The sequence below is a fragment of the Pristis pectinata genome, chromosome 28 (assembly GCF_009764475.1).
Source record: "Pristis pectinata isolate sPriPec2 chromosome 28, sPriPec2.1.pri, whole genome shotgun sequence".
NCBI lineage: Eukaryota > Metazoa > Chordata > Chondrichthyes > Rhinopristiformes > Pristidae > Pristis > Pristis pectinata.
The window spans coordinates 23,696,842-23,985,199 of NC_067432.1; the positions used below are offsets into that span (position 1 = coordinate 23,696,842).

General features: G+C 42.8%; 4 protein-coding genes across 5 annotated transcripts; 2 read left to right on the plus strand and 2 right to left on the minus strand.

Moving 5' to 3' along the window:
* Nucleotides 1–31,761: 31,761 nt before the first annotated feature.
* Nucleotides 31,762–72,715, plus strand: LOC127584024 (transmembrane channel-like protein 3). The gene is made up of 22 exons (XM_052040540.1): nt 31,762–31,888; nt 32,490–32,636; nt 37,924–37,999; nt 43,372–43,453; nt 44,252–44,358; nt 46,526–46,624; nt 46,736–46,878; nt 48,452–48,599; nt 49,013–49,056; nt 49,161–49,308; nt 49,390–49,499; nt 50,833–50,911; nt 53,009–53,230; nt 54,543–54,671; nt 54,758–54,825; nt 60,031–60,159; nt 61,838–61,948; nt 62,043–62,168; nt 63,903–63,981; nt 64,089–64,131; nt 66,115–66,376; nt 70,069–72,715. Exons 1-22 carry the CDS (start codon nt 31,773–31,775, stop codon nt 70,934–70,936), a joined length of 3,336 nt encoding a protein of 1,111 aa, XP_051896500.1. The 5' UTR covers nt 31,762–31,772; the 3' UTR covers nt 70,937–72,715.
* Nucleotides 72,716–90,577: 17,862 nt separating this feature from the next.
* Nucleotides 90,578–110,025, plus strand: stard5 (StAR-related lipid transfer (START) domain containing 5). The gene is made up of 6 exons (XM_052040539.1): nt 90,578–91,245; nt 98,867–98,916; nt 101,011–101,143; nt 104,723–104,840; nt 105,259–105,352; nt 108,135–110,025. The coding sequence occupies exons 1-6, from the start codon at nt 90,937–90,939 to the stop codon at nt 108,280–108,282; spliced, it is 852 nt and encodes a 283-aa protein (XP_051896499.1). The 5' UTR covers nt 90,578–90,936; the 3' UTR covers nt 108,283–110,025.
* A 4,589-nt stretch (nt 110,026–114,614) lies between these two features.
* il16 (interleukin 16) lies at nt 114,615–196,481 on the minus strand. Its single transcript, XM_052040665.1, has 19 exons — nt 196,409–196,481; nt 178,237–178,679; nt 164,474–164,585; nt 162,919–163,061; nt 157,093–157,203; nt 155,424–155,538; nt 150,546–150,619; nt 150,225–150,450; nt 147,976–148,093; nt 144,197–144,329; nt 141,541–141,628; nt 138,307–138,788; nt 127,916–128,057; nt 125,814–127,278; nt 122,939–123,140; nt 118,336–118,437; nt 117,707–117,947; nt 116,981–117,106; nt 114,615–114,838 (listed from the first exon to the last, which is right to left on the minus strand). The coding sequence occupies exons 2-19, from the start codon at nt 178,636–178,638 to the stop codon at nt 114,624–114,626; spliced, it is 4,497 nt and encodes a 1,498-aa protein (XP_051896625.1). The 5' UTR covers nt 178,639–178,679; nt 196,409–196,481; the 3' UTR covers nt 114,615–114,623.
* Nucleotides 196,482–209,662: 13,181 nt separating this feature from the next.
* cfap161 (cilia and flagella associated protein 161) lies at nt 209,663–237,496 on the minus strand. Of its 2 annotated transcripts, XM_052040567.1 has the most exons (7): nt 237,355–237,496; nt 227,254–227,343; nt 218,347–218,585; nt 216,673–216,754; nt 216,341–216,499; nt 213,642–213,715; nt 209,663–210,159 (listed from the first exon to the last, which is right to left on the minus strand). In XM_052040567.1, the coding sequence occupies exons 1-7, from the start codon at nt 237,469–237,471 to the stop codon at nt 209,949–209,951; spliced, it is 972 nt and encodes a 323-aa protein (XP_051896527.1). In that variant the 5' UTR covers nt 237,472–237,496; the 3' UTR covers nt 209,663–209,948. The 2 variants fall into 2 exon arrangements, with proteins under 2 accessions (XP_051896527.1, XP_051896528.1); XM_052040568.1 differs by lacking the exon at nt 216,341–216,499.
* Nucleotides 237,497–288,358: the final 50,862 nt, after the last annotated feature.

The following is a 288,358-nucleotide window of genomic DNA, read 5'->3' on the forward strand; positions in this document are numbered from 1 at the left end:
TGACAATTGCAGCCATTCCTGGCCAGCCTCTTGCATGCTTCTAAATCTCTGCTGCTATTTTGCATGAGCTCTGGCTTGAGGCTCCTTTGTAGGGTCATTTTACACCATGAAGGTTTGTACTACAGACCAGAAGTTGCAAGGCATAGCTTCCTGGCTCTAACTCAAACCAAGACCCAATCACCCATATGCCTATGGTCCTTTAATAACACTGATTGTAAAAGCCTTATCCTTGTTTGCAAATCTATCCATAATTTTCCACAGTCCGATAACCCTCCAAGATACAGTATCTGTGTTTTTCTTGAGCATCCTCAAAATTAATTACTCTGCTGTTGTGGCTGTGTATCCAGCTCCCCACATCCTAAGCTTTGGCATTCCCTTCCCAAGCACTCCCCTCACTTTCCTCACTTAAAAAAATCCTTAAAAGCTTTCACTCTGAACAAGCTTTTAGCTGCCCACCCAAATATAATTGTTTTACTTGATGATGCTCTCATGATATAGGATGCTCTTCACCATGCTAAAGGTGTTGTATAAATGGAAGGTGTTGTTGTTATAATGCTTCTTTGCTCACTTCTTCCTTGGCATAATTTGACCTCCCACTCAGACTTAATTAAGATTATAAGTGTTTTGTTGGATTCTTGTTTACAGGGCTGTTTGTATCTTGTCAGCAATGCAGGCTGCTCATTAACTGGATTTATTAAAACACTGCACTGCCTCAGCACAGGTATTAAACTTGAGCGGCCTAATTGCTGATAAGGATCACCCCTTCTTGGTCACGTAGTAATCAGTGAGCATTAAAATCACTTTGTGCCTTCAGTGCTCACAGTTCTGAAAACACTGCCACAATAAAGGATGTGGGCCACCTCATTCACTGGAATGTTGTTTATTCTCATGCTTGGGATTTTACTTTGTCTGCGGGTTATGACACCAATCCATTAAGCTTACTTATTGTTCATGATACATTTACTTAACCTTTGTGTTCTAACCAGAGCAGGCTACTGCTTGAATCCTAACTTTTTTTCTCCTGTGATCACACAGTGGCTGATGGTTTCAACAATCACCCTGTGCCTCTCGGGATCCCTTCCCTTGCAGACCTCTTCTGTTCTACCCTTGTCTACTCTCCGGGATGGATTTTTTTCCTTAGCATAGCTCACTGAATCTAGAGTGATGGAGTCATTCAGTGTGAAAACAGGCCCTTCGGCCCATCGATTCCACACAACCACCATGCACCCATCTACACTATTCCTCTTCTGATCCTATTTTGTTCTCCGGACATTCCCATGAACTTCCTCTGGATTCTGTTATCCACCTTCACACTACAATTTACAGTAGTCAATTAACCCACTCACCAGCAGGTCTTTGGGAAGTGGAAGAAAAGCTGAACACCCAGGGAAACCCATGTGGTCACAGGGAGAACGTCACAATCAGAGGTTGAGATGGAACCTGGGTGACTCGAACTGTGAGGCAGTGACACTACATGTTGTGCCATTGTGTTGTCCATACATCAGAGGTTAGATATCTGCATGCAAGTCGTATCTCTGCTCCTTAATGTGAATGGAAGTTCCATCACATTGACCTGCTTTGGTCTCAAATTCCTTCCAATTCCTTTCTCTTCATCTGTTTTTCCAATCAATTCTTGAAAGTTGACAGAGTTTCTGCCTTTAACCACCAATCCTGGCAGTGAGTCCCACAACCTCACAAGTCTGTTTCAGTATTTCTGTCTTCTTGATAATAATACCCTTAGTCTTCTATCTGTGGTTCCTCATCTTGACCCCCTCAAACACTGCTCCTCTCCTTCTGTCTATCCTGCCCTATCCTTCCATAATTTTAAACTCATCCATCATATTGCTGCATTGTTCTGACAAAACAGGCCGCAATGTTTAGACTCTTTCTTTGTTATCTCACACCAGGAAGTATCCGTGACACCAGCGTGTGGGAGTGAATGTGCAAACCTGGTGAAAGTATCTCCGAACTATTTGTGAGAAAGTTTGTCAGAGATGTAGGTAAATGTGATGCAGTTACTGCCTTTGATTGATTTCTGCAAAATACATAAACATTTTCTTTTTCCACTGTTGATAGATCGAGGAAAAAATCTACAGTTGCCACATCCCACATGTTCCAAGCTATTGAAAGAGAGGATCCCAAATTCAATAATATAGAAAAGATAACTGTACAGCACAGGACAGATCCTTCGGGCCATGAGATAGTGCCAAACTAAATAAATCTAATTAATCCTAAATCCTAACTAATCTAATCCCTCTTCCCTGCACATTGACCATATCCCTCCCTTCTCTGCATATTCATGTGCCTACCTAAGAGTCTCTTAAATGCTCCTATGCTATTTGCCTTTACCACCACCCCTGGCAGTGCATTCCAGGCCCCAATACTTTCCACGGAAAAACGTGCCTCGAACATCTCCTTTGCACCTTCCCCTCTCACCTTCAATAAATACATGCCCTATTGATAACATACAGTCGTCCAACCGATCTTTTCCAGTTGGTCTCTTCCAATGTTCTTGCAGTCACAATGCCAACAGCACCATCATAGATTGTAGCTGGCCCTCAGAGTCAGTTTTTCTCCTGGTATTCTCAATTTTGAATGCTTTGAAGATGTCTATGGTGATCACTAGTCCTTAAAGACCACCTGATGTTGCATTAGATAAATTTCACCAATTGACTTGCTCAGCACCTTGTAAACCTTGACTTCCTCCAGTGCTGAATGTCAAGAATTGAATGCAGAATGCTGAGCGCAGTTACTGATTCTCATTATATTTCAATGTTCTATTGAGTTGCTGATCAGAGATCAATCACCCCATCCTTCTGGGTATTAACAGATTAAAACATTTCCATGTTGTTCTGCTCATTAAACCTGATGTTTGAGGAGATGCTGTTTGAATGAAATGTGGAAAGAGTGTAAGGTTTGCTTCCTGTCTTCAGTAGGGAACGAGTCTGGGGTCTGTCAAATTGTTGGAAGATCCAAGGTAATAAAAGTTTGCTTCTTATTTTGTTTCACTTCACTGAATTATCTTTTCTTTCCATTTCTATTTTAAAGTTAAAGTATTTCTGTGATCTGTAATATAATCCTGTTGCAAACAATTTTAAAAGTAGTCAGGCTCTTCTTTGCTGAATGTACATTCCATTATTGTATTGCTTTACAAAGCAGTGCTGTGGATGGAACTGACCATGCTACTTTCTGAATATACTATCATTCAACCTTAATTGGTTCTGTTTCCTTCACCCATGCTTAACACATTTTGAAGAGTAACCATATATCAAAAAGTGTTAATCTTTCCAGCTGGGTGGTGGCTATTCCCAAGGCTCGGCATTCCCAAAATTTGCAGCTATTTGCAAATCTTGGAAAATTTTATCAGAACTCTACTAATGACAGCCAACAGCTTATGGTGTCGAGTTTGGCACTCTTGACCTCCCAGAAGGTTATGAGTTCAGATACAACTCTCCAGACCTGAACACTCATTCCAGATTGTCACTTCAGTACAGTCCTAAGAGGGTACAGGGATGTTGGAGGTCCTGTCTTTCAGATGCCATACTATAATAAGACTTTGTCCACCTTTTCAAGTCATGGTACTAATTCAAAGATGAATAACGATGTTTTTTTTTTGCCCCTGTACCCAGACCAATAAGGGGATAGAGTCAAGAGGTATGAAGGTCATTGTAAATGTGTACTTAACCTTGGAGAGAGCACAATGGGAATATTGCATTCAGTTCTGGTTATTATATTATAAAAAGGACAGAGATACAGGTGAAGGTGCAGGAAGATTTACAAGGATGGTACCAGAAATGCAAGAGTCTACATATCAGCAAAGGATGAACAGATGGCATTGCTTCCCTCTTGAGAAAAGAAGGCTGAGAGGTGATATAACAGGTCTTTAAAATCATGAAAGACTTTGAAAGAGTGAATGCATACAGAATGTTTCCACTTTAGGGAAGGGCATAGGGTGGAGACTGTCACTATAGTACTCCTAGAAATCCTGTGGGGAAATCAGGAGGGATTTATTTAACCATAGAGAAGTCTAGAACTTCTACAGAACCTTTGAGTACATTAGAGCAATAGAGTACATTAGATGTATATTAGAGCAATCCAGTTCGTTGCACTCTTCACTCTTTGCCCACAGCCCCTTTCAGATACTTAACCAGCTCCTTTCTGAATTTTAAGTTGAATTTGCCTCCACTTCCACCCCACTCTCTGCACAAAATTTTTTCCTGTTGCGTGGTGAGGATTTGGAACTCGCTGCCCGCAGGGAATACTTGTCCAGGTGTATTTAAATAAAGCCTGGGCAAGCATGAGGGAAAAGGGAGTAGAGGGTTATGTTGATAAATGTAGATGAGGGAAGGCAGGAGGAGGCCGGAGTGATGCATAAGTAGTTGGACTGCTTCTGTGTCCTCTATCTCATGTATGTAACCTCACAGACTATTTAACTCAGAACTAACCACTAAATTAATATAATCCAGTCACACTCTCATCGCTGTTTCTGGGAGCTTGCTGTGTGTTAATTGTCTTCTGTGTTTCCATTATTCCAAAGTCACTACACTTCAAAAGTGCAGAGCAATGCAGCGGGTGGTGCTGCTGCCTCATGGCTCCAGTGACCTGGGTTCAATCCTGACCTCCAGTGTTTTCTGTGTGGAGCATGCACGTTCTCCCTGTGAGCCTTTGGGTTCCCGCCGGGTGCTCCAGATTCCTCCCACATCCCAAAGAGATGCTGGTAGGTTAAATTACTACTGTAAATTACCCCACACATGGCAAATAGGGGATTTGCAGGGCTGCGGGGTGAAGGGGAATGGGACTGATGGGATCGTTCTGCTGGAAAGCTGATGGATCAAATGGCCTCCCTCTGTGCTGTAATAAGTAAATGTTTCATTGGTTGCAAAATGAATTGGACGTCCTGATGTCATGAATGATTCCTCATTTTCCAATTTGCTCTCACAGTGAATGTAATTCACTGAAGGACATCTTACATCATTGGTATGAAATTAACATAGAACATAGAACAACACAGCACAGGATCAGGTCTGTGCCGAGCATGATGCCAAATTAAACTAATCCATTCTGCCTGCACCTGATCCATATCCCTCCATTCCCTGCACATTCACATGCCTATCTAAAAACAACATTGTGTCTGCTTCCACTACTACCCCTGGCAGCACATTCCAGGCACCCACCACTCTCTGGATAAAAAACTTGCCCTGCACATCTCCTTTAAACTTTCCCCTTCTCACCTTAAAGCTATTCCTTCTAGTATTCAACACTTGTTCCCTGGGGAAAAGATTCTGACTGTCTACTCTATCTACATCTCTCATCATTTTATAAACTCCCCTCAGCCTCCAACGCTCCAGAGAAAACAATTCAAGTTTGTCCAACCTCTCCTTACAGCTAATACCCTCTAATCCAGGCAGCATCCTGGTAAACCTTTTCTGAACCCTTTCCAAAGCCTTCACATCCTCCCTGTAATACGGCGACCAGATCTGCATCCAACACACCAAGTGCAGCCTAACCAGGTTTTATTCAACTGCAACATGACTTCCTGACTCTTATGGCCCTAGTGATAAAGGAAATCATGCTATATGCCTTCTTTACCACTCTATTTACTTGCATTACCACTTTCAGGGAGGTATGGACTTAGACCCCAAGATCCCTCTGTACACCAACGCTGGTAAGGGTCTTGCCATTAACTGTATACTTTCCCTTACATTTGACCTCCCAAAGTGCAACACCTCATACTTGCCCGGATTAAACTCCATCTGCCATTTCTCCACACACAACTGTAATTCATCTATATTCTAAATTGAACTGAATCTCCACAGGAGACTCTCCTATCTTAAACTATCACAAACATTTTCACAAACTGATCTCATGACATGAGTTGAAATTTCATCATGGTTGTTCAGGAATCAGGCCATTCTCAAATCTGAATTTAGTTTAAATAAACAAATCTACTAAAAAACTATCATCAGTGAAATTGATCATGAGGCTACAATGCCAGCCAGCTCACTAATGCTCATTAGAACATAAAGCAACATAAGGAACAGAATGAAGTGTAGGTCAAACTGACCCTCAAAATCGCTCCACTATTCAATAGGACCAAAGCTGATATTTTACCTCAGACTCATTTTCCTGACTAACCTCATAATGCCTTAATTTCAAAAAAATTATGGATCTGTCTGGAATATATTTAGTGACTGACCCCCTACAGTCCTCTTGGTGGAGAATTCCAAACATTCACTACCCCCTAATGAATAAATTTCTTCTTATCCCAGTCCTGAATGGCCTGCCCCTTATTTTGCCCCCAGCTCTAGTCAACATAGCTAAAGGAATCATTACCCATGTATTTACCCTGTCAAGCCCCATAAGAATTTTGCATGGTTCAATGAGATCACCTCTCATTTTTCTAAACTCAAGAGTGCAGGACTTGTCTGCTGTGTCTCTGCTCATAAAGCAATCCCTCCATCCCAAGAATCAACCTGATGAACCTTCACTATGCTTCCTCAGTTACAAGTATATCTTTCCTTAAGTAGGGACACCAGATCCACACACAATACTCCAGGTGTGGGCTCATCAAGATCCTATATAATTTCATTAAGACTCTATTGTTTACATACTCCAATCTTCTTGCAATAAATGCAACATAACATTTGCCTTCGTAATTGATGTCTGTACCCGCACATTAACTTTTGTTGATTTGTCTATAATGACACCCACATCCTCTGAGCATCAACATTTACGTCTTTCACCATTTAGAAACACTCTTTCTACTTTCCCTCACAAGGTGGATGAGCTCACATTCTTCCACATCATACTTCATCAGCCCCTGTCCTGCCTGACCTGCTGAATTTTTCCTACAGGTTTTGTTTTTACTTCAGATTTCCAGCATCTGTAGTTTTTTTTAAATTTTCATCTGTTAACAGGAAAATAGGTGCCACTTAAATGGATTACTGCAGAAGATGAGGGCTCACAGTAATGAGTGTTATATATTAGCATGGGTGGGGGAATTGGTTAACTGCCAAAATACAGAAAGTAGGAATAAATTGATCACTCTCAGATTGGAAACCTGATGGCAATTGGTAACTGATGAGATGCCACAGGGATCTGTATTAAGGCTCAACTATCTCAAATTTTCTATTAATTACTTAGATAAAAGTACTGACTGTATTGATATTGTTTATTCCTGATACAAAGCGAGGTGAGAAATAAAATGAGAAGGGGACAAAAGTTCGCAAAGGGATACAAACTTTACATCGGGGATATAAAGTGAGTAAGCAAATAAGAAATCAGATGGAGAATAATGAAGTTAAATGTAACATTATGCACCTTTGAAAAATAATAAAATGTCAGAATATTATTTAAATAGTGTGAGACCAATGAATACTGGAGCTCAGGGGGATCATTGCACAAGAAACACAAAAAGTTATTGTGTAGATTGTAACGGTTGCTACCGCGGAATAAAACAAGACTCTACTCGGAGGATTGCCAAACAGAACTGGTTTATTTTCCCGCCTTGTGCGAGCCCTTTAAGGGAGAATGTTCCCGCCCAAAACAACTGGCAATGACGTAAGTCCTACGTCATCAGGACTTCCCGCGCGTGGGTTCTCCCCGTCGCTCGGAAAGACGAGGCCCGCTGCCATCTTGGGCCTCGTCGCTCCGACACCGCGCGACCCGACTGCCAAGCCGGTTCGCCCGACTAGACGGTGAGTCGCCACACAACCCCCCCCCCAGAACCGGCGATACAGTCCCCAAGGTCCGTGGGCTGTGCCAGCTGCCGCTTAGGGGGGCGGCCTCTGCGTCGCGGCGTGGCAACCTCGACAGGCTGTTGCAGATCCAAATGGGCCGGTTTGAGGCGGTCCGCCGTGAAAACCTGTTCCCTGCCTCCAATATCCAAAATAAAAGTGGATCCGTTATTCCGTATGACTCGGAACGGTCCCTCATATGGTCGTTGCAATGGCGCCCAAGGTGTGCCCCTGCGAAAGAAAACAAACTTACAGTCCCGTAGTTCCTTGGGCTGGCAGGATGGGGCTTGACCGTGCCATGAGGTGGGAATCGGGGCCAAGGCGCCAAGCTTCTCGCGCAGTCTTTGTAGGACTGCTGGGGGTTGTTCCCTTTGTCCCGAAGGGCAGGTATGAAATCCCCGGGGACAACTAGTGGCGCCCCGTATACAAGCTCAGCTGATGAAGTGCGGAGGTCTTCTTTGGGGGCAGTGCGTATACCGAGCAGGACCCAAGGCAGCTCGTCAACCCAGTTAGGACCCTTCAGGCGGGCCATCAAGGCCGATTTTAGATGGCGGTGAAAACGTTCCACCAACCCGTTTGATTGAGGATGGTAGGCCGTGGTGGTGTGCAGCTGCGTCCCTAGCAGGTTCGCTAATGCAGCCCAGAGACTGGAAGTGAATTGGGTGCCTCTGTCTGAAGTGATGTGGGCCGGAACGCCAAAACGTGAGACCCAAGTTGTGAGCAGCGCCCGGGCGCAGGAATCAGTTGTGATGTCAGTCAGGGGGGTTGCCTCAGGCCACCTCGTGAACCAGTCCACGATGGTAAGGAGGTACCGGGCTCCTCTTGAAACTGGCAGAAGGCCCACGAGGTCGACGTGTATGTGGTCGAACCTCCTACGGGTAGGCTCGAACTGCTGTGGTGGGACCTTGGTGTGTCGCTGGATTTTTGACGTCTGGCAGTGCGGACAAGTCCTGGCCCACTCACTGACCTGTTTGTGCAGGCCATGCCAGACAAACTTGCTGGCGACCAGTCGGACAGTAGATCTGATGGACGGGTGCGCCAACCCATGTACCGAGTCAAAAACGCTTCTCCGCCAGGCTGCAGGGACTATAGGGCGGGGCTGACCAGTTGCAACATCGCAAAGTAGGGTCCGCTGACCTGGACCAACCAAGAAATCTCGGAGCTGCAGACCCGAGACTGCGGTTCTGTAGCTGGGCAGTTCGTCGTCGGCTTGCTGTGCGTCAGCTAGGGCCGTGTAGTCGACACCCAAGGATAGGTTGTGGATGGTTGGTCTGGAAAGTGCATCAGCAACGACATTATCCTTTCCGGAGACATGTTGGATGTCAGTTGTGAACTCGGAAATGTAGGATAAATGTCTCTGCTGACGAGCTGACCAGGGATCGGAGACTTTGGAGAAGGCAAAGGACAGAGGCTTATGATCGGTGAAAGCGGTGAAAGGCCTGCCTTCTGGAAAGTATCAGAAATGCCGGACCGCCAGATACAGCGCTAGAAGTTCCCGATCAAAAGCGCTGTACTTCAGTTCGGGCGGTCTAAGGTGCTTGCTGAAAAATGCCAAGGGTTGCCAGCGGCCTTCGAGTAGCTGTTCCAGTACCCCACCCACCGCGGTGTTGGACGAGTCTACCGTGAGGGCAGTCGGGACGTCAGTCCTGGGGTGTACCAGCATTGTGGCGTCTGCCAGGGCGTCTTTGGCCTTAACGAAAGCAGCCGCAGCCTCGTCAGTCCAGGTGATGTCCTTGCCCTTACCAGCCAGCAGCGAGAACAGAGGGCGCATGATACGGGCTGCTGCAGGGATGAAACGATGGTAAAAGTTGACCATCCCAAGGAATTCCTGTAGGCCTTTGACTATGTTGGGGCGGGCAAAATGGCGGATAGCATCCACCTTGGCGGGTAGGGGTGTTGCCCCGTCGCTGGTGATTCTGTGGCCGAGGAAATCGATAGAGTCAAGTCCGAATTGGCACTTGAATGGGTTGATCGTGAGGCCAAAATCGCGGAGGCGGGAATACAGCTGGCGGAGGTGGGAAAGGTGTTCCTGGCGGTTAAGGCTGGCGATCAGTATGTCGTCCAAGTAAATGAACACGAAGTCCAGGTCTCGGCCTACCGCGTCCATCAGCCGCTGGTAGGTCTGCGCGGCGTTCTTAAGGCTGAACGGCATCCGAAAGAATTCGAACAGGCCGAATGGGGTGATAATTGCAGTTTTGGGGACGTCATCCGGATGGACCGGGATTTGGTGGTATCCCCTAACGAGGTCCACTTTGGAAAAGATGCGGGCCCCGTGTAAGTTCGCTGCGAAGTCCTGGATGTGAGGGATGGGATAGCGGTCCGGGGTGGTGGCATCATTCAGCCTGCGGTAGTCGCCGCAGGGCCTCCACCCTCCGGTGGCTTTGGGGACCATGTGCAGGGGGGAGGCCCAGGGGCTGTCTGACCTGCGAACAATCCCCAGCTCCTCCATGTGACGGAACTCTTCCTTTACCAGGCGGAGCTTCTCTGGAGGTAATCGTCGTGCTCGGGCATGAAGGGGTGGCCCTGTGGTAATGATGTGGTGTCGTACCCCGTGTGTGGGCCTAGAATTTGTAAACAAAGGTGCCAAAATCGATGGGAATTCAGCTAGGAGCTTGGCGAAATCGTCGCCAGAAAGGGAAATGGAGTCCAGGCGCGGGGCTGGTGGGCTGATTTCTCCCAGGGGATAGGTCCGGAGAGTGCTAGAGTGGACTAACCGCTTCCTTCGCAGGTCGACTAACAGGTTGTGGGCCCGAAGGAAATCGGCTCATAGGAGTGGTCGGGCGACGGTGGCAAGGGTAAAGGTCCAGGTAAAACGGCTGCCGCCAAAGTAATTGAAGCGTACGGGTGCCAAAAGACCGTATCGTTGTACCGTTGGCGGCATTGAGTAGAGGACCTGGTGGCCTGTCACGAGTGTCACGGCCTGTCGGGGGCAAAATACTGACCTCCGCTCCAGTATCAACGAGGAAACGCTGTCCAGATTTCTTGTCCTGAACGAAGAGGAGGCTCTGTCGGCGGCCAGCCGCCGTAGCCATCAGCGGCGGCTGGCCCTGGCGTTTCCCTGAAACTTGCAGAGTGGGCGGCATCGACGGGCCTCCGCACCCCACCTCTGATGGTAGAAGCACAGCTGGTCACCTGTGTCGTCGTCTGCATTCCTGGGGCGTGGCTGCTCGGTTGCTGGGGCCGGGCGAGGCGGGCGTTGGGCTCGCGGCCTGGTGATTTGACTGACGGACGAACCGCTCTCGCGCTTGGCCCTCCACAGGACATCTGCCCGGGCGGCCACCTCACGGGGGTTGCTGAAGTCGGCGTCAGTTAACAACAAGTGGATGTCATTGGGGAGCTGTTCGAGGAAGGCCTGTTCGAACATCAGGCATGGCTTGTCTCCCTCGGCCAATGCCAGCATCTCATTCATTAGGGTGGATGGGGATCTGTCCCCCAGGCCATCCAGATGAAGCAGGCGGGCGGCGCGCTCACGACGGGAGAGGCCGAAGGTCCGGATCAAAAGGTCTTTGAAAGCCGGGTACTTATCTTCCTCCGGAGGCGACTGGATGAAGTCTCCAACCTGGGCGGCTGTCTCCTGGTCCAGAGAGCTAACCACATGGTAGTACTTCGTGGAGTCGGAGGTGATCTGCCGAAGGTGGAATTGCGCTTCGGCCTGGTCAAACCAGACGCTGGGCCGAAGTGTCCAAAAGGTAGGCAGCTTGAGGGCCACTGCATTGGCTGCTGCGCTGTCGTCCATTTCGCGGGTCCAAAAGCCGTTTGGACCGTCGGGGTCACCAATGTAGCGGTTGCTACCGCGGAATAAAACAAGACTCTACTCGGAGGATTGCCAAACAGAACTGGTTTATTTTCCCGCCTTGCGCGGGCCCTTTAAGGGAGAATGTTTCCGCCCAAAACAACCGGCAATGACGTAAGTCCTACGTCATCAGGACTTTCCCGCGCGCGGGTTCTCCCCGTCGCTCGGAAAGACGAGGCCTGCTGCCATCTTGGGCCTCGTTGCTCCGACGCCGCGCGACCCGACTGCCGAGCCGGTTCGCCCGACTAGACGGTGAGTCGCCACAAGATAAAGTAATTAGGCAAATAAAATGTTGACCTTAAATACAAGTGTAATGGAGAACAAAAGTTATAAAAAACTTGCTATTTTTGGTGAAGTCACACTTGGCATACTGAGTACAGTTTTGGTCTCCCTATCTAGATCAGGATACATTTGCCTTGAATGCAATACAAAGAAGATACTCTAGTTTGATTCCTGGGAGGGATTGTCTAATAAGGTACACCCTCTGGAGTGAAGAATAAAAGGTGATCATAAGTAAACATAAGTTTCTCGGGGGGATGCTGTGGGTACACTTCCCTGCTGTGGGATATTGGGACGTTGTTTCAGGATAAAGGAATTTCCATTTTAAAGTCAAATTGGGATGAATTCCTCCTCTTAGAGGGTTGTAAACCTTTGGAATTTTCTCTACCGTGGTGACTGTGGAGGTGGAGTCATTGTCTATTCAGGGCTGGACAAAGAGGAGATCAGAGTTTATGGGGAAGTTCAGCCAATTTCAGATCATATTGAACGGTGGAGTAAGTTTGAGGGGCAGTATGGTCACCTCCTGCTCCTCTGTCAAAGTCCAGAAATCTATCTACCTCAGCCATGACTACACTTACTGACTCCCAAATCCACAGCTCTCCAGGGAAGGGAATGACAAAAATTTACAACTGGCAAAGTGCTTCTAATTATCATGTACCTAATGATCTGACAAGAACACAAATGAGGCATAGCCAATAAGGTTAAGATGCTCAGTCTGATAATTCGCCTAATAGATGATGAATTATGTGGGCACCTTGACGTCTGACACCAAACTCTCATTGCTCACACCTTTGCAAAGACTGACACAATCATCTAAAAATTCTACTAGCTCCTTTCTCAAGCATCAAATATTGAATGTATTAATTTAGAACTGCTTTCATGTGGCACAGTGTCGTATGGGCCAAAAGTCATTCACCTCACATCTAACACACAAATAACATCATTCCTCAAATCTCAGGCTCTTTCTATAATGGGTCAATAGATTATAATATTGCAGAAATTATGAAATGTGCAAGTGCATGCAATCCATGCAGTAAGTCATCTAAATTTTGATTAATGTGAACATTAAAAATGCTTCACCAGAGGAGGTGCAGTTCAATACATTCCCAAAGAGAAAACAAATGTGGAGCATTTAGACAAACCAATTAGATTTTCTGTTGAAGCAGTTCTCCATCATTCCTGAAAAGTTATTCCTGAAAAATAAGAGATGGGGGGACCACCCAAATATGTGGAGGGAACAGTGAAAGAAATGCAAGTACTTGGAAGTGATAACCCCTAGTGGGTCACCAGTTGGTCGGACTCAAACCCCAACAATTTTTAAGAAATTGGATCGGATAGCACAAGTTTTGAGTGCCACGTCATCCAATCTGGATTTTACTTAAGAGTAGATTAAATAGAAAACGATTTCTGAGTAAAATTGTGCTAGGCACCATTTTGTGTAATCTTGTTAGAGAATCTGTTTTTTTTCCAGTCCATTCTGTGTCACTAGTCACATAATACCCACTTCCACCTATACTGATGTAAGTTGGAGTGCAAAGCTGTGACCTCTGACTGTCTTGGAACAGTGTCTGTAGAACTATGAGCACATTGTGCAAGTTTATTGCATTTTTCAGGATATATATGGGGATTCACTATTGACATAACCAACATGACAGGTCACCTTCAGAACTGACTGTAAGCTGTTCAGACACTGTGAATAGCCTGAGTGTGCTCCACCTCACAGAGTGTTTCTTCCAGCATTCAACCACTTAGCTACTCATTCAATGGCTGGTTCAGTAGTGGCATCATTGCCTGCACTCCATTGATGTAGGGGGAACTTGGGCAGAAAGCAAAAACATGCCCTTCAGCACGGAGTCTTCTCGCAAAGACACAGCCTCCTATGAACAACGTGCTTGTAAGCTCAAGCTCTTTCCAAAGCCTTCACCACTGATCTCTACCTGTAGACTACATGTTGCTAAATCAGAAAAATATGGAGATGAAACTGCCTGGGAATTTAACACCAATGAGAACAAAAGAAAAGATGAACAAAAGAAAAGATGGGAAATGCTGCAGGAAGACGTTCAGCTATGTTGACTTTGCTCAACCAGTATTATTTTCTAAGTGTCTTGATTGCACATCCTTTATTTTAGGTTCCAGCATTTCCAGACAACTGATGTCAGACCAACAGGTCAGTAGAACTGGTCTATAAATCCAACGGGTACTGGAAAGATTATGGATTGAAGCAACAGTCCAGAGTTTAGAATTCATTATATAAATTGACACTTCAGTATCGTCAAGGAAGTGCTGCATTGTTGATAGTGCTGCTATTTGGGTGAGCCATTAAACTGATTTTCTGCCTGCCTACTCAGTTGGAAACGAAAAATCCCACAATAAGATTTTGCCAAAGCGCTTAGGAATTCTTCCCAGTGCCCTGACCAAGGTTTATTCTGCAACAAACATCCAAGAAAGATGAAATAATCTGGTCGTATATTATAGTTCTACTTAACGGAGCTTGCTGTGCTTAACTTGCTGTGCATTTCCTACTGTACAACAGTGGTCATATTTCATACTTCATTAGGATAACAACGTTAGCCTTTATTCATCTTTTCTTTTGTTCTCATTGGTGTTAAATTCCCAGGCAGTTTCATCTCCATATTTTTCTGATTTAGCAACATGTAGTCTACAGGTAGAGATCAGTGGTGAAGCATGACGCTGGCCACCTGTAACTCGTGCTGTGCGTTATTGCTGTTACTTGAGGGACGTTTCTGATTTTCAGCTGACCCTATTTGAAATGTTTTATCTGCAAACAGTTAATGAGAAAGTGACACAAACCCAGCAGTGGAACTCACTCAGGAGCTAATGGTTCAGATCAGGTTCCTGAAGTCATCTTCTTTGATTGAATCGGGCATCATTGCACCAGCTTCAATCACCAAATGCTCTCACTCTTACTTCTTACAGCCACAGGAAGGAGAGTAATCGCTATTAATAAGAAAAATGTAATGTATTAAACAGGAATAAACAATGTATAATTGAAAATCAATATTTCAAAGTCTCATTCACGGTCCTTGTTCTGTTCTAAATCGTTTGCTGTTATTGGTGACACTCTAATGAATGTTATGAAGAGTTAAGCAATTCTCTCTCTACAGATGCTGTAGGGCTGGCTGGGTATTTCCACCATGCTCTACTTTTATTTCAGATTTTCAGCATCTGCAGTGTTTTGCTTCGAAGGATATTTCGTGCCTCACATTCCCAGCATTTCTTTCTGTTTTTCACGTTCTTTCTCCCTCTGTTTTCATTCAGCTTCCATTTTCCTCTGGACAGATTGACTCTGATGAACCACCCTGACCCTGCCTGCACTACCGCTTGGGGTCACACAGTCCATCTTGGTCTCCGCACACAATACCTCAGCCATGAGGTCTAGGAGGTCTGAGCAGCCAGTGGAAAATCACACAGCACGAGGGCCACCTGCAGAGATCAGGTAACACGCCAGAAAGTAGCCACATCCATCCCATGGGGATTTCCCAATCCACATGGCAATGGCAGAGGAAACCAAAGCTTCCCATGTGGGACCCAGAGTGACAGTCCTGACATGCCAGGTGGACCTATGGACCTCCTCTGCCTTTCATCCGCTCCTGTGACTGAGCTTCTGGAAAACTATTGCCAGAACTTTTTTTTAAAGGTCACAGAGCACAGAAAAAAAGCCCTTCAGCCCACCGAGTCCGTACCGACCTTTTGCACTAATCCTACACAAATCCCATTTTATTCTCCCCACATTCCCATCAGTTCCCACAGATTCTACCCCTCACCTACACACTAGGGGCAATCTAAGGTAGCTAATTAACCTACCAACCCACATAACTTTGTGATATGGGGGGAAACTGAAGAACCCAGAGGAAACCCACCAAGTCACGGTGAGAATGTGCAGACCCCACACTGACAACACCCGAGGTCAGGATTGAATTCAGGTCACCAGAGCTTCGAGGCAGGAGCCCTACAGCTGTGTCACTCTCCCACCCATAACTGACAGCTGGGTTCCAGTGACAGAACCTGGACCTGAACACGTGTTAATATGGGCCTCAGCAGCCCCCAGGAGGCTTCCTTGCCACCTGCTCAGTTAAGCACCAAAGACCAGCTGCCCCCTATCATTGGGACCACTTAATTTGCCTCGAAAGTGGATGCTGACCATCATGCTTCCTATGGCATCAGCAGCGTTAACTGTGAGACAAAATAGTGCTGAGGATTGAACATTATGATATTCCATGGGAGGGCTGGAATCATGCCTGTTAGTATCACTTTAAAGTGGCAACCTTATCGTCATTTGCTTCAGGTTTGTTATCGATTGTTCAGTGAGAGTTGTGATGAGAATCCACATGATTAGACACAGTTCCGGTCTTTGAAGTGCCAACCAAAGGTGGATCTTGCAAGGGTTGCGAGGTTTGTCATAGAGGCAACAGTTTCAGAATATGGACTCATGGGCTGCCTTCCTCATTAACTACACCTGATGACATCGACGATTTGCTGAAAACAGGGAAGGAACTTGTAGTTGTCACAAAATGACCAAGGAACCATGGCTACAGATATCCCAGAAGCTAAGCAGCACAAGCATTGTACACACTCTGGCTTTAGCTTCAAGAACATTTTAATGACCTCACCAACTCAGGGAAGCTGAACCCAGTTGCTCATTAAGTGACATCATACTCTGCTCATCACACCTTCCCCACCACCCCTCTATCTATCTTGTGCAAAGCCCACTTCATTGCATCACTCTTCACACTCAATCACCTAGCAACTGGTCCATGCTTCTTTCATGATGCATTTATCCTCAGACTTTCCTGCTCATTTTCTTGCATACGCAACGTCTCTCTTCGTAGCCACCCTCAGCAGCCACTCTCTCATCTATTGGGTGAACACATGCCACTCACTCAGTTACAGGGGCCTATTCCTTCTGCTGTTGCAATGGCGAATCCAAGACACAAGGGAGAGGGAGAGAGGCACAGAAGATGCAGAGCTGTCAGTGAGTGGAATTTCAGTATCTTTGAAGCTGGGGAAGTGGGAATCTCACAGCTACCAGGTAACACAATTAAACATCAGGACCAAATGTCACGCAGCAATCAATGACCAGAACTGCATCATTCTTGTCTTGCCAGAATTAAATCATATTTTCATTACACCATTAGTCACAGAGTCAAAGAAACAGGCCCTTTTGCCCACCAAGTCCATGCTGACCATCAACCAACCATTTACACTAATCCTACTTTAATCCCATTGTTAGGGCGGTTCTGAATTGATCAGTGCCTCACAGCAAGGCCAAGGATGAGGTGTTTCTCACCCTGCTAATGATGTTGGCAAGGCTTAAGTGGGATCATCGAAATATTGCCATTAGTGTTTCACAGAGATTCAACAAAGGTGAAGCAATGGAACCAAATTTCGGAAGTGGAGTGTGATGTGAAACTGTTCCTGTGCGTAAGGTACTTAACACAAGTCTCTGAGGACAAATTTCCATCCCTACAATTCTAAATGGGAAAATGGCTCACAGGGGCCTGCGGAACAGGTATGCAAATTATTCAAGCAGCAAAGATGAAATTCATTGATGCAATAAATAATAGATGTATTTATTGATATTATTATATTATTATAATATATTATGAGGATGAATAAAATGTATGGTCATATTAAATCAATGTAGAACATGAATGCACAAGAAGTAAAAGTTGGTGTAGGCCATTTGGCCCATCGAGCCTGCTCTTCAAAATGTCATGGCTAATCTGATTTTGGTGTCAACACTATCTTCCTGCCTTCTCTCCATGATCTAGACTCCCTTAAAGTCTAAAAATCTATCTGTTTGTGTTCTTCATAGGTTCTTAACCACTAATAAAATCCATTATAGAAAATATAGAGTTATACACATGATTCATGCAAAGCTTAATGTGGTTATTCAAGGGCTCATGACAAAAAGTTTCTCTCAAACTTTCTGAAAATGTTATTGCACCCCAGAGACCTGTTAGACATATGACACAACCCTTAAAGGGATGACATCCTTAATATAAAAATCACTGTTCATAACCAATATTACAAATATTACACTAACTATCTCAGGGTCTTGGAATATCATAAACAGCTCCTGTCTCCATATTATAAATAGGAGAAAAAGGAAGCAAAGAAGGTGTACAAAAGATTAACAGGATTATACTACAAATGAGAGGTGATAGCTGTCAATTATACAGGATACAAATCTAGTCCCTTTCAAGCAATGTCCACATCCCAATAATTAGTTTTAAAAATAGGAAAGACATAAGCAGTGCAGGTAATGTCACAAGTGGAAATAAGGCTAACAATCAGAAGAATGCGGGAGAGTAGGGTGGTGCTGGATTTAGGGGCAATATCAGGAATGGATGCAAGAACAGACCAGGGAATAATACCTACAGTGGATGTAAAATATGGAATGAATGCTTTCAACTCCATTATCAGCAGCAGCAATGGGAGTAGCTCCTACATAAGGAGAAGTACCTATAATGGGAGCAATGCTAGAAATGAAAGGACAGCCACAAGAGGAATGTCTGGAATGGACGTATTGCAACAATTGAAGGAACATCTACAATGGAAGCAAAGACCAATGATGATGCAAGAAGCATAGGTGAGAAGGACAGAGAGATAGAGAGGGTTTTTATTATGAAAGTTTCAATAGATTTAACTCAGTATGTAAAAGTGTAAAAAACTGAAAACCACCCACCCTCCAGGTTTAACAGGAGTGGGATAAGAAGAGGCACAAACTGTGACTTACAGGAGACAGTATGGTCAATGTTTATGAGACCTTCTGGATTCAACATCAACTTCTACAACTTTGGGTGACTCACTTTCTCTGTCATTATCAGAAATGACTCATCCGTCAGTGATATTGGCTTTTTCTCTCTCTCTCTGGTTTTGCCAGTGATGTTTAGGTTCCTTTGTTTGTGTCCTCACTCTGTAACAATACCCATTTCATTGATGGTATGTTCCTTTGTTCAGATGCTCTCTCTTTAGCTCATTAATCCATCAACAAGATGTTCTTATTTACAACTTATCTTCATGGCAACTCTGGCCTCACCTTATCAGCAATATTCCCTTGCCCTATCCATACCTCCCTCACCCTCTCTGCAATTTAAAACCAACTTGTTTTCTCTCTTTCCCAGTTCTGACAAGGATCTTCGACCAGAAATATTATATCTAAAACATAACCAAACATAGATTCTATTTCTATTGCTAAATACGCTGCCTAACCTGCTGAGTATTTCCACATTTTCTGTTTTTACTTCAGAATTCCAGAATTGCCACTTTTTTTGTTTCGTATTCATGATGAGGAGTCTGCTTGCCTCAAACTTAACCATTGTTTTAAATTTAACCTGGTTGCTCAAAGGAGGCAACGACTGCTGAATTCAATGATTGTTTCCTCTATTCACCGTTACCTACCCCCTTTGTGATCCTTCTGATCCCCCTGGTTTCTGATTTCTCACTCACCCCCTACAGATCTCATTCTTGCCACAGCCCCTGATCTCCCTCTGCCCCTGATCTCCTCCTTTCCCCAGTCCCTGGCTCGGATCTCCCATCTGGCAATAATCTTCCCTCCTCAGAGCCATTTCTGACCTCTGATCGAACCATAGCTACGCACTGCTGCTGAATAACCACCCTTCTCTCAAAGAGAGGGCTGTGAGCCAAAAACAGAAACAAAAATATTGTTAAATTCAGGAGGACCTGAGGGATATCCAACCTTCTACAAATTGCCCCTCACTACATCTTGTCTCCAATATAAAACTGGTACCATTATTTTATCCCAGTGCATTGATGAGTTGTGCCTAAAGGTTTCAACAACCTTTGTACATGTTATTCAGTGCACACTATTCCCTAGCTGCAGCTGTAACATCTCCTGCATCTACAAGTGAATATAAAGAATGGTGAACTGTTTTTTTTAGGATAATGATTCCACATTCCAGATGGTACACTGCATATCTAACTTGGCCACAGCAGGTTTTAATGCTAAATAAACCAAAGTAACAAATGTCAATGGCATCTGTTAAGTTAAAGAACAGAAGATGTTAATTTGGTGGAGTGCCTCTGGCTATTAATCAGGATTTTACAATCTGAAGCTTCAGTGGACGCTGTAAACAGCAATGGAGTTGAAAACAAGTATGTGTTATCGAGAGATTCAGGGCTGGATTTTCTGATGCACTGGGATCCTGGGTTCCAGTAGTGCATGGGAAACCCAGAAATATCTGCAGATCATCAGTCACTGGCTTTTTAACCCAGGATTGTGGTTACATTTCCAGGTTTTATGACTATTCTCTATTTATGTTTAATCAGAACTTTCAGGATTGAGTACACTATGTGATATGACTTTTGATGTATCATACGGCGGCATGGTAGCGTAGCGGTAAGCGCGACGCTATTACAGCGCCAGCGATCGGGGTTCGATTCCCGTCGCTGTCTGTAAGGAGTTTGTACATTCTCCCATGTCTGCGTGGGTTTCCTCCGGGTGCTCTGGTTTCCACCCACATTCTAAAAGACATACGGGTAGCTCAATTTGGGTTTAAAATGGGCGGCGTGGACTTGTTGGGCCGGAAGGGCCTGTTACCACGCTGTAAATAAAATTTTTTAAAAATTAAAAAAAAATACCAGACACAACTGTTAGTTGAGAGTTACTGCCTTCAGTAAAGGATGGCATGTTTATAGCTCTGCCTGCGTTTATTTGCAACACAAAGGAACCCACAGTCAGTGCACTGGTGTTGATGGGATATTGAGGTATATCAAGATCTGGGGAGAGGAAAATGGCGTACTCTAGCTAGATCACTGACGATTGTAGGTGTTGTATATAATGGGGAACTCAATAGATACCAGCAAGTTCGACATTTTCTGTGTATGTGGAATGTATGGATTTGTTCTTTAGTGTCACAATCCCAAGAGAGGAGCAGAATGCAGGAACATGGTGAAACATGAGAAGTGGATGGTGACGTCGCTGGTGGTGAGACATTGTTGAGTAAACTATCAACATGATGAGATCTCACACCAAGAACAAGATGGAAATCTTGAAGGAATATTCCAGTCCAAAACTGACAGAGGTTTTTGAGAGCTGTGTGCTTGTCACATATAACCAGGAATCGGAGAGGATGTTGGCAAATATCAGGACAGCTAAAGACACCGGCAAAGAGGTGTAATTTCTAAACCTTCGCAGGCAATGCAAGATCGCTCAGGCTAATGAGAGACTACAGGCAAAACTAACTAATACAATGGACCTAATGCTCAAGGAAGTGTGCAGAATGACCATCAGGATGAGAATGGCACTTGGTGCATGAGGCAGTTTTGTTTAAGCTGTGATTCCAGACTCTGAGCATCGGGCAAGCAAAGCAGAATGGTAACAGTGCATCCCTTCTCTGTCCTTGGCAATGAGTCCTGTAATTACAGAAAACCACTACAGCTGGAATGTCTTGGGTTGCATGCAGGAAAGCAGCTGTAGAGACTGTAGGAAGCACCTCAGGCAGTTACAGCCCTACGAGTTGTCAATGCATTTGTCACGATGGACATTGCCTACAGCACTACAGTACAGGTGACAGTGATGACAGCAATAGAGGTGTGTGCATATCGCTCATTAATGGCTTACAAGACATGCGAACAGTTTCACTCCATTGGGAAACTGCAGTAACTTTCCATCGGTGTAATCCCGGAAAATCTTGCAGATTTTTAGGGAAGGACTGGGCACAGACACTAACTTCAACTGGGCGGCATCCATGGTTTTCCCCATGTCCATATCGGGTCTTTTGTTTCCTAGTTACTTAAGAATTTCCTGCTGAAGATGCTTTCCATAACCAAGACTTGTAGCTGAGGAGTGAGAAGGCTCTTCCTACTGTCCTCTTTTGCTTGCCTACCACTCACGTTCTGGAATCACACTCTGTCATAGTAGCTAAGAACCTGCAGAAGCTTTTGCTGCAGTCCGAGCATCTCTCCACCAACTCCTACAGTGGCAACAGTGGGTACAAGGACCACGCTCCCTTTAGTACAGGGCCAAGCCCATTGATTGACAGCCGACTCCTTCTGAGCCCTGAAGTTGCAGGTGGAGGAGCAGCTGTGCAATTTCGAACGGTATGGGGTGTTGGTGAAGGTCCCACACAGGGAGCGGGCAACCCCATTGGTAGTGGTCTCCAAGGCAGGTAAAACTACACCATTATGTGGGGACCACAGAGTCACCCTGAGCAGAACACTTGACAGTGAACAATATCTGCTGCTTACCTCACAAGGTTTATTCATGGAATTGGTGGTGCCTGGATACTTTAGCATGCAGGACCAGCTCGTGCTTGCATGCAGCTGAATATGGACCCAGGGAATCAGAACTACCTAACCATTAATAAATGGGGAAGTGGGTGTGGGGAGGTGCCTCCACTGAACTTTGAGTCAGCCCAAGGCTCCTTCCATCAATGATGGTAAAATTACTTCAAAAAAGTTCTGAGCTGCCCACTTGATCAAAGTGACACGCTTATTGCAACAGGGACTGAACAGGGAGACTTGAAGGTGTTGGGCAAAGTGCTCAATGATCTACAGAAGCACAATGTACAGCTGTGAATTTCCACAGCCTGATTCTCATCAGGAAAAATGAGAACGTGCAGTGATTGGCCTGAGAAAAGGTGGCGGCTGTGTCAGAGACAAGAGAGCCAAGTAACGTTCCTGAACCTCCTCTTTCCTCGGAATACTCCAGTGCTAATCGAAGTTTCTAGCCTGTTTGTCCACCCTTCATCACCATATTCATGTTGTGGAATCAGACCAGGAATGTCCTTCAGGAAAGGAAATCTGTCACTCTTGCTCAGTCTGGCCTACATATGACCCACCAATGTGGTTGGCTCCTAACTGCATCCTCAGTTCGGGATGGATAATAAATGTCGACATTGCTGGCGATGTCCGCATTCACATCCTGTGAAAGAAACAATAAAAGAAAGCAGAAACAGAGAATGTGCAATGTACGAGCAAGTGCCCCTGCCAAACTTTGAGTAGAGTCATAGAGCATGGAAACAGGCCCTTCAGCCCAACTGGTCCGTGCCGACCAAGATTCTCTATCTAAGCTGGTCCAATTTGCCGTGTTTGGCCCATATCTCTCTAAATCTTTCCTATCCATGTAATGTACCTGCCTCAACCACTTCCCCTGGCAGCTCATGCCATATACTGATCATCTTCTGGGTGGAAAGGTTGCCCATCAGGTTCCTATTAAATCTCTCCACTCTCATCTTAAACCCGTGCCCTCTAGTTCTTGATTCCCCAACCCTCGGAAAAAGACAGTGCGCATTCACCCTATCTAACCCCTCATGATTTTATACACCTCTACAAGATCACCCTTCATTCTCCTACACTCTAATGAGTAAAGTCCCAACCAGCTCAACCTCTCTCCATAACTCAGTCTCGAGTCCCAGCAACATCCTCGTAAATCTCCTCTGCACTTTTTCCAGCCTAATTAGTATGACATTGCAGGCCTTTGCAGTGTCTTCCTACATGAAAAGAGTGGCTTCAAATAGATCAGGTCTTCCTCATTGGGACAGCTGGCTTGGTCATTCATCATACCACTGATCTGAAGCACAGTGTACACTAGCTTAGAACTGGGGTCCTTGCTCAAAGCATTTCCCCTCCTCACCTTCCCCCATATACTTACCTACCTTAGTCAATGCCCCACATGCTGCCTCCTGCCCCCAGTAGCCGAGTGTTCCCTGCACAGGTACAGGTGACACAGTCTGTGGTAGGAGCCACCAAGGTCCCAAATCCTGGAAGATGTCAGCCAAGGTCCTCTGACTGTCAAGGCAAGACGTGAACAGCCTGCCTCCAACGCTGCTGAAGTCCCAAGCAAGGGTGCAAAGGCAAGAAAGTAAAGATTTGTTGTTGCCTGAGGATATTTAAAACAGGAATCAGAATCAGCATCAGATTTATTATCACAGTCTTATATGACAGGAAATTTTTTGCTTTGCAGCAGCAGTACAGTGCAAAGACATAAAAAACTATAAATTACAAAATAAATAAATACTGCAAAAAAGGAACAATGAGGTAGTGTTCATGAACTGTTCAGAAATCTGATGGCAGCGGGGAAGAAGCTGTTCCTGAACATTGAGTGTGGGTCTTCAGGCTCCTGTACCTCCTCCCCAATGGTAGTAACAAGAAGAAGGCACGTCCCGGATGGTGAGGGTCCTTAATGATGCCACCTTCTTGAGGCACCGTCTCTTGAAGATGTCCTAGATGGTGGGGAGGGTTGTGCCCGTGATGGAGCTGGCTGAGTCTACAACCCTCTGCTGCCTCTTTCGATCCTGTGCATTGGAGCATCCATACCAGGCGGTGATGCAACCAGTCAGTATGCACTCCACCGTATAGCTGTAGAAATCTGCAAGGGTTTTTGGTGACATACCAAATCTCCTCAAACTCCTAATAAAGTAGAGCTGCTGGTGTGCCTTCTTTGTGATTGCATCAATGTGTTGGGCCCAGGACAGATCCTCAGGGATGTTGACACCCAGGAACTTAAAGCTGCTCACCCTTTCCACTGCCGCTGCGGGACAATATCAACCACATAAACATTATTTATCTTCACTGCTTTCTGGTCTTGTTTATTTCTGAGTAGTGGCTGACAAATGACCTGTTCCTTTGTGAGGACTGAGAGCTTGGGGCTGGGCTCTGAAAGGGACTGCCCATCTGACCCATCCAATGACATCTTCCTATAAACCCAAATTTTTCTTATATTACCACACTGCTGATTTTGGTAATATCAGCAAACTTCTTAATTGTGGCTTCTGTAAATGCTAATTTATCCTATCCTTCAGAAATGTTTCCAATAATGTGCCTACTACCAATGTCAAACTAACTGGCCCATTGGTTCATCCATTTTCCCCTTTTCAAAAGAAATACACTACCAGGTAGTAACATCCAGCATTTTGTCAATAGCCAAAGGACATTGGAAAATCAGTGTTGATAAAGTGTCCTTTCTAGCTGTTAATGGAGTATGTTGCCACAATTTCTGTGCAGCAAGATTTTCATTGTTTCCATACCGTGAGCGTATGCAGAATTAAAGCATCATGACAACAGCCAGGTTTCAGCGCACTCACTGCAGGTTTCACTGTACATTGTACCATGTACATTGAAGGTGGAATCTCCTGATATAAATCAAAGTTGACATATAGCACCTGCAAAGTGATGTGCATATAAAAGCACCCTGCCCCAGATAAGCCTACAACCCCAGCAAGGCATCACAATTTCACTGTGCAATGGTCTGTGGCAATGGAAAATAAAATGCTATTAATACTGTTTGAACGGAGAGCCTCACTGACCTTCTTTACACAATGCTGGACAACAGACTGTGAAATGTTGCTTATTATCTCCAGCTTGAGTTTGAAAGAAGCCATATACGTCATAATATGCTGACATGGTTATCTTGGTAAGCACTGGAAATGCTATCCTCACCCTGATCTAAGGTTGCTGTAGGATTTGCAGCAGGCAACAGATGTTAACCCAGATGGGGTTCAGGTAAGAGAATCAATCGCTGAATATCTAGGCCAATGTGGCCTTCTGCTGAGAGACCATATTTTAGCAACATACTCTGTTCTGTGTGTCCTCTCTCCTTTGTGCTGGGTTCCAAGGAGAATGTCTGCTAATGATAGATATTGTGAAGTAATGAGTTGTACAGAAGCCTAAAATCAGCAAAACAAAACCTTCATCACCTGCCAAAATTAAAAACATCTATAGAAAATGCCAAACATTTGCAGTTCAGCAAAAACCATCACAAGAAATAAACCAGAAACTAACCTGTAGTCCTTCCTGCTACCAAACTACTTAACTGTACATGCAAGGTTAAGAGAGGGTTAGCTTGACCATTGAGCTCCAGAATGACAGGTATGGATCAAATCACTATTGCATGTCAATTGATGCTGTGGTCTGTTTCTTCTGCATACTTCCAGCAAACATTTACTGAATGCATCAAAATGGCAAAAACCATCCAAACTTCACATTGGGAGCAATGATTTACCTTGTTGCTCTTGTAGCTTTTAACAGAAAACACTGGCAAAGCTGAGATTTATATCGGACTTGAAATGATTTATTACACTCCATTTCATCTTGGTGTTCTGTAGTAATGTAATTAAACCTCCTTCTATGAACTGATAACTACTTTGTGTGAATTAATTATCCTTACTATTCCACAGTGTTGATTCATAGGCCTAGGGATCAAGCTGCTGTCCAACACTCTGCTAATACAGTGTGCAGATTGTGAAGTCACTGCTGAAGAAATCAGCCAAGCATGGTGCAAAGTGATTTTTCTTCTAATGACCCATAACAAATTAAATAATCTGGATGATACCTAATTCTAATAGCGAAGATAATTTTGTCCTCTTGGAGAGAATGAGAGCAATAGTCTTGGATTTACAGTGCAATGAGGCACAATGGTTCATGGATACATGTTGTTGAGACTAGGAACTAATACAGATTGCAGAATGTGGTAAAGAATAACAAGTAGCCCTTTTCTCTTCCATATCTTATGTCCCTCTGATTAATTAGTTAACAAAGCTGCTCTTAACCAGAAATGGTTGCACCCTGGCATCTATCCAATTCATTTCCTAGCACTGGAGATGACCAGAGGCCTGCCAATCTATTGTACCTGTGCCCGTGCATTTCCCAATGCATGTCACACTTCTCTCCCTCCAAATGACCCTCAAATGTTTCTGTCTTGTGTCTTTGTGCTATTCAGATACTGGCACAATAATTGTCCTTCTGGAAGTCATCTTAGCGCAAAAGCAAAATACTGCAGATGCTGAAAATATAATATAATAAAAAGGAAAGTGAATGGATGAGGACATGGCAGATGGAATATAATGTGTAAAAAAGTGAGGTTATCCACTTTGGTAGAAAAATAAAAAATCAGATTAATTTTTTAATGGTGAGAGATTGAAAGGTGTTCATGTTCAAAGAGACCTGGGTGTCCTTGTACACAAATCACTGTAAGCTAACATGTGGCTATAGATATCAATTAAGAAGGCAAAGTGTATGTTGGCCTTAATCACAAGGGGATTTGAGTAGAAGAGTGAAGATTTCTAAGTTCAATTACAAAGGGCCCAAGTGAAACTGCGCGAGGTATATTGTACACCGATCTGGATATACTTGTAAAAGAGGAGTGGCTAACCAAAAGCTAACCAGGTTGAGTCTTGGTATCAAGGAATTGTGCTAGGAGGAGAGGTTAAGCAGACGAGGCCTATACTCCCCTGAATTTCAAAGAAGGAGAGGTAGTTTCATTGAATTATACAAACTCCTTATGTGGTTTAGACAAGAATAGTGCACAGATGATGGAACCAGGAACCAGGAACCAGGAGCTACAGACTCAAAACAAAAGGAGTCAGTCATTCAGGACTGAGAGAAGAGGGTTATGAATCTTTAAAATTTGGAATATACATGGCTATGGCGGCTCAACCACTGAGTAACTTTTGGATATTAGGAATGAAAGGATATGGGGGTTAGTGCAGGAAAGTGGTGCTAAGGCAAAGGATCAGCAATGATCTTATTAAATGACAGAGTAGGCGTGAAGGGCAAAATGGCTGGTTCCTTTTATTTCTTATGTTCTTACATAGTGTTTGAAATACTCAGCATTCAAGAGGCACCTATTTCTCTCACCAAAGATGCTGCTTGACTTGCTGAGAATGTCCTTAGAAATTCTTTTTAGTGCTTTGATCCTATTTTATCTCAGTGTCCAGAGTACTAATCGGGTTGGTGAACTTCTTTCAACCTACTGGTCAACTCCAACCACCACTTTTCCTGATTCCACTCTTGTGAAATGGCTCAGGACATTGCATTAAAGGCACTGCATGATTTTGTTGTGCACGCTGCAAGTCACCTATTCTCATGACATGGCAGTTAGGAGCTTCTGATAAACAATGGAAAGACAGGAGCAAACACAATCACACAGTTAAAGACAACTATCAAAACGAAGCTGTCATTACAAGAGAGGATTCCATCAGATCAGGTTTTGCTTATAATGAACTGGTTATATGATATTACATTAATGTCAATCATTGTTTCTATCACATCCATAAAACAAGAGAACACAAGAAATAATCTTAAGAGTCGGACCCTCAACCCTTTAAACTGTTCCATCATTCATAAGATCATGGCCAATCTACCATTTCATCTCCTCTTCCAGCCTTATATCCTCATCCCTTTATACCCTGGTGCCTCAAAACCTGTCACTCTGAATATAACCAATGAATGAGCATACACTGCCCTGTGCAGTATTAAATGCTGAAGATCTGTGAAGAAATTTCTCCTAAAGAGATAACCCCGTCTTGTGACGATGATGTCTAGTTCTCTGGTCAAGGGTCAAATCCTCTCAGCAACCACCCTATCAGGTTTGCTCCAATTTATTTTTAATGATTGAGTGAAATCATCTCTCATGTTTCTAAGTTCTGGGAAATATCAATAAAGCATGTCACCCACGTAATCAATTCTAACACACAGCCAGTTGAGCTATACCTCAGCTGTAATATAACTGCAGGCTCTGCAAGTGTTTTTGTTCCTAATTTTATCTTTACTACCTTTATGACTGAAATGTGAAATTAAAAAAAGCCGACTCTTCAACACTGATGAATATATCATTGGGATTCTGGTAAATATCATGACGTTTCATCTGAATTTCAAACAATTATGCTATTCTGTGCAGAGAATGCCATGTGGATACGTGTGAATAATTTCAGTCAAGAGGCCGGGCAGATAAATACAACAGCAGCAATCTGCTGGAAGAAGGCTTTGGTTTTCTTTGTTTTTACATGTCAGTGAAGCAATTTTCTTGAAAAATCTCTCTTATTGTATCAAACCTCTCAGGATATTGGTTGCATTATAATGCCATGAGCTTAAATACACATGAAAATGCTGTGAACTCAGCAGGTTGTTGATCATGGAATGAAACAGAGAGGTGTGGTTAATGTTACTCATTTATCAGGGGCATTCCTAACCTCATCAATATCGAGATGTTGACCTGACCCTTCACTTTCTACTGTTTTGACTATATACTTACAGTAATCTGACCTCAGTTGTACTTACATTGTGAACTCCAGCACATTTTTCACTGTGTCTCAACACCATTACACTCTCAGCCCAGCACAATCCCCAGCCATCTCATTCATTTTATTCAAAACCACAGCAGCTGATTGGGCATAAAGCCAGGAACTTACTGTTGGTTGTGGATGTGGGCAAATACTCGATATGTAACATCCCTAAACCCATGACTTAAACTCAGTAGATAATCCATTTATGACCAATGGCTTAGTATTAATATAAAAAATAGAAGCAGGAATAGTCCATTCAGCCTCTCAAACCTACTCCACCAAACAATAAGGTCATGACTGATCTTTTACTTCAGCGCTACTTTCTTGTGCTAACCCATTATCCTGCATATCCAAAAATGTTTTGAAACTTGCCTTGAATGTATTCAGTGACTGGGGTTTCACACTGCAAGAGATGATTGTGGATGGACTTGATGATGGCCTCATTTGCACTCATTTGGCTCCGTTGGGTAGGCTATACACATGCCTGACATCAGACTCTGTTCTGAACTTCATCAGAATCAGAATCAGATTTATTATTACTGACTTAAATGACATGAAATTTGTTGTTTTGCAGCAGCAGTACAGTGCAAAGACATAGAATTACTATAAATTACAAAAATAAATGAATAATGCAAAAAGAAGGAATAGCAAGGTAGTGTTCACGGGTTCATGGACCACTCAGAAATCTGATGGCGGAGGGGAAGAAGCTGTTTCTGAATCATTGAATATGGGTCTTCAGGCTCCTGTACCTCCTCCCTGATGGAGAAATGAGAAGAGGGCATATCCAAGATGGTGAGTGTCCTTAATGATGGATGCCGCCTTCTTGAGGCACCACCTCTAGAAAATGTCCTCGATGGTGGGGAGGGTTGTGCCCGTGATGGAGTTGGCTAAGATACAGGAGACTGAGGGCACGTACCACCAGACTTAAGAACAGCTTCTACCCCACTGTGATAAAACTATTGAACGGTTCCCTTATATGATGAGATGGACTATGACCTCACGATCTACCTTGTTGTGACCTCGCACTTTATTGCACCGCACTTTCTCTGTAGCTGTGACGCTTTACTCTGTACTGTTATTGTTTTTACCTGTACTACCTCAATGCACTCTGTACTAACTCAATGTAACTGCACTGTGTAATGAATTGACCTTTACGATTGGTATGCAAGACAAGTTTTTCACTGTACCTCGGTACAAGTGACAATAATAAACCAATACCAATATCAATACCAACCCTCTGCAGCTTCTTGCAATCCTGTGCATTGGAGCCTCCATTCCAGTCTGTGATGCAACCAGTCAGAATGTTCTTCATGGTACATCTATAGAAATTTGTAAAAGGCTTTGATGATGTACCGAATCTCCTCAAACTCCTAATGAAGTAGAGCTGCTAGTGTGCCTTCTTCGTGACTGCATCAATGTGTTGGGCCCAGGACAGATCATAGCAACACGTCAACAAGAGAATAGAAGAAAATATTCAAGGATGTTCTCAAAGCCACCTTGATGATATGTAACATCCCTACTGAATCCTGATGATAACTCATGATAACTCAAAGTGGAGAAGGAATGTTTGGGTTTGCATTGATAGACCTGAGTCAATTTTTCCAGATCACACAAAGCCCAGGATATACAATGGATTGAGGGAGCGAATTGCCAAACAGCTCACCTGCTCACACCAACAAACCCTGGTCCACCAGAGACAGAGCTTGCAGGTCCCTAATTAGTCACACCAGCTGTATCACAACCTGTAGAAATGGAGTGAAGACAAGTGATGTTCGATCTCAAGGAACTGTCTAAGGCAAAGAAGAATACAGTCAGCGTGTGTTCTTTCACATAAATTCCCTGTGTGTTCCTGCAGAATATTGTTGCTGGGTATTCTTCAGATACAGTGAGTGTGTGGTCGCTTCAGGATACATTCACTATATGTTTCATCAGAATACAGTCGGTGTGAGTTCCTTCTGAATCCAGTCAGTGTACGATTATACAGAATAAAGTCCATGGTTAATCCTACCAGCACCTGCTGAAGTTTCTGATACCTTGGCGGTTAATGGGAAGTATGTTTGTGTATTTCCCCCCTTGCTCTACTTGAAGATTGCAAGTTTATCTGCCGCATCATTTGTCTGAATGCATGCAGGCTAATGTGTATGATCAGTTGATTGTATAAATAAATGACAAGGATCATTCCTGTGCCGTTCAACACAATTTCCAAATTTGCCCCTTATTTTCTCAATACTGACCCTTGTCTAATTAAACCTCACAACCGATTATCACTTAGCTCTAGAATATTGGGGCAGAGGCCTTGAATGAAATGTTTTGCATTTAAATTTATGTTTTATTTTACTAAAAAGTGTCAAATAATATAATAACTTAAAAAAACATTCAAATCACTTAAACATCTGACAGTTTCGTCCTTTTGCAATGTGTTGCTAAGGAACCTGAAAAATCGAATTATTTGTATTAGCTTTGAATTTTGTTCTCGTTGAACCATTGAATCATCCTCCTTCTGCAGCTTAAGACACACTCTATTCAAATTCAATTTAAACTGTCAACCTAACACTGCTTTTAATTACTTCTGATCTTATCTTGTACTTGTGTATTTAAACAAACTAAAATCAACCCAGGCTCCGCAGCCTTTGCTTACAGTGTGTGTTTGCCGTCTTTTTGGGAAACATTGTTGCAGCCCTTATTTGTTGTTTATATTTTGCATCGGGCTGCCGTGCGCGTTTTCCTTCAGCGGAAGATGCTGTGAGCTGATTGCCGTGGTGGACCTCCCCTTTAAGAGGCGGTCGGCGAGACTGTGGCTGGTCCAGTCTGGGGAGCAGGGTCTCCTTGGACTGGTCAGCGCGGAGACAGTGACCGGCGCCTCCAGATACGGAGCAGAGCTCTGGGCGGGAGCGAGCGGTGCGGAGCGCGACCTCAATGAACCAGACGGCAAGCAACAAACCCTCAAAAGCAGCGCAGCGGTTGCAGAGTATTCGCAAAAACTCCATCAACCGCAAGATCTACTCGGCGGCTTACCAAGAGTATGAGAACAGGTGAAGATGAGTAAACGGGTGGGGGACTGTTGACCCAGATAAAAACAACCCTTCCCAAATACTGGTAATGATTTAACCTAATGACTCTTTTAAAGTGGAGTCATTAGGTTAAGTCAATACAAGTATTTGGGAAGGGTTTTTTTTATATATAGGGAAGCCGGTTTCAATCCAAACGTACACAGTATGGGGAGCTTACATTAATTAATGTACATATTTAAAATATATATGTGCTATCTTACAAATATATGTAGATTTTATACTTAAGTGTGTATTTGTGAATGTCTGTGTGTGAAAATATATCATTTATTTACAAATAAGTATGTAAATATGCATAGGAAACCCATGTGAATAATTATCACGCATCATTTACTTCAATATAAGTTCACAAACCTTCTCCTTAATGTAATTTTCCAGCGGAGAATAATCCTACACATAATATGCATTTTACAACCGCTGGCAGGGTTTGGCGTGAAAGTTAAAATGAAATCTGGTTCATTTCTTTGGAGCAGGGGTCAGTGAGTGCGGCTGTTGTTTGGGTCGGCGTTGATCCTGTCTTGTTCCCAAGTGGCGGAGTGTTTACAGTATGTGTTTGTCTTAACAGTAATTCGGAGGAGGATGCGCAAGAGGAGGAGAAGGCTGATTGCAAGGATCCCAAGGAAATCTTTCAGAACATTCAGATCCAGAAGGAAATTATCTCCAATATTCGAGTCAGGCCGTGGCCCATGGACAAAAAGTTGAAGGTGCTGAGGTCAGTCTGCTCACAGGTCCAGACTCGTTGTCTTGGCTTCTAGTGTGTGTGTGTGTGTGGGGGGGGGGGGGGGGGGGGGGGGGGGGGGGGGGGGGGGGGGGTGGGGTGGGGGGGGTGGTGGGGGGGTGTGTGTGTGTGGGGGGTGTGTGTGTGGGGGGGTGTGGTGGGGGTGTGTGTGGTGGGGGGGTGTTTGGGGGTGGGGGTGGGGGTGTGGGGGGGGGGTGGAGGGCTCACTTGGGCGTAAAGTGAACCCGCTGGGTCCCGCCAGCAGGTTCCTTACAACCGACAGTTATGTTTCAAAAGACCCGTCCTCAGAGGTGTTGGAGGGGAGGCGGGTGAGCGTGTGGGATCTTGCTGTGCCTCACTCAGAGTTCTGGCCTGTGTGTGAGCGGGTGTTCCAGTTGTGTCAGACCCTGGTGACGAGCGGAGCCGAGGGGCAGCGCATCAGGGCAAAAGCAGCTGGGCTCTGGAATCTGGCAGCTGGAATCTGGAACAACAAACAATCTACCGGGGGAACTCAGCGGGTCGAGCAGCGTCTGTGGGGGAAAGGAATTGTCGACGATTCGGGTGGAAACTCTGCATTGGGACCAACATCTTGGAACACTTCAGAGGGTCTCTGATTCCGCACTGCTGTTGGGGGGGAGGTGGAGCTGGGGACCCGGGTGGGTGCCACTATCCCAACGCCTGATAAACCCACTGCCTGGCCGGAATCTCCCATGTAGGGGTCTGACTGACACTGGGTGTATGGTGTGGGCTGGAGGTTAGGAGTAACGTGCCCTGGTGCCCCAGACGTGCAGGCTGAATTGTTACCTTATACAGGTGTATAAAATCAGCAGGGGTATAGATAGGGTGAATGCTCAATCTTTTTCCCAGGGAAAGGTTATCAAAAGCAAGAAGGCATGGGTTTAAGGTGAGAGGGGAAAGATTTAAAATGAACCTGAGCGGCAACTTCTTCACGCAGAGGGTGGTGTGTATATAGAACCAGTGGTTGAGACAGGGACAATAACAACATTCAAAAGACAACTGAACATGTACATGGATAGGAAAGGTTTAGAGGGATATGGGCCAAATGTGGGCAAGTGGGATGAGCTTGGATGGGCATCTTGGTTGGCATGGATGGGTTGGGCTGAAGTTTTGAGGTGGCTGTGGTTGATGTGGGTATTTCAGACTCTGCCACAGATGGGTTGGGTGGCTGTGGGTAGTCTGTGAGGTGGTCACCTCCATTCACTCAGGGACCACTGTGTGCTCCTGTTGTATGGCCTCAAGATTCCTAACGACATATATTATGAAAAGCAACGGACAGAATATGGTGCCCTGTGGAACAGCTGTTCTATCAAAGAGTCATACAGTACAGAAAACACCCATCAATCATTACCCTCTGCTTCCTGCCACTGAGCCAGTTTTGGCACTCACTCTTAGATCCCATGAGAACTGTAAGCAGTGCTCAAGTTGTGGTCTAACTGACAATCTATATAGTTATAGCATAATGTTCCTGTTCTTGTACTCTGTGCCTCAGCTTTTGCTTTCTTGACCAGCCTATCTTGTCAGAAGTCATGCAGAAACCCCTATGCTGCCTCCTGAGTCTTAGATATGGCATGTTACTGAAGTCATTGTTCAGGCCAGAGATTGGAGAGTACCCATGAGGAAGATTTGATGTTGTTCCTCAAGACTGAATTGGGCTTCACTGGAGCTTTGAAGGATGCAAAAGACAAAGATTGCTGCTCAAGGACAAAACGGGATGCAGGAAAGTGCAGTTATCTGGTCTCTGTGTAGTATAGCGCAGTATACACTTTTAATATGTAAAGTCTTTTCAAGTGCAAGAAGAGCTGGCTACACTTTTAATTGTTAATACTGCTTCATAGTGTTAACAAAATTCAGTTTTGATGTCCAGATGAAGGATCTCAACTGGAAACATCGACTGTCCATTTCCTTGCACAGATGCTGCCTGACCTGCTGATTTCCCCCAGCATGCTTGTTTTTTGCTTCAGCTTTGACCAGCTCACCAAGGTCCCATCCTATTAGAAAGGAGTTAAGCTGAAACACCTGACTCTGTTTCATCAGTGTTATAATTTTTGCCATGTAAACTGAGGTTAAAACCATTGCACAGAATACAAGGCTGCATAAAGAAGAGTGCGTAACTAAATTACCTTTAATTGAGAACTCTGATTTCTTTTCTTTACAAAGATAAATTTTATATTGAAACTCTTCCATTTTTCAAGTTAGATTAGAAATTTAGAAGAATCACATTAACTGGTTCTTAGTTAAAATTTGCATAGAATGAATTGAACTATTTGTGGCTTAAGGTATTTATAACTATCAAGAGTCGCATTTAAAAATCCAATTTGCAGCCATCTGGTTTTGAATTTCAGGTCAGCTGAAATGTGGAAGCAATTTGTGATTGTCATACATTGGGCACACAATAGCTTCTCAAAGCCTTGCTTCCTGCTGTCGTGAATCTTTGTAGCAGTTTGCTGTCAATATTTACTATTTAGACTTGACTTGTAAATGTTTATACCCATCTGGTTAATGGAGTAATAGCATAGTATAAAAAAAGAGCCTCAACCATTGCATAGGATAATCCAGGTAAAATGATCAGTGATTCACCATCATCTGTTTTGTGTTAGTGGTGATGAACAATTTTGTTTCCTTTGAATCCATTCAAAAGAGAACACTAAAGCTACCACATGGGGCACAAACTGTTTCAATATCTGAAGAGTAAAATCAGAAATGGCGATTAGGTTTGGGCAGACGTGGCATGTAACATTTGTACCACACAAATGCTAGACATGACCAGCTCCACCTCCCTCTCGCACTTAGCTTCAGCTGGAGTGTCACTGGATCACCTGCTGTTAACAACCTAGTGGGTCACCAGTGAACAGAAACTTAACTGAACCAACCCAATAAAAAATGTTAATGAACCACAAGTCAGAGTTGGAGTATACTGCACGAATGACTCACCCTCAGACTTCCCTAAATATTTGCCATTAGATAGCATATGGCAGTGTGTGCCTTGGAGTAAACTCTATTTGCCTGGATGAATACAGCTCTAAAAGCACTCAAGAAGCTCAAGAGTGAAGCTACCACTTTGACTGACATCCCATTCACCACCATAAGCACTCAGTCAGAAACACCACTGTGACTGTGGTGTGTACCATCCAAGGCTTCATCAGCAACACCTCCTAAATCTGTGGACAAGAGCAGCATTTGTGTAAGAGCACCATATCTCTAAATTGCTCTCCAAGTTACACTGTACCTTATCACCATCATTAAAGGTCAGAAAATCCCAGAACATCTTCGCCACAAGGACTGCAGTGGTTTAGTAAAGAGACTCAACACTAGAATCAAGGCCACAGAGAGCCAGGGAACAAATACTGGCCTTGCCATACATACCCAAAAAGTCATCATGCAATTGGTGTTTCTGAGTATTCATGGTGGTGAATTGGAAAACAATCAAGGTGGTAGCTTTAATGTTGAGCTTCTTGAGTGCTTTCATCACTGAATAAATTAAAAAGAAATAATTGAGAACCTCATAAATTAGAACACAAAAGCAAATGGAGAGAAGAAACAGGACAATAAGGTAGTAGGTTTTAGAACATAGAACACTACAGCACAGTACAGGCCCTTCGGACCATAATGTTGTGCTGACATTTTATCCTGCTCTAAGGTCTGTCTAAGCCTTCCCTCCCACATAGTCCTCCATTTTTCTATCATTCATGTGGCTAGCTAAGAGTCTCTTAACTGTCCCTAATGTATCTGCCTCCACCACCTCTGCCGGCAGTGCATTCCACGCACCCACCACTCACTGTGTAAAAACCTTACCTCTGACATCCCCCCTTTTCCTTCCTCCAATCACCTTAAAATTATGCCCTCTTGTGTTAACCAGAAGTCTATTTGTCCCATCCCAGTAACATCTGCTCAGTAACTGTAAACATATCAACATTGCATCATTCAATGAGATGGAGATAGGCAAAAGTTGAAAGTTTCCAAATTTAGGATTGAAACCACACCAAACAGATAGATTTACCTTCTAAACAAAATATAGTGATTGACAGATAGTTACCTTCCACTAGACATAAAAGATCTCATGGGTCTATTTTTCTTTTGTACCTTGAACCACTCAAAATCACTGAAAAAGAGATTATTTTGGTCATTAACCCGTTCCTTTTTGAAAAATTGCTGTGGACAAATTGACTGATGTATTTCAACTTCATTGGTTATAAAAAGTGCTTTGTGACATCCTAAACTTTTGGAAAAACTAAAGGCGCTTACTAATTCAAATTATGTGTTAAGTCAATCCCAATCATGTAAAACTTTGTGGCTCTAATACGATTGATGGGGGAATTAGCCCATCATGTTTATTCTGGCTGGGACTCATGATGTCTCCATATTCAAGCTAAAGCAAGAGGAAGTAGTCATACCTACTCAAATTATGGACTGACAAAATTTACATCAAATGATAATTTTGGATGATGAAGATCATTTGGCCCATGAAGTAAGTTCTACAGTTCTCCCATTGTACAGCTAATGGTTTTACTGTTCCACTCCGTCTGGGAGTTCATTTCATGAGTGAAACATATAAATGAAAATAAAACCTCCTAATTTAATTCCCAAATTAATGACTTTGGATCTGTGGTACTTTGTGCAATTTGCACAAATTAATTACCTTCCTTTTTTTGATATCGTGTTTAATACTAATTGTCATCTTGGCCCACTCTTTAATGTCACTTCTCAGGCACATCTTTCCAAGCTGAAGATTGCATCATCATTCCTCACAACTTCGATTCTTACTCAATTAAATAGTGGTTGATCAATATTGAAGTTAATTGTGGCAGTGTGCAAACTCGTTATACTGGGCACAAACTGGGCACAAACAAGTGATGGAAGCCTGGAATGTGTTGCCTGATAGGGTGGTGGAGGCAAATTCATTGGGGGCTTTTAAGAGGGGCTTGGATGGGCACAAGAATGAGAGGAAAATAGAGGGATATGGGCATTCTGTAGGCAGGAGGGATTGGCTATGTTGGCCCAGCATTGTGGGCCGAAGGGCCTGTTCTGTGCTGTGCTGTTCTATGTTCTATGATGGTCAGTAGTGTGAAATAGCATGCAATAGATAATGTAAATAAGTGTTGGAATTGTGCTGTGAGAAACGAGGCGATAATGTGGCACAAAGTGAAATTATGTCGTTATTGCTTGCTATCATGGTGTATTAGAAATTATATAAATGATGATGTATTAGAAATTATGGCATAATGGCTCAGAGTGTCAAATTATGCTGATACTTGTGTTACAGGCAAGCCAAAGAAATCGTGCTGAAGTACGAAGGCAGGTTGACTAGGACGAGAGGCTATCAGGCAGCAGGGGCAGAAGTAAGTTGGGAATCTAACCCACAACTGAAGCAGATTGTGGTGGAAAGAATTTAAACCAAGCCCTGTGGAGTTTGTTCAACCTACAGTAATTGAATTCAGTAGATTTAATTAAGTTCATAGAGAATCGTATGATGAAGTAAATGGCACACACCTACAGTAAGGAATTATTTATTTAAAAGACAAAGCATTGTATAGTTTGATCTTTTGAAGTTCTGTTATGACATGATACTATTGCTCTCTGCACGTGAAAATCAAAAAAAAACTGCAGATGCTGGAAATCTAAAAGAAAACCAGAAAATGCTGGAACTAGGTCAGCAGGTGTAAGAGAAACAGGGTCAATGTTTCAGGTCAGAGGTCCTTCATCAGAATTGGGAGAACCGTCCCACTGACTATTCAAGCGACAGACTGCTGGAGGAACTCAGCAGGTCAGGCAGCATCTGTGGAAGGAAACGGACAGTTGACGTTTTGGATTGAGACCTATCATCTGAACAAAGTGATGCATTCCTCTTCATGATGTTATACCTCACACGCCAGACTACTCCATTGCAATCTCCAGGTGCATTCTGTCTCATCAGCAAGGCAGAATTCCCAAAGTCGTACTGCAGTTGTACACAGGATAGGGGCTTCATAATCCATCACCAAGTGTGACTTTGTAACACCACCAGTGAGCAGGTTGGCCGAGTCCTGAAGGGCACATCTGCCAGACAGCGTCTGCAGCAGGTACAGCGTGAACAACATGAGGGATGAACGCACTTGGCCTCATCCTCTGTTCATGACGTCTTGTAGAAGTGACACCCCCCAACCAGTCCTGTGAAGACAAGTCTTCACAGCAAGGACACCTCCCATCATGTTGTGCAGCACTACATTTGTGTTAAGTGGGACAGGACAAGCTCAGAACAGCTCTGAACCATGAGGCTTTTCTTTTAATTTCAAAAATAAACTTTATTCAAATTAAAAATATATACAAGGTAAGCAAACAGTGCAAAATACAAAATACATTCACGATTGTTACATTCAGTAGTGTAAGACTTAAAGAGATAATAAAAACCATACAAGCATAGCCCCATTGCCACTAATGTGGCTCCCTGAGGTGATTCCCCTTTCATTGTTTCAGGGGCTTCCCCACCCACCTCTGCCTCTCTGTGTGCAATAGCGGAAGGAGCCCAGACTGTGATCCTTCCCCACAGAGCCGTAGCATTGGCTGCACCGAGCTTAAGTCCATCCGTCAGCACATACTCCTGCAGCCTGGACTGTGCCAGTCAGCAGCATTCCCTTACAGACATCTCACTGTGCTGGAAGACCAGCAAGATTCAGGTGGACAAAAGGGCATCTTTCTCCGAGTTGATGACCTTCCAGCAGCTTGAGGTCTGTCTCGGTGTGTGTGCCCGGGAACAGCCGGTGATCAGAGAGTCTTCTGTCACGCAGCTGCTGGGGATGAACCAGGACACGGACACTTGCATCCATCTCCACACCCTCTTAGCAAATCCACAGTCTGCAAAGAGGTGCATGACTGTTTCCTGCCTCCCCCTCCCCCCCCACAGCCTTCCCGAGGGCAGCATGCTTTGGGGGTGATGTGTCATCTATAGAGGAAGGCTCTGACTAGGTGGGGACCTCTCAGCACCAGCCAAGTGAGGTCTCGAAGCTTGTTGGACAGATCTGGTGATGAGGGATTCTGCCATATGGTTTGGACCATTTGCTCAGGGAACAAACCCATAGAATCCATTGTGTCCCTGTCCCGCTGTGTCTGCAGTAAATCCACGCTGACCACTGTCTGATGGACTTGTGGTCAAAGGTGTTTACTTGGAAGAACTCTTCCACAAAGGGCAGGTGGTGCAGCAACGTCCAGCTGACTGGGATGTCGCGCGCTAGAGGGGTCGGGCCCATCCTCTGCAACACCAGGGATAGGTAGAACCTCAGCATGTGGTGACACTTGGTGCTCACGTATTTTGGGTCCACACACCAGTTGATACAGCCACACACGAAGGTGGTCATCAGGATGAGGACAATATTAGGTACACTTCTGCCCCCATTCTCAGGGGACTTGCAGCATGACCCGTCGGACTTGGTCCATCTTGGACCCCCAGATAAACTGGAAGACGTCGCGGGTGATTACTGAGGCAGAGAAGCAAGGAACAGGCCACACCTGCTCCAAGTACGGCAGCCCTGAGAGCACATCGCATCTGATGACCAAGTTCTTCCCAGTTATTGACAGAGAACGCCAATTCCACAAACCAAATTTCTGTTTTACCTTCCCAATCCGCTCCAGCCAATTCTTGTTACACATCTCAGCCCCTCCAAATCAGATCCCCAGCACCTTCAGGTAGTCGGACCTGACGGTGAAGGGGATTTTGGATCGGTCGGGCCAGTTGTCGAAGAGCACAGCCTCGCTCTTCGTGCTGTTAACTCTGGCCCCCGATGCCAACTCAGACTGGTCGCAGATGCTGGTCAATCTGTGAACTGACTGTGGGTCCGAGCAGAAGACGGCGACATCATTCATGTACAGGGAGGTTTTCACCTGGGTGCTCCCAATGCCTGGCAATGTCACCCCTCTGATTCTCTCGTCCTTCCTGATGGATTCGGCAAAGTGTTCTATGCAGCACGCAAACAAGATAGGGGAGAGTGAACAACCCTGCCTGACTCCAGACTTCATGGGAAAACTAGCTGTCTCCCACCCATAGATTTGGACTGCACTGCGGATTTTGGAGAGCACATCCATCATGTACGTGTGTGATATCCTGTTGAGGGGCTTCTCCTGTTCCAAGCTGACCAGACAGACGTCCACCCCACTGTCCTGCTCATAGACAATGGTATCCCTGAGCAGCACAAGGCTGTCAGAGACTTTCCTGCCAGGTACAGCACAGGTTTGGTCTGGGTGGATCACCTGTCCCAGAGCAGACTTTACCCGGTTGGCAATGGCCTTGGGCAGGATCTTATAGTCCATGTTTAACAGTGAGATGGGTCTCCAATTCCTGATGCCCTCCTTCTCCCCCCTCTGCTTGTTGATGAGGGTAATGATGCCCTTCATCATGGAGTCTGACACGCTGCCAGCCAGAAGCATAGCATTGAACACTTCCAGCAGGACTGGGCCCATCCAGTCCCACAGAGCCGAGTACAACTCTGCTGGTAAGCCATCCCTTCCGGGAGTTTTACTCATGCAAAGGGAGCGGATGGAGCCAGTCAGCTCCTCCAGGGACAATGGCTGCTCCAGGCTCCCACGCTTGCTGTCGTCTAGCACCTGCGTGATAGAGGACAGGAAATTTTGGGAGGCCGTGCTGTCTGTGGTCTTACTGTCATACAGACTGGCATAAAAGGATCTGCAGATCCTCAGTATGTCTGTCTGTGAGGATATTACTGAGCCATCCTCTTCTTTAAGGCTGTGGATCACAGAGCTCCCCCTGTGAACCTTTCGGAAGAAGAAGCGTGAGCACATCTCATCCTGTTCCACAAAGTGAACCCTGGATCTGAAGATGATCTTCGAGGATTCGGAGGCGTGGAGCTGAGCTTGCCGTCTCTTCACGTCTCAGAGTTCCTCTCTCACATCCACTCCCCTCGATTGCAGAAGGAGAAGTTGCTGCTAGTCTGTCTGGAGTTGGCGCAGTTCCCTCTGACTCTGTCTAGCTTTCTCAACCCCTTTGAGCATGAAGAACCTCTTGGTCTTCTCCTTGGTTGCTTCCCACCTGTGAATCAGGGAGTGAAGGAGGGACTTCATGGATCTCCAACCTGTGTAATCCCTCTTTAGTTCCTCCATGTTCTCTGGGGTCAACAGCTTGACATTCAACTTCCACGTCCCCCTGCCTGCCTTCTGGTCCTCCTGTAGGTGCCAGGAGTTACAATGGAGGCAGTGGTCAGAGAAGACCACCAGCGTGAGATCGGTGGATCTAACTATGACTGCCTTCGATGTGAAGAGGAAGTCTATCCGGGACCGTACTGAGCTGCCTATTCCAGTCCAAGTGTATTGCAGCTGTGCTCCACCTGCAGGGGTGCTGAAGGCGTCGCACAACTTTGCATCTTTAACCGTTTCCATCAGGAGTCTGGAGGTGCTGTCCAGTCTCCTGTCGGCACTGCCGGGTTGTCCAGCTGCATCACAAAACCAACCAATCAGATTAAAGTTCTGATTTGCCACATCTGATCATGAATGGTCCAGGAGCATTCCCACCCTTACCGATGAGATATTGACAAGGTTGAAGCATTCACAACCTTCTTCCGTCAGAAGTGCAGAGTGGGTGATGCATCTTGTCTTCCCTCACAGAAGCCAGTCTCCAGCCACTTCAGTTCACTTTATGATATCAAGGAATGGCTGAAAGAACTGGATAAAGCAAAAATTATTGGTATTGGTTTATTATTGTCACTTGTACTGAGGTACAGTGAAAAACTTGTCTTGCATACCGTTCGTACAGATGAATTCATTACACAGTGCATTGAGGTAGTACAGGGTAAAAACAATAACAGAATACAGAGTAAAATGTCACAGCTACAGAGGAGGTGCAGTGCTGAAGTATCGAAGCTGAAGTGGGGATGTTCGTTGATGACTGCACAATGCTTAGTGCCATTTGTAACTCCTCAGCAAAAGAAGCAATGCATACCTGCATGCAGCAAGACCCAGACAACGATCAGATCTGGGCTGGTACGTGGTAAGTGGAATTCATACCACACAAGTGCGAGGCAACAGCCATTTGCAACAAGAGAAAGCTTAACCACCTCCCTTCAGCAGTTGCTCGTCCAGGCTCCTCTGACCATATCTCTTGAACCCGTAACCTCTATCGTCAAGAAGGGCAAAGGGCAGTAGACTTTTGAGACCACAACCACCTGCTGGTTCCCCTCCAAGTTCCACACTATCCTGAGTAGAAATATCTCACTGGTCCTTCTTTGTTGCCGAGCCTACACCACAGAACTCTCAACACAACAGCACTGTGGGAGCATCTTCACCAAAAGTACTGCAGCGATTCAAGATAGCAGCTGACCATCACCTTCTCAAGGGCAATTAGTGATGGCAATAAAAGCTGGTCTTGCCAGTGATGCTCACATCCTGGAACTAATTAAATAGATGCAAGCTGGAACTACTCAGCAGTCAAGCAACACATTGTAGAGAGAGAAAAAAAAGTTTGTTTCTGGTCAACAATTTCCATCAGAGCTCAAATTGTGAGTTCAGCCGAAAGCACTAACTCTATTTTTCTCTTCATAAATGGTGGCTGACCTGCAGAGTATTTGTAGCATTTTCTGTTTTTATTTCATATTTCCAGCATCCACCCTATTTTGCTTCTGTACCATTGGTTTTGATCCTTCTCTCACCCGTGAGGGAGTTAGCAGAAGTGATGGTTTGATGTCACAGCACTGTGGTTCATTTACTTTAAAATCTTTGCTTTAAAATCTAGATGTGGAAGAAATTTGGGAGACTGGTGTACAATATCATGGTACTTTTCATCCCCTGGGAGATGAGAATCAAGAAAATTGAAAGTAAGTAAGTCCTAAGGGACCCTAACGGGGTATATTTTGTTTGTTGTTTGAACACTGCTTCCTCTCTTCTGCACTGGAAACCTCTCTTCATGTGGCACTGACAGAAACATGAAACCACCAGAGATGTACAACTCTGCCATGATAGGTATGGAAAGTTCAAGAGTATCATTTAACTTCTTAGCTCACATGGAAAAGAACACAGTGAGAATCTTGTTGTGTGGCTCTTGGACTTGTAAGATAAATTAGTAAGTTCTCACTCTGTGTTATCCTGTACCTCACACTGATTAGCATGGAGAAGGCAGTTGTATGTGGAGCCCAACTTTTATGGAGGTGAGTGGGACAAGGGTTTGTGTTTGGTCTTTCTTCATGGGTGACCTGTGGATCCTGTCTAATCCAGGCTAGGGAAATAGATAGCTTCTCCAACCATACCATCTGAAGTACAATGAGCTTAAACAACTTGACCTTGAGTGCGTATGGATTCTCCATCTCACTCAGGTGATTAGGTGGCTGCTGTGGGAACTGGAAAGCAGCATTTATAACAGTATGACAGTTCTGAGGTTAGGGTGAAGCATATTATTGAAACAGAATGGAGAAAGGTCTCTGTAACTGGCTGCGTGCCTCAGCTGGAAATGCCTGATACTAAAATGGGAGAGTTCCATTCCTCAGACATCCTTTGTCTGAAGAAGAACATAATATATTGAAACACACATCGAGCACCTAAATATCAAAGTTTCCTATTAAGACATTGCACCAATGGAAGTGAACTGTTGTAGTGCCGTATTCTTTTGTCATTGATAGGTCATTTCGGCTCTGGTGTGGCTTCTTACTTTATCTTTTTGAGATGGATGTTTGGCATCAACATAGTGCTGACAATAATGACTGGAGCATTTGTTATATTACCAGAGGTAGGTATCACTGCATGGAATAGCTAAATATAATTTGTCTGCTGTCATATTTTGCCCCATACCAAGTACTGCTCACCTAAATAGTTCCAGTCCACACTGATTTACATAAGTGCCCGCTGTCCCATTGTGTATATACTGCAATCAGTGTTAATATTGGTTGGTATAGCAATACAGGTTCAGCAAACTGGCCAGCCATTACACAGCCTGTCTGACTATCCTATCCATTGCCGTCATAAAGCTAAGCCTGGGTTTTGTTCTGCCAGAAGTAGATATGAGCTCCACTGAATTTAACATCATTATCCTTATCCAAAACTCTCTGTGGCCTGGAGATGTCAGTTCTAGTTCCTGGAGGTTATGTAATTTGACACTCCACCCAACTATTGCTGGTCATCTGATGGAGTCATCTTCATGGCTGTCCAATTCCCCTTGGCCATATAGAAAGCAACAGATTCTGAAACCTGAATGGAAAATGCTTCGGCTGTCTGTCAAACAGCCTTTCGTTTCCTCATCTACAATATTTGTGTGACAAATAAACCACTGTGTAGAGGAAATGAGAGGTTTTATTCCCCCCCCCCCCCCCCGGGGTTTTGGACACAGCAACAGGTTATTCTTTGCCCTGGATTTTGTAATAAAAATAATCATGACAGTGGTGGTGTCCAACATTGCACCATGTGATCGACAGCAACATTGGGATTTTGTAAATTAGTGTGTCAGTAATGCTGCCTTCCTCCACACTGTATGCAGTCCCCTCCTGACACCCAAGAACTCGCTTAAACTGGTATGAATCTAAACTACTTAAAAATTAGTCTCTTTATAAAACACCCTAAAAGTGTTACACTTAGTTATGAAATTCTTAATGTCTTCACTTGCTTAGCAAACTGGCCTCAAGAGACTCCTTTTATTTCTGTGTGTTGAAAAATAAGAAATATTAAAATTAATATGATAGGAAGCTTATCAGTAAAGCAATGTAATGTAAAGAAGCTTCAATGTAAAGGAAGCTTTCAGTGTCTGCTTTAATGACTCATCTGTTCCCATCCTTAGTTGGCACCCTGCATCACATTTAATAATCGAAACCTGCTTTTCCTGTCACTGTTTTCTGTTTGTGACAATTCTGTACTGTAATTGGCTTCTCAAGGTTAATGATAGCACAGCATTGGGCATGAGAATTTGTTTGAACTGAGAGAGTGCAGCAGGTATGGGAAACAGGGAATATATGCCACAGAGATCACCAGATCTTCCAGGTCATTAGCTTCCATTGTTGCTTTGCTGATGACAGCGAGTCCCAAGAATAATTGCTGGAAACTCCAGGACAATCCTGGATGCTTGGCAGCTCCTCCCTCCCTCAGCCAGCAGTCCCAGCCGTGTGTACCGTCCTACGCCGTCCAATTCCCTTTCCCAACTTACTCATCTGTCTCCACTTTCTTGCCACTTCTCCCCTTGAGGAAGTGGCTGCATGGACCAAGTCTCTTCCTAAACACCCCTCTCCCGTAATTTCTTTGTCCCACTTTAAATTTATCCTTTCCAACCACCTCTCCAAGCTGTTTTGTGAAGGACAGTTTCTTCCATCTTCTGCAGAGTGCCTTGGGACAAGAGGATGATATTGTGGTGCTTAAATTACTGCCCAGAGCTCTGGACTATGCATCGGAAGATATGAATTTAAATCCCATCACAGCAGCTGGGGAATATAAGTTTGAGTACTTAAATAAACCTGGAATAAAAAGCTACTATCGGTAGTGGTAAGCAAACTACCAGACATTCAGCAAAGGCAATCCAGAGATCCACAGGACTTTAACACAGTTCAGTAAGACACAGTTCAGAGATGGACAATAAACGCTGTGCTGGCTAATGAGATCCACTTCCCATGAATAAATAAATAAATAACATTTCTTTAAAGTTCTCAACAATGTAAAGTTGTTGCAGTAAATTGAACTGAAAGGAGGTTCATAGGAGACATTAATAAGAGGAAGAACATTTTAGCCATTGCAAAGACAGGCAGATCCTTCAATTCTGATAGCATTTAAATGTAATATTTTCTCCATGTTGCATTGTGCATTATTAGCTTGCAAACATCAACATATTCAATTCCTTTTCCATTTAGTCTGTTATCTGATGACATCGGGTCAGTAATGTTGGTAATGAAATTGCATCTGTTTTTTTGTTTTTCAAGCTTTTAGCAGGAGCTCCATTCGGAAGTGTTCCAAGCAAAACTATTCCTGCGGGATATGTCGGATCTGCACAAGATCTGGACACCATCTGGTCACTTGGGGCAAGCATATCACCATCTTTTATCACACAGCCAATATTACTGCTCAGTGAATTGCTCAAACATTTAATTATGCCGGTGTCTGCTCTGACTTTAATTCTGTCCATCACACAGGGCTACCTCCAATACTCTGTCATGTTCTACGGCTACTATGGCAACAAGAGGAAGATTGGAAGGGCAGGCTACCATTTGCCACTGGCCTACTTTATGGTTGGAATGGCAGTGTTTGCCTATAGCTTCATCATCCTGCTGCGAAAGTAATCATTCTAAAAGCACACTGTCATCTACATGGCCAAGATCAATTTCAAACTATTCGGTGTATTCCCTGCTGGTTTAGCAATACCATAGATTAAGACAGCATAGAAATTAGGCCTTTCAGCCCACTGAGTCCGTGCCCAAAACCAAGCACCCATTTACACTAACTCCACATGAACCCCCACATACCTGTCAATTCCCACTGGATTCTATCCCTCACCTACACACCAGGGGGAATTTACAGTGGCCAATTAACCCAGGCAACCTGTGCAGCTTTGGAATGTGGGAGGAAAGCTGAGCACCCGGAGGAAACACAAATGGTCACGGGGAAAACGTACAAAGTCTACACAGGCAAGATTGGAGGTCAGGATGGAACCTAGGTCACTGGAGCTGTGAAGCTGTAGCATTTCATGGTCTGCACGACCGTGACACTATGTCTTCAACTCTGCTGGGAAGGGGAGGTGGATTGAGCCTCACTTACATAATTCAAAGCCGACTCCTACCCAACATCCATCCTGATTGACAGTCTGGTGAACAAGCCAGTGAGAAGCTATCTGCCCACCAGAGATGCCATTGGTCAGTTGAGGACAAAGGCTCCAGGCCATCATTGGAGAAGAGGAGGCGGGAGGGAGGATGAACAAGGCAGGATCAGGGACACACAAGGTCAGAGGCTTCCCTGTGAGGTGTGGAGGGACACTCCTCTCTCTTCCTGGCCTGAGGGCCTGGCTCAGTGCTGCTGATCATTTGCACTTACCGGGGTTTTGGAGAAAGAAACATACAAACCCACTTCTTAAATGCCGGCATTCTGGACAAGCAAAGTAGCTGTTACTGTGGTATATGTATGCAACTGCACCTGTGCTCATGTATACCTGCATCTCTCTCTTTCTAACCTGGAACTTTGCTCATGTGGAGCCTGTTTTCCCTACAGTTAATATCTCCCCAGGCCTGCAATATGGTGAGTAGGAAGCACATTACCAGCCAAAAGCACAGTCCAGAATGGTCACTGTGTTGTGCTCACGCCTAACATAGACAACGGACTCCCTGTAAATGCAAGCTAGAGGCCTAAGTTTGGCTGGTGCAGTCAGTACCCCCTGCATTTCTAAACCGGAGCTGGCTGCAGCCCAGCACACAGACCTGAGTGAGACCACTACACACCTCAGCCTTCAAAAGATACTCATCTGAAAATGGAACTGGGAAGAGCAAGTGTTCGCTTCCCTATCCCACAGTCAGACCACCTGATCCACTCCCAGCTCATACCTCCAGCCTGCATTCCGTTGTTCCACACTGTCCTGTGGGTGGGTGTGACACTGACTGCAGCCTGATCTTCCCATATCAGGAGGTGCTGATTCCTCATCTTCCTTGATGGAAGTGAAGCATAAGGCTCAATGTTTAGGTGTTCTCAGGCCTCAATATTCAGGAGTGACGGTCACTTTTTAATTTCCAAGTCTCTGTGTTTGTACGTGTGCATTTATATGTAACTAGTGACAGGGTGCGCGTGTGTCTGTGTGTCTGTTGCTTGAGGGTGGTATGTGCTTGAATGAAGATATCCTGCTGTTCTTTGACTTTGCTTCTTAGAATGGCAAAGAACTCCAGGCTGAGCATGGCCAGTGCCTCTGATGAGAACTACACCTTCTGCTGGAAGGTCTTCTGTGCCTGGGATTACCTGATCGGAAATCCAGAGGCTGCAGAGAGCAAGACGGCCGCCGTCATCAACAGTATCAGAGTAAGCAGCTCCTAATAAATATCACCCCATGGAAATATGTGGTGGAATTTTAAGATTTTACAATCTCTACAATTTGAAGATCTTGCCTGTATTCTTAATTAATCCCACTCCCCCACTCATTTCCCACAGTCTGCACATTGTTCTGTCTGCTTCCACACCCTTTCAGGAAGGGCATCCTGGAACACAAGCATGTGCTGAATTAAATATTTCTCTTTATGTCCTGCATTGGTACATCCATGAATCACTTTAAATCCATCTCCTCTGACCGTCTGGCAGTGGCAATGTTTTCCACTAAATTACTTTAGAGAAAGCTTCCCTGTTCACTTGATGCGATTTTGGAAAGCATCCAGATTTGATAAATGCCTCTGCTGATCAGTAACTGGGTTAACACAGGACATACATTTCTTTTTAAGGAAGCAATTCTGGAGGAGCAAGTGAAGAAAAAGGATAGAAGCCTGTAAGTATTAGCAGCAGGGTGAAGTAGAACCCATACTTGAGCAAACCAAGAGCCCAGTAGTAACTCAATCAAAAATAACTCATTTCATCCTAATGTTTTTACAGGGCAGTGATTATAAGTTTAAGGATTCTTGCCAATATTCTGGTGCTTCTCTCATTGGCCGGGAGTATTTACATCATTTACTTTGTCGTTGATCGCTCACAGGAGTTGGAACGCACTAAGATCGAGTTGACGCTCTGGGAAAAGAATGAGGTACACATTTGTCCTTGAGGCCGTTCCAGGCAGAAACACTTATTGCAGAATGCACTCACTCACTGTCTGGTTTGTGTTTAGGTGAGCGTTGTTGTTTCACTCATTACCATGATCGCCCCTTCTGTATTTGAACTGGTGGCTCAGCTCGAGATGTTGCACCCCAGAACTACACTGCGCTTCCAGCTCGCCAGGTACGTCCTCACTTCCCAACCCCACCTGCTGTTCTCATTCACTGCTGACTGAACCGCTTGATAGTGTGGACCTAGTCACCAGTGGCGATATTGTTCAAGCAGTGAATTCTGCTTCACTTTGTGCTACTGTGAATTGAGGCTAAGACACATTTAATTGTACCTGGATGCAATCTGTGTTCAGGCAAAATCCCACAACGTGGTGAGGACACCACCTCCTGTGAACTTGTGTAGAGCAGAGGAGATGGGGAGCTGAGGAGCCATGTCAAATATCATCTGTACTGTTCACCATTAAAGAAAGCTGGCTGAGATAATAGTACAGAAACTTTAGACTCTTAACTTGGACTGTGATCTGATTTTTTATTCCTCTCTAAAAGGTAAAAGATTCTTGTCATAACGCAGAAAAGTGCTGGAAATACTCAGTAGATTGGGCAGCATCTGTGGAGAGACAAACGGTTAATATTTCATGTTGATCTCATCAAAAAATTGGTAAAAGTTACTCAGTGGAGCAGGCAGATTAATCCTAACGTCAGATAATTAGCCATGCTAAAATAGAAAGCTACTGGAAACATTCAGTAGCTCAAGCAGCACCTGTGGACAGAGAAAGAGAATTAATGTTTCAGATCAGAGACCATTTCCTGTTTTTATTTCACATTTTCAGCATCTGCACGTTTTGATTTTTAACAACCATTCTAGTCTCACATTTTTAGCATTCAATATTTTTACTCTTTCCTGGTGAATTTCAGATTCATTCATATCCTCCTCATTCACCAGCCTTTAGCACCACCACCACTTGTGTCACTCAGTCTGCCCCGGTCCCTACTCCACCACAGACCACCTCACTGTTGTGCCCCTCCTTTCTCTGCAACTTACACCTGTCTCATTTATAGCTTTTCCCAAATCTGATCAAAGTTCATCGACCTGAAACATTAACAGGAGATGAATGAAATCTGAAATTCACCAGAGAATTAGAGAAGAAAAGCATTGAATAACAGAAACATGAGACCAGAATGGTTGAGTGACAACCAAAATAGACTGCAGATGCCAGAAATCTGAAATAAAAACATAAAGTCATCATGGACCTGAAACGTTAATTCTCTTTCTCTCTCCTGGATGCTGCAGAGTGTTTCCTGCATTTTCTGTTCTTACTTCAGATTTCCAGCATGTGTATTTTGTTTTTGGACTAAAGATTCTTGTTACTTTCTTGCAACATATGGAGATTTTACTTCCATTGCAATTTATATTTTCTGTTAGTGTAAAAGGCATTTGGCATGATTTGTGAAACATGGTGTTACTTTCACTTTTGACGTTAATTTCCTGTCTGTTCCGACTGCAGGGTGCTGGTGTTGTACTTAGGCAACCTCTACAGTTTAATCATTGCTCTGCTTGACAAAGTGAACAGTATGAGCATGTCGGTAAGATTTAAACTTTAAAAACACTTGTATTTCCAACAGGGTATTTGATTGAGGGGAACAGTGACTTAACCCTGAGGGGTCTTTTCAGCACTAAAGTGAAAGATCATCTTCAGTGAGGCAAATCCTCACACGGCCCTTCCTCTCCACAGGATGTAGAAGGAACAGGATCTGTATACTTCTCTCAATAACTACAGCCTACCCCTGCTCATTACAAGTTACCATGAAACAAAGTATGCTCAGAAAAAAGAAGCTGACAACTGCAGGTGTTGAGATGATGGGAACAGCCAGATCAAGTGGGTGGCTGTGGACATGGATTTGTATGGGCAGGGAGATTAAGGAAGGAGGGGAGGGCTGTGAACCTAGATGACAAAGAGTTGAGATGAAGATGGAAGTCATTCATTGAGGAAGATGAGGAAAGAAATCGGTGAAGATATCTTGAAGAGAGTTTTATAATGGTGTCTGGGTGATAGAAGTCAAAGAACTTAAATGAATGATAGAGAAATGGGGGGGCTATGTGGGAGGGAAAGATTAGATAGATATTAGAGCAGGATAAAATGTCGGCACAACATTGTGGGCCGAAGGACCTGTACTGTGTTGTAATGTTCTATGTTCTAGAAGTTAGAGGGGTGGAATGAGCGCAGATGCTCAGAGAAAGATTCTAAGCTTTCATGTTCTAACTACTTTCTGAGGAAAATCCAATGCTGTCATTTGTTCTCAGGAGTAGCCTCAGTCTGGGTGTCAGAGTTACCAATTCACCAACCAGTGAAAGAAAGACCTCCTCAAATGGTTCTGCCTTCCACTGTTAGATTCTCCCCTCCCCTCCACCCCCACTCTTCCCTATATTATCATAAGGACCATATTTTCAAAGTAGGGTGTCCCCTGATATTATAGAGGGGTTGCTTTTCTAGAAAACCATCCCTATCATGATTTTCTTAATGCAAATCCTTTATTCCCATTGAATCCCATGTTTTAAGTGGAGATGTGTTCATATGGGAAGTTTCTCCCTCAACAGTAATGCCTCCACGGGTGCACTCCCCATGGTCAGGGGAACTCTGATTGCATTGTAGGCAAAAGAGAAAGGGTGGTTGTTTTAATTAACTAGAATTGGATGTTACATTGTCTGAGAAAGTATCTAGAGAAGAGATTGTATGTACATGTTATCTAAATGTGTTAAATTCTTAAGACATGTCTTGAGAATTTGACATTTATAAAAACAGTAGGCAAGATCAGTCAAATTAGAATGCTTTTAACCGTTTGCTTTCTCGGCTTGTGGGGTTTTCACCATTTTCTGCACTTTTATGCCATTGACTTGTCCCAGTGCAAATTCCAGATATTATGCTCTAGCTGTAGCAGTGGTTGGAAGTTCAGAATGGTAGGAGAAATGGGTATTCAAGGAATCCAGCAGTAAGATCAGCAGGGACCATGATAGAACTATAAACCAAGCATCATTACACACTTTTGTTGACTTGCTGGGATCAATGAATTTAATCTCATGGTGACAGCCATACTCAATGTTAGTGTTTTTGCTTCTCAGTTGGGAAGTTGTGTGTTCAAGCAGCCCAAGTATCTGGTACACTGCAGAACCACAATGCACCACTGAATATCCCATCTTTTGGATCAGAAGTTAAACTGAGACACTGTCCACCCTGTCAAGTGGTCATACATGATCGAAATAGGGCACAAGTCCCCACTAATATATACTATTTAAAAAATGTTACCTCAAAATTCGTCCCAAATAAATTACTCTACTCTGAAATATTTTACAATTACATCCTTCTGAGGGCATAATTACCTGATTATTAACACATTGCTGTTTGTAATGCGATGCATAAATTGGCCACTTTTAATAAATAAATAATTGGCTGTAGAGCACTTTGGTATAACCTGAGGTTGGTGCAGTGGTTACAAATGCATGTTCTTTGTTCTATTAGTATTGTTTGAAGTAGCTGTAACTTAAAATGGAATAAACCTGAGGCAATAAATATATTCTGAACCTTAAATGTAGTTTGAACAATTAATAAATTTTAAAATGCAGTAATGAACCAGTAATGTTTAATCTAAGCTTAGAATTTCCTTGTGTCTGAACAATTCTCACAGGATAATGCTAATGACACGGGCACATCATTTTTGGCAACCAGAGCCCTTCCAGAGGAGGAGAACCTCTCGACCATTGTACCTGACATCAGGCTGAGGCAGAACATCACGTTCAGCTCAGGAGACAACAAAACAAAACCTATAACCAAGTTTAATAAGACGGCTATATACGATTACAACATTCTGTCACAACAAGATCAATGCTGGGAAACCTATGTAGGACAGGTTTGTAAACAACACTTTGCATTATTCTGTGCAATTTTGCATTAGAACAACAAGGTGACTTAATGAACATTGAGCACCTCCATGACTTCCGTGGCCAATTGTACTGGCTGTGTTCCTGTGGTTTCAGCGTAAGATCTCCCATTGAAAACTAACCTTCCCCAGATTCGCACCATTTGCCCATACTCTGGGTATACAACCTTCACAGCTCAATCAGAAAGCAAACTGAATACATTAATCATGATTGTGAAGCAGAATTTCCTCCTGTCTCCAATATATTTATAACTTATAACTGAAAGTGTTAAAAGACAATGAGTAAAATACATCTGATCTTTCTCTGAGGTTTTGCTCCTAATTGTTTCCTGCAGATTAATTTTCATTTCCTACAAACTCCGGGATAATACTGGAGAGTCTGGAGCTCTACTTGGACATAGGTTGAAGTACAGTCCAGATCACAGTTTTAAAAGTATGGAAGCTTCAGGTTCCATTTCATACTAATTCTGGGACCCTGAATCCAGCTCCCAGTGGAAAAGCCGCAACACTGGCAAAACTGGCAATCACATTCAGGGTATGGGATGGTGACAAAATATCACCCTTATGCAGCAGTTGGCATTCCTGAGGTTGGCAGTGAGATCCATGGTTGGACCATTATGACGTGTGACCAAGACAACTTTGTATTGTTGTCTATAATCAGAGATGCTCCTATCCTCAATAATAACTTCAACTTTAACACATTTAAAATAACATAAACACATTAAAACAAACGTTGGAAAAAACCTAAGCCAGACAACACTGGTAGTGGGAAGGGGAAGTAATAAGCATTTCAGGAGAATGAATTTGATCAAAACTGAAAGAGATTAGAGATTTAACCTCTTGTATCATGTTCAGAGAGACATGCAAAATGGGAAGGTGAAGAGAGAAGCAAAGGAAAGAATTGCGAATAGGGTGAAAACCTGGACTTTTATTACGTAACAAAAGGGATGATTCAAGGCAAATGAAAGTGTTAATTGGACAAGTAGTGGGTCTAGAAGGCAACCACAGAATCGCTGCCATCAGCACTGTTCGTAAGTCTGAGTCAAGGCCGTCAAGGTTCCTTGCTCAGAAAAGGGTTCACTCCATCACATGCTAATAAAGTTAACAGAAAATCTGCAGTAAAAGTTATATGTTGAACATACTAAAAGACAGTCACCATTATATCGCATTAATGGGTGATTCCATAGGGCCAATTCATTTCATTTCTGCAGTGAGCTTGCCATGTAAAGCTCTGTACTTATATTAAGCAGGACCTAAAGAGAAGGGCTTTTTCTATCTTCAGGAGATGCTGAAGCTGTCCATTATTGACATGCTTTTCACTGTCGGCAGCATTCTGCTCATTGACTTCATCCGTGGGCTCTTTGTTCGATACTTAAGTGACTGTTGGTGCTGGGATCTGGAGAATAAATTTGTGAGTATTGTACAGATTTAAACTTTGCACTATTTTCATGAATTTTCTGCACCACATTCTCATTTTTTATTTAAAATCTCTTACAGCCTGAGTATGGAGAGTTCAAGATAGCTGAGAATGTTCTGCATCTGATATACAATCAGGGGATGATATGGTATGTTGCAAAACTCAAATGGGGTAGTTTATTCATATGATTTAATGGACCAAATAAATTCACATCCAGACAGAGGAATGGGAAGTAGTTATTCAGCCCGAAGTCTGCTCTGCCGTTTAATCTAATCTTTGGAATATCTGTCCTAGGGAACTGAGTCAATTAAAATGTACTCAATGCTGAGACCGATTGACTTTCAAACTACAGGTGAATCAAGGGTTATGGTGACTGGGCAGGAACGTGAAGTCAAGACAAGAACAGAACAACCATAATCTTGTTGAATGGCGGAGCAGGCTGAAGAAGCTTTATGTTCTCTTGTCAAGTTAAATTGAGTTTATTGTCACATGCATAAGTACAGTGAGGTACAGGTACAGTGAAAAACTTGCTTGCAGCAGCATCACAGGCATGTGGGTTCAGACAACACACATAACATAAGTTATGCATAAATTATACAAGACATTGAAGAGAAAAAAAATACTGTGCAAAACAAGATGTTAGTACATAAAAGACACAATCAGAGACAAGTCCATGGTAGTGCAAGAGGTGGTCCGTAGTGTTACGCTGCTGAGATAAGATTAGGGTTGTGCAGGTCAGTTCAACAACCTGATTGCTGTTCTACTATGTGTTTATAGCTGATTTGCATCAAAACATTGAGAAGGTTGACAGTTTCTACTGATGTAATCTAAGGTATAAGTCAGTTGTTATACTCTGAAGCTGAACGTGAGTGTATTTAACGATGTTACCAGTGATATATCCTTAATCAGCTCAATAGAGTGTGTGAGTGCAAAGGCAGAAAGCGTCTGGGTTTGATAATTAACCCTACAGCAGAGGCCAGGGCTCCCACCTAGTGATGGTTCTTTTCCAGAGCAGGGCTCGGCAAACTCACCTCTTCACCAAATAGAATTACTGTACCATTTTACCCTCACTGAAGTTAAAGCTGCACCACATTCAGTGTGATATTGTAACCCACATGATAGAAGTAAAATACGACCCTTGACTGGGGCACTCCTTTTTTGTTTGATTGATGTTTGGTCATTATGTTTAAGATTATGAAAAGCAGAAACATATCTTCAGTAATCATGGACTCATGATTAAGTGTTGGACATTTAGAAAAGAGGATGGAAGTTTCTCCAGTGAAAATAGTAAGCATCCAGGATTTACTTCCAAGCTTAATGGTTGAGACAAAAGATATCAATACTCAATATTAGTTTGGAAAGGTGGAGTAGGGAAAGGCAATGTAAGGAGAAGGGGATGGGTTAAGTGAATTTGATCTGGGATGTTTGATGTGAGTGGGCTATTTTGGGAAAAGATCCTTTCTTGAGGTTCTGAGGAGGTGGCCATTCCCCTACTCTGCCCATTCAATAAGATTATGACGAACATGGTCTGGGTCTCTGCTCTACATAACCCTTAAGCAAACAGCGCAGTTCAATGTAGTCAAACCACACTCATGATTCAGCGGTTTAAACCACCTGGAGCATGGTGGAAGAAGTCATTTTTATTTTGTGCACTCAGCCACTAAAGGGTGTAATAGCAACAGGATTACAACGCAAGACCCACACGGGGCCATAAACATGCCTAACAACTGGGTGATGTGGAACTGTGCGCACTTGCTGAGGAATTTGGCAAAATCAGCACTAGTGTTCGTCACGAGCAACTCTGGGACCACTTGTAACAAAGGTCTTCCTCAACTTTGAATTTGTTATTTGTGATAAATAAGCATCCTTAGAAATGTTTCCATCCACGTTGAATTTGCATCCAATACATTCATGATCATTTATCCTATAAATGGACCAAAATCCCCTCGCATGTTCAATCAAGGACCGTGTACTAACAGGAGCTCCTGGTGGATTCTTGCATGTTCTTGACATGGCTTACATTCCTTTAGCAGCCTCTAACTGCCTGTCTATTTCTGGGCACCAGATAAAACTTCTAGAAACTTGCTAGATGCCTGAATATCATTCATGCAATTCCTGCAGGATAATTGCTCTTTCTCGTGGCTGAGCAGCAACAATAATTTCCTGAAGAATCACACTTTTCTGACTGCTTAGCTCATGCCTTTTTCTGTAATATACAACATGTCTATTCCCCTTCCTACGTATAATGGATGTGTTCATCGAGCTGGGCGAGGGTGAGGCTCCATCAGTGGTTGTGACTGATGCACTGACCATTTATTCCAGCAATGGTGTATCCAATACTGGTGTCTCACATGAAGATGTGGCAACTGAAAGTCAAGACAAGAGCGTCTGCATTCTGAATATACTGTCTGCTCTTGTACTCCAGAACTCAGTCATTTGTGAGCAGTATTAATGTTAATCACTGCACTCTAACTGAGGCCCCAATAGAGATATCCCCTTGGACTTACCAATAGTATCCTACCGAGGCACAGGGCTGTGGCAATAGCTTCACTGGATTATCATGAGCAAGGATTGGGAATTCTGCAGCTCCCACTCTCAGAATGTAGCTTCATACTTCCTGTCCATTTCCACGTTGTCTTCTGATTCAGGAACATGGCTGAAAGTCCCAATACTTTGCTTAAACAAGGCAGGAATGCTCATAGAAGTCAAGGTGTCCAATGTAGGTCTTCATATGTGTCGTTAGTTGGACTAGATGCATCTAATACTGCCCGAACCTTGACCTTAAGTGTATAGAGTCTTTCAGCATAGATGGACTACTTCTGCAGCAACAAACTCACACCCAAATGTACATCAGTTTCTCAAAATTAAACTGCATCTTTTAGATTCTCTTGTTGTACCTGTTCTGTCTGTCCAGTCACCAAGATATTATTCAGGTACCCTCTGATACCTGGCATACCTTGGATCAAGTTATCTGTTGTCCTCTGGAAAATGCCTGGAGCTGTTACTGTCCCATCTGGGAATCTGCCACATTGGAACTATCCAAGGTGAGAATCATTATTTCTTTGAATCTTTCTATAACTCTGTCCGTGGCTTATCTTGCACTGTGAATATTTCTTCACTTAGCTGAGCATATAAATTAGAAGTAAGGTTTATTTTCGACCTTTGCTCCTCTATTGATAGTTATCTTTAAAATTGCCACAAATTCTAATGGTGGCATCTCGGGGAAAGATTGGCGCAGCCCAATCAAAAAACTCACTTTCCTGTGTCCTACAGTATCTTCAACTAGCTCCAGCCTTTTCCTTCAAGTCGTACTTTGAACGCCTGAGGTTAATATTCTTCTAATCTTGAATCTTGGCTTCCTTATCTTGAATGCTTCCAAGTTCATTGTAGAAAATCTCTGGCTATTTATCACACCCCAAATGAGCCTCATCTTTGATAGCAGATCCAGCCTATCGAATTGGATCTGTGACCCGGGACAACCTGTAAAGGGAGCTTTGCTTCACTTTTATAACTTCCTTCTCGAACTGTACACATCCCTATTGCCTTGATCTTTCCCTCAGTGTAAGTATGAAGGAAGCCTGATGATTATTTGCAGTTATTTCCTAGTAAACACATATTGTGGCAGCTTTCTCTGTTCCACAACTCCAGAGAAAGAAAGCAAAATACTCAAGACAGGCAAGACTCCTGAAACAATCCTATTTTGTCCTCGCTCATTCTCATTACCAATGTTAAACAGCGCTGCTCGATATATTCAAACAGGAAATACAACACATGTGATTTAGCGCAAAAAAAACAAACTGCTGAAGGAACTCAGTGGGTCGAGCAGCATCTGTGGAGGGAAAGGAATTGCTGATGTTTCAGGTCAAAAGTCTGCATTAGCCATATACAGCTCTATATAAGAGGCCATTTATATTTTGTGCACTCATCCCCTAGAGGGCATGGATAACCACAGGATTCAACATCCTTTCTCCAATTGGATCCTTAAAGTGCCTTTACATTAGGATATCATACCCTAGACTCCTCATAGTGGAAAATTTCTGTCTCAGCCTTGAATACACTCAGCGTCCACAACTTTCCAGGTTAGAGAATTACCAGATTCACAACCCTTTGAGAGAAGAAATTCCTCTTCATTTCTGTCATAACGCGGGTGACCTCTCGCCTGAAGCTGTGTGCTCTAGTTCTAAATTCCCCCACCAGAGAAATCACCCTCTGAGCATCTATCCTGTCAGGCTTCCTTGGAACCTTGTGTCAGTTAAGTCATCCCTCACTCCTCTGAACCCCAGTGAATATAAATCAAATCTACTTAATCTTTCCTCATAAGATAACCCCTTCATCAATGGAATTGATTTATGAATCTCCTCTTTGCCTCCTCCATGGAAGATATATCTTTTCTTAAATGAGAAGACCAAAACAATTCCTACAATTGTGGTCTCACTAGAGTCCCATGTGGTTGCAGCAAAACCTCCTTACCATTATAATTCACTTCTCTTGTAGTAAAAGCAAACATCCCATTTGTCTTCCCAATTACTTGCTGTACCAGTGTGCTAATTTTCTGTGCTTTGTGTACAAGGTCATCCAAATCTCTCTGAGAACCTGCATTTATGAGTCAAATAATTCAAATAATACTGCTTACCTATTCATCTCACCAAAGTGGATAACCTAACATCAGTCATAGTTTTGCCCAATCATCAACTTGTTTATAATCTCTTTGTAGACTTGACCTTCTTCTAAATTTACTACTTCACCAATCTTTGTATCTCCAGCATGCTTTGATACAATATACTCAGTCCTTTCAACCAAATCATGAATATGGTTTGTAAACAGTTAAGACCCCAGCACTCATCTCCATGGCACCCCACAAGTTACAGTTTGCCAAGCTGAAATGGCACATTTAGGCCTGCTCCCTGCTTTCTCTCAGTTAACCAATCTTCTATTCATTGCTTATATATTATAATAAGCCTTGTACAGTAACCATCTACAATGTACCTTATCAAATGCTTCTTAGAAATCCAAATACACTATCTAATATCCACTGAGTCCCCATTGCTCACCATTCTAGTTACATGCTTAAAGAACTCTACGAATTTTGTCAAACACCATTTCTCTTTCCTAGAACCATGTTGGGTCTCCCTAATCATTGCTTAAAAGTGGATTCCAGCATTTTCCCAATGAAACATGTTCCACTGACTGTCCTACAGTTCCCTGCTTTCTCTCTCCTTCCTTTCTTGAAAAATGGTCACGAATTCTAAAATATTGACCTATCTTTTCTCTTTGCAAAAAATGATTGAGCTGGTGTGCATTTCCAACGTAGATCTCTAGTATTTGATTGAACTTTTTTATCTTCATTCATTAGGATGGGTGCTTTCTTCTCACCTTGCCTTCCAGCATTCAATGTTCTCAAACTGATTGGCCTGATGTATCTCAGGAGTTGGGCAGTGTTGACTTGCAATGTTCCACACCAGCAAGTATTCCGAGCTTCAAGGTCAGTTCATTGCACATAGCTCTATGTTCAATGCCAATTAATCATAATGTACTGGGTTACTTATCCTCTAAGTGTGTTTAATTTTAAGCTATCAGGAAACCACTGGCTTAGTTAGAACACCACAATGCTGTGGCACTTTGTGATCAATCAGTTGTTATGTGTTAAAATAAACTTCCTCTTTAAAGTTACTTTCTAATTCCTTTGTCTCTATAATATTTTTCAACTGTGTTTCTTACTCTTCTGATACAAGAGTAAGAGTGAATGCACATGCTTCAATTTACCTGGATCTCCGTGAACATTTTCCGGTGAAAGTTCGGTGAAGCCATGTAATGGATAATTCCTCTATCCCAACAGGGGGAGTCATGCTTCCAGATTTCAGTAAGATTGCAGTACCGTAGCCCCGATTACTTTCTCTTGGAGTTGGGTTCAGTGCTAGGCACTTCCCCAGATATTTCCTCATGTGCTTCAATTGGGGAAGATTTAATTGGGGAAATTTGGAAGTGGGATAATGGATGGGAATTTTCTTGAGGGTGCACTGGAACTGTGACAGGAATTCTGTCTTACCACAGGTTGATGTAACATCAGGAAAATTCCAAGCAACTGTCTCTGGGAGAATAATTTATCAGCGATAGACCAGCCACTGGTCAGCATCTAGTTAATGTTGTTAACAACCAGTAATATATACCATAGTCAACAGCAACTATATTATGAATTAGCTAGAATTATCCACCTTTTTTTTAACTTAAAATACAAATATTGGTGCAAAAAGTTTAGGGACAATGGGGTGAAATTATCTTATCTCACAATCCCAACATTCATATTTCTTTCTCTTTCATCCTCTGATAACTTCCTCTCCTCCTGTTTACACCTCCTCCACACATCCCTGGCCCTCTCCCACCCTCCTTCAGACAGCACCACCACCATGTGCGTCACCCAACCTCTCCTGGTCTCTATCCAATCACACCCCTCTTTTATTATCTCAGCCCTCTTCCCTTCTCTCCAACTTTACACTCGTTTCATTTCTAATTTTTCCCGTCCTGATCAACTATCAACCTGAAACGTTAACTCTTTCTCTCTCTTCAGATGCTGGCTGACCTGCTGAGTATCAACAGCACTTTTCGTTTCAATTTCAGATTTCCAGCATCTGCAGTTTTTTTCTTTATGACAATTCTACACTTATTGTGCTATAGGACTCTGTACTCAAGAGAAGGGGATAACATTTCTTTGACATGAAATTTATTTATTTTGATACTTGTCCTTCAACTCTGTGCTGCTTATACAAAACAAATCAGCCTCTATGTTCTACAGTTGGTATTAATATCAATTATCTGTATTTCTTACCAGAATAAACACTGAAGGTTTGTGGTGACCAGGTGATTAAACAGGTACTGAGGGCTCTGACTACTGCTTGCTGAGAATGGCTCATGGAGATGAGTTCATGGACACCATCCTCCCAGTTTGCAGCCTCAGCAGTGAACAGTGGAGAACTGGGTGCAGTGTTAACTGAAAATTGAGATTGATGTGAATCAAAAACATTAACTTCCTCACACTGTCCTTCAACACACACCGTCACTGAGGTACACTCTGTACTAGGCGTGGCACCTCCACATTACTACCCCAAGATATAGTGTGTGACATACACTGAGGACGTTTTGCTGTTCTGTGATTTTTCTCCCAGGTCTAACAACTTCTACCTAGCCATGACCTTGTTCATGCTTTTCTTGTGTATGCTGCCAACTGTCTTCGCTATAGCAAGGTACAGACCGTCCCCGAGCTGTGGGCCTTTTAGGTAATATACTTTAAAATCATGTTGTTCTCAAAAAGAATGTTTTAATAAATACCATCAAGGCAATATTAATTCAGATTTTGGATTTTTTAAACAGCGGCCAAGATAAGATTTATGACATTGTGTCTGAGACAATAGTGAATGATTTCCCTGGCTGGTTCAACACAGTGATGAGTTATGTCACTAGTCCTGTGGTGGTTCTACCTGCTCTGCTCCTGCTCTTGTAAGTACAAACATCTCTGAGGATCTTGCTGCATCCAAGGCCCTTTCAGAACATTTAAAATTCCCTGAGTTTATTTGTTATTGGATGAGAACAAAAGTGAATTTCAACTAAAAAGCAACAGGGAGGATTATTAGAAGCAATCTATTGTAATGTAACATTTGCAGTTTCTATTTTGTTATAAACAGGAAGGGAGTAGAAGAGACTTGCACTTCTATCACACATTTCAGTACTTCAGACTGTTTCAAAGGTGTTACAATCATGCATCACTCCTGAAGTCAGCCTTTGAATACAGGAAATGCAATGAACCGTTTGTATACAGTAAAGTTCTGCAGACAGCAATGAAACAAATGACCGGGTTATCTAGGTGTTCAGGCATCACTGAAGAATAAATATTGGACATGACATGAAAGGGGAGATGTGGCTTTGACCTAACTTCTCATTTGAAAGATGGCATCTCCAACACTGCAGCTCCCCAGCAGTATTGCACTCGGTGTTCAGTTCCTGTTTGGGTCTCTGAGATTCAGCTGCCAAGTTAAGTGTATTTTTATGACTTGCTTTGTGCAAAATGAATTTCAATTACAGATGGTATTAATTAGTGGCAGAATAGTAAATACTGCAGCAGTGTTATGGGCTGTATATCAAAAGTAAATAAGCATTTTAATAAGATTTCCATTAGGGCACTATTGGAGTTTATTGCCACAAGTTTACTCAAAGCAGTTCCCATTGTATGAATGAAATTGTTGGAAGTGTAATGGAAGCTGTATTTACATAAATATGGTTTCCACACATTTCATACAAAGTAACAGCAGTGAAAGGATAGAGATAAACTGCCTGCCATTGTGGGTGGTATCAGTGGGCTGTCTTGCTTCTGTCCACCTGTATCATCAAACTACAGGTACAACGTCAATAGTTTGGCATCCACTTTAGATTCTCTACCACTGTATAGTATTAACACACCTGACAGTCCCCATAAACAAGGTCATACAGCATGGAAAAAGCCATTTAACCCAACATGTCCACACCGACCAGTGGGCACCCATTTGATTTAACCCCATCTTCCAACATTTGATCCGTAGCCTTCAATGCCTAGGCAATTCAAGAACTCACCTAGACACCTCTTAAATGCTTTCAGCAACTCTGCTTCCACCATTCTCTTTGGATGTGCATTCTGGGTGAAAAAGGTACCTTCAAATCCCCTCTAAATCTCTTCCCCTTATCCTAAATCTATGTCCTGGTGTATCCAGTTTGTCCCTAACATTCCCCATGCCCAAAGCAAGTCCAACATTACTCGTGACCAAAGCAATTCCAATACTCATCATGACAAAGGCACACCAAATCCTCCCCGTGATCAATTTTTCCATCATTTTCAACCAAAGCAAGCATAATGCTCCCCCCTAACCAAGGCATGCCTGTTACTCCACATGACAAAAGCATCTGTAATACCCCAGTGATCAATGCGCATCCCAATATTACCTACTACCAATGCTCCCTATAACCAAAATATGCCCAATATTCTCCACAAGCCATGCTCAATATTCCACATGAACAGGACCCCCCAATGCATCCCACAACTAAGACATGCCTCAGACTCGTCATGACAAATACTTATTACCTACAGTGTAGCCATGCTGCAGTCTCTCGAAGAGCTAATACCTTATAACACTTCTGTAAATTCATTCAACTTTTGCTACACATTCATTTCTGTTCATTGATTAGTTCCTTTTCTCCTTCCAGTATGCTGATCTATTACCTCCAATCAATTGCACGCTCACTAAAGTATACCAATAATCAACTCAGGATGCAACTCCAAGTTGTACGTACATTATATTTGACTCTAAAAACTTTTGGCATTATCTTACACGAGTAAGTTTCATTGGGACAGAGGAGAACCATGAATATTCAGGTCTTTTCTACCCACAGGAAAGAACTGAGGATAAGAAGAAAGTATTCCAGATGGTAGCAGGTAGGAGGATCTCTCATAACCAATAAATTGTTACATTATTCCATAAAATAGATTTAACTGGAGAATAATTATATCGGAGAAGTTTCCCTTATATGTTGTGAAAGTGTTACCAGTATTTTGTAAAAGTTAATGTGCTCAGTGTTATTTTAGAGTCTGAATAGACTTGAGGGAGGATACTTAAGGTATTCTTGAAGTTTCCTGCTTGTCGAGAGAGCTTGTAGTTACCATGAATGGAATGAAACTGAAATTTCTAAAAACATTCTTCTTAGTAATGATAACCGTAAACCCAATTGATTGCTGTGACCACTCTTCCAGTTCACTGATAATTTTTAGGGAAGGAAATTTGCCACTCTTATCCATCCAGACTCTCAGCAATATCTTTGTTAAATCTCTAGCAGCAGCATCTTTTGTGGTGAAGACTGATGTAAAGTACTTGCTTTGTAGCATTGCTTCCATGAGCAGATTTCCTTTTTGGTGTCCAATCAGCCTTACATTTCTTCTTATAACCCTTTACCTCATCATATCCTGTTGAATATTTTTGGATTCCCTTTTATGTTTGCCACTAGTCTTTTCTCATACTTTCTTTGGCCCTTCTGCTTCTTTTGCATTTTCCAGCTGAACTTTCAATAATCCACCTGGTTTACACTTTTTTTTAACCTGTCATCTGCTCTTTTCTGTCTGCTATTTTATTTTCTATCTTTTTGGCCAACTAGGGAGCTCTGGCTTTAATATCCCCACCCTTCTCCATCATGGAATGTCTTGAAATATCTCCACCATCAAACCTTTGTTTTCCATTGCTCAGTAGTGTTTTTTGTGCCAGGTTTTGATTCCAGTTTACCAAAGCCTGTACTGTACTCATCCCATTGAAACTTGACCTTCTCTAATCGACTATATTGACTTTGAAATGGTCTTTTTCCTTTTCCATAGCTATGCTAAACTTTGCTATATTATGATCACTGTTTCCTAGATGTTCCCCATTGATACTTTCCCTGCTAGGCTTGGCCCATCTCCTAGAACCAAGTCCAACTATGACACTTCAGAATCGCTTCTGCCCTGTATGTTACTGCTACCTGATTATACGTAGAAAGGTCAGGTCCCACGTTATGACTACTATATGGTTTTTGCATATTTATTTCCCTACAACTCTGCTCTTCTGCATTTTACTACAAATTGCAACCTTTAGAATAGCTCCAGTGATGTAATCGTGCCTTTGTTTCATGTAATTAGTTAAGTTGGACACATCACTGCAAAAAAGTGTTGAGAGATGACATAACTGATGTTTTTAGATTCTTGTGGACTAGATAACATCAAGCAGGACCAGCTATTTCATATTGTCCAGAACAACAGCCTGTGTGGTAATTCAAAAACCAATCAGGAGAAACAGAATTACAATGAGAACACGGTTCCTTGGGGAATGTACTTCCCAGGGAGATAGTTAAAGCAGTTAGTATTAACTGATACAAATGTAAATTTAAATGGATTTATCTCAGAAAATTGTGCTTCGGGATAAAATTTAAATGTGATTTCAGATAGAACTTTATCAATGCATCATGTCTGGGAGTGAAGTAAGGTGATTTTGGATGTATGGTTCCCATATCTCTTTATTTCCTTCATGTAGTGGATCAGTTGATAGAGGTCAATTGGCACAGTTGGTCACAACTCCATTTTCATTGTCAGGGTGGTCGAGGTGAACCAGATGGACCCTGGTCTTTTACCCACTGGCAAATCCAATGTAAAAATACCTTCACTGGGAATTACGTTTGGTGTAAAACTCAGGTTACACTGAGAACCTGAATTATGTCAAGCCGTCCGATTTTCCATACTGCCAACTATAAATCAACAGTTCAGACCTGGGTTAGGGATTCAAGCTTCTAAGAGCAGGGGAGCTGCATGTTATTCTTCGGTATTATTTTGTCATATCAAGGATAATGGTTTTACAGTGTTTGGAGGCTTAATTTTTGCAAGCTTTTCCTCTTTTAATAGCAAGGTTTCAGAATTTGGAGGAAGGCCACAAGAAAGCTGAGCATGAAAGTGATGTCACCAGCCAGGAATCCTCCATTCAGTCGTCACCCCGGAGGAACGGGAGTATCGTGAACTTTGACTCCCCTGTCGGTGCGGGGAGTCACATTCAGACCATTTCACATCAGGTGGCTCATCCTGCCAATGCCACCCGGGTTACCAATCTAGCACAAACCCCAGCTGCTGGTGTTGCCCAGAAACACAGGGGTGAGCACCTCCCCCAAAGGTTAGAACTGCTTTCTAAACAGCTATTTGTCATGTGAAAATATTAAAGTTCCAGAAAAGTATTTTGCTAAGGTTCTTTATGAAGTAGTCATATTTCTTGTGGATTTAATTTTAATTTTGTTTTTTTTACCCCTTTCTCAAAGAAATGAACTCCACAGATCTGAGCTTGCAGCATCAGTGGGGTGGGAGAGCAGGGGGGGGGTGGGGTGCAGGACGTATATAGTGTTGCCTCTGACTTTATCCATGCAAGGTGAGGTTGCCTTCAGACACCAGTGCACCTCACAGGAGAGTTATGAGGCAAAGTTTGATCTCACCCTTCATAGGGAGATGTCAAGATGATGACCAAAAGCTTAGCAAATGGGATAAGGAACATTGTAAAAGAGAGGTAGAGGGCATTCAGGAGGCAGCTCCTATGTTTAGGGTGTTAACAAAGTAAATTTCTTCTTTGGGAACTATCAGGAAATTGTGCCTAAAATGCTGTGGAAATTGCATTGGTTAAGTAATCAAATTTACTTGATCATCAATTTTTTTTCATGAACCATTAAAAGCACAATCATTTTTATGTTACTAATTCTATTAAAAATATTTCTTGATGTATTTAGAGAATGGTGACCTGTCCCTAATTCAGCTGATAATAATTCAGCTGAAAATGAGCATATCACACAAAGGTAGCATTTTAACTATTGTCCTCTGGCCAATTTAAAAGCACTGAACATTAAGGAGAAAATGATACTGTGCCACTGAATAGCTTTATTGATGTGCATTAGTCAGGTTTTGAGAAAGTTTTAAAAAAGAAATGCTTCCTAATGCCCATACACCAATGGAAATGATTGTAGTTTGAAGAGCATTCCCAAACTCACCCAATTATTGGAAACCCACAATGCTGACCTGAGAAGGTGTGACCAGGGTTTTAATTTTGGAAGGTTAATGGCTACTGTAAGCTGCCCCTAGTGTGGGTGGCTGGTAGGAGAATTGAGGGGATGAGGGGGAATTGATGGCATGCAGGCCATTAAGTGGAGGAATGGGATTGGTAGGATTACTCTGATAGCCAGCATAGACTTAATAGGCTGAAATGCTTCCTTCTGTGTTGTAAGGAAATATGAAATGAGCAGCACATTAGGTGAATAATTTCTGTGTTCAGTAACTGCTTCAACATGGTTCTGAACTATCGCCACGGTGAAGTTGTAATGGGGGAGCAATTCAGACTGGACCGTAAAACGGGCAGCTTATTTTACATTGCACTCCTGATTTTCCTATCAGTAGAGTGTGAAACGTGAGGACTGATTCACTGGTCTCTGCAGGTGTCCACTGGTCCCCAGCTGCTCTGAAACCATTTTCTGAATCACCCCCACAAAGACAGAGTCCCCTAATCTTGTGCTACTGGTCCCGATTCCCCCCAACAAAAAATGCCAAACTTCCTACTCCGAATCCTTTCATGAATGCTGATTTCTCCTCTCCCAATCCCCCACCAACCTCGGCCTCCTGTCCTCCCTCCACCACCATCTCAATACACCATCAGCTGGTCCATCCGTGGCCCTGCCTCAATCTCCAAGCATCAATTGCTGATTCTTCTCAGTCCAGGTTCCAGCCCCTCCCACCTCAATGCCAAATGTTGGGCTCCAATGTCTTGATGATTGAACAATTCCCCTGTCAATTACACCTGGATATTGCACTGCAGTATTTAGTGGAATTGATCTTAATTTGCATTTTATAACAAATCCTCCATACTATCTATCAAGTTACCATATCATCTCCTTGAACCATCACAAGCAGAACATACAGCAGACACTACAACAGTCTCCCACCAGCAGGAGGATGTGGAGCAACAAATCTGCTGGAGGAACTTGGCAAGTCAAGCAGCATCTGTGGGAGGAAAGGAATTGTCTTGCCCCAGGTTCTGATGCAGGGTTTTCGACCCGAAACATTGACAGTTCTTTTCCTCCCGCAGATGCTGCTCGACCCACTGAGCTCCTCCAGCAGATTGTTTGTTGCTCCAGATTCCAGCATCTGCAGTCTCTTGTGTCTCCAAAAGGAGCTGGAAATCCACCACAGTAGCTGAGATTATAAATCCAGTTAATCAAATTTTTTGAAAAGATTGCTGTCATTAATAGTGGGCATAAAACTACAGACTAACATTGTGACTCTTAATGAAATGGCCAACGTACAGTTATGTTTTAGTGCAACCAGGTATGGGCATAAATGACCCCATCCTGTGAAAGAATAAAAGTTTAAACGTAAGACCATAAGACCACAACACATAGGAGCAGAATTAGGCCATTCAGCCCATCGAGTCTGCTCCACCATTCGATCATGGCTGATTTATTTTTCCCTCTCAATCCCATTCTCCTGCCTTCTCCCTGTAACCTTTGATGCCCTTACTCATCAAGAACCTATCAACCTCTGCTTTAAATATACCCAATGACTTGGCTCCCACAGCCATCTGTGGCAATGAGTTCCACAGATTGTCCACCCTCTGGCTAAAGAAATTCCTCTCATCTCAGTTCTAAAGGAATGTCTTTTTATTCTGAGGCTGTGCCCTCTGGTCCTAGACTCTCCCACCACTGGAAACGTCCTCTCCACATCCACTGTATCCAGGCCTTTCAATATTCAGTAGGTTTCAATGAGATCCCCCCTCATTCTTCTAAACTCCAGCAAGTACAGGCCCAGAGCCATCAAACACGCCTCATACATTAACCCTTTCGTTCCTGGGATTATTCTCGTAAACCTCCTCTTTTTGAAATAGTCTGCATTGTAATTCCCACCCCTCTCCTAAGATTGTTTGACAATGTAGAATCAATACTGTTATGTACCAGCAACAATAGAAACACACCGAGTCATGTATAAGTGTCAGAAACTATTTTTATTAATAACTACTTATAATAATAAGAAAAGTTAAAATGTTAGATATTAACCATTAACCCCAAACCTAAACTCGAAGTGTGTGTGCGGCAAATTCCCAAATCCAAGTCCAGGAATAGTTATCAAGGTTCAGTTCAGCAAGCCATAAAGTGAAATGTGAGCAAAGGCTTTTGCAAAACCACCGTTGACTGAAGAGAAAGTGTAGAGGGAATATAGAGAGAAATTACGAAATCCAAATGTTCCACGATGGAACCCATACGACACCTCAATCACTGATGATCTCCATTTACTTTGTTCTGAAGTATCTGCCACCCCAAAGGCATTCGATACATAGCCGTCCACACAAATACCTGTTTCCCTCTACAGGTTAACGACAAAGTGGACTCCACTTGTTTGCTCCAAAAATCCATACGTGGATTGTAGTGACAGACACAGCTATTGTTCTTCATCCATTGTTACGGAGACCAGCAGTCAGTCTCTCTCTCTCTCTCTCTCTCTCTCTCTCCTCTTCCTTCTCACTGACTCACTGAGCAAAAACGTCAGCGCATTGTAATTTTTCTGTCGTGATGACACCACACACACACTACTACTCTACTGTACTATATCTTAAAGGGACATTCACCAAATAGCAGCCGGATCCGTAACAATACTCACTCCATAATTTTACTCCAGTGGAGGCAGGTCCCACACTGGGAGACAAGCTGGGGACAATGACCCCAGAAAATGGGAATTTAGAAGAAAAACAACATCTCACACTTGGGGAAAAAGTTCCACTCGTGGCCTCTCAATGGCTCTGACTTTATTGTTTGTATTTGATCTTTACTGTCTCCTCAGGCATCCAGGTGCAATGCCAGGAGCCACAAGTGGCCTCTACGGAGCAAAACCATCTTCCATCCGGGTGACCAAATTACCTGAGCATGTTTGTTCCAATGTTCCATTTAGGAAATGCATCAGACCGCTAAGCTATTCACCTGCAGAAGGTCCCCCACAGACAATTCTCGGCCGCAGAGTCCACACAGCCCGTTACATACTCGTCAACGAGCGTGAATCCAGGAAGAGGTTAATGCGTCCGAGCGCCCGGATGCCAAAGCATTACAAGGTGGATGAGCCCAGGGAGATGGTGGAAGTGCTGCCGAGAAGCGTGAAAAGGTATGTAATGCATGGAGCACAAAGGGCAAATTCACAGCTACACTTCAGTGAAGAGGAGGACGAAGAGGACATGGAGCAAAGTTCCTTTAGCAGGTCACCTCGCCCCCATTCACTGTCTGATCTCCACCAACCCACTCGCTTCTACATCGGTGACAGCAAAGACAGTCGTTTGTTGATCGGGAAGGACCTGGCCCAGATTCAGTACGAATCATACAACGAAGAGTGTGAGTTACCACAGGATCATGCTGCTCCCGGGACATCGCACGCTCAGCGGTACAGCAAAGGGCAGGAACCTGTTGACCAATGTGTAGGAGCTCACGTCAAACTGAAAACGAAGCAGAAAGCAGACCAGTCACTGACCGAATCAGACTCTGTATCAATAGCATCGAGCAGTGATCAGCAAAACAGCAGCACCGACCAGTACATTCAGGTCATTCACAGTAAGGAGAAGTACTTGAAATCTTCCAGTGACAAATCGAGTAGGCCCAAGTTAAGAGCAAGTATTGAACTAAATGTTGCAGAGGCTAATGACCTGATATGTTCAAATGTCTAGAGCAACACCTTAGTTTACACACAAGGACAAGATGTACAGAACTTGATACTGCATGAGGTTTTAAAATGAATAATACAAGTGATATTGAGGGGATGTTGAATAAGTACGTGAGAGAGAAAGGAACAGGCAGCTTTGTTGACAGTGTTTGATGATGGAAGTAGGCTCACATGGAGCAGAAACAGCTGTCGGATCTGTGGACCCAGGGAGGCAGTTACTGTGCTCTAAATCCAATGGGATGAACCATGAGGTCAAGGCCAGCCATTCAATGCACACACCCTAAATCCCGACCCTCTCAGATCTGTCTAGTCGCCCGCTGCTGGACTTCCTGGCGCTACTCTTGCCGGGATTCTCCAGCATTATCCTGGGAATCACCATCAATGCTGTATCAGAATGCCCCAGCAACATTTGTTTAAAATTATTTTGCGCTAGACTAATGTCTTTAATTATTTCTGTGTTTTCAGTTACTTGTTTTTTTCAAACAATGCAAACTTTGTTTTGCATTACTTATCTTGATTTAGTTGTTCTTCAATGTCTCTGAATGCCAAAAACAGTTAGAAGTTGTTAGGATCATTGACAGCTTTAACACAAGGATACGGTGGCTAAAAGGAGTTAAGATGCAAACAGCCTGGATCTGATTGGTGGGCTGGGTTCAAGGAAATGAATGACCACTTCTCTAAAATGTGCTGTTAGTCTTCTCAATAGACTACTACTAGAGAGACACAAGAGGCTCCAGATACTAGAAGCTGGAGCAAAAAAACAAACTGCTGGAGGAATTCAGTGGGTCAGGCAGCATCTGTGGAGGGAATTGGACAGTCGACCTTTTGGGACGGACCAGGGATATGAGTCCACAGGGTCATTGGAATTTGATTGTGGATGGAGGTATTCCCATAACATTGAAGTATCTAGACAAGCATTTGAATCACCAAGGCACAGAAGGATACAGACCAAGTGCTGATAAATGGGATTAGTGTAGATAGGAGTTTGATGGTCAACATAGACATGGTGGGCTGAAGGGCCTGTTTCTCTGCCGTATGATCTAAACTTAGTAAGGAGATGCGGCTGATTATTTAATTAAATAAATACCTGAAAGAAATTTCATCTTGTAATGGCAGGTATAGTGAGTTAGGATGGATTGTGAATCAATATGACTTTGTAAAGTTTAAAAGGAGTGTTTTTACTTAATGCAAAAGAAATAAGTGACTGTTTCTCCCTCTCTAACCTCTCTTTGTAGACAATAGGCAAAATTCTGGGTTGGTGCACTCATTCAGAAAGCTTGCATATACGTAAGGCATAAGAGACTGCAGATACTAAAAGCAGATGTTTGTTGTATAGATGTAAAATGTCCGATGTGTTAAAACATGACAAGAGCAATTATCAACAAAATTTGTCACTGATTCATACAAAGTGGAATTAAGAGACATGGCCGAAGCTTGATCAATGAATGACATTGTGATGAAGTCTTAAAGGATGTGAGAGATAGAGAAGCCAGGAGGTAGAAAAGAGGAATTCCAGATGTAAGAGGCAGTAAATTCCTCCCTAACCAAGGCTGGTTTAAGTGTTTTCTTTGTACATTTTAAATTCAAATGTAACTTAGTCACATAATTTTACAGCATGCTGTCTGCAATGTGAATGGAATTGTTTCCTAATATCATTCTATCTTACTACATGGACTCAACAGTTTTTGCAACTTCTATGATATGTACGGTATGCACAGAGTATTAACCTCACCGCATGCTTGAAAGTACATTTTGAATTTAAATCTCACACCTTGTGTTTCAAATAATCCTAATTGACATAAAATACTGGTGAGTTCAGATATAAATATTCATTAAAGAACGAATTCCTTGAAACTTGTGTTAGTCGCCTTCTATTGCTTAATGGTACAAGGGAGACATAAGACTGAACCTATGTCCCATGAAGTGGAAGGACCTGTTGCCCTGGGCAAATGTCTCAAAACCTAAGGCACATAGATTTAAAGTGATTTGTAAAAGGCTAAGGGAGTCAAGGAAAATCTTTTCACCCAGAAAGTTTAATGGGTCCTCATTGATGTATTATATGACTCCTTCACATAAGAGGCTGAGAAATCTGCATGTATTTGCCGAATGTTTCTTGTCTGTATCCACATCTTCATTGGGAAATCCTCTTCATGCTGAGAGCAAGCAGAAAAATCATTGGTTTCAACACCTCCACCTCTATGTATTTATCTATCTGATCATTTCAACTTAAGTAATGGAAGTTCTTTTGGAGATGCTAACATGAATATTATCACTAATAAAACATTGGCACTAGCATTGTGTTAAAAATGATGCTGCAAAACCTTGAAGGAATAACAATGACACAAGGTAGCCCAATAGCACTCATACTGCTGGGCTGATCCAACAGGGACAAGAGATTGGTGCGTGTTGTGTGGTCTAAGTGGAAACTTCTCATGATAGCATTGTTGGGCCCATTCTAATAAGGAAGGGCAGATTCCCTGGAATGTAGCAGCTGGGTGAGGATTTTGGCCAAAGTGAGTCTGCTGTTTGGGAACCAATGGAATACCCTCTGGAACTAAGCAGGGTGTAGGGTCCCTGAAGGAAATTGAGAGCCCAATCAAGAACACAAGTTTGTGGCATCCCAGGAATCTCCACTGCACTTCCTCCATGGTAAGAACATCCGGTCTTGGGTCAGGGCACTAAATCTGCACACAATATTCAAGATGTAGTCTTACCAAGGCCGTGTATAATTGCAGCAAGACACCTCTGTCCTGCACTCAAATCCTCTTACTATGGAGGCCAACATGCTATCTTCCTTCTTAACCATCTCTTGCACCTGCATGCATACTGATGCACCAGAACACCCAGCTCTTGTTGCACTTCCCCTTTTCTGAATCTATTCCCATTCCAACCAAAACACTGAGATAATGTTGGATACTGTGGGAGTTGGTGGCCTGTCAGGGAAAAGCAACAACGGCCAAGTTTGTGGCATCATATTTGGCTCTGCTGTAGAGGAGGGAAGGAAAAAGACCAGATGTTTAGTGATAGGGGATATAAGGAGAGCAGACAGGGATTATTGTGAGCGAGATTCCCAGTTGGTGTGTTACGTTGCCTTCCTGGAGCCAGGGCGAGAGATGTCTCAAAGGGCAGGGTAAGCAGCCAGAGGTTATGGCCCACATTGGCACTAATGACATAGATCAAAAGAGGGATGAGGTCCCACAACAGGAGGCGGCACAGTAGTGTAGCGGTTAGCGTAACGGTATTACAGCACCAGTGACCCGGGTTCAATTCCGCCCCCCCCCCCATATGTAAGGAGTTTGTATGTTCTCCCTGTGTGTCTGTGTGGGTTTCCTCGGGGTCATAGGAGTTTGTATGTTCTCCCTGTGTGTCTGTGTGGGTTTCCTCGGGGTGCTCTGGTTTCCTCCCACGTTCCAAAAGACGTACAGGTTAAGACCTGTGGGCATGCTCTGCTGGCGCCGGAAGTGTGGCGACACTTGCGGGCTGCCCCCAGCGCATTCTCAGTAACGCAAAAAGATGCATTTCACTGTGTGTTTTGATGTACATGTGACTAATAAATATCTTATATCTTAGAGAGCCAGGTTAGAGATTAAAGAGGACCTCTAACGTTGTCATCTCAGGATTACCTCTAGTGCCATTGCTTGTGAGCAAAGGAGTAGGAGAACAGGTCAGATGAATATCTGGCTAAAGGTTGTAGGAGGGAGGGGTTTATATTTCTGGATCACTGGGGCCACTTCTAGGAAAGGTGGGACCTGAAATGAAACAGGACTAACATTCTTGTGGAAAGGTTTGCTGGTGCTGTTGGGTAGGGTTTAAACAAATTTGACAGGGGAATGGGACACAGAGTAGAGGTATAGTTGAGGGGTAGTGCAGTCAAATATTGAAGGGAAACTAAGTCAATCTGGTAGGTAAAACAAACATGGGTGTGACAAGGTATATACAAGGAATGTAAGGCTAAAGTTCATTTATTTTAAAGCACTTGGAGTTTTGATCAGCACATGAAAATATGATATTGTTGCTATCACAGAGACATGGATGAAAGAAGGACTGGACTGGCAAGTCAACATTACAGAATCTTCAGGTATAACAGAAGGGGATCGAAAAAAGTTGGCATTGCTAAATTGATTAAGCAGTCCATTACTGCAGTAATGAGGGAGGATATCCTAGAAGGCTCTTCAAATGAGGCCACATTGGTAGACCTTAGGAATAAAAACGGAGTGATCACATTGCTGGGTTATACTACAGGTCTCCAAATAGCATGAGAAGCAAATATGTTGACAAAGAGAGAGACGTAGGAATAATAGGGTTATAATAGTGGGGAGTTCAGCAATGTTAACAGGGACCATTCTAGTGTGAAAGGTTCAGGGGGAGTGGAATGTTGAAGTGCATCCAGGAAAGCTATTGGAGTCAGTACATAGATAGTCTGACTAAAGAAGGGGCAGTACCGGACGCAATCTTAGGGTATGCAGCTGAGCATGTGGTTGGAGAGTCAGTGGAAGAGCATTTTGGAGACGGTGATCATAACTCTGTAAGTTTCCAAAGGATAAAGGGTGGTCTGAAAATTAAGGTCTTGCATTAGAGAATGGCTGATTTCAATATCATAAGACAGGACCTGGCCAAAGTACACTGGGTGCAAGCATTTGCAGGAAGATCTACAACAGACAAGTGGGAAACATTTAAATGTGAAATAATGAGAGCTCAAGGCCGACGTGTTGCTATCAGGGTGAAAGGAAATGTAAAGCAACTCGAGGGAACCTGTCATGGATAGTGAGGGCTGGTTAAAGAAAAAAACTGAAAATAGAGAAGGCCCTTCAGGAGTATAGAAAGAAATCAGAAGGGCATGAAATATCACTGGCAGGCAGGATTAAGGAAAATCCAGAAGTGTTTTAATATTAAGGGCAAGAGGTAACCAGGGAAAGAGAAGGGTGCAATAGGGACAAAAATAGCAATCTATGTGGAACCAGAGGAGGTGCATAGATAGGGGAGATAATAAGAAACTATTCCCCATAAAAGAGGTGTAAAAAAAAATCAAAGACATATGCTTAAAGTAAAGGGGAATAATAATCTTCCTTCCTGTTCTTGCCAGCAAAGTGGATAGCCTCAGATTTACCCACATTATACTGCACCTGGCAGGCATTTGCCCACTCCATCAATCTCTCCAAATCCATCTGGAGTTTCTCTTCATCCTCCTCACAGCTCACATGATTGCAGATCTCTGAGATCCCTGACAGTCCCAGATATATATATATATATATGTGTGTGTGTGTGTGTGTGTGTGTGTGTGTGTGTGTGTGTGTGTGTGTGTGTGTGTGTGTGTGTGAGAGAGAGAGAGAGAGAGAGAGAGAGACTGTACTACTGCTGGAAAATAACAAATTTCACGACATATGTCAGTGATAATAAACTTAATTCTGATAAGTCATATATTTGTGCCTGATGTACTTCTCCACTACGTTTTAGCGGGGACTAGAGACTGCAGATGCCGGAATCTGGAGCAAAATGAAAACTGCTGGAGGAACGAAGCAGGTCAGGCAGCATCTGTGGGGAGAGAGGAACTGTCACGGTTTTCGGTTGAGACCCTGCTTTAGCTGGGATTGTCAAAATTGCACTATTGCTTCCAGCAGCATCTAACTGTATGAATGGTATGCACGAGAAGTTTTTCGCTGTACCTTGATACAATTGACAATAATAAATCAATACCAATATCAATACCAAATAAAGGTTCATTTCAACAAATAGTCTTGTCATCCGGTCTTGCTTGAAAGTAAATCTCACTGCTTGATTGTAGAACGGGCAAACTTCAAAAGAAAGGACCTGTATTTACATAGCACCTTTGATAACTTCACCAGACCTTGAAGTGTGTTAAAGCCAGTGTGGTACTTTTGAAGTGCAGTCATTCTGCAATTCAGGGAACACATTGTAAACAGCAACCTCCCAAAAATAGCCATGTGATAAAAATCAGTTTATCATTTTTATTGTGCACAGTAAAAACTGTCATCCTGTTAGTCAAACAGCATTTGCTCCTCATCCTTAACATTACTCTAACCAATAAATAGAAATATTCTAAGAAGGGGAAATAAACAATTATTTTCTCAAGCCCTGATGTTTTTCTCTCCTCAGTTGATTGTAGGAATGTTCTGCAGGTAAATTCTTGGAAACCCCAGGCCAATCCCAGAGGATTGGCAACCATAACCATTCCTGTCAAAACAATTAATCAAGCTGCTTTGTTGGAACTGCCATCTCTGTCAAAAGTAGATATTTAAATCTGAGCTGCACTTCAAGGAAGGAAGAGAGATGATAAGCACTCGGTCTTATGCAATGCTTCCGATGCACATTGTGTGTTCTCTCTACTCCTGCCAGACAAGGGTGGTTTTCAATATTTCTCTCTGATTAAGGGGCTCATTAGCTCTATGTGAGACAATAATGGATTAACGTTTTTGTAACAGCTAATGTTTTCTTTTTCATCCACGATCACATCGCATTAGATAGTTTAGTTTCATCAGTAGTTTGAATGCACTAAAAACTAAGGGAAGACATGAATGTCAGACAAACCACTTTCCATATTAGGAAATATAACCCGTTCTGAGTTTAAATCCAGCTTTCTGGGTCTTGGACAGTACAGCTGCACTGGGATTGCTTGGAGCCAGTTGCTACAGATAAAATACATCCCAATACATATTCTGTCATTTGCATGGTAATGTGTTACACCTGCCTATGTGGACAAGGCTATATGTAGCTCTGCTAATCCACAGAAATTTCTGATGGGGTCAAAAAGGGACAGGGTCAGCGGGTCATGAGTGGTAACTCCTGAATTTGTCCACCCCAGGAAATGGAAATGAATCCAAATGTTGAATGTCTGCATTAAACAGGGATGCTTGGAATGCAGGTAGTCGGACATGAAGAGGGAGGATTAGCCAGACTGTGCAATGGTTTTACTTGGTTAAATGGCAAGAATACAGTGGCAGATAGAATTCAATCTGGAGAAGTGTGAGGTGGTACACTTTGGAAGGACAAACTCCAAGGCAGAGTACAAAGTTATGGCAGGATTCTTGGTAGTGTGGAGGAGCAGAGGGATCTGGGGGTCCATATCCACAGATCCCTGAAAGTTGCCTCACAGGTGGATAGGGTAGTTAAGAAAGCTTATGGGATGTTAGCTTTCATAAATTGAGGGCTCGAGTTTAAGAGCCACGAGGTAATGATGCAGCTCTGTAAAACTCTGGTTAGACCACACTTAGAGTACTGTGTACAGTTCTGGTCGCCTCATTATAGGAAGGATGTGGAAGTGTTGGAAAGGGTGCAGAGGAGATTTACCAGGACGCTGCCTGGTTTAGAGAGTATGCATTATGAGGAGAGACTAAGGGAGCGAGGGCTTTACTCTTTGGAGAGAAGGAGGATGAGAGGAGACATGATAGAGGTGTACAAAATATTAAGAGGAATAGATAGAGTGGACAGCAAGCGCCTCTTTCCCAGGGCACTAATGTTCAATACAAGAGGGCATGGCTTTAAAGTAATGGGTGGGAAGTTCAAGGGAGATATCAGAGGAAGGTTTTTTACCCAGAGGGTGGTTGGGGCATGGAATGCGCTGCCTGGGACAGTGGTGGACGTAGGTACATTGGTCAAATTCAAGAGATTACTAGATAAGCATATGGAGGAATTTAAAATAGAGGGATATGTGGGAGGAAGGGGTTAGATAGCCTTAGGTGAGGTTTAAAGGTCGGCACAACATTGTGGGCCGAAAGGCCTGTATTGTGCTGCACTGTTCTATGTTCTATGTGCTGTCTCCTCCTGTCAACTCAGACACTTGAGATAATTAAATCTTGGCTCATGCCAACCTACTGTTCATCACCACATACCTTCTTCCCCCCACCATAACCACATTTTACATGGAATTTACACCTCAGAAAAAGGCTCAACAGGCTTTTGCTTGAGTTTGCACTTGTTCTTCTTCTGCCAGTTTGTCTCATGTTATCAGCATTTCCTCCTTGACTCCCCCCCTCCATATAATTGACCATTGTAAACTGCCCCTGGCAGATGAGTGATAGAATCTGGGGGAGTTGATGGGAATGTGGGGAGAATAACAAAGAGATTAGTGTAGGATAGGTGTGGCCAGCACAGACTCAGTGAGCCAAGGGCCTGTTTCTGAGCTGTATGGCTCTGTGACTTACTTAACTTCCCCAGAAATACACCACACTATTTGCCTCAGCTACACCTTTATGGTACAGAAATACACCACACTCTCAGCAGGATTTGACTAGAACCACTTAGCTCTTACAACTTTAGTCCAAATGTGAACTAAAGAGCTGAATTCCTGAGGCAAGGTGGGAGTGACCGTCCTTGACTTGAGGTACGTTTGACAGAATGTGGTGTCTCTGAGTTCTGATAAAACTGAAGTCAGTAGGACTCAAGTAGAAAACTCTTGCTGACATCTGAGACAAAGGTTGTGGTTGTTGTAGGTTAACCATGTCAGACGCTGGACATTACGGTGGGAGTTTTCACATTACAAATATAAAAATATGAGATATGAAAATATATGCTTCTCAAAACACTGTCCTGGGCCCAAGTGTTCATAAGGACAAAGTAGGGATGTTTACTGATTATTGCTCATTTGCGTTTGTAAATCTTCAAAAGGTGGAATAGTTCATGCCTGTACACTGCAAGGGCCAGAGAACATTCACGTATGATTAATAAATAGCATGTGATCATTTTCATTCAAGAGCCAAGTACGACCACCTCAAATGAGAAAGTTTAACCATCTACCCTTCTGTTTCTGTTACTTTATCTAATCTTATCATCACTTCCCTGTGCCAAGTCCCCCACCATCAACATTCCAGGTGTCATGATTCTCTTGACTGGACCAATCACAAAACTACTTTGGCTACAGGAGCAGGTAGAGGTGCAAAATGCAACCAGTAATCAGGGCAAGGAAAGAGTAGGAGTCCGGGAGAATAGAGAGACACAGGTCTGGTGAGGAAAGAGTGTGATGTCAAAGTCCAGTATTGATGTTGGTAGAAGGCAGATAGCTGATTGATGAGCAGCTGGTGAATAGCTTCTCCTTTTAATTTTTGATTTATAAATTACAACTGCTAAATTAACAAATGATTGTCCAGCTTGGACAAGTGGAATATACTGTACATCATGTGGAAAGTTGCTGACGCTCCTAGTGATGTAGACAAAGCACATGTACAGAAAGTGTCTCCAGCTGCAGCAGCTGCAACACGTGGTTTCAGAGCTGGAGCAGAGGCTGACGTCGCTGTGGCACGTCGGCGAGGCTGAGAGTGCTGTGGATGGCACATTTAGAGTGGTGATCATACCACAGCTTAAATGTGCGCAGGCACACGGGGAATGGGTGACCACCAGGCAGACGAGAAAGAGCAGGTAGTAGCGCAGAAGTCCCCTGATTTACCCTTTTGGATAATGGTGAAAATGCTGGCTCCTCAGGGGAGTGCAGCCAGAGCCAGCAGCTTGGAACTGCAAGTGACTCACAGCAGAGGAGGAAGGAAAATGAGACAGCAATAGTTAGGGGGACAGACCGGCGTAGCTGTAGACACAGATGTGACTCGAGGATGATACGTTGTCTCCCTGGTGCCATGGTTAAGGACATCAGTGAATGTCTCATCAGCCAGAGAACATAGAACAGTACAACACAGGACAGGCTCTTTGGCGCATGATGTGCCAAACTATTTAAGCTAATGACACCTAATCCCTTCTGCCTGCACATGGTCCATATACCTCCATTCCCTGCATATTCATGTGCCTATCTAAAAGCCTCTTAAATGGCTCTATCTCATCTGCCTCAACCATCATCCCGGGCAGCGCATTCCAGGCAGCCATCAGACATCTCCTTTAAACTTACCCCCCTCTCATCTGAAATGCATGCCCTCTAGTGTTAGGCATTTTGACCCTGGGGAAAGGTTGCAGTCCTTTTAGTTACTGATGACAAAGGCAGGAGGAAGAAATTAGGTCCTGCGGGCAGCATTTAGGGAGTTCGGAAAGAGGTTAAAAAGCAGGACCTCTAAAGTAATAATCCCTGGATTACTATGTTGGTGAGCACAGAAATAGGAAGATAATGCAGATGTGTGACTGGAGAGATGGTGTAGCAGGGAAACTTCAGGTTCCTGAGGAACTGAGACCATTCCTGCGGGAGATGGGGCCTCTATAAGCCAGATGGATTGTGCCTCAACAGGAATGGGTCTAATATTCTCACAGGGATAGAGAGGGGCATTCTGACATTGAATTCTGATGAAAGGTCTGTGACCTGAGATATTAACTCTGTTTCTCTTCCCACATACATGGCCTGACTGGCTGAGTGTTTCCAGCATTTTCTGTCTTTATTTCAGATTTCCAGCATCTGCAGTTTTTGTTTGGTTTTCAAAGACAGAAAAAGGAGCAGTAGAGGGAGCATTACACTGCTGGGTGTATTCTTTGGGTCACCCATGGGTGGACGAGATATGAAGAGCAAATAAGCACAGTAGTTAGCAGAGAGGTGCAAAACCTACAGGGTAGTTATAATAGGGAACTTTAATCAACTTTAAACTGGGGTAGCAACAGTGTTAAGGCCAGAGAGGGTGAAGAGTTTTTGAAATGTGTTAAGGATAATCTTCTAAGGCAAAATGCTTCTAGTCTAATCAGGAAGGAGGCATTGCTGAATCTGGTTTTGAGGAATGAGATGGATCAAAGGCGCCAAATTTTGGCAAGGGAACATTTAGGAGATAGTGATCATAATATCATAGGGTTTAGGTTAGCTGCAAAAAACAAGCAATCCAAAGTAAAAGTAATTGGAGGAAGGTCAGTTTCAATGGGATGAGGATGGATCCGGCCCAGGAAAACTGGAACCAAAAGTTAACAGGTAAAACTGTAATATAACAATGGTTAGCCTTTAAGGAAGAGACGGTACTCAGGAGCAGCAATGAAAGGACAAATCCGGGGCTCCCTGGCTGATCACAGAGGTACAGAAGATAATAAAGCAAAAAGAAAAGCTGCTTATGACAAGTGTCAGCTTGTAAGTATCAGTAAGAACCAGGCTGATAATAAAAGAATCAGAGGGAAAGTGAAAACTAAAAATAAAAGAGGCAATAAGAGAGCATATAAGAAAAGATTAGCTGCTATTTTAGAATCCAAATGTCTTCAATGGGCCTATAAGTAGTAAAACTGTAGTACATGGAGGAGCAGAACCTATTAAGGACAAAATAGAAAACTTACACATGAATGCTGAGCGCATTGTTAAGATACTAAGTGAATACTTTGCATCTGTATTCATGAGGGAATAGGGTACTTTCAAAGTAATAAGGAGGGAGGACATGTTTGAGACACTGGAGATTTTAAAAATTGATAGTATGGAAGTATTAGGAAAGTTGGGTTACCTTAGTAGGTAAGTCACCAGGACTGGATGGGATGCATCCTCGGATTTTGAGGGAAGTATGGGAAGAAATCACAAAGACACTGACCATAATCTTCCAATGCTCTTTTGATACCAGTACTTTGCCAAAGGACTGGAGGGTCACAAATGTTATTCTCTTCCTCAATAAAAGGAATAACGATAAGTCTATCAACTATGGGCCAGTCAATTTAACCTTGGTGGAGAGAAAGATTTTAGAAACATTGATCTAAGACAGGATTGGTAGACACCTGGAGGAAAATGGATGAATTAAAGCAAGCCAACATTGATTTGTTAAGAGCAAATTGTGTTTAACGAATTTGATGGAATTTTTTGCTGAGATAACAACTGATGAGGGTAATACAGTTGATGTGATGTAAATGGATTTTTAGGAGACTTTTGATCAGGTGCCATATCAACAAAGTTAAAGCATTTGTCATAAGAGTGACATTGAAAGCATGGATACAAAATTGGCTAAATAACAAACAGGGAATAGCTGTTTTTCATACTAGTGCAAGGTGAATAGTAGTGTTCCCAGGGATGGTCTGGGGACTGTAAGTCACAATTTCTAAATTTGCAAATGACACAAAACTTGGCAGTAAAATGAACTGCAAAGAGGACAGCAATCAATCACAGCAGGATACAGATGGACAAGTGGAATGGGCAGACAAGTGGCAGATAATGTTTAATGAGGAGAACTATAAGGTGATTCATTTTGGTAGGAAGTATGAGGAGAGGCAATATAGAATAAGGGGCACTGTTCAAAAAGGAACTGAGGTACCGAGGATACGGATGTACAAATTATTGAAAGTGGCAGGGCAGATTGAGAAAGTGGTTAATAAGGCAGGCAGAATTCTGACTTTATCTATTGATGCATTGAATGTAGAACCAGGGAAGTTATGCTAAACCATTGTATAACACCTTAAATAGTGTATTACCCATTTTGGTTACCCGATTATAGGAAGGAGGTGAATATTTTAGAGAAGATCCAGAAAAAAGATTTTGAGCAAGGTTCCTGAGATGAGAGGCGACAGTAACTAGGATAGATCAGAGAGGCTGGAAATGTTTTCTTTGAGGAAGAGAAGAATGGAGGTTGATTGAAGTATGTAATATGATGAGGTGTCTGGACTGAGTGGATAGTAGGTGTCGGTTCCGTTTGGTTGTGGAGTCAAGAACCAGCACTCACAGGTATAAAGGGAAAGAGAATTAAGATTGACATAACAAAAAACTTCTTTTGCACAGCGTGTGATTGGAATCTGGAATGCACTGCCTGCAGATGTGGTGAAGGCAACTGCTATTGTGGCCTTCAAGAAAGAATGGGATAAATGGGAGAAAAATTTGTAAGGCTGTGGAGAAAGGACCAATCAGAGGAACTAGAGGGTTTGAACTGGTAGAGAGTTGGCGTGGACTTGATGTGCAGCAAACATTCTATGATTCAATGAACCACAAGACTATCTATTTCAGATCCACCGATGGTGGATGGTGTTGTGGGTGATGTGAAGAATGATGCAGTTCACATGATGCTCTGCATATCATGCCATGTCACAGAAAATTTAAGACACAGGAGGCCATTTACCCCATGTTGTCTATGCCAATCAAAAGTAAAAGAATACCCAACCTAATCTCCTGGTCCTTGGGTAAGTGTGAAATTCATGTAGATTTTATATTATTGATTGATTTGCTAAATGTTGGTTTATTTGGTGTTCAACCAAAGGATCTGTTTTGGGGAACAATACCTCTTTCCTTTAACAGCTGTTCTGTGTTCTTGATTTCTTGATGGCCTTTGTGAGTAATGTCAAAATTGCATTCTGTTAACAAGTGCAGAATGGCAATGTGATAATTTTGTAGCGCAAGATCCATGTTATGCGCAATCATAAGTTCATTGCAAATTTTGTGCAAATCTTGCAGAGTATGTGTAATGTCACTAGAGGGTGCATTTTCTGTTTCTATTTTGAGACTCAAGTTGCTCTTATACACAGGGATACAACAAATCTATCTCTAAGTATAACAGCAATTCAAGTACCAAAATAGAAACAAATTATAGACAGCAAGTCTTACAGCTTTCAGATTGCTCAAGTGTCTTTGTTATGGGTACTGCATTCATGCTTAAATAATTGAATTGCTGTTCTGCACTCTTCTTCACAACTAGTAGGATTGTTTGTGGGTACTGCACATGTAATCTCTCCAGTGTGAAGATCTGGAACAAAATTCAGAAAGGGAGCACAGTCACCCAAGGTCAAATAGAATCTAGTGTTCTTGGATTTGAATGCCATTTGTGATAAAAGCATTCTGAGAACTCACAGGGGTATGGTTCTATTATAAGGAAGGATTATGGCATTCCTCAGAGAGCTAGAGGAGGACAGCAGTGAAGATTGTTGAAGATATGTTCGCTGATCACATTGATAGATGTGATGGTATAAATTTCCGAGTGTCTTAGTAAATTGAATAACTGGGGCTCTTTAACCTGATTAGCTGAGGTGGGAGGTGAGGAGGATTCTGTGAGTGGAAATTTAGAAAATTAAAGAGAAAGGACAATCAATAGTGCAGGGTGAAAAAATGGGTAATGATAACCAATCAGGAAGGAGCAATGAATACAAACATGAAAGTAAACCTCCAATTAGCAGGGAAAAATGGTAGAGAGCCAAAATTGAAGGCTCTTCATATGAATGCACACAGCATGTGTAACAAGATGGATGAATTAATGGCATAATTAAAAATAAGTAGGTATAATCTCATGGTTATTACCAAAATATGACTGCAAAATGACCATGCTGGGAATTAAATACTCCAGGATACTTAATTTCGAGAAGAGATGGGTAAAATGGAAAATGATAATAATGATTGGGCAAAAAAGCAGCAGAGTGAAAGCATCACAGGTCAGAACATCTAGAAGCAGAATCAATTTGGGTGGAGCTAAGAAACAAAATGATAATGTGGGACATAACCTAAATCAGAAGATTAAAGTAACATGTAACAAAGGTAATACAACATTCATGGGGTCGTCAATAAAAACAGAAAATGCTGAAAACACTCATCAGGTCAGGAAGCATGTGTGGAAAGAGAAACAGTTAACACTTTAGGTAAAAGACCCCTTCATCTGAACTGGGAAAGGAGACAAACTAACGTTTTAATTTGAAGAGACAATGGAGGGATGGATAGGACAAAGGGATAGGGTGGGGCCAGGGTTACTGTGGTGATAAACTGTTGATGATACCATCTGGTTCATAGACTAATGAGGCAGTTAAAGAGAAAGCAAACATAGGGACATAAAAGCTGTGAAATGCAGGTCAGAGCTACAGGAAATGCCCAGTCGATCAGGCAGAGTCAGTGAAGAGAGACAAATTGAGAACATTGTAGATAGATAACCTACTGTAGAACTCACCAGTTCTGATACAGAGAAGGTGAGTTACATGAAATTGTTGAACTTGAGTCTAAATCTGCCCAGACAGAAGATGAAGTGTTGTTCCTCAAGCTTGTGTTGGAAGCCCACAGTTCACAGTGAATGGTAGGGCCCTGGGGAGTGTTATAAAATGGGGAATCTAGGAGTACAAGTACATGGTTCCCTGAAAGTTGTGTCGCAGGTAAACGGGGTGGTGAAGAAGGCACTTGGCACTTTGGCCTTCATCAGTCAGGAACTGAGTATAGGAGTTGGGACGTCATGTTGCAGCTGTACAAGACATTGGTGAGGATGCACCTAGAGTATTGTGTACAGTTTTAATCACCCTGTTTTAGGAAAGATGTCATTAAGCTGGAAAGAGTACAAAGGTTTACGAGAAAGTTGCCAGGACTCAAGGGCCTGAGTTATAGGGAGAGGTTGGGTAGTCTAGGCCTTCATTCCTTGGAGCATAGGATTCTGAGGTAGAGGTCACCCCTTAGAATCATGAGGGGTAGAGATAGAGTGAATGCTCAAAATCTTTTTCCCAGGGCAAAGGTATCAAATACTAGAGGGAATAGATTTAAGGTAAGAGGGAAAAGATTTAAAAGGGGCCTGAAGGGCAACTTCTTCGTACAGAGGGTGGTGAGTAAATAGAATGAGCTGTCAGAGGAAGTGGTTGAGGCAGGTACAATAACAATATTTAAAAGACATTTGGACAGGTACATGGATAGGAAAGGTTTAGAGGGATATGGGCCAAATGCAGGCAAATGGGACTATCTTAGATGGACATCTTGGTCGGCATGGATAAGTTGGGCCAAAGGGCCTGTTTCTGTGACTCTAAGCTTTAGACAGATAGGTCAGAATGGGAATGGGATGGAGGATTAAAGTGACAGGCAACAAGAAACTCAAGGTGAGCTGTGCAGACTGAATGAAAGTGCTCCACAAAATAGTCATCCGATCTGTATTCAAACCCCCCCACTGTTGAGGAAATGCAGTACACCAGGTTTCAGGAAGTGCAAGTGAATCGATGTTTCACTAGGAGAACCATTTGGGTCACTGGATGGTAGGAAGGGATGAAGTAAAAGAGGAAGTGTTACATCCCCTGTGCCTGCATGGGAAAGTGCCGTGAGAACGGAAGTGAATGGTGGAGGTACAGATGTGAACCATGGATTCACAGGTGTGAACCATGGAGTCACAACGGAACAGTCCCTTCTGAGGCCTCTGCTATACTAGGACTGATCATTCGGGTGACTTTAATCTGCATATATAGTGGCCAAGTTAAATTAGTGGTAAAAGCATGAAGGGTGAGTTCATGGAGTATACAAGGGATGGTTTTCCATACCTGTGTGCTGTGGACAAAGGGTTCAGGCTATTTTAGATTTAGTATTGTGTTATAAGGCTACGCTAATCTGGTAGTTAAAGGAGCCTTTCAAGAAGTGTCATCAATTTATCATAGAATTTTATATGAAGATTGAAAGTGATTTAGTTCCATCTTAAATCTAAATAACCCAAACTACAGAGGTGAGAGGTGTGGGGGTTTTGGGAAACAAAGTTCAAATTTCAACTGGCTATGGGGGATTGGGAAACTAAGTTCAAAGGTAAATGAGAAAACAAGCAATGGCTAACGAAGAGGCAATACATTCCTTACAAGAAACATATATTCCATTAAGGCAAAAAAAAACAAGAAAAGCGGTTTATCTGCTGTTAACGTGAAAAGTTCAAGGAAATATTAAATTAAACTGAAAATCACAATCAAAATTATTAGCTCATAATGTTGCAAATACATCAGAAAACCCAAAAATAGGGAACATTTCAGAATTCAACAAAGGAAGACCGAGGATAAGGAAAGAGAAAATAGTGTACAAGAGAATGATGTAGTGTGAAACACCTAAACAGATAATAGAAACTTCTCTAGGTATGGAAAAGTGAAAATATTATTACAGTATACTCTCAGCTATCCAACGTCCATAGGGAATGAGGAGAGTTGGTCGTATGAGAATTGCTCAGAAAAAAGCATTACTGCCCATCAGTATTCCCCACATAAACCTTTATATAAATTGCCAAACTACATATCATGTCCTTACCCTTTTAAGTAACAACATTTTACACTCCAATTCTACACTTTAAGGCTAAACAGTATTAATGAAAAATACAGCAAAAATAAATGAAATGAATGACTGTATTCTCCGGTACATGAAGTGCAAAATCTTATCAGCCTACAACTGCACTGCCCTTATATATAAACATAACTAAACAAAAAAAGTATTTTCACACTTTATTTTGCATAATCGCTGTTTGAGCTTATTTTCATAAAAACAAAACAATTATATGGAGGCGAGAGCATAGACCTTTATGAATAGACCAGCTCAGCTAGGCTGCCACTTAAACTAATATTCTTAATTAGAGTCATAGAATAATTCAGCACTGAAACTTGATATTGTTGCTTAATATTCTTATAAATGTTTGCCAGTTGCATGAGAATTCTGGATGCATAACTACTGGAATTCTGGATGTTACTGTGGATCTACTTCAGATCAAGACCTGAGAAATTACATTGGTAAATAAGGAAATGGCAGAGAAATTAAACGAATAATTTTCCCAGAAAACAAAAAAGTAATGAACAGTAATACATCCAGACTGAATAAGGAGCTGCAAGAAATTATCATTCATGAAAGAAAATGGAGAAGTAATGCAACTGGAAGCTGATGACCTGCATCCCAAAGGTGTAAAAGAGGTTGCTATGGAGACAATGGACGTACTGTTTGTCGTCTTCCAAAATTCCATAGTTTCCAGAATGGTTACAACAGATTGGAAGGGAGCAAATGTAACACTATTATTTAAAAAGCAGAGAGAAAAAGAAACAAGTACTGCAGAATAGTAGATCATCCATATTTATGTAAGTGGTAACAGGGCATTTAGGAAATAATAAGAGAATTGGGCTAATTCAGCATGGAATAATGGAAAGGAAATCATGTTGGAAAAATTTGTTGAAGTTTTTCATGGTTATAACTAGTGGAGTAAATAAGAGAAAACAGAAAATGTGGTATATTTGGACTGCTAAAGCTTTTGAAATGGTGCAACTCAAGAGTTATTAAGTGCTGACGTGGACTGAGGATTTGTTATGGAAAGAAAACAGAGTAAGAATAAATGGTCATTTGAAAGTTTGGAGACTGTGACAGGTAGGGTACTTCAGGGGTAGCAGCCCCAGCTGTTCATGTTCTATGCCAATGATTTGGAAAAGAGAACTAAGTGTAATCTCTCCAAATTTGCTGATGATGAAAGTTAGGTCACAGTGCAGGTTGTAAGGAAGATGCAGAAAGGCTTCAGGGAAGATGAGCAGGCATGTCTATATGACATGGCAGATAGAATACAATGTGAAAAAACGTGAGGTCATCCACTTTGCCAAAAAAGTAGGAAATTAGAATATTTATAAATGATGAGAGATTGAAAGGTGTTGATGTTCAAAGGGACCTTGAAATCACTGAAAGTTAGTGTGTGCGTAATTAGGAACAAATGATATGTTGGCCTTTAATAAAATGGGTTTTGAGCACAAGAGTAAAGACATTTTGCCGTAATTATATAGAGCCTTGGTGAGATCACATCAGAAACATTGTGAATAGGTCTGATCTGCCTTCTTCTCAGGCAGTCCCTTCAGATGCTTCCACCCAAGTTATGTGAGTTCTGAAGTGACTGATGAGGGAATGTTGGAACCACAAACTCTTTCACTGATCAGACAGAACGTGCCTGACAGTACAACTGGTGAGCAGTTTGCTCCAGATGCATCGAATTAAAGTACCCAATACCATCCTGAATGCTTCTTCTCCACTTTTGATTGTCATGAGCTAAGGATTCCCAAGAGTCACAAACAAAGTGCTGGAGGAACTCAATGGGTCAGGGAAATGGACAGTCCACCTTTCAGGTCAAGGCACTTCATCAGGACTGAAAAATAGAGGGGAGCTGACCAATATAAAGAGGTGAAGGGAAGGGGTGGAGCAAGAGCTGGCAAGCAATTGGTGGATCCAGGAGAGGAAGGGTGATAGGCAGATGGAGAAGGGAATTTTACCGTGCAGGCACTCACCAAATTTTGGACCCTTTCCTGTACCTCCCTTGGCAAATTTAATGAGTTTAATGACCTCTATTAGGTCACCCCTCAGCCTCCACATTTCTAAGAGGAACGAGCCCCAGTTGATTCAAACCTTCTTGATGTTGTACCCTCTCAGCTCCAGTATCATCTCTGTAAGATCTTGAATGCTGCTTAAACCTTTGTTTGCTAATAATATTGTGCCATCCGGAAACTCTGAACAAAAGTGCAATTTAAATAATTAAATATTCTTGAATTACGGTCATTGTCATCTCATGGAAAACTTGTCAGCCAACTTGCACAAAGCAAGCTTCCAGAAAGCGAAGAGCAACAAGACAAGGTTTTTTTGCACTTGGCTTTGTGGAAGCTAAATAAGAAATATAAACCCACCACACAAGGAAGACATCCACTGTTCTGCTCCACAGAGCAGACGGGGCCTTTGTTCACCACTTCTGAAGAACAGTATCCCTGGCTATGCAGCATTTCCTCACTTCTGTACTGAGCACGTTAACTTAAGATTATGTAGTGGTGTCTCCGCACCAGGAGTTAAAACTGAAGATGTAACGTCTCAGGAGTGAGAGTGCACCACCAAACAAAAATTTCGACATTTCTCAGTTTGGTCACCTTTTAGCAGGAATTCATACGTGCATGTTTTAATTATCAGAGAACTGAAAGTCCTCTAAGTATTCTATAATTGTATTAAGCATTGGTGATGGCGTATTTTTGCGGGAAGTGAATCAGCCAGCTCCAAGTAATCCCTCCATCAAACAAACAACATTCCTTTCTATGCAAATATAAGGGAGAAAAAACGATGACAATCGGGAGAGTGGTGACAATTTCCTTCATGAGAGGCAGAGCGGCAGCTGACTGGCTGAGAATAAGTGGCACCATCGTTGCTGCCTCTGGGATTGAGCAACGAGCAAGCATTCATTGCTTGAATGGGGAGGAATTCCCTGAGACAATTCAAGAGCTGGATAGGTATTTGCCTGTCAGGTGGGAACGCCTCTGCAACACACACACAGCCTGCAGCTACAATGTGAGCCCCTGCCTCTCGCTCTTGCACCTCTCCGCCTATTCATTGGCTGCCTGGCTTGTCAATCCCCGCTGGTGGGCGTTCTTCCGCGGAGCCTGCTGGGAGTTGTAGTCCATCGGCGCTCGGCTCCGGGAGGAAGGTCCTTGATGGTAGCGAGTATCGGAACTCCAACTTCCAGAGTGCGGCGCGGCGCCGGCCGGCGGCAGTGCGGGGATGGGGAGAGCGCGGCAGACGCCGGTCACCGGGCGGGGAGGCTGGAGGAGCGGGGCTTGCGGTCTGTGGGTCCGGTCTCGGCTCTGGGCCAGGTGAGCCTGCTTAACCCCGACTTCCCCAGAGCTGACCCGCGGGCACGGCGTCGATGCGGTATGAATTACAGAGCGGTGGCGGACTCGGTGGCCGAGAAGCTGCTGGGTTACAGCAGGGATGAGAGTGGCTGGAGGGCATGCAAGAGGACGGTGAGTGGTGGAGGGAGGGGTGGGGGGGGGGGTGGTGGTGGAGGGAGGGAGGGGTGGGGGGGTGGTGGTGGTGGAGGGAGGGAGGGAGGGGTGGGGGGGTGGTGGTGGAGGGAGGGAGGGAGGGGTGGGGGGGTGGTGGTGGAGGGAGGGAGGGAGGGGTGGGGGGGTGGTGGTGGAGGGAGGGAGGGGTGGGGGGGTGGTGGTGGAGGGAGGGAGGGGTGGGGGGGTGGTGGTGGAGGGAGGGAGGGGTGGGGGGGTGGTGGTGGAGGGAGGGAGGGAGGGGTGGGGGGGTGGTGGTGGAGGGAGGGAGGGAGGGGTGGGGGGGTGGTGGTGGAGGGAGGGAGGGGTGGGGGGGTGGTGGTGGAGGGAGGGAGGGAGGGGTGGGGGGGTGGTGGTGGAGGGAGGGAGGGAGGGGTGGGGGGGTGGTGGTGGAGGGAGGGAGGGAGGGGTGGGGGGTGGTGGTGGAGGGAGGGAGGGAGGGGTGGGGGGGTGGTGGTGGAGGGAGGGAGGGAGGGGTGGGGGGGTGGTGGTGGAGGGAGGGAGGGGTGGGGGGGTGGTGGTGGAGGGAGGGAGGGGTGGGGGGGTGGTGGTGGAGGGAGGGGTGGGTGGGGGGGTGGTGGTGGAGGGAGGGGTGGGTGGGGGGGTGGTGGTGGAGGGAGGGGTGGGGGGGTGGTGGTGGTGGTGGAGGGAGGGGTGGGGGGGTGGTGGTGGTGGAGGGAGGGGTGGGGGGGGTGGTGGTGGAGGGAGGGAGGGGTGGGGGGGTGGTGGTGGAGGGAGGGAGGGGTGGGGGGGGTGGTGGTGGAGGGAGGGAGGGAGGGGTGGGGGGGTGGTGGTGGAGGGAGGGAGGGAGGGGTGGGGGGGTGGTGGTGGTGGGGGGGTGGTGGTGGAGGGAGGGAGGGGTGGGGGGGGTGGTGGTGGTGGAGGGAGGGGTGGGTGGGGGGGTGGTGGAGGGAGGGGGGAGGGAGGGGTGGGGGGTGGTGGTGGAGGGAGGGGTGGGTGGGGGGGTGGTGGAGGGAGGGGGGAGGGAGGGGTGGGGGGTGGTGGTGGAGGGAGGGGGGAGGGAGGGGTGGGGGGTGGTGGTGGAGGGAGGGGGGAGGGAGGGGTGGGGGGTGGTGGTGGAGGGAGGGGGGAGGGAGGGGTGGGGGGTGGTGGTGGAGGGAGGGGGAGGGAGGGGTGGGGGGTGGTGGTGGAGGGAGGGGGGAGGGAGGGGTGGGGGGTGGTGGTGGAGGGAGGGGGGAGGGAGGGGTGGGGGGTGGTGGTGGAGGGAGGGGGGAGGGAGGGGTGGGGGGTGGTGGAGGGAGGGGTGGGGGGTGGTGGTGGAGGGAGGGGGGAGGGAGGGGTGGTGTTGGTGGAGGGAGGGAGGGGTGAGTGGGGGAGGGAGGGGGTAGTTGGTGAGGGGAGGGGGTGGGTGGTGAGGGGTAGGGGTGGGTGAATGGGTGAGTGGTGGGGGAAAGGGTGGGGGTAGGAGGCGCGGTAGGGGTGATGGGGTAGGGGTGGGTGGTGATGGGATGGGGGAGGGAGGCAGTGAAGGGGGTAGGAGGGTTGGGAGTGTGGGGTGGGATTCGCAGGGGGGAGGGGGGTAGTGGAGGAGGGAGGGAGGTGGGTCTGATGGAACCAGTGTGCAGCAGAGCTAGTGCTTCTGCTACTGGACTCAAACGTCAAGAACTGCTTTGTTTTGTGACTGCTGGTTTTCAAATGGATTTACAGGTAGCTCAATTGTTTCTGATTTATTTACAAAACCTGGTTTGCAGTCTTGAAAATCAAAATTGAAATCTGAAATTATTTGAGTTTCCAGCATTTTGTTTTAAACAAAAAGGTGTTGCCTGGTTCTGTTGTTTAGATGTGACCCATGGTTTAATTTGGGTTTGTCCATGATTTCATTTTGATCCGATTAAAAAAAACGTTGGACTCCCAGAGTGGCCCTAAAATAAATCCTAATGTCATTGTTTGAGTGGATGCTTCCTTCACCTTGTTGAGAGAAAGATCTTCCTTTGAATGAAGTGTTTTACTTAAGCAGCAGTGGTATTGATTTACATCTTTCGTGATGTTAATCCTGCCTTGTTTATTGTAATACTGAATACATTGAGGGAAGAAAATATCCCAAAATAAGAAATAGATTACATATAATGCAATTTTAGTGTTGCCTAAGATTTGCCTATTAGAATGTCCCTCTTTGAAAGTCTCTTTTTCACCTTATCTCTAACCTCTGTCCTAACGTGTTATGTCACAAGAGCTACTTCGGCAGTCCCTCACTATCCAGGTTGACTTCCTTCCACTCCAGCTTTGACTTCAGATGTGGCTGTTGAGGCTAATGTGCAACCCGTAGATGCTGCCAGAGATGGGGTAGAGTATGCTTGATGGGGTGAGTGAGAATATTGGGAGGTAGTATGCTGCTTTCGCTAGGCTTCTGTGCTCCCTATGAGGGGACTTGAGGTCCTCAGTGCCATCCTGAATGCTGCTCATTTTGAGCAGTCATGGGGCTTTGATTCCAACAATGAAGATGTTACACTTTTTCATGAGGACTGTAAAAACGACCTTGAATTGTTTCCTCTATCCATTTGTCAACTCAAAATATGGTGCTTATTTCAGGAATCTGGCGTTGGGCAGTCTGCTTACTTGCATGTCCACATCAGAGCCAGCAGAATGCAAGTAGAAATTCTCTTGGCTTGGGAGAGGATGTTTACCTTGGCTTGCTTATCCTACTGGTGGATTTGGAGGATTTTCCAGCACTGATAGTCCTTCAGTGCTTTGAGGTGCCTGCAGTTGGATAATCCATGCCTTGGGAGTGTACAGAAGTATTGGGGAAGTAGGGGCAGGATGGGTTTCACTGCTGCTTGGTAACTCATGAGCTCTGTGCCAGGTTTGAGGTCTTAATCTCAATATGCTCATCCTTGGGCAGCTAATGATTGTGCTGGCACACTTAAGGTGATGGTTAGTATCATCATAGTCTGCTTTCATTAAGAGGTGGCACCAGAAACATGGGATGTGGTCAACAATTTCCACAGGTTTTGTCACAGACCTCTCTTGTCAGATGGTGGTGTTACACAGTGGGTATGTTGATTTGCAAATGATCAACATAAAGTCTGTTCTCTTGTTTACTTCAGAGCACAAGTTGTTGACTTGGAGCATGGCCTCCAAATATGCACATTAAGCAAGTGTCATCAGTGTAGTGCAGCTCAGTGACTGAGGTTGGAGTGTGAGCTACTTTTTAGAGGGAATCTCCAAAGGTTTAAGTCATACTTGTCCTGTAAATTGGCTCCACTCCACCAATAAATCTATTGGAGGTAAAGTGAAATCTTGTGAACAATTTGAAAAATATATTGGTGTGACACTGCCTTGCTTGACACAAGTCTGCACTGAGATTGGGTTTATTGTGGATGTGTTGATTAAGATCACTGCACACGTGCTATTATGTAGCAGGAAGACTGCAGTGTGATTCACTTAAAGATGGTACTATAGGGCAGAATAAGATTCTAAATTACCAGCAATTACAGTTTGCATGCTTGTATTCTGATGTGATATCTGTAATGTTTTAGTTGTGAAAAATAAGTATAAATAGAAAGTAAGAAATGATGTAAATATTTTCTTAATATATTAAATTTATACTCAACAATCCACATTTCTGTTAGCTATTCAAAGTATCACAAAACTAGAATCAATCATTGCACCTGCCTATCACTATCTCTAACCTGCATCTATCTATCACCACCTTGTGCCTACCCTGCCCCCCTCTTTTGTCCACCTATCGCTGCTCTGCTTTTCCCTCCTAAGTATTGAGCTTCCCCTTTTCCTATCTTCAGTCCTGAAGAAGGGGCCTGGCCTGCTGAGTTCCTCCAGCATCATAGATTTCATCTAGATTCCAGCATCTGCAGTCCTTTGTTTCTCTAGAATCAATCATCTTAGGTCCGTGACTCAGATATAGAATGTACTTCGGTATACCCAGGTTCTTAAGCAATTCCTCATTTGAACAAATCTGACATTTGTAGCAGTCAATTTCTCTGCAAGAAGGTGGCAGAATTATCAGCACAAATAGTCGTTAATGGCTATGATCTAACTGCCATTACAGAAATGGGATTGCAAGGTGTTCAAAGCTGGGAACCGTGTGTTCCAGGATATTCAGCATTCAGGAAGGACAAGCAAATGGGGGAAGGAGATGGGGAAGTGCTGTTAATAAGGGATATCATCGTTAGAGATAATCTTGCTCAGGCTGGTAAATTGGTTTATTATTGTAATGTACCAAGGTACAGCGGAAAAACTGTTTTGCAATGGCATCCATTCAGTACGTCGAGGTAGTACAAGGGAAAAGCAATAACAGAATGCAGAATATAGTGTTACAGTTACAGAGAAAGTGCAGGCAGACAATAAGGTGCAGGCCATGACGAGGTAGAAATAGAATTAGTTTGGTTGGAACTAAGAAGCAGCAGAGAACAAATGGGAGTAGTAGTAGTTGAGATGAATGAGGAACTTAGATTTAGATATATATGTGTAATACGTTAATTATGGGGGACTTTAATCTATTAACACTGATTTGCCCAACGTAGAGGTTGAATTTCTAGAATGTATACAAGATGGATTTCTAGAGCAGTATGTTGAGGAACTAGCAATGAAACAGGCCATTTTAGATCTAATGCTGTACAAAAAGAAATGGCTGCCCCCAGCACATTCTCAGTAACGCAAGAAGATGCATTTCACTGTGTGTTTCAATGTACATGTGACTGATAAATAGCTATCTAATTCATAATGTTGTAAAGGGGGGCTCTATGAAAGAGTAACCATAATATGACAGGATTTTACATTGCTTGAAAGTGATCCAATTTAATTTGAGATGAGAGTTTTCAATTTAATTGAAAGAAAAAGTGAGGGGCAGTTTAGTTTCAGTAGATTGTTCACTTGTCTACTGTCTTGCATTGAAAGGTAAGACAGTCAACATGTAATGGCTAGCATTTAAAGAAATAATACATAATTTGCAAAAATGGAGATTATTTAAGGCACAACAGGAAAAGTAGCCCATACATGAATTAAAGAAAATATTAAGGACAGTATTAAATCTAAGGGAAAGGATTACAAAATTGTCAGAAAAAGCAGCAAGCCTGAGAGTTGGGAGTGTGTTTGAATGCAGCAAGGGATGACTAAAAATTGACAGAGGGAAAAGAGAAAATGAAGGCAAACTGGTCAGACATACAGACTGTAGGAGCTTCAATGGGTAAGCAAAAGGGAAAAGGCTAGTGAGGACAAATGTGGGTCCCTTACAGAAGGAGATGAGTGAATTTATAATGGGGAGGGGGGGGGTGGAAAGGAAATTGCAGAGAAATTCATGTTTTTAAAAAAAACATCCAGCAGTACTGGAGAACCAGGGTCCAAGTACAAATGAGGAAGTAGTAAATAGGGAAATTAATGAACCGAAAAACTCTAGGACCTGATGATCTGCATCCCAGAGTTTTGGTTCGGGTGGCTATGGCAATGGTGGAAGTTCTGGTTATCATCTTCCAAAGTTCTATCTATTCTGGAAAGGTTCTTGCAGATTGGCGGGCTGCAAATTTGACCACACTATCTCAGAAAAGGAAAGAAAAAACGGGATTACCAGACTGCTAGCTGTTATCAGTAGTTGGGAAAATACTGGAATCTAAAATAAAGGAAGTGATATCAAGACACTCAGAAAATAATAGTAATTTTGATCAGGGTTTATGAATGGGAAATCATGTTTGACTAATCTACTGGAGTTCTTTGTGGATGTATCTGGTAGAGTGGATGAAGAGGAGTCTGTGGATGTGGTAAATTTGGATTTTCAGAAGACTTTCATTAAGGTCCCTCGCAGAAGCCAGTGAAAAAGATTAAAGCATGTGAAATTGGGGTTTATGCTTGCATAGATTGAGAATTGGTTACCAGATAGAAAACAATGAACATGAATGAATGAGTTCTTGCCAGGCTGAAGCACCTAGGAATTGGTGCTTGGGCTCCAGTCATTCACTATTTGTATCAACAATTTAACTGACGGGACCTGAAGTACCATTTTTAAGTTTACTGATGACATAAAGCTAAATGTAAGTAAAGATAATGCAAAGAAAAACAAATGCTGAATTTTTCTTCTGAATGATAGGAGATGGGGAAATGTTGATGTACAAAGACACTTGGCTCAAGTCATTGAAATCGAACATGCAGGCAGTTTGAAAAGAAAATGGCATGTTGGACTTTATTGCAAGAGGATTTGAATATAAGAGTAAATATGTCTTACTACAATGTTATATTTAGGCCTTGGTGAGATCATACCTGGAGTATTGATTGCCTTACCTATAGGAGGATGTACTTACCGTCAAGGGAGTGCAGCAAATATTCACCAGACTGGTTCCTGGGATAACAAGTCTGTCATGCAAGGAGAGATTGAGTAGGCTAGACCTCTGTTGTCTGGAGTTTAAAACAATGAGAAATGACAAGATTGAAACATACTCTGTCAAGCCCTCAAAGTATTTTGTAAATGCTGGAAGTCTGGAGCTAGAGATCAGACTCCAAATAAGTGAATGGACTATTTTGGACTGAAATAAAAAAAATTCTTCACCTGGAGATTTCTTACTTGGAGGTCTGTGGTTGATAGACTTCTGGATATTAAAGGAATTGAGGAATTAGTGGAAAGAACAGGAAAATGGTGTTGAAGATCAGCCATGATCTTGTTGAATTGTAGAGCAGGTTGGAAGGACTGAGTGGTCTCTTTCTGCTCCTGTTTCTTTTGTTCCCCACCATGTATTCTTCAGTTTGTTGTTATAACTTGTATTCATTCTGAAGGAATACCAGGCATGCCAAACCTCTATCCATCAACCACGTGATCCTAAGATGTACCAATCTACCAATTTACCCCAAAAACCTTGTTTAGAAAGTTGTTTTAGCTACATGTCCCAATCCAATTTGCTAGAACATTAACAAACAAAATTTGATATAAGGCCAGGAACCTTCAGGAGACATGACCTGTATCTTGGTCAGAGGTTTAAGGGCTTCCTGAAAAGTGGAAGAGGTTTGTGCACATTTTTCTTATTTGTTGCTTTGGATATTTTTGGGCCTCATTTTGGAAAGAATTGCTTTGCTATTACTTAATTAAATTCTAACTCAGAGCAACAAAACTTGTTGGCTCAAAGTTTTCAAGAGAACAAATAAAAGGGAAACAAAAAAAAAGCAGGAAGTTAGAATTTTAATTTAAATGATTTGGTTTTTAATTTGGACTTCTCAGGACTAATTTATATTCTCTAGTCAACATTTAGCCATTCTTTAGAAAATAAGTGTGCGGAATCTACCCATGTCCATTTATGGCACCTATTGTACACCATTGTAGAGAATCCTTGCATCATATCAAATGACTGCTGTTGTCCTGAGTCTACACTTCTTAGTATAGCAACTGTGATAATCATTCCTGAAGATTCCTAGTTAAGGAGAGAGCACTAATGTGATGGTATATTTTGTATTAAGGGATAAATAATTTCTATCATTTTAACTATTTAACCTAATTATTTTGAACCTAAAAAAAACATTTTAGATCTTATTGCTATGATTTTTAAAAAGAATGTGTCTTTGCTTATGCAAGTTTTGATATTTTCTGTACAAAATGTAATTATTGAAATTTGTTTCTTTTTGGTAGAATGAAGTTTGTGTATCCTGGAGACCATCATCAGAATATTCTGGAAACTTGTGAGTGTGGAGATGTGTATATTTGTTCAAGACGTCATCCTCTGTGAAAGTAGTTCTGATTAAGTGAATTGTGCATTGTCTTGCAACAGTTTCAGCTGATGTAGTTTAGTTGCTGGACATATGTGAATTTTAAGTATAGAATTGATTAGTGCGGTGTAATCCTTTCTGCATGCAGAAGTCAGAAGGGTCATATGTGTGCACAGAACCTTCCATTGTACCAAGTTTACCATGATCAGAAGAATCCCATCATTACATTTAAATTCAAATAGTAAATGTGGAATTGCTGGGGTGGAAAAAGCTAATATCTGCAATGGGAACTGAACTTACGGTTTGTCATTTTAAAAAAAAACCACGTGGTTCACTAATGTCCTTCAGGAGAGGAGACCTCATATCCATGACAGATCTAGATCGTTTGAACCAAACGCACTAATGTGGTTGACACTTAACTGTCTCCAGGAATGGCCTAGACGGGTTAATCTGGGACAGACAATAAATGCCAGCCTTGCTAGCGCTGTCTACATCCATGAGTTCTTTAAAAAGTCAGGAAACACCTTTTTGCATCACAGATGGTAGAAATCTGGAATTCTGTCCTCAAGAAATTGGGGGGGGGGGGGGGCTCAATTGCAGTTTTCTAGAAAGAGAATGTTAATTTTTTAAATGTTGATGGAAATGGAGTTGAGGGTAAAAGGGGTTCAATCTATCCTGTTTAATGATCTATTGAGCTGATGCATAAGCGTGTTCTGAGTTTTCGATGCTACTTTGGGGAATTCTAATATCACATCTGTCCCTTAATGATATTTTTGTCAACCTGTAACCTATGTATAAGGACTGACATTCTTGTGTGTGTTTTTGCAATAAATTTGGCTAGTTCCGACATATGTGTGGATTGGAAATATTTACCTGATCTCTCAGATGCTTATTTCCAGGGTTAAAGGGGCAGCACGGTAGCGTAGCAGTTAGTGCGACGCTATTACAGCACCAGCGATCGGGGTTCGATTCCTGTCGCTGTCTGTAAGGAGTTTGTATGTTCTCCCGTGTCTGCGCGGGTTTCCTTCGGGTGGTCAGGTTTCCTCCCACATTGCAAAGACGTACGGGTAGGTTAATTTGGGTTTAAAATGGGCGGCCCGGACTCATTGGGCCAGAAAAGCCTGTTACGCTGTAAATAAAATTTTTAAAAAAAATTAAATTTAGAGTTGGTCTATTTTCACATTTCTATATTGATCAAGATTAATGTACTGACTGCACTCTCATGTACAGAACCTGAACAGAAACCTGCTGGGAATGAGATTGCTGATGACACCAATTATATGTTAGAATTTGCATTTGAATGCTTCTTGCCATAGAAGAAAAAACTTCAGGGAGATGTAATTTTGGAATTAAGCTTTATGCCAAAGAGCAGATAGGGAAAAATTGCTGGAAGATTGGTCAAAAGGTGGGTTTTAAGGAAGCTAATATAAGAACATGGGGAATCAGAAGTAAGAGTAGGCCATTCTGTACTATTGAATAAATCATCCCTGTCCTTGATGGCTGAACCATTTGATCAACCACTCAGGGCAGATGAGAAGAAACTTCTACCCTGTAACAATTTTGTACCTTTCATTGAGGTTAATGGGGGGAGAGAGGTGGAGACACTCGGGAGATTAAGGATGAAATTCCTGGCTGTTGGAATCTTGGTGGCTGGAGGCACAATTGCCAGTGATGAAGTGAAGGGTCAAGTGGCGAGATTCAGGTTAGCGCCATGAAGGGATCTGTGCGCAGCAGATGAGAAATTTAAACTGGATGTGTTGGGTTCCATGGAGAAATTGTCTCCCTATTCATTGCTGTGTAAAGCAGCAGGTAGTTACAACCCAATAGTATTTTCATATTCATCCATTCACACATCCTAGAACCAAAAGGTATGTGGTAGCCTAGGTCAAATGCAGTGTAGAGCTCTGGACCAAAAATGTACTTTATCCTTAACTGCGGAATCCTCTTCCTTCCCACTACAATGTTTTAACAATTTGAAATGTTATTAATTTCCAAGTTTTATAAAACAAAAGCAATTGGTTATTATTATGATTACATTTTCCTTTGTTGTTGTGGTCCTTGACTCAGGTACAAAGGTGAAGGGATAATTAAAGGTGCACCACAGGAAGTTTGGGAATGTCTGAAACCAGTGCCTGACGGACTAAGAGTGAAGTGGGACAAAAATGTTAAAGTGTTTGAGCTGATTGAGACCATCGATGATGTAAGTTTATTTGCCATGATTGATTTAACTTGCAAGAAGAATTTGTGGTTTTGTCACACTAGACAGTTGCAATAATTGCTCTTTTAGCTGGTGATGGCCATGAAGTGATGTACTATGATGTCAGTTAATGATACTTTAGTCAGCAGCCATGTGTCTCTAAATGGCAAATTATTAATTGGGTGTACTGCAACTAAAATTTGAGGCCTGTGAGTTTACGAATCCTAAGTTATCTCCAGATAATGCCACCCTCTCACTGAAGAAATTTCATGGAGAGATACAGCACAGAAACAGGCCCTTCAGTCCACTGAGTCCACACCAACCATCCATTTATACTTGTCATACATTTTCCTCCCTGCATTTTCAACTTCCCCGAGATTCAACCACTCACTTACACACTAGAGGTAATTTACAGTGCCAATTAACCTACCGACCAGCACATCTTTGGGATGTGGGAGGAAACAGGAGCAGTTGGAAGAAACCCATATGGCCACAGGGACACAGTGCAAACTCCACACAGACAGCACCCGGGGTCAGGATTGAACCTGGGTCCCCGAAACTGAGGGGCAACAGCTGTGCCAGTGTGCTGCCCTCCTTTCTCCTTATCTCAGTCATAAATGGCATGCTCTTTCCAGTTCTCTGTGATGCACCAGGATTTCTGTCCACCAGGATTTCTGTCCATATTTTGTGATTGAGTCTCCAGAGGAGTCCTACCCTTCTGGTTCGGAGATGAGCACTACCAATTGAACCATGGCTGACACATCTTTTGTTTTTCTTGTGGTCTGCTGTATAAAATGAAAAGATGCAGAAAATACTATTATACTCATTGGGTCAGTTGGCATCTGTGAAAGAGAGAAACGTAGTTAATGTTTCACATTGATGATCTTTCATTTTATTTCAGACTTCTAACATCTCCAGTTTTTTGATTGCAAATCATATTGACAGTACAAGCAAGCTTGTATTGCAGGTTATTTTACCCATTTAAAGAAAGTAAACCATATGCATTGTCCTATTTCCTATAACCTTGCCCACATTTCTGATTAAATCTGATGATTAATCCATAAAATTTCATGTGAGCCAGATTATGTTCCATGTACAGAGTATGTGTTTTCATTTAAAAAAATTTTGGGGGGAAAATAAGCTTGCAAGAGATCTCCCCAGAGATGTGGGTCTTTTTGGTCGGTTTATGCCAGTGACTAAAAGCTGGACAAACCCTTTTTTTTCCTGATTATTTTTCATTTAGATATATGTGTACTTGTATAATTTATCTTCTGTTTGTTGTTTATACTGATGTGCCTATTGCTGCTGCAAGCAAGTTTTTCATTGTATCTGTACCTCACTGTACTTGTGCACATGGCAATAAACTTGTACCTCTGTATATAATCATTGCTCTATTACTTAATGTCCTTTTGAAGTACAGACAAATCATATAAGATTTTGTTTGATCCTATTTGTACCATGCCTTTTTTAAGCCATTAACGGTTTATGATGCTAATCTGAGGTGAAATTAATAAGGAAACGCACTTGTTAAAATTTATCAATTTTAAATTGTTTCTTGTACATTCCTGGGAAATGTTTTCAGTGAGGCTTTTCCTGTACTTTCGCAAGTTCCTGCACCTTCCCCTGCATTCCTAGTTTTCTCTTCCCAAATCCCATCTCCTGCAAGAGCATTCCAGTCATTCTCTCCAAAGAATTAGGCCCCTCATTCTTCAACTCGGTGTTGCATCTGAAGCAATGTGTTTCTGGCTGGACTTTCTGAAATCCCACTTTTACCAAGCCACCCATAGCTCTTTTGATCACCACCTCCACATCCAGTCAGAGTTCTGGTCTCCTTTGTAGTGACAGATGCGCGGTTACCCTGTTCAATAAGCCACAAATCTGTTTAGCTTTTAGCATTGACTCCTGTCATCTTTGGTACCCACCAGGCAGGGCGGGTTACCCAGTCTCTTACATCACCTGACTGACACAACACGTTGCCATGGTGCATCTCACTGTTGTTGCAAACAATTGGTCAAAGTAAAGTATGATCCTTTATAAAAGATCTTGCACCGCATTCTCATATTTTTCAGTCATTCTGTCATCAATTAATCAGTCAAATGTAGTCAAACTTGGGGAAATATTCTTTCATGATTTATTCTTCACAGTTTTCCTTTCATGAAAATAATTTGAGCAATGAGCTATAATTAGCATGCATTTGCTCTTGCTGTCTCTAGAACATGGCTTGCTTTCTTGTAGATGCATGAAAGACTTTAACCATCACTGAAAGGTATTAATTTGAGACCGAAGCCTTTTAAACATCAAAGAGATGCATATATTCTGTCCTTACAAAATTTGACTATTGCCATGAAATTTAGTTGCTTTAAAAAAAAGACATTGTTTTTTGTGGCTCTTCATAATATTACCTATTTATCACTTATTAGATCATAAAGATCTATATAAGAGAGTGCAATGGGATTATATCTGCCTGTAAGAACTATTTTAGGTAAAGAAGCAAAGTTACCTGAATGAATCAGTAAAATGATCATTTGTTTCTAAATTCCATTTTGGTGCTCTAATTAAATTTCTCCTCAAAATATATCTATTAAGATAACACAGAGGCCACTAGAAGAAATAGTCTTTCTCTTTTTGATGTTTTCTCACTCTCTGACCCATGGTTTTCTCATTCATTTGTTTTTAAAAAGCCTTTGTGATTTTTCTGATTTTTCCCCTTCCTGGGAAAATGGAAGGCTCCTCTTCCAACACGCCCAAACATATTGTGAGCTCTTGATTAAAGGCCTTCCTATTTTAGTGTACCTAAAATGTGTATCAGACTGCAGAATAGCTAATGCTTTGTGTTCCTTGATTATGAGCCCTTTGCAATCCATGCCCTTAATCTACAGGATACAAAGTTAGTGGATTTTCTTTTAAGGGTTGTTGCCACTTAAAAGGATAACCTCTGAACTTCCTCCACTACCTTCAGCATCCTTGCAGACCATATATCTGCAGTTTATCTGTCCTCCTTGTCTGCCACCCTCCTTTTTGCTTACTGTATTGCTGTCTGCAAGCTTTGAAATTGTGTACTGTGTATCCAAGATCAGTTTAGTAGTGTCTTCGTGTTCCTTTGATTCTGCTTTCTTATTGTATTTTTGTTTGACATGCATCCATTACGCATTGAATATTGTACTTTGTCTCCAATGCAGATTACTTTGGAGAAAAAATTGCTTTGTTCTGCAGCCTATATCCACTTTGATTAATCTTGCTTGTTTTTACATATTGGTAATGATTTGAAAGTGCCCAGCAATTGCCAAGTTAGCAACTAAACCTAATGATCAAAATAACATAACACCATAGAGTAATAGCATTTGATGTCTATTGATAAATATCAAGCATCTTGTCTAATAGAAATGTTTTGAAAGTGGCAGTATTTTGAAAAATTGCTGTCCTATTTTGTTTTGAAAACTTCAAATGAAGGCAAACATTTATGAAACAAGGACCCCTATTTGAGAATTCGGCTAAAAATATGTGGAAAAATGTCATATTCCAGCTACTCAACAAAAATACATGATAAATGAAATCTTGACTGTTTGTGCTATATCCCTCTAGACTATGTCTGTGTGCAGGACTGTTACACCATCAGCGGCTGTGGGCATTATCTCCCCAAGAGACTTTGTGGATGTCATTTTAATCAAACGATATGAAGATGGAACGATATCCTCAAATGGTAACTAACACAACCTGCTTAACTGAAATGCATAAATAGGGTAAAATAAAATGTTCTGATGTGGGGAGAAAAAAAGAGAGTTCCTTGTTAATCAAGTATTATGAATAGTTAACATGAATTTCAGGGAAATTGCCACAAACTCGGTAGTGTGTTGACACCATAAAATGACTCAGCAAGTCACTCTTTAATGGCAATTACAAATGGGCAATAAATCTGGCTTTTCTACCAATGGCCACCATCTGTGAATGAATACATATCTGAATTTGTATAATAACTTTGGTTCATAAAATATTGAGCCAGAGTGCAAGGCCCAGTGGTAAAACAAAGTAAACTTTTCATTGCAAACTGTGTTCCCATGTGGTTTCAATGTTTTGTGCCACTATTATTTGAAGTGACAAATATCGTGCTTTCTTCACAGCTACTAATGTGGAACACCCTGGCTGTCCTCCTAAACCTCATTATGTGAGGGGATTCAATCATCCCTGTGGATGTTTTTGTGCTCCCATTCCAGGGTAAGATTCCTTTTTAACTTTTCTTGATCTTTTCATTGAAATATGCCCCCTTCTTCCTTCAGAAACACATTTCTCAATCAGTTGGTTTTTCAACCAAATGATATTGTTTTTTTCATTTTATTGAGCGGGACAGATTAACCCAGTTTCTGCTATGAGTGACCATAAACCATATGATTGTAAATCCAACATTATTCTTATACAATGACAGGATTAGACCAATTAGTATAATAATGAGAGCAAGAGCCCAGGACATGTTTTTTGTCACTGTTGTAAGACAAGTTCGAAAGGTCTCGAAGGACAAGGACTCTGGACCACAGTTTTTGGAGTTAGAATGATTTATTTATAAAAGACAAATGCGGGACAGGATTAACGGGAATGAACGCACACGGGTGATCACGAACGTGAAAAAAAACTGGGTACAAATGAACCAAGGAAGAAACAATATGATGCCTGCCACCCTTCAATCTCAGTGCAAGCACAGCTCTATGCTAGAGGGATATTCTAACTAATTTCTCTTAAGCAGTGCACAGCTTACCTCGGCATCCCTCGGAGACAACAAAGAAAGAGAACCAAGCACATGCGGCACTCTTTATAGTGCTGGAGGGCTGGGAGTGGTCCAGCCCAGGTAGTTCAAAAGGGCCAATGGTCAAATGTGCCAGGTACAAAGGTGTTTAAAGCGACCAATCGTCAGGTGTGCCCTGAGGGGCAGGGGTGGAGCCAAACCTTGATTGACAGTGATGTGTCTTCGGACCAGATGGGGTCAGTGTTGTCACGTGACAGCCACGACCCTCCACAATACAGTCACATGCTAATGCACACACTTTAAATTAACAAGTGGGGTGTGTCCTGGCAGAGAGAAATTTATAATGTTAAAGTGGGGGGAGAAAGGGAAGCAGTGTAGGAAATTGAATGGGATAACTAAATTGGCTCAGGAAGCGTACAAAGAAAAATGCACACACAAGTAGGATCCAGGTAAGAAAAACTGGTAATATTACAAATAGGGTCATAGGAACAAGAATACTGACTAAAAATATTAAAAAGACAAATATAAAGATACTGTATCTGAATGCATGAAGCATTCATAATAAGGCAGAGACATGAGACTGCACATGCTAGAATCTGGAGCCAACAAACCGCTGGAGGAACTCAGCCGGTCAGGAAGCATCTCGGTAGTGGTGGGGGGGGGAGTAAATGGACAGTCAGTGTTTCAGGTTGAGACCCTTCATCTGGACTGAAAAATGGAGGGGAGATGGCCAGTATAAAGAGGTGAGGGGGGTTGGAGCAAGAGCTGGCAAGCAATAGGTGGATCCAGGTGAGGAGGGGTGATAGGCAGAGGGAAGAGTGAAAAAGGCATCAGGGGCTGGGAGGTGACGGAGGCAACAAAGGGCTGCAGAAGATAGAATCCGATAGGAAGAGAAGGTGGAGCTTGGAATCGAGGGAGGTGGGGTGGGCAGATGGGAACAGTGGGGTGGGACGGGGGGAGAGCCCAATGGGAGGGGTGTATAGGTGATGGGCAGGGGGAAGCAGAGAAAAGAAACAGTGTTATAGGGTCAGGGGGGTGGGTATAGCAGGAAGTAAGTAGATCAGGAGGAGAGAGAAAATGGATACATTAAAGAGCAATTACAGAGGCATAGCTGTAAGGTGATCAGGGCTGGGAGCTGAAAACCCAAGGATATTCAATATTCAGGAAAGGCAGGTAATCTGGAAAACGAGCTGCAGTGGCATTGTAATTTAAAGTTGAAATTGGAATATTAATGAGAAAGGATATTAGTTCCAAGAATCACGATACAGAATCAATCTGGGTGGAATCTGGAATCACTAAGGACAGAAAACATTGCTGTGAGTTGTGTGTAGGTCTCCAGGCTGTGGTAATATAGGGATAATATCAAACGGGAGATGGAGACGGGTGTCGCAAGAGAACTACAGTAATCATGGCAGTCCCTCATTGTCTAGGATGACTTGCTTCTATTTCCAGTTCAGAGAAGTGGATGATGTAATGCAGGAAAGCCATTGCACATCAACTACCCACAGTTTAGACAGAGCAAAGTCTTGGTCCAATGACAAGAGGATTTGAGTACAAGACATCTTACTGCAATTTATATAGGACCCATGGTGTGACTGTCTGAAGTAATGTGTACATTTCTGTTTTCCCTACCCAAAGTGGGATGTACTTGCCTTAGAGTGAGTGCAATAAAGTTTCACCAGATTAATTCCTAGGATGGAGGGAATTGTCACATGAGAAGAAATTAAGCAAATTGGGCCCATTCCTTCGAGCATTTAGAAGAAAGCAGTGATCTTTTTGAAATATACATAGTATTTATGGGTCATGACAAGTAGATGTGGGATTGTTTCCCTTGGCTGGGGTGTCTAGAAATGAGAGTCTGTCTCAAAATGGGTCCATTTAAGGGATTTGAGAAGAAATTTCTTCACCCAGAGGGTGGTGACCCTTGAATTTTGTATTTGAGTACAAGACATCTTACTGCAATTTATATAGGACCCATGGTGTGACTCTCTGAAGTAATGTGTACATTTCTGTTTTCCCTACCCAAGTTGGGATGTCCTTGCCTTAAAGTGGGCTGTAGAGGCTTATTTGCTTAGCGTATCCAAGATGAATGTATGGATTTTTGGATATTAAAGGAACCAAGGGATTATGGGGTTGGTGCAAGAAAGTGGGGCTGAGGTAGGAGATCAGTTATGATATTGAGTGGCAGAGCAAGCACAGAGCTAATTTGTCTTCTCCTGTTTTTTTTATATATTGTTTGTGTCTTTGTCTCAATTTTAGGGAGCCACGAAAGACCCACTTGACTACATTCTTTCAGACTGACCTGGGTGGGTACCTCCCCCAATCAGTGGTGGACTCTTTCTTTCCATCTAGTATGGCTGAGTTTTACAGCAATCTGTCAAAAGCTGTGAAGACTTTCAAAGCTTGATGAATCTCTATTTTCTGTGCCCCTCCCCAGCAAACCCTCTGATTTACTTTTGCTGCATTGAAGATCAATTTTTGATTTGAGGGTATTTTTGGACTGATTTTTCATCTTTTTGAAGAGAATAACAATTCCACAATTATTTTAAAACAAGGAATAGAATGGAGAGCGAATTTGAGTTTGACATAATGAGGACCAAAAATAGTTGAGCGCTATGTATGGGCATCAATAATAAATTTAAGCAGAAGTATTTAAATTTCCATTAATTGGGTATTTAATTGAGAATAACTATGTACTTTTAAAGATTTTTAATAATTTTTAATCTTAGACTAAAATTATTAACTTGCCCGGCAATGAATAATGTACAATTTTATTTTTCTAATTACATAAAGCACAGGGGGCAGTTCAGCAAATAGTCCCCTTTATTTAAATGAGTTGGATATCCTATTTGTCAAATGTAAAATGAAAAGGATAGATTACAGCAAAATATGTTGTATTGTGACATGTTCAGAACTTTGTCATGACAAGAATATCGGCACTATCTGTTTCACAATTTTCCACGGCATTATCCTGGAGTAGAACTTGAACTACAGAGCAGGCAGTGTCATTGGAGCCATACTTAAGTGTGGCCAGGTTGGATGACCATAAGCTAGATTTGTACCTGGAGCAGACGCAGCATGTACTCCCTGACTGATCTGAATTCAAGAGCAATCCATGTGGTAAATCTTCAAATTAGCATCTCAAAGCATTGAAATTTACAGCCCAGGAGGCAGCCATTTGGCCCTCGGTATCTGTGCCAATAAAAGGCATGTCTGTTTCTGGATGGTTATGTAGTGAATTAATTACTTAAAAACTAAACTACTTTCCAAACAACACTCTGCCTCTGTGTTTGCCATGGGTGATGAGGATGGGTGTGGGGGAGAAAAGTCAAGCTGTGGGGTATTGCTTTACTCAGGGTGAAAAGTAGTGGAGAAAATGTTGGGATATATCTTCAGGATTATTTTCACTCCAGAGTATTTAAAAATAAAATCAATTCAGAAATTGATGCTTTCATCACCATCTTCCCAAGCTCCCAATTTGGGCATTGGCTCCCTGCATTGGAAAACTACCAGTGTGACACCATGACTGTCTGCAGTATAACTGCTGATGAAAAACAGTGAGTGGAATCTAAGTTCACAATGTGTTTGCAAATACTGGCAGCAGAACCTCAAGTACGCCACAAGTTTCACAAAATATTTATTCTTCAATGAGTACTTTCCAGGTGCCCAGCATTAGCATTCACAGAGTCGATGCATTATGGAATACATTCATTCCTTCAAGCAACATGTTTCCTAGTAATTTGCTATCTTGCATGTAAATGGTGTATTTGATACAGTTACATTTGTCGAAGTGCTCCAAGCAAGAAATTCTCCATTTGTATGAATGTTTTTAATTGTCGCATCACTACAAGCCCTTAGTGATGCATAATCTTCCAAAGGTATGGAATTTGATTGAATTTGAATTCTGCTGCCTTAAAGAAAGATGGTTTAATTTGCACAGTATTAGTTCTGTAAACATAGGCCAGTGATATGACACTTTTTTTAAAGAAAACTTGCACTTTTTTAAGGGTTAGTTTTAGATTTAATTATGAGGTGAATCACTTATTTATTTGGAAGTGTCTTTCATAGCTTCATAAATTGAAGAAATTGTTGTCCCTGTAATGCAAGTTACTGTGTACTTGAAGTTTATGCATTAAAAATTCAAATCTCATTTTTGCAGCCTGACTGGTCGTGATTTGTCTACAGTTTCAAAATCTCTTTGTGACAACGTTCAAAGAAAGTTTTTCATTGCATTTGATGCTCTGTCTGCTGTTTTGAAATAGTGGGGTTGAAGAAAGATTTGGTAAAACTACTTTTAACTCTGCTTATAGCTGGAATTGGATGACAGTAAGCTGTATTTCTCATTTCAATTAACACCTGACCTTGAATCTGGCCTGCCTTAAATCAGCAATCTGTGTAGTAAATTGCATAATTTTGTCATTTCAAATTACCAACTTGCAGTATAAAAGGTTCAGCCTATGGTGCCCTAGCAGGTAAAGGCACCTTTATTTCTGGACAGTTATAAAATTGTTTATTTAACAGAAGTAAACCACCTTCTAAACAAATTTTTGTCTGTATGGTTGCAATGGTTAACAAGAAAAGGTAAAAATAACCTTGAAGGTGGTGATGAGCAGCCACCTTGAACCTATAGAGAACAGGTGTTGAGATATTGCCGTTTTATTCAATGGGGAGTTAGAGCTTTGACTCTCCAGAATTTGGTGGGGCATCTAATGAGTTAGATATGAAATTATCAGAAGACCTCCAGAAGGCATTCAGTATGGTTTTCTGTGTGATTGTGAACAAAAACGAGAGCTCAAAAAATTGGAGGTAACCTATTAATGAGTAGAAAAGTAGTGAGGAAGTAGATAACTGGTCTGTGTTTCTCTCTGGCAAAAGACTGCATGGCAACACTCTCAATCTCGGCACTTATCTATTAGATTATATTATTGTTTGAGCAAGAGACCACAGGATGATCTGCCACATCATGAAGAGAGCCAATTTGACTTGTTGGTCTGACCAGCACTGAATCAGCTTGGTCCTGAAGCAATTCTCCCAAAAATCTAATGTTGAAGGCCTCAAGGAGTATGCAAAGGGCTCTTCTCAGACAACACCTTACAGATCACCTGATGATGCCCAGCTAGAAGGACCTGCAGTACACAGTGTCTGGATGAAGCTGAAGTCTACAGTGATTCGCATCCATGAAGAGAGTCTTGGCTTCTCTACTAGGAAATACCAGGACTGGTTTGATGAGTGACTGGGAGATCCTGGTGCTAATTAACTGCATTTTTGAATTGGAAACTCCACTGTGCCTCAAGGGAAAAGATGCTGTAGGTATATGAAAGCCACTCTCCAACACAAAACCCATAACTTAAAAATGATGGGTAGAAGGAGCACTGGAGGTCCAGCAACTCGCTGAAAACCATAATGGGCATGGACTTTTCAGTGTAGTCAAGGCCACCTATGGCTGCTGGGTGCATTTCACCGACAGCCAAGAACTGAGACAATCACTGCTGCTGGAAGGAACACTGAAGAATTCCTCTACTGCAATTCTGTTCTTGCTCTCAGTGACAACTGTCAAAGGCTTTCAATGCTTCTGAGTGTTTCTGGCATTCAGAAACCTTTTAAAAACTATTAATGAACTAAAGAATTAAAATAAGATTTAAATAACACTTTGAAATACATCATTTTGTTTAAAAGTGCATTTGGTTTACCTTGTTCTTACCTCCTTCCTCAGTGGTAGAATCCTGATTCAAATGCATAGGCTCATGGATCCTGAGTCAGGTGTCACCTGACACAGCATCCTAGAGTCGATACTGGAGACTCCAACTTGGACTGAGAAATGGGCGATAGAATTTGTAGGTTGAATGGTCATTTGGATCAATCAGAATTTCTGTATTTTGGACAGTAGAGGGCATTAAGTTTGTTTACTATAACAGGTTTTTACACTGATGCATTATATCAGTGAATAATAAGACCCTGGAGCAGTGTCACACTCGTTTTTCAGTCACATGTAGAGTGAAATTTCATTTTCATGTTTGGCAAAGATTGAAATACTTCAGTCTTGCAATATCTGTGGTGTACTGGCTCTTCTGTGGATCTAAACTGAGAGTAGATGGCAAAAGATACTTTTTCCTTTGCATGACTGAGGCACTGTTTATAAATTTCCTTTCAACCCTGTAGAGTTTTATGGATTTTGCATTTTTCTTTCTTTTTGTCATCCAAATAACAAGTCTTTATTTGCTTGAATTTCACTGAGCTAATAGACTACAACCTTCATAAGGTTCATGTGGTAAAAGTGCTACTTGTGTTTAAGAAAGAACTTGCATTAGTCAAGAAGCAACCTTGGCTCAGCAGTAACACTTGTAGCTCTGAGCCAGAAGGCTCGTCTCACTTGAGAATTGAGCACATAATCTAGGCTGTCATTCCATTTTAATAGTGAGGTGGTGCTGTGTTTTGAATGTTGCATTAAATAGAGATTCCATCTGCTCTATTAGTTTACTGTAAAAGATCCCATGGCCAGCATTTACAGCCACATTTTGGTCTAAGTGGACTCAAATACAAAGCAGCTGCTGTGTTTCCTATATTGCAGCAGTGGTTAAACATTTGAAAGCATTTAGTTGGTTGTAAACTGCTTTAGAATGTCCTCGGGTTGTATAAGGTGCTGTATAAATGTATGACATTGTTTCTATGTTAAATTTTTATCCAGTATTGGTTCCACAGCTTTAACTCTATTAATTCCAGACTTCTGCCACAGAGCCGATGTCTTTATTTGTGCATTTGGAAGATCAGTTCTCCACAGAAATCAAACTGTGAACCACTTTTAAGATCACAGTACTGCTGAAGGAACAGCTACAATGCACTACCCTGAGCAAGATTACATGAAAACTGCAGAAACGATTCAAATACAGAGCCCACCATTTTATGAATAACATTAATGGCAGTCACAATCTTTAATGTATCAAAGCTCTAAACAATGAGGTGCAAAAGCAAAGATGATGGAATACATAGCTAGTCAGGTTACCTCTGTAAAGCATAGGCTAGCTAACAGGAAAGGTTCAGATCGACAAGGAACCTTTTATTTTTTGATGGTGTTGTCTGTTCCCATTATTTTCTGTTTCAATTCCAGTATATTTTTCCCAGTTGGGCATGTCACAGTATAGTAGAATGGGTCGGAGATTGCTGTTTAACACCACACAGATAGCTAATTCTTCAGCCACTGTGTAGTTGGCTCCAACTTCCAGTCTCCATTTATCATGTTGTTCAGAAGAGAGCTTGATTGGAGGGATTCAAACAAGGAGTTTTTGGAAAGATGACAGTAGTTTGGAGGATGCAAAGCATTCAACTACTTTGGATGGGGGGGGGGGGTTAAGTGATACTTTGCAAAGTTGCTTACAAGCTTTTCTTTGAGTGAAAGGTTGCTGGCATATTTGCATAGGAAAGCATAATTAAGAGAATCATTGAGTGAAAGGTTGCTGGCATATTTGCACAGGAAAGCATAATTAAGAGAATCATTTAACATGAAGGCCAGGAAGGGAGATTAGCTGATCAGTACTTTACTGGGAATAAGGCTAAAGGAATAGGACCAGATGAGTTTGGAGAGAGTCTGAGGGTGATACAGAAACAAGGCTAAGATTGGGATGAGAGTGGCTGGTAGATTGGGGAAGAGGAAAGCAGCAGACTAAATGAACTCCATCTTAGAGATAAAGCAGGCCATTGGCCCAGAGTTTGATGAGATGTAAGAATATGCTTTGCAATAGAGGGAAGGTTACAACGACAGAGCAAGGGTGCAGTTAATATCGCAACACAGATTGATCCTGGACTGTAAGCACGTCTGCAGATCAGGGGAAGGCCTGTGGTGGTCCAGTAATTGGGGGTGAATGGTCAGGACACCATACCTGTTCAAATCTGCATCCTGTAGACTTGGGCCAGCAGAGATGAGGGCCATCAGTGGAAGCAGTCAGGTTTTGTATGGTCATGCTGAGGCAGTAACAGTTTCACTAGGCATTAGGGTAGCAAAGATGGAAGTGTGGTTGTTGTTGAGCAGATCTTTAGATTGAACAAAGAAAATCTTCAGGAACTGACTGAGTTAGGTTACAAGAGATGTGGTTTAGCTGAAATGAGGCCATGGCTTGTAAAATGGCAAGGTGAAGGGAGTGGCTGTGAACATAGGTTGAGAGTTTGTACAAAAGAAGAGATTAAGGTAGGGCAGATAACATGTGAATTGAGATCACTGATGATAAGTCACTGGTGATACTAGGGCAGTAGAGAGCAAGGACTTTAAGAAGCTGGTACAATGTGAGATGAAAACCATGAAGTTTCCAACAGTTTATGGGCTGATGCAGATATGGGCAGCCCCTGTGATGGACTTGATACTTGGTCAAAAGCTTATTTCACTACTGCATAGAGCAATCAAGTTTGAAATAATGCAACAAAGTTGGCAGGGAGTTTATTTAAGTTCAGGTCATCAGTTCAAAATATTACCTGTTTTCTCTTTACACAGATACTGCCTGACCTGCTCAGTGTTTACCAGCATTTTCTGTTTTTATTTGTGATTGAATTATTTGGAACAATATGTTGCTGTATTGCTTGCTACTGATGAATAAAATTGCTTGAGAGAGAGAGAGAAAAGGAAAAGCCAATTAAAAGGTTAACTACCTCCTTCTGTCACAGGGCATCCCAATGGGCATTACAATATGGTCCATGTTCTAGTTTAACTGAATTATGTGAAAGATGGCATTGCTGTAAATTTAGTAGGTCCATGGTTGATTATTAGCGGCTTTGTTCAGCATCTTGTGATATCTCTGTGCCTTTGGCTGTGATAGGAATGGCTCCTTTCCTCCTGATTACTGCTGTGCAGGGGCCATCTGGCAGGGATTTGATGACGTTCCAAGCCTCAAAGCGGCTAAGACCTTGGAGGATGGTGGAGTTTAGTTGTAGTAGTTCGTCTCCAGGCTGGATGATGTTGTTCTGTTCAACTGCTCCTCCTGTGAAGGAGAAAAGGGGGAAAAAAAATTAAGACAATTATCTTTGTTAAATGCTTAAAAATGTGATGTAAAACGCTGGAGTTTTGAGGAACTACTCCACCAGTAGCATTAAGATCAGCAAGCCACAAATGTTTGCAGCACAGGCACGCACACACACATGCAGCCTGTTCTCATTCAAGTAAACAGAGCCTGAGGGAAGTCATATTGTCTGTGTAGTTCCAAATAGTGTCACCCCAGGAAGCAGTTGGTGAGGTTCACCATGGGGAGTTCTGTCAGAGAATGGCCTATTCAAAGACCAGTCTTCCAAACAGAAGAGGAGGATTAATTTTTTTTAAAGTAGCTGGGTTGTGGATAACAGAAAGTTGCAGAGAAGTGAATACTTTTATTGATTGTGATAATTTGGAAAAATCAGCAGACGGCCTCGTTTCTTTGGGGAAGCAGGAAAAGAAACTATACAAACACTTTGAAAAGCATAACTTCATGACATTGGTTTGCTTCACGGGGTCTGCAACAGAAACAGGTGAGATTGGGATTGGATGCACAGATGGCAAACTCTGGGAGCAACTGAAGGAACCATCAGAGACCAAGGGAGTAGCAAGGACAGTCCAACACATTGCATAGAGGCTGGTATTGTGGAATCTGCACTCTCAGTGTAAATAGGACCTAGATTACCATTAGCAAGTTAGGGTGGTCTCCTCTATTTACAACAGTGACTGTGCCTCAAAAATACTCCATTATTGATGGAACGCTTTGTGTTGTTTTTAAAAAATGTAAATATAACTATTCTGTCCTCCTGCATTAACATGCTTCCCTCTCTCCTTGCAACTCACCTTCTTGTAAAATACACTATTCTCCTGGCTAGAGTATGGCTGCCAGGTGGGTGACGACATGAAGCTTCATTTGTATTCCCAGTCCCTGATTAGTGTGGAGGGAATGACATCAATTATTACTGCTATTAGAAATCACTAGCACTTTGTAAGGTGTGTGTTTGTTACCATTCATTAAAAATCTGCCCACAGATACAAAGTAATTCACACACTGACTGTACAATACCACCCAGAAGGATGCTCTTGGTTAGTTGAGGACTGAGGATAGCCTGATCATACCACCCTGACTTTTGCTCAGCAGTGAGGTGTACTTGTGGGCTAGCTGTGTACAATTTCATAGAACACTACAGCACAGTACAGGCCCTTCGGTCCACAATGTTGTGCCAACATTTTATCCTGCTCTGAGATCTATCTAACCCTTCCCTCCCACATAGCCTCCTACTTTTCTATCATTCATGTGTCTATCTAAGAGTCCCTTAAATGTCCCTAATGTATCTGCCCCCACAACCTCTGCCGGCAGTGCATTCCACTAATTTCATGAGTATTTCTGTCCACATGATGTGTGAACACTGTGTTCCATGTGCAAGTCTTGAGAAATTGACCTGGGAATTTTTGTACATTTTATGTATTGTAGACAAAGCTCGCAGGTAGACATTAGGAGATGAGTTTTTACTAGCATCTACAGTATAGCACAGCCAATCTCACTGGCCTCCTGCTAACATTATACTAACAAGTTATTGATTAGTTATCAGAGATTGATTCTGTATTAATCAACAACAGACCCAGAGACAAAAGGCAAGGAAATCCAGTGCTGGAAAGATTTGTAAATTGTGGAAAGAGTTAGGTTCTTCTTGATGAAAAATAGTCGCAAGAAGTGCCAATTTCTGAGCATAATGCTTAGCATCCAAATAAAACACAGTAAAGGAAGTCTGATCCAAGTTTGGCGCCAGGCAGGGAATCTGCTGACAAAAGAACCACTTGAGCCAACATCTGCCCTGCCCCACCAAACCCCCCCCACACCTCCGACCATCTTATATTCTCTGGACTTACCCAAAGCACACTACCTCAGAAGGCACAGGGGTTGCCAACTGCATAGCTAAATTTGAAAATAAGGCCCAATTTTGGGTGATCAGATGCCACCTGTCCAACCCTTTGGTTATGCAACCCAAAATGGGCTTTACTAATATTTCCCACTGAAGCTCCAAAGTCACCTGTTCCAATCTTTCTGCACTCACCATACATCTTTCCCTAGATTATTTGTATAATGTATCCTAATTTGGAAACACTCTGCTCTTTAGCCAGTCAGTCTGCTTACCTTTAAAAATCCTGTTGATAATCAGCGGTTTATCCCCATGAATAGAGCCCTTTCCCCCTTCCAAGCTGAAGCCAACTCCTGTGGTGTTCTTTTCAAGTGTCACGGTGAAAGTGCTCAGTTTATCTTCTGTTGTAAATAATAACAATGCCTGGTTAGTAAGTCTACTCGATAGATTCTCATTCAATCTGTCAGTTATCCTTGCCTAGATACATGACTTAAAGGAGAACATACAAAAATGTATGACTGCTCACAACTCGGTCACTGAGAAGGTTAGTGAGATGTTGATGGTTGTTGCTAGAGGTACAGGTACTCTTCCACCCACAAACACTATGTATGAATGTCCAGCACAACGAACAGCATGCCCCTCCCTTCACGAAGGAATTTGCTCTACCAGAATACCCATAATGCATTTCACCCAGTCTTTTCATTTTACAAAATCTCAATTAACAACATTTTTCAGCAACACATCTTTCATAAATTGAGGAATATCTGTACTCTAGATTGTTTGTATCGCTTCTATCTGTGCAAAGAACTTGTATTTGACCAAACCAATTATATTTGAGATGGATAGGTCTTCCTGGCAGCATCTTATAATACCATTCGTAGACTCTCATTGCCTAAACAGCATGGTAAGGAAAATATGTGGCTTTTACTTGTCCAGGGTGATTTGTAGAGATGCATTCAAGTTTGTTTGAAAAAGAAAATTTCTTATTAAATTATCTCTACCTGAGCCAGCAGGGTTCTCGGTTGTTGAGGATTCTGTTGAAGTGCTGAGCTTGCTTTCACTTTCCTTGGCCTTGTGTACCACAATTACCGCTTGCCTCGGCAGTCGAGCTTGGCGCAAGATAGCCAGACCCTCAGTGTGAGTTGCACCTTTCAGTGACTGCCCATTGATTGACAAAATCTCATCCCCTTTTTGAATTGTTCCTTCCTGGTTGGCCAGTCCATTGGGAAACACTCTGTGAACCTGTTGTTGGAGGAAAGTAGAAACTAGCTGATTAGGGTCTAGATGCTCTGCCTCCTGTCAATGTTGAACCCTGCTTCTACAAACTTGTCTTATTCCAGTCCATGAACTTTCCACAAGTGTCGCTACCTCATATCATTACAAATATAGACATGTAGTACATGAAGCCACCCTGTATCCCAATGCCAGGCATCAGGAGACCAGTGCCAGGAGTCCAACCCTCAATCCAAGTGTTGCAACCCACCAGCCTAGATTAATTGAACAGTCAAACAATGTACCCTGCTAGGTGGAAGGTTCCAAGATATAATTCTCAATGTCTGATCTGTCTGAACAATCCATCGTGGAGAGTGTCTCACCACAGAAAAGCCTCTTCTTTACTGGTGATACTCACAGTTGTCACTTTATTTTCACAGTCCACACCTCCACCTATGCTGAATCCTAAACCAGAGCCTTCTTCTTTGTGCAGGACCACGACGTGGATGTCATCTAATTGCTGCAAAGTGAGGATAAATTTAATGAAGATTTTAGTCTGCATGTAGTCAGCAAAGATTATCTTGGCAAGGTTAGTGGATTTGCCCATGAGTGGGCAGAGCAGAGTGAGGGGAAGGTGTCCATATGTGGAGTGTTGGTAAGGTCAGGGGAGTAGTGGAATTAAGGAGGAAGAGTCTGTGAAGTGAGCAAGAACTCTTCCCGCCGCTACCGTCGGGCAGGAGGCACAGAAGCCTGAAGTCCCACACCACCAGGTTCAGGAACAGCTACTTCCCTCCAACCATCAGGTGCTTGAACTGACCTGCACAACCCTAACCCTACCTCAGCAACGGAACACTACGGACCTGTTTCTGATCGTGTTTTTTCTTTTGCACTAATGTCTTGTTTTGCATTATTTATGTATAATTTATATTCTGGTGTTGTCTGAATCTATGCACTTGTGATGCTGCTGCAAACAAGTTTTTCACTGTACCTATACCTCACCGTACTTGCGCATATGACAATAAATTCAACTCAACTTGACTTGACTACCATGGACTTGCCTCCGATTGCATTTTCTTTTGCACTAATGTCTTGCTTTGCACAGTCTTTTTCTTTACTGTCTTGTATAATTTATATTCTGTGTGTTGTCCATACCTACGTGCCTGTGATGCTGCTGCAAGCAAGTTTTTCCATTGTACTGTACCTCACTGTACTTATGCACGTGAAAATAAACCCCACTTGACCTGCCGACTTGTAGAATGGGACAAGCACCTTTAGTTTGAGGGGTGCCTCTGAAGGGTAGGTGGAAAGCTTATCTTTCAAAACATCCTTGAGCAGTGAGGGGAGGCATCGCTTGTACCAAGGGTGCGTCTGGAGTGTGAGGAGAGAACATCTGTAAACAGGGTGGAAAGAGTTTACAGAATGAAGTGAGACATCTCAGTCTAAAGCTGCATCTGTGGAGTGGGAGAACATCCCTAGCATATGAAGGCCATCTGCAGGGTATGGAAGAAGATACCGAGTGTGTTTCAGTTGAGAGGGGCATCTGTACTGAACGGAAAGCATTGAACGGTGGGGAGATGTCTGCGGGATCATGGTGGTGTCTGCAAGGTGGGGCGAGCATTTGTAGATGGAAGGAAGAACATAAATAGAAGCAGGAGGAGGCCATTTGGCCCCTTGTGCTGTTCTGCCATTCTACAAGATCATGGCCAATCTTGTACCTCGCTGCTATTTTCCTGCATTTCCCCCCACTTCACTTGATTCCCTCAAAAATTTATCTGTCCCTGTCTTGAATACATTCAGTGTCTGACCCTCCATAGCCCTGTTGGTAGAGATTTCAAAAGATTCCCTACCCCACAGGTGAAGAAATTTCATCTCATTCCCTGTCCTGACTGGCCAACCCCTTATTTTGGAATTATGACCTCTGGTTCTAGACTTCCAAGCTCAGGAAAACATTCTCTCTCATCTACCTTGTCCAGTCCTGTAAGAATTTTGTACGTTTCGACAAGATAACTTCCCAGTTTTCTAAATTTGAGATTACAGACTCCAGTTCCCCCCATTCTGCTTAATCTTTCCCGCAGTAATCCCGGGAATTAATCTACTGAACCTTCGCTACACTCCCACTGCTACAAACAGCCCATGCTGAGGTAGAGAGACCAGATCTGTACACATTACTGCAGATACACTCACATCAAGGCCCTATATTACAGGAGCAAGATATCTCCACTCATGTACTCAAAAGCCTTCTATAGGATGTGCCTGTAGATGGAGGGGGGACAGCTGAGGGAGACCTCTTTAGTGTAAGGGGAACGGGTCTGCCAGGCAAGGGGAGGTATCAGTTCATTCAATGATGCCTATCAGGAACATTACCGACCACCTCTTGCACTACCATGGACTTGTTTGTTTTTGCACTAATGTCTTGTTTTTGCACAGTTTTTTATTCTCTTCTCTGTCCTGTGTAACTTATGTATAATTTATTTTCTGCGTGTTATTTGTACCAACGTGCCTGTGATGCTGCTGCAAGCAAGTTTTTCATTGTACCTGTACCTCACCATACTTGTGCACATGACAATAAACTTGATTTAACTTGTAGGTTGAGCAGAGTGTAGGCCGAGAAGAGGCATCTGTAAGGTAAGTTTCTGAATAGTGTGGGGGTGAATTTGTAGGACCAGGGTGGAGTTTACTGGATAAACAGCAAGTGTCTGTATTGGTATTGGTTTATTATTGTCACTTGTACCGAGGTACAGTGAAAAACTTGTCTTGCATACCGATCGTACAGGTCAATTCATTACACAGTGCAGGTAGCATCTGTAAGGAGGTTTCTGCAAGTGTGGAGAAGAGAGCTTGTGGGATGAATGGAGCATCTTTGCAGGGAGATGAGCATCTTTAGTCTGAGGGCTACAGCGAAGGGGGAAGCAAAAAGCATCTCAATGGAGAGGGGAGGCACTTGAAGGAGGACAGGGCATCATCGGTGGGTGCACAGAGAGGGCTTGTAGTGTGAGGGGAGCTGTTATATAGGCTGGGCGGGAAGTGTCTGAAAGGTGAGAGGAGGTGTGGGTCAGATCAGCAGGGTGTCCATAAGGTGAGGGAAAGTCTTACGTAGAATAAGGCAGCAGATGTATAGTGAGGCCTAGGTCTTTAGCCTGAAGGAAAACATCTGTAGAGCTCTCTGCAGCGTGAAGGGGACACCTATAGGGGAAGGGGAAAGCAAATAGAGGAAAGAGCCGATAGGAAGACGGAAGCATCTTTGGCTTCAAGGGTATGTCTGCAAACTAATCATCTGAATAGTGGTGGGTATGTGCAGGGGCAGGCACAGTAGTGTAGCGGTTAGCATAACGCTATTACAGCACCCACGACCTGGGTTCAATTCCAGCCACTGTCCTGTAAGGAGCTTGTACGTTCTCCCCGTGTCTGCGTGGGTTTCCTCTGGGTGCACCTGTTTCCTCCCACATTCCAAAGATGTACGGGTTAGGAAGTTGTGGGCATGCTATGTTGGCGCCGGAAGGGTGGCAACACTTGCAGGCTGCCGCCAGAACTCTCTACGCAAAAGATGCATTTCACTGTGTGTTTCGATGTGCATGTGACTAATAAAAGATCTTAATCTTTAATCTTAATCTTTTAAAAGGAATGGGCAGGATGCTGCACAGAAAAGGGGTCCAAGTGGTGAGAAGGGGCCTGTTGGGTTAGGGAAGGTGTCCATGAAGTGAATGGAAACATTTATAGGATGATTGGAAAACATCAGTAGAATGTAGGCAGCGATAGATTGATGGGAGGCAGCTGTAGAGTTAGTAAGCTCATCCCACAAGGTATAGGACATGGGGAAGTGTCTGTACGGGAGGGGATGCATCTATCCAGTGAGGAGTTTGTTCGGACAGGGAAACACAAAGCCTTTACCTCAGGAATAAGATATGTGTCGATGAGGTAGGGAATGTATCATTCAGAGGCCGTGACCTGTCTCATTGTCTGAAACGTGTCCAGAAAGTTGACCATAACAACTATTATGTTACAAAGATAATTCATTGGCTGTAAATGTCTGCCGTATAACTTCATTCAGTTCATTTGCTACATCTTGAAAAGTAAAATAGGCACTTTTCTCTCCCCCTGCTCATAATTTGACACCACCTACCATTTCCTTTTGCTGGAAAACAACTAAGTTAAAAGTAATTTTGTTCAAATGAAATTTGACAACCAATCAAAACACTTTGGGCTAATTATTGGAAGGTTCCACACCAGACCCTGAGCCTCACTAACGGTAAGATCAGCAGCGAATCAGTGCTCCACATAAGTATGATTTAAGTTTGTGGATTTCATATGTTCCTGTTTGATAAAGGAAAGGCTGATTTCCTGCATTCTCACAGCTGACAGCATAGCGGAGAATGGTGAAAGGGCACGATTTGGGTCAATCAGCAAGTGCTTTGAAATTACAGAAGTGAAGGCAGAATGGACAAATTCTGTGCGGAATGTGATCATTCTTTCTCCCACGCCTTACCATTTTGTCCCTAGAGTAGTTAAAACAAAATTATTTGCCTGTAAAAATAATGAGAGTTCACAATACATATTAGAAACCACAAGGCCATTTGGGAAATCATTCTAACAGTATGTTTGTGACCCTGCTGCAAATGTGGAGCCTTAGCCACAGACTGGAGATACGTCAGCGACATTCTTGGGCTGCTCTGTGATTTGTGCTCCTATTTCCCAGCAAGTCACCATAATACCCATAAAAAAGAATATAAATCGGCACATCCATTAGTTTTAACATGGAGCCTGTAACCAGGTGAAACCCTGTAACCCTGTTGCTGAGGAGGGAGGGAAATGGTGACAGATATGCAGATGAATTTCACTCCAATCAAAACAATATTATTAACAAAAGCTGTCACTGATTTGTATAGCACTTCAGTTGTGGAGCCTCCAGATCATGAATTGATAGATCCCACATATATGTTGCTAAGAGCCCGTTAATATTTATTCTTAAAGTGACAGTCTCCTATTGTCGGTGTTAACTTCATGCCATCCATTCATGTTCTAACCTTTAAAGTTTCCTCATCCAGAGACTTTACTTCTGCTATCAGTTTCTCCAGCTCTTCTGCAGGAATCAAGGACATGACTGACTGTGCAGAGACACAGGAAGATAACGATGAGCTGCGTTCCTTTTTACCATCTTCTTTTCTATCATCTTCCTTCTGGTTTTCATCTGCCAAATTAATAGTGCAGACTCTCAACTCTGCAAGACTAGAACAGAATATACACTCTTATTCCCAAGAAAGTTTGTGGGTCCGTAAAATTGACGCAACCTCTCACATGAAATAGCAAGTAAACAAAACCTCAAAACAAAGATGACATTAATATTCAATTCATCGAAGAGGAAGGGGATTACCATAGAGTGATCGGGCCCATCAGGAAGGTGCACACTTATAACTGAAGCTAAGAAATAGTAAGGTCTAGGGCACAAGTTAAATGAATTACTTGACAGAATATTTGTTCACTTCTTGTGCTTCTCATACAAATGCAACTTAAAGGTTTTGTATTTAAGCTGAAGACCAATAACTCATATTTTTGTCTGTAAATAAAACCAACTGTTCTTAAAACTATTCAGATTACAGAGTCCACACAGTACCGGTCACCCATATCACAGCATTAACTTAGTGATATTACAGGTTCCTTGAACATTAATTCATTCATATTGCAGGTCGCAAATGGCACTAATTTATCCGTTTTACAGGTTTCATGCATCAATAACTTGCTACCATTGATCTGATTCATTGATAATAAGTCCCAATACAAGTCCTGTTGAGGACCAACGCATGCATGTTATAAACTTCCTAAGTAAGTGGGAGTTTTCTGGTCCGTGATATATGACAGGTGAACAGTGTTATTAGCACAGTGACATTCTTGGCCTGTGAACCATGTGTGTGCAAACTTCATTAAACACACAGGCTTCACTTATATTGAGTGGCCACCCTATTGTGTAAGCATATGATGAGCAACTTTTCAAATGTGGAAATGCCGTTTATTTCAGTGCCAGCCTACAGTGGCTCTCGCAAATGAGCCGGAAGGATGTGGATTCAGGTCACACACACACACACACACACACACACACACACACACACACACACACACACACACACACACACACACACACACACACACACACACACTTTCAGTGCCAGCCTACAGTGGCTCTCGCAAATGAGCCGGAAGGATGTGGATTCAGGTCACACACACACACACACACACACACACACACACACAGTTGAGCACATAATCTCAGTTGACATTCTGGTACTTTAATAAAAGAAAACTTTTGAATGAGATGTCAAACCAAAGCCTGATTTATCCTTTCCATTGGGTATAAAAGATGCCATGGCACTATTCAAAGAAAGCAAGAGTGTTCTAATGATGCTCTGGTCAATATCTGAGAACATTAGAATTAGGAGCAGGGATGTGTTCAGTGGTTTTTCAAGCTTGTTCTACCATTCAATAAGATCATGGTTGATCCATTCTTGGCCTCGACATCTGCTCTCTCCTCATTTATCCCCTAACCAATACTTTAAAATGTGTCACCTAGCGCAGTATGACTTTTATACGTGTGATACTTTGTGGTGTGAAAATCGACCACAACATTTCACTCAACCACAACTGCCACTACTTTACAAAGTTAATTCATTCGCCATAAACGTGTGCTGTATAACTTCATTCATTTTCACTTACAACATCTTGGCAAGTAAAATAAGGTCACACATCATCAGAAAAATTCAAATTTAAAAGGATTAAAAGATTGAAGGGTTCCAGAGTACAAATACACATAATTAAAAATGAAAACAGGTTAATAAGTCAATAAAAGAAAGCAAAGCAGGTGATCAGTTTGATTTCCACGGGGATAAAATTGAAGAGTAGAGATGTTATGTTGAAGTATTTGCAAACTTTGTCTAGACCACACTCGAGCAATGTGCGAAGTTCTGCATGCCACATTAAAAGTTGTAAAACTAAGGGCAAGGATGATCCCGGAATTGTGTGGTTCTGTCAGTCAGGGAAGGATGAACAGCCTATATCTCTATTCTGGTGCAAGGAAAAGGCCAGGGGTGGTGGTGGGTGGTGACCCAGTCTGTAACATTCTGAAATATTTCAACAGGGGAGACACAGTTATTTCCTGAGGGGAAATAGCCATCAGTATAACATTGGCACCAAGATATCAAGGAGGCAATTCAGAGAATTCTTTTCTAGAGAGCTGGCCAAAGATACAGGGGGAGGTCTCTGCCTTTGGTTAAGGAATAGTAAAGGGAAAATGCAGCAACATTGCACCTCCAGAGCAGAATGTCATTAGACAGGGGCAAGAGTCACTTTTAGTGCTATAGCACACGCCCCACTCCAACTCACTCTTCTGTCCAAAAAGACTCTGTTCTAATAATGCAACCTCCCCCAAATCTGGTCTTAGCTATCGGCCTGAGCTACAAAAGCATGGCATCCCTTTTGCATTAAATTTAAAGAATGACACTTTTGTTGTTATCAAACTCCTTAAATGCAACACCAGAATGTCAGCTTGGATTACATGATCACAGACTGAGAACTGAGATTGCAATCAATGTTTTGAAAGTAAAGAGGACTAAAATACATTCTTCAATGACTATGTCGTTATGTATGCAGTTGTATATTTATATTACAATCACAATATGCAATTTGTAAAAGTAAACCATGACAGGTTTCATTGTGCTGCACAGTGGGCAGAGAGAGATGCAGGCTGTGGTAAAGTGATTTCCTGATTAGTCTCAGAGAAGAAGAGAACATCAGGTATGTACGTCAGCTCACTGCCACTCACGGCCAATGACCCGTGGATGTCACAGTGCTGTGCCAGCAGAAGGCAACTTTCACTTTATGCCAAAGAATGAACATTGTATCTCATCCTACCTGAGAGAGAAGCCTTTCTCCAACTGATTGTTCACTGTTGGCGAAGACAATGGTGACCTCTCGGCCAAAGACAGGTCCTCAGTGGTTGGAGTGGAAGGCTGTGTGTTCCAAGGGCTGCCACACAAAGATACCGGTGACATGGGAAAGGCAAGTATACTTTTCATCAGGGCATGTGACAGCTGGTTGCTGAAGGTATGTATCTTGTCACTGCTGGCTGAGAGTTGTCCTTCTCTCAAAGCTTTTACTTCACAAGGTTCATATGTGGTACTGGCGGCCAGAGGAAAGCTTCTAGTTCGTAGCCCAGGTGATTTCACCGGCTGGGATGGTGTCAGTGGAGAACCGGGCAGAGAGGTGGATGATTCACTACTCGCACTATAACTTCTCCTTGGACCAGAGGGAATCTTGGTAGCTTGGGCTCCTGGTGCCAGTTCGTTAACCAGTGTCTGAGATACGTTCCCATTCTCAGGAGGCTGCTTCAAAGTACCTGGAGATATTGGCTTTACTTTTGAATCTTGTTCACAACTTGGGGCTGAGACTGTTCTTTCCAGGGCTTTACCCAAGGTTGGCAGTGAATGGGTGTTGTTTTTGTTTCCTTTGTCTGGAATATCCGAACTGGAGAAAGTTTCAAAAGAATAGATCTTGTCTTTTATGGATTTGACTCGTGGAGTGAACTTCCCAGTTGAGACAAGGCCCCTCTCGTTATTGCTTTCCTGGGCAGCGTCATTGGCCTGCATCCTGTTCTTTGAAGCTTTCAGGCTTTGTTGGGACCACACTGGCTTGGGAGCTACAGGAGGTCCTTTCTTCACAGTTGTCTTTTCATCGAGCTTCCTAATTAGTGACCCATCACCGTCTGGCTTCAGCTGTAAGTCATTTGTGGACCTTGAAGTTGCCCAGTTCTTGTTGGTCTCAGTTCCAAAGGCTTTTTCTTTTGGCTGCATTGCAAGGTTTTCAATTGACGATGTCTCCATTTTACCATAACTGGGACCGTTTAGCTGAGAAGTGTGAACACAAGATGAGAGTTCCGATACCTTTCCATCCATCACTCCGACAGTTAGAACCAGTCTATGGTCTTCTAGGGATGCAACCCCTTCCAAATCCTCGGGCGAAGATAATATCTCCCTTTTAACTTCATGTTTGTGAACAGTGGCATTTAAGTTGAAGTTGTCAACAGAAGCATCTGCATCAGAATGTCCATTGATATGTTTGCTTGCAGTCACCTCTTGATTTCCAGTCAGCTGTGGGAGTTCTGACTGAGTGGAAAGTTCCTGTGACTCTACGGTAGCCCAATGCTTTGCTGCCACTTCCTTACCCACGGAGTCTTCCATCACTGTCGAAACAGCTTTCTTTTGGAGGTTTTCTGCAGCCTCAGTCGTTCCAACAGAGATTTCCTGTTTCTCACCCTTGCAGCAAAGATCCAAACATGCTTGTCTTCTCAGCAACGGCCTTGCAGACGCTGAGCAGTTCACTGCATTGCAAAGCAATCAATTAATAATAACACTCTAAAAGAAAACATTGCACATTTGCTAACGCTATGCCCAACAAAACTGGTCTCCATGCTAATTCATCATCGCTTTGCATTTGGCTACTGTTGGTTTGCAAAATCGATGCACGGGCAGAGTGAGGGTGGGAGTTTATTTGCATTCAGTATGTCAGAGACAACCACAAGAAGTATTGTGACTGCCTTTCCGCTCAGGAGACTAAGAAAAACACTTCCTGTTGAGAAAGTCAAAGCAAAGCAGTTTAAAATTCTTTCGTATTTAACTTTTTTGAAATATGCAGTATGCATGTTTGGGTCTTGGTCGGACTTTGTAATATAAAATTCACAATACAATGTTCTCCAAAAAATCTTTCAAATTTGGAAATTGAGGCATAGCGCGTCATTTATCACTTATTTTTACCACAAGCCTTTAGCAGTTGGTATAAGGCTTAAATGTGTTAAGTCTTTTATGTTTCCTGTAAATTGCTATGTTCTCACTAAGGTCATGTCATTTTTTCACCTCTCCTAAGCATGTACTAATTTAAAACGTAAGCATTAACAATATTCACTGTACATCCTCAGACCCCTCTAGTCCAACGCCCTTGCAATTGCAAATGAAACATACCTTGATTTGTTCCTCTTAGGTCACGGTGATAGGTATTACATAAAAGTAAATGTTGAGTTTGGTCTTGAGCAAATATTTGGGTGAAGGCATCTGAGGAAATGGAAACTGTCTTATTTTCTTCTGACTGCAGGTTTTTCACTTCCTGTGAAACAAACAGGAAACCATCATTTCAAAGGTGCAGTTGACTATATGCCTGTCTCTTCTCCTTAGCAACTGAATGACGACATCGATGTTAAGACTATCATCTTACCGAGTAGGTTACTGATATAAATCATTCAGTTGGTAATTTTAAGACTGAGCAATTTCTTCAAGCCCGATAATAAAACATTTCTGAGTTGTCCATTATGTTGGACACTGAAAGTCATAATGCATCATCCAATCTTAAGATTTACTGGTGGCACTTTCACATCCTAGTCAGGAGGCAGTGAATTTAAGCCCCAACCAGAGGTCTGTGTGTTAAGCTGGGGCTAACACACCCATGACCTTCTGAAGGAGTGCTGCACTGTTGGCTTTTGGAATGTAAAGTTAAACCAAGGCACTGCCTGCCATCTTGGGGAGTGGGGAGGGGGAGGCACCAGAAGACCTCGGAACCCCAGGGACATGAGCACAACTGACCCAGAACTGTACAGCATCAGAGCCTAGCCCACAGATAACTTGGCGGGGAGTGGGGGAAAGTGATGGGAATGGGGTACTGACATTGCGATAAGTGGGTGACAGGGATGCTGGTACTATGCTGGCAATATTATTTGAATGGGAGTAGTGGGCAGAGTTTTTAATGCTGAGAGAGAAGGGGTGTCAGGCCTTAAACTTCAATCGGGGAATGACAGACATGGACTTGGGGGATCGGAGAGCATCAGATCAGGGGATGATGGTTAGGTCAGTGTAGTGCTGAAGAGAAGGGCCAAGAGGATGAAGTTATTGAATTACTTGGCAGGCTTTCCCACCTGTGCTCCACTGGGAAGATCACATTATCTCGGCAGTGTCCAAGCCAGACCAAGTTCCCACTCAATGCTCCAAAAGGAATGCATCATCGCTCGTGCCTCAAAGAGGAAATTGTGACAGAATGAAAAGGACAACTCGCCTCTGGAAATGTCAGGGTGCAGTTCTGGGATCTACTGTGGCCATTACTGCGCTTCATTCTTTGGTGGAGATGGGAAGGGAAGGGGAGGAAACAAAATCCAATTGCAATCATACAATGCTGTGAAATTGAATTTCCAGGCAATTGGGAAGGCTATTGCCATTGTAGGACCTTGCACTGCATTAACTTCTGTCACCATTTCCCTATTAGAAAAGTGACTCCACCTCAAAAATACTTCATTGGCTGTAAGGAGCTGCGGGACACCCCAGGGATGAGAATGGTTCTATTTACATGCCCTTCTTTCATTTCCTTAACCAGAACATTCAAAGCCTTGGGATTTCCAAGATTCCAGATTGAAAGGCAAAGATTTAGGTGTTCAGATCCTTAAGCCATAGTTTCTTGTGGTTTCATTATCACCAATAAACCATCAAAAACAAAGAAAAATTAATACAATTAATCGAAGCTTGAGTTGTTGTGACATGGACTGCACCGGCTTAAGAGCAGATTCAGGAACAACCCACAGAAGGAAATAGGATAAATACTTAGAAAGGAAACACTTAAAGGGATGTTAGTAAAGAGCATGGGAATGGGACCAATTGAGGAGCTTACTTAAAGACCAATGCAAGCACAATGGGCTAAATGACCTTCATCCATGTGTATAACTCTATATTCTTTAGTGATTATAATAAATAACTCAAGCCAGCCACATACCTCACAGGCTCAATAGAGAGCTGCTAAGTTTTCATTTCATAGCTGAAGGCAGTGTCACACAGCTTGCTAGATTTCAACATCTTACCTCATTTCAGTCATTGCTCATTTTACTCAAACCACATCAACCCATACAGTAGCTTTACAATGGGTTGCTTTTCAGTTTCATGATTATATCCACACTTGCGCAGCAATGTTATTTGGTGCAAAGGCCCCATTACTACTTAATCAGTGCTGAAGATCACCCAGGTACTTCATCTGTTAACTTTGAAAGAAATTTCTGAAATATAGGAATTTATTACCTTTTGCTTCCACTGTTACTTAGTTTGGAGTTGATTAGGTAACATTTATTATTTGCTTAATTTTGTTGTAGAGTCTGAGGTATACAACAGAGCCATAGATTCATACAGCCCAGAAACAGGCACTTCAGCCCACCATGTCCCTGCCAACCTTTTTACCCATCTACACTTATTCATATGCCAGCATTAGGACTATATTCTTCTATGCCTTGCCTGTTTAAGTGTCTGTCTAACAGTAACAGTGGAACTTTTATTTCTGTCTTCCACTATCAGTGGCATCTCTGGGCAGGATTGTCAATTAAGATAAGAGGCCGTCTTGACTGGTTTTAGCACAGTGGGTTAGCAGACTGAGAGAACATTGATGCAGTGATTCAGAGACCTCTTTTCTGCCTGAGGGTGTACTGTTGGACAGGAGCAGGTGAACCCTGGATGGGAGAGGATAAAAAGCAGAAGAGACTGTGCAAGATAAGGTTTATTTGTGAACTTCCCATAATGAGCCCGGAATGAGCCTTCCAACCACAGCCACCAAGGCACAAAGAAAGCAAAGTAGGAAATGAAACTTTGATGATTGGAAGAAAAAAATTCAATGAAAAGAGAGCAATGGGATGGCATTTAGTAGTTTCTTGGTTTCTTTGGAAGAATTCCTTTCCTTTTTGCATTCGTTCTGTTGTGTTCCAATCTTCACTTTATACTTCCTCTTGATGGATAACGATGGAGCTCTTCCACGATGGCTAACAGGAAACCTTCCATTAACCTGCTTTCTTCTGTTCCCAAGCCTGTCCCTCCACATAATGCCATTGCCGGAAAATTTTCAAAACTGAGTGACTGTCATTCAGAGCTGGCAACTAAAACATAATGGTTATCTTACTGAATTACTAATGTAGGACCAAGGCATGATAATTCCAAGCAAACCTATCTCCAAACTCCGAGGCCTGGGACTCAACACCTCCCTTTGCAACTGGATCCTTGACTTCCTGACCAACAGACCGCAATCAGTGAGGATAGGCAGCAACACCTTCACAACAATTATCCTCAACACTGGTGCCCCACTGTATCCTCAGCCCCCTACTCTACTCCCGAAACACTCACGACTGTGTGGCCAGATCCTGCTCTAACTCCATCTACAAGTTTGCAGATGATACCACCGTAGTGGGCCAAATCTCAAATAATGATGATTCGGAGTACAGGAAGGAGATAGCAAGCCTAGTGGGATGGTGTCATGACAACAAACTTTCCCTCAATGTCAGCAAAACAAAAGAGCTGGTCATTGACTTCAGGAAGGGGGGTGGTGCACATGCTCCAACATCAACGGTGCTGAGATCAAGAGGGTCGAGAGCTTCAAGTTCCTAGGAGTGAACATCACCAATAGCCTGTCCTGTTCCAATCACGTAGACACCACAGCCAAGAAATCTCACCAGTGCCTCTACTTCCTCAGGAGGTTAAAGAAATTTAGCATGTCCCCTTTTATCAATGCACCATAGAAAGCATTCTATCTGAATGCATCACAGCTTAGTATGGAAATGGCTCTGCCCGAGACCACCAGAAACTACAGAGGGTTGCGGACACAGCTCAGCACATCACAGAAACTAGCCTCCCCTCCATGGACTCTGTCTACACTTCTCACTGCCTCAGTAAAGCAGTCAGCATAATCAAAGACCCCACCCACCCTGAACACTCTCTCTTCTTCCCCCTCCCATTATGCAGAAGATATAAAAGCCTGAAAGCACGTACCACCAGGCTCAAGGACAGCTTCCACCCCACTGTTATAAGACTATTGAACGGTTCCCTAGTACGATAAGATAGACTCTTGACCTCACAATCTACCTAGGTATGTCCTTGCACATTATTGTCTGCCTGCAATGCACTTACTCTGTAACACTTTATTCTGTATTCTTTTATTGTTTCGCTTGTACTACCTCAATGCACTGATGTGATGAAATGATCTATATGGATGGCATGCAAAACAAAGTGTTTCACTGTTACCTCGGTACATGTCACAATAATAAACCAATTTACCAATTTAACAGTTTACCAATTTACCAATTTAAAACTTACCATAGCAGTCAAGAAATTAAATCCAGTAATTTGAATAATCTGGATTTAAAGATTTATGTAAAGGTGATTATGAAACTATTATAAAATACATCTGATTGACTAACAACCATCTTGGTCTTGCTGTATGCGACTTCAAGACTCACAGAAGTGCAGCTGATACTCAGCTGCTTTCTGGTAAACTTACCAAACCACTCAGGTAGCATCAAACCACCACAACGTAAGAAATAAGAGCAAGAGTCAGCCATCTGGCCCATCGAGCCTGCTCCGCCATTCAATAAGATCATGGCTGATCTGGCCATGGACTCAGCTTCACCTACCTGCCTTTACCCCATAACCCTTAATTCCCCTACTATGCAAGAATCTATCTAACTGTGTCTTAAATATATTTAATGAGGTAGCCTCTACTGCTTCCCTGGGCAGAGAATTCCACAGATTCACTACTCTCTAAGAAAAGCAGTTTCTTCTCATCTCCATCCTAAATCTATTTCTGTGAATCTTGAGGCTATGTCCCCTGGTTCTAGTCTCACCTACCAGTGGAAACAACCTTCCTGCCTCTATCTTATCTATCCCTTTCATAATTTTACATGTTTCTATAAGATCCCCCTCATTCTTCTGAATTCCAGTGAGTATAGTCCCAGGCGACTCAATCTCTCTTCATAGGCTAACCCCCTCGTCTCTGGAATCAACCTGGTGAACCGCCTCCAAAGCCAGTACGGGGTTCCTCAAGTAAGGAGACCAGAACTGCATGCAGTACTCCAGGTGCAAACTCACCAGTACCCCAGATGCAAACTCACCAGTACCCTGTACCTTTGCAGCATAACCTCCCTGCTCTTAAATTCAATCCCTCCAGCAATGAAGGCTAGCATTCCATTTGTCTTCTTGATAACCTGTTGCACCTGCAAACCAACCTTTTGTGATTCATGCACAAGCACTCCCAAGTCCCTCTGCACAACAGCATGCTGCAATCTTTCACCATTTAAATAATAATCTGATCTTCTATTTTTCCTTCCAAAGTGGATGACCTCACATTTACCAACATTGTACTCCATCTGCCAGACCCTTGCCCACTCACTTAACCTATCTATATCTCTCTCCAGACTCTCCACATCCTTTGCACAATTTGCTTTTCCACTCAATTTAGTGTCATCAGCAAACTTAGATACCATACACTCGGTCCCCTCTTCCAAATCGTTAATGTATACCGTGAACAGTTGCGAGCCCAGCACCAACCCCTGCAGCACCCCGCTCACCACTGATTGCCAACCAGAGAAACACCCATTTATCCCAACTCTCTGCTTTCTATTGGTTAACCAATCCTCTATCCATGCTAATACATTACCCCCAACTCCATGCATCCTTATCTTATGGATAAGTCTTTTCTGCGGCACCTGATCGAACGCCTTCTAGAAATACAAGTATACAACATCCACCTGTTCCCCTCTATCCACTGCACTCATTATATCCTCAAAGAGCTCCAGTAAGTTTGTCAAACAGGACCTGCCCTTCCTGAATCCATGTTGCGTCTGCCTGATGGAACCATTTCTATCCAGATGCCTCGCTATTTCTTCCTTAATGATAGCTTCAAGCATTTTCCCAACCACAGACGTTAACTGGTCTATAGTTACCTGCCTTTTGCCTACATCCTTTGTTAAACAGTGGTGTGACATTCACTGTCTTCCCATCCGTTGGGACCTGCCCAGAGCCCAGAGAATTTTGGTAAATTATCACAAACGTCTCTACTATAACTTCCACAATTTCTTTCACTACTCTGAGGTGTATCCCATCAGGACCAGGGGACTTGTCTACCTTTAGGCCCACTAGTTTGCTCAACAACAAAACATAGTGGGCTAGCTTTTCTCAGCACCTGCAGAGACGTGTTAAACAGTGGCTGCATGGTGGTCCAATGACCACTGTGGTTATGGGCCCATCACCTGGAAATTCAATAGTGCTTGAGGACCAAGGTTACCGCTGAATTCACATTATGTAGAATAAGGCCTTTCCTTCACACAGTCCACCAGCACAGAGCATGAGAAGGAAATCTGATCCTGCAGTGATACCCAAGATGGGGGTGAGGATTGTGGATCGGAAGAGAGGTTCAAGGCAAAGGCTGACAGTCTGCATTTGACTGGTGGGGGGTAGCGGATGCAATCAGGACTATTGACTGATAAACTGGAGAAGCTTGATTGCTGATTGAGAGGTTGGGAGGAGTTGGGTCGGGAAAGGTTTATGAGCCCAGATGGGGTCAGTCGTGTGGAAGGAGAATTCATAGATTCATGGAAATATACAGCACGGAATAAAAAGGTTGTTGCTCAACTAGCCTGAAGGCAGCTCTCCCAATTTGGGTGCAAGCATCCTGAAGTTTGTGAGAAGGACTTTGCAAGGTCAGAGAGTGGGGACCAAGATGCCTATCAAAATGAATCCCACTTGCCTGCATTTGATATTCCAATTGATATTTGATATTCCAATCGATATTTATTAGTCACGTACATCAAAACACACAGTGAAATACGTCTTTTTGCGTTACTGAGAATGTGCTGGGGGGCAGCTCGCAAGTTTCGCCACTCTTCTGGCGCCAACATAGCATGCCCGCAGCTCCTAACCTGTATGTCTTTGGAATGTGGGAGGAAACTGGAGCACCCGGAGGAAACCCACGCAGACACAGGGAGAACGTACAAACTCCTTACAGACAGCGGTGGGAATTGAACCCGGGTCACGAGCGCTGTAATAGCGTTACACTAACCGCTACACTACTGTGCCACCCAATCCCTCTAAATCATTGTGGGTAATGGGGGACTAGATGTAGAGCTGGCAAGTAAATAATTTAAAGGGGACCTCGTCGAGTTGGTTTCCAAGTGCCAGGCAGGGATCCACTTGTGGAACATCCCTTTAAGTCATGCAGAAGTAAGCCTCAGGCCCCTCCTGCAGAAGCAGGCTTCCAATGATAGACACCGTTCCTGCAAGAACAAAAATCCTAGAAGTGATTTCCCGATATGTATTGCACTTCCTCACACACCAGTGTGCACGTCCAAGGTCCTCTTGCATAACCCATGGAGCTATGGAAATCGGAACTTGATTATTAAGACCAGATTTTTGTTCCGATTTTACTTCTTATTGAAATTGGATCACATAATACTCAAGAACACGGTGTTTTGCAATCCAATTATGTAGGCAAAAATAAGGCTACCTGTCTTTGACCTCAGCTCTGGATTCAGAGACACGAGAGACTTCAGGTGCTGGAATCTTCAAACAATCTGCTGGAGGAAATCAGTGGGTCAACCAGTATCTGTTGGGGGAGGGAGAGGGGAGGAAAGGAAAAGGAGTCCTGATGCAGGATTTCGACCCAAAACATTGACAATTCCTTTCCTCCCACAGATGCTGCTCGACCTGCTGAGTTCCTCCAGCAGATTGTTTGTTGCTAAAGAATTTCCCCACTCTGTGATTCTGCAAAGTCTTCCTCACAAACTTTGGGATGCTTGCACCTAAATTGGGAGAGGTGTCTTCAGGGTAGCTGAGCAACAACCTTTTTATTAGGCTCATTCCATGAATCAATAGTCCATGAATAATGTTCTGTCTCTGGAAAATAAAATTGAAGAGCTCAGAGCAAGACTGCAGTACCAGAGGGACATCAGGGACTGTTGTGTACTTTGCTTCACAGAGACACGGCTCACCCCCAGCGCTCCGGGCACAGTGCTCCAGCTGAGGGCTTCACCATCCACTGCATGGACCGGACGGTGGCATCAGGTAAAGGCAGATGCGGCAGCGTTTGCTTCATGATCAACTCATCATGCTGCACAGACGTGGAGGTTCTGTCACTGGGAAGAACCGGGAATGCTTGGCAGTCAAATTTCGTCCATTTTATCTGCCAAGAGAGTTCTCCACCGTCATCCTGGGAGCGGTGTACATTCCACCCCTGGCAGACGTCAAGCTGCCACTGGAGGAGCTGAGAACTGTGATCAACAGTCACAAGACAGCACACCCTGATGCCTTCCCAATCATCACGGGGGACTTCAACCAGGCCAGCTTGAAGAAGTCTCTGACAAACTACCACCAACGTGTCACCTGCGGAACCAGAGGAGCAAACACACTCGATCACTGCTGCACCATCATCAAGAACGCTGACCGTGCCATCCTGCGCCCGGACTTTGGCAAGTCCGACCACCTGGCTGAACTTCTACTCTCGGCGTATTGGCAGAGACTGAGGACCGCAACACTGGCGGTGAGGACCACGAAGGTCTGGTCGAGGGAGGCGGAGGAGCGTTTACAGGACTGCTTTGAATCGGTGGACTGGACCACATTCAGGGATTCATCTTTGGATCTGAATGAATATGCCACGGCTGCCACCGACTTCATCAAGAGTGTATGCCGTCGAGAACATACTGACTTTTCCCAAGTGAATGAGGAGATTCGCAGTCTGCCAAGGGCTGGATCTGAGGTGTTCAAGACCGGCGATCCAGAACCCTACAAGAAGTCGGGATACGACTTGCAGAAGGCCATCGTGAGAGAGAAAAGGCAATTCCGTGTGAAGTTAAAGACACAATCAGATGCTCAACAGCTGTGGCAGGGTTTGTATGCCATTACTTCCTATGAGGTGAAACCTAACAGTGATGCTTCACTCCCTGATGAGCTCAATGCCTTATATGCATGCTTTGAAAAGGAGAATAACACTACACCTGTACGAACCCCCACAGCATCTGGCGATCCTGTGATCTCTGTCTTGGAGGCTGAGGTTAGAACATCCTCCAAAAGGATAAACCCTTGCAAGTTGTCAGGCCCCAATGGTGTACCTGGCTGGGTACTGAAAACCTGTGCCGACCAACTGGCTGGAGTGTTCAAGGACATCTTCAACCTCTCACTGCTGCAGTTGGAGGTTCCCACCTGCTTCAAAAGGGCAGCAATCATACAGGTGCCCAAGAAAAGCAGGGTGAGCTGCCTCGATGACTATCGCCCAGTAGCACTCATATCTACTGTGATGAAGGGCTTTGAGAGGTTGGTCATGGCTAGAATTAACTCCTGCCTCAGCAAGGACCTGGACCTACTGCAATTCGCCTACCGCCACAACAGGTCTACAGCAAACGCAATCTCACTGGTTCTCCACTTGGCTTTGGAGCACCTAGACAACAGCAAAACATACATCAGGCTGCTGTTTATCGATTACAGCTCAGTGTTCAACACCATCATCCCCTCAGTACTAATCAACAAGCTTCAAAACCTGGGCCTCTGTACCTCCCTCTGCAACTGGATCCTCAACTTCCTTATCGGGAGACCACAGTCAGTATGGATCGTAATAACATCTCCTCTTCTCTGACAATCAACACAGGCGCACCTCAAGGACGCGTGCTTAGCCCACTGCTCTACTGTCTCTACACTCATGACTGTGTGGGTGGGCACAGCTCAAACACCATCTATAAATTTGCTGATGACACCACTGTCGTTGGTAGAATCTCAGAGGGCGATGAGGAGGCATACAGGAGTGAGGTAGATCGGCTGGTTGAGTGGTGTCACAAAAACAACCTCGCACTCAGCAAGGAATTGATTGGAGTCTTCAGGAAGGGGAAATCGGAGAACACACACCAGTCCTCATTGAGGGATCAGCGGTGGACAGGGTGAGCAGCTTCAAGTTCCTGGGCATCAGCATCTCAGAGGATCTATCCTGGGCCCAACACTTCGATGCAATCGCAAAGAAGGCACACCAGTGACTACTTTGTTAGGAGTTTGAGGAGATTTGGTATAACACCAAAGACTCTTGCAAATTTCTACTGATCTATGGTGGAGAGCATTCTGACTGGTTGCATCACTGCCTGGTAATGGAGGCTCCAATGTGTAGGATGGAAAGAGGCTGCAGAGCGTTGTAGACTCAGCCAGCTCCATCATGGGAACAACCCTCCCCGCCATCGAGGACATCTTCAAGAGGCGGTGCCTCAAGAAGGCAACATCCATCATTAAGGACCCTCACCATCCGGGACATGCCCCCTTCACGTTACTACCACCAGGGAGGAGGTACAGGAGCCTGAAGACCCACACCCAACATTTCAGAAACAGCTTCTCCACCATCAGATTTCGGAACGGTCCATGAACCCATGAACACTACCTCGTTATTCCTCTTTTGCACTATTTATTTATTTTTGTAACTTACAGTAATTTTTATGTCTTGCAGTGTACTGCTGCCACAAAACAACAAATTTCACGACATATGTCAGTGATAATAAACCTGATTCTGATTCAATATTGCAACTGTTTGGACCTTGACTCACCTGACAGTGGCAAGTCTGAGACTGTCTATCTTTCCTTTTCGTGTGTGGATCTCCAATCACCTCTGAAACGCAGTGATCCTTCTGCTGGTAATTCTTGTTGCTCGTGGTCCTTGGCGGTGGAGTTGGTGGACGAATCCTCTTTGAATCATTATTGTTCCTATCAGTCATTTCTGATGTAAGCTTATCATTAAGTTTGATTAAATAAAAATCCTTATTGAGACCACCCAGTTGTTCATGCTCTTTCTCTGATGGCAACCCAATGGTGTCAGTCTGTGGGTTATCTGAACTAGGTACATCTGCCTGTAGGCTTTTGTTGTGATTTACATAGAAGAGGGTGCCAGAGTTAATGGCTGCACCATTAAAGTAACTGCTATCACTGCTGGAGCGTGTCATTGGCTTCAGAGCTTTTCTGGTGAAACTTCTGTCCATGCACTTTTCCCATGTCTTCTTTCTGTGCCAGCTTGCTTCGATTTTCCTCAAACCTTTAACAGAAAAGAGTTACAATCTTAATTAAGGCCTGTTTACCTGGAAGCACATAGAGTAAGCTCCCTGTACTTTACACTGAACTGTACACTGTGCACAAATCCTGATGCAGGGTTTCAACCAGAAACATCCACAGTTCCTTACCTCCCACAGTTGCTGCTCGAGCCATTAAGTTCCTCTAGCAGATTGTTCATTACTGTACAAAATCATTAGGTTTCTTCTTGATTACACTCAGGAATTAATGTCAGAAACATGGGGAGCTAAACCATAGGGTAATTTGCTTAATCATTTCAGATGCTGAGATTTCCTGAATGTCAGAAAAATAGTTAACTTTAGGGTTTGGAGATTTCCAGGGGTTGCACAGTCCTGACCTCCAGTGCTGTCTGTGTGGAGTTTGCAAGTTCGCTTGGTGTCCGTGTGGTTTCCCTCCTATGTTCCAGTTTTCTCCACATCCCAAAGACATGGGAGTTGGGAGGTTAGTTAGCTGCTGTAAGTTGCCCCTAGTGTTTAGGTGAGGGATAGAATCTGGTGGATGTCGATGGGAATATGGGGGAAATTTTAGATTAGTGTAAATGGGTGCCAGTTGGTTGATGCAGACTCAGTCAGCTGAGCAGCCTGTTTCCATGTAATATGACTCCACAAAGACTGATTAGACAGAAAAATGGTGGAGTTCGTCTGTATGTTAATGAACTGATAGAAATAAGCATACAGCAAATGATTACGAAAGCTAACAGACTGTTCTTATTTATTTCAAGGGGATTGAATACAAATGTAGGGCAGTTATGCTTCAATTACATAAAGCATTGGTGAGAGCACATCTGGAGTACTGTGTACAGTATTGGTCTCCTTATTTAAGGATGTGAATCTGTTGGAAGCAAGTCAGAGAAGATTTACCAGACCAATACCTGGAATTGGCAGGTTGTCTTTTGAGGAAAGTTTAGAAAGGCTACCATGAGAGGGGACTTGACTGAAACATATAAGCCCTGATGGTGGATGTGAAGAAGATGTTTCCTCTTGAGGGAGAATCCAGAACTACAGGTCACTGTATTATGAAGCAACTTGCATTTATGTAACAAATTACCACATCCTTTGGAAAAGTGGTTTATACCCAATAAAGCCAAATATTCCCAGATATTCTGGTTTTGTTTCAGATTTCCAGCATCTACAGAATTTTATTTTTATTGGCTGTAAACCACTTTGGAATCTCCAAAGGTTGTAATAAGTTGCCACATAGTGTGGTTGGTAGATGTGATAAAGCTGCCCAAGTTCAAATGCTCCCAGACCAAGGCTGGGTAACTACCAAAGTGCATAAAAGTAAGAAAATAGTGCTGGAGAAATTAGTGGCATTGAGAGCTGATAAACCCCCAGCACCAGATGATTTGCATCCCAGAGCACTAACAGAGGTAGGCTTGAAAATAGTGGATGCATCAGTTGTCATTTACCAGAGCTCCACAGATTATGGAAACATTCTTGCAAGTTGGAGGGTGGCAAATGTACCCCCACTATTTAAAAAAGGCAGAAGGAGAAATCAGGGGACTACAGTTCAGTTAGTGGTGTGGAAAACGCTTGAGGCTGTTAAAAAGGTTGAGATATCAGGATACCGTCAAAAAACTTCAACAGACTTAGACAAAGTCAATATGGATTTATGAAAGGGACATGTTTGACAAACCTACTGGAGTTTTTTGAGGATCAAACGGGTAGAATAGATAAGGACTTGTAGCGGTATACTGGGAATTTCAGGAAGCTTTTGATAACATCCCACATAACAAGTCAAAGTGCAAAAATTAAAGCACATGGTACAGGTGGCAATGTATTGTCATGGATTGAGATAAGATATTTATTTATTAGTCACATGTACATCAACACACACAGTGAAATGCATCTTTTGCATGGAGTGTTCTGGGGGCAGCCCGCAAGTGTCACCACGCTTCCGGCGCCAACGTAGCATGCCCACAACTTCCTAACCCGTACGTCTTTGGAATGCGGGAGGAAACCGGAGCACCCAGAGGAAACCCACGCAGACATGGGGAGAACGTACAAAATCCTTACAGACAGCGGCCAGAATTGAACCTAGGTCTCTGGCGCTGTAATGGTGTTACGCTAACTGCTACTCTACCATGCCTGACAGACAGGAAACAGAGAGTAGAAATAAGTGGGTCTGTTCAGTACAGTACTGCAGGGATCAGTGTTTGGGTTTCAACTGTTCTAAGTATGTACCAATGATTTGGGTGAGAGAACAAAATGTAATATTTCAATGTTTGGCAATGTCACGGAACTGAACTGAATTGTGAGCTGGACAGAAAGAGGCTTCAAGGTGAATAAGACAGATTGTGGAAACAGGCAAAAATATGGCAGATGCAGAAATAACATGGTACTTAAATGGTATTAGATTGGGAACTATTGTTGTGCAAAGAGACTTCTGCGTCCTCGTATACCAGTCAATGAAAACAAACGTGCAAGTGCAGCAGGAGACACAAGAGACTGCAGATGCTGGAATCTGAAGCAAAAAATAAACTGCTGGAGGAACTCAACAGGTCGGGCAGCATCTGTGGAGGGAAACGGACAGTTGACACTTTGCGTTGAGGCCCTTCACCTGCAGCAAGAGGGCAAGTGATATTTTCTCGCCACACTTGAATGCCCAGTTAGCAAACCCTTTTGGATGCAGTAGAGTTTCTAGGCCCAATCGTTTACTGTAAAGCATTGCAGAGATTTTAAGCGTTGTTTTTGTCTCAGATAACAAAAAGCCTTTACCTTGTACACTCCATTGATAACTGTCCCTATTAAACCTCGCACTTTCAACTGTTTGTAGAATTGCATCATTGAATTGCTGCTCAGAGATCTGTAATTACAAAGTGTTATTGTTCATATTTCAATAGAACATCAAAGAATATAGAAATAAATCCAGAGATTACACTGGAAAAACTATCACTCTTGTTGATTAGTGAGGACTTTACAGAAATATGAACATTCCATTTTAAAGAAACATACATATTGATTAAGACAGACACAAGAGACTGCAGATTCTGGAAGCTGGAGCAACAAACAATCTGCTGGAGGAACTCAGCGGATCAAGCAGCAACTGTGGGAGGACAGGAATTGTCGATATTTTGGGTCAAAACCCTGCATCAGGAGTGGAGAGCCAGTATAAAGAGGGGGTGGAATGGTGAGACAGGGGCCAGAGGAGATTGGTGGACCAGTGGGGGAGGGGAGTGGTTGAGGGGTGAAGGATGACGGGCAGATTGAGCCACGTAGGGGAGGGGGAGATGCAGGGGGACAGAGGCAGGCGGCTGATAAATGGAGACAGACAAAAAGAAAACAGGCAGATGAAGCCGGATGGGACAGGGGTGGGTGATGTTGGAGAAATCTGTGAGGGTGATAAGCATGATAATACATATAGACTCAGGTGCAACAACAAAAGCAGGGTAGGGAAGGTTGAGTAGCAGATGAATAGTAGTCTTTGGCCGTGCCCACCTTTAACTTTAAAATAAAACTTTCTTTCCCAGCCCCACTTTTGCACCTAATACCAACACCAATTTCCACCTTTATTGCTCGAGCACTAATCATTGGCCGACTGGAGAGCAGTGTGATCTTTCCCGCTGGATTTTTCTGTCCATTCTACACCACACAGGGGAAAAGGGTTAATCTATCCCAGTAAATCAACAATCAATTTTTTTATTTACTTTTGTAAGGTTCAGAAGCTTCAGAAAGGAGTTGTGTGAAGGTACCAGCAGAAAGCATCAGCTGACAGGATTCTGACGTGGATGTCATTGTGTCTGATTGAGGCCAGCTATGCTGGACAGAAATTGGTGTTGGCCTGAATTTCTGACACACCAAGTTCCAAGCTGGCATCATTAGCTCAGTAAACATCCCCCATAAAAGCCATGGTAATAACAGCAAAGGAAAGGTGGCATGTTACAGCCTTGGTCCATCATTGAGGTGAGTTTCAGCACAATAATGGCAGCTATGTTCCTAATATTTTGCTTCTTGCTACCTGAGGTTATGTCACAGTTATATCACATAGCTGGAGCCACAAAGTAACTGCACTGCCCCAATTCCAGCAGTGACTACAGAGCTTAAAATATTGCTGGAGAAGAAATATTTAACAGGACATTTGGCTCAGTCCAGCTGTAGACTTGGATTTCAACCCACAGTTAAGGCAGCAAATTGTTAAATACATTTCATCACCTACTGCCTAACCCATAACCTAGGCAGGGCCATTAAGATGGCAATGTGTTTGGATTCACAGCCTCATGCCTTCTATTGGCACTGAGTCTGCAGTGTGTACCATCTACCAACTGCTCTGCAATATCTTGCTAAAGCTCGACTGACAGTAGCTGCCAAACTTTACTTTCTGGAAGGACATGGGCAGCAGATGCGTGGGAACACCACCCCTCCAATTCACGTATCATCCTGACTGGAAAACATACCACACCATTCCTTCATTGTTGCTGGGTCTAAATCCCTGGAACTCCCTATCCAAAAGCAGCGGAGAAGAAAAGCAGCAATTGAAAATGGTGGCTCACTATATCCATCACAAGGGCAATTAGGGATGGTCAATAAACATTGGCCTTGGTAACAAAATATGCATATTCTGAGAATAAATTAAAAACTGAGGATTTAATAACTTGAGGGATTAGCTTGTATGAATACATTCAGTATTCCCTCATTTCTACATCAGATTGCTTCATTATGAGGGAATATATAAGGTAAAGTATAATACTTGTGAGACTGTGCTGGTTAGCAGTGTCAGACTTGGCACTATAATTTTATAGCCTTTTCTGACTCAAACTCCCCTTTAGCCAGTGTCTACTAAATTGCACTAAATTCTCACTAAATTGCAGTTCACATTCAAACTGCTACTGAATGTATTAAACCAACCTGTCACAAAATATAAAGCGCAAACTCCTCAGGAAGCTTTTTCATAGCCTCAGATAACCAGTGTCTGCAAAACTCCCTCACAAATGCTCTATTAATATAAGTCTAACCTTTTGCAAATCCCTCACTATCGTTGTTGAGGGGCAGTCTTCAGCTGACTTGTTCCTACTCTGAAACTCACTCAATCCCAATCTCAACCCATAGTTCTAATCCTTCCTTCCTAATCTCTCCCTCCTTGGTTCTGCATCCACTTTCCTCAATGCTGCATTTTAAAAACCTTACAACATTTTGATATGATAAGGCCATGGCAAGTTGTGATCAAAAAGAAAAATAAAATCCTGGGAGTTAATTTGAGTCTAAATCTCCAAATAGAAGTCCCATGGATTTGGGTGGAACTCTGGTCAATGGTTCAAAATTACACCACTGACTTCAGTCTACATTGCTCCCAGTCCTGCCAGATTCACGATGGTGAGTTAGGTTCAACTACGTCCCGCTGGTATCACCTGCACTGTATGAGATCAGACCATCTTACCACGGGATCCGGATGCCGGCTAATCACCAGATCATTTGGTCCAGGCCTACAGTGCTGGAGAAGAGCATAAGCTTCATTCAGAGTCAGATTGTGGACGTTGGTTGTATTAATTTTTAAAATGTGATCACCACACCTACAGCAGAAGATAAAATAGAATGAAAAAATGTCAGTTATTTAACTAAACAATAGTACATTCAACAGGCATCACAACTTGCTGTATGTACAAATGACTTGGATGAGAATATAGACGGGTGGGTTAGTAAGTTTGCAGATGATACAAAAATTGGTGGTGTTGTGGATAGTGTAGAAGATTGCCAAAGGATACAGCAGGATATAGATCAGTTGCAGATATGGGTGGTGAAATGGCTGATGGAGTTTAATCCGGCCATGTGTGAAGTGTTGCGCTTTGGGAGATCAAACGTAAAGAGACAGTACACCGTTAATGGCAGGACTCTTAACAGTGTTGATGTACAGAGGGATCTTGGGGTCCAAGTCCAAGCCCCTTGAAAGTGGCTGCACAAGTTGATAGGGTGGTAAAGAAGGTGTATGGCACGCTTGCCTTCATTAGTCAAGGCACTGAGTTCAAGAGTCAGGAAGTGATGTTGCAGCTTTATAAAACTCTGGTTAGGCCACATCTGGAGCACTCATTTTGGATGCCCCATTATAGGAATGAGGTGGAGGCTCTGGAGAGGGTGCAGGAGTGGTTGACCAGGATGCTGCCCAGATTAGAGGGCATGTACTATAAGGAGAGGTTGGACAACCTTGGGTTGTTTTCTCTGGAGCGGTGGAGGCTGAGGGGAGACCTGATAGAGGTTTATAAGATTATGAGAGGCATGGATACAGTAGACAGCTAGTATGGTTTTCCAAGGGTTGAAATGTCTAATACCAGAGGGCATGCAGTTCAAAGGAGATGTGCGAGGCAAATTATTTTACATAGACATTGGTGGGTGCCTGGAATGTGCTGCCTGGCGTGGTAGTGGAGGCAGATATGATAGAGGCATTTAAAAGGCTCTTAGGCACATGAATGTGCAGGGATATGGACATTGTGTAGGCAGAAGGGATTAGATTACTGATGTAATTACTCTGGCACAACATTGTGGGCTGAAGGGCCTGTTCCTGTGCTGTACTGTTCTATGTTCTATGTAATATGGCTCACTGAAACCAGGAGTGCAGACTGGAAGTCAAAGTAGCCACCAGTCGAGGCAGCTGCACGTGGTGGGTAGGGTGGCGTCAAGATAAGAGAGGGAGGGAATCCTGGACATCAGTGTCCCAATTCTAGTGTGTGGGGCCCCGTGTGCTTCAAAAATAATGCAACGCCTTCCTCTGGCCGAGCCTATTCAGCACATTCCAGTTTGGAACTAGTTGGACAATGACCACGTTCCACTAGGTTATGTTATTGGACCCCGATTTCCACCTTGAACGTGCACTACTGCAGGTCACAAGGCAGGGAATTGCACAATGCCCCTTATGATTTGGTTGGTCATTGATTTAAACAGTTAGCTCTACATTGGCTGAGCATGCAATCACACTATTTGCTCTACAGAACCATTCACGTCTATCCCACTGCACACTGCAATCAAGAAGTTGTTTTTGTTTTGTCAGTTTTCATGCAGGCAAACACAGGAGTTGATTTGTGCTCAGTAAGATCCCACCAATAATCAATAAGAATGACCATTTCATCTGTCTTCGCTGGTGTTGGCTTAAGGAGAAGTGTTGCCACAATCAAAGGAGAGCTTTTCAAATAGTGTTATTTGGTTTCATTTTTTAAATTAATGGCCAGCTGATCATAAAGTCCGATGCTCAATTTCCTGAATGCAATAGTCACATGGATGTAAAGTTTCTTTTAAAGCGCACTTCTGGAATGAAGAATCTCAAAATAAAAGGAAACATCTGCAAATAACAGCCCAGAAAGCAGTAGGTCTCTGTTCAGCCCTGCTGGTCCAATCTTAGGGAGCCACCTCTGTTCACTCCATCACAGTAAGGAGGGAATAGCAGATGAAGGCTGAATCATCAATACACTGGAATCAAATGAGCTAATCTTCCCCAATTTATTTTTGCAATTTTCTCCAATTTATTGCCACAGACCATACTCACTTAAATCTGGACAAATGCATCCTCTAACCCCTTCCATTCCAGGGTTTATGGTGAGGTGTCTACTTAAAACCTATCACCCAGCTACCTCTACCACCCCCCTCCCCCTGTGGGAATGTCTTCCTCTTAAAGCAGGCCTCACATGCTCTGAGTCCTGTCCCACTACCTTAATGAGAGGACGTGGGTGGTCAAGCAGAAGTGCAGTATATTTTTGATACATTGGAATTATTCCTTGGATATTTTATTTGTAAGTTAGCTTATTTTCATAAAAAGTGCATTTCAGTGAGTGAGTAAACATTTAACCCATGAACTTATTGAAATGCATCTCCACCATCCAGCTCCCCCTGTGGAGGGTATTGATAGTATAGTGATCATCCTATTCCATCCTATTCCAGTAGTTTGATGGTGCAGGGAACCACGCATACCATGGCCAATTCTCCAATTCTCTGACTGACATTACACTAGCAGCACAATGGCACAGCTGGTAGAGCCGCTGCCTCACATCACCAGAGACTCCAGTTCAATCCTGACTTGTGGAGTTTGTACAAGTGGTTAACTCCAGGTGCTCCGGTTTCCTCCCACATCCCACTATGATGTTTATGGTTCCACTGAGGTCCATTCTCCTCATGGTCATGGAAATCAATCCTTAAATTCTCCAAAAAAAGTGAACTAAGGACCACGGATGTTCTTTCCTGATGACATTTATATTATTTGAAGGAAACATTTTAAGAATAATCGCTCTACCTGATGTTGAATGTCTGCTCTGTTTTAAGGTATTTACCTTTGTTCCAGAAGTAGAAACTTCTACTCCAGGGATTTAAACAAAAACCAAGTCTGGCACCCCAGTGAGCAAGTGCTGCTCTGTTGAAAATGGCACCTTTTGTATAAGATCTACACGGAGCCCTCAACTGCCATCTCAAAAGCACCTATCATGCCCACTCGAAGAGTAAAGAAGTTCCCTTGGGGAAGTTTGCCAAAATTTCTCTCTCAACCAGTGTTACTAAAGCACATTATCTACTCATTATTCCACGGCTCTTTGTGAGAGCTTACAATTTCCAAATTGGCTGCCAGATTTCCTACATGACAGCAATGGTTGTAAAATGCTTTGAGATGTCTTGAGGGTGTGTAAAGTGATGGGTAACTGCTGGGTCATAGAGAGGCACAGCATGGAAGCAAAGCCTTTGGCACCTCAAGTCCACACCAGCCATTCACCACCCATTTACACTCAACTTACATTAACCCCATTTTTTATTCTCCCCACTTCTCATCAATTCCCCCCAGAATCTACCACTCACTTATACACTAGGGGCAATTTACAGTGGTCAATTAATCTAACAACCCGCACGTCTTTGGGATGTGGGAGGAAACCGGAGCACCTGGAGTTAACCACTTGTACAAACTCCACAAGTCAGGATTGAACCAGGGTCTCTGGTGCTGTGAGGCAGTGGCTCTACCAGCTGTGCCACTGTGCTGTTACTGTAATGCCAGTCAGAGAATTGGAGAATTGGCCATGGTATGTGTGGTTCCCTGTACCATCAAACTACTGCTTGGAGATCAGGAGCCCTGCAACTGACCATATCTAATGTACCTGCTCCGTATCTAACTCTCCGAACAATGCTTGTGCTGTGCGAGACTTGTGCAGAGAGAAGGATTTCAGAAGCTTTATTCCATCCACTTTCAGCTCTTACCGCAGCCTTCCATCTAGATGTGCCACCGATCCCGGAGATAGTGTGTGGATATAAATGCCAGATGCCTGCAGATGTGTGGACACACTGCACAACCCAATTCCCAAACCAACACCTTCCTCTGGAGAAAAGGAAACAGAAGTCACTTTAGAGACTATTCATTCACCATGAGCAGGTGACGCTTCCTAGTTTCTGCCCTGAGCAGAGGATTAGGTTTCAGCTAACAACAAGTGTCTGTGAAAGGTTTGCTGCCCACACATTTCCTGTGCCACCTTACCATCTGATCTAAATTTCATTTTCACACGGTCCCCATCTTCTGGAAAACAGCCCTTTGTTTCATAGATTCATAGAGTCATTCAGCACGGAAACAGGCCCTTCGGCCCAACTCATCCATGCCAACCAATATGCCTTTCTAAGCTAGTCCCATTTGCCTGCATTTGGCCCATATCCTTCTAAACCTTTCCTCTCCAGGTACCTATCCAAATGTCTTTTAAATTGTACCCACCTCTATCAACTCCTCTGGCAGCTCATTCCATATACTCACCACCCTCTGTGTGAAAAATTTGCCCCTCCGGTCCCCTTTAAATCTTTTCCCCCTCACCTTAAACTTATGCCCTTTAGTTTTAGACACCCCTACCCTTGGAAAAAGACTTTGACTGGGTTGGGGAGCTCATGTTAATATAAATGGGTATGTTTGTATGACTTCAGGATGTTTCATTGAACTTTACAGCCAGCTATCTATGTTTAGTGTGTAATTATTGCTATCAAGTAGGAGAAATGGCAGCCAATTATCTCTCTGCAAACTCCCATATAAAAAACCTCTGTTGGTGAAGTTGTCAGATGATAAGTATTACCCAGCACACTAACAGAACTTCCTGCTCTTCTTTCAATGGTGCTATGGCATCCTTTATGCGAGAGGGCAATTTAACAACTCATCTGTACTATGATACCTTCACTACTGTCCTCATACCAGATGAGATTTTTTGCTGAGCCTTTGGAGCATGAATTGAATCCACAGCCAGCATTACCACTGAGCTAAAGCATAACTTCCCTTTGTTGTTGAACCCTCTTAGACGGCAGAACTGGACTGCGTATCTGGGGATCTGTTTATTATCACAACTCTCACAAAGCTTGACACAAACCAGGACAAAACAGCTTGCTTGATCGGGACCCCATCAACCTCCCTAAACATACATACCCTCCACCAGTGGCTGCAGTACATCTACAAAATGCACTGCAGTTACTTGCCCAGGCTATTCCAACAGGTTTCCCAAACGTACAACCTCTACTATCAAGGAGAATGAAGGCTCATAGGAACATCTGCAGGTCCCCTCCAAACCACACACCATCCTGACTTGGAAATATATTTGCAAGTCTAAATCCTGGAACCCCTTCACCAACAGCACTGTGGGAGTACATTCACCTAGTTGTTCAAGGTGGCTCATTACCACCTTCTCAGTAAATGTTAGCCTTGCCAGTACACCCAGACACAGAAAATGAATTTTAAAAAATTAAAAATATGTATGGATGTTTAAGAATAGGAAGTTCTAGGAAATATAGGATGTATCTTTGTGTAGAATGTGTTATATTCAAAGAGATTATGTGGTTTGTGTTTATATGATTATATGCATGTCTAAATATCTATTTAAGAGATACTTATTGCAATAATGAGGCTGTCACATGGCACACCACCTAATTAGATGGGACAGAACAGCCTTATCTCCCACTCACATCCATCTGTTGTTGGCAGAATTAGCTTCAAAAATAGTTCACTGATGTACAAACAAGAACAGAAATTGAGTGAAACAGAAATTACTGTTTTCATTTCAGTTTTCCGGCATCTGTTCTATTTTGCTTTTGGGACAGAAATTTAGATGAACGGGTTAAAAGGTCAAGCACAACTTTGCTGTGTGTTCTCAGATATGGGCAATGTTTGAACAGTCCCTATTTGTCTTGAGACACCTTTAAGTTTTATAGAAATTAGGTTTACTCTGGAGTGTTTTATTGACAGAAGGAAGTAGGAGCTATCCATGGCCATGTGTAGTTCGGCCAGGAGAGGAAGGCTCCCTTCCGTTGATGAACCTCATGGGCTAATCATGGCTGTACTTCTGGTGCTGGTTTAGATTTAACAAATTCAATGGCTAGCTGCAACCTAAATGTTATTGACTCAGTATCAAGACCAAAATCAGGGCAAACTCAGTCCAGATGTTCCTTTGGCTTAGAATTTATTTCTGGGATGACCTTTTGCTTACCTTTGTACAAAGTGACTTCCATAATTATTCTGTCATCAGGATTAGGTATCTTTGGCAAGAAGAGTGTGTTATCCAGCTCCAAGCTTGAACAGCTTCCCCTAGTGATATGAGCGTTTGAACTGATTGACCATGAACGGCTCAGGTATGCTGCTGATTGACGCTGAGTGAGACTGGGGCCCTTCAGACACGTCCTGACAGTCAGTGTGAGAACCCCTTTCCTTACTTGCTGCATTCAACAAGAAAGTAAAAGCACATTGAGGATTTGCTTTTATACATGTTTTAATTAACAAACTAAAAAATTGTACTCTCTGACAGACTGACCTTAAATATTTGTATGGCTTCTTCATGGGTTAATTCATTCATAGACACTCCATTCACTTCGAGTATTTCATCACCTGCATAGTGAAAGATTTACAATATGGATGTTTCTATTTATACAAGCATCTTGCATTTTGATCATGCTTAAAGTGCCACACTTTAAATGTTACACTTATGAAGTCACACTTCTGACAACAAACTGAGACTCATATTTCAAAACGTCAATAATGATGAGAAAAAGTCAGAGAATAATGCATCCTATTCTTTGTTTAATCTGATCGTCCTCAACATGGGATCTATAGCTTTACAGGCAGCTGCCAATCAATAGAAACTGCCTCAACTTTTACTCGATGATTGATACCGAATTTGTTCATTTCATGATTGCTCTCGGTGAAGCAGGACGGGCTAAAGATGGGACACAAAGCAATTAGATATCACAACCATGCCATCAACCCAACACTACTAAAACCTGCTACAGTTTATTTCCCTAAAAATGTCTTTTTATCTCCAATCTTGATTCCAGCAGTGCACTCCTGATCAGTTTGCAGTTTTTAGTAATGCATTTATCAAGTTTCGGCAGTTCTCAGCAAGGTACAGTTAGCGGCTTCAACAATGCACAATCTACAATTTTCAACAATGCGCAATTGAGAGATTCAGCCATTCAGTTTTGCAGCTTACCAGTGGCTCAGCAGTACCTTTGCAGATATGTTCTGATTAGTGTTTTGGTTATTACAGAAGTTGTATCCCATTCCACATCTGGAATACACTGCCTGAGAGAGTGGTGGAAGCAGAGTTGCTGACAGCATTTGAGAAGTGTCTAGGCAAGCACTTGAATCACCTAGGAAAAGAAGCCTACAGACCAAGTGCTGGAAGGGGGCATTAATACAGACGGCTGCTCACTGGTCAGCATGGACTCGATGGGCCAAATGGCCCATTTCCATGCCGTCTGACTCTTTGACTCTAAGTGCACAGAATATAGTTGTTGTATATTTGACATCACTCTATGATGTATTTGATCATGTGTGTACTGCTGTGCACACATACACAGACGCAGAACTTCGAACAAATCAGGCAACACACTTTCACAGCTCTTCCTGTTTCTTGTGTGTTACTCTGCACACTCAAGAGACTAGGAAGTGACAGAGATCAGATACAAAGCAATGTCAACAAGAAGAACCTTTACTAGACACCTTCAATGGAGGAACATTTTCCAAGGTGCTTCAAAGGAATGCAATCAGAAAAGTCATCAATGAGCTTAGCACATTTGGCATGGTTTTTGGACCACATCTGAGGTAACTTTAGGGCATGAGGCCAGGTCGCACCCTGAGCCATACTTGCATGCCTGACTTTGATGGTGCTTGTGGCCTGACAGGTCTTAAGGGTCAGCTCACCACCAAATGTTCCCAGGTAAGCTTGATTAGGGAGACCGTTTAAAGGAATTTCCTATAGGAGCAGGGAGAGATGTGGAGGGACAAAGGCTTAGGAAGGAACCTTCCAGAACTTAAAACCTGGGTGGCTATGGACAGGCTGCATTGGACATATGGCATAAAAACTATTCTCTATTCCCTGCTCACTCAGATGCTTTCCCAGTTTCCTCTTAAATATTATTCACTTCAACCACTTCCTTCATTAGCAAGTTCCACATTCTCACCACTCTTTAGATAAGGAAGTTGCTTCTGAATTTCATCTTGAATTTCCTGGGAACCATCTTATATTGCTGGCCTCTGTCGACGTTCTTCCCCAGAAATGGAAACGTTATCACTCTTTCTACTTAATCAATTTCTTTCATCATTTTAAAGACCTCCATTAGGTCACCCCTCATTCTTCTTTTCTTAAAAGAATAGAGACTCAGGCTGTTCATCATTTCCTACTAATTACATCCACCCCTTTTCTGGCATCATCCACAAACACTCTATAGAACTCTGGTTCTATTGCATATCTATAGAGCTCTGGTTAGGCTACGTTTAGAGCATGGCGTGCAGTTCTGCTCACCTCACTACAGGAAGGATGTCAAGGCTTTAGAGAGGGTACAGAGGAGGTTTACTAGGATGTTGCCTGGATTAGAGGGCATGTGCTATTAGGAGAGGTTGGACAAACTTGGGCTCTTTTCCCTGGAGAGGCAGAGGCTGAAGGGTGATCTGTTGGAAGTTTATAAAATTATGAGGGACATAGATAGGGTGGACAAGCAATATCTTTCTCCCATTATTGAACAATCCACTACCAGAGGATTTAAGGTGAGAGGGGGTAGGTTCAGAACAGACGTCAGGGGCACATTTTTTTACTCAGAGTGATAGATGCCTCGAATGCGTTGCCTGATAGGGTGGTGGAGGCAAATTCATTGGGGGCTTTTAAGAGGGGCTTGGATGGGTACATGTATGAGAGGAAAATGGAGGGATATGGAATTTCTGCAAGTAGAAGGGATTAGCAATGTCGGCACAACATTGTGGGCTGAAGGGCCTGTTCTGTGCTGTACTGGTCTATGTTCTTAACACTGTCTCTGCATCCCCTTCATTGCCCATATATTTATTTTATAATATGGCTACCAGAACTGTATGCAGTACTCCAAGTAACGTCCAACCAAGGTTTGACATAGATTATGTATAATTTCTCTGATTTTCAATTTTACTTCTTTAGAAATCAATTGTCGTGCTTGGTTTCCTTTCTTTATAGCTTCACTAACCTGTGGTACAACTATTAGCGATTGTGGTGTTTGTATTCTGAGATCCCTTTGTTCCTTTACCCCCAGTAATAAGTGATCTCCCTACTCACCCTACCAAGAAGCATTACGTCACACTTGTCTGTGCTGAATCTCACCTGCCAAACACTTAACCCTTCATCAAATTTATCGCATAGTTTGTTGCAGACCTGCTCAGGATTGACTACTTTCTCTACTCCCCAAATTTTGTACAACTTGCAAATTTAGAAATTATGCTCTTGATTCCAAATTTCTTCTGTAAATTGTAAGCAGCAGTGCTCCCAGCTCTGTGAGTCCTTTCCTGCAACAATCCATTCCAATACTTTTCCTCAGATTCCACATTTTCTGGCTGTCTGTTACTCAATTATTGTGTGTGTTATAAAGGAAGATCTGGATTAATGACATCTACTGCATTACTATCATCTACTCTCTGTTAGCTCTTCAAAAAATTGACTACATTTGATCAATAATGGTGAGACAAAGAGGGAGAATGTGTATGAGGAAAGACTGAGAAGAGCAGAGTTATGCCACCAGAAGAGGCTACAGAGATAAGTAACTGCGAGGTCACAGAGCAATTTGGGGACAAATAATTACAAGTAAATACTTCATGAAATCATTTTTTGAGATAACTAATTCACCAGTTTTCACAAAATCTCTGCAAATGTTTTTTTTAAGATGGTAGTTCAGGCCCTTGAAGGAGAGTTGTTTGTGAACCAAGTGGGCCTTGATTAGAATTTTATTATGTAGAAGTTCCTACCTAACATGACGGTCTCAGAGGATCCAGCTTGCAGCTTGCGATGATTACGCAAGAAGAAAGGTTCCTCTAATGAGCAAGTTACCGCAGCCAGTATCTGTGGATACTGTCTCCCACCTGTCCAGTGAGGTACTGCTCTTCCCACTTCCAACATGCAGCTTTGACAGTCTGGGACCTAGTCACAGAGTAATACATCATGGAAACAGGCCCTTCGGCCCAACTGGTCTATGCCAACTGAGATGTCCACCTCAACTAGTCCTATTTGCCCACATTTGCCCATATCCCTCTAAACCTTTCCTATCCATAAACCTGTCCGTCTTTTAAATGTTGTTATTGTACCCACATCAACCACTTCCTCTGGCAGCTCATTCTATATACGTAGCACCCTTTGTGTGAAGAAGTTGCTCCTCGGGTCCCTTTTAAATCTTTCCCCTCTTGCTCTAAATCTATGCCCACTAGTTTTTGGATTCCCTTTCTCTGGGAAAAAGACTCAGTCTCCTTTGCTCTGATGAATAAAGTCCTAGCCTACCCAAACTCTTCCTATAAGTCAGGCCCTCAAGTCCTGGCAACGTTCTTGTAAATCTTCTTTGCACTCTTTCCGACATATTTCTTATAATGAGGTAACCAAAACTGTACACAATACTCCATGTGCGACCTCACTGATGTCTTGTACAACTGCAACATAACATCCCAACTCCTATACTCAATGCCCTGATGAAGGCCAGTGTGCCAAATGCCTTCTTCACCACCCTGTCTATCCATGACCTCTTGGGAGCTCAAAATGGAGCTCCCCGCACTCCATGACTTTGAGAGAAGCTGCCACAATGGACATAACCCAGGGCTTGCCCATTTCCAGAGCTCAGATCTGAGGCCTGACTACAGTCCAGAAATCAACAGGTGCCTCATCTCCCTGGTCTACAATGCACCCACTGATAGCACAATTGAACATATCTCCAGCTAGAACCTTGCAATCATTTGGCATTAATGATATTCTGGACATGTCATCACTTGAACTCCAATCACCACATTGAAAGACCCTCACCACTGATGGTCCAGTACATCCATTCTCTCATTGCTCTGAAACTAAACTTTTTCATTTCCAATTAGATAATTCTTGATCTTCAGTTTAACAACTGTTTATCCCAACTCCGATACTTGTAATACCAATTTTATAACAAAAGCATTGAAAGAAAATACAAAGCATTTTCTAAATACATCTGTTTTTCACTAGCTTGTTCAGCTCTGTGCCCTGGGGGAGTTAGTTTATAATTCCAGAAGACTCCAGAGTAATTTTGGTCTCCAAGAGACCAATTTGTAAGTGACCTCTTCAATGTGTGCATGGTGAGACCTTTAATTAGCCAATTGGTTTCCAAAACCTCTCTTTGTTAAAGTAAGAGCAAGTGAACAAGGTGACAGACCCAGGTTTACACACCTTCTCTCAATCGCCCATTAGCTGCAGCTGCTCCCTCTGGGTATATCGTCTTTACAAAGATCCCCATGGGTCCATAAACACTGTCTCTTCCTCCGACCACACTGAAGCCCAGTCCCTGGGAGTAGAAAAAAGTTCATGTTTCTCAGTTAAAAAGCAGCCCAACAGCCATTTCTCAATCAATGTAAGGGAATTCTACCTGGAAAAGATCTCATTACATTCTGTAAATTGAAAAGGCTAGGAGAAAGGCATTGTGGGAATTTTGGTGCAATATATTCCTCTTGGGGAGTGTGACAAACTATTCATTGGAACAAGAATGGGAGACATGTACCCCAAAAGGTCAAGGGTCAATTATAGCAAAATTGGTACATCAGACCTTTGTAAATCGAGGAATACCTGGCACTCAGAAAGTTTAGATAATAAAATAGCATTCTTGTATCTTTCAAATTTTTCAGAGGAGCTCACATATTACCCAATTTGAATAGCAGTTGCTATGAGGTAGAAACTGAGTGTTATAATATCCAAATAGGTTCAATGAGAAGCAATTTCAGGCACAAATGTCCTATACACAAGAATAACTGAAAACTATCCAACTATCCAATCATTTGTCATTAGTGATATTCTGGATGTGACATCACATGAACTCTGTCCACTGATGGTCCAGTACATCCAATTAGACTTTTTCATTCCCAATTAGATAAGTCCTGAGCTGCCTAAAACAGGCATTAGTTTGATCTCTTAACACTGGCAATGGGTTCACTGCACTTGTAAATGTGAAGCTAACACTTTTGAGTATCCACAAAGAAAGAAAAAGCCTTGCATTTGTATCACATTCATCACAGTTTCCCAAAGCACTTCACTGTCACTTAAAGTGCTCACACTGTTGTAGTACAGAAAACATGGCAGTGAATTTGTGCAAGTAGGATCACACAAAATGCAATGTGATAGTAATCAAATAATATGTTATGGTAATAATGACCGAGGGATAAATATTGGCAGGGAACAATTCCCTTACTTATCTCCGAAGTGCCACAGAATCTTTTAGATTCGCCTGGGGCCTCAGTTTAACAACTCGTCCAGAAGGCAGCATCAACTATGTGACACTCTGCAGTACTGTAACCTTTTCTGCTTAAGTCCCTGGAATAAGTCCTGATTCAGAGGTCAGAGTGTGAGCAACTCAGCCACATTGGAGGGAACAGAGAGGAGCAGGTGTTGGGCCTACTCTCAAACTCCCCAGGTGCAGATGTGGCCACCATCTTAAAAAGGTAAATGTACGTTAATTTTTTAACACACTCATGTCATATTGGAATATTCCTATTGACTTCACTGCCTTCTTGATCACCATGGCTCTCCCCCAGCTGACATTTACTTTACAGCCATGGCTAGTGATGAAAATGGCCCAAATGGTCAAGACATGGGTAAGCTGTCCATGTATATGACTGAACTGTGGCTTAAGTCTCTCAGTAAAGAGCACATTAATTGTGCAGTGCTGATGCTTGGTGTAAAAGCAAACCCAGACAGAAGTATTCCATCCAAGGTCAATATGAGACTGCACAGTGATGCACCCATTCACTGTGCACAGTTCTTTTAAGCAGTAACCTTAAAAACATAGTTTTCCTTATTGCTTCCTTTCATTTCGTTAGGTAGAAATAGAACAGAATGCAAGTCTTACCTTCCCCTGGCCTTTCATCAGAATAATGTTTGAAATGACAGAGGGCGGGGCGCTGCAACCCAAATGGAATAAATGAGCTGAACTTAAGGATCGAGCAGCTCGTGTGATTGTCTGCAGGAAAAGAATATGGATTGGAAAAGGAAAAAAAAAATCACATTTTCATTGGAGACACAAGAGACTGCAGACGCTGGAATCTGGAACGCCAAACAATCTGCTGGAGGAACTCAGCGGCACCTGTGGGGGGGTAAGTCCTGATGCAGGGTTTCGACCCGAAACATCAACAATTCCTGTCCTCTCACTAATGCTGCTCAACCCACTGAGTTCCTCCAGCAGATAGTTTGTTGCTCCTGTTTTCATTAAACGTCAGATAGACCTGAAAAAGCCTAGCCATACCAGTTTCCCAATAAATAAGGAAATTTTCTTTTAGCACTCTGTGGAAGACTGTTGAGTAACCTGAAGCAGATCTACCACCTTTTCACATATCCCAGCTGTAACTAACTGCCTGAACAACAATGCAGCCATCATTTATATGGAACTCAGGTACTAGTTCATTCACATCCAGATCACCGTGATGTTATTGTATGTCTGGATTGATCAACAACGTACATTTCAACAGCTCCTTGAGAGTGGTAAGACACTTCACAAAAGCACTGGCAGACGTTGAACCACATATAAACAAGTGACCAAAAGTGATGAGAGAAGTAAGAGGTGGGAAGGTTTAGGGAAGGAGTTCCAGAACTGGGATCCTAAACAATATCAATAATTCAGCAAAAGCATACACTGTAATACTGAGCAACCCCACTCAACCACTGGTTTTGGACTGGTTGTTTTAAAGAAGGGCATTGGGATGATTTCCCATTCAGTTAGATCTTGGCTGCTCTGGACCTCGGTTCCATTCACTGACCTTTGCTCCAAATTCCTTTGTTATCTAACAAAAATCTCAGTTGTGAATTTTCCAGTTCTCCCCTAATGTCCATCACTTTCTGGAGAAACATGTCCCAGATGTTTGAAAAATGTTTTCTTGCTTCACTTTCAAAATTTTATACATCCTTCCTGAGGTGCAGTGCCAAGAAATGAACACAGAGCTCCAGATGGGGTCCGAACAAGGTTCTTAGTACAAGCATTGGTTCCTCCCAAATCTACTCCCCCTGATGGTCAGGTGCTTTGTGGGTAGAATAAGGCAGTAACAGGAAGTGTACGTCAGACAAGGGTTTAATACAACAGAGAGCCGGGGGGAGTGTAGGAGGTGTAGAAGAAGGATTTAAAGGGAAATTAAGAAAGCAAGGAAAAAGTACTGGCAAATTAAATTCTAAAAATCCAAATATCTTTTATATGTACATAATGAGAAAGATCTGAGGAATAAGAGTCTATCAGGGACTAAAAAGATAACCTATGTGGTTATCTCTGCAGAGGATGTGGACAGGGTTCTTAATGAATACTTTTCACAAACAAGGGGGATGATGCCAGTGCTGTCCTTAAGGAGGAAGTGAGTGAGATATTGAATGGGATAAGCACAGTAAAAGAAGTAGTACTAAGTGGTTTTGGGTCTTTGAAAGTGGATGCAATATATCGCAGGCTGTTTAATAAAAACCAAATGGGGAAATAACCGTGGCTTTGGCCATCAGTTTTCAATCCTTCCCGGCCTCAGGAGTGCTGCCAGATAATTGGGGCACTGCTAATGTTGTACCATTGTTTAAAAATGGAGGAGGGGATAAACCAAGTAATTACAAGCCAGTTAGTTTAACTTCAGTGATGAGAAAACCTTTGGAATTCATTGCAAGAGGCAATATATACCTTCGTTTACATAGGTAATTATGGGAGGAAGTGATCATGGATTTGTCATGAAAGGTCACGTCTGACTAAATTGGTTAAATTTTCTGAGGGTTGACAAGGGTGACACATTTGATATGGATTTTATCATTTGATACATGGATTTTAGCCGGGCAAGGTCCCACATGGTTGCCTAGTCAAAAAAGTTGAAACCCATGGGATCCAAAGGAGAGTGGCAAACTGGATCCAGAATCAGTTTAGTAGCAGGAAGCAAAGGGAAACGGTTGATAGATGTTTTGTAACTAGAAGGCTGTTACTGGTGGGATTCCATGGGGTCAGGATTTAGCCCATTGCTTTTTGTTGTGTATGTTAATGATATTGGTATTGGTATTGGTTTATTATTGTCACTTGTACTGAGGTACAGTGAAAAACTTGTCTTGCATACCGATCATACAGGTAATTCATTACACAGTGCAGTTACATTGAGTTAGTACAGAGTGCATTGAGGTAACACAGGTAAAAACAATAACCGTACAGAGTAAAGTGTCACAGCTACAGAGAAAGTGCAGTGCAATAAGGTGTAAGGTCACAACAAGGTAGATTGTGAAGTCAGAGTCCATCTCATCGTATAAATGTCGGAAGCAGAATAAAGAGGTTTGTTGGTGATTCATCAGTTGCCTATGTGATTGACAGTGAGGAGGAAAGCTTTAGTCTGCAGGAGGATACAGGCGGTCTGGCCAGATGGACGAAGTAGCCAATGGAATTCCACTCAGAGAAGTGTGAGGTAATGCATCTGGGAGGTGCAGCAAGGTAGAGGCATGTGCAATAAATGGGAGAATATTGATGGTTTGGAAGAACACGGGGACCTTGGGATGTATATTAACAGATCCTATAAGACAGTAAGGTGTTTGAAAAGGAATCTGGCCTGCTTTCCTTTATTAGTTGAGGCATAGGCTGGGTTTTGTTTAGTGGAGGCTTACGGGAGATTTAATTGAGGCGTAAAAAAATTCTGAGGGGTCTAGAGTAAATAGAAACAAGCTCTTTCCAGAAACAAAGGGTTCAAAAACCAGGTGGGGGTGGAGATTTATAGTCATTACTGGAAGGATAAGGAGATAAATTTTATTCACCCAGAGTGTGCTGCAGTCTAGAAGTCACTGCCTGATAGGGAGGTGGAGGCAGAAATCCTCGTCACATTGAAACAGTACTTGGGAACAGAAAAAGGAAAGAAGTACTTGGATGTGTATTTGAAGAGCAGTGACCCACAGGGCTACAAATCCAGTGCTGGAAGGCAGGATCGGGGTTAGACTAGCTTTTTTTTTCAATTGGCACAGATATTATGAGCCGAGCAATCTTCTGCATCATAAATTTTTATCAGATTCTATTCTATGATTCCCTTTGTTTTCCAGCCTTCTTTGAGCTAATCCCTATCAATCCATTGGTCATTTTCATTGCTTTTTGAACCTGGCCACTACCTTTAAATGAATGGAACAAACAAAAGTCAATAGACTATTCTTATGTTGCTCTGGAACTCCTCTGTACTTCATTGTACATTTTTTAGTTTGATCGTAGCATGTGAATGTCACTAGGAAGGCCAGTAACTACTGCCCAATTAGACCCAAACTTGAATGGCATACCAGACCATTCCAGACAACATTAAGAGTCAACCATATTGATGGGTCTGGAGTCACATGTAAGACAGCTTGGGTAGAGATGGCAAATTTCCTACTCTAACGTTCAATTTAACCATTAAAAGAGCTAGCTTCTGAAACTAGCTCATTTAATTCCTGATGTACTTATTTAACTGAATTTAAGTTCCTCAGCTGATATAGGATTCAGGATTCAGGCCCTTAATTATTACCCCAGTAAATTAACCACTGTGCTATGGAACCCTGGATTATGTGGATCAAAGGTATAATGAAAGTGAGTAATTAATAACAGAAACAAGATTACAGCAGAAATTAATGGGACTAAAAAAATCTTCCAGACCAGGTGGTCAATACCTGAGAATTTTGAAGAGGCGCCTGCAGAAATATAGAATGTATTAACTTTGATCTTCAAAAATGTCCCAAATTCTAAAAGATAGCAAGTGTAACTCTCCTATTCAGGAAAGGAGAGGAAGAAACAGGGAAACTGCAGAGCAAGTAATCTCAAATAGGTGAAAAGGAAAACACACGACTATTGCTAAGGATGTGGTGACATGCCACCTGGAAGATGATAGCATGATCAAGCAAAGTGTTTATGAAGGGGAAACTTTGACAAAAGGCTGTAACTAGCATGGTAGAAGTGCAGATTAGAAGAAATTTGCTAGGAGGTTCTTACCAAAGAGTGAGTTTCTTGGAATTGTGACATATATTAACATGGATTAGGAATTGATTAGTGGATAGAGTAGGAACCGTTTAAAAAAAAATGACATTTTCTGGATGGCAAAATGTAGATAGTGGGTGCTAGAAGAATCAGTGGTTGGATCTCAGCTGTCTGTGTTGTATCCCAACAACATGAAGGAACTAGAGAGACAGCCAGTATCCTTTCCCCGGCATCTAAATGTCTAATACCAGAGGGCATGCATTCAAGGGGAGAGGGGGTAAGTTCAAAGGAGATGTGCGGGGCAAGTTTTCTCACACAGAGAGTGGTGGGTGCCTGGAATGCGCTGCCAGGGGTGATAGTGGAGGCAAATACGATAGAGGGATTTAAGAAGCTCTTAGATAGGCACATGAAGGTGCAGAGAATGGAGGGATATGGACATTGTGTAGACAGAAGGGATTAGTTTAGTTAAGTGCTTAATTATCAGCTTAATTAGTTCGGCACAACATTGTGGACGGAAGGGTCTGTTCCTGTGCTGTACTGATCTATATTTTAAACTGAGTGCAATGTATTCAAGATGAAAAGACAAAACTCAGTGGGAAAGTAAACCATGTGGAAGATACCATGTCAGAAATGGCAGATGGATTGGAACCTGAGGCACTATGAAATCATCCACTTTGGTGTTGGAAGAATAAGAAAGCAGAGTAATTTTTTTTAAAAGGGTTGGCCAGTGAATGTTGGTGTGGTGGTTATGGGGGTGTGCAATTCTCTGCACGTATGTCATCAAATAAATATGCAGGCACAACAAGTAATTAGCCAATAGTACGTTAGTCTTTATTGCAAGGGGGTTGGGGCATGTACAAGAAATGGAAGTAGAAAATTAGTGAAAGAAAAAAGTTATGCCAATTGGAGTGCAGGAAGGTCCCACAAACAAAAGTAATCAAGTAATCTGCTTTATGTCCTTTGTCAGGACACTTGCCCTTTATTGAAAAGATATTTATGTCCACCTGAGAGGAAAGAAAAGTCTCAGTTGGACATTTCAACAAGAAAATAGCACCTCTGACAGTGAAATGTCCCTCGCTATTACCTGGATTTTGAGCTCAAGGTCTGGAGTAGGGCACAAATCCAAAGTCTTCTGCCTCATGAATGACAAAAACTGAATCAAGTCTGACAGCCATTAAATAACTCGGACCTTATATTAAATTAAAAGGAAAACATGCACCTGACAAAACATTACAGCACCACACTCCGTCTTAACCCACACACAAAACATTACAGCGCCACACTCCGTCTTAACCCACACACAAAACATTACAGCGCCACACTCCGTCTTAACCCACACACAAAACATTACAGCGCCACACTCCGTCTTAACCCACACACAAAACATTACAGCGCCACACTCCGTCTTAACCCACACACAAAACATTACAGCGCCACACTCCGTCTTAACCCACACACAAAACATTACAGCGCCACACTCCGTCTTAACCCACACACAAAACATTACAGCGCCACACTCCGTCTTAACCCACACACAAAACATTACAGCGCCACACTCCGTCTTAACCCACACACAAAACATTACAGCGCCACACTCCGTCTTAACCCACACACAAAACATTACAGCGCTACACTCTGTCTTAACCCACACACAAAACATTACAGCGCTACACTTTGTCTTAACCCACACACGATCTGTGGCTGAAGAGTTATTCAAATTCTGTTCACCATACTTCCTCTGGAATATCTTACATGGACACTTTCTGGAGCTTCCAGCTGTTGTGAGAGAGACTTCCTGTTGCCACAGAGCGAGTATGTCGGAGGATTTCTACAGAGAACTTGTTTCGTGGCAACCAGAGAATCAACATTTTTGTCCGACCAGTAGGAATTTACTCCTGCAAAAATATAAGTTGCAATTCATTAAAAAACAGAGGATGGTCTAATATTAATAACATGTGGAACCCACTGAGCCCATGATCCAGTACATGTGGTCTGATAGGGCACTACATTGAGCAATACTATTTATAACAAGCAAGTTATAGATTTGATTAACTTTTGACAGTGTTGGCTGCATCTTGAGCTACTTATTATGTATACACGCCCCTCCAGAGAGTCGTAAGCACAACAGTGTATATGTTGATTGAGTGTGGTGGTGTAAAATGGGAAATATCAAGTCAGAAGCAGACTGCTTTACTTCACTTGCTGCTTTCACTTCCACTTTTATTCCTATTGCTGCTGCTTTGTAAATAACTGCGTTGGCCTCAACTAAATTTGTGAGCACTTCAGGAAAAATGCAAAGGCCTCTGAAAGTGTATAAAAGAACTTTGTTAGGATGTTGGAGGCACAAGAGACTGCAAATACTGTAATCTGGAGCAAAGGAGCTCAGCAGGTCAGGCAACATCTGTGGAGGCAGAGGTTAGTTGATGTTTCATGTCAAGACCCTGCATCAGGGCAGTTGTTTTCCAGCAATTTGTGTTTTGCTCTTTATTAGGCCGTTACCTGGTATTGAGGATTTCAGTTATAAAAGGACCTTGGAAAAGTCAGTCTCATTGTTCTTGGGGCTGAATAGGACAAGATGTGATCTGATAAATATTTTCAGAATAGTTGGAGGTTTAGTGGAGGAACTACAGAATAATTATTTCCTTTGACAACCTGGTGACTACCTGGAGACTATTAATTTAAAATCATCAGTAAAGGATCCAGAGGGAGATGAGAAGAATTTCTCTCACTCAGTGCTTGGGATCTGAATTATTTGAATAGTGGCAACATAAATAATTTAAAGAGGAGCCGGAAAGATATTTGAGGATGTGGAATTTACAGCATTATGGACCCAGAGTGGATATATAGGACTAAGCACAAAAAGCCAACACAAATACAAATTGGCTGATAGTATGTTTCTGTGATTCTATAATTCTGTGACATCAATGAATATAAAATCAGGAGAGGCGAAAATGACTGTTGGCTTGCTGTAGTCAGTTTTACATCTTCACACAAGGATAAAGTCTACCCTTGGGCTGCAAGAGAAACGGTGGCCTACAGTTCACTAAAGGTCATTCATGATCATTATCCCACATTGCCCTCATTGTCTTCTAGATCACATTCACAAAATATTGACGACATTCATCTAAACCCTCTCTCATTAAGATACCAAGTTTAGCTGATAATGAACTGTTTCAAACAAATTACAATGTTAGCTCCAGTCTGAGAGGATGAGATGCAACATGTCTTCCTGAGAATATTGCACCAAGCTGCTTCAACCTAGATCTCCTGCTCTCTGGTCTTTCCTTTACCGCTGGCGGTCATTTACCTGTTGAGTTACAGCGAGTCCTTTGGCATGAAAATTCAGTCTGTGGATCAGGTGATTTAAGAAACTTTCCGTTAGCTAACTCCACTTCAATTGTCCCATTGGTTTTGCATTCCTGCAGAAAATGAGAAGCAAAACATGAGTACAACTGGGCAGCATGGTAGCATAGCGGTTAGCGCGACGCTATTACAGCGCCAGCGATCGGGGTTCAATTCCCGTCGCTGTCTGTAAGGAGTTTGTACGTTCTCCCGTGTCTGCGTGGGTTTCCTCCGGGTGCTCCGGTTTCCTCCCACATTGCAAAGACGTACGGGTAGGTTAATTTGGGCGGCACGGACTTGTTGGACCAGAAGGGTCTGTTACCACGCTGTAAAAAAATAAAATTTTTTAAAATTTTAAAAAAACTGTAGCCAGCAATGGGAATTGAAACACTGAACAGAAACTTTATAGGACCTGCTATGTAAATAATGCAGAGACAAGAGCTGGATATTCAGTGCCAAGTGACTCGACCACCCAAAGCCTTTCACTACTGACTACCCGTAACACAGATCAGGAGCATGTTGCGTTATTCTCTACTTGTCAGCATCATCACAGCCCTAACAACACAAATGCACAAAAACATCTAAGACAAAACAGCCCACCTAATTGGCACCCAATTCACCAATGCATACATTCCCTCTCTGGACTACCTGTGTACCAAATACTGCAGGTTGAACTGTCTACATGATGAATGTAACTCACCAAAGCTTCTTTGAGAGCACTTCCCAACCACATGGCACCTACCACCTAGAAGCATAACAGAAGCAGGCACATGAAGACAATGACCAGATAATTTTTATTTCCATAGAAGGAGCCATTTCAGAAGAATTTCCATGGAAGAATCCCATGCCCCACTGATATTCCCTGTAATAAATTCTCCCCACACTTCCATCAACTCCTGCCAGGTTCCACTGCTCACCTACACTCTAGGGGTAATTTACGTTGACCTTCCAACCTGTACGTCTTAGAGATGTGCGAGGAAACTGCAGCACCCAGGGGAAACCCACGCAGTCACAGGGAGAACATACAAATTCCACACCGACAGCACTGGAAGTCGAGATTGAATGGGGGTTATCTGGAGCTGTGAGGCAGCAGCTCCACCAGCTGTGGCACTTTGCTGCCCAGCTGTATCACTTGAGGCTGGATTCAGGTACTGAAGAGAAATGGCTGCCTGTAGTTCCACATGTGCATGTACCCTGGAATCTCTTCAGTCCGTTTCAGAGCTGAGATGAGATTTCAGTTCCAGCCAAACAACAGCACCATAAGACTGCACTGAAAATTCACCCTAGATTCTGTAGAGTCTCTGGAAACCTTCATTTTCCTCCAAAATAAGAGTACTGGCACCAGGTGTCAAAGATCCACTTGAGCAAAGGGGCAAGATTAACTTCCTGATTTGTTTGTTTCCATTCTTGCAGAACTGGTGATCCAATTTGTAGGACATGGGGCACTTTTAGACGTCACTTCTGAAGAATTACCCTCCTTCAGATGTTGTACACACTTCGCTGATTTGCATCCCCATCAGCCATACACCCCACCAGGTATACACCGCACTAGATATACACCCACCAGATATACACTCTGTCAGATATACACCCACCAGATATACACCCTGTAATAAATTCTCCCCACACTCCCATCAACTCCCGCGAGGGTGTATATCTGGTGGGATGTACACCCCACCAGATACACACCCACCAGATATACACCCTGTAATAAATTCTCCCCACACTCCCATCAACTCCCGCGAGGGTGTATATCTGGTGGGATGTACACCCCACCAGATACACACCCACCAGATATACACCCTGTAATAAATTCTCCCCAAACTCCCATCAACTCCCGCCAGGATGTATATCTGGTGGGATGTACACCCCACCAGATATAGACCCCACTGGATATACACCCCACCAGATATACACCCCACCAGATATTCAGCCTGCTGGATATACACCCTACCAGATATACATCCCACCAGATATACACCCTGCAAGATCTACACCCTATCAGATATACATCTGGCAAGATATACACCCCACCAGATATACAGTATCCACTCTATACACTCTGCCAGAAATGCATTCATTCGAATTACACCACACCGATATAGCCCAGCCAGACATTCAACATGCCTGATAAGCACCACACCAATGCATACCACTTCCAACTACACCTTGACTAAAATGCATCCCAGAAAACATTAACCCATAATATAAACACACCCTATTAAAATAATTACATTGTTCAAAGTACCCACCACTCCATACAAATACCTGATAATTACCCAATCTTTGTACACTATATCCGATTTACAACGCATCTGACATTAGCACTGCCTGATATATGCCATACCAAAGTAAACCACAACCAATATACACTCACCTGGTTTAAAAACACATTATTTGTTGAATGCCATCCAGGTAAATGATTACTAAATATATTGACACTCAGGATATAGCCATCTGTCATAGTCCACACCTAACATCTCTTGGGCATCTCTTCCATTATACAACTGGCCCAATATATACCTAACATCCCACATCAGGTAACTTGCCTGTTTACATGCCATTCTATACATTTCCCAATATAAAACTCTCCAATATAAACCCTGTCTGGTGTACATTATGATCAAGATTTACAACACCTGACAGACTCTATATCTAACAATCTGCCTAATATAAACCATGCCAATATCCACTTCACCTTCCATATACATGTATAACATCCACATCCTGTCTACACTGCACCCAACATTCCAAACTGTCGTGATGAACACCTCATCTAAGGTGATGTATACAACCTAGTTTTTGCATCACATCCTTTATACATGCTGTTCTGTCTACACCCAGGCTGATACTCTAAACACCAGATATATGTACCACCCAATGTTCAAATATACCTTGTCTGAGATGCACCACAGTCAATACACACCTGGTGCTATGGGCATCTCTTCCATTATACACCTGGCCCAATATATACCTGACATGATATACAACACACCCAACAGACGTACTTGATGTATACCTGGCCTAACATACACCCTTATTAATATGCACCTGTGGATAAATGCCCTCAACCAGTAAACATGCCAACCAAAATGCAGCCTGCAGTAAATACCCACCACATTCTCTACACCCATCTAAAATATGGCCAGTAATTAATATAATCCATCAAATATATACCCAGCTTAGTATATCCTCAGCTCAGTATATACACTTCACCCCAATATATGCACTCCATTCAATATTTACCTTCCTTATATGCTCTCCACCTGTTACACTTCTCATCTGATGTAACCTGCAGGTTATGCATCCTGTCAGATATGCACTTCACCTGATATACATCCTGCCTGTGCCGTGCATTGTGCATTGCTCAGGCCTTCCATGTTCTGTAAATTGCCATAAACTCACAGGTAATCAATGAACACACAGACTGAGCACAGCACGACTATAACCTCGCATGGTTTGTACTTGGAAAAGTAAAGTTGCCTGATCTTACGGCTAATATACAAATTATGTTGCAGTTGCTTGAAATGTTAAATAAAAACAGAAAATCCTTTAAACACTCAAACAGAATAAGGTTTTACACACTTGGTACAAAATCAATATCAGCACTCAAGAATAAAAATAAATGCTAATTCCTGATGAGAAGAGTAAGTGGGGATTAGGTGGTGTAATTTTAATAAGTCCGGGTTGTATTCACTAGAACGTGAAGAGGAAATATATAAAATGCTGAAGGCTTTGGTCCTCAATGGAAGGACATAGCTGCTGTTTGGTAAATTAGTAACTAGAGGGAATTAAATTAGGATTAGTAAAACAAAGGATGATTGAAGCAATGACAGAAACAGAACTGGGAAGCTTGGCTGATGATCACCGCCGATATTTAATTCAACTACCCCATGTGAATCGAACATCTATTTGGACAAATGCAAGTCAGGCACACTGGTGTTTATTATCCATAGAAATAACTGTATCTAATTTTCATTGTAGGCAGCAAGAGAGCTACACAGATGGTGGGAACTTAATTTGGATTAGATTTAGCCTGACCCATGGCTTATTGACAAAGTTAATTCTAGTTTCACTTCACGAAGTTAATAAGAAATTGCTTAACACTGCTTAAGCAATCCCTGTATGCAGCATTGCCTTATGGCTAGGCCTAGTTTTAGAGAAACTATTTCCCCTGGGTCTTCCAATTTCCTCCCACATCCCAAAACATGCAGGTTGGTAGGTGAATTGTCCACAGTAAATTGCCCTTTGTGTAGAGTTTGCACATTCTCCCCGTGACTGCACAGGTGAGGTTTCTGCCCAGCCTGACATTTAGAGATGCCAGCTCAGGCCAAGAGATAAACTGTCTGATCAGAATGGCTCTTCACTGACTGAATTTTCATTCCAGCAGGCTGATATTCTGATATACTCAGCAAAAGGCTTGGGGGATCTTCTCAAATTAATAGCAGAAAAAATATTACCAAAAGATCACTCAGAGCACGAGTTATCTGGTATTTTGAACACTGATTCCAATGTAATTTGAGAACACATGAAGCTTTATATTTGACACTCTACAAAACCTCCCCACTGTAATTTCACAGAGTAAATCTTGTCACTAGATTGTCAGCAAATGCAAGAGATCACTTGAAGTTTCATGAGGTTTGAACAAATGATCAATGGGGCTAAGGATTCTAATTCTTTGACCTTGAACAAATTCTGTTCATCATTGGCAAAATGAATAGCTCTTAAAGGCAGATGAAGGAATTTCACATGACTATGAAAAAGGTCAGTTGCGAGTGTTACATAATTGAAAATATTTCAGCAGCAAAGAATGTTTTCAATGTTAAATGGACACCACAGCATTGCAGCTAATAGAGCTGCTGCCTTACAGCTCCAGCTGCCTGGGTTCAGTCCTGATCTCTTGTCCTATCTGTGTGGAGTTTGCATGTTCTCCCTGAGGCTGCATGGAGCTTTCTTCAGGTGCTCAGGTACCCTCCCAGGTCCAAAAGACATGCAGGTTGGTAGGTCATATTGCCCCCAGGATGTAGGTGAGTGGGAGAATCAGAGGAGAATCGATGGGAATGTGCGGAGAATAAGACGGAATTAGCCTGAAGTGGGTGCCTGATGGTCAGCACATGTACAGCCCATGCCTGGGTTACAAACACCCAACTTATGGACCCCCTACATATAAAAGAGTTCCCATAGTATTATTAAGTTCAAAAGTCCAACGTACATACAAACGGCAGAACTGGTTTCCTCTCTCTACCCACATTTAGTAAATTGTTCTTTCTTATCAGCCTTATGTGCTTTGGATGCCAATCACTGCAATACTGAGGACGTGTGGTTACCATATCTGGTGATTTTTGGGTACTTACCAACTTATGGACAAAATCAACTTAAGGACATCTGTAAAATCAGAACCCATCATTACCGGGGAAGACCCATATATGGCACAAGTCAGGAGTGCAATGGATGAAGGCAGCTCCAGAACTTGAAAAACTGGACAGAGATAGCTGTATCTAAAGTTATAAGAGGCATAGATAGTGTAAATGGTCAAATCTTTTTCCCATACTGGGGGTATCAAAAACAAGAGGGCTTAGGTTCAAGGTGAGAGGAAGGAGTTTTAAAGGGGATTCGAGGGGAAAGTTTTTTTTACATAAAGAGTGGTTGATATCTGGAACTCACTACCAGAGGAGGTGGTGGAATCAGATGCAATTAATATGTTTACGAAACATTTAGACAGGCATTTAAATAGGCATGGCGAAGAAGCATATAGACAATAGCAGGCAAATGGGATTGGTGTAGATGGGCAAAAAGGTCAGCATGGATGTGATGGGCTGAAGGGCCCATTTCTGCACTGTACTACTCCATGACTCTATGAAGTGCTCCGTCTACCGTTCCCTCTGAGTACCCTATCCACTGCTTGTTCTATCCAAACACTCTTACTATTACCATGTATGTTCTTTAGTTTCGCATACTTACAACATCTTTGAACAATTTTCTTGAAACTCTTGGAGAATTTGTATAACTTTAAGCAACAGGTATATAGCAGGGATAACAAAATAGTTCTCATTTCAACAGAGCAGAGCTTTACTGGAAAATTTGGTTCCATGAAATCAATATAAAACATAACCAAAGCAAACTCATTTGGCGATGAAGAGGCTTACGGGAGTGAGATAGATCAGCTGGTTGAGTGGTGTCACAACAACAACCTTGCATTCAGCGTTAGCAAGACCAAGGAACTGATTGTGGACTTCAGGAAGGGGAAGTGGGGAGAGCACCACCCGTCCTCATTGAGGGGTCAGTGGTGGAAAGGGTGAACAACTTCAAGTTCCTGGGCATCAGCATCTCAGAGCCCAACACATTGATGCAATCGTGAAGAAGGCATGCCAGCGGCTCTACTTCATTAGGAGTTTGAGGAGAATCGGTATGTCACCAAAGGCTCTTAAAAATTTCTATAGATGTACGGTGGAGAACATTCTGACTGGTTGCATCACTGCCTGGTATGGAGGCTCCAATGCACAGGATCGCAAGAGGCTGCAGAGGGTTATAGACTCAGCCAGCTCCATTCAGACACAACCCTCCTCATCATCGAGGACATCTTCAAGAGGCGGTGCCTCAAGAAGGCAGCATCTATCATTAAGAACCCTCACCACCTGGGACATGCCCCCTACTCGTTATTACCATCAGGGAGGAGATATAGGACCTTGAAAACCCAAACTCAACAATTTAGTAACAGATTCTTCCCCTCCACCATCAGTTTTCTGAACGATCCATGAATCCATGAACACTACCTCATTATTCCTTTTTTTGCACTATTTATTAATTTTTGTAATTTATAGTAATTTTTATGTCTTGCACTGTACTGCTGCCACAAAACAACAAATTTCACATCATATGTCAGTGATAATAAATCTGATTCTGGTTCTGATCATAACTCTAGTAAGCATATTCAACACAATAAAGTATGCTTATCTTTGTGAACACATGTTTTATAAGTAATGAACATCAATCTATTCTGGAAGATTCATCATGAATCAGCATATGTAGTCCATAAAGATCCTCTGTGCCTCACCCAAGTTGTGCTGTTCTCCCTGCAGCTGTGCAGGTGAAAGGGATAGAGGCCAATTCCATTTTATATCTGCCCACTCCACAATGGCCCTGAGCTCCTTCAGCTTTTCCAACAGACCGAGAGCTGCATGAAGGCTCAGCCTTGCACTGTGTGTGAGGAAGGATCATGTGCTGATCAGATTAGATCGGACAGGGGCCAGGAAGAATTAACAAATTCCCAGAAAGAATGAACAAATCCACTGCAGGACCCTACACCTCCTCCCTCACCACCATCCAGGGATCTGAACAGCCCTTCCAGGTGAGGCAAAGATTCACGTGCACCTCCTCCAACCTCGTCTACTGCATTTGGTGCTCCCGATGTGGCCTCCTCTACATCGGTGAGACCAAGCACAGACTGGGTGACCATTTGGCAGAGCACCTGCATGCTGCCTGCAGTGGCCAACCTGAGCTCCCAGTTGCATGCCATTTCAAGTCCCCACTGACCTGTCCATCTAGAGCTTTCTCTGCTGGCAGGGTGAGGCCTGACACAAACTAGAGGAACGACACCTCAATATTCCACCTGGGTAATCTATGCCCGATGGTATGAATTTTCCAGTTTTAGGTAACCCTCACTTCCAGTGTGTGACCCACCTCCCCCCTCCTTCCGATCCTCCTCTGGTCATTCCATTTCTGTCCCCTTTCCCATAATCGTGTTCTATGTTCTAAAGTCCATGAGGGGTCAGATAGTCTTAGGTGAGGTTTAAAGGTCGGCACAACATTGTGGGCCGAAAGGCCTGTATTGTGCTGTACTGTTCTATGTAACTGCCCCGCCCCCCCATCACCCATCTTCATCCCCCTCCCCCTCCTAGTCCCATCCACCTACTACCCACACATTCCACCCAACAGTTCCCCCACCCCTCGTCCATCTGGTTCCATCTGTCCTTCACCTCTCCCCTAATGTTTCCATTACCACTCTCCTTACTTGTCAGACTCCAGCACAGGCTGCCCTTTGTGTTCCTGCTGACCACCCCCCCCCCACCCCCAGCTGTCTGCACCTTCATCTGCCGTCCCCCTAACTGGCTCCATCTGCTTTTTTTTTGTCTGCCTCAATCTATCATCCACCTGCCTTTGTCTCTCAGCTCCACCCTTCCCTCTCCCCGACTTGCCTGTCATTTCTCACCCCTCCTCAGCCCACCAATCACCTCCAGCCCCTATCTCACTACTGCCCTCTTTATACCCGCTATCTTCCCTCTCCACTCTCCGTCCTGATGCAGCACTTCGACAATTCCTTCCCCCTACAGATGCTGCTCGACCCGCTGAGTTCCTCTAGCAGATTGTTTGTTGCTAACAAATTCACTCAACTGTTTGCTGTTGTAATTAGGGTAAAGCAGAGGTGTTTGATTGAAAGCAGATCATTAAATGTCATTTGTGGAGTTGCATTACAAAATTTCCAAAGCAGATGACATTAATGGAAGCACACGACATTTTTCTTCAAAGATATTGTATCTGCTCTATCAATAAACCAGTTACTATTGGTCAGTCCCTGATAAACAGCGGAACAGTGAACTCAGTGAACCATGGGTGAGAAATGACAAACAGATTGAACAAAGTCGGGGAGAGGGAAGGGTGGAGCTGAGAGACAAAGGCAGGTGGATGATAGGTTGAGGCAGTCAAAAAAAAAGCAGATGGAGCCAGTTAGGGGGACGGGAGATGAAGGTGCAGACAGCTGGGGGGGTGGTCAGCAGGAACACAAAGGGAAGCCTGTGCTGGAGTCTGACAAGTAAGGAGAGTGGTAATGGAAACATTAGGGGAGAGGTGAAGGACAGATGGAACCAGATGGACGAGGGGTGGGGGAACTGTTGGGTGGAATGTGTGGGTAGTAGGTGGATGGGACTAGGAGGGGGAGGGGGATGAAGATGGGTGATGGGGGGGCGGGGCAGTTACATAGAACAGTACAGCACAATACAGGCCCTTCGGCCCACAATGTTGTGCCGACCTTTACACCTCACCTAAACAGTGATTATATTCAACATTGCTCAACAATATGACTCCCTCTATATTTTCATTAGTTGTGAAATTCTGCCATGAGTCTTGGAATGAAACATCTCTCGCCCCAAGATTTTCTCAATTGTTTTTAATGGGAATTATTGGATTAGCTGAAACACATCCTCAATGAGACCAGTGTTGCCGACGATGATTTCTGTTACATAGAACCATAGAACAATACAGCACAATACAGGCCTTTTGGCCCACCATGTTGTGCCGACTTCAAACCACACTTAAGACTATCTAACCCCTTCCTCCCACATATCCCTCTATTTTAGATTCCTCCATATGCTTATCTAACAATCTCTTGAACTTGACCAACGTATCAGCCTCCACCACCACCCCAGGCAGCGCATTCCATGCACCGACCACTCTCTGGGTGAAAAACCTCCCTCTGACATCTCCCTTGAACTTCCCACCTATTACCTTAAAGCCATGCCCTCTTGCATTGAGCATTGGTGCCCTGGGAAAGAGGCACTGGCTGTCCACTCTATCTATTCCTCTTAATATTTTGCATACCTCTATCATGACTCCCCTCATCCTCCTTCTCTCCAATGAGTAAAGCCCTAGCTCCTTTAGTCTCTCCTCATAATGCATACTCTCTAATCCAGGCAGCATCCTGGTAAATCTCCTCTGCACCCTTTCCAATGCCTCCACATCCTTCCTATAATGAGGCGACCAGAACTGGACACAGTACTCAAAGTGTGGTCTAACCAGAGTTTTGTAAAGCTGCATCATTACTTCGCGGCTCTTAAACTCGATCCCAATATTTATGAAAGCTAACATCCCATAAGCTTTCTTAACTACCCTATCCACCAGTGAGGCAACTTCCAGTGATCTGTGGATATGAACCCCCAGATCCTTCTGCTCCTCCACACTGCCCAGAATCCTGCCATTAACCTTGTACTCTGCCTTGGAGTTAATCCTTCCAAAGTGTACCACCTCACACTTCTCCAGATTGAGCTCCATCTGCCACTTCTCAGCCCAGCTCTGCATCCTATCAATATCCCTTTGTAAGGTTCGACGGCCCTCCACACTATCCACAACACCACTGATCTTTGTGTCATCTGCAAACTTGCTAACCCACCCTTCCACCCCTTCATCTAAGTCATTAATAAATATCACAAAAAGTAGAGGTCCCAGAACCGATCCCTGTGGGACACCACTAGTCACAGCCCTCCAATCTGAATGCACTCCCTCCACCACAACCCTCTGCTTTCTACAGGCAAGCCAATTCTGAATCCACATGGCCAAGCCTCCCTGGATCTCTTGCCCTCTGACCTTCTGAAGAAGCCTACCATGTGGAACCTTGTCAAACGCCTTACTAAAATCCATGTAGACCACATCTACTGCACTACCCTCATCAATCTTCCTGGTCACCTCCTCAAAGAATCCTATCAGGCTTGTGAGGCAAGATCTTCCCTTCACAAAGCCATGCTGGCTGTCCCTAATCAGTCCATGATTCTCTAAATGCTCATAGATCCTATCTCTTAGAATCCTTTCTAACAGATTACCCACCACAGATGTAAGACTCACTGGTCTGTAATTCCCTGGACTATCCCTACTACCTTTTTTGAATAAGGGGACAACATTCGCCTCCCTCCAATCCTCCGGTACCATTCCTGTGGACAACGAGGACCCAAAGATCCTAGCCAACAGTTCAGCAATCTCCTCCCTTACCTCACGAAGCAGCCTGGGGAATATTCCGTCAGGCCCTGGGGACTCATCTGTCCTAATATTTTCTAACAGCTCCAACACATCCTCTCTCTTGATATCTACATGCTCTAGAACATTACCCTTACCAACACTCTCCTCAGCGTCATCAAGACCCCTCCCCTTGGTAAATACTGAAGACAACTATTCATTGAGAACTTCACCCACTTCCACAGCTTCCAGGCACAGCTTCCCACCTTTGTCTTTAATCGGACCTACCTTTACTCCAGCCATCCTTCTGCTCTTCACGTACGAGAAAAAAGCCTTGGGATTCTCCTTAACCCTACTTGCTAAAACCTTTTCATGTCCCCTTCTCGCTCTCCTCAGCCCCTTCTTAAGTTCCCTCCTTGCTACTCTATATTCCTCACGAGCCCTATCTGATCCTTGCTGCTTACACATTATGTATGCTGCCTTCTTCTTCCTAACGAGAGGTTCCACCTCTCTTGTCACCCATGGTTCCTTCACCCTGCCATTCCTTCTCTGTCTCACTGGGACAAATTCATCCCTAACATCCTGCAAGAGAGCCCTGAACATCGACCGCATCTCCATCGTACATTTCCCTTCAAAAATGTCATCCCAATTTACACTCTCAAGTTCTCGCCTTATAGCCTCATAATTCGCCTTTCCCCAATTAAATATCTTCCCGTCCTCTTTGCTCCTATCCCTGTCCATGACAATGCTAAAGGTTATGGAGCAATGGTCACTGTCCCCCAAATGCTCACCCACCAATAGACCACTTGACCCGGTTCATTACCTAAAACTAGATCTAATATGGCATTCCCTCTAGTTGGCCTGTCAACATACTGTGACAGGAATCCATCCTGGACAGGAATCCATCCTGGACACACTTAACAAGCTCCGCCCCGTCTAAACCTTTGGCACTAAGCAGGTACCAATCAATATTTGGGAAGTTGAAGTCTAAACTGCTACCAGGGGGCCTATAGAATACTCCCAGTAGAGTAACTGCTCCTTTCTTGTTCCTAACTTCCACCCATATTGACTCTAGAGAGGATCCTTCTACATTATCCACCCTTTCTGCAGCTGTAGTAATGCAGCTGCAGCTGTTCCGGACCTCTGGATTCCCCGAAGGTCCTATTCATTTCTCCTTCCTATCTCTAAACAACACGGTGCCCCTTGGCAATATCTGACAGACATATCAGGTCCCACATGTACTGTGACCACACCTAGTGCTCCCTCACCACCACCTCTCCGGACCCCGCTACATGTCCCACATCCAGTAAAGGATGACTAGAAATGACAAAGGCGTTGTCTTCAGTCCCCACCATTGACTCCATTCCTCTCCTGGCCACTGTCTGGAGCTGAACCAGACTGTCCTTAACACATTCTATATCAAACCCATGCCCCACAACGGTATGGCGTTGTGGTGGTGAAGTCACTCTGGACTAGCAGCCAGCATTCTGCACCATTCATCAGTGACTACAGATCAAATCCCCGCACATCAGTGAGCGGATTTAAAATCCTATGAATAAATAAGTCCACAATTAAAGCTATTTTCAGAAACAGTGACCACAGAGCTACCGGATAAAGTAAAAGTCCATTCGGTTAACTAATGTCCTTCAAGGAAGGAAATCTGCTGCCCTTACCTGGTCTGGGCTGTATGTGACTCCTGACCCACCAATGTGGTTGACTGATAACTGTTCCTGGAGTAGTTGAGGATGAAGAATAAATACCAGCATTGCCAACAGAAACTACATCCTGTAAGCAAACAAATAAACATTCTGCGTTGCCCCTCCCACAATGCCTCAGATTTAAAATTCTGAGCCTTCTGTTTCAAATCCCAATGACTCCATATCCAGGAAGCTCCTTCAGTTCTATGTCCATGAGGTCTTTGTGTTCCTGCAGTTGCAGCCTCTGAAACATCCCTGATTTCATTCTTCCCGACATCGGAAGCCTTGCCTTCCACTCTAGGTTTGGACCTAACAGTTGCTTCTCTCCAGCTTACTCTCCTCTTTTAAATCACACCTTACAATCTACTGCTGTGACCTGTCCTGACATAGAACATAGAACATCACAGCACAGTACAGGCCCTTCGGCCCACGATGTTGTGCTAACATTTTATCCTGCTCTAAGATCTATCTAACTCTTCCCTCCCACATAGCCCTCCATTTCTCTATCATTCATGTGGCTACCTAGGAGTCTCTTAAATATCCCTAATGTATCTGCCCCCACAACCTCTGCTGGCAGTGCGTTCCACGCACCCACAACTCTCTGTGTAAAAAACATACCTCTGACATTCCCCTTGTACCTTCCTCCAATCACCTTAAAATTATGCCCCCTTGTGTTAGCCATTTTCACCCTGGGAAAAAGTCTCTGACTGTCCATTTGATCTATGCCTTCATCATCTTGTACACCTCTATCAAGTCACATCTCATCCTCCTTCTCTCCAAAGAGAAAAGCCCTAGCTCACTCAACCTATCCTCATAAGCCATGCTCTCCAATTCAGGCAGCATCCTGGTAAATCTCATCTGCACCCTCTCTAAAGCTTCCACATCCTTCCTACAATGAGGCAACCAGAACTGAACACATCTGAACATATCTATGTAGCTTGATGTGCAACTTCCTTGACTAACACTCTTGATATTAAAATATGAAACATTTAGACACTTGATAATGCAACTTCAGAACTCAGCAATTTACGAAACAGAAATCGAAAAGCAAAACATACAGATGCTAAAGAGCTAAAAGACAGAAAATGCTGGAAACTTAGTAAGTGAGACAGCATCTGTGCAGAAGGAAACAATTAATGTTTCAAGCTGGTGAACCCTCATCAGAAATTCTGGAATTACACAGCAAGTTGGTTCACTTTTGCAAAGTGACAGGATAACCACATCCAAAACTTTATAACCAGTCTCTACACTAACTGACTTCCAGCATCTGCAGTCCCTGCTGGTTCAGCACTTGTTTTCACAACGTTCTTACCTTGCTGGGATGTTCTTTCCTTACGTCATTTCCAGGTTCACCAACTCCGCTTGGCTTCAATTCATTTGGAGTTAAGGAGACCTTGACATTCAAGACCTTCTTCTGGGCTTGTGATACAACTTGAGATTCAGAGCTACTTTCATGTAATTCACTCGCACCTTCAGACACTCTGTCCCTTGATGTGGAGTCATTTTCCTCGGCACTTGTTCTCTCATCACTGCTTTTGGAATTACACAATAAAAATGTTCTGGAAATAACTCCAAACCTTCTCAATTTCTTGTTGCTTTTGCGTAAAGTGCCTTTCTGGCTTCTCTGGGAGGCAGAAGTGTCCTTCTTTTTCTGTCTGTTGCTACAAGAATAGAGCATTTCTTTCGTATTTCTTTTATCTATTTTTGCCAGCATGAAGAAAGAGCTATATTGCTTCTACAGTCAACGCGCAATTTCTGTAGATGGAATGAAAATAAAGATTAATTGGAATTGGTTTATTATCATCAGATGTGCCAAGATACAATAAAAAGCTTTTGTTTGCATGCCATTCAGACAGATCATTTTGTACATAAGTACATCGAGGCAGTACAAAAGGAAAACGATAACAGAATGCAGAATATAACAGAATAAGCAAAGATTCAAAACGGTCACTGTTGGAATACTAAGAAATAACCCATGATCTCTGTCTACTAACCACAGGCACTAAGGGCAGGCATGGTAATATAGCAGTTAGCGTAACGCTTTACAACGCCAGTGACCTGGGTTCAAATCCGGCCACTATCTGTAAGGAATTTGTATGTTCTCCTTGTGTCTGCCTGGGTTTCCTCCGGGTGCTCCGGTTTCCTCCCACGTTCCAAAGACGTACGGATTAGGAAGTTGTGGGCATGCTGTGTTGACGCCGGAAGTGTGGCAACACTTGCGGGCTGCCCCCAGAACACTCTACACAAAGACGTATTTCACTGTGTGTTTCGATGTACATGTGACTAATAAAGATATCTTATCTTATCTTATCACATTGTGGTGGCCCTGTGTTTCTAATAGAAAGATTAGGTAACTCAAAAAGCTGCAGGTGCTGGAAATCTGAAATAAAAACAGAAAATGCTGGAAACATTCAGCAGGTCCTGGCCGGTATGTGCTTTTATTTACTAAAGAAATAGGTATTAGATAATGCCTGAATTTGAAGGTGTGATACACAACAGACAGGTCTGATTTAGTGGAGCCCTTTCATTACCATGACTCAGTGTAATTACTGTCAGTGCTACCTGCACTATTCACAGGTGAGTTGTACATCTGCTCACAGAGTCTGAAAATGGGATGCTCTGATGTCATGTAATGGCTGTCAGGAAAGTGCACTCTCCCTGAAAACATTAGTTTTCCCTGTGTATTGTGTGGTGTTTGCAGGAGCTACAAACTCTGGCCCCAAAGTTCCAGGATCAGAATCAGGTTTATTATCATTGACATAGGTCGTGGAATTTGTTGTTTTGTGGCAGCAGTACAGTGCAAGACATAAAGACATAAAAATTACTATAAGTTACAAAGATAAATAAATAGCACAGAAGAGGAATAATGAGGTAGTGTTCATGGGGTCAAGGACTGTTCAGAAATCTGGTGGTGGAGGGGAAGAAGCTGTTCCTGAAATGTTGAGTGTGGGTCTTCAGGCTCCTGTACCTCCTCCCCGATGGTTGTAACAAGAAGAGGGCATGTCCCAGATGGTGAGGGTCCTTAATAATGGATGCCGCCTTCCTGAGGCACTGCCTCTTGAAGGTGTCCTCAATGGTGGGGAGGGTTGTGCCCGTGATGGAGCTGGCTGAGTTCACAACCTTTAGAACCCAGTGCTCCAGAGCAAGATCTCTCCCTCACCTTGACCAGGTGCTGGAAACATGGTAGGTAAAGCTGGCTAGAAATGTTAAAAGAAACCAGATAGTAGCAGTTTCTGTAGAAAAATTAACAGGGTTCTATAGAAAGTGAGGGAATTAATTAATCCTACCTCTTCTATTATGTCACTTTAGCATTACTTTTTTATATATTGTTATATTTATTATTACCACGTACACTGTTTGCACTGTGAGCTTCACGCGAGCAAGGAATTTTATTGCACCCTGGTGCATATGACAATAAACTGATCTGAATTTAAATTATGGAAAACAAGGAGATGGCAGTTGAGTTAAAGAGGTAACTTGCATCAGTCTTCACTGTAGATGATACAAGTAACGTTGTAGAAATAACTGTAAATCAGGAATTGGAATGGAAGTAGGAACTCAACAAAATTAAAACCACTGGGACAAGTGACACTGAACAGGCTGAGAAGACTTTGTCTTGGTGTCTTAAAACTGGCTAATAAGGCAGTTGATGGCTTAGTTTTCATTCTCCAAAATTCCTCATCAATTACCTCAGAAGTTACAGGAGTGGAAGTCCACCTTGATCCTGAGAAGAAATCAAGAGAGCCTTTGTAAAACAGTCTCACCCTCGCATAATTCCAGACCATCACCTGAGCCCTCCTCCTCCCAGAGTTAGCTCAGAGCCAGCTACAGCCGATTTTGCCGATGAGATTTCTCTGTGCTTTGTGCGGCAGATGATGTACTTCCTTAACATTTCCACAACTCTCTCACATACTGGTCCTGATTCACCTCCTTTGGCTGCTTCTACAGTTGACGTAGGGACCAATAAATGGTGGCCTCCCCTTGGAGTACACTCAGGTCTCCCTGTTACCTGCTCACGGACAGCAGCAAATGCAGGAGCACCTCATCCCATGTAGTGGGCTGTTCCCTCCAGTTCCTCACAGAGAGCCAACCTCTGGCTCATTGTCTCTCCAATCCCTGGTTATACGCCATCTGCTGTTTCCCTTCTATGTTTCATAGCCTCAGAGTGGACTGTGTGACCTGACCTGTGACGTGGCTTCCGGACTGACTTCACCACTCTTGGGACACCCACTGAGAAGACACTTCCTTGACCAGTTTCTTTGTTGCCTTTTAACCCCACGTCACCATCTCCAAATGCCTTTCCGCTGGTTTCCCTGCCCCTGTGCCCTAGCTGACAGCTTTAAACACAAAATGCTCTTTTTGTCCTTCCGTGAGATCTGGAGGTAGAGGGATGATGTTGATAGCTGTCCACCAATCCTGTGTGAGGAGGATCCCCTCGGGTGCCTGTTTCTGCCCTTCCCTTCCCACCAGGACTCGCTTTTTGAGTGGTCCACTCCTTCCGCTATTTACACTGGGCCCCTACGTGCTCCTGATGCATGGCCTCAAGATTCCCAAGAGACTGCAGATGTTGGAATCTGGAGCAAAAGACAAACAGCTGGTGGAACTCAGTGGGTCAGGCAGCATCTGTGGGATACAGGGTCTTGACCCGAAATGTCAACCATCCCTTGGCCTTCACAGATGCTGCTTGACCTGCTGAGTATCGTCCAGTAGTTTGTTTTTTTGTGATCAATAACATCTCAGATACTCCTTCTCCTCTTTGAGCAGTCATGGGGCAGGCATTCCCAGGAGTCAGTGGGGATGTTACATTTCTTCAAGGAGTCTTAGAGTCCATCCTTGAATCATTTCCTCTGTCCAATAGTTTCTTCCCATGACAGGGTTCGAGAAAGACTGCCTGTTCCAGCAATCTGGTATTGGGCTTGTGGCCAGTAAGGACCCTCACCATCTGGGACATGCCCTCTCCTTATTACTACCATCAGGGAGGAGGTACAGGAGCCTGAAGACCCACACTCAATGTTTTAGGAACAGCTTCTTCCCCTCCACCATCAGGTTTCTGAATGGTCCATGAACCCATGAACACTCCCTCATTATTCTTTTCCTTTTGCACTATATACTTATTTTTGTAATTTATAGTAATTTTATGTCTTTCCACTGTACTGCTTCCACAAAATAACAAATTTCATGTCACTTAAGTCAGTGGAACGGTAGCGTTGTGATTAGCGTAACGCTATTACAACGCCAGCGACCTGGGTTCAATTCCGGCTGCTGTCTGTAAGGAGTTTGTACATTGTCCCCGTGTCTGCATGGGTTTCCTCCGGGTGTTCCGGTTTCCTCCCACATTCCAAAGACATACGGGTTAGGAAGTTGTGGGCATGCTACTTTGGTGCCAGAAGCGTGGCGACACTTGCGGGCTGCCCCCAGAACACTCTACGCAAAAGATGTATTTCACTGTGTGTTTTGATGTACATGTGACTAATAAAGATATCTTATCTTATAATAAATCTGATTCTGATTCAGTTCTTGGCTCTCAATGGGGTGGTGCCATGGATGTTTGGGCTGTGAAGTACCATTTTGAGTGAAACTCCATTGTATTTGTTGAAGTTGTGTTTGAACTTCTGGAATGCAATTCAAAATTGTAACCTTGCAACCTCTAGAACATTCTATCAAACAACTGGCACAGATACCAGGCAGTAGGAGGGAAGAGAGCTGAATCCTGTTTGGCCAGGAGAGGAGAAGAGGGAATGTGAAACTCAGTGTTGGATCAAAGGTTATTAATAATTTTAGTTATTGATAATTGGCATTGTTTCCCTGAAAAGTAAGACCTTTCAGCTGTGAGGTTCCTGCAGTCAGGGAAGGGTGACCTGGTCACTCACCAGAAGTTGTGCCTCATCAAGTTGTCAGCATGTGCCCCAAGACAGCTGACAACTTGATGAGGCACAACTTCTGGTGACATGATGGGGAAGAGAGAAAGGGAGGGGTATCATAGTGTCAGCTGTTACATTAAATGATTGTAATCACTGAACCTTGGGTAAAGGTATTTCACCCCAGAATAAGGAAGGCTGGTCTCCTGCCAGTTATTAAAGTCCCTAGTCACGCCTTCTGCACAATTGGTGGTAAATGAGTTATGCACCTGTTGTAGATGTAGGCTGGCAGTCTGACGGCTCTGTAACGATCTTAAGACTTACAAAGTTACAGTTACCACCTCCAAAATGCTCTCCACATGTCCCGGTACATTCTCAAAGATTAGACCCAGTCCCATCTCTTCTCTTGTAGCACTATCAAAGAACAAATATGCCTCTGTGAGGAACGTGGTGGTTTATTTATGCATGGGGTGGCTGTAAACAAACTACAAATGGTCAAGCAGATGGTCAAGGCCATTGTGAAGAAATGGAGAATATCACTGAACCGATCCTTTTTCGGCACTTTCTAATATTACACAAAGTTTCTGCCTAACCTTTAAAGGTGTTGCCACTGTTGCATCAGCTGTTAAAAAAGGATGAATATGGTGTGGTGGGAAGTAACAGAGGAAGCATATAATACTTGCAAGAGAAGTCTCAGCAGTGAACCTTCCTTGGTACAATGTACCACCTATTCTCTGAAGCTTTTATGTGATGCCTCCAATTCCTGAATTAGCACAGAATAAGCCATGTCATGTACATTGGCTAAGAAAGGCCCATTGTGCACATTAATGAAAAGTAAAACAAATTAAGCCCAGATAGAGAAGGAGGCATTAGAGATTGTATTCGGTGTAATGAAGTTCCATCAAGTTTTATCTGCAAATCATTGGCCTTTCTTAAATCCAAGTCCACATTTCCCACTATAATAACATCTAGAATCCAGTGGTGGCTGAACTTCAGTCCCCATTAGACTGAGACATTGAGTATAGAAACATAAACAAAATGTCACAGAGGACACATTATCAAGATTGCTTTATGAAAATGTTGACACAAATATAGAAAATGTGGTATACACCCTACAGGCCACAGAAGATGGATGTCTTTCCTGTAACGGTGTTGGAGAGAATAAGACTGAAGCAAAAAGACCCAGTGCTGAAGCAACTGTGTGTATACTTTGAGTGGCTGGACCAATTCAGATGTTCGTTTCGATAAGAATATGAAACCTTTCTGTCACAGTGACTTGGAACGGTCCACAAACCGTGGGCTACAGCAGATGAGTTCACAGAGTAGTCTCAAGGATAAGGGAAGAAATCGACTTGGAACATTTGTACAGTGTTAACATGAAGGCAGAAGCCTGTAGCTTTGCCTGCTGGCCTGGCACAGACAAGGATCTGGAACCGCTGGTCAGTTTATCAAGACTGCTGTATGCACCAAGTTTGGAAGTGGTTCATGAGAACACAAGAGAAGTATGGCCTTCCTGTGTTAGTGAGCAGTCATTCAAAGTGGATTGAAGTAAATCACATTACACCACCACAGAAGAACTTAGATGCATTTTTTGAAATTTTTTAAAGTGCATCGAAGAGAACTTTTTGATAGTCCAACAAGAGAAGTGGTGATACTGGGTACTGAATGTAGCAGGACAAGTGGAGGGCATTTTGGAGGTAGTGACCATAACTTTGTAAGTCTCAAGGTTGTTATGGAGAAGAATCAGGATAGACTGGAAATGAGTTTAGGGCCAATGTGTTTCCATAAGGGTGGAAGGTAAAGGCACACTGAATGTCAAGGGTTATAATGAGGCTTGGATAAAGAAAAAAGGTATCTCTTGCAGGTATAGAGAACAGAAAACAGGAGAGGCTATCGAAACTGTAGCGAGTACTTAAAAAAAGTAATTCGAAGGGCAAAGAGAGGGCATGAAATAGCACTGGTGGACAAAATTAAGGAAAATTCCAAAGCATTTTATAAGAGCAAGAGAGTAACTAGGAAAAGAGTAGGGTGCACCAAAATGGCAATCTGTGTGTGAAATCAAAGGACACAACTGAAGCCTTAGATGAATATTTCTCAGCCATGTTCACTGTGGGGAGGACATTGCAGTTGGAGAATTCAGAGAGGGGACCAGTGGAATTCTACAACAAACTGCAATTGAAAGAGGATTCAATGTCTTAGGGGGCTTAAATGTGGATAAACCTACTGGGTCTCATAAGATCTATCTTAGTCACATGGAGAATGAGAAAACTCCACACAGACAGCACCAGAGGTCAGGATCGAACCTGGATCCCTGCAGCTCTGAGGCAAAGGCACTAACTGCTGTGCCACTGTCCCATGTGGTGCATGCAGTGGCAAGCGAGGAAAAGTACATTCACGCGGAGCCGTCCATGCCTTCTCAACTAATGAACTAAATTAAATTTAAGAAGCAAAAATCTTTTGAGTAAATGATAGTTTCTGGACATTACCACATTGCTGTTTGTGGGATTTTGCTGTGCAAATTTAGCCGCTGCATTTCCTACATAACCGTGTTTTGCCTAGATATTTAACTGCACCAAGTTGTCTTTTTTAGTCTCAGCTCATGGGTACAAGCAAAATTTTCAGCGGAGGACCAACAACTAAAAGAGCTGTTGCCTCCTTGCTACTATGGCCCCTAGCATACTCACCAGTGTGCACTAGAACTTCTCGGTACCTACGTTTAAAACGTATTTAATTTGCTGCAATGATTTGGGACATGTTGAAATTGTGAAAGATGCTACAGAATTTCTTCAGTTTAAAAGTTCACTACCTTCAGTCTTCAACACTTGGTACAAGAGACGACAGGGTCATAAATCTCCATATCTTGTTCATTTTCTGCTTTCTCTGGGTGAAAATTGGAGCCATAAATTCATGGAAACCCAGCAGAAACCCATAAACCAACTGATGATTCATCCAGCCGTGGACCTGATGTGTCTCAGTGAAACTCTTTGTCTCTACCTGAAACTGAATGTCCTGAAAAAGCATGGTTCAATTTATTTAAGGAAACACACGTCAGCATTCCAGAATCACAGAATGATCACAGCACAGTTGGAGGCCTTGCAGCCCATCACCTCTATACTGGCTCTGTGTAAGAGCAATCCAATTAGTCTCATTCCCCTTCTCTTTCTCCACATCCCTGCAAATTCTTTCCTTTCAGATACTTATCCAACTCCTTTCCATATCCCTACAATTGAATCTGCCTCCACTACTACACATAGCAGTCCATTCCCGATCCTAACCACTTGTGTAAAAAAAAAACTATGTCTCCATGTCACTTTTTCTTTTTCCATTAATCACCTTCATCGTATATCCCCTGATTCTTGACCCTACCCTAATGGGAAGAATTGCCCTCCACCTAATCTCTCTGTGCCCTTCATGCTTTTAATCATCTCTTATTAAATCTCTTTACAATCTCCTCTTTTCCAGAGGAACCAACTCCAGCTGCTTCAGGTTACCTCCCTAACTAAAACTCATCTGTGGAATCAATTTAGTAAATGATTTTAGTCAAGGGGAACTAAAGCTAAAGAAAGGTAAACATTGATTTACTGGTTTAAATTACCAATGTCTTTATAACTTGTCTGTTGCATTGTTCTGCTCCCCATCCAGGAGATGGCTGTATGTCTAACTGTTCTGGATTTAAGAGAAAAGAGATAAGAGATAAGATATCTTTGTTAGTCACATACACATCGAAACACACAGTGAACTGCACCTTTTTGTTTAGAGTGTTCTGGGGGAAGCCCACAAGTGTTGCCACGCTTCCGGTGCCAACATAGCATGCCCACAACTTCCTAACCTGTATGTCTTTGGAATGTGGGAGGAAACCGGATTTGATGAGCTATGCGCCACTTTTTGTTCGTGGCTGCAGCTGCACAACTCTACATCACCAAGAGCAGTTTACTGCCTTTCTGAAGGCAAAGCCGAGACGTGCACTTTAATTGACAGTACCTTACCACATCTGTTACAGATATCTCTCAGCATTTCACTCGGACTTTCGAATATAGTCCCTTTCAAATACACCCATGCCAATGTCACAACCAAATGGTTCACAGCAAAGAGCAGCAAGATCCATTTTGTTTGAAGGATAGCAGTTAGTCAGGACAAAGGTTGATGCAAAAGGGCATGAACAACTCAAGAATCAGCTCATGATCCATGCTAAAATAAGGCCCCCTCTGTCTTCTGAGGTGGGTGCAAATGACCCCTCAGCTGTACACACCTCCCGTGTCCTCTCAATATGAGTCCCTCAGCCAACAGCCAACTGAAAGACAGATCGTATGGTCATTACCAAATTATACAAATTATGGGCAGGCACAGTAGTGTAGCGGCTAGCATAACGCCATTACAGCGCCAGCGACCCGGGTTCAATTCCAGGCGCTGTCTGCAAGGAGGTTGTACGTTCTCCCCATGTCTGCATGGGTTTCCTCCGGGTGCTCCGGTTTCCTCCCACATTCCAAAGACGTACGGGTTAGAAAGTTGTGGGCATGCTATGTTGGCGCCAGAAGCGTGGCGAAAACTTGTGGGCTGCCCCCAGAACACTCTATGCAAAAGACGCCTTTCACTGTGTGTTTCGACATACATGAAGAAATCTTGTCTTATCTTACTTTACTTTGTGGGATCTTGCTTGTATACATTACAACAAGAACTACACTTCAAAAATATTTCGTTGTCTATAAAGCACCTTAAGGTCATAAAACATGCTTCAGAAATGCTTCACCATTAGAAGGTTCAATAGTCGAGTGTGACATTGTGTTAGGGAGGGTGCATGTCTGTGAGTATGCACCAACACAGGTACAGTACCTAATCCCAGTTGCCCTCCCTGTTCCATAGCTCACTGCATCACACAGGATTTTACAGTTCAGGTTAAATTTATCTTGCCCTCCGTGTGCCTCACTGGCATTGCAGATCACCCTTGTAAAAAGTGTTTAGATCTTGTTACTTTTGATTCCAATAGTATTGAAAATAGGCCACTTTTCATAATTGGTGGGCAATTGAGTGCCAGTTTCAACCTTGGCTGGCAATCCCGTCTTCCAATATTGACACTTTCCTTATTATAGCCTCGCTGTTGCCTCTTTCTCTTCTCAGGCAGTCCCTCGGAACAGAGGATGATTTGCTTCTGCTCTCATTCTCTGAGTTCTGAGGTTGTTGATGAGGCCAATGTGGGGACCGTAGGCTCTTCCTCATATCATTAAGGTGGTGCGTGATGGGGCAGGAGGGAGGGTAGTTTGTGGGGTGGTGCGTTCCTTCTGTCACTTACACCAGCCTGCTGCATGTTCCTAACACATGGACTCAGCTCACAGTCCTAGCTCAAATGCTCCCTCTTCACCTTGAGTGGTCACGGGCTCGCGATTCCCAGGAGGCAGAAGGTGCAATTTCTCAAGAAGGATTTGAGAATGTTCTGGAATCCTTTTCCCCGGTCTGCCCTCTATCTTCCCGAGATGGAGCTCGGAGTAGAGTGTCTGCTTCAGGTGTCTGGTGTCAGGCAGGCAAGCGAAGTGGCCTGCCCAGTGGACCCGACGGAATGTAAAGCTGTTTACTTCTGTAAAGTAACACATGCAAAACCCACCTCATGACAGAGTTTCCTCTCAATTAAAACTGTGGCACTTCCAGTCTTGTTGACTTTTCTGCAGTCTTGACCACCTCCTGATCCTCCACTCCATAATCTTCAGTTCACTCAAACTTTGTTGCTCACATGGACAGGAAAGATTCAGAGGGATATGAGCCAAATGCAGGCAAAATGGGACTAACTCAGGCAACTCAGTTGTGCTGAAGGGCCTGATTTCCATGCTGCATAGCTCTATGACTCAATATCCAACCTTGTCAGTAGCTTTGTTCTTGGGGATTTATCTTTGATTTCACTCCCCAAAAATTCCCTTATCATTGAACTACTATGTGGTCACATCCCTCTCTAACTGAACCATACTGTTGCACAGCCCTCATCACACCCAGCAGGCACACCTACCTTCTCGATGCCCCTTCAACCACCTGGGCCCCACACTCTGGAATTTCCCAATGGAACAGGGAGTGCAACTGGGATTAAGTACTGTGCCTGTGCCTGTGCCTGCTAAGTCTATACACAGACATGCACCATCTCACTTCTACTTTAAGACCCTTCTTCACACCAACCTCTTTACCCAAGCTCCCAGGTCACCTCGCTGGATATTGCTCCTGTGAGGCATCCTGGCACACTGTCCTGTATTAAAGCCGCTATGCAAATGCAAGTTGTTGTCATAAAAAGTTCAAACAGAAAATTAATGTGATGTTAAGTGGATAACGCTATCCATTCCCTCTCAGTACAGCTGCATCCCCTTCAATGTAAACCAAGTAGTAAGTTATAGTGTTGGCATGCCAACTTATGCCTTTTTTGTGTGTACATATGACATGTGGATTTAGCATAAATAGAGGAATTAAATGCTTATATTATTTAACGACTAAACCTCAGTTATGACTGCTCTGGTAAATTTGAGTTCAAATCCAATTCTGACAGTGTGAATATTTGAATTCAATTTTAGTAACTTGGAAATTAAGATTAAGTTTAAGATTAGGATCTTTATTATTCACATGTACATCGAAACACATAGTGAAATGCATCTTTTGCGTAGAGTGTTCTGGGGGCAGCCCACAAGTGTCGCCACACATCCGGCGCCAACATAGCATGCTCACAACTTCCTAACCCGTACGTCTTTGGAATGTGGGAGGAAACCGGAGCACCTAGAGGAAACCCACACAGTCACAGGGAGAATGTACAAACTCCTTAAAGACAGCAGCCGGAATTGAACCTGGGTCGCTGGCGCTGTAATAGTGTTATGCTAACCACTACACTACCGTGCCTGCCCCTAGAAAGTTAGCAGGAGTGGGGTTATTAGAGGCTGATGTTGCAAAAATGACGATGTTGTTTTGACCTATCAGAAACACCCATATCTGTCACCAACATCCCATCTCAGCTCAGTAATGCAGCAGTTAGTCCTGATGTCACACAGCTGCAGTGATCGTGTATTAGGACTGACCTCTGGTGCTTTCTGTGTGGAGTTTGCATGTTCTTCCTGTGATTGCGTGAGCTCACCCCACGTGCTCAGGTTTCCTCCCACATCCCAAAAACGTGCTGGTTGGAAATAGGTTAATTGGTCAAGAGAAACAAAGGACTACAGATGTTGGAAGATCTAGATGAAAAACATGATGATGCTAGAGGAACTCAGCAGGCCAGGCAGCATCCATGGCGAAAAGCAGGTGGTCAACGTTTCAGGTCAAGACCCTTCTTCAGGACTGAAGATAGGAAAAGGGGAAGCCCAATATATAGGAGGGTAAAGCAGAGCAGTGATAGGTGGACAAAAGAGGGGTGGAGGGTGTGCACAGGGTGGTGATAGGTAGATGCAGGTAAGAGATAGTGATGGGCAGGTGTGGGGGAGGAGGGGAGAGCAGACCCACTGGAGGATGGGTCAAAGGTAAGGAGGGAAAAAGGGTAGAAAATAGAGATAGGCTAGGAAAGGGAAGAGGCATGGTTAGGGATGGGGGTGTGGTGGGGGGGGGGGTGGTTGTGGGGATTACTTAAAGTGGGAGAATTCAATGTTCATGCTGTTAGGCTGCAAGGTTCCAAGACTTCCCCTGGCAGTGGAGGAAGCCAAGGACTGACATATCTGTGATGGGGTGGGAGGTCAAGTTGAAGTGACATTGGCGAGACCAAATGCAGACTAGGTGACCGTTTCACAGAAGACCTGCGCTCCAATGTAACCGGGATCTGCATCTCCCTATTGCCAGTCATTTCAACTCCCCCTCCCACTCCATCAGTCAGTCCTCGGCCTCCTCCACTGCCAGGAGAAGTCCAAGTGCAAACTGCTGGAACAGCACCTCATTTTCCTGGGAATGTGGGGAGGATAAAATGGTGATCGTGTATATGGGTGCTTGATGAACAACATGGACTTGGTGGGCCGAAGGGCCTGTTTCCACGATGTATGGCTCTGTCAATCTGAGAGAACAGGTTACAGGGAAATAAGCAGGTGTGAAATGGGACTGATGGAAATGCTCTGAAAGCTGACATAGATCTGATGGCCTGAATGGCCTTCAGTGTCAATAAGAAAGTATGAAAAAATATACAAGAAGCAAATCAGCTGGTCTCACCCATTCCAGACTATCTGGGACTTCTATTCCATACTAATGCTCATTAACCAGAGATGGGCAATGAAGTCACTCAACCCAGTGATGCTCACTGCCTGAGCATAACAATGATTAAAAAGCCCAGTAGATGTTGATGTTGTGTAATATTGTAACATGATGTTACTAAGTTTTACAACCCTCCCCATTTTTCTTTCCAATCACTTAATGTAAAATGAGTTACTGACATATGAATACTCAGTAGACAAATCAGTGGTGCGCCATGTTGAACAACCCTTGTAGGAAACAGTGAAAGTAGCAAGGACCCAGAATGTGCTCTGGGTGGGGACTTCCACGTCCATCACCAAGAATGGGCTGAGAGCACTGCCACTGACCGAGCTGGTCAAGTCCTGAAGGACAAAGCGGCCAGACTGAGTCAGCAGCAGGTAATGAGTGAACCAACATGAAGGTTAAACCTCCTCGACCTCATCCTCACCAATCTACAGGTACAGATGCACCTCTCCATGGCAACATTAGTAGAAGTGACCACCACATAGACATTGTGGAGACACCCTCCATCGTGCTGTGTGGCACTACAATCCCTTTAAACAAGATAGCCTCAGAACAGATCTGGCACTGCAAAGTTTGATATCTGCGAGGTGTTGTGGACCATCATCAGCAGCAGAAATGTTCACCACCACACTCTGTAAGCTCGTGGCCTGGCATGTCCCTCACTCTACCATTACTGTCAAATCAGGATTGGCAGTCTGGCGAAGCTGTAACATGTCCATGTATGCTAAACAGCAGAAACAACTTGTAACAGACAGAGCTGAGTAACCTCACTATCAATAGATCAGATCAAATCTCTGCAGTCCTATCACGTGATGGTGGACCATTAAACAGCCCACAAGAGGAGGCTGCTCCAGGAATCTCCCCGCCCTCACTGATGGTGGGCCCAGCATGTGAGTGGTAAAAAGGCTGAAGCATTCACAGCTATCTTCAGCTGGAAGTGGCAAGTGGATGATCCACCTCGACTCCCTCTGAGATCCTCAACACCACAGACACTAGTCAACAGCCAGTTTGGTTCACTCCATGTTATATCAAGAAGTAGTTGTGAGCACTGGATACAACAGAGGCTATGGGACCAGCTGAATTCCCAATGGGAGTACTGAAGACCTGAACTCCAGAATGGTAGTGTAACGGTTAGCATGACACTATTACAGCGCCAGCGACCTGGGTTCAATTCCAGCTGCTGTCTGTAAGAAGTTTGTATGTTCTCCCAGTGTCTGCGTGGGTTTCCTCAGGGTGCTCTGGTTTCCTCCCACATTCCAAAGACGTACGGGTTAGGAAGTTGTGGGCATGCTATGTTGGCGCTGGAAGCGTGGCGACACTTGCAGGCTGCCCCCCAGAACACTCTACACAAAAGATGCATTTCACTGTGTGTTTCAACATACATGTGACTAATAAAGATATCTCATCTAAGCTGTTCCCATGCAGTTATAACACGGGTATCTACCTAACAATGTGGACAATTGCGCAGGTTTGTCCTGTTCACAATAAAGCAGGGCCAAATCCACACTGCTGGTTACTGCCCAATCTGTTTTCTCTCAATCATCAACAAAATGATTGATAATACCATCAAGTGGCACTTACTCCAATAACCTGCTCAATTACACCCAATTTGGTTTTTGCCAGGACTGCTCCACTCCAGACCTCATCACGGCCTTGAACCAAGCATGGACCAAAAAGTTAAATTCCAGAGGTGAGTTGAGAATGACTGTCCTAGACATCAAGGTGGCATTTACCAAGTGTAGTATCAAGGCACCTGGGTAAACCCAAAGTCAATGGGCATCAAAGCAAAAAAAAATCGAATGGCTGGTGTCACATCTCACAGAAAGAAAGATACTTGTCAGAGGTCAATCACCTCAGCACCAGGACATCACTCTGGTGTTCCTCAGGACAGTGTCCTATGCCCAACCATCTTCAGCTCCCTCCATCGTAAAATCAGAGGTGGAGGTGTTTACTAATGGTTGAACTAATGTTCAGTTCCATTTATAACTCCTCAGCAAATGAAGCATCCACATCTGCTTGGAGCAACAACCTAGACAACATTCAGGCATTGGCTAATATTGTCTGCCTGCACTACACTTTCTCTATAACTGTAACATTTTATTCTGCATTCTTGTTTTCCCTTGTAGCGTAGCGGTTAGCGTGATGCTATTACAGTGCCAGCGACCCCGGTTCAATTCCAGGCCGCTGTCTGTAAGGAGTTTGTACGTTCTCCCCGTGTCTGTGTGGGTTTCCTCTGGGTGCTCCGGTTTCCTCCGGGTGCTCCGGTTTCCTCCCACATTCCAAAAGACGTACGGGTTAGGAGCTGTGGGCATGCTATGTTGGCGCCGGAAGCGTGGCGACACTTGCGGGCTGCCCCCCAGAACACTCTACGCAAAAGATGCATTTCACTGTGTGTTTCAATGTACATGTAACTAGTACAGAAATCTAAAACCTAAAATCTACTACCTCAATGCACTGTTGGAATGAAATGATCTGTATGGATGACATACAAAACAAAGTTTTTCACTGTACCTCGGTACATGTGACAATAATAAACCAATTTACCGACTTAATAAGTGACATGTGACATTTGTGTCAAAAAAGTGCCAGGCAACGATGTTCTCCAACAAGGGAGAGCGTAACCACTACCCTTCATATTTAATGGCATTACCATCACTGAGACCCCACCATCAACATCCAGGGTATCGCCAAAGACCAGAAGGTAATCCGGAACACAAGTACCATAGCTACAAGAGGCTGTGTCTCCTGTGATGAGTGACTTACCTCCTGACACCCCACAGCCTTTTCATCTTTGAAAAGGCACATGTCCGGAGTGTGGTGGAACAGTCTCATGAGTGTCTGGATGAGTGTAGCTCCATCAGCGCTCAAGAAGCTCCACACCATTCAGGACAAAGCTATCTGCTTGAGTGGAACCCCATCCACCACCTTAAACGTTCATTTCCTCCACCATTGGCGCACAGTGGCTGCAGTGTGTACCACATACAAAATGCACTGCACTTACTCATCTGGGCTGGTGTAGCAGCACCTCTCAAACCTCTGATCTCTGCCACGTCAAAGAACAAGGGCAGCAGGCCGGCAGGTTCCCCTCCAAGTCACACAACGTCCCAAATTGTGAATGTTTCACCAGTCCTTCCTCATCACTGGGCATGGGTGCTAGAACCCCCTCCATTAAAGGGGGGGGTGGGTATCTTTGCCAAAAGGACTGCAGCAGTTCACAAATGCAGCTCACCTCCATCTGGTTGGGCAATTAGGGATGGCCAATAAATGCTGGCCTCATCATTGACAACTGTAACTTCAAAATCTAAATCTAGCCCTCTATTTATGTTCCAGCAAATGCTCTCCTGGGTCACATGTTAGTAGTTATCCATCTGCATTTCCAGTAAGTTGGCTGTGGCCTTAGTAATGAATATATCAGCCAGATGTGACTCAGTAGACATGTTAATATCTATTCAAAAGTCAAACCTCATCATTGTAACTTGTAAACATTTTCTGATCAATAGTAATTTATTGCTGGTGTTAAGAAGTTTAAAAGCATTGACTTATTGTCATTGTCACACCAGCCCTGACTGGACTAGCTTAGCTGAACACTGGGAGGTTAGCACAGACTAGAAACTGAATAAAATATTTGTTAGGTAGGCAAGAATTTCCTCTGTTGGGAGAGCCACCTTAAAATTGAAACTATGATTTTCAGGAAGGCTGCTTCACTAAAGTCCCGACTCCTGCAAGAGCCTGGGAGTGAACTGGGAATTTCAAGGCTGGGTTTGAACGATTCTTGTTATGCCTAAGACTTTTGAGGCAGAAAGAAAAATGGAGCGGCAACAGGTGAATTGGAGCTAAGACCAGTCACACTGGACATGACGAGACTAGTTAGTCCATCTAGCCTGTTTCATGCAGTCAGGAGGCCGGTGCACCATTCTTGTGCAGGTGAACCCCTGGAAAACTAAACAACGGAAGTGCTGATCAGGCAGATTGATGAAAAGGAAAAGATTTGAGTCATAGAGTTTTACAGCACAGAAACAGGCCCTTCGGCCCAACTCATCCATGCTGACCAAGATGCCAAACTGAGCTAGTCCCACTTGCCTGCATTTGGCCCATATTCCTCTACATTGCTTTTATACTCATATTTTTCAGTGCACTTTGAGAATGACCAGGAAACCCTGGAATGCTCCTGCACAATAAACTGGTTTCACTGGAGACACAGGAGATTGCAGACGCTGGAATCTGGAGCAGCACACAAAATGCTGGAGGAACTCAGCGGGTCAGGCAGCATCTATGGAGGGAAATGTTCAGTCGATGTTTTGGGTGGAGACCCTTGAGTCCAGATGAAGGGTCTCGACCCGAAACGTTGACCGCCCATTTCCCTCCACTGATGCTGCCTGACCCACTGATTTCCTCCTGCATTTTGTGTGCTGCTCCAAACTAGTTTCATTGCTGGGCTGCCCTGAGTTAGCGAAGGAGGACACGAGTTCTGCAATTTGCCTCTGCATCCCAGACTAATGAGCAAAAGAATGAGCCAGGGGTTCAAGGTTACAGACACAATTCTGCTACTCTGCCTTAAGGGTTAACACTGGACTCAGAACTGTGGCAGAGATATTTGCCAATATCCAGAGACGGGTGATGAGTTCCCATAGAGTTAAAGACAATGCATTAGAAGCAGTGAGAAAAGACAAACTTCAGGCCACGAAGTACAGGAATAAAAACAGAAAAGGCCGGGAAGAGTCAGCAAGCCAGACTGAGCAAAGGTCATCGACCTGAAACACTAACTCTGCTCCTCTATCCACAGATACTGCCCGACCTGCTGAATGTTTCCAGCATTTTCTGGTTTTATTTCAGATTCCCAGCACCTGCATCTCTACAACTGTGATTTACAGATACTAGGGTGCCTGGCAATGTCACCGGTAACGTGTACCCAGCAACATCCCCAAAATAGCAGTGAGTGAATAAGTGGCCTCTGTTCCAGCCAGTGTTAGTCAAGAGAAGAGTGTTGGCCAGGACAACAGCAGCCTCCCTCCTTTCACTGAGCTGTGGAATCTGTTACATTTGTCCGAACAGTTAAAAGGGGCCTCAATTTATCACCTCATTCAAAAAGATGTAGGCAAGCAGGAGAGGTCGCAGGGGTTGAGCGGAAGGCATGTAATCGCTGCGCCCAACTTCACACGAACAAATCTTGGATGAGGCTAAACGAATCCAGCAAATTCAAGGTACAACCTTTGCGCTTGTTCTGGTCACTATGCTTCCGTGCAGGCAGTTACTAGAGAGCAGAGCCCTCACACCCCTGATCCATACACTTCCAAACACTCTTTACTTCCACAGTTAAAAGTATCAGTGTTGTGGGGGTTGCGCTACACAGTACAATAAACTAATTCCCTTCACCCGGATTCCAAAACAAGTCATTTCTCGGTCAACATAATGGAAGGACATTAAGAAACAGTTTACCCTGGCAGCACTTTCATTTAACCAGCGCCTCTCTCTACCCTCGGTTGGATAGTTTTCCCCGACCATCTGCAGTGATCCCTCTCCAGCTTCTGTTTGTACCCGGTCACATCAGATTTGATGACTCTCGCTTGCCTCTGGCCAAACTCCAGCTCGCAGTGATGGTTGCAGAAAGCCAGTCTCACGCCTGAATAGAAATTGAGGGTTTTTTTTCCCCTAGTCAGAGATCCTGTATGATTTAGACAGGGCTGTTCCATATACCGCCCTCCCCACTTAGTTGCTGCTTGTGAAAGAGTCGTGTTATTTTACCGTGCCAGGACTGAATCGTGGCTCTTTTACTACAACACAAACGAACGGGAGATCTTAGCCTCACCCTGGGACTTTCACTGACGTACAATCGCCTCCAAGATATCAATCCCTTTAACTCTCTGTTGTCAGATTGGGAAAAGTTTGTCAACAAATCTTCTATAACTTAAAACTTTCTCTCCAGTGCAACAGCCGCCGTCGTGCTAAAAAGGGTTTCAAAAACTCACCCCCATTTCTGGCTCAATGAAAATCATTCATCCAGGATTCTGAAACACCCCAATCGGCTAGGCTTGCTTGACACAAGTAAATAACGCCTTTCATAGAGTTTGCCAGAGCACTTCTGGGCAGATGTTTCTGAATAAACCCTATGTAGTGGTAGACCTGCTGTGAATTACAGCATAGAAGGAAAGCCCAAAGCAAACAGACCCAACACAGAGGTGTGATTCAGTCAACCTGCCACATGCAGAGGGTAACACTGACGGCCAACATGTATCCTGACTGGGAAAGAAGTCAAATTATTGAGCAGGCAAAATGATGTCCCATTGCTAACTTAGTAATATATTTGCTATACATATGTAGTACTTTTAAAACATTTGTTAGAGTATTTAATATTAATTAAAGTTAAATCAACATTATATTGCACCTTAATTCATCCACAATTAAGACAATATTCTTGTTATATATAATATATAAATTGGAAAGGAATATGCTCAGCAATTGCAAAATGGACATTCCTTTTTCTGCACATATTTAATTTTCTACAGACCATGACTGGCCTTAAGAAGAACTCAAAGATAAATCTTAACGTAGAAATAATTAGGCCATTTGGTCCGATCTGATGACGGGAGCACATAGTTCGTATCACATTTACCTACCGTGTTCCCACATCACGTTATCCAATCTGGTCTTCTGTGCTGTTATAATCTGGGTTAAATTGGAGTTTGCCACAACAGTGAATCAAGCTCATAACCTGCAGTGACTTAATGGAAAAGTAAGTTGAGCACTATGATTCATTCCTGGGCTCATTCACGATACTAGCCAAATCTAAATCCACCCCCACTGTCTGCCTCAACCACTGACCTTACCAGTGAATTCCACAGCTTCATCATTCTACATAAAGAATGTCTTTTGAGTTAGCCAGGCTTTCCAATGTTAAAGGAATTTTTCAATGCAACTTGTAGTTGTTCCATATGTGCCATAAATCTACATCTCACAGCTCTGCTGTCCTATTCTTGGCCCAGCTGGAACTGACTCCTAGCTATCCAATTCATTCCTTCAAAATAGATTTGACTACCTTTGTCTCCTGTGTTTTACCTTCTCTTAATAACTGTTACCATAATGCTCTTTATCTGAGATCTCCTGTCTACCTTGGACTGCAGAGGTGTCTCCCAGGGAGTGCTGAGGACTGCAAGCAAGAAGGTAAATGACTGACACTATTCTTGGCTGGGAGGGTGCGTTACAACTGCAGTGTACACCGTTAACAAGTGCCTGTCCATAGAAGGCAATGACTGCCGGTCTCCATTATACACTCTCAAGAACACAAAAAAACAGGAGCAGGAGTAGGCCATCTGGACCCTAAAGCCTGTCCCATCATTCAGGCTTTAGAGTCCAAGCAGTTGATCCACACTGGCCTCAATTCCTCTTCTGTGCCAGTTCCCCATAGCCCTCAAATCCCCGATCTTACAAAAATGTATCTACCTCCACCTTAAATACTTCCAATGATCTGGCCTCCACAGACCTCTGCGGCAGAGAATTCCAGAGACTCGCCACTCGCTGTGAGAAGAAATTTCTACACACCTCTGTTTTAAGTAACGGGTCCCTTATCTTGTAACCATCTCCCCTCGTTCGAGATTCAACTTTCCCAAATGGAAACGTTATCTTTCTAATTTTAATTCAGTGGTCCTGCTGATTTTCTCACCATGAAGTTTAGATTTAGGTGGCTAGAGCATTAATAAGGACCTTTTCAAATTCCTAGGTTCACATAGTTTGAACAGAATAAACCAGTCAACAAAAAATTCAGAAACACTAATAGCATTAAGCATGCTGCATTTCCAAGGTTTAGGCAATACAGCACCTTTAACACAGAAAGAGATTCACAGATAAATAAACAGACAAGAATTGACACCAAGCAAAAGGAGATATTAGAAGGGATGTATAGTTGAAGAGGAAGGTTGTAAGGCGCAGGTTAAAGGAGACAGAAAGATATAACATTGTGAATTTCAGAGCCTGGAGCCTTGATGGTGAAGGCACTGGCCCCAGTGATGGAGTAAAGGCAGCATGAGGGGGTGAGAACTTGTTGGCACCTAAGAAGGCATGTTAAAGGGACACTGTGCATGGATCCCCAAGATGGTTTCGAGTGACTTCCCCTTTAATAAATTCTACGTTGCAGGAAGAATGCACCCTGTACAAAGGCCTTTCATCAGTCGAGCTTGCATTAGAAATCAGTTGAACTATGGACAGCAAGACAGGGTGGGAGGGTTGAGGAGGAGAGGGTGATCAAATGAACTTAGGTGCATCCCTCAGCACGTAATCCTATACAGACATCTTGCAGACATCTCCTTACACTGGAAGACCAGCAAGTTTTGGGGAGACCAAAGTGCATCTTTCACCAAGCTGATGATCTTACAGCAGTAGTTGATGTTTTTCTCTCTGTATGTCCCTGGGAACAATGTGTAGAGCACAGAGTCCCACGTTACAGAGCTGCTTGGTTCGAACCTCGACAAGGACCATTGCATCCTGCACTGCACTTCCTCTGTTTATTCTGCATTATCTTTTCTTTTTACAATCGCAATGTAATTATGTATGGCATGATCCATCTGGCTGACATGTAAACCAAAAGCTTTTCACTGTATCACATGTGACAATAATAAACCAATACCAATACTTTTCTATTCCTTCTCAGCAAACTCACAGCCCAGGAGGAGGTGGATGATCATCTCCGGAGCAACTCCGAGGGCAGCGTGCATTGGGAGTGAGACTCCAGCTGTGCTGGGGGGATCTGACAGCGAAAAGATTGCCCTTCTCACTGCCAGCCAGGTGAGGTTTTGGTTTGCTTTTGTGTTCCGATGATGAGGCACTCTGCCAAATGGTTTTGACACTCTGCTCAAGGAACATTCCCACAGGATCGTCGTGTCCTTCCCCACAGGGCCTGCAGGAAGCGCTGTGCTGACCACTGCCTGACGGACTTGTGTTCTGCAGTAATTTTTCTACGAAGGACAGGTGGTGTGGTAAGGTCCATCTCCGTTGAGGTTAGGTCCATCTTTTGCAACACTGGGGACAAGTAGAACCTCAACATGTAGTGACACTTAGTGTGTGCGTACCTCAGTTCTACGCACAGTTTGATGCAGCCACACACAAAGGTGACCATCAGGACGAGGGCTTTCTCAGGAGACTACATCATGACCTAATGAGCGTGATCCACTCTGGGTCTTGAGACGAAACACTAGATGGTTCAGGTGACTGCCCCGGCAGAGGAGCGGGCCACACCCGCATCACGTACGTGACAGTGAGAGCACTTCAGACCTAATGTCCAGGTACCTGCCTGCTATTGAGAGGGAACACCGATCCCACACTCCAGATTTCCTTTTTATTTAGGCTATCCACTCTAGCCAATTCTTGCCACATGCCCTGGCTCCTCCGAACCAGATTCCCAGAATCTTCAGGTAATTGGACTTGACGGTGAAGGGAACAGGGGATCGGTCAGGCCAGTTGCCAAAGAACCTGGCCTCACTCTTGCTGTGGTTGATTCTGGCTCTGAGACCAGTTCAGACTGGCTACAGTTGCTGATCAATCTGCTGACTGACCGTGTCTGAGTAGAAGATGGCGATGTCGTCCATGTACAGGGAGGCTTTGATCTGAGTGCTCCCATATCATCATGCCACCACCTTCCCCCCATCCACCCCTTCAACACACACACACACACACACACACACACACACACACACACACACACACACACACACACACACACACACACACACACACACACACACACACACACACACACACACACACTTTTGCCCGTGTCCTTCCTGATGGATTTGGCAAAAGATATAGCACACAGAGATAGAGGAAAGGAGGTATCCTTCCCTGCCTCCAGTCTTAATGGGGAAGCTTTCTGTTTCCCACCCCTTGATTTGGACTGCACTACCGATGTTGGTGCTGAACATTTGGATCCAATTCCCAATTCCGTCCCCAAGTCCCATTTTGGAGTGCATGTCCAGCAGGTATGTGTATGATATCCTGCCAATAGGCCTTTGCCTAGTCCAAGCTGACCAGGCTTGTGTCCATGCCCTCTCCTACACTTAACTGATGATATCCCTGAGCAGTACAAAGCTGGCAGAGATTTTCCTCCCAGGTGCAGCACAGGTTTGGTCCGGGTACATCTCCTGCCCCAGACTTGACTTGATTGACGATGACATTGGACAGGATCTTGTAATCAACATTCAACAGTGAGAGGTGTCACCAATCCCTGAGGTCCTCCCCCTCCCTGTTCTGCTTATAGATGAGGATGATGGTGCTCTTCCTTGTGGATTCTGACATAGTGTTGTACACTTCCAGTAGGTCTGGACCCATCTCGTCCCATCCCACTTGTTGGCCAGTAAGCTGCCGCTTCTGGAGTTTTATTTATCTGAAAGGAATAGATGGAGCTTGTCAGTTCTCCCACAGACAGTGCCTGGTCTAGACCTGCTGTCGACTGCCATGATAGAGGACAGGAAGTTCCAAGAGGCTGTGCTGTCTGTGGCTGCTGCCTGTGGCCATTCTGTTGCACTGACCAACATAGAAGGATTTGCAGATCCTCAATATGTCTGCCTGCAAGGATGTCACTGAGCTGTACTGTCCCTTAAGGCTGTGGATCACAGAGCTCCCCCGTGAACCTTTTGGAAGGAGAAGTGCAAGCACATCTCATCCTGCTCCACTGAGTGGACTCAGGACCAAAGATTATTTTGGAGGATTCCAAGTATTGCCAGCTGTTCATCTCTCAGAGTTCCTTCCTCAGATTCAGCCCCCTCGACTGCAGAAGGAGCACATTGTATGTTTGTCTGGAGTCAACATAATTCCCTCTGACTGTGTCTTGCTTTCAGATCACTGATGAGGATGAAGTACCTCTTGATGTTCTCCTTAGTTGCTTCCCACCAGTACATAAGGGAGTCAAAGAGGGGCTTCATGCTTCTCCAACCTGTATAATCCCTCTTTAATTCCTTGATGTTCTCTGGGGTCAGCAGCTTAATATTTAACTTCCATGTCCCCCTGTCTGCCTCCTGGTCTTCCTGTAGGTGACAGTCAGCCCAAAGGAAGCAGAAGTTAAAGAAGAACGCCAGCATGATGATTTTCATATCCACAGTTTATAGTTTCAGAGTTTAAGGTCCATTGTCATCCCACCTACATGCCCACAGCTTTTGTAAACTGTTTCACTGTTTGTGAGCTGAGTTACAGGTACTGATCTCCCCCAGAGACTGGGTTCCCTGTGGTGAAGTTGGTGGTGTAGCTGAGGGGAGATCAGCCTGTTTTCCCGTTATTTTCATCTCCAATTGTGGCTAGTCAGAGTTTGTTCCTTCCACCTCACAGAGCTGGAGTGTGACTGGTGCTGTACTGCTCCCAGTCTCCCAGTGCTGGGGTACAATGGGGAGGTTACTTCCCTCACAGGTTCTCTGCTGGGGTTTTTCATCCTCCTTTGCGTCTCTTCCATCTTGTCAGATCCTCTGCCTGCGAAGTCGACCCACCAGCGAGACTTCATCTTCAGACGAGGAGAGGTTGCTGACGTCCGTCTGGGACATCGAACTTTTTGTTCCACTTCCATTGTTACTGGAGACCCGTTACCCCTTAGCTGGTGCCTTCTGCATCTTTTTCCTGCCATTTCCTTTCTTGTTCCAGTGTGACCCCTCTTCTAAAGACTCCTGGGGAAGGGGCCGGAGGCTTCACAGCTTCAGGTGGTCAGGTTTTCCTCACTTCTCCTGGTTTCGTTCTCTGCTGGAGTCTTTGCAGGGGGGAGGGGAGGTGTCGGTATTCCTCAGAGGTTGTTGTCACCCCCCCCCCCCTCTCCCTGCCCTACTTATTACCAGTACATAGGTAGAGGTTGCCTGCTTCCCCACACAGGTTGCTCACTTGCAGTCCTTGGACTGGTGACCTTCTTGCTTGCAGTTCTTGCGGGTGACTGCACTGCATTGGGCCGCTATGTGCCCAGGTTTGTGGCAGTTCTGGCACATCCTAGGCTGCCCAGTGTACCCTATGCGCCCACGATTTCCTCCAATTGTAAACACAGAGGGCTAGTGGATGATGGCTCCCTTTTCTTCAGCCCTTCGTGTGACTTTGCCCTGCTGCTTGCTTGCCCAGATCCCAATGTAGTCGTTCGCATTAAATGCGGTTTCCTGCTTCTTATGTAAACTGTGACATTTGTTGCCAGACCAACTAGAGTAACAAACAAGAAGCTGGAGGAACTCAACAGGTCATACAGCATCTGTGGAGGGAAATGGACCCACTGAGCTCCTCCAGCTCCTTGTTTGTTGCTCCAGATTCCAGTATCTCCATTCTCTTGTGTCTCCAACTAAAGAAGAGGTTTGCTGACTACCTAAGGACCTTGATTGTTTCTGCAGCAGCACTCACAATGCACTGAACATGACCTGTTTTGATGGGTTTTACTTTCTATAATTAGTTGCAGAAGTGTATGGTTAGGGTACTGGAATCATTCCAGAGTTCATGAGTTCAAATCTTCCTAAATTATGTTGTGAAATTGAATTCAATAAATCAGGTAATTTGCTCACAAGTGCAGGAAAAGTGACAGGGAAAGCTGCCAGATTGTCATAAAAACACAACAGACTCTGTCATTTTCTAGAGGGAATGGAACCAGCTGTCCTTCCTCACTCAATCCCTCACACTCTTTCTGCCCTCTGTAGAGTGTTGGTTGAAGGCTGTTCACTGTCACCTTCTCAGGGCAACAGCGATGAGTAATAAATACCCTTACATCCTACCTTCCAAAAAATGAAACTGGAGGCACAGGAAGCATGTGGCATTTTCTCCTGTAGTCTCTCCATATTCCTTTGATAATCTCAAATAACTGCTCAGTATTTATATTTCCTCTTTTATCTTTTAGGCTTCTGTCACCTAGCACCATCACCCTTTTAATCATCTAATCTTTCTGGTGTTTGCCCTATCACAGAATTCCCCTTTAACTTTCTCCTCCACTTCCTCCTTTCTCTCCATCTGAACTATCTATTCCCAGTTCCGGTGAGATGTGATTGTCCTCTCTCCGTGTACGGTGACTGACCCGCTGAGCATTTTCTCTGCATTGTAGTCAGTCCCTGATGTCAACTTGTTGTTGTCTCCCTTTCTCTCACTCACTCTCTGAAGCAGAAGGCTGCTGATAAAATGGGACATTTTCTCCTTCTCTAATTTTATATTTGTCTCTCTGCCCCTCTGTCTATACCTCTCGCTGCCTTGGTGAAGCAGCCAGCATAATCAAAGACCCCACCCACCTGGGTCATCCTCTCTTCTCTCCTCTCCCACCAGGCAGAAGATAAAGGAGCCTAAGGGCACATACCACCAGGCTCAAGGACAGCTTCTATCCCACTGTGATAAGGTTATTGAACGGTTCTCTTATATGATGAGATGGACTCTTGACCTCACAATCTACCTTGTTTGACTTTGCACCTTATTGTCTACCTGCAGTGCACTTCCCTGTAGCTGTGACACTTTACTCTGTACTCTGTTATCATTTTTACCTGTACTACCTCAATGCACTCTGTACTAACTCAATGTAACTGCACTGTGTAATGAATTGATCTGTACGAACGGTGTGCAAGACAAGATTTTCACTGCACCTCAGTACAAGTGACAATAATAAACCAATACCAATACCAATATTTTTTCCCTTCCTTTATGTCTTTTGCTCCTCTCTCTTTGCATCTAATTAAACGATCACCAAGGTTTGCAACAGAAATAAGGTGAGAGCTGTGAGCATGGAAGGACATTCAGACGGGATTCCTGCAGAGATGTCACAAGCAGTACTGACAATGTGCAACATCGCAAATTATTACATTTCCATCATAACTTAGTATTTTGCCATGAAATTTTTCAAGTTTACCCTTGAGATGTTTTATGCCCCTGAGCTGATGTTTAGAGAGAAGCAAGGACTTGCATTTAGATCACATCTTTCATCACCTCACCAGGTCCTAAGGCATTTTGAAGCCAATGCAATCCTTGGTGCTGCAATGTATAAAACAAGCAACCAACATATGCACAGCAAAAGAATTGCAACCCAATAATTGGTTTCCTTTAGTGATGTGGTTTGAGAGCTCACAAAAAGGTAACACACTGGGAAGAACTCACCTACTCTTCTTCAAAATAGTGTCAAGGGATCTTTTATATCCATTCGCATCAGGCCTCAGTTTAATGTCTCAATCAATCATTTATGTTAATGGTTATCTGGCTGTGGTAGACACAGCCACAGATGGCAGTTGGAGATGAGATCACATTGCTGAGCTATAGACGTCTGGTATAGTGCACAGTTACAGTGCTTTCTAGGATATTTATGGGCTTAGCATGTTGTGACCACACTTGAAAATCCTTGTTTCCATCAAGATTTTTATTAACAGTGGTTCTTTGTGCTTTTATGTCCACTGATACTTGCCCCGGTGGCTTGCCTCACTTCAGACTCTCTGGTGGGAACCGCACAAGGTTGCTCACTGGCATTCCAAGTCACTCGGCCTCCTTATTTATGGAATGGCTTCTGAGCCTCTTCATTTCTCTTTATTGGAACATTCCTGCAGGTTTTTTTGCAAAGCTGCAAATAAAAAGTCTCCAGTAAAATAACATCAATTCCTCATTCTGCAATAATATTTCCCCCCAGGCTCCAAATTAAGTTTAGGCAGACTTCCTGCCACCTTCTATGGGGTCCACATGCTGTGAGACAGTCCAGTCAAAGAGAAATACTTTCACTCCCGAGGCTGCAGTAGGACAAATGCCTGCACTTACGCTAAAGCTGCAAATGCGATAGGAAGCTTGTTAGTGCTGGGCCTCTTTCACCAGCACTGCTCTGTTTGAAGCAGGCGTGATGCAAGATGGCAACCAAAATACAAATCTGTCTCTCTCGATGACCTGCATGGTCCAAGTATGAAGGACTCAGCTCTTTCTTTCCCATACCACCTTCTTCCCCCCTTTCCTGCCCCAGAGATCGAGGTCAGCAGTTCAGGTTGCACCAGTTCCTGGAGGTTTCGACACATAACCTCCCCCCTCCTTCTGTCCCACTGCTGGCATCTCTACCAACTACAAGCCTGTAGTTCTCCACCCACTCAACTGAGACACCTGCTCAACTGCCTGCTTTAAAAGATGAATATCAATCTGTTTCACCTTCCTATATACCTATCCTTTCCATGAACTTTACACTTTAATGACAGGTGCAGGTAGAAAACTGTCCTATTTGATGTAAGAACCAAAGTCAATAGAGGGGAACCTGTAGATGCGGTGCATTTGGATTTCCAGAAAGCATTTGGTAAAGTGCCACATAAAGGGCTAATGCACAAAGTTAGAGATCACATTTTGTCTACATGAGTTGAAGACGTTATCACTTTGATATCAGAGAATTGGAATTAATGGGCATTTTTTTAGGCTGGAAGGATGTAACTTGTGGATCAGTTCTTGGCCCTCAATAATTTATTACCTAAATAATGAACTGGAGGAGAGGCAGACCTCAAACCTGTCATAAGCTCATCATTTACAGGGCACAGTGATCCCTGACCTGTTAATTGTGAGACCTGGACTAGCTACAGCAAGTACCTCAAAGCTCTAGAGAGATGCCACCAGCACTTGTCTTCACACAATTCTCCAAACCCACTGGCAGGATAAATGAACCAACATCAGCCAGCTCAGCATCTCCAGTATTGATGCCTTAATTACATTCACCTCAGGACCCACAGAACTGGAGTGGAAACAAATTATCCTTGAACCTAAGTGATCACCTGAGTAAAAGGCATTGAGACTGAGTTGAGACACAACTGCAACTTGTCTCACCTGGTTCAAATCCCAACAGCTTGTTCCCGGGGCCCAACAAAGCCAAGAAATCCAATTTCAGCAAAATTAAATTTGCCGATGATATCACTGTTGTTGGCTGAATCATAGGTGGTGATGAGTTAGTGTACAGGAACGAGCTAGGACACCTGGTTGAGTGATGCCACAACAGCAACCTCTCGCTCAACATCAGTAAAACTAAAGAACTCATTGTTGACTTCAGGAGGGTGAACATGTGCCAATCTACATTGGTTGATCAGTGGTGGAGAAGGTCAGCAGCTTTAAATTCCTGGGCCCAGCACATAGATGCAATCACAAGGAAGGCAGACCAGTATCTTTCTTAAAAGGCTAAGGAGGTTCAGCATGTCACTAAACACTTTAACAAACTTCTACAGATGTACTGTTGAAAGTATCCTGACTGGTTACATCATGGTCTTGTATGGCAATTCAAATGTGCAGGAACATAAGAAGCTGCAGAGAGCCCTGTGCATCATGGGCACATGCCTCCCCACCATTGGTAGTAAGGTGCTGTCTCAAGGAGGCAACATCCATCATCAAAGATATCATCATCCGGGCCATGCCATCTTCTTGCAGCTACCATCGGGCAGGAGGTACAGAAGCCTGAAGTCCCACACTGCCAGGTTCAAGAATAGCTACTTCCCTACAACCATTCGGTTCTTGAACCAACCTGCACAACCCTAATCACTACCTCAGTATAGCTAAACTATGACCACCTTGACCACTTTGCACTACAACGGACTTTGTTTTGCTTTGTTCTAATTGTACTCTCTCTTGTAAAACTGTGTATAATTTATGTTTAATTTATGCTTTTCTTTTGAATGTTGTGTATCTGATGCTATGTGCCTGTGATGCTGCTGCAAGTAAAGTTTTTCATTGCACCTGTGCATACGTGTACTTGTGCATATGACAATAAACTCGACTTTGACTTTGACACCTAATCTCTTCTTTTGGTGGGACTAGATTTTGATGTTAAAAATCTTACTTCACAAGTGTCCACCAATATCATACTGATGTGGCAAAAACAAACAAATCTTTAAAGTGGAGTTCCAATTCAGAAGGTTAGAATGTATTTGAATTGCCAAATGATGACACAGATTCAGAAACTTCAACAAAAAACTGGAATTAAATTTATAACCCACTTGTGTCCATAAATTTCTGAGAGTTCCTTTTTAAATGTATCCACCTCATGGATACATATTAGAAGGGATTAGTTCACTTAGCCCTCAGCTGTCCACCTAAATTTTATGTCTCCCTCCATTTCAATACCCACTAAACCCCTCAGACTGGTGCTATTACTGAATCAATCAGGAATGGCTTTGTTAATCAGTGTCTTGATAACTTAAAATGCTATCTCATTCTTCTAAGTCACATTAACACTTTTACATTGTGTCATGATGCAAATTCACCATGCATTATTGCAGGCTTGTTACCTCTCACATAACTGCACACAAACTGGTATCCCAGTGTCAGGTCAGACATTGCAGTCATCCCTCGATTTCTAGGTGATCTTCCCAAAAGATTAGAATGGGAACAGAGCAGGTGGAGGGATTACTTAATTCAAGTACCTAAAATTATGTGAAGATAAATAGACAGGATCTACTTCCCTCAGGAGAGAGGTCAAAAACCACAAGGCATCTAGTAAAAGGCCAAGGCCTGGAAGTGAAAGGGAAAGATGAGGAAGTTTCTTCACACAATGGGTGGCAGAGGTTAGGATCTTGATGCCTGAATGGGTCGTAGAGATTTAACATTTAAACAGTTACAAGAACACAAGAAAATAGGAGCAGTAGGCCACTTGGCCCCTCAAGCCTGCCCCACCATTCACTATGATCATGGCTGATCTATGCTGGCTTCAACTCCTCCTGTGTCAATTCTCCATAGCTCTCAATTCCTTGATCTTTCAAATATTTATATCTCCACCTTAAATATATATAATGATCTGGCCTCCACCGCCCTCGGGGGCAGAGAGTTCCAAAGATCCACCAGAGATGGATGTGTACTTGAAAAGTCATGAGCTGCAGCTTCGAGATCGAGTTTGAGTAGCTATTTTTTGATTGGCAAAGACACAATGGCCCTCTATTGTGCTGCAGTTTTTCTGATTCTATGACTTTAAAGATGTGCTGCTGTAATTGTTATTATAAATGATGTTGCTGTGTTCTTAGAGAACTGTCAATCTTGATTCAGTTGGTACAACTGCTGCTTGAATTAGAAGAATGTAGAGTCAAGTCCCACTCCAGAGACCTGTGCACAAAATGTAGACTGGATCTCCAGTGCTCTTTTCAGGGAGCTCTCCTTTGCTTACGGGAAATGAAATTCTAGAGGCTATAATTGTAAGCTAGTCCCTAATAAACCAAAAGAATAATTCTGGAGAACTTTGCCCAAAGGACTGTCACAACTTGAAACTTGTTTTCATAAGGCACAGTTGAGGTCGATAACATAGATGAACTTAAGGGAAAGCTGAATCAGATGCAAGGCAGAAAAAAATAAACTAATGGATTTAGACGGAGAACACTAGAAGGCTTGTATGGAGCATCAACATTTCCATGGATCAGCTGGAATGAACAGCCTCAATGTGCGCTACATTGTATGTTTTTCTATCTACTTGGAAACACAGGTTCAATTGGTCAAGCAGTGGAATTTTTGTGCTATTGTTTCTTATAAATCTGCCTTCATCTGTGACCCACAACTACCCATGGTGGATGGGATGAGGAGACCTGGGGTTGTAGGGTGGCACTGGTACTGGATATGATCTCACTCAACCACAAGCTGCAGCCAAATGTCTAATTGATTATTTGCTCTTTGAGCTTAAGAGATACTAATGAGAAATAGAATGAATTTCCTTAACAATCCATTATTGACAGAGTCAAGTCCACAAACCTGATCCCATTTTACTACATTTCTAATATTTATTTAGCTATTTAGATTACAAAATGCATTCAGTTGGTTTCGCTAAAGAACATATTTGTCATCATTTTACCTTTGCTTCTCATTCCTTGTTGGATTTTGATTACAGGGAACATTATGACATTTTGCACAAATTGTAGAAGCTTGAAGCTTCCCAGAACACTTTCTGATTGATTATATTCAATACTCTATGAAAATGAAGCTCATGTAAGGAATCATCCAGTTGATTAAAGATAAATTCAGGTTGGGGAAGGAGAACTGATGTGTTTCTATTCAAATAAATCATGGTGGATCAGAAGGTATGAAGTGAGCTTCATTTTTGTGTGAAGCAGTCAGATGACTCCTGGCTGTGCTTTTTCTTTGGTTCTGGGTCTTCACAAACAGGTGGAGGCATATGAAACATAATTCCATGAGGGACACTGGGATCCCCTGTGACCATTATCCAATGGTTCACGTCCTCTTCAGCCCGATGGGTATCGAGGAAGGTGTGAGTAGTAATTTCATGCTCTCTTCCAAACATCGTCCTGCAAGAAGTACAAAATATTGTTTGGGCAATTTAGATTTGATTATTTAATCTTTTATTATTTGAACTTAAGAGTATTGATGGAAATAAAGCTTTTCTTCCAAAACTGGTCTCACATGCTTCACCATTCATTGAAATAGATGGATAATATTAGGCAGTTATGACAAATTTTGTGGTAGTTTCTGATGTATCCATGCTGATGTTCAATGTTCAAGTGGAAAACCTACCTGGACATCACATGTAGCACACTTCAAACTGTCAAAGTAATAGTTAGAAAATAAGTTTAATACCCTGGATCAGAAATCAATAATGGAGTTAAAAGGGTGGATGGCATTGACTAGATTTAGTTTGCCTTGAATATAAGAGCGTAAAGGATGATCTAATTGAGTTAGTCAGTTTCTGCTCAGTGCTTCCTTATAAGAGGAATTTGGGAGTATTTAATGTAACCGGTGCAACAGATGGTGGAATTTCATGCACAATTTATAATCAGTGCAATTCAGCCTTCTGCACTGAACTAGAAGTTGGTTGTGCTCATAAAAATAGGCTCAGGTGAATAAATCCCCATTTGGTACTTTCACTAATTGTATTTCTTTCTTTAGGGGAAGAGTACCTTTTTTTTAATTTTGTTTTGGGAGGGGGCGGAATTGGAAGTCACAAACAACCTTCCACCATCACTTTTTGCTTCCTACCATCAAGCCAATTGTGTGTCCACAGTTTAGGGTGATGAATGAGATGTAAGTCTAGCAGGCTGTTTTATCTTGGTTGGTGCTGAGCTTCTTGAATGTTGTTGGAGGTGCACTCAGCATAGCAAGTGGGGAAGACTATTTCATGCTTGGGCTATCAGGAACTGAATCAGTAGACAGCCAAACAGTATTCAGCCTCTGACTTGTTCTTGTAGGCACAGCACTAAAATGACAGATCCAGTTGCGTTTCTGCTTAATGGTAAACCCTGAGAATGTTGATGGTGATGTAATACCATTAAATATTAAGATTAGGTGATTAGACCCTCTTCTGGAGATGGTCACTGCCTGGCACTTTAGTGTAGTGAATGTTACTTGCCACTTTTCAATCCATATGCCCGAATGTTGCCTAGGTCTGACTGCATCTATCTTATTCTTGACTTGCTGAGAAGTTGTGAATGGATTGAAGGTTGTGCAATCATCAGCAAACATCTGACCTAATGCTGGAACAACTGAAAGTGGCTGGACCTTGGACACTATCCTGAGGATCTCTTGTAGTGGTGCCTTGGGCTGGAATGATTGACTTCCAACACCCACGACTATTTTCCTTTGTGTGAAGTATGACCTTTTCCATTGGAGTATTTTCCCTTTCATGCCCATTGACTTCCATTATACTGACTTCCTGATGTCTCACTCAGTCAAATACTATCTTGACGTCAAGGACAGTCACTCTCATATCACCTCTGGAATTCAACCTTCTGGTCAACATTTGGAAAGAGATGATCAGGTCTTGACCCAAGTAGATCTAACAAGTCTCAAAAGAGGCATCAGTGAGCAAGTTATTCGTGAGCAAATGTCACTTGAGAGCAAACCTTCTATCACTTTGCATATGATAGATTAACCGTGGAGGTAACTTGGATTTGTCCTGCTTTTTGTGATCCTAGGCAATATTCCACATTATTGGATAGATGTTTGTGTTCTAATTGCACTAGAACAGCATAATTAGAGGTAGGGCAGTTTTATAATTGCAGATACTATAGTGCTACAGCTGGAATGTTGTTTGCTCCCACAGCCTTTGCTTTATCTGGTACTCTCAGTCATTTCTTGAAATCATGTAAAGTAAACTGAATTGATCAAAGACAAGCTTCTGTGACTGCAGGTATCTCTGAAGAAAACTGAGATGGATCATTTGCTGACCATTGGATGCCAATTGAATGCTAGTGACAATTGGCTTGTCACTAGTACTCACATGTTGGGCCCACCATTGTTGAGGATGGGGATATTCTTCATAGAGAATATTCTAATATTAATAGAGTATTAATATTCTATATTAATTGTCCATCACTGTTCAAAACTAGATTTGACAAGATTCCAGAGTTTCACTCTGATCTGTTGACTGTGGGATCTCTTAGCTCTGTCTATTGCATCGTATTTTTACTGTGTTGCAGCTTCATCAGATTAGCACCTCATTTTTAGGTATGCCTGATGCTATTCCTGGCACACCCATTTGCACTCCGCATTGAACCAGGTGCATCCCCTGGTTTGAAGGCAACGACTGAGTGAGGAATAAGCAGAGCAATGACACCACAACTGGTGGTGTACTTTAATGCTGCTGTTTATCTCTCTTGATGATCCTTTCACCCATTCTGGCAGCATCACTTAAACTTATCCAGCATTACTCTTGGGGGGTGGGCAACGAAGAACCCATCCCAGAGAACATTCTGTGTCTTTGCTATTTTCAGGTGTTGTTCAACGTGGAGAAACACTAATTCATAAAATAGTAGATGGTAATCAGGAGGAGGTTTCCTTGCACGCATTTGCCTTGATGACTTGAAACTTCTGGAGTGAATGCTGAGGACTCCCAGGGCCACTCCTCCCACCTATAGACCATAGTACCCCCACCTCTGGTGGGTGTGATCTGCCACTGGGACAGGATGTACCAGGGATCGTAATAGAAATGTCAGGCAAATTGTCTGTAAGAAATGATTCTGTGAGTACAATTATGTCAGGAACTGGATGGGAATAATTTTGCCATGAATAAGTTTGGTTCCTGGGTTGATGCTGGGCAGTCTGTCCTGTTTTGTCCTATTTCTGTTTTGACACATTGGTTATGATGCAACCAGGCCTTCAGAGAACCATCCATGACTCTGTAGGTCTGCTTCAGGCTGGCAGATAGTAGGAAAAGTATTAGTTAATCTGATTAATGTTTACAACAACCCAGCTATTTACTGCTGTGGTCACTATTACTAAGGTCTTTTTTTTTAATTTCAGACTGCTGACTGAACAGTAGCTGTGTCTGTCCACAGCAGCCATGGTGGAATCTGAATTTACGTTGCCGGATTGTTAATTCAGGCCTCTGAATCACTCATCTACTAACTTAACCACTGCACCACCACCACTCCAACTGTTTTAGTTTACCATGAAACTAATTAATACATTAATACAAGTACAAAGTAGGTTATACACACTTTTTAAGTAAACTCAGTAATTTAAAATCAGGTGGTTGATTGAAATCCGTATTTTTTTAAATTGTTATTTTGAGTAAAAGATTTACCTGATTTAATTAAACTTCAAGTTACAAGCTTTAAAAATATTTAAAATCATACTTATCTTTTAAAACTACTCAATTACACTGATTTGTAGCAGATATTATGTTTGATAATATGCAATGAAATGGCACACCAGGCTTGAGGGATAAATGTTGCCCATTTCCTTCTAATACTATCAGTTAATATAAATATATTCATAATATGAAACTCTGAAAACTATTATTCATTTTCTGTACTTTATTAGCAATACTTACCAGAAGGAGTGCTTCTGAAGAACTGCTAAAGCCTGATTTGTACGAACATGGTTGACAAGAACTTTTACATTTGCCTAGAAAATCAGAAGTAATAAAATCATCACAAAGCAAACAATGCACTGTGATTTACTTCTAGAGGGATAGGATTAATAAGCAGAGAAATTACATACAATTTATAGAGAACTTGGAAAAGCCACCTATGGAGAGCTGTGCATAGTTCTGATCTCTATTTCATAAAAGTGATATAAAAGCATTGTAAAAGATCCAAAGAAGAATTACAAAGAGAATTTCCCAACTAAGGAGCTTTTCCTATTGGAAAACACTGAAGGCTCAATTCTCGAGAAAAGATTGAAGAGTGACCAAATGGAAGTCTTTAAGACCATTAAATAGTTTGATAGGTAGGAAGGACTGAAGATGTTTCCATCAAGGGGAAGAGGTTGTGGTGGTTTTATGGGGGGTTGGAGGTGTTGAGAAAAAAATTAAATAATTGTAACAAAATTAAATATTACTTATAAAAATTAAAGCCTGGTAAATTTGGTTAAAAAGTTTTAATCTTATATACAGTGAATTAATGCCAAATAAACAGAAAACATTTCTATATGTACCTTTCAAATGAGCAAGGCCACACTAGAGAGATCTGCTCTGACTGGCATAAAACAGAGCAATTCAGTGGTGCATCCAGGAGAAGAATGTGAGTTCAAATGTTTGTACGTCAGACTCCCAGTGTGTTCCTGCTTTCAAAAGCATGCAGGATATAACCAGCAGAGTTCCTTGTGGATCAAAGCTTGCATCTCAGCTATTAACAACCTACATCAATCACTTAGATGAAGTGACTGAATCTAGGTTTGTTCTTGAGAAAGGGTTGTGAAGAGGACAGAGAGAGACTGCAAAGGGACAAAGACCAGTTAAGCAATTGGGCAAGGTGATGGCAAATGGAGTATAATGTGAGGAAGAATGAAATTTGCCACCTTCGTAGGAAGAATGGAAAAGCAGGATAGCTTTGAGGGTGAGAGTCTAGTAAATAATGGCTGTGCAGAAGAATTTGGTTGGCCTTGTACAATTGGCATGTTAGTTGATCATAAGGATATTGGAATATAAGAATAAGTTATGCTGGAATAATAAAGGACTCTCGTCAGACCACTGTGTATGGCTTTGTCGAAGCAAGGACACATGCATCTTAAAGGAAGTGAAGACTCAGTAGATTGATTCCTGGCATGGTTGTCAATAGGCAGAATATTGGCCCTACATTTTTTGGAATTCAGAAGAACAAAATATAAGTTCATTGAAACACAAAATTCTTACTAGGTCTGAGCAGGAAGATGCTGGTTCCCCTTGTTGGTTCCACAGCTAGTCACAGTCTCTGGATAAGGGGATGTTTAGGAGTGAGATTAAAAATTTCCTCATTCAGAGTGCAGAAAAGCTTTGTGATTATATCCTCAGAGGACTGTATAGACTCAGTTGGTGAGTGTATTCGTGATTGAGATCAATAACGTTTTGGGCACGGAAGTGTCAATGCATGAAAAAGTGAAGCTGTGGTCTTTCTGAAAAATGTAGAAGGCTTGTGGAGTCTTATGACTGACTCTGCCTTCTAGTTATTATGCTCTTATTAGATCTGGATTGCTTGGAAATAGATTCAGCATTGATACAATTGCAGATTGTGCTAAATTTATCAATGTTTTCCACTGAAACCAAGGAAAATTACTTAACTGGAAAATCACTTAACTGACATGAATTTAAACTACACATAAAATCACAAAGTCAATGAAAACTTACATTTTGTTTCCCAAGAACCATGTGAGCACTTGATGGCATCCTAAGGTGTACTTAATGGTTTGCAAACTACTAGACCCTAAAACATTAATTTTATATTTTATAATGCAATTCTCATGGACATTGGAATGCATTTTGGAGGTTGAGCAATCCTTAAACGATTAATTAAAAAATGTTTTTTGGCATCCTGGGAAGATGCCTGTAAGAATTCCTTAATATTTGGCCAGCTTGATAACAGCAGAGATTCGTAATGCTAGGAATCCATTGAACTGATATATGAAAGCAGCAGACGGTGGAAAAAAGGAGAAATCACCAGATTATTGCAAGTCCAACAACAGGCTCCATTACTTTGTCAATGACCACAATAGCACTGAATGCCTCGCACTAGATCCATATAATGTTCAGCATATAACTATGAGGTAGATCAAATATCAGCTCTATGATGATTACATTTTATATTTCTTATAACGTAGGAGGAGGACATTCAGTCCATCAAGTCTATGCTACCTCTCAGAGCAATCCCATCAATCTCATTTCCCCAATTATTTTCCTTGTAGCCTACTCTGTCTCATGTATCCATCAACTCTCACTGATTCTCCTAACCCTCAGTTACATCGGAGGTAATTTACAATAGCCAATTAACCTATCAACCAGCAGATCTTTAAGATGTAGGAAGAAACCAGAGCACAGAGAGGAAACCCAAACCATCACAGGAAGAATGTGCAAACAGAATTGAACCCGGTTTGCTGGAACTGTGAGACAGCACAATTTAGTAGACTAACTTATAGAATGACTAACTTGAGAATTTTGTATAAATCTGATCCAAAGTTTAAATTGTGAACGTTTTTACTCTTGATAATATTAAAGGGGGTTATAAAGTTAAGTTTAAAGAACAATTCTCAATCCAACACAATTTTAAAATTTCCTACTTGCACTGGGTACCCATCGTACTCAAGGCGCATCTGTGGGTCCAAGTACAGGACCTGCCAACAACTCAGGAAGGAGAACTGATCTACCAGGTTCACGAGTTGCATCCGTGACTTTTTGGCAAATTTCAGAAATAATTTCATATCACTTGTCAGATATAGCTGTAAAAGGAAAACCATTTGTAGCTTAGTGCAATGATCATGAGGACACATAGTAAAGCAAACAGTTACGTTTGTTTCCTTTACCTTTTCTTCAAAGTTTATTCTTGTAATAAAGCAATTAGAATGTCATACTTTTGGAGGCATCAGAAAACTACAATCTGGTGTTAAAGTACCTGTCCAGCGATCCCGTCCATTGTTTTGAGGGCAAAGCTCTGTCCATATCGAAGAGGATCACCATTGCAACTACCATCAACGCTGATTGGAAAAAATAGTTAGTGAGTGTGTGAAACACAAACAATGCACAAAGTTATTATGAAGCCAAAAAACAATGTAATATTGCAAAGCATTTTATCACTTAGCTTAGGGTTTTAAGTTAAACTATTAGAAACTATATTATTATCCAAATGAGAACATTTCTACTTTTTGAAACAGCACAAACATATTTTCATTTTAAAAAGATTACAATGCAAATCACTTACAGTGATCCAAAAAGTAGTTTAATTTATCTGGTTTGCAAACTGACTGTTGGAACCATGTCAATGTCCAAAAGATCCCACTTTGATTTGCAAGACTAAGGAGAAAGGGCTGGGTGTGAAACTAGTGAGCTGTCCTGATAGAGATGGCACGGATACAATGGGCAAAACTATGTCCTTCTGTGCCGTGACCTTTCTACACTCATCCAGCCAATGTTCTCTTGCGGAATTGCCTCTGATAAGATGACATTAGTGCTACTAAATTTTATTCTTGCAAAGTCTGACACTCCTTTGCAAAATGAAGCATCAGCTGTATCCTGAAGTTTGAAAATCTAGCAGAACATTTGTAGTGTACTAAAGAATAATTATTTTAGAACATACGTCAGCTGAAGTCAACTTAAATTAAAGAAAAATGTCCCAATTAACAAAATGTGAATTATTTTTGAAGTAATTAATTTGGGTAGAACTGGGTTGCCATGCTTTAAGATTATTCATTGTGTCTAAAATCTTCATTTCAGAAATAATGTTGTATTCTTATTTAGATGTTTCCCCCTGTCCAAGGAAAGCTAGGTAAACCTCTGTTTTTAGAGCTCCTTTTGGTCTTCTTGGGTGGCATACTTGCTGATTGTTTTTCCCAAGCAAGAAAATATCTGGCTGCAACTTGGCTTTCTTTTTCACCGGGTTGTCATGGTAAAAATTAGAGCCTCACCCATAGCCCACAACTCCCCTCCATTCATTTGACTGATTACAGGTGATGACGTGCTGTGTTACTACATCAATATGTGTTTATCCTTTCCATGGTTACAAAACCAGTTTTCATTCTTAAATTGCATCTTTTACAAATGGAAATGTGCACATTATTCTATAATTTTAATAAAATTATGCAGATAACTTTTGTATTCTTATTGTAAATCTGTGATGCAATTGTATCACCAGAGGTTTATATACTACTCTTCTAGATTCTGTATTGTTTTTGTTCAAAAAGATCCAATTGAATTATATATGGAAAAAATATATAATTTTGACATAGTAAATGTGATTATATTTGCATTATTTTCATTTATAATTAATTTAAATTCAGTAACTTTGAATTAAATGCAGACAATAGTAACAATAGTAGTTCAGACGAAGGATCTTCGACTTGAAACAGTAACTCTGTTTCTTTTCCCACAGATGCAGCCTAATCTGCTGAGTATTTCCAACATTTTCTGATTTTTATTTTAGATTCCTAGCTATTTTTTTTATTTTTAATATAATTATTAGTGTACAGAAAATTTCATATAAAAATTGGCTGCTTGGAAAACAGTCACTTTTGTCATACCTGCCATTGATTCAGAAGGAACGCTATTAACACAAACTCAAGGTTACTCTTACCTTGTAATAACAAAAGTATTTCTGATACAGGGTATTATGACCCTGCTACCACACACTTCACATGGTGAATCAACTTGTTTACTTGTCATAAATCTGCTTTGATCAACATTCATAGTCAATGCCATGGGGGCTCGAGGAAAATGGAGGGTGCTGGAATGACTTTGTTCAGTGCCAGGATTAATAAGTAACACTGGGTCACCAAAATGAATATATCCGTCAGAACTTTTGGCAAGCTCAGTCTAAATAAATTAGAAAAAGAACTTTTTGTTAATGCAAACAGTGTTGTCGAATGTGATACAAAGCTAAAATAATAACTGCCTGGAATTTATTAGAAGAAATATAGGAACACAGAAAATAGGAGCAGGAGCAGGACACAGCCCCTTGGGCCTGCTCCATCCTTCAACACAATCATGACTAATCAGCCACTTAATGACTACTGCCCGGTGGCTCTGACATCCACCATCATGAAGTACTTCGAGAGGCTGGTCATGGCACGCATTAACTCCAGTCTCCCAGAAAATCCTGACCCATTGAAATTCACCTACTGCTGAAACAGATCTATGGCGAACGTCACCTCCCTGGCCCTATACTCATCTCTGGAGCATCTGGACAACAAAGACACTATGTTAGACCATTGTTTATTGACTACAGCTCTGCCTTCAATACTATAATTCCAAGCAAATTCATCACCAAATTTACAGCCCTGGGACTCAACACCTTCCTTTGCAACTGGATCCTTGACTTCCTGACCAACAGACCGCAATCAGTAAGGATAGGCAGCAACACCTCCGGCACGATTATTCTCAACACTGGTGCCACAAGACTGTGTCCTCAGCCCCCTACTCTACTCCCTATACACTCATGACTGCGTGGCCAGATTATGCTCTAACACCATCTACAAGTTTGCAGATGATACCATAGTGGGCCATATCTCAAATAACGATGAGTCAGAGTTCAGGGAGAAGATAGAGAGCTTAGTAACATGGTGTCATGACAACAACCTTTCCCTCAATGTCAGCAAAACAAAAGAGCTAATCACTGACTTCAGGAAGGGGGGCAGTGTACATGTTCCTGTCTACATCAAGGTGCTGAGGTTGAGAGGGTTGAGAGCTTCAAGTTCGTCCTGGTCCAACCACGTAAATGCCACAGCCAAGAAAGCTCACCAGCACTGCTACTTTCTCAGGAGGTTAAAGAAAATTGGCATGTCCCCTTAGAAACTCACCAATTTTTAACCGATGCACTATAGAGAGCATCCTAACTGGATGCATCATGGCGTGATATAGCAACTGCTCTGCCCGTGACCACAAGAAACTGCAGAGAGCTGAGGACACAGCTCAGCACATCACGGAAACCAGCCCCCCTCCATGGACTCTTATCTTTACTTCTCTATCTCTTTACCTGAACCTGAGGGGGGCCAGTATCCTTGCAGCCAGGTTTGCTAGGGTGGTTCAGGAGGGTTTAAATTAGTTTGCGAGGGGGATAGGAACCGGAGGAATAGGTCAGAGGAAGAAGGGGATGGGGAAAGGTCAGATCTAACAGGTAGAGAGGCTTTGAGGAAGGAGAATCAGAGTACAGGCTATAAAAGTAGTAAGGCGGATGGGCTAAAGTACATTTACTTAAATGCAAGAAGCATCAGGAATAAGGGAGATGAACTGAGGGCTTGGATAAGTACATGGGACTACGATATTGTGGCTATCACAGAGATATGGTTGACATCAGGACAGGAATGGGTATTGAATATTCCTGGTTTTCAGTGTTTTAAAAGGGATAGGGAGGGGGCAGAAGAGGAGGAGAGGTGGCAATACTGGTCAGGGACAATATTACAGCTGCAGAAAGGGTGGATTATGTAGAAGGATCCTCTCTAGAGTCAATATGGGTGGAAGTTAGGAAGAAGAAAGGAGCAGTTACTCTACTGGGAGTATTCTATAGGCCCCCCAGTAGCAACAGAGATACTGAGGAGCAGATTGGGAGGCAGACATTGGAAAGATGCAAAAATAGCAGCGTTATTATAGTGGGAGACTTCAACTTCCCAAATATTGATTGGAACCTGCTTAGTGCCAAAGGTTTAGATGGGGCGGAGTTTGTTAAGTGTGTCCAGGATGGATTCCTGTCACAGTATGTTGACAGGCTGACTAGAGGGAATGCCATATTAGATCTAGTTTTAGGTAATGAACTGGGTCAGGTGACAGATCTATCAGTGGGTCAGCATTTGGGGGACAGCGACCACTGCTCCATAACCTTTAGAATTGTCATGGACAGGGATGGGAGCAAAGAGGACGGGAAGATATTTAATTGGGGAAAGGCGAATTATGAGGCTATAAGGTGAGAACTTGAGAGTGTAAATTGGGATGACATTTTTGAAGGGAAATGTACTATAGAGATATAGTCGATGTTCCAGGATCTCTTGCAGGATGTTAGGGATAAATTTGTCCTGGTGAGGCAGAGAAGGAATGGCAGGGTGAAGGAACCCATGGGTGACGAGAGAGGTGGAAAAACTAGTTAGGAAGAAGAAGGCAGCATGCATAAGGTGTAAGCAGCAAGGATCAGACAGGGCTCATGAGGAATACAGAGTAGCAAGGAGGGAACTTAAGAAGGGGCTGAGGAGAGCGAGAAGGGGATATGAAAAGGCTTTGGCGAGTAGGATTAAGGAGAATCCCAAGGCTTTTTACTCGTACGTGAAGAGCAGAAGGATGGCTAGAGTAAAGGTAGGTCCGATTAAAGACAAAGGTGGGAAGCCGTGCCTGGAAGCTGTGGAAGTGGGTGAAGTTCTCAATGAATACTTGTCTTCAGTATTCACCAAGGAGAGGGGTCCTGATGACACTGAGGACAGTAAGGGTAATGTTCTAGACTATGTAGATATCAAGAGAGAGGATGTGTTGGAGCTGTTAGAAAATATTAGGACAGATAAGTCCCAGGGGCCTGACGGAATATTCTCCAGGCTGCTTCGTGAGGCTAGGGTAGGAGATTGCTGAACCGTTGGCTAGGATCTTTGAGTCCTCGTTGTCCACGGGGATGGTACCAGAGGATTGTAGGGTGGGTAAGCTGTTAGAAAGGATTCTAAGAGATAGGATCTATGATCATTTACAGAATCATGGACTGATTAGGGACAGCCAGCATGGATTTGTGAAGGGAAGATCTTGCCTCACAAGCCTGATAGGGTTCTTTGAGGTGACCGGGAAGATTGATGAGGGTAGTGCAGTGGATGTGGTCTACATGGATTTTAGTGAGGCATTTGACAAGGTTCCAAATGGTAGGCTTCTTCAGAAGGTCAGAGGCCAAGGGATCCAGGGAGGCTTGGCCATGTGGATTCAGAATTGGCTTGCCTGTAGAAAGCAGAGGGTTGTGGTGGAGGGAGTGCATTCGGATTGGAGGGCTGTGACTAGTGGTGTCCCACAGGGATCGGTTCTGGGACCTCTATTTTTTGTAATATTTATTAATGACTTAGGTGAGGGGGTGGAAGGGTGGGTTAGCAAGTTTGCAGATGACACAAAGATCGGTGGTGTTGTGGATAGTGTGGAGGGCTGTCAAAGCCTACAGAAGGATATTGATAGGATGCAGAGCTGGGTTGACAAGTGGCAGATGGAGTTCAATCCGGAGAAGTGTGAAATGGTACACTTTGGAAGGATAAACTCCGAGGCAGAATACAAGGTAAATGGCAGGACTCTGGGCAGTGTAGAGGAGCAGAGGGATCTGGAGGTTCATATCCCCAGATCACTGAAAGTTGCCACACAGGTGGATAGGGTAGTTAAGAAAGCTTATGGGGTATGAGCTTTCATAAGTCGTGGGATCGAGTTTAAGAGCTGCGAAGTAATGATGCAGCTTTACAAAACTCTGGTTAGACCACACTTAGGGTACTGTGTACAGTTCTGGTCGCCTCATTATAGGAAGGATGTGGAGGCGCTGGAGAGGGTGCAGAGGAGGTTTACCAGGATGCTGCCTGGATTAGAGAGTATGGATTATGAGGAAAGACTAAAGGAGCTAGGGCTTTACTCATTGGAGAGAAGGAGGATGAGGGAGACATGATAGAAGTATACAAAATATTAAGAGGATTAGATAGAGTGGACAGCCAGCGCCTCTTTCCCAGGGCACCAATGCTTTAGAATTGTCATGGATAGGGATAGGAACAAAGAAGACGGGAAGATATTTAATTAGGGAAAGGCAAATTATGAGGCTATAAGGTGAGAACTTGAGAGTGTGAATTGGGATGACATTTTTGAAGGGAAATGTACTATAGAGATATAGTCGATGTTCAGGGATCTCTTGCAGGATGTTAGGGATAAATTTGTCCCGGTGAGGCAGAGAGGAGGGGAAGTTCAAGGGAGACGTCAGAGGGAGGTTTTTCACCCAGAGAGTGGTTGGTGCATGGAATGCGCTGCCTGGGGTGGTGGTGGAGGCTGATATGTTGGTCAAGTTCAAGAGATTGTTAGATAAGCATATGGAGGAATTTAAGATAGAGGGATACGTGGGAGGAAGGGGTTGGTTAGTCTTAGGAGTGGTTTGGAGGTAGGCACAAAATGGTGGGCCGAAGGGCCTGTATTGTGCTGTATTGTTCTATGGTTCTATGGTTCTCGCTGCCTCGGTAAAGCAGCCAGCATAATCAAAGACCCCACCCACCCCGGACATCCTCTCTTCTTCCCTCTCCCATTGGGCAGAAGATACAAAAGCCTGAATGCACGTACCACCAGGCTCAAGGACAGCTTCTATCCCACTATTATAAGACTATTGAACGGGTCCCTAGTACAAAAAGATGGAGTCTTGACCTCAATTTACCTCATTATGACCTTGTACTTTATTGTTTGCCTGTGCTGCACTTTCTCTGTAGCTGTGACACTTTATTCTGCATTCTGTATTGCTTTACCTTGTACTACCTCAATGCACTGGGTAATGAATTGATCTGTATGAACGGTATGCAAGACAAGTTTTTCACTGTACCTCCAATTCCAACTCAGTACCCTCTGCCCACTTTCTCCCTATATTCCTTAATCCCATTGGTATTAAGCATGATATCTATCTTCTTCTTGAATATACTTAATGACTTGGCTTACACTGCCTTATGTGATAGAGAATTCCATAGGTTCACCTCTGCCTGGTTGAGTAAAGTTCTCCTGATCTCTGTTCTAAATGCCTTAGCTGTGTGTGTCTGTGACCCCTGATTCTGCCTCTCCATCCACTGGATACATCTTCCTTGGATATAGTCTGTCTGGAATTTTATAGGTTTCCATGATATTCCTTCTTATTCTTCCAAACTTGGTTTAACCGACCCAATCCCTCCTTGTACATCAGTCCTGCCATCTGATAAACCTTTGTTGCACTCCCTCCATGGCAGCAACATCTTCCTCAAATAAGGAGACCAGAACTGTAGGAAGTTCTCACCAAGGTTTTGTACAGCTGCAGCAAGACATTCTTGTTCCTGTTCTCAAATCCTATTGCAATGAAGGCCAACATACCAGTTACCTTGCTAGTTGCAGGCTGCACCAAAACACTTGCTTTCAGGGTCTGGTATAGAAGATACCCAGGTCTCATGCAGCATCCTTTTTTCCAATCTATCATCATTCACAAAATAATGTCTTTCTGTCCATTTGTCCATGTTAATCTACATAGGCCATGCATTTTACCCACTCATCACACTTGTCTAAACCACGCTGGAATTTAATGTCACATTATGTCATGAATTATGAACAAGAAGTCCAGGCTGTTTTGTTTTACTTTTATCACATGATGAACTTGATGGGATTATGTATTCATATTTTTGATCTTTTGATTCTTTAATTACAGAGGTAATGATGGAAACTGAAGGGCCAATAAATACTACAGTTATATTGGTGCATGATGACTGTGATCATGGCATTTACTCATTTAACTGTCAGTTAACAGTGAACCATTGGCACCTTAGCACCAATAAGAGATATTAAATTTAAGTTTGTACAACATGCAGCCCAGGGAATAGGTCTGACAAGCCTGCACTCATCTTTCTTGGACCTTCACTTCTGTGCTTTCTGGCTGCTCACCAGGTTATCTGCCCCACTAAAGATTTGCCAGCAGTTCCTGGGATGATCAGGATAACCTGCACTCCATAAGGGGAGTGGTCCTTAACATCATCAGGATAATATATGGGAACCAGGAAGAGCACTGTGGAAGACTAAAGAACAAAGCAGGGAATTGACTACCCCTGCTATCTTGTCCACCCCCTGGGGCCTACCCGCTACCTAGCCCTGGCCCAATTTGGCACCCAGTCCAATGCCAGGCCCAGTTCCAAGAACTAAGGATATGATATCCAGAGACCAGACACCAGGCCCACATCAGGCCAGGTCCCATCTGGGCTCAAGTACAGATCCAGGTTCATTTCTAGCTCTAGACCCATATATACTGTAAGATAAGATTTATTAGTCACATGTACATTGAAACACAGTGAAATGCACCTTTTTGCGTAGAGTGTTCTGGGGGCAGCCCATAAGTGTCGCCATGCTTCCGGCGCCAACATAGTATGCCCACAACTCCCAACCCGTACGTCTTTTGGAATGTGGGAGGAAACTGGAGCACCCGGAGGAAACCCACGTAGATAAGGGGAGAACGTACAAACTCCTTACAGACAGTGGCCGGAATTGAACCCAGGTCACTGGCACTACTATTGGGTCCAAGTCGGTCCCTGCATATCTCTAGGGTACAGTAATTCTGGACACAAGCCTGGAAGATGGAATCAAGTACCAGAGATGTGCAAGTAAACCATTATGGGGCAATGACTGGAGCAGTCAGGCAGTATCAGGGAGGCAGCTATGTAGAATTGAGAAAGCAGTGGAAAGACAGTGAGTGAATTATTGAGAAGGTAGTGAGTTGGGAGCAAGAAGTCGATGAGTAGTTTGGCATGAGTATCTTCCAACTTGACTAAGTATATCAGTATATGTCCGGCTAAAATAAAACGTGTTTTTCATGCATGGTACATGGAAGAGGTTTGGATTGTAAACCTGGCCCTCCCTGCATAAAAACTGCACACTGCTGGTTTAACTAATGATTATAATATGGAAAAAAATTCACACTGTAGCATTACATAATTAAAGGCTCTGACATGATGATTCTCACATATAGTCTGGGTTTGAGCATGGTGACAAGACTTGCCTGTTCCATTAATGCTTGGGTATTCCCTGTGGAATAATTAGGTCTTGAAGTCAATTGCAGCAACTGAATTTATGATTTATTTAGCTGATTCAATTCAGTTTCTGGGGTGGGAGGTGGTGAATGGCAGTATTGATTAAAGAGAATATTGCAATGCTGGTTAGAGAGGGTATGCTGAAAAGATTAAGGACAGAATCTTTCATTCTTGAGTTAACAAAAAAAAAGGTGCAATTACACCACTGCCACTATTCTAATCAGTAACCAACTAGTGGGAAGGACATTGAGGAGCAAATTTGCAGTGAAATTGCAGAGATGTGCAAAGCCTACTGAACTATGATTTTGGTGGACTTCATACCAAGGGCAAAGCAAAGGCAAATGGAATGTAATCCTTGTAAGTGTGAGGTGATGTACTTTGGCACGACTGATAAGTGCAGGACATGCACAATGAATAGTAAGGTCCTAGGGAGCATCGATGAATAGAGGGACCTTGGTGTACATGCCCTAGGATCTCTGAAAGTGACAGATAAGGTGACGAAGAAAGCTTACAGGATACCTGCCTTCATTAGCTGGGATACAGAATACAAGTCCAGGGAGGTTTGGTACACCTTCATAAAACATTGGTTAGGCCACAGTTGGAATACTGTCTACCATTCTGGTCACCACACCATAGGAAGGATGTGATTGCACTGGAGGGGGTGCAAAGGAGATTCAGCAGGATGTTTCCTAAGGTGAATTGTTTCAGTTATAAGGAGAGACTGGATAGCTTGGTTTGGTTTGCTTGGAGCAAGAGGCAGAGTGGGCACCTGGTGGAGGTATATAAAATTTTGAAGGGTATGGATAAAATAAATAGTAGGAGACTTTTCCCCATAGCAGAGATGTCTAAAACTGGAGGACACCTAATGTTATTTTCATTGTGCAGTATTGAAAGTTACTTACACCCTTCAGAGTAAGCTACTTGGTGCACTTTACTTTCTGCTGTGAACTTAACCATAGAACCATAGAACAATACAGCACAATATAGGCTCTTCGGCCCACCATGTTGTGCTGACCTTTAAACCACGCCTATGACTATCTAACCCCTTCCTCCCACATATCCCCCTATTTTAAATTCCTCCATAGGCTTATCTAACAATCCCTTGAACTTGACCAATGTACCTGCCTCCACCACTACCCCAGGCAGCGCATTCCATGCCCCAACCACTCTCTGGGTAAAAAACCTCCCTCTGATATCTCCCTTGAACTTCCCACCCATTACTTTAACGTCATGCCCTCTTGCATTGAGCATTGGTGCCCTGGGAAAGAGGCGCTGGCTGTCTACTCTATCTATTCCTCTTAATATTTTGTATACCTCTATCATGTCCTTCTCTCCAGTAAAGCCCTAGCTCCCATAGTCTCTCCTCATAGTCCATACTCTCCAAACCAGGCAGAGATGAAGCTCTGGTGAGGCAACACAAATTGTAACAGATGCATAATTCTCTCCAACATGAAAGGTGAAACATAGCAGGTTTTGAACACTGAGCATTGAATCTGGCCCTCCCACACTATAACACCATGAAATGGCAATAAATGACAATTGATATGTAATGACCCATTTTATCACATCCAAAGCAAATAGATTTAAACAACAACATTTTAGTGAATAACACAGATTTAAATCATACTGGGAGATACAAAGGAATATTATTTGCCTTATAATTGTTACAGATACTAAGTAATGATTCTAAACCTGCACTCAATTACTGATAAAAATAACTCAATTGAGATAAAAGGCGTTAATACTTGAAAGAGATTCCTCACCTTACTCAGCAGATCATCTTTAAAGGATCCAAGCTTCTGCATCAAAAGCTCACCACGTTCTCTCCTGTTAATAAAGTCTTTAATAACATCCTGCAAGATAGGAAAAAAAACCTTTTTAGGCCTATAAATAAAACTTCAAGTCACCAGAGACAATTTTTCACATCATGCCTGAGCTTCCACCCATTGATAGATGGTACAGCAATTATAACGCATGTCCATTTACAACTTCTTCCGACAAATTGGGGAAATCATGTTGTTAGCTTACCACTGCTGGGGATGGTGGGAGAGATTGAGGGGGTGGGGGGGGGGGGTGGTGTTTGGCGTGAGGCAGATATCTTTATGGCATGTTCTTTAACGGGTTTAGCAGCCAGTTAAAGGGCATTGTCATTCCTTAGGAAGATGGCAGAATGAGTTTCAATCTTGAAAATTTGAACAGCTGGAAAGATACCCCAGATTTTCCAATGCATTAGTGAAAGAGTATTGCTGGTTGTCTAAAGGAAGGCATAGAGACAGTCTGTACAAAACCAATCACTACAAAGAGCAATATAGATTTAATGACTTCACAAGGGTGGTCAAGGTAAGCCACCACTCAGACAGATCCTGTAATTACTGTATTACAGTATAATGTTAGTAGTTGTCTATTCCTTGTACACCATGCCAAAGTCAAAGTCAATTGGGAAATGACTCAACAGTTTCATTCAAGTCCTTACTTCTTTCTCTTTTGGCACTTCTGCCAGTGGCAACCTTTAAGAACACTCAAAAAAATGACTAACTTTGCTGTCAGAATGGCTTGTTTATTTTAATGTTCAATAATACTTGTTTTGAAGGGAGAAGTCACTTGCATTGCTTGTTGACATGGCAAGCATAACATCATGTGAGAGTACTTTTTAAAGACTTTCCAAAACCTGTAAAATTAGCCTCTGTCCCTCTAAATTACTGAAAACCCTGTGGGATGAAATTGGACTTTGGTGAGGATTCAAATCACATGGAATCATTTATGTTGCTATTACACAACAATCGGATAAAGTTTAGTGACTAACAAACAACTGATGCAATTACGTATAATACTTCCCCACCATGCCCAATTTTAACCCATAGCCCACAGGAAAAGAAGCAATTGATTATAAACTGTTAGGATTACAGAGAATTATTTTAAGAGGTCAATAATGTAAGAATACAAAAGGCAGGTTGTTGAAAGACATGATAGCTTCTGAAAAGACAACCAGGAATGCTTCGAACAGAACAATTACACTAAACATTCACAATCTTACTGAACTATGATGTTACTGATTAGCAGCCTCTTTAAATCTAATTAAGGGAATTGTAGGGCCTATTCGTGCCCAAAAAGGTTATATGTGTAATGAAAGCAGATGTTCTGAATAAACATTTTGTGGAGATCGCTACAACAGAGAGGGAAATAGAGGCAGTGTATTGAGGAGGGAGTACATGAAACATTTGATGAGATAAACAAAATGAGAGGATCATTAGGGGTCAATGACAAACCATTTTTTGAAAATCAGTGTGCCACTGGGCCCAGGTGAAATCTAGCCTAGGTTGTTATGAGAAATGAGGGAAGAAATAGGGAGGAATTTCCAGTTGACTCTAATTTCAGCCATAGCGTCCAAGGACCAGACAACTGCTTATGTTATACCATCATACAAATAATTACAGGCTAGTCACCATTAAATTGGTAATGGGAAAATTACTGGAAACATTTCTTCAGAACACTGTTAACCATCATTTAGAAAGGCACAGATTAATCAGGGTCAGTCAACATGAATTTAAGGGCGGGTTGAATATGACCAACTCAAACAATTATTTTTCTGAGGAGGAGCAATGATAAGCATACTTAATGCATATCGATAGATTTTAGCAATGCTTTTGAATAAGGTCCCACATGGCAGATGTCAGTAAAGTAAAAGTCCATAACATCCAAAGTAAAGGACAAGTTGAATTTGAAACTGGTTTGGTGATAAAAAAAAATAGAGGTAATGGTCAATGGAGACACAAGAGACTACAGATGCTGGAAATCTGGATCAACACACAAAAAGCTGGAGGAACTCAGCGTGTCAGGCAGCATCTATGGAGGGAAATGAACTTGACATTTTAGATCAAGACCCTTCATCAGGACTGGAAAGAAAGAGGGGAGATAGCCAGTATAGAAAGTTGGGGTGGGGGGGGGAAGGGATGGAGCAAGAGCTGGCAAGTGATATGTGGATCCAGGTGAGAGGGGTGGTCAATGAAAGTAATTGTGACAGAAATGCATTTCCAGTAGACATTGGGAAGGACACAGTACCAAGTCTTTTTTTTTGTGGTATATATATGAATGATTTAGACAAATGCAAAGGTTATGATAAAGAAGCTTGCAGAAAAAAAAGACAAAAAGACTGTGTGTTTGATAATGACAAAGAAAGCTAGAAATGACAGGAAGATATCACTGATAGATGGATGATAAATGGAATTTAACCCAGAGTAGTGTGAAGTAATGCATGTGGGAAAGCAAAAAAAAAGCCAAGGGAATTCACGATAAATTATACCAAGCCGTGAAGGGGAACAGAGCAATTCTGGTCAGAGCAACTCTGAACAGAGCAACTCACAATTCCCTAAAGGTAGGTAAGGTCGTAAAAAAGGTATATGGAATATTTTCCATTAATAACTAAATTATAGACAAAATGACAAAACAGCTATGTTGGAACTGTATAAAACATCAGTTTCACCATAGAACTCTACACATTACAGTAAGGTGTAATTATGCTGGAGAGAGATTTGCAGACAAGTTGGTGGCACTAGAGAAAAGATTAAATCGAGCTGTGTTCTTTGGAACATGAGAGGCAGTAGAAATACTTAATTGAGATATATGATATTTTGATGGACCTGGGCAGAGTGGATTGGAAAAACTTATTTCCTTTAACAGAGAGGTCAAAAACTGAGGACTATAAATTTAAGACACTTGGCAGAAGTATCATGGGGGTGGTTGAGGAGATTTTATTTTTACTCAATACCAGAAAATGTGGTTGAAGCAGAAAGCCTGGTTATATTTTAAAAGTATTTAGATGTGTACTTGATAGGCCATAACTTACAAATCTAGGGACCAAGGACTGTAAACCAGGATTAGGTTGGATAAAAATAGAAAATCCTGGAAATGTTGAGCAAGTCAGGCAGCATCAGTTAATGTTTTAGGTTAGTGACCTTTCACCAAAAATAGAGGTAGAGAGATTTTAATATGCAGAGAACAATAAAGTAAGTTTATGATAAGGTGGAAGGCTGGAGATTAAATGACAGAAAGAGGGTAGTAATAGAGCCAATGAAAAAAACAAAACGATAGTTATGAGGAGGTGTAAATGGGAGAAACTGAATCATTATCTAAAATTGCCAAAGAAAAACGTTATTAATCCTGGAAACCTGAGATAACAATGTTGATTAGTTGAACTCATTTTGAGTGTGGATGGCAATGCCCAGTCAGAGGATGAGGTACTTGACCTTGTTTGACATAGGTCTCCACTGAGATTAACTCTGTTGGTTATGATCATGGCTTGCATGCCATCATGAAACTAATAAAAGATGGAAACAAATTTCTATGGTCAGCAAAATTTGAGGAGGCTTCTCTAAAGTTCCTCCCAAATGATGCAGTCAATGTCTTTTGTGAGGTTGAAAAGGGCCATGTACAATGCTGCAGCTGCTCCATACGTATTTCTTAAGCTGTCACATGGTGAAAATCATGTCCGTTGAGCCTCAAGCTGAATCCACACTGCAATTTTGCCACTAGAAAGAGGTGGTTGCAGAGGACGCCAGCGATGGCTTTCTCTGTTGCAGACAACAGGGAGACCATCTGTAGTTACCACAGTTGGATTTGTCTTCTACCTAGAAGGTGGTCACAATGATGGTATCTGTGAGGTCCCCTGGTATATTCTGCTCTTCCCAGATGTGGATGATGAGAATGTGAATTTGAGACTGAAACTCTGGGAGAGATTTAAAAGTTCAACCAGAGTGCCTTTTCAAGGCCTGATCTTTAGTTAGGATGTGGGCTTTTTAATTTCTTGTTGGTCAGGAGTGGCAGCAAGACTGGACTGAAGAGGTTACTGTAGGATAGAATCAAGTGTACTTACTTCGAGGACAGAATTGCAGTTGAGGAGATCTTTGAAGTGTTCATTCTAAAAGTCATTGACCTCCTCTGTCCTTGATAAGTTCACCTCCATTCTTGGCATTCAGTGGAGTGGTCCCCTTGCTTTTTGGACATAATTATCCTTGACAGTGCTGAAGGACCCACGCACGCTATGGATATCAGCAAGTAGCTGGGCCTTCTGCATTCTTTCCACTCACCATGTGTTGTTTAGGTCATGAGCTTCCTGCCTTCATTTTGCTTGAGGAGTTGTCCAGCTTTCAACCCAAGAATATCTTGAATCTGCAGTGAACTAGCTTCTCAAACTCTCAGCAATTCTCATCAAATTTGTCCTGGTTCTTCTTGGTAAAGAAGCCAAGAATCTCTTCAAAGGTGACAATTATGGTGGACTTCAGAACAGCTCATTAGTTGTGGACTTTCTGCAACTCCTGATGGCTGGGAATTGACAGGTTGTCTGTGAGGCACTATCTGAAAAAGCTACTTTTGTGGGTCCCTGAGAGCTTTAACACCAATTTTCTTGCAGCAATGTTTCTGTTGACACTGATGTTTCGTGCACAGGTTAATAGGCATAACAGAGTGGGTTGGACAATGATCAATAATCTAACAGATACCAGTTCCTGGACAAAGGGTGTTGCCATGAGGCCTTGTGCTTGGCTTGCTGGCAAAACAGGGTGTTGCTTTTGACAAGACAATGTTCCAGGTACTTCGTCAGGAGAAGGATCCTGCTGAAGTTAACTTTCCTCCTCTTTTGTTGCTCATCACACCTTTCCATTGGGTTGCAATATTATTCACCCTGGTGTTGAAGTAGTCCAGGATCACTGGAATGCAGACCGGGATTTTTACAAGGTTGCTGCTGAATGCCTCTTTGGCCTAATCTGCAACTTCCGAGGTTTGGCCATATGTACTGATGAACAGAGTGGCCATATGAGAGTAAGCCAAAGGACTATAGCGGGTTCACACATTGACCTCACACATGGAAGGAGGCCTTAGCCTGAAAGGGGACCCAACCTTATCTGTGAAGTCCAAGGCTTCCATCTTTTTCCATGTAGATTTTTCTATATTAGTCTTCATGATCACTCCCATCATGTACTCCACACTGCTGATGTCCTTGGGTCCCTTCATTTGTAGCCCCAATCAACTATTGACCATCCCAACTGTTTCCCCCACTGACCTCACCAACTTCTTCTCTCCCCCAACCAGATCCTTTCTTTGACCAATCCCTTCCAAGCAACCAACTCCTCCCACCCCAATATCAAATACCAATAAGATAATATAAATATCAAATAAAAAATAACAAGTAAAAAAAAATCATTTGTCTACTATGATACTCGGAATCTTTATATAATGGCCTGATGTAAAAAATCAACCACTAGATGGGGTCTGTGTACTAATCTTCAGATTCTGGATTAACAGGGCTGCATATGAAGCAATACAAATAATTTATAGATGAAGAAAACTGAGGATATTAAACATTTCTATGCACAAGGAAACATATATGATGTGGTAATTTTTTTAATGGATAACAACAACCATTTAAAAATAGATAGGCTAAGCGTGAGCCTTTTTGACACAGTGGCAGTATTCTCTCCTTTTACAGTGAAAGATTCGAAGTTTGAAAGCAAATCAAAATAACTGTAACAAGCAAAAAGCAGAGTTCTGGCCTCTGTAAACTAAAGCGATGTCCAGTGGAAGATTTCCGCCCAAACAGAATGAAGGAGCAGCATCCTCTATAACATTTAGTTGGAGTCTCTGGTAGCAATTGTAGGTTAATTTAACAAATTATTCACTGGGAAAAGAAATAGTCTTTGTCACAGACCATGCTATACTAATTATGGAATAAAATGGAGTGTTTCATTTGCTATTGGCATGGAAAGGAAGACACTCTCGCAAAGATCTTCCAAAAGACTCACTGTCTGAGTGTTTGGCCTTGTTTCATTGGATTCTGCATGATGTCACAATTCTACATCAACTGTTGCAATCAGTAAAATATCACAAATATTCAACAGGAAGTTACACTCAGACATTGATTATGTACTTTACCCAAATTCAAAATATAAAGAAGTATATCTTGAACAGATGAGTACAGACTGAGGCTTTGCATTCTACTAAGTGCCCTCTTGTTTCTGTAATCAAATATACTATTACGGGAATTTGGTGAATTGAACATTTAGTAATGGGTGTGTCCCTTTTATAGATTGTGGCTGGCGCACAAACAACTGTTTCCCATTTAAACTCAAACAAATTCCATTAAGCAAAAGTGAAGAAATTAATTATTTATTGGTACTTCCAACAATGTGCTTTCTGCTAAGACTGAACTGAATTAAAAGAATCCCAAAACTCAAGATAGACAATGAAGGATAGTAATCACTTTGACAAAATGATAAAGTAAAGACACTTTTTTTTTGCATTAGTAAACAGAATGAATTACAGGGGGATTTTGTCTAAATACCCACCTTCTATCCCCACCTTCATGTCCACAAGTGCAAGGAGCTCATGCATTTCTTTGTCACTAAGATTGAGATCATCCACTGAGTCCCTACTACAATTGTCTCTTTCCTTGTACATTGCCAATTTTTTCCCATTTCCTCCCTGCTCTAGCGATGAACCTATCTTTTTCTAGTTCTCCTTCAACACACCCTCATGTCATCTCCACATTCAAGTTGTTCAGTAGAATTGCTGAAAAATGATTGAAGATGTTATTTCTTGCTCCCAATTCTACATGCCAACCAACTTTCACTTTAATTGTTCTCGTGTTGTCAGTATACCTCTCTTCTATACAGTTCTGGATGAGCCACAATAACCTGCTATAAGCATTGTCAGGGGCCCATGCAATGAACCATGGTCTTTTACCATTGATTCCCCTTCCACTTTAATGTCACTGTCTGAAAGGGAATTTATGGCGTTTTATTTAACTGAAGCCAGAAACAAGCACTGATAATGCTGTTGTGACTGGACAGATCTCATTTATGAGTTACAACATCTGCATATCCTCTTCTTCAATAAAGGCAGAATTCCCACCCTCAATTTCTATAGCTCCTTTTACTTATAAAAACCTTTTCAAAACCTACACCTTCGACCAAGATTTTGCTCTTTCTTCTTAAACTCTCCTTTCCTGGCTCAGTATTCCTCACTCTGTTCCTTTTAATGAAGAAGGGTAATGCAGCTCCTTAATGAAACATTGGAGCAAAAATATCCAATCAGGGCACAAGCATCTGTATTTATATGTGGTGACTATTGAAAATATTGTTAGCCTATATAATTGGTGATGCAATATTGGCAGTTAAAAAAGTCATGAGTTTAGAATTAGAACTGGGATAAGGGCAGGTGTTAGGTTCAGGGATTAACATTTTTGGTTTAGGAAATGAGATTTGGGGATTGGATCGCTGCTGGTATCTCAGCAAAGGAAAATGTAGTTCAGATTAGGGATGGGAATATAATTGATAAAATAGCAGCTACCAAAAAAGATAGCTGCACATAAAGCAAATAAATCAACTGGTCTATTTGGGAAGTATCCAGATTGCTGAGGGAATTAAAGAAGAAAATTGGAGATGTTGCCATAATCTTCCAAATGTCTATAGAGTCACGGTCAGTCCGAGGACTAGAAAATTGCAAAAATTGTTTAAAAACACATTTTTAAACAAGTGTATAGGAATACTTGTTTAAAAAAAAGTGTTTAGGAATAAACTCAGTAACTAAGGACTAGACAGTTTAATTCGGGGGTGGCAAAACTTCTAAAAACAATAATCAAACAGAATTCACAATGACTTGGACAAATGTGGATTGTTTAGAGAAAGCTAGAATGAATTCGTTAAAGGCAAATCAACTACAACAAACTTGATAGAATTGTTGATGAAGTGACAAAGAGAGTTAATGGAGGAAATGCAGTTGATATGGTCTTCCAAAAGGCTCTTTAAAATGTGCCAGATAATACAGACACAAGAGACCGCAGATGCTGGAATCTGGAGTAATAAACAAGAAGCTGGAGAAACTCAGCGGGTCAGGCAGCATCTGTCCAGATGAAGGGTCCAGTCCAGATGAAAGATCTTGACCTGAAATATCAACTGTCCATTTCCCTCCACAGATTCTGCCTGACCAACTGAGTTCCTGCAGCTTCTTGTTTGTTGTACTAGATAATAGGCTTGTGATCAAGACTGAATCCCATGGAGTAAAAGGGCCTGTACCAGCGAGGAACGAAAATTGTCTAAGTAACAGGAAACAGAGGAAAGCAGTGAAGAATTGTATGATGAAGTTCCCCAGGAGTTGGTACTTGGATCATGGCTTTTCTTCTTATATGACTTGGAAGTACAGAGCAAAATGTCTAACTCTGCAGTTGATACAAAACCTGGACTTGTAATGAACTATGAGGAGGATAGTAATAGTGATGTGTAACTTTCACAGGTATGTGGCAGATGAAATTTAATGCTAAAAATTGTGAAGTATTTTGGTAGGAAGAAGGAGAAGAGGCAATATAAACCAGAATGCACAGTTCTAAAATGGGTACAAAACCTGAAAGCATGTGTGCATTGTTCATTTAAAGTGGCAGTTCAGGTTGACAAAGTAGTTCGGGAAAGCACAGGGGATCCTGAGCTTTATAAATAGAACCATAGAGTACAAGAGCAAACAAGTCACGATGAACTATCATAAACACTGGTTCCACCACAGCTGGAGCATTGTGTCTAGTTCTGGTCACCACATCTTAGGAATGAGGTAAAGGCTTTAGAGACAGTACAGAAGAGATTTGCCAAAATGATTCCATGGATGAGAGACTTTAGATGTGAGCATAGAGAGGAAAAGCAGGGCTTCTTTGGAGCACAGCAAGCTGTGATAAGGTCTGATAGAGGTATTTAAAATCATTAAGGGCACAGCCAGAATAGAGAGAGCAAGAGCGAGAGAGAGAGAGCATGAGAGAGAGAGAGAGTCTTCCCATTGGAGAAAGGGTCAAGAAGGGTCAATGATGGTGACTGACATATGAACCAAAAGCTACATAAGGAGTAAAAAAATACAGGGCAAGTGGTTAAGGCCAGATTCAACTGTAGCATTCAAAGGGGAGCTGGAAAAGTCACTGAGAGGAAAGAATTTGCAGGGTTGTGGGGAGGAGGCCTAGAAGTAGGACTAGCTGCATTCCTGGTACAGAATCAGTGGGCTACTGGCCTCCTCTGTGCCGTAACAATACGGTAGTTCTGTGAACCTGATAGGGTTAGGTTGATAGGCTAAAGGTGACCAGAGAGATAAAATGTTAGGGATATGGTTAGATTACAGGATTAGGCAGATTGGGTCCAAATTAAGATAATAAGGTTACAGGGATAAACCCAAGGATAATAGGAGTTACTGGATAGGTGGATAGGTCTCAGAAGGTAGGGTTGACAGTAGGATGTGTTTGAAGGACTGAATCAGAGAGAGTTGGATACGAATCAGGGCATAAGGAAATAGGGTTGGCCAACAGAGACAGCAGGTTAGTTTCAGAGCAATTGGATCAGGTTTTTGTCATGGGTGATGGTATAGGGTCAAGGAAATAGGGTCAGCGTTGGTGAGATATGGTTAGAGAGCCAGGTCTATCTAGTATTTAGGATTTAGACCTGGTTGTAAGATAAGGATTGGAGAGATAGGGACGGCAAAATAGAGTTGGGATGAGGCAGTTAGGATTAGGGCATAGGGTCCGGCACGATTTAGGGTTATGAACCCAGAGTTGGTGCGAGAATCAGAGTGTAAATCAGAAAAAAATCAGATTGGGAAGAAGGGGCTCGAGGTGATAGGATCATTGGGACAGTTTTGGGGGAATAAGGTGACGGTGAAAGATCAGGGGGGAGGGATTGGGTGGGGAAAGTAAGGACAGGTAATGGGGATAGCGTTAGTGACAGGGAGATTGGGCCAGGACTGGGATATTTGGCTCAGAGGGATACTGTCAGTGAGTTCATGTTGGGGTCAGGTTCAGAGGTTTGGGGATCTGCTCGAAGCTTCATCATGAACCAGCGCTTCCTCACCTGATCCAAGGCGATGTCCTCGAACCAGTTGTGGAGCAGCACGGAGGGGTTGTACGTCCTTTCGCCCATTTCAGCCAAGCGCCGAGCAGCTGCGAGGAGGCCGCGTCCTGTCCCCATGGCAACCGGCGGGGCGGGCGCCCTTTGACCCGTGCTGGGGGCCGGCTTCCGCCGTTGCCAATGGCGACGGGCCTGGGCTCCATGGAGCCCTCACGTTAGCTGCCGTCGGTGGTGTTGTCCCCCCTTCGGCTGTTTGACCCGTGTTGAGGGGAAAGGTTCTGCCCTCCGAGTGGGTTGGCGCCTCGCTCCGGACATCCCCCAGGTCGGTGCCTCTGTGCGGTGAGGACGAAGCAAGGGCCCGGTCACTGTGGTGCCGCTGTTGGTCGGTTACTCGGTCAGACGGGCAGCAGTTCCTGGGCTCTGTCTCCGCCCTATCACATGGGGGAACCTGGCAGCAACACGCACACGATGCTGGAGGAACTCAGTAGAGGGGAGCAGATCGGGCAGCATCCGTGGAGGGAAACAAATAGCCGTTTCGGGGCAAGCGCCTTCATTGGCATTGGAAAGGAAGAGGGCAGAAGCAAGAATAAAGGGGGGAGGGGAGGAGCACAGGCTGGTGGGTGATGGTCGGGGGGGTGGAAGGTAGGTGAGGAGGGGTGGAAATTAGGTGAGGGGGAGGGTAGGTGTGGGGGGCAAGGTAGGTGAGGGGGTGGGTAGGTGAGGAGGGGAGGGTAGGTGAGGAGGGGTGGAAGGTAGGTAAGGAGGGAGGGAGTGGGAATGATGTGAGAAGCTGGGAGGGGAAAGAGAAGGGGTATTGATTTATTATTGTTACTTGTTACCGAGGTAGTGACAAACTTGTCTTGCATACCGATCGTACAGGTCACTTCATTACACAATGCACTGAGGTAGCACAGGATAAAAACAATAACAGAGTAAAGTGTCACAGCTACAGGGAAGTGCAGTGCAGGTAGACAATAAGGTGCAAGGTCATAACAAGGTAGTTTGTGAGGTCAAAAGCCCATCTCATGGTATAAGGGAACTGTTCAATAGTGTTATCACAGTGGGGTAGAAGCTGTCCTTAAGCCTGGTGGTATATGCCCTCAGGCTCCTGCATCTTCTGCCTGATGGGAGGGGGGAGAAGAGAGAATGACTTGGGTGGGTGGGGTCTTTGATTATGCTGTCTGCTTCACCAAGGCACTGAGGTAAAGACACAGTCCGTGGAGGGGAGGTTAGTGTCCGTGATGTGCTGGGCTGTGCTCACAACTCTCTGCAGTTTCTTGTGGTTCTGGGCAGAGCAGTTGCCATACCAAGCCGTGATGCCACAGAGGGATAAGGGAAAACCAAAGGGGGGAGGGGAACCAACAGCTGGGGGAATTATTCCATTCAGTAATTACTGGGAATTGTGGAAATTTATTGGAATGTGAGCTGTGCAGAAGTTTTGTGTGAATGCCAGTTCTGGTTTATTGGCCTGCATTCCGCTGTAGGATTCTGCGTAGGCTAGTAGCTTAAGATGGCTCTGGCATCTCTGTTACTCCAGCATAATAACGTCCTTGGCTGTGGTTACTTTGACACCAACACAAAATGCTGGAAACATTCAGCAGGTCAGGCAGCATCAGTGGATACAGAGACACGAGAGATTGCTGATGCTGGAAATCTGGAGCAACACACAAAGGAGCTGGAGGAACTCAGCAAGTCGGGCAGCATCTATGGAGGGAAATGGACAGTCAACATTTCAGGTCGCGATCCTTTATCTGGACTGATCTAGAGGAAGGGTCTCGATCGGTGGATACAGAAACGGTTAACTTTCAGGTTCATCTCTTTTTCATCAAAACTGGAAATGTGAGAAGTCAAACGCTCTTTGTTACAGGAAGTAAATGTGGTCTCTCCCTTTCATGGGCCTTCCATTTCTTTTCTCCACCTTCCCTCTCTGCATCTTAAAATGAATTTGATTCCTAACTCTTCCATTTCTGATAACAGTTGAAATGTTAACTCTGTTTTTCTCTCCGTGAATGCTTCCTGACCTGCTGATTATTTCCAGCATTTTCCGTATGCACAGTTTTTCTTTGATTGATAAACTGATGCATTTGAGAGTAATGTGAGAGGATATAAGCTAAATTTACTGATATTAAAGAGGTACAGAAACAATGGGACTTAGAGGTTCACCACCCAAATCCATGAAGGTGGAGGGATGCAGACACAAGAACAAGCTGATTGCAATGTTAATCAGCTGTTTAAGCTTGCCTTTTGAAATAGCTGGGAGTTGTGCTGTTGTGATGCAGGTCATAATTCAGCGCTGGAAAATAGGCATTTGGTAATGCTTATGAAATCATTTATATAATTATTTAAATATCCAGAGTTACAGAATATTACAGATATTTGAAATCCAGTATTTTGAGTATTTTAGGTAAAATAGTTATTTCAGAATAAATGAACACAAAATGAGCCACCTTCTTGTAGGTGATCAACCAAGTATTGTTGAAACGGCCAAACAAGCCAGATGACTAACAAACTTGGACTTGTTAAAAGTCTGATCCAGGATGTTGACACAGAAATGCAATCATCCAAAAGGAACCTAGGTGATCTGATAATTAGTTTCAAATCTAACCTGTCATTCCATACATACTGTTAATTGAGCCTGTTTGCAAAGACACAACTTCCAATTATAGAATCCTCTCATTTCAGTTTCCAGAATCGTTTTGAAGATCTGACAAAGCTTAGAAAGGAAAACCCGTGTGTGTTAAAACATTCTTGGAGGCAAGGAAGATGTGTGATGTTTCAGATGGATCAGAATTCTTGAATATTTCTGCTTATTGGATCCAGAATCGACTCATTAGTGCTTAACACCAAAAAGACAGGAAGCTTCCAGGCTTGAAAACATTTTGTGCTGAAGTTGGGACAATTTCTAGTGGCTTTATTACCTCCGGATTAGAGAGAGGAAAATCTGTCTAGGTTATCACTCCAGTTACACCAGCAACAAAAAAAAAACATTGGATCTATTGTTCTTAAACTGAAGTATTTGAGATGAGAGTCATTGACTTGAAACACTAACTCTTCCCCTCTCCACAGATCCTTCCTGACCTACAAGTATTTCCATTTTTTTTCATATTTCCAACAACTGCAGTTTTGCTTTTCATATAAATGAGATGTCAGGTGAGAGCAGGATTATAATAGTAAACTTATGGATATTTACATTCAATATGTAAAGAGTACCCAGTGAGCCTGTGTCTCCTATGAGGCAATAAAGTACCTTCAACAGCTGTCAGTATTGTCAGAAAAATTTGCTGAAGAAAAGCATTAGGCTGAATTTTTTTAAGATAATAGTGCCAAGACAATCTGGGTCCACACAGTAGAATTGGAAATAGTTGTACTGTTAGCTTTAAGATGGTACATGCATCAGATCAACATTGAAGATTGGAAGGAAAATAGCTCATTCAGCTATTCATGACTAATCTCTGGCTCATTTCATTTACCTATTTTTGCTTCATACCCCTCTTTATCAAAATCTATCAGTATCAAGTGCTGAAAATATCAACATCCACACAGTTTTGCCAAGATGAATTTTCAAGATTTGCACCATCCTTTCTGTGATAAGTTTTCCTTTACTTTATTCCTAAACCAGCTAGTTCTAATTTTGAAGTTGTACCCATGATTGTCAGTACCTCTGCTGGAGGATATAGCATCTCCCTTATCATATTTTCATCATAAACATCTAACTTAGATTACCCCCAATCTTCTGCTCAAGGGAGTATCAATCTAAATGTATGGAAGTCGTTCTCGTAGGTTAACCCTTTTTATAAGGATTATAATTATGATAAGTTGCACTGTCCTCCCTCTGAGGCCAACTTATCTATGAAAAACTGTGGTGCACACCAGTCTAGGTGGGATCTGACAAAGGCTCTGTACAACTATAGCTGAACTTCCAGTCCTGTCTTATGATAAAGACCAATGTTCCATTAGCCTTAATAGCTTTGCACTAGTTTTCAACGATTTCTTTATTTGAATGTTCGAATCCTTTTGCTTCCCACAAGTCAGAAGATATTCCAATTTGTTTTTTCTCAGATCCAAAGTGCATAACTGTACCCCTCTTTCATTGGATTTCTTATTGCACAGATTTACCCAGCTGTAATTCTCTTCTGCATCTGCAAAAATTACTGTGTGTCCTCTCTCTGCTATCTCTAAACGTGGATTAACATTTCTCTATATAAATTCTGAGCGTATTCCTGGGGAACACATTTATCACATTCCATCAATCTCTTTCTCTCCACCTCCTAACCAATTGTATCCAAAGAATCCAATTAGGGCAGCAATCTTCCTAAGATGTATGGTATTGGAACAGCGAGAACAAATGCAGAAAATGTTCATTTTCCCCAATCTGGCTACAGGCCTCGTGGTGGGTACACTAAAAGAGAAAATGTGTCCTTTACCTAATTGTGTAGCAGTATGAAAAAAGTAATGCAGAATGTAAACCCCATCTCAAATGATTAGCTGAGTGGATAAGAAGATAAAAGTTGGAAGCAACTACCAATTGTTTGGGCCCTATACGAGACTAAATCTGGAGTAGGTAGACTTTTTTTGGTCTCTTTGCCTAAGAAAGAATGTAGGCCAAGAAATTCCAATGTAGCTTCATTAGTGCAGTAATAGCAATGGTGTGTCAATTCTGTTTTGGTCCTACACCTGCAAATTTCAGCAGGTGCCTCAGCCAGTTGAGAAGTGCGGGGCTTGGATAATTGACTGACATTGGAAGGGAGGCCAGTGAATCAGGTGGGAGATCAGTGAGTTGGGAGTGAGATTGCTGGGAGTTGCCAAGATCAGAGTTGCTGTGAGGTAGGTGGGTGGGTGGGTGGGTGGGTAGGATCAAATGGTGGGGTGTTGGTGTGGAAACAGCATTGTGGTTCTAAATTTTTAAGCTAATATCCCCTTAGAGAATGGAATGAATGTTGACTAAATTGATTCTTGGAATAAGATGGTTGATGAGGAATTGAGTGGGAGTGGTCAAAATCTTTTATAAGAATGAGAGAGAATCACAACGAAATCTACACAATTCCTTGGTTTAATAGGATGGCAACTGATGGGCTGTTTGTCATAGCAGGAGTGTCACAGTAGGGGTCACAGTCTCTAGGTGACAAGTGAGTCATTTAGGACTGAAATCAGAGGAAGTTTCCTCACCCAGATGAATATGAATCATGGGGAATTCTGTGTTTATTGGACACTATGGGAATTGGGGACTGAGTGGGAAAGTAAAGATCAGCTGTGATAATGGAGCAGTATGTGTGTTGACCTTTCTGATCCTATTGTTTTTTTGGTAATTTAGTTTCATGAAGTTAAAGCAGAACATGTAATTTCCTTTTGCTCCTCTGTATTTAACCTGATAACATTAAATGATTAGTTATCAGGTTAATTGAAGTAAAGCAGGAATAAGTAGTGGTTAGTTTCCCGCCCATCATTGAAAGACAGGAAATCTTCCATTATTGTTCAAGATCTGACAGAGTCAGCAACAACCTTTACATTAAAAGGATGTCAATGTATCTGGAGGTACTGAAGAAAAAGTGACATCTTGTTCTGCAAAACTTCATTAGTGGAGCTTCTTGCTGTGAAACTGAATGAGGACTTAAAGCCTTTATCTTGGTAGCTCAGGAAACCCTACCCCATCATTGTGGGAAGTTTATCAGGATTGCTTCAAAGCAGCAAATTATCTAAAATCCCCAGGGGAAAGCAAATGAAATGGCAGGCATAAGAATAGCCCAGATTAGCAGCCAGCCTAGCAAAATACTAGGGATACTGCTATTAGATTTTAAAAGGGAAAATTTGCTCCGAATCTCTTCTTCATCCTAACCAAGGTGATCTGGAGAAGGGAATATAAATTTACATGAAACATGAATTTATTGTAAATAAGGTGACACATGGTTGGAATCTGAACAGCTCTAGAATTGAAATAACTCGTTGTAGCAGTTCTTCCCTTTTTCCATGGGAGCTGTTGATCCTTAGGATGTTTTCAATTTCAAATTAGAGGAGAGATGCATATTAATTATTTACATATGAAATGTATGCGAGATAGAGTACATATATTTTGGATGTTTGTTTTATGAAGTCGGTGCAGATCTTTAAACAATTTAAGCAGTGAACACTGGCTTTTTTTTAAAAAAGAAGTGCAAGTTAAGAATTCTACATTTGTATCTTTGTGCCGTGTTATAATTGTAGTAGAAATGGACGTGAGTTTACAAAAGCTATCCATTTACATACAGTATGAGGTATCATTCCAAACTTGTTAGTGCCCAATTAAATCATGCTTTGGGCTCTGATTGTACAGTTTACTGGAACAAAAGCAATGTTAATAAAAAGACATACTAAGAATGTGTGGCTGGTAATTTGAGTTTCCTCTCAACTGATAGAGGAGTAGGAGACGATCCTTTTTAGGGTAGGAAAAAAGTAGGATGGAAACCAGCCCAGATTATGCAAACAATAATTGCCTAAAGGCAAAAGAGGAGATTTTAATAGCAAAATTTAGAAAAAAATGCTGGATTAATCCATTGGACCATGAAAATTTATTTAAGGAAAAACAAAGATGGATGAGTTGGGTCCAAAAACAATGTGACACACTTGGGAAGGAGGACATTAAAGAAAATAAATGAGGTCTGTAATTTAAAGTCAGAAACTGGATTACATGGCACCACATGTTCTTGTTTTACACAGTCTAATTTTTACGAAGAACAAAATATTGATCAGGGAGTTCCCATGTAGATCTCAAATACCACTTTCTGTTCTGCAGTTCACTGTGCATATGACACAATGCAAGGAGGCATGCAACATATCTGGTCAGCACCTCTGGAATTTTCATTTACACTGGAGAGGCTCGAATAAAGAGAATGCAGTTTGACGTAATGAGGCTACAAAGGAATAACAAAAGGTTTAAGAGAGGGGAAAATATCTGGCAAAAGGAATATATGAAAATGTGAAATTGTCCATTTTAGCAAGAAAATTTTAAAAACTGAGGTTGAAGAGTTCTGAGATGCTGAGGGAACTGGGTGTCCTACTACATCATTTGCAAAAGGCTACTCTGCAGTTACAGCAAGTAAATAGGAATCCTGCCAGTCCCATTTCTCGATGCCCCTGCAACTTATTCTCGCTCATGTATATGGCAGGACACAATGACATAGCAATTATTGCTGTTGCTGCACAGCTCCAGTGTCCCGGGCCTGATCCTGACATCACATGCTATCTGTGTGGAGTTTGCATATTTTCTCTGCGACTGTATGGGTTTCAACTGAATGCTCCAGTTTTCTCCCACAGCCCAAAGACGTCCTGGCAAAGTAGTTTGTTACTGTAAAGTGCCCCTGGCAGGACAACTGAGGAAAGTTGATGGGCACTTGGGAAAAATTGGACTTCAGAGAGATAAGTGGGGGAGAGGGACTGATGGGATTGCTCTGAGAGCTGGCATATACTCGATGGACTGAATGGCTTCCTGTGTGGAAGCCATTCAGTCCATCGAGTATATGCCCATCAACTCCCTTTTGTATCCTTTAGCCAGTTACATTGGCTAAGGGTTAATTTACAATGACCAATAAACCTACCAGCAGATCTTTGGGAATGTGGGAGGAGATCGGAGCACCCAGCAGAAGCATACAAACTCCACACAGACAGCACTCAAGCTCAGGATCAAAGCCAGCCCCCTGGAGCTTTGAGGCAGCAGCATTAACTGCTTCACTACTATGCTTCCCCAAATTCAGAATACTTGCACATATATACTGTAGTACATTCATATGTCACCATTGTCAATGCAAGACATTACCATGACATTATTTTTCCTTTACATACATTTAAAGAGGATTTTAGATGGTTCCAACCCTTCAGTGTGCAATGGCAGCAGGGCGTTAAGCAGCACTTGTTATCTGGTCACCCTAACTGCAATGAAGGAGACGATGTATTGGTAAACCAGGTCTAATACAACAACTTCCATTTTTAGTGTAGAGGGCAGGCACAGTAGTGTAGCGGTTAGCGTAATGCTATTACAGCGCCAGCGAACTGGGTTCAATTCTGGCCACTGACTAAGGAGTTTGTACGTTCTCCCCATGTCTGCATGGGTTTTCTCTGGGTGCTCCGGTTTCCTCCCACATTCCAAAGACGTACGGGTTAGGAAGTTGTGGGCATGCTATGTTGGCGCCAGAAGCGTGGCGACACTTGCGGGCTGCCCCCAGAACACTCAATGCAAAAGATGCATTTCGCTGTGTGTTTCAATGTATATGTGACTAATAAAGATATCTTATATCTTAGTATTAAGCTGCGTGCAAGGAACAGAATAGAGGATGGGTGTTGTTAATTTCATTATATTGATGATGATATTAGCACTACATTGACATTTACGTTTGACTGTGGGTCCACAAATTTCCTGAACTTCGTGCAGCTCCCATTTAAGTTGAAATATATCAAAGGAAATCGTATCAACATGCTATATGTAGCTGAGTAATTGGCATAGAATCTAGCAATGAGGAGTGCCACCTTATAGCTGTTCTGATGAATGAGAAAGATTTTGTTCACTGAATTTGCACCACATACACTGCTGAGTCCCTCCAGCAGATTGCTTGTTGTCCAGATTCCAGCATCTGCAGTCTCTTGTATCTCTAATTTTGTAGACTGGAGGATTATTTGAAACTAAAAGTAGTTACAAGTAATCTCCACTTGGGGTCTCTGATCTATTGGTTCACCATGGGTGGCACTTGTATTGTGGTGCTTTGGAACTCATATCAAGATTAACAACAGCAGGAGAAGGTCCAGTGAGAGACCCAGTTTACTGCGCACAAACCTGCAACTGCAAGTGAGAAGGGATGGAGAGCTGCAGTGTGCAGAAGGCTGTGTCCATCAAAACAGATCAGATAAATTTTCCTGACGTATCAATCCATGTGGTCTCAGAAGACTCAATGTCACAAAAGGCTTTCAGAGACATTTGCAGGCAATTAATGGCTGTCAAAGTTATCATTCCCATCAATCTCTGCCTCACAGTCCTCTGCTGGAGACTTTTTCAGGATGTCGAAGTTGGCCACTCAGAAATGTAAGGTGACTGATGCCAAGGCGGACAATTTTGTTGACTCTGCTTGTGATAACATCTATTTGAATGAGTGAGTGTCCAGGCATGCAGCTCCAACTGGATTTTCCAGTTGCTCAGTGTCCTCCTCTGCATTCCCAAGAGTGTTAGTCAACTTCAAAGATGTCTTCATCATCAAATGCTAGTGCTGTGAAACCACAAAGAGATCTTTATGTAGGTGTATACATAATCCATTCAGTCAGTGGCAGTCTATCCTCTTGGATCTCACTGCACTTCTCTGACTTCTGACTGGTCAGATAAAGGGATCCCAGTTAAAACACAGCCAATGATTGAGATTTTAAGTATTTTAGTTTTCAATTTTTTTTGACTTAAGGAAATTAATTGTATTTTTATTTGTATTAACTTTCAAATGCTTATGAATGTCAGCAATTTCAATCTCTTAGATTATTCTGAAAGCCAGTAAACCTGGAGGATGAGTTTAACTGACAGTCAAATCCATTTCTGGGGGTGCTGTCTTCCACTTATGCAATGGAAAGTTCCTGCATTAAATTGGGTCTCACTGATCAGCTGGAAGCTGCCTTCTTCACAGAAGACTGCACTAAGGGACCTGTTTCATCTAAGAATGGGCTTCATGGACAAGCAACTGTAATCCCAGAAGACCTTTCCATCAGCAATAGATCCAGGCCACTATCAGATCCCATCTCCCAACAACTGCACCCCTATCCTCTTGCAATGTACAGCTCAATTACCCACCCAAAATGAACCACCATGACTATAAGTACTTATATTTAATATGCACATGTCCACCACGCTGTCAGACATTTACCAGTTTACACACATTCCCAGCTATTCAACTGTGGCAGGAACATCACTCAACACAATGCAGCACACTCACCCATGCACATTCCTTTCTCTCGCAAAAAAAAGGACACACTATTGCTACCACCACAATGTTCTGGATGAGAGAGTGCTGGCCACTCTTGGAGCATGGGGATTTGTGGTACAGAGATCATTGAAGATTCTGGCATCAAATTTGCTTTCTCAAAAATCCACTTCCATGTCAATGCTTAATCTGTTCTGATTCACTCCCATCTTGTTCCTTCTCCTCTGCGTCACTCTTCCCCTTCTGTATTTCTTCCCAGAACTCCCAATAGGCCAAGCCTCAAAGAGAAAGGACCAAGAAGAATTGACTCCCATTACTCAATCCTACACTCACAATCACCTGCTCAGATTCATCCACATGGTACATATACTACACTCACTTGCATAGATTTGAAATCAGCATGGAGGAAAATAAGATCATGTGCATAATTCTGATTTACAACCTTGTCACGATAATAGCTCTAATTCATATCTTTAATTTCCCACAGAAACTCCAAGCATTCTGCAGGTTGACAATAGGCACCCTCTTTTCAGGTGACCATTTATTGCTAATCACCCAATTAACTGCTAACTGACAATATAGCGTATCTACTATGGACTGTAAAAGGAAGCAAAAGGAGGTTACACTGTTGCACAGAGTGCAGCATAGCAGGAGTGTGAACAGAGCACAAAAGCTGTGACTGTTGGTGCATGGGGGAGTGGGTGACAGATCACATTCTAAAGTTCAGATTAGTTTTGCACTTAGAATTTAACTTAAACATTTAGATTTTAACCTAACATTTAGAATGTACTTTTTTGGGCAGAGTTGAAGTGAAAGAAGCTGATTTCAGATCCTGAGGGACAAGGTCCATTTTGAGAAGTCAAAGAAATTTAAAATTTCACAACACAGAAGGCCATTCAACCCATCAAGCTGGTGCCATTGATTGTCATTGGTGCATTTCAAGAAGAATTTTCTGCAAATACTTAATGTGTCAGATAGATATACAGCAAAATTCTGCAGCGAATACTAAGATGCATTGCTAAACAGATGGAAGGCCAGACTCAGGTGTTATAGACATGGTACCAATAGACATAGGAGTGTATTAACTGGTCACAAGTGAGACAGACCATGGTTCAGGTAACACTACAAATGGAAAACAGCACAGCATTGGTCTTGTACAACAACAAACAGCAAGTGTGTCATCCTCAATTCTTGTTCAGCAGGTAGTTTAACTGCGTCACTGATATTTGAATCATAGTTTGACACTTAACACTGCCACTGTGTCATTATCCTGAACACCCCCTCTCAATGCAAGATTTTACAATGAAGCCATTCAACAGAAAATGAAGACAACAGAGATTAGTCTTATGTCTTCTTGGACAATCAGTTCTGTTCTTAATGATTTTCAAGACCAGGATTCAGTCCAAGGTTCACAAGCAATGACATCCAGAGTTGGTGGTGAGGAAAGTTTTCAGAAATCGTAGGGGTCATTGGTTTCAAGGACTGTCTGCCAGTGTCCAGTACTGGTGCTGGTGAGGCCTACAATCTCCGCTCCAGTGCATTGGGGGAGGGGAGGGGAGAGGAGCCAATGAGTTGAATCCCCATTTGGGGTTGGGGTTGAGGTCGTGTCACCCAAGTCAGTGGCTAATCACTGTTGCCTGGAGTTTGGTGGTTGGATCGGGATGTTGTGGTCTGGTGATCAGTTCGTACACAGGAGTGTTGTAAGTGAGTTTGAAGAGGGTTGAGGTCACTTATTGTAGTGGGTTTGGAGGAAGTAAAAGACAAAGGAGAGGGGTAAGTAAATGAATTAAATGTAAAAAAGAAGCAGGAGTAGGCCATTTGGCCCTTTGAGTTTGCTCCACCATTCATCAACATCATGGCTGATCTACCTTAATGCCACTTTCTTGCACTATCCCCATATCTCTTCATTCTCTTAATATGCAGAAATCTATCCATCTCTGTTGTGAATGAACCCAATGACTGAACCTCCACAGCCCTCCAGGCTAGAAATTCCAAAGATCCACCACCCTCTGAGTGATGAAATTTCTCCTGTTCTCAGTCCTAAATAGCCAACCCCTTGTTCTGAGACTGTGAACCCCTAGTTCTGGATGTTTCGGCAAGAAGAAACATTCTTCCTGCATCCTGTAGGAATCTTGTAATTTCTTCTCTTTCTTCTGAACTCTAGAGTATATAGAACAAGTCCACTCAATATCTCCTTGTATGAAAACAAAAACACCATTCCTGAAACCACTGCACTCCCTCTGAGGCAAATGCTTCCATTCTTAGGCAAGGAGACAAAAACTGTTCACAATTCTCTGGGTGCAGTCTCACCCAAGGCCCTGTGTAATTGCAGTAAGACGACTTAACCCCAGTCCTCAAATCATCTTGTAATGAAGGCCAAGGTAACATTCGTCCTCCTAATTGTGTGCTGCCTCTGTATGTTGGCTTTCAGTGATGGGTACAAGCAAACCTTTGAACATCAACATTATACAATGTCTCATCATTTAAAAAGTACTCTGTTTTTCTGTTTTGTGCACCTTTCCACCTTATATCATGTCTGCCATGTTCTTGCTCACATATTCATTAAAGGCAATGACCCTGAGTTGTGTTCCTAGACTGGGGCTGAGACCTGCTCAGGGAGGTCACCTTTGAATAACTCTGCCATGCAGATAACAGCCTTATTAAAACCTAGGAGATACAAGAGACTGCAGATGTTGGAAATCTGGAGCAACACACAAAGAAGCTGGAGGAACTCAGGGGGTGAGGCAGCATCTATGGAGGGAAATGAATAGTTGACATTGCACCAGTCCTGATGAAGGGTCTTGGCCAGAAACATCAACTGTTTCTTTCCCTCCATAAATGCTCCCTGACCTGCTGAGTTCCTCCAGCATCTTGTGTTCGTAACTCCAGAATTACCCAGGCAGTAAGTAGATTCACTTCTGTCTGCCAGTCGATTGCTCTGTCACATTTTTTATGATAACACATAATATGTGCAGTGCCTGTATGTGCATGGGTTATACACCACAGTTCCAAACCATATCTGACACCCTTTGGTTAATAGTGGTGTACCAAATGGATGGCACAGTGGATGGCCACCAAGTAAAGGCACCGTGACAGTTGTCAGCATTTTAAGCGTCGAACTCTCATCAGCTGAGAGATTCTTTCAGTCACATTTTTTCTCAGGTTTGACATGCAATATCCACAAAACAATATGCCACAGTCAGTGGCAACTTGCACCACCAGTTCCACCACAATTACGCCTGAAATGTTTGTGAAATTGTGTGCTCTTTTTGCCTGCTGCTCTCTGACAAGATTGAATAACATCCAACTACTTTAAAGAGCTCACATAGCACTAGATGGCAGACTGCTGCAAGTATCTCCAGCTCCAGCCTGGTTGCCCCAAAGTACAAGAGCTGATGCCTCTGGTTATTATGATAGATATTGGCAAAGTGGTATCCACACTGTTCTGCATTACAATTGTAGCTGGCACAGGTGACAGCCCTCCCTGAAGATGTCTTTATGGAAGTGCAAGTATCTCTTACAACATTCCTTACTGAGGTTCATTTGCTCCCTGACCTTACTGGGCAGATATGGTCTCTTACTGCAAGCATTCTCCCATTCCTCCTCCTTTTGCCTAATGACATGTGTGTTTGCATGTTCTCGGATCACTCGCCATTCTGTTCCCTCAATATAATGGCCACTAAAATACCCATGAATTGGAACAGCTAGGTTGTGCAGAAACCTTTTGATTTCAAGGATACTCCTCTATTTTATGTCAGCGGCCATGACTCAACAAGGATGTTACATTTTTTCGAGGAACTTTGAGAATGTCCTCCTCAGTAGTTTCTCTGTCTTCATGGAAAATCTCTTGCTGTGACGGGCATAAAGATAATGTGCCTGTTCACTAGACCCACTTAACTAAGGTCAGAGTTTCAAAGCTGGAGATGTTAACCTGGAAGAGGACAGTGGTATTGATTACCCTATCCTGCCAATGAATTGTTAGGATTTTGTGGAGACCGTACTGGTAGTGCTACTTTAGTGGTTTGAGATGCATTTTAAACTGTCCAAAGCACTCAGGAGGCAAAGGGTTACTGTTAGATGAAAATCACCCAAAACTGCAAATGCTGAAAACCTGAAATAAAAACAGAAAATGCTGGGAAAATTCAGTTGGTCAGCCAGCATGTATGGGAAGAGAAACAGTTAATGTTTCAAGACTGGGACCCTTTATCACAACTGAGAAAGAGAGGAACAAGCTGGTCTAGATTGCAGAGAAGGTGGGGGAGGACAATGGGTGGAACAAAGAGAATTTCTCTGATAGGGTGAAACAATGTGCCCATTAAGGGGCAGTTAAACTCATTTTACTCTGTAATGTGTTGCTAATTTTGGGAAATATGGCCCACTGGGATATGCCCTGCATGCTGGAATGTACAAGTAAAAGAAAAAGAGAGGGGTGGCAGGCAAAAATGGCCAGTGCTGATACAAACAGAAAGACGGAGCAAGTTATCTAAAATTGAAGAATTAAATATTCAATCCTATAAGCAACAATTACCCAGAAGAAAGATGAGTCCTGAAGAAGGGTCCTGATGCGAAACGTTGACTGTCTATTTTTCTCCGCAGATGCTGCCTGGCCTGCTGAGTTCCTCCAGCATCTTGATGTTTTTTCATGAAAGATGTGTTATTGTTCTTCCCATCTCCTCTCCTCTCATCCCCCATCCTTTATTCCATGGTCCACTGCCCTCTCCTACCGGTTTCCTTCTTCTTCAGCCCTTGTCTCTTCTACCTATCACCTCTCAGCTTATTACATCTCCCTCCCCTCCCCCACCCACCTACCTTCCCCCTCTCACCTAGACCTGCCTATCACCTGAACTCACCTATCACCTGCCAGCCTCTGCTCCTCCCCCTCCCCCCCACCTTCTTATTCTGGCTTCTGCCCTCTTCCTTTCCAGTCCTGATGAAGGGTCTCAGCCCGAAACGTCGACTGTTTGTTTCCCTCCATGGATGCTGCCTGACCTGCTGAGTTCCTCCAGCACTTTTTGTGTATTGCTCCAGATTCCAGCATCTGCAAAGTTTCTTGTGTCTCCATTATTGTTCTTCAAGCTTACTTTGGGTCCTGTTGTAACATTGTAGGAGGCCACAGACAGAAAGGTCAGAGTGAAGTGATGAATGAAATGGCAGGCAACCAAAAGCTTAGGGTTGGTCTAGGGGACCGAGAGTAGGTGCTCTGTATCACCCAAGGCTTCTCCATTGTAGAGGAAGCCACATTGTGAACACTGAATGAATACATAGATTGGAAGACATGCAATTGACTGGCTGCTTTACCTGGAAAGACATGTCCCTGGATGGTGGGAAGGGATGGGTGCCGCATCAAACTGTTCTTCTTTCCACAGGTACTGCTGGACACGCTGAGTTTGTACAGTGTTTTCTGTTTATATTTCAGGAGCTCTGCTGCTTGGTAGAGTTTGGTGCCAGCTATGAGATCTTGCTCTTCAAACACTCCGTTCTTCAATCCACCACAGGTAACACTGGTGTTACTGAAGGAAGTGGTGAATCTCTGTGCTTGCTGACTGATGGTTCCAGAGAGTGGGAGAGTGAAAAGGAGGGTGGTGGAGGAGGAGGGAGGATGGCGGGACAGAAGGTGGTGGGTAGAAAGCGGAGTGGAGAGGGGAAGAGAAAGGGAGTGAGTATTGAAAGGATGGGACTGGGAAGAGGGAATCAAAGGAGGGAGGGGATACAGAAGGTGCGGAAGTGGAAGGAGGATGAAGAATCAGCTGTAGGCAAAAGCATGAATGATCTGTAAAGTTTTGTGTGTGAAAATGGAATACACATACAAAGTGTATGTGCTAAATGTAGGACCTCCTTACCATCTGGCCAAAACATCGCTCCGAAATGTCATTGGTATACCTTTGCCAACCAACCTAAAAAGAAACCATGCAAGGACATTTCCCATTCTTAAAAATGAAGTTCAGAACCTCAGGGTTCTCAGGGACAACCCAACCACCACCTATCCCCACAAACCACAAATGAAGTCAAAATGGTTGGCACTATGAATACAGCCACCACGTCACAGTGCCAGAGACCTGGGTTCAATCCTGACCTCAGGTGTTGCCTATATGGAGTTTGCACTTTCTCCCTGTGACCGCATGGGTTACCTCTGAGTGCTCTGGTTTCCTCCCATTATCCTAAAAACCTGCAGGTTGGTAGGTTAATTAGCCTCTGCAGATTGTTCCTACTGAGTAGAACCTAGGGAGAGTTATTGAGAACGTGGGGAAAATACAAAATGGGATTAATGTAGGATTAATGGGGGGTTGATGGTTAGCACAGGCTCAGTGGGCTGAAGGAGACACAAGGGACTGCAGATGTGGAATCTGGGGAAACACGCAGGATGCTGGAGGAACTCAGGGGGTCAGCATATCTGGAGGGAAATGGACAGTCGATGTTTTGGGTCGAGACCCTTCATCTAGACTGACAGATATTCCCAGTACCGAGACAGCCAGTATAGGGTGGAGTATAAAAAGGTGGAGGAAAGGGTAGAGCAAGAGCTAGCAAGCGATAGGTGGATCCAGGTGATAGGCAGATGGAGGGTTGGAGAGTGGAAATAGTGCCAGAAGCTGGGAGGTGATTGGTGGAGGCAACAGAGGACTAAAGGTGATGGAATCTGATAGGAGAGGAAGGTGGAGCCTGGAATCAAGGGAGGGAGGTGGGGAGGGCAGATGAGAATAGGGGGGAGGGGAACCAATGGGAGGAGGTGTGTGGGTTATGGGCAGATGGAGCGGGTGGAGGAGAGGAAAGAAACTGGGTGATGGCGGCTGGGGTGAGTGTAGGAGGAACTGGGTAGATAAGGAGAGAGAAAAAGAACAGAGCAGGAGCAGGTAACGAGAAGTTGGAGAATTCAGTGTTCCTGCCGTGGGATTGTAGACAGTGGGCTAAAGATCCTGTTTCTGCGCTGTACATCTCCCTGGTCAAACAAAGGCAGAGTTCCAGTTGAGGATCTTTACAACACTGTTCAAATCTACAGTTCTGAAAAATGTTAACCATCCAGCAAGTACATGATTTCCTTCTACAAAACGTGAATCAAAAGTAGTTTGACAAGCCATGTTTCCCCTCTAAATCTGGAACAAATAACGTTGAATATTATGGGAGGATAAAAATTTATATTTTTTTTGTGAAGGCTGCTGAATAATTTTAAAGTTCTAAACAATAAATCCCTCTTCCATCAGGCATGTGGAATTTATGTTTGCCAAATAGTCACAAGGAATACTCTGGAGCAGATTGTTTTTAACTAGCCATTTAAATTACCTACATAATTCGACTCAGCAGTATACCCAAAGTGCTTTTATCTTGGTTCATGTGCTTGTAAATAAAGCATTCACTTGGATTCACCGCTGTTTGCTTCTGAAGACAGTATTAATATGCATATGATGAAATACTGACAGAGTTTATTCCCATGAATATTTCCATGAGGGGCATAAAAGAAACCATGTAAATTCTGAAACTTTCACTTACTTGTCTCTGATAACCTGGAAAATTCTAGTTGCTTGTGAATGTTCACGCTTCAGCTTACTGTTATAGGTATAACCTACACAATTGTTTCTGTTGTGTTTTTAGATATGTTGTATAAGTTGTTATGCTTTAAGTTCTTTCTGTGAGCAGCTGCTAATTCAATAGATACACAAAAGGAGCCACTTCCTGCTTTTAGAAATTCACTCTTTGCCAAAAATAGCTTCTGCTGTAGAGATTTAGTCATTACTGGCATAAGGGGAAAGAAATTCTGAAAATAACCTGTATGCATTATATACTATGTAGGGCCACAATTGTTTCTTATTAATATTAATGTGGGTGTTTCAGAACTGAATACAGGAAAAGCTTCAGGCCACTGATATTTCCAGCCTTTAAATTAAGGAGCTGGTACATGATTCGTGAAAAAAGGGTGAAAAAATTGTCTGTTTTCAGAAGCTTTTTATTATTGTTAGATTTTATAGACTCCTAGAGGGCGGAGATGTTTTTAGGGAGACCTTTTCTTAATGATCCCTGACAGATTACTTGAGCATGTTCACCATTTTGCTATCAATATCAACTACAGAAGCCTTCTCTCAATGTTTCTCAGGAATAGTCATTTTTGAAATGCTATATTTCACAGGGAAGAATAAATAGTCACGTGCCCTTTCAGTCAATATAAAGGCAGATCGCAAGAGGACTGCAAAAGCAGCTCTGTGCATGTGGCAGTGATTTCACCCTTTAATTGAAACAAGGAAAACATTTTTAGGTTTGTGGTAAGTTCATGGCTCGTTTTAAAAAATGTCACTTTTGATGAATCAAGCATTCTCCCTCTTTTCATCCACTGTCAGCATGGAAAATTTCAATATAATGTCCATGTCTGTGCAGAAATTCACTCAACTCGAGTGCTATACTTAAACTTTAGCCTCTGAAGAGCAATTCCCATTACATTTCCTTTGTCTGCTTCTAAGTCTAAGGGTTGACATTGCAGAAGTATATGAAACAATTAACAAAATGTAAAGGATAAAACTGTAGCACTCATAAAATGCTGGAGGAACTCAACAGGTCAGGCAGCATCTACAGAGGGAAATAAACAGTTGACATTTCGGGTCGAGACCCTTCATCGGGACTGGAAAGGAAGAGGGCAGAAGCCAGAATAAGAAGGTGGGGGGAGGGGGAGGAGCACAGGATGGCAGGTGATAGGTCAGTGCAGGTGAGAGGGGGAAGGTCGGTGGCTGGGGGAGGGGGGATGAAAGGGAGTGATGTAAGAAGCTGAGAGGCTCCACTGTAAAACTGTAACACTAATTTTATTAGATTGGAGCAGAGTTCGAAAGCAGTAAAAGACAAATTCAAAACAATATTAGGAATTTTTCGTACAAGTGATCAACACATGAGATTGACGTCCACATGGATAAATGGAGACAACTACTCTGGGATCAATTAAAAAATAACAAGAAGTCAGAATAAGGGAACAGTTTTTTCTTCCTGGATAGGCAAGGCACAGCTGGGGAAGGGCAGCATGACGCATCTAGTAGAGCTGTTGCCTCACAGCTCCAGCAACCTGGGTTCAATCCTGGCTACAGTGTTGTCTGTAAGAAGTTTACATGTTCTCTCTGTGACCATGTGGGGTTTCCTCCAGGTGCTCTGGTTTCCTCCCATATCCAAAATACATGTGGGTTGGCAGGTTAATTGGTGTTGTAAATTGGCCCTAGTGTGTAGGTGAGTGGTAATTGTTTTTTTATTATTGCATATACCGAGATACAATGAAAAGCTTTTGTTTGTGTGCCATCCAGACAGGTCATTCCATACATAAGTACATAGAGGTAGTACAAAAAGGGAAAATAAAACAGAATGCAGAATATAGGTGGCAGGCGTGGCAGTGTAGCGGTTAGCGTAACACTATTACAGTGTCAGCGACTCAGGTTCAATTCCCGCCACTGTCTCTAAGGAGTTTGTACGTTCTCCCCGTGTCTGCGTGGGTTTCCTCTGGGTGCTCCGGTTTCCTCCCACATTCCGAAGACGTACAGGTTAGGAAGTTGTGGGCATGCTATGTTGGCGCCGGGAGCATGGCGACACTTGCGGACTGCCTCCAGAACACTCTACGCAAAAGATGCATTTCACAGTGTGTTTTGATGTACATGTGACTAATAAAGAGATCTTATCTAGTGTTAATTACAGAGGAAGTGCAGTGCAGGAGACAAATAAAGTGCAAGGGCCGTGACAAGATAGATTGAGAGATCAAGAGTTCATCTTTATCGTATAAGAGGTCTGTTCAAGAGTCTAATAACAGCGGGATAGAAACTGTCCTTGAGCCTGGTGGTATGTGTTCTCAGATGGGAATGTGGGGAGAATAAAATTGGGATTAGTGTATGATAAGTGTAAATGGGTACTTTATGGTCTGATTCTGACTGGATGGGCCAAAAGGATTGTTTCTGTTCTGTGTGACCTTATGACTCTAATTAACAACTGTTCATGTTTATTCATACTAATCATGTCACTTTTTGATGTATTATTAAATAGGAACATTTAAACCACCAATCCAGGACAGAGATGAACAGAGTAAATGTGAAGCCAACCAGACATTAGAAATTTAAAGTCTATTGAAGGACTAAAAGTCTAAGTAAGGACTTCCATAGGTTTGAGGACTTAGGACAGAATGACCAGAATAGAACAGGGAAAGAGCTGCCAATTGATGAATTTCTAACTTGGAAGAATCAAATGATGAATTTCAGAGCAATAGTGAACAATAATGGACAGCAGAGAATTTTTAGAACTTGAAGATGAAAGTAAAGGTTCTTCTTACATATTCTAAGAATGTGGGAGAAGTAATAGAAAAATATTATTTGATTATAGTCTGGTAGGAGCTAGACCTTCAGAAGCCCTCGCATTTTGACCTCGCACAGAATGTTACTCCGGGAGACAGTAAACAGGTGAATGGGTGTGTCCACCTACAGGTTATATTGCATGATATGTTTGGTATCCCGGGGAGTCAAGCTTAAGTGGAGTTTGGTGAGAAAGAGAAAAATTACCATCAGTTTGAACCCTTCATCTATAGTAATGTAAAATAGGCAGTGACAGAAAGTAAAAGCCGAAGAAAAAAGAAATAATTTGTATTTTTTCATTTCATGTTCTTATTTCCTTTCATCACCTCAGAATGTTCCAATCATGTTTTACAGCCAATGAAATATTTTGAAATGAACTATAGAAATATCCTAATTCATTTGATGGAGGTGGTGGGCGTTCAAAGAATCTTTCTTGCTTCACAGGATGGTTAGTCACTATGGCTCTGGACATTTTTGCTCCAAAGTGAAGCAAAAACAAAAATAAATAAACAGATAAACCAATTTTCATCAGTGGTGAAAAACACCAGAGTTCGGAAGAAGCAAATGTAGAATTTCAGAGTTGTACTGATTAAAAATAGAACTTAATTTAACAGTAATGTGCTTCAAATTTTCTTTCCCTATCTTATTTATAATGTGTAACTCTGTAGGGTCTTCATTCATTTCAGGTTTTATCAGTCTTTCCATCACTCTTCTGTAATTGCCCTACTCCTGAATCCAACTGCCACGTCTAGGTTCTTGGTTACAAAATCACCACATATTGCCAATGTTGACATTTACTGTCGTTGCACTTTCACCAGAATCTTCACATGGCATCATCTAACCTATTATGTTACTTTTATGGATTACAGTTTTCCTGCAACTTTACAACTTGGTAACTACCAGGCCCTGAATGAGCAGCTCAGACAATATTCTGCTGTCTTGTTCTGAAATCGTACATAAAAAGAAACAGCTTATCTCAATCTACCATACAAAATATTTTAATAATTTTAAACACCTCAGTCATACCACTACGTAATTGGATATATTTGAAGGGAATAAAAGCCTATTGTACATCTCATAATCTAACCTTTTAGCACAGATATCAATCTGATGAATCCATTACTGTTCCATCCTTAAAATGCTTAACACCATTCAGGCCTGATTAAGTGGGACACCACCTCTCATGTTAAACATTCACTCCCTCTGCCAGCAGTGTACTATCTACATAATGCACTACAACAACTTGGCATGGGTACTTGGACAGCACCTCCCAAGCTCACAATCTTTACTTCCTAGAAGGACAAGGGAAGCAAGTGTTTTGGAACACCACCATCTGAAATTTCTGAATACTTCAGATGGTGATGTTCCAATGCACCTGCTTCCTTTGTCATACACCATCTTGTTGTAGAAATATATCATAATTCCTTCATTATTGCCGGATCTTAGTTCTCTACACCTATGCAGCAACAGTTCGAACATACCTTCACCAGAAAGATTACAGCGGTTCAAGAAGATGGCTCACCACCACCACCATAGAGTTATGGAATCATACAGCATGGAAACAGCCCCTTTGACCCACAACATCCACATTAAACATCCATCGTTTTATTCCTGTTGTATCCCCATCAATTCCCTCACCAGATTCTTCTGCTACCCAATTACAATAGTCAATCAACTACCAACCAGTATGCCTTTGGCATGTGGAAGAAAACTAGAGTACTTGGGGGGGGGGGGGGCGCGGGGGGAACCCATGATCTCAGGGAGAAAGTGCATACTCCACATGAGTAGCAACCAAGGTCAGGGTCAAGCTTGGGTTGCTGGAACTGTGAGGTAGCAGTGCTAACCACTACACAATCTGCCATCCTATAGCACCAGCCTACATTCCATGCCTCAAGAATGCATAAAAATTGTTATTGTTTTTACCTGTACTACCTCAATGCACTCTGTACTGACTCAATGTAACTGCACTGTGTAATGAATTGACCCGTACGATCGGTTTGTAAGACAAGCTTTTCACTGTACCTCGGTACAAGTGACAATAATAAACCAATACCAGTATTTTTGATGTGCAGTAGTTGTGGTAATGTAGGTTCCAGGGTGACCGGTTACCATAGCTTCCACTAACAGCAAAATGATAACAAATTTGGATAGAAATCTGTCCACTTTTATGTGCTAACCACATGATGTTGAACTTGGTTACCGAAATTAGTTCCACTAACTTCAGTGCAACTGAATTTCAGCAATGGATTTGATTGAGCATCCATATAACACATCCAGAGTACACAGTAGAGGACAAAATCTAACAGCAATCATAATCTGTTTTTAATGATAAACATTGACCAGGATACAGAGATATCTCACCAAGTTAATGCCATGGGATCTTTCACATCTCTTGATTAGGCATACAGAGCCTTGGTAACATGTCATCCAAAAATCACTACCTCCAACTAGTGAAATTCCATTACTTCAGTACTGGATGTGTCAGGCTAGATTCCTGTACTTGGGTTTGTGAAGTGGGAGTTGAATTTTTAGCTTTCTGACTAAAAAACATAAGTCAGAAAGATAAGAGTTCAACTCCCACTCAACTAACTGATCCATGGCTGACACACCGAGTTTTGGTAACCCCAGCTAAGGTGCAAAGGGAGTATACCAGTTTGCTTTGGTGACCCAAGGCTGGAAGGGAAATGATCAGCAATTACTTTTTGGAAAGTACATCAGCAGTAAACAGAACCAAGTTCCATTGTGAATTGGTATGGTGGAGTGAGCCTAATAAACCATAAATGATTCAGAGTTACATTGTACAATTTCAAAATTGTCAAATGCCATTAAACCTGAGAATAAACAGTGAAGAAATCAGGAATAGACCTTAAGAAGACATTGTCAGGCAGATGGATTGAGTAGTGCCCTGGAATCCTATGTCCGAATCATTAACGTTTCAGAAGCACCTGTTGTACTGAGCCCTCGGGGACTTCACTGTGTGCTTCTGGTCCATTCTCTTTTATGTTCCTTAGCAATTTTGCATACATGTTGCTCTTGCCCCTTTTATCCCTGGGGCTTTAATTCTGCTGATGTTTAATATATGATGCTGTGATAAACCAGTTTTGAAAGTTCACATACAGAGCAAAGTTCATACACACACTGCCCTTGCCCTTGTTCTGAGAAAAAATAGTCATAAAAGTGAAAGGACTTACATACAATGAGCGGTTGTCAGCTCTTGGACTGTATTCATTGGAGTACAGAAGAATGAGAAGGGACCTCATAGAAACATTTTGAATGTTGGAAGGACTGGACAGAGTAGATGTGGCTAAGTTGTTGAGTTCAGGACAAGAGGGCACAGTCTTAGAATTAGAGGGTACCCATTTAGAACAGAAATGAGGAGAAATTTCTTTAGCCAGAGGGTCGTGGATTTATGGAATTCATTGCCACATACAGCTGTGGAGGCCTGATCATTGGGGGTGTTTAAGGAGGAGATTGATAAGTATCTAATTAGTCAAGGTATCAAGGGATATGGGAAAAAGGCCGGGAATTGGGGCTAGATGGGAGAATAGTTTTAGCTCATGGTGAGGTAGCGGAGCAGACTCGATGGGCCGGATGGCCTACTTCTGCTCCTTTGTCTTATGATCTTGTGATCTAAAAAAAAATGACGTGGTACATTTTGGCCTGAGAAGAGGCAGTAAGTGTTAAATTGTAGGGTTTTAAAGCAGATGAAAGAAATAAGAAATTGTGAAGATGTGAAGATATTTAAAGGTAACCAGCCAATTTTACAAATTAGTTAATATGGAAAGGCTTCATTAATTAAAAGTATGATGAGGAATAATGCTAACTTTGTTTAAAGCACCAGTGCAGCCCGAGCTGGCCTAAATATCTAATTCCAGACTCCACATTTTGGGAACAACTGGAAAGCTTTGAATAGAGTACCGAAAAGATATACTAGAATTGTTTCAGGGATGAGGAATTGGAATTACACAGATAGAATAAAGAAGCCAGGATTATTCTCCTCAAAGCAGAGAAGGATATTTGATACCCTTCTTAAAATAATTGGGGGTTCAGATAAAATAAAGAGAAACTGTTTCCAGTGTCCAGAGTCAATAACCACAAAGCACATGTTCAAGGTGATTGGCAAAAGATCCAAAGGCAACACGAGGAAATACCATTTGTCATGATGAGTGATTAGGGTTGAGTATGCACTGTTGGGCAGGATGGTGGCCACAGATGAACGTGTAGTTTTCAAAAGGAAATCAGATCAATACTCGGAGGGAAAAAAAATCATTGGATTTAGGAAGGTGGGAGATTGAGACTAACTAGATCCTTCTTTAAATGAGGGAGAGGACCTTTGCTTCCTTTTGTGATGTACTGTTCTATGATTCTAAAATCCTACAAAGAGCAGAATGATAAACTCAGATTGTCAGGTCTTAGTGCTGTTGGTTGAGGCATAAATATTGACCCAATTCTCCTGTAGAGTGTGGTGGGATCTTTTGCATTTCATTTAAACGACAGAAACTCCATACTGAGGTGTCAGACTAGATCACATGATCAAAGCTGTAGCAATAATTGAACCCAGAAAGTTCGAATGTGAAGGACTAAATGCTACCCACTGGGCCACAGATGATACTATCCTTACTTAAAGCATTTCTAGTTTTTCTCTCTGCAAACTTAAAACTTTTGTCCTTGACAGTAGTCTAATAGTCTAGTCCTGTAGGAGAATGCCATTTCAAATAGGTCATTGATAAGCCTTTACTTTTGCTTGATGAAAAATAGGAATGGTGCATATATTTTCATCAAGACTGCATTGCATTTATGTGCTACTAGGTTGTACATGTTTAGTAGTCATTAGTTTGGATGTATTTACCAGATGTTTTATGAAGACTTTACCTTTAATGAATCACAACATTTTGTCATGGGGGGGAGGGAGGAAAGGAAGATCACATGACACCACCCAAAATGTCTCTGAAAGGAATGGGCGTCTCTATTATTTTTCCTGGTTGGCTGGGCAACAAAACAATTTTCTTTTGTTTTTCACTCCCTCCTTAAGTTCCCTCCCCCTCCCTTCATCAACCGGCTGTTGTGCACTTTGAATCATCAGTTACATAAGACTAACACAGATTGCCTCAGATTTTGATTGTGCTTTTCCTTGTGATGCACTTCATTGTTACAGCCAGACTGACATCGGAACATTATTCTGTACTCCACTGTGGATACCAGCCACTGTCCTCACAGTAGCAGAACATTTCCACCAATGTGTCCTACCACTTGGAAAACATAGAACTGTAGATGCTGGAATCTGAAACAAAAGAGAAAATGCTGGAAGAACTCTGCTAGTCAAGCAGCATTTGTGGAAAGAGAATTTTTTTTATTTCAAAAAATGAGCTTTATTCATAATAAAAAATACAAACGAATAAACACAGTGCAAAGTTCTTTACATTCTTAGTATCATTTGATCAATACATTCAGTAGTGTTAACATTTTTTTACATAGCACCATTGCTACTCATGTGGCCCCCTGCAGTGACACACCCTTCCATTGTTTGACAGGCTTCCCTACCAGACTCAGCCCCTCAATGTCCAGTAGCAAAGCACCCTACACTGTGGTCCTTCCCCACTGAGTCTTTGCACTGGCTGCACCAGGCTTCAGTGTATCTCTCAGCACGTACTCCTGCAGCCCGGAACGTGCCAGTCGGCAGCATTCCCTTACGGACATCTCGCTGTGCTGGAAAACCAACAAGTTTCAGACAGACCAGAGAGGGTCTTTCACCGAGTTGATGATCTTCCAGCAGCACTTGATATCCTTCTCTGCATGTATCCCTGGGAATAGCCCATAGATGTGAGTATTCTCTGTTATGCAGCTGCTGGGGATGAACTGTAACGAGGACCTTTCCATCCTTCTTCACACCCTCTTAGCAAATTCTTAGTCCGCAAAGAGGTGGGTAACCATCTCCTCCTCGACGCATCATCCTAAGAACAAGGTGCATTGGGAGTGATATTCCGATTGTACAGCAATGAGTTAACCGGGAGAGCCCCACTCACTGCCAGCCAAGCGAAGTCTTGGTGCTTGTTGGTAAATTCTGGCGATGAAGAATTCTGCCAGATGATTTAGATAATCTGCTCAGGGAACCACCCCACAGTACCCGAGTTCTTGAACCACGGTATACTCAGGACATTCTGCACTGACCACTGCCTAATGGACATGTGGTCAGAGGTGTTTGGAAGAACTTTTCCACAAAGGACAGGCAGTGCAGCAACATCCAGCTGATTGGGACATTGTGCTGGCAACAGGGTCAGACCCATCCTTTGCAACATCAGGGACAGGTGGACCTTAGCACGTAGTGGCACTTAGTCCTCATGTACCTTGTTTCCAAGCACAGCCTAATGCAGCCACACACAAAGGTGGTCATCAGGATGAGGCCAATTTTTTTCTGACCTTTCTTATCCACTCCAGCCAATTCTTGTAATGTGCTTTGGTCCCTATGAACCAGATCCTCAGCACCTTCAGGTAGTCAGACCTGATGGTGAAGGGACTGTGGACCAGTCAGGCCAGTTAAAGTTTTGGGCCATAGACCTTTCTTCTGAACTGGGGGAGGGACAGAGTGGAGGGGTTACAGTTTTCAGCTTGGGGGGGGCGCGGGTGGGGGGAGGTACAAGACAAAACACTATATGGAGATTGGTTATGACTGATCAGGTGATAAGGAGCTTCATTACTGGCCATTAGGGAAATATTTTGTAGAAATAAGGTAAGAAAGGGACATAGCCATGATAATGGAACACAATGAGACAGCAGTCTACCTGAAGTTGGAAAGTTCTGTGTTAATTCCAGAGGGTTGCAAAGTGCCCAGACAGAAGTTAAATGTTGTTCCTGTAGTTCTTGTTGGGTCTCACTATGTGACAGAGAGGTCAGAATAGGAGTGGGGTTCAGAATTAAAGTAGCCATTCTACCTTTCACAGCTCCTGTGCCCCCTTCCCCAATCCACACCTTACAAATTCCTCCCTATACCTCTCCCCTCTTCCCTCTCATCTCCCTCAACCCCTTCCCCATCTACCCTTCTTGTCCTCTCTCCCACTCATCCCTCCCCTATCTAGCCTCTCTTCCTCCTCACTCCTACTAAGTGGTCTTCAGCCATCTCTTCCACAATTCCCAACCCCCCTCCACAAACGCTGACATCCCTCTCCCCTCCTCTGTTAAAGACTTTCAGGATAAATATTAACCAGTGCCCCATCTACCCTCTCAGATGGATGGAAAATGTCCATAGCATGAATTCACTAAGCATAAAACTACTCCCCAGTGACTCATGTCTTAATACAACATTGCTAAGCAGTTTATCAAGTCACCGCTTTTTGGGAGACCTTGTTGTGAGCAGATTGTTTGTCATTTCCTTATGTCACAATAATGCCCATACTTCAGGGAAGAGTAGTTAATTGTAGCAAACTGTCTAGGGAGGTCCTGAGTTGTGCAAACCTTTACAGAAATGCAACCCATTCTGCTTGACAACTGACAAAGTTAGAGGCTCATTCACTACTAACTATGTTGATTGTTGATGATGCCCAGAGAGAGAGAGAGAGAGAGAAAGAGAGAGAAAACAGCAGCATCACAGAAGGATGTGGCCAAAGTACAATAAATCCCCACAAAGAATCTAAATATCTGGCCAGTCTTATGAGGTAACAAAAGAAGAGCTGCAGCATCTAGGCTGTTTCGTTAAGGATGTCTGGTTAACCTACAGCAGTTTCTGCGCACTAACCTGAAGCCTCAGCTCACTCGGCAGTTATACCAAGGCCTGTAATTGTTAAAGAATGCATTTTGGGCTGGACTTCTGTGCCTCTTTGCATCCACTGAAATTTCCTGTCCCAATTGGGAGGGGGCATTTACCACACCCTGCCTGGTCAACTGATCCTGGAAAGTTACATTCACACGATAACAAGTGTAAACGATGGGAAATATAATATTTTACATTAGTAGTGCGCACTGCTGAAGAAGAGGAAACTGCTCCTTTCACACCTAGATCGGGCTATTTCAATGGGGCCAAAAATAGACCAGCAATCCAGTGGGAACTGACACTAGTCCAAAATCCACCCCTGAGAATGACATGTATAAAATACCACCCTCCCTTGCTAACAATAGCAAAGGAATTGTGGCCTCTAAACTCTGTATCTGGTGTACAGTTTCCAACCACTGTCTTCAGGGGTCTATTGCATGAATAACGTAGGCACTGTCTGAATAAATCTCCTTGACATGAGTCTCTGTCAGTAAATAATTAATGTACATTATTATTTAAAAGAAATTATTCCTGTTTTGTGTGATTATACCTGACTGGATTTCGGTCTAAAATGTATAGAGAGATATTAATACAAACAAGATAAAATAATAGAACTGCTTATCAGGTCACTGAGTGGAATGCCAATCTCTTTCCTTTGGATGTTGACTCCTGAAGGAGAGATGATAGGTTTGTGCTTAATTTACTTCTCTATTCAGGACTAGTCAGAAACTTCCTCACTGGGAGCTATCATAATTGTGTGAGAGATAGCGAGTTTGCAGTTAATAAACATCTCAGGCTGTGGTCTTTTTATAAGGCAGTGGCAGCTATTTTGACAGAAAGGTTTTATCCTAGACTGATTTTTGCACACAGTTTTTGTTCAAATGGTTTTGTGGAACATAGATGTGCAATCCACTCAAAGACAGCAACACCAACCTGAGGCCCTGTGGAGCAGAATCATAATTCCCAGTCTGTAGGCTCAAGGCCAAGCAAGCTCCTTGCCCTATGTCATTATCAAGTCAACGTACCAACACTGGTTCAATGTGCTGTCAGGAGCAGCACAAACTGTATCTTAAAACGAAATGCCAACCTGGCTAAGCAGCCAAAGCAGATAAATTTGACTATGGTAATTAGTCACTGCTGTCAGCCACAAGGTAAGTCTTCTTCAAATGTGACTGAAGAGCTGTTCCCCAAATCACAGTGTGATTTTTATAAGATATCTTTACTAGTCACATGTACATCGAAACACACAGTGAAAGACATATTTTTGTGTAGTGTTCTGGGGGCAGCCCGCAAGTGTCGCCACACTTCCGACGCCAACGTAGCATGCCCACAGCTTCCTAACCCGTACGTCTTTGGAATGTGGGAGGAAACCGGAGCACCCGGAGGAAACCCACACAGACACGGGGAGAACGTACAAACTCCGTACAGTGACCGGATTTGAACCTGGGTCACTGGCGCTGTAAAGCATTACGCTAACCGCTACACTACCATGCCTGCCATCTAGAGGCACACCGCATACATCTTCACTGCACAACTGCTCCAAGAGAAATCAATGGCTTGTTACAACCTCACTAAAGCTTTGACTCTGTCAACTGAGAGCAGCTGTGGAACACCCTCCTCAAATATGGCTGCCTGCAGAAATTCATCGCTGTTTTACACTTTCTTCATGATGGCATTCAAGCCATGATCCTAACCAATGGATCAATAACAGAACCAATCTCAGTGAAGGCTAGTCATTGTCCTAACACTCTTTCAATCTTTATCACTGTAATGCCTGCACATCACCCCCAAACAGCTTCCCGCTGGAGTGGGGCCAATCTACTGGACTAATCTGTGTGCATATTGCAAGCAGGAAAAAAATTACTGGAAAATGATCAAGAGTTTCAAGCTGGTACCGTTTTTGCTATTTGCCTTCAAAGATAAGGAAAAATATAGTAGCCTCACATTGCGCCTCTGACACAGACTAGCTACAGTTATTTATAAAGCGCGATGTAAATCATGGTATCAGCAGGAGCGTTCTTCTTCCTGCCCAGCAGAGGAGAATGAAGTTGATGAGCCCGAATTTTCCAAAAATAAGCAGATCACGTGTCCACACTCCATAAACGCCACTGCTCGCTTGGTCCCCCCCCCCCCCCCCCCGTCAAAAGGCATTCTTAATTGTTACTAAATGTCTGATCTTAATTGATATTTAACAAACAATTGAAATACTTGATTTTTTTTAAACTAGAGATATTTAAATTGTTGTGAAACAACTGTGAAGAAGAATAAGGAAAAATAAAGAAAAAGCAACTCTCAATTACTTCTTCTCTTCCATCAGGTAGAAGATACAGGAGCCCGTGGGTACGTACCACCAGACTTAAGGACAGCTTCTATCCCACTGTGATAAGTCTATTGAACTGTTCCCTTATACGATGAGATGGATTCTGACCTCACGATTTATCTTGTTGTGACCTTGCACCTTATTGCACTGCACTTTCTCTGTAGCTGTGACACTTTACCCTCTACTGTTATTGTTTTTACCTGTACTACATCAATGCACTCTGTACTAAAGCAATGTAACTGCACTGTGTAATGAATTGACCTGTACGATCAGTATGCAAGATAAGTTTTTCACTGTACCTCGGTGGACAACAATAAACCAATACCAATACCAATATGATGTTAGATGTGTCAACCACAGCTGATTAAGGGCCACACGTAGACCAGGTGGGCAGTCCAGGGGTAGGTCAGACATACTGGCACCTGACCTCCAATTTGTTCAGTATTTCCACACTGCAAAACTCAGGCGCCAAAGTTATAAACACATGAGTACCACCTTGCCAGCAATCCACTTCAGAAGTACCGGCCAAAGGGAAGTATATTTCAGGCTATGTGTATGGTAAAAGGCGTATAGAAAGTCTGCAAGGTTTTTCTGTAGCTCGATCTGGAAACCCCAACAGATGCTGCCCATTTCTTTGTGATCAGTCAAATGGATAAAAACAAAACAAAGCAAATTAACATTGTAGGGAGAAGTGTGAAGGGGGAAGGTTAAGAGTTAAAAGTACCCCTTCATAATACACTTTGTTTCGGAACCCTACTACTTACTCCCCTTCAGAAATACCACCATTAAATCTGAAACAACTTAAATTAATTACCAGTCTTTTGTGTTTCATAATGTAATTGCAAACACATTCCCCTACATAGAAATCATATATGTGTTCTGACCAATTAAATAAAAGAGAGGTAAGTGTGCAGGAAAAGAGGGATCTTGGGGTCCACATCCAGAGATCCCTCAAAGTTGTCACGCAGGTCGATAGGGTTATTAAGAAGGCGTATGGTGTGTTGGTCTTCATTAGTCTGGGTATTGTGTTCAAGAGCTGCGAGCTAATGTTGCAGCTCTGTAGAACTCTGGTTAGACCACACTTGGAGTATTGTGTTCAGTTCTGGTCGCCTCATTACAGCAAGGATGTGGAAGCTTTAGAGAGGATGCAGAGGAGATTTACCAGGATGTTGCCTGGATTGGAGAGCATGTCTTATGAGGATAGGTTGAGCAAGCTAGGGCTTTTCTCTTTGGAGAGAAGAAGGATGAGAGGTGACTTGATAGAGGTGTACAAGATGATAAGAGGCATAGATAGAGTGGACAGTCAGAGACTTTTTCCCAGGGCAAAAATGGCTAACATGAGGGGGTATAATTTTAAGGTGATTGAAGGAAGATATAAGGGCGATGTCAGGGGTAAGTTTTTTTTTAACACAGAGTGGTGGGTGCGTGGAACGCACTGCCGGCAGAGGTTGTGGGGGCAGATACATTAGGGACATTTAAGAGACTATTCGATAGCCACATGAATGATAGAAAAATGGAGGGCTATGTGGGAGGGAATGGTTAGATAGATCTTAGAGCAGGATAAAATGTCGGCACAACATCATGGGCCGAAGGGCCTGTACTGTGCTGTAATGGTCTATGTTCTATGTTCTAAGTTTTTCATTGGGAGATTAAAAGTTTTGCTGGTGTTAGGGATTACTAGAGTTTTTTTTTATAAACAACTTAAAATCCCAAATGTAAGGAACAGAATTCCATGAAAAGGAAGTTAGTCATTTCGCAAATGAAAATCTAGATGATTATTTAGTAAAGAATAAATATAGATGCCAGCAGCTAACTACAATTTGAAGAGGAAGCAAAGAGAGTAACTGGAGGGAGTTTAAAAAACAAAATAAAAATGCCAACTAAGTATACCTTGCAAATAAATGTTTCATTTGTAAAACAACGAATGTTTTAACATGCAAGAAATGCCATTAAGGTAACGAAACCCAGTCAGTTACTGATAGGAGCTTTAAAAAAATTATTTTTATGCAAATTATGTTGTCAAACTCATAAAAACACCAGTCATTCTTCCCTACATTTAAAAAAAAGGAAAGTACTGCAAGCTTATTGTTGTTTTATAGCAATCTGAACAGATGCTGGGCTGATATTAATTTTTATAATTTATGTGTTCATGGACATCAACAGAAGTACCAACACTGGGTTGTGTATGGTTTTAATAAAACACATTTTAAGTGAGTGACCTGTTAAGTGATTCAGTCTGGTTCTCCTTGCAAGAAAGTGTCCACTGCTGATCCAAAATATGCATTTAATACTCACAAGGAGGCAAACACTTGATTTCGACTGACTGTGCAAATGTTGAAGGAACGTATAGAAAATACCCATGAAGGTGAAAATAAAGAAAGTAAGCTTGCATTTTTAAATCGAATTCTGTCAGAATGTCTGAAAGCTACAGCAGTGGAAGCGTATTTCAGGTGTAGTGTACGTTGTGGCGAGCCCAACATAACCAACTGAGACCTGGGAGTGCTGGCTTGGAAGAGGCCACATCGTTTGTATGCCCAACACTGAACTTCCAAAGCAGGTACTCTATTCCTAGCTCTGCAAAGGCGGGAGATACCTAGGTAGATGCACTAAAATGTTCAAGGATGCAATTAAAACTTCCTTGAAAATTTCAACAACCTCACTGACTCCTGGGAACCTTTGACCCACAACCACTCAAGTGGAGGAGCATTGAAAATCTGGAGGCCATTCAGCAGAAGCAAACAGAAGCCCTGCATAAGCGAGAGAAGTAGTGCACCACTTTATAAACTACCCACCCATCCTCTCTGTCAGGCACTCCTGTCCCATCTAGGGAAGAGACTGCAGTTCCTATAGTGGTTTCATTACCCAATTCAGAATCCACAAAACCAGAATGAGAGCAAGTGATCTTCAATATCAAAGGATTACTCAAGACAAAGCTGTTGATGTTGTAATATGGGAAATACTACAAACAATTTGGCATTCATAGCAATAAGATAATGATCACATAACTCGTATGAACAAAAAGCAATTAAGAGGTTAACATTGACCAGGAATATCATGAAAATTCCACAGTAGTGTAGCAGTTAGCATAACGCTTTACAGCGCCAGCGACCCGGGTTCAATTCCGACCACTGTCTGTAAGGAGTTTGTACGTTCTCCCCGTGTCTGCGTGGGTTTCCTCCGGGTGCTCCTGTTTCCTCCCACATTCCAAAGACGTACGGGTTTGGAAGTTGTGGGCATGCTATGTTGGTGCCGGAAGTGTGGCGACACTTGCGGGCTGCCCCCAGAACACTCTACGTAAAAGGTGCATTTCACAGTGTGTTTTGATGTACATGTGACTAATAAAGAAATCTTATCTTATGTCTTCTCTGATTAATCCCATTGGATCTTGTATGTCCACTTGAGAAGGAAAGCTTTGGATTAAATATGAAACAATGCATGAAGGTGCAGTGAACAGTGAGGAGGCTGGCTGTATATTTCAAGGAGATGTAGAGAAGCTGGGTGGAATGGGGGAGGGGGGATGGGTGTTGGTAGTACCTGTTGTGATTAGAGGTGCAAGGCAAGATAGGTCCTAGGCAACATGGTTTTGTGAAGGGAAGATCCTGCCTGACCAACCTATTGGAGTTGTTTTTGAAGAAATCACAGGTAGGGTGGATAAGGGAGAGGCGGTAGATGTTGTGTATTTAGACTTTCAAAAGGCCTTCGACAAGATGCCGCATAAGAGACTGATTAACAAGATGAAAGGTCAGGGAATTACAGGTAGGATAACAGAATGGGCGGAGCATTGGCTGGTTGGCAGGAAGCAAAGGGTGGGAATAAAAGGATCTTGTTCTGGTTGGCTACCAGTTACTAGTGGTGTTCCGCAGGGGTCGGTGTTGGGGCCACTTCTTTTTACCTTGTACATTAACGATTTGGATGATGGAGTAAATGGTTTTGTGGCTAAGTTTGCGGATGACACCAAGATAGGTGGAGAAGTAGAGAGTATTGAGGAGACAGGAAGGTTGCAGAGAGACCTAGATAGTTTAGAAGAATGGGCAAGGAAATGGCAGATGAAATTCAATGCTGAGAAATGTGCAGTTGTACACTTTGGAAACAGAAATAAATGGGCAGATTATTATCTAGAAGGAGAGAAAATTCAAAGTACAGAAGTACAAAGGGATTTGGGGGTACTCGTGCAGGATACCTTAAAGGTTAACCACCAGGCCGGATCGGTGGTAAAGAAAGCGAATGCTATGTTGGCATTCATTTCGAGAGGTATAATGTATAAAAGTAAGGAAGTGTTGATGAGGCTCTATGGGGCACTAGTGAGGCCTCATTTGGAATACTGTGCACAGTTTTGGGCCCCATATCTTAGGAAAGATGTGCTGATGTGGGAGAGGGTTCAGAGGAGATTTACGAGAGGGCTTACGTATGATGAGCATTTGTCGGCTCTTGGACCGTACTCACTGGAGTACAGAAGAATGAGAGGGGACCTCATAGAGACATTTAAAATGTTGAAAGGATTGGACAGAGTAGATGTGGCTAGGCTGTTTCCCTTGGTGGGTGAGTCCAGGACCAGAGGGCACAATCTTAGAATTAGAGGGTACAGGTTTAAAACAGAGATGAGGAGAAATTCCTTTAGCCAGAGGGTGGTGAATTTGTGGAATTCCTTGCCACGTACAGGAGTGGAGGCCAGAACATTGGAGGCATTTAAGGAAGAGATAGATAGATATCTAAATAGTCAGGGTATCATGGGATATGGGAATAAGGCCGGAAACTGGGGTTAGAATAGTGCGGTTTTTTTTGCACCCCCCCCCCAATTTCTCATTTCTTTTTCTTTTTCCCTTTTCCTTGGAGCAGACTCGATGGGCCGAATGGCCTACTTCTGCTCCCTTGTCTTGTGATCTTGTGATTTTGAAAGAGCTACACAGAGACTGGAGTTGTAGATGTAAAATATCTTCATCCACCGTGACAAGCTTGTATTTTGGAAGAATCTCACTTGGACGAATCTCACAAGAATCTCACTGGTCATCAAGGTTTTCTACTCTACAATGATCGCAGCAAGTTATTAAATACACTTCAGACTTCAACATTTTGTATGTGGGCAAATGGCTCTGTAGAATTTCATATTTACAATGGGAGCACATGTCAATGGACAGAAACACCTCTGCAGATTCAAACACCTTTGTTGAGAATCCAGACACCCAAAACAGCCTTCTTTTACCACAATATTGAAAGGTGGCTTTCTTTGCAAACAATGGCATGTATTCAGGTAGTTATCCTTGTCCTAAATTGATGACTGGTTTCCATTTGTATTAATGGCTGTATCAACTTAACTCCTGGAGGATGTCCCACACCTAACAATCCCTAAGATGATGGAGATGTTGGCCTGGAAAAGGCCACATCATTTGTAAGACCAACACAGGTAGATGAAGTGTAACACTGTGAAATGAGAAGAGTTATATTTTTGTAGGAAGAACCAGGAGAGGCAATATAAGCTAGAGGGCAAAATTCTAGAAGGGGTACAGAGAGATCTGGAGATATATATGCACAGTTTAATGAAACCAGCAGGGCAGGTTGAGAAAGTGGTTGATAAAGCATACAGGATCCCGGTCTTTATAAATAAAGGCATAAATACAGGAACAAGAATGTCACAATGAACTTTACAAAGTACTGATGTGGCCACAACTGGATAATTGTGTTTAGTTCTGGGCAGGACTCTTTAGGAAAGATGTGAAAGCTTGAGAGAAGGCACAGAAGTGATTTACTAAAATGATTCCAGAGATGAGGGACTATAGTGAGAGAAGATTTTGCTGAAGAACCTGACGCTGTTCTCCTTGGAACAGAGGTGGTTGACAGTGGCATTTAAAATCATAAAGTGCAGAGACAAAATTGAGAGAAACTGTCCCCACTGGTGGAAGGGTCAAAGATCAGCAAGCATAGAATGAAGGTGATTGGCAAAATAACCAAATGAGGAAAAACTTCTTTATGCATCTAGTGGTTGTGGTCTGGAAGGTATTTCTAGGGGTAGCCATGGAGGCAGATTCAACTGTGGCATTCAAAAGGGAGATGGATAAGCTGGGTTGCAATTATACAGAGTCAATATGAACTCAAAAGATTAAATAGCCTCTTCCCTGCTACAGCCATTCTTTGTTCCAGTAATATCTAACCTAGAAGAAGACATTGTCTCAGTATGACGCATATTGTATGAAAATAAAGTACTTCTCATGGCTGAAAGCCTGCCTTCTTGGTTATGTATGACTTCAGGTCACATCTGTGTACTTTAGTCTTTCATCATATTTCTTCATACATTCTCAACAGCTGCTTGATTACATTAATTAAAATAAACTAAGTTTTGTTCTGTTAAATACCTCTCTGTAATCTTTGCATTTAGGTTAAGAACGAGTAGTTTATACAAAGGGGTCGGTGTGTTTTATAGGGTCTCTGCACTTTGACTCCTGCTTTTTAATTTATTTCTAGAAAAACTGTATTTTAGTCTGTCGTTATGTCTTACTTTAAATGAAAAGGTAGTGAAGGTCTGCAGAGCCTGAGCATACTCAGATCAAGCAGGATACGAGGCAGACTGCAGCTCTGCTCTGAGTCTGCTGAGGAAGTGAACCACACCTTAGCTAAAATGGGCAGAAACATCCTTGGTAAACAGGCCACTAGACAGAACTGTTAAGCATCAATAGTTACCCCAAGGAACCTCTAGTGTTTGCCAGTGGACGCCCTTTCACGTGAGGTAAATGTGTAAAAAAAACATGATTTTTGAGCAGTTTGTGAAAATATACTTACTATTTTTTCTACTTTTTTTAATACTTCTGTAAAAAAATTATGAAGTTTATAAGCTCATCACTTATACATTTCAAGGTACAAAGCACTTAAATACAGTGCATTGTCCATTCAGTTTTCCTCCCGATTCTGAACAATGTTCTTTTACAGACTGTGTGGGGATGCTGGCCAACAATCCCAGTTTTGACGCTCTAATTACACTCAGTTGGCTCCATTGGACAGGTTATGTTGCTTGCATTTCTGACCCCAGACACCCTATTCCAAGTTCTGTCACAGCAAGAGAATACCAGGTGGACAGAGGAGAAGATTCAAGGAAGTTCTCAATGCCTCCACGGGAAAATGCAACATCCACACTGCTGGGAATCCCTGGCCCATGGCCACTCAAAGTGGAGGAAGAGCATTCAGGATGGCGCTGAGAACAAATGTCAGAAGCACTCAGAAAGCCAGCAAGTAGCTGTTAGTGGCAGGAAAATTCAAGAGAGAGAATATACCTGCCTGTCCATCCCACCAATCCTGCGATGCACTGCCTGCCTGACCTGTGGCAAAGTCTGTGGGTGTCATATTGGCCTCATCAGCCAGCTCAGAAACCACAGTACCTGAGTGGAAGCAAATTATTCTCAATTACAAGATACTGCCGACGATTAAAAGAAAGTAACAAATAGTGTAGTTGTCATATGTGACTATAACACAAGCTGGCCTATCTACAAAACCAGTCCAGCTGAGATCCACCCACTTCAATTCCACATCCCACTCCCATACCGATATGTATATCCATGGCCTCCTCTGCTGCCACGTTGAGGCCAGACGCAGGTTGGAGGAACAACACCTCATATTCCGCCTTGGGAGTCTCCAACCTGATGGCCTCAACATCAATTTCTCTAACTTCCGGTAACCCCACCACCACCACCCCCACAACTCCTCTGTCTTCCCTTATTCCTGTGGCTCCCTTCCCCCACGATGACCTGCCCATCTCCTCTGCTGCCCTCCCCCATCCTTTATTCCATGGTCCACTGCCCTCTTCTATCAGCCCTTTGCCTCTTCTACCTATCACCTCTCAGCTTCTTACATCACTCCCTCTCATCCCCCTTCCCCCACCCTCCTACCTTCCCCCTCTCACCTGGACTCACCCATCACCTGCCAGCCTGTGCTCCTCCCCCTCCCCTCACCTTCTTATTCTGGCTTCTGCCGTCTTCCTTTCCAGTCCTGATGAAGCGTCTCAGCCCGAAACGTCAACTGTTTATTTCCCTCCATGGATGCTGCCTGACCTGCTGAGTTCCTGCAGCACTTTTTGTGTAGTGCTCCAGATTGCAGCATCTGCAGAATTCAACAGATGCTGGAATTCTGTTGAATTGTGTCTCCAGCTGGGAGTTTACTCTGCACAATCTCAATGCAATGTACCGACTCCACTCCCACATCCCACTCCCATCATCGCCAACTAACATATGCTTAAATGTTGACATGGTCTTTGCTTGAATTTGGACATGGAATCTACAGCCTCAATCTTGAAGGACTACATAAGAAGGGCAAGATGAAAAACTTTACCTGCTTAATCATTGCAAATTATTTTGCTTTTTGGCCATTTACATTCCTTATTAAGAATATGACAATCTATCAAACTCCTGCAAAAACACTTAAGAGTACAAAATTGTCATTGGTCATTACTGTTAAATAACTTCTATGTAATTAACTATCAGGAACTTCAAGGTGCAACCAATATTACAGTGGCCATTTAGCCCTAGCAACCAAAGAGGAATTTCTACCCTAATAAAAACAGAAAATGCTGGAACTAATTAGCCGGTCAGGCAATATCTGTGAGTGAGTCACAAGATTACAGATTGGTGACCTTTCATATGAACTTTCACCAAAGGAAGTTGGTTGTGGTGACTGGAGATAAATCATCTCAGCCAAAGGATGTCTCTGCAGGAGATCCTCAGCATAGTGTCCTAGGCCCAACTATCTTTAACTGAATGTCGGAGTCATTTAAAAAAAATCCCTACATCTTTACAGCTGGCAAGGCTGGAGGTGGTGTTTTACTGGCAGTAAGGCTTCAGGATTGTCTCAGGGGAGAGGCTTCTGTGTGCCACAGGAGGCCCTGCCTCCATTTGAGTCTGGGCAACTTTATCCTAAGCCCAACCATCTTCAGCTGCTTTATCAATGATCTTCCTTCAGTTGTAAGGTCAGAAGTAGGGACGTTCGCTGATGATTGCACAATGTTCAGCACCATGCACAACTCCTCAGATAATGAAGCAGTCCACATTCAAATGCAGCAAAACCTGATAACATCCAGGCCTTGGCTGATACGTGGCACCACACAAGTGTCAGGCAATGATGATATTTAACAAGAGAAAATTCAGCTTTAAATTCAATAGCATTGTCACGACTGAATCCCCCACAAGCAATATCCTGGAGGTTACCATTGACCAGAAACTGAACTAGAGTAGCCATATACACAATGCTACAAGGGCAGGTCAGAGGCTAGGAATCCTGTGGCGAGTAATTCACCTCCCATCTCCCTAAAGCCTGTCCACCATCTACAAGGCTCAAGTCAGGAGTGTGATGGAACACTCTCCACTTGCCTGGATGAGTGCAGCTTCAACAACACTCAAGAAGCTCAACACCATACAGGATATAGTAACCTGTTTGCTAGGCACCCCCCTCTATAACCATTCACTCACTCCACCACTGATGCGCAGTAGCAGCAGGTTGTTATAATGACACACTAAAATACAGTTTTTTTAGAAATAAAAAGCAAGAGTAAAAGTGCAGAGACCCTATAAAACACTCTGGTCCCTTTGTACAAACTAGATAAGATAAAATAAGATAACTTTATTAGTCACATGTACATCAAAACACACAGTGAAATGCATCTTTTGCGTGGAGTGTTCTGGGGGCAGCCCGCAAGTGTCGCCACGCTTCCGGCGCCGACATAGCATGCTCACAACTTCCTAACCCGTACATCTTTGGAATGTAGGAGGAAACTGGAGCACCCGGAGGAAACCCACGCAGACATGGGAGAACGTACAAATTCCTTCCAGACAGCAGCCGGAATTGAACCCGGGTCGCTGGCGCTGTAATAGCGTTATGCTAACCGCTACACTACCATGCCTGCCCATTCTTAACTCCTCATAAACTATTCGTTCTTAACCTAAATGCAAAGATTACAGAGAAGTATTTAACTGCAGCAATTCATTAAGAGAACGCCTTCCAAACCTATGAGCTCTACCACCTAGAAGGATAACGGCAGCAAAAGCATGGGAACACTGCCACAAGGAAGTTGCCTTCCCAGCCACACATGATACTGACTTAGAAACATATCGCCATTCCTTCACTGTAGCTGGGGTCAAGATCCCAATGGCAGTGAAGGAATGGCGATATATTTATCGATGCACCATAGAAAGCATCCTATCTGGATGCATCAGGGCTTGGTACTGCAACTGCTCTGCCCAGGAGCACAAGAAACTGCAGACAGTTGTGGACGCAGCCCATCGCGTCACAGAAACCAGCCTCCCCTCCTTGGGCTCTGTCTTTACCTCTTGCTGCCTTGGCGAAGCAGCCAGCATAATCAAAGACCCCACCCACTCCTCTTCCATCAAGCAGAAGATACAGGAGCCTGAGGGCACATACCACCAGGCTCAAGGACAGCGTCTACCTAAGACTATTGAACTGTTCCCTTATACAATGAGATGGACTCTGACCTCACGATCTACCTTGTTGTGACCTTGCACCTTATTGCATTGCACTTTCTCTGTAGCTGTGACACTTTGTTCTGTACTGTTATTGTTTTTACTTGTACTAACTCTGTACTAACCCAATGTAACTGCACTGTGTAATGAATTGACCTGTACGACCAGCATGCAAGACAAGTTTTTCACCGTACCTCGGTACAAGTGACAATAATAAACCAATACCAAACCTGGAGCTCCCTCTCTAACAGCATTGTGGGTATACATGCACCTTAAGGACTGCAGAGGTTCAAGACGACAGCCCACCACCACCTTCTCAGGGGCAATTAGGGACGGGCAATTAAGTGCTGGTTCAGCCTGCAGAGTCGACTTCCCTTGAATGAAAAGAAACAAAGTTAGAAATTAAACGTGTTTTAAATTGCAGAAAAGGTATATAAGTGGGGAGAAAAATGAGAATGTATGTGATGGAGCAGAGACCAAGAGAGGCTGAAATGACACAGAAGGTGTTGGTGTCAGCTGAAAGAGGGTGGTGAAGAGGATTGCTCATCACTGTTGCTCAGTCTAGAAATGTAAACAGCAGGACAGAGAGAGAAAAATAATGCAGGAACCATGTGATGCAAAACACTGCAGTTGTCAACAATCTGATATAACAGAGAATGCTGGAAATGCTCAGCAGATCAGGTATTTGCATCAATCGGTCTTCACTACATTGCAAACATTTCTTTTGCTCTCTCCGTCCCTTCCCACTCCCTGCAATTTAAAACACGATGAATATTTAATTTTTCCCAGTCTGATGAAAGGTCAGCAACCTGAAATGTTAACTGTTTCTCTTTCCACAGCTGTTGCCTGACCTGCTGAATATTTCTTACATTTTCTGTTCTTATTTTGGATTTTCAGCATCTGCAGTTTTCTGTATTTCAAGGAATTTTTATCCCTTAGTTTGTGAGTTGCAGATTAGGTATTTTCATATCTAATCCTGTGGGCAAAAGGATTGTGGATCTTCACCTAATTTGTGTACAAAAGCTCCTTCCAATCCCTTGACCTGCTTTAGACTTCTGTGGTCTCGTATTATTTTAAACCATACCTAACTTCTGCTCCTCACCCGAATGGAAAAGCTATTTGGATATTGGATGAGGTTTATTGCACATTCTCTTTAATCTCTTGATATCGTATAGAGAATTAGATGTTTTCCTATTAATTCAGTGCTCTCAGGGGAAAGAACATACTAGCATTTACGCTGCACCTTATCAAAACTGCACAAAGTAACACAGTCCAAACTGACTGAAAGGCTTGCTCACAGAAATATTACACAAACTGCCTTTTGATATTTATTTTTTGAAAGAGGAATTATACCCAGAATACTTGGAGAACTCAATTCACTATTCTGAATACGAACACAGGCCCTTTTACTATGTCATCAGGCAGACAATCCACTCAGTTTAACATCTCATGTAATATCAAGCTGCTCATTCAGTCAGCCTGGATGAAGCATACAGTTCCTGGAGTGGAGCATTCATTACATGATCCATAATGGCCAGGAATTTTAGGCATGTCTATTTTGAATATATTCTGTACACTTGAATAGTGAGACTCGAGGCAAACCCAATATTGGGCCTTGAACTTCACTCCAATAGATCCAAAAAGACAATGAGAACAAGAGGCAAAAAAATCCTTCAGTCAAGCATCTGCATTTCAATCTTTTACATCCACAATGCCATTTGTCTTTTTATTGGTATTGATTTATTATTGTCACTTATACCGAGGTACAGTGAAAAACTTGTCTTGCATACCATTTGTACAGATCTATTCGTTACACAGTGCATTGAGGTAGTACAGGTTAAAAACAATAACAGAGTAAAGTGTCCCAGCTACAGAGGAAGTGCATTGCAGGTAGACAATAAGGTGCAAGGTCATAACAAGGTAGATTGTGAGGTCAAGAGTCCATCTCATCGTATAAGGGAACCGTTCAATAGTCTTATCACAGTGGGATAGAAGCTGTCCTTGAGCCTGGTGGTACGTGCCCTCAGACTCCTGTATCTTCTGTCTGATGGGACAGGGGAGAAGAGAGAATGACTCAGGTGGGTGGGGTCTGTGATTATGCCGGCTGCTTCACCAAGGCAGCGAGAGGTATAGACAGAGTCCATGGAAGGAAGGCTAGTTTCTGTACTGAGCTGTGTTCACAACTCCCTGCAGTTTCTTGGGGTCCTGGGCAGAGCAGTTGCCATACCAAGCCGTGATGCATCCAGATAGGATGCTTCCTATGGTCCATCGATAAAAGTTGGTGAGTGTCAAAGGGGACATGACAAATTTCTTTACCTTCCTGAGGAAGTAGAGATGCTGGTGAGCTTTCTTGGCCGTGACATCTACATGGTTGGACCAGGACAGGCTATTGGTGATGGTCACACAGCAAGATGGCACCAGAGCATGGTGACTTGTTGCAAGCTGCTACTTGCTGGTTTTAAACATGGGTAAAATAGACTTTATTTTTCCCTACCCATTATGGTGGGAGACATACCTTCAGGCTGAATTGTGTCTCACGTGGTAGAATCTAGGAGGACTTAATAGGAACATGGGGAGAATAAAATGAGATAAATGCAAATGGGTGCTCAGTGGTCAGAAGGGCTTGGTTCTGTGCTGCATGACTCTATGACCATATGCCTGCCATACTGGGGCCTTAGTAGTCCAACAGCACCCGAAAATCTCACACTTCCGAGACCAATTTCTGCACTGTTCACGGGGGGTGGGGGTGGAAAGAGGAAGAAAGCAAGCAAAAACAAAGGAAATTGTTTCAGTTGTAAGCTAAATAGAAAGAAAGTAAGAAAGATCTCTTTATTAGTCACATGTACAGTGAAACACACAATGAAATGCACCTTTTGCATAGGGTGTTCTGGGGGGCAGCCTGCAAGTGTCGCCACGCTTCCAGCGCCAACATAGCGTGCCCACGACTTCCTAGCCCGTAGGTCTTTGGAATGTGGGAAGAAACCAGAGCACCTGGAGGAAACCCACGCAGACATGGAGAGAACGTACAAACTCCTTACAGACAGCGGCCGGATCGCTGGCGCTGTAATAGCGTTACGCTAACCACTACACTGCCGTGTCTGCACCTGCGCTACCGTTATGATGATTAATTTGTATCCTGTGCCGCATCTCTGATCTGGTTTGTGTAGCAATTGTTTTTTCCAAATGCAGCATTAAAAATATTCAATAATATTCATCTAAACATTTGTTTTGAAGTCTGCATCTGGAATCAATCTGCACCCTTTAGATGACATTGTCAGTTTTAATACCTGGAGTTTCTCACCCACAAAACAACTGCTGTGCAACAGGTCAGACTTTAGGCACTGATGCATCACTTGGAAATTCGTCACCATCTTAGGTTGGGCCAGGGCTACTAATTCAACGATATCTTCAGGCGCTGACTAGTGTAGAATGTACAAAGGGTGTTAGGTAAGTCAAGGGCAGGGTGATAGGGGAAAAAGATCCAGGGATAGAGAATTGGAATAGGGAGCTGGGATGACAATTGTCTGACACAGGAGATTCTGCAGATGCTGGAATCTGGAGCAACACACACAAAATGCTGGAGGAACTCAGCAGGTGAGGCAGCATCTACAGAGGGAAATAAACAGTTGAGACTTCGGGTCGAGACCCTTCATCAGGATTGACTGTGAGCAATGTTCCAGAGTGGGAATCAGAAGACTGCAACCATCAGTCATTTGGATGGGGTGGGGGTGGGAACAGGTTGGAACGAGGGGAGATGAGGGTTATTGGACTGGTGTAGGCTCGCCAGCTTGTACAGAGATTGGTTACCCCACCATCTCCACATTACCAGACCAGAACTAGTTGATAAATGACTCAAAGTAAACCTACTTGACCCAGTTTTCATTGCCAGGCTGGTCCCTGCTGAGGGAGGTCCCCTCTAAGTCATGTAGAGGCAAGTTTTATATATCAGGTACAGAACTCTCTAGCTTGAATGAATATCCAGAGCGTGGCATTCAGATGCATTGGCCACCACTCAGTTTATCTGGGAACATTCATGAGTTATGAAGACTGTGGACTTTGTGATCCAAGCCCTCATTCACATTGTTTTTATATACAGAAATCGGACCACAGAGCACACAACAACACAGCAATAGTGTGATCTAATTTCTTGGTAAAAGTATTTTGATTTATTGTCAATTGATTAATGTTACTGAATGTAAACACGTGGAATTCTAACAAGGTTTTCAGGTGAGACCACAAATTGAATAAGGGACAGGTTAGCAGATAGCAGTCTCCAAATTTCCCATGAAAATTGAAGAATATTGCAAAACGAAGGCAGGATTAGATCCATTCAGTGCTTTTGCTCAACGGACCCAACTGTAAGTTGTGAATGCAAAATTGCAATAATAATAGAGCAAATCTGATCACTCTAAATAAATGGCTCTGTTCATAAGAGAGATTTACTGAGGATCTGAAAGCTTGTTAAGTAGTACCAAGCAAGCAAAACTTCAGTTGCTTGGAGACATTGGTGGAAGTGTTACTGTTTGCCTTAGAACAAAGAGGATTAAGGAGAGATTTGATAGAGCTGCTCTAAATTATTAAAGGTTTAGATAGAGCAAGAAAGGAGAAACTGTTGCCAACTTTTGTCAGGAAGCAGAGGATTCAGAGTTACTGGCAAAAGAATCAGAAGCGACATGGGAAAATTTTTTTCTACAAAGTGAATGGCTGTGAGTTAGATGATGAAAACAGATTCAATATAACTTTCAAAAGGATTAAACCGTTTAGCCCATAGGAAAAGAAGCGAGGACTAGATGAATGGGAAAGCTCTTTCAAAAGATGGATCCAGGCAAGGTTGGTCAAATGTATTCTGTGACATCATGATCTTAAAAGAAATGTAATTGAATTAACAATTTCTCTTTATAATTGGGTTTATGATTTTGTAGCAGAGTGCACAGAGAGACACATGACAAATTGTAGGGGGAGAAATTTTTCTTCTGGTTACCAGTGCACATGGAAATATTGGCCGACAGTTGAATTTACCTCAGCACACTTGACTCCCTTCAGTTTAGTGAAAGTAAATGTGTCAAGAAGAGTACGAGCAGCTGCCAGTACATAGACATATGTTTAGACAAATTTCTAAGCCTCTTTGTCCAGAACCACAGATTTGCCCTTTCTTTGTTGCAAATGTCTTTCAATCTCCCTTAGAGGAATCATGGGTTCCATTTTCATAAACCAATTGAAACTTCAGAAATGCATTGAAATGTTAATTTAAACTGTCAGATCTGCTTCCATGGATCCCCTCAGCAATAATAGCATCAAGCCGAGTTGTTCATCTTTGGAGACTACACACACTACCCTGGACACCCATTGATTACTCATTTGGAGCATGCAAAGGCTTCAACAAGTGTGCAAGCAGTTTATGTGCTGAGCTTCAGTCCCTAAATTAGAGGTGATTAATCCCACCTCTCACTCATCCTTATCACTTTGATGGCCAGAATGAAGTTTCTGCAATCACAAATTAGGCAACTGTAGGCCGTTGGATTAAACAGTGTCCATGTCTAAATTAATATCACTTTTTCTCTTAGGCTGTACCACTGTCTGATACTGTCTGATACCACTGTCCAAGACTTCACCACAATACCGTCAACTTATCAACAACAATAACTTGGATTTACATTGTACCTCTCACATATAAAACATCGTAACCTACTTCACTGAAATGCAACCAGGCAAAATTAGAGATGTGAAGGTTTAGGGAATCATTTCTATTCTTTCGGACCCAGGTAGCTGAAGGCACAGCTTAAGGTGGCGTGATGAAAATTATAAATGTGCTAGAGGCCAGAGCTGAGGTACAAAAATCCTAAAGGGTTTTTCCCCCATTTATTTATGGGATGTGAGGATTGGATGGCAAATTTGGTATTTCAAAAAAAATGTGGTATGAATTGTTTTCAGATACAGGAAGCAACAGGTACTCACTGATGATCCCAGGAAGACGATTTATTTGAAATGAGGGCAGAAAATTTCTGAGATTTACCACCTTCTGAAGGAAGAAATTCCTGTGCACCTCAGTTTTAAATTACCGCCCCTTTATTTTGTAACAATATCCCCTTGTTTGAGACTCTCTCACTAGACACCTGAATATCTACCCCGCCATGCTCCCATAGGATCTCATTCTCCTAAACTCTAAAGAATAAAGATCCAACTTTTTTAGCCATTCATGATAGGACAACCTTCTCATCCCAAGGATTTACCTAGTGAATCTCCTTTGGACTGCCTACATGCTAGTATATTCTTTCTTGAATAAGGGGACCACATCTGTGCTCAGCACATCAAGTGTCCATTGTAACAATACTTCCCTATTTCTAAACTCCAAACCCCTTCAATAAAGGCCTAATGCCTTTTGTCTTCCTAACTACTTGCTGCACCTGCCTGCTAACTTTCATGCACAAGAACATCTATATCCCTCTGCATTTCACTCACTTGCAACTTTACTCCATTTAGATAACAGTGTCATTTAATCCATCTTACCGAAGTACAAGACCTCCCTTGTTAAATTCCATTTGCTGAGTTTTCCCCAACTCAATCTATCTGAATTCTGATGCAGAGTCCAAATATCCTCTTCGCAACATATCCTCCCATCTATTTTAAGTGTCATCGGCAAACGTGGATACTTACACTCTGACCCTTCCTCCAGGGCATTAATATAAAAATAACTGAGGGTCAAGAACTGATCCTTGGGCACTCCAATGGTTACATCCTTCCAGCCTGAAAAAGACCCAGATATTTCAAATCTCCGTCTTCTCTGTGATAGCCCATCTCAATCCATGCCAATATCCTCCAATACCATGAGCTCTGATCTAATGTGCTAGTCCGTCACATCTTATCAAATGCCTTCTGAAAATCCAAATGCTCTATATCAACGCATTCCACTCTGTCAAAATTTGTTACATCCTCAAAGAACTCTTGCAAATGAATCAAGCATGATTTACCTTTCATAAAACCATTAAGTTTGACGGTTTGATTACATTGTTTTTCCAAGTGACTAGCTACTTCTTCAATTGCAGACTCTTCATCTTGTCAACAACAGTTCTATGGATTTCCACCTTTTGTTTCCCTCTCTTCTTGAACAAGTGAATTGCATTTTATACAAAAGTTGTAACATAAAAGTAACATGAACAAACAAAGCAAAGATCCTACCTTTTCCATCACCAGATGTCACCCGCACTACAGCTGTCCCAATACACATGAACATGAGAAACAGGAGCAGGAGCCAATCAGCCCTCAAGTCTGCTCCGTCATTCAATCAAATCATGGCTAATCCAATCTTGGCTTCAACACTTTCCCACACTCTCCAAACCTCCTGACTCCTTCTCATGCACTTCATTTTTTTTATTGTAACACATTATAGAGAAGTGTGTTCACAGCAATAGAAACATAGAAACATAGAAAACCTACAGCACAATTCAGGCCCTTCGGCCCACAAAGCTGTGCCAAACATGTCCCTACCTTAGAAATTACTAGGCAATGAGTAGATGATGGTCACATAATGCAGATTGTGGGCATAAAATCAATCCCAGTGATTAACAGCACTCTCTATGAATGATTAGCCAGAAATTTACCTAATTAACTCCATGGTACATTCAGCCTTTGCATTATGAAAGACTGTAAACAGAAGTAATTGGGAGTCATAAATATCTGACTAAACCCAATAAATTTAGGGGCAAGTATAAACTTCATGTGGAGAGTTAAGGTACTGCAGGACTATCTATCAAGAATGAAAAACACAATGATGCTGGAGGAACTCAGCAGGCCAGGCAGCATCTGTGGAGAAAAGCAGGTGGTCAACGTTTCGGGTCAGGATCCTTCTTCAGGACTGAAGATAGGAAAAGGGGAAGCCCAATATATAGGAGGGAAAAGCAGAGCAGTGATAGGTGGACAAAAGACGGGAGGTGGGGTGGGCACAGGGAGGTGACAAGTAGAGTCAACGTTTCGAGGGACAGCAAGTCACCTTCCGTCTTGGAACCTTACAGCCTAACAGCATGAATATGGATTTCTCCCACTTTAGGTAACCCAACCCCCACCATGCTTCTTCTCTTCTTCTCCCTCCTAGCCCTTTTGTTTTCTCTCTCTCCTTACCTTTGACCCATCCCCCGGTGGGTCTGCTCTCCCCTCCTCCCCCGCACCTGCCCATTACTATCTCTTGCCTGCATCTACCTATCACCACCTTGTGTCCACCTCGCCTCCCCTCTTTTGTTCACCTATAACCGCTCTCCTTTTCCCTCTTATATATTGGGCTTCCCCTTTTCCTATCTTCAGTCCTGAAGAAGGGTCTTGACCCGAAACGTTGACCGCCTGCTTTTCTCCACGGATGCTGCCTGGCCTGCTGAGTTCCTCCAGCGTCATTGTGTTTTTCATCTAGGTTCCAGCATCTGCAGTCCTTTGTTTCTCTAACTACCAAGAATGATAGTTGAGAGAGAAATACTCAACATTCATTTTGAGTTTGGATGACTGAAAAAGGATTGAACGAAAATGGATCCAGGGTGGGTTAATGTGATTTGAATCAATTCTTTACATGGAGAGTAAAAGGTGGACCAATTCTTGTTGGATTGAATACCCTGTTTTGGACTTGTCAATTCACATGCACCATCTTGTGCAATAATATGAAGGATCTGAGTCTGGTCAATAGTGTGATAAAATGCAACATGAACATCCCTATTGTTAGCATCCTTATACCAGTAATCAAGTGGTTAATAATTTTACAATCCAAACAATGAGGGAGAGTACCCAACACCCACCGGATGCAAGAGTCTCATTAGATAACAAGCCAAAATTCGGAGCCAGAGTTCCCTTAGAGTTTGAGCCTTACACCTTCTGATTCAAAGGCAGGAATCATACCACTAAGCTAAAGATTTACCCCCCTGCTGATGTTGAACATTTATTGCATTTAATGTAGCTGTGCCAACAAAAAGCTGAATAGCCACTTATACTCTCCTTTGTAAATATGTAGTTTGCACAATGTAAATATCATGCTGGATGTGTGCATGAGAGCATTCTTCCCCATGCCTGTAAGAGGCACTATGTTCTTTGCCTATACAATTACAAGCCCTAACTGCAATTTGAGGTCCCTTCTTATAGAACATAGAACAATACAGCACAGGAACAGGACCTTTGGCCCTCCTAGTCTGATTGTGGTCCATATCACTCCATTCCCTGCCTGTTCATGTGTCTATCTAAATGCTTCTTAAACGTTGCAGTCATATCTGCTTCTACCAGCTCCCCAAGCAGCACGTTCAAAGCACCAACCACTCTGTGTATAAAAAAATCTTGCCTCGCACATCTCCTTTAAACTTTCACCCTCTCACCTTAAAGCTATGCGCTCTAGCATTTGAGACGTCCACCCAGGGAAAAAGACTATCTATGCTATCAAGGCCCCTCATAATTTTATATACTTTTATCAGGTCTCGCCTCAGCATCCGATGCACCAGAGACAACAGTCCTGGTTTGTCCAACTTCTCCTTATAGCTAATACTCTCCAAGCCAGGCAACACCCTGGTGAACCTCTTCAGCATGCTCTCCAAAGCTTCTACCTCCCTCCTATAGTGTGACAACCAGAATTGTACACAATAGTCCAAGTGTGGCCTTGGGGGACATTGGGGGAAATCACATAGATGCAATCACATGGAAAGCATGCCAGTGTCTTTATTTTCTTAGGAGATTAAGGAGGTTTTGCTTGTCACCGAACACTCTAACAAACTTCCACAGATGTGCTGTTGAAAGCGTCCTGACTGGTTGCATCAAGTCCCACACCACCAGGTTCAGGAACAGCTACTTCCCTTCAACCATTCAGTTCTTGAACCAACTGGCACAACCCTAATCACTAGAGGTTAGCAACACTATGACCACTTTGATCACTTTGCACTAAAATGTACTTTGTTTTTGTTCTAATTGTGTTCTTTCTTGTAAAAATAGTGTTTAATTTATGTTTTTCTTGTGAATGCTGTTTATACGATGCTATGTGCCTGTGACGCTGCTGCAAGTAAGTTTTTTATTGCCCTTTGCATACATACACTTGTGCATATGACAATAAACTTGACTTTGACTGTTGCAAGGATTCTCAAGAACCTTCTCCAATAATTTCCCTACCACTGACGACCAGCCTATAATTTCCTGATTTGTCCCTGTTGCCCTTCGTAAACAAAGGAACAACAATGGGTATTCACCAGTCTTCTGGCACCTCACCCATGGCTAAAGAGGATACAAAGATCTGTCAAGGCCCCAGAAATCTCCTCCCTTGCTGA

Coding starts and splice junctions, on each gene's coding strand:
- stard5 (XM_052040539.1), top strand. CDS start 90,937: ATGGTAGCGAGTATCGGAACTCCAACTTCCAGAGTGCGGCGCGGCGCC. Junction 91,246..98,866: donor GGAGGGCATGCAAGAGGACG/GTGAGTGGTGGA, acceptor TCTTTTTGGTAG/AATGAAGTTTGTGTATCCTG. Junction 104,841..105,258: donor TGGAACGATATCCTCAAATG/GTAACTAACACA, acceptor CTTTCTTCACAG/CTACTAATGTGGAACACCCT.
- cfap161 (XM_052040567.1), bottom strand. CDS start 237,471: ATGGGGACAGGACGCGGCCTCCTCGCAGCTGCTCGGCGCTTGGCTGAA. Junction 218,586..227,253: donor AAGATGATCTGCTGAGTAAG/GTGAGGAATCTC, acceptor TAATTTATTTAG/ACTGAGCTTGCCAAAAGTTC. Junction 210,160..213,641: donor CTTCAGAAGCACTCCTTCTG/GTAAGTATTGCT, acceptor TACTTCTTGCAG/GACGATGTTTGGAAGAGAGC.
- il16 (XM_052040665.1), bottom strand. CDS start 178,638: ATGCTGGCAAAAATAGATAAAAGAAATACGAAAGAAATGCTCTATTCT. Junction 150,620..155,423: donor TAATGGGCGATTGAGAGAAG/GTGTGTAAACCT, acceptor TTCACTATGCAG/GTGATGAAATACTCGAAGTG. Junction 144,330..147,975: donor CATCTAGATGGAAGGCTGCG/GTAAGAGCTGAA, acceptor CTTCTGCTGTAG/GTGTGGTGATCACATTTTAA.
- LOC127584024 (XM_052040540.1), top strand. CDS start 31,773: ATGAACCAGACGGCAAGCAACAAACCCTCAAAAGCAGCGCAGCGGTTG. Junction 63,982..64,088: donor TCAGGATGCAACTCCAAGTT/GTACGTACATTA, acceptor TTCTACCCACAG/GAAAGAACTGAGGATAAGAA. Junction 64,132..66,114: donor AGTATTCCAGATGGTAGCAG/GTAGGAGGATCT, acceptor CTCTTTTAATAG/CAAGGTTTCAGAATTTGGAG.